The following is a 288,358-nucleotide window of genomic DNA, read 5'->3' as shown; positions in this document are numbered from 1 at the left end:
GACAGATAGGTGCCTGATTATCACGGGGATCAAGAGTTATGGGGATAGAGCAGGAGAATGGGGTTGAGGAACTTATCAGACATGACTAAATGGCAGAACAGACTCAATGGGCCGAATGGCCTAATTTCTGCACCTATGTCTTCCGGTTTTATGGTCTTAAATAATTGCAGCTCCAAAACCTTTGACAGCCCAAACTCTGATAAAGTTGAAGAACCAAGTTCACCAAAAGCGACTGCAGAAATTTCAAATTAAGTTTCATCTTTTTGTCCTTCATTTATAATACATACTGTGAAAAGAAATTGCTGTGAATATAGTAGCTCTTGAATGATTATCTCGCCTTCGAGATGATAAAACTCGCAGTAAAGAAACAGCTTTATTCCCTCTGCGGCCATTGCCAGTAATTAAATCAATGACATTAATCAGCCTTTGATCCATAGAAAACATTCAAAAATGTTCAGTGAAAAATTGGTTGGCCCTCAACATCCAGACCTTGGTGGTCTAACTTGCAACAATGCTAAACTGCGAAACCTCCCACCTCCCCTCAAATGCACCAGCCTCTGTAACTGGAGTGACCTGCATATTTTCTCTGAAAATTTGGAAAACAAACCATGTAGTGTAGTCATTCATCTGGACTTTGACCGAATGAGGACTTGAAATACTGAGCATTTTGGGATTCAAAATTTATTTTCAATGTTTACAAGTCAGTTGTAGATACAAATCCTTCTCTTAATTTATGCTTCATGAGCACTTGCAGCAGCAGATATTTTGGCCGTATAGATTGTCGGGTGGGTGGGAATCAAAGTTTGCCAGGCGCCTCTGTAACCATGAGGAAGCAAGGTTGATCGGAAATAATTTTGATATGTTTTAGTTCTGCAACATTTGGAATCCAGTGGTGTGAAAAAGGAATGATGGCAAATCATTGATTTCAAAACTTTTTGTGCAACGTGATGAGTGCCACTCCAGACTATGGCAGTCACATTAAAGTGTCTGCTGGACTGCCTCCCTGGAAAATTTATAACAGAGACAGTTGCCTTAAATGATAGCATCACCATTGAAGCATCCAAAACACTTAGATGGGAAATTGTTTTCAGATCAATATTGAGGTTATATTTCTGGACAATGTGGCTATGGTAAAAATGCTAAAGAAATGGGTTCATCTCCTCTACCCCACCTTAACACTTCGCTTTGCTTCTCTTTCCTGCTCAGCTGCACCCTCCCTACAAACTTCCTCCAAGTTCATTGAAGTGTCCTCCAAACGTCTGTGACATTTGAAGAAATATGTCTTCAATTAAGAATGTGACCTGCTCCTTGTGTCCGAGCCTTGGTATTTCTCCCACACAATATTGCCATTGAATAATTTGCATTTTGAATTATCTAAGTTGACCATCTGCCATGTGTATCCTTGGAGTCAGGCACTTTCCCAAGTCAGAGACCTGGAATTAGTCCTAGGTTTGTTCTGTCCAGATCTTTCATGAAAATCAGGACTGTTAAAGGAGCAGGAAAGAAAAATGAATAAAATTACTTTTTCAGCAAAACAGCCAATGGTGACTAATCTGACATGAAGCTTCAGTGAATTAGAGCAATGACAAATTCCTACATCAGTGCTCCAAATCAAACTATGAGCTACAAGCTGTACTTGTGAGGGTTGAATTGTGAATAGTGTGTAAAGAGCTTGAGTTTCATTGTCAGAGATGAGGAAGTTAAACTTAAATCCTTTCTTTTGGGATGTTTATTGTCTGTCCCAGTGCAGAGGTTCTTTATTTGCCCTCTTTACTCCTCATCTGCGCACTTGCTCCCCCTCACAGCCAAAAATCCCAATGTTGATAAGAGTGCCAGTAATTAAAAATGTGATCATATGCACAAGTAAAATGATTTATTTGGTGTCTTGTGTCCAGTTGCAGCTGTGAAAATGTTGACATGTCACACTGTGTAGTGGGTGAAAGCCTAAGTTTGTCAGAAACTGAAGGAGTAATTGACAAGTAAATTTGATGTGACATCAGATTAAACCTGTTGTACAGTATTTGGGATCTAATACTGTGAAAGGAAACTGTTGGGATTTGCTGTAAGATTATGTCAGGGTTGCCTCAGGAAGATACCCCAATTGGCAGTGCAGTGAGCACCAATCCAGACAATAGTAATCACGTGAAGCAACTGCTTGACTGCTTCTGCAACGTTTGGCTTATTTTGAGAGGTGAGATAATGTTGAATTAACATAAAGCTTTCAAAGCTTTTCGATGGTAGACTGAATTTTGCTTGTCTTTCAGTATCAAGTTCTTACACAGCGCAGGAACGGCTTTCAACAAGGATGAAATACTGAAGAAATGGCTTTCTTTCTCTCCTTGTTGCCCTGGTCTGTCTCTTCCAACCCCCATCCCAGCACTGCCTCAGTATGAAGACCTGTGGGCATCCTGTGGAAGTCAAACGAATCCCTCTCTCAAGACTGTGATTTTTTTGTAGTTGAATTGGGTTGAATTTAATTCTGGACGGGTTTGCCTGTTCTAAATGACTTAATTTGTCCTCTTTGATCAATTGCAGTTCTGGAAATATTGACAGTGCAAATGGTGAGGAAAATGGAAGTTGTGGTTCTTCAGGATCAAGCAAAATAATTACTAAGTAAGTTTAATTGCATACATGACAAAGTGAATCATTATTCAGATTATGGCAGAGCACTAGGAAATAGTTGGGGAGCTAGGAGTTTGTGCAACGTTATACAGCCATCAAATGGTAAAAGCCCAGAGGCAATGATTTGATAATGTTTGTACCAGCTCTCAAAGAGGGACTTGCCTACGTTCACTCCTAAATCATTTTACTGTGTAATACTGCGAAACCTCTCCTTTCGAAAATTGTAGTTCACGTTTGAAGACCTCATTTGAAGCTGCATCCACCACACTATTAGGCAGAGCATTCCAGTTCCTGCATAGGCTATTTAAAAAAATCCTTATCACCATTGGTTCTTTTTGCTGATCATCTTAATTCAGTGTCCTTTTCTTCTTAAGTCTTCTGTCACAAGGAACCGATTGTTCTTATCCATTCTAACCAAATCCCTCATCATTTTGAACACTTTTAAAATCACTTTTTCGTCTTCCCCAAGAGCAGCCCGAGCTTCTCCAGCCTCTCCACAGGGCTGTCTAGTTTGTCATCTCTTGTAATATTTTTGTGAATGTTTTGTGCACCCTCTCAAATCCCTTCCTGATGTGTGGTTGGTAAATACCAGAGTTGAGGGCAAATCATGAGTATTTTTTTAAAATAAAGATTTGTCAGAACAGATTTGTTTTGCACACAATGCTCCAATTTTTAAAGTTCAGAATCCTGATGATATCTTCAACCTGCACTACCACTTCTATAATTATTGTGCACACACACACACACACACTATCGATCAAATATCAGACATGGATCATTTCAGGAAGCACCATATCATAAGATATTTATTTTGGCTCCAGAAGAGAGGAAGGAACAATCCAGAATGATTTTGATTTGGAGGAGGCCCAACTTCAAAAGGAGCAAGAAGGTGTTTGCAGCAAGTCAGTTTGAACACAAGTTCAGGCAAAACTGCAATGAAACAGCAGTCTGTCTTACAGCAGGAGGTTGTTTAGTCACAGTCTCCGAGTGTTCCCACAAGCAGGAAAGAGTAGCAAATGGTACAAATGATGAGAATTATCGATGACCCCAATATGTACAGAGTTAAATATAGGTACTTCAGAAGGGAAGTGTAGAAGTAAAGGAGACTGGCAAACATTTTCAGGTGCCTTGCAGCATTCAGTAATCTCTTGCTAAATGTGGATTTGCATGCATAAGAGATTTAAAGGACCCACAAAAAATTGTGCCATATTAATGCAGTCAGAATGATTTCACAGGCAATACACAACTGTTCTAATTTTCAAAATGAAAAGAAAGAGATGTGGAAATCCCAGTGTGTGACATTCATTCTGCTTCCCTGACATTTACATGAGATTTTATTTTCTCGAAGATGAACTTGTAACTATTTTGGGCCCTCCCATTTCCTGCAGGAATCCTTGACAACATCCTGTGATGAACTTGTTTGTTTACAACAGGGCAAAGCAGCCCTTCAGTTCTCCTCTTTTGTGCCCCGAACCCCTTCCAATATCCCTGATCCCAAATGGTGGTACAAATCATGTTTAAGCACCCCGCTAGTGGTTTGGGACAGAAGTGAATACAACATTCTCAGAAAACATCATGCAGAAACAGGTGGCCACGTATTTCTCATTAATTTTTCGCAGTAATGAAGTGATTTTGACCCAGGACAACACAATGTTTAATAAGTGCAGTGAATGTGTTAGGACAATGACTAGACCTTGAGATTAAGGATAAAATGTAACGTTGACTTCCTTCAATACTTTTTATGTAGTTTGGAGCTTCCTGAAACAATGTTTGGGATGTCTAAGTTTCTGCATGTAGTGAATGGAAAAATGTTATTGTCATTGAAAAAAGTCTATCAATTTCTGCAGGTCTGTGTTGGGCATAACAATCAAATTTTAGAAGCTGAATGCAGTATGTGGAGCCTTTTTGCAAAACTGAAATGTTAGTCAAATGAATGTCTGTTTACCACTGAAATATGCAGGAGTACTGCAATTCTGTAGTAATGGGTTAAATGTTTTTCAAATGGCATTAGTGATGGTTTCTCTTGTCACCTCAGTTTTTTTTAATACATTATTTTTCTGAATGTTGGTGAGTATTTAACAGTTTATGCAATTCACAAATGGTTTTTTGGGGTAACTGGTCAAAACTCAGTGAGGGGACAAAGCGATTCTCACCACTGCTGACCTTCAATTGATGTGCCTCTGACATTATAGGGACACCAGAGGGATGAAAAGTTTCACAAATGCGCTATGCTTATAAAATTTGAGAAGATCAGCAAATAACCAGAAGTAATTAGATGTTTCTTCAAAGCAGTAAGCTAATGAGCTGGCTTTCATGGACCCAATGGATTGCAGAAATCGATCCAGCTTGACCTTTCAAAAGGGAATTTGGGTTTCTCTTTTTGCCTGTGGCCAAAATATTCTCTTTCTTTACACAAGTAAATAAATGTTCCAGCAGAATAATTCCACCAATAAGCTTTTGAGTTTTAAAGAAAAAGATGACCCATACTTGCCCTAGAATTTTAAACATGACAGCTCACTCATGTGTCTCACATGATCTCTCAGAGGTTCGATAGTGCATAAAGATTCTTCGCAGGTTATTACTTTCTTATTTGCTTTTGTGTTGTGCCTGTAGTCATCTTTGATGATGGTATTCTTTTAAAGGTCAAGTGAAAAATTTATAAAACCAAGGAATCTCAGCAAAATGTGGTTTGTTGAAATTTGAGGAGGTTGGTTCTCATTAAACTCTAAGGTCGCTCTGGTTAAGACAATCATCTGTTATATTTACTATGTGCTCCTTTCACAATGTAGCTGTTTCTTACTTTGGCTGCTTAGATCTCTAACTTGCCTATTGTCTTTTGGTGAAAGTCTCCATCTGCAGGGAGCTTCTTGGAAACTTTGAAAAGTCGACAACAAAATGGCTTCCATGCCATTCAAAAGCTCAAATCCATTTTACCAATTGGACAGATATTGTGTTTAAGATTAGTGTTTGAGTAAACCATTTTAATTCTGCAAAAAGATCATCATAATTCAATGGATATTTATAGTATCCATTCACCTTACACATATCCTACATTTCAAGATTTTCCTATATCCGTAGTGAAACGGAGAAACGGGCTGACTAGATGCTACAGTTATTTTGGTTTTCTGTACTTTTATCCAAGGAATTCATCCCTTTTTGCTTGAGTGTTCTCATTTTCTTACGTGTTTATTTGAGACAGAGAATTAACTGGAGTTCAAAATTGTTAGGATCATATAATTTCAATATAATTTTAATAATCTGTTTCTGCCCAAGTTTTCCAAGTATTGACGAACAGTCGATGACTTATGAAGGAATGAATTTATGACTGACAGATTTGCTGAAGAGACAAAGATGCATTAAAAAAATTAACCTCCGAGGACGTTGGAATACTGCAGAGAAAGAGAGGTTTAGCAAGTAGTCAAAGATCTGACAAATAAAGTTGTATATTGGTAAATTTGAAGTCCATTTTGGCAGGAAGAATAGCAGTTTTTTTTATTGAAGGAGATTGCATAGTTCTGAGATTTAGTGGAGTCTGGGTATCCTCGTGCATGAATCACAAATTTCTTATGTACAGACACATTAAGTAAGTAGGAAGGCAAATAAATGTTTTCATTTTATCATGAAGGAATTGAAACACTAAAGTAGGGATCACTGGTGAGCCCATATCTTGAATGTTTTTCTTTGTATTGGTCAGTCTTTTTTAAGGATGGAAGTAAATATATTAGAGGCAGTTCAGAGCAGGTTTACCAGAATAATACCTAGACTAAGTGACTTGTCTCACAAGGAAAATTTGTATAGACAAGGCTTGCAACAGTCGGTGTTAGGGGGAAGGCGCAATGTGATTGAAACAAAAAAATCTGAGCATTTGTACAGGGTAGATATGGAGACGGTGTTTCCTCTTACAGAAGAGACTAGCATGAAGGGTGAGTGTCTAAAATTCAGTGGTTGTCAATTTAAAACAGTGATTTTTAAAAATATCTCAAAGTGTGGGTATTCTTTTAAGTTTTCTTCCAGAAAAGATGGTAAAAGCAGAGCACTGGAATATTGTAAATGCAAAGATAAATAGATACTTGTTGAGAGAGAAGGGGTGAAAGGTCATTAGGAGAGGCAGGAATGTAGATTTGAAGTTACGATCAAATGAGACAGAATCACATTGAATGCTTTACTCTTCTCTGTTTGTATGGGAAGTGGCAGGCATGCTGTAAAATGTCAAATTGGGGTTTCAGTGCAAAGTATTCACAAACTCGGTAATCAAGGCTTCACATGCCGAAATCCTGAACCTTCAGACGTTTTTCAGCGGCTGAATGTAGCTTTTAGATTCAGACTTGTTTAAGATCACTTAGTTTGTGCTGTATGACCAATTGCAGATATGGAAGCTTTGACACCTCAGAGGCAGAAGAGATTCCAGTAATCGATTCAGTGAGCACAAAGTAAGCTTTAGCCTAATGTGTGACTTAATTAAGTTTCATCCAAAATACAACAATGTTAAAAAACCTGCTGGCACTTCCTGTAAGTTCTGTGGACAGCCTTCCTCCCACAGCAATGCAGCAAACACTAGACAGCAGCAGTCACATTAACAAAGTTGCTTGATTGTATCCAAAATCTGTACAGATCTTGTTTGTTTGAAAAGAAAAGTTGTATCAACAGAAAAGATCCAAAAGTGTTCAGTGAAAAAATACTCATCCCTTCACTATTCAGATCTCCATTTGTCACCAAACATTCAGATAGCTGAACTCTGAATTAAGGATACAACATTTCGGAGAATTGAGGTTCCTACCTCCTCCCCTCCCCTCAGTCTGCCTGTGGTGTCTTTCAAATCTCCTGTGAAGGTTTTGAAGAAAAACCTACTGCTGTCCAATAACACACTATATCTGGAGGGTAATCTTTTTCATAAAAACAGTTGACAAAAGGATGAAATAGAGCCAGAGCTGCAATTTTTTCTTTGCTGTCATTACAGTTGGCATTGCCGAGCTTATGCAAAAGAGATTTGCAGGCCAATGTCCACTGTGGGAGTTGAGGAACTCTAATATTTACCAGACAGACAGACAGACACAAGTGGCTGTCAGCTGGTGACGTGATTCATGCCCATTGAGTCATTAAACCAGCTACTTTGCCCACCGCTGACAATACAGTATCATGGTGCAGAAGAGAGTTCAGCTTTCCTCATGAACTCCCCTCCACTTTGCCAAGAATGTCATGTCTCAGGCCAAGGCCAGTTGACTTGGGACATTCAGCCCTGTATGAAGGGACGCTATCTGAAGTTCTTCACTGGAAAGTCAGTTGCCTTTCTATATTCGGGCCTGAAGCTCTTTGTTTGAGATATTTGTAGACTTTGCAACAAATATAAAATGTTGAAGAAATGGATTTGTTGCATCCTTCTCCCTCTCTCTCTCTCTCTCCTTACTTCCACACTCCAGTCTCACGGTCTTATCCTGCAAACTATCGTTGAGGGTTTTGGAGAGACCAATCACCATATTCTGTAGTTGCGTCTTGACCTGTTGTTACAAAATTAGCTGTCAATGGCACGAAATACCGACTCAATGTCTTTCAGGTGTATGAAGATAATTTTCTTGTGGATGTGGAAGTTTGCTCACATTTACTTGATAACACTTTTCGGACCATTTGCAGATCACCTGACAGTGCAAACGACAAGGTAGATGGGAAACCATGCACTCTAAAATCTGTCATGAAAGAGTAAATTTGAATACAATATGTGGTTAAGGTTTTGCTTTATTCAGAGTACAATGAATACAGAGGAAACTGCCGATGAGCTAAGAATTACTGGGTGCAAGTATTTGTTTAAAATGACATTCTTCACAACTAATTTCAGCAGCGGGAACAATGCTAACATTCCGAGCTGTGAGGAGCTTGAAAATCCAATTCTTCCAGAGACAGTTGCTGAGATCAGAAAGTAAGTATTGATCCAATGTGTGAGGAAATGATGCTTTAATCAGAATACACCAATGTGAAGGGCAACTGCTGGAGGTCTGGCATTTTCAGGAGCATTATGTAGAGGCTATCTCCCGAAACTTAGCAGCATCTGTGGAGAGAAAGCAGAGTGGGCGCTTTGAGTTAAAATTCCCCTGTTCAGAACTTCACACCTCTGAAGAAGTGTCACCTGGCTTCACTTGAAAACTGTTTTCTGTCTGCAGATGCTGCAAAACCTGTAGAGTTTCCCCAGAAACATCTGCCTTTCTTTCAGATTGTCGGTGTGCGTAGTTTGTTCTTTTTACATTAAAGAAACAGTTTGCTGTTGTTCTAATATTTGCTCTGTTCTTAGTGTTGTAAAAAGAAATTTTAGATGGAAGCTTGTAGTTCATGCTGCAGGCCTTCTGCTGGATTTGAAACCTGGAGGCCTTGGCCGATTCCAGCGGTAACCAATGCAGAGATTGCTGCCGGAGTTACTCACCAGTTGACGGTTTGGCTCAGTTTTGACAGCTGCTGGTCCAGTGAAAGGGATGGCAGATCAGCATCTTTCACAGCCCTACTGTTAATGCTGATTCTCTCTGAGGTTGTGTAGGTGGGCGCCATCAGGGAAATGAGGGAGGCAGTTCTTAGATGTCAGGGAGAATCCAGGTGTCAAAGAGAACTGGCCCAAGTCAACATAGGTTAGCAATGCGTTGGTGGCAAACTCCCTCCCTGCCATTATCCTAATCCTCTCACCTCCAATTTAATTGCCAGTGAATAATTGGGCATGCATTACACACAGTCTTTAATGGAATGTTTCTTTTCCAAACAGTGGACTATGCAATGCAGGTAAACATATTGAAAAAGTTGACTCTCTAACTCTGTGCTTCCCAGTGGTTATTACATGCCCCACCTCCCCCTATTGCCCACAAAAAAACAGACCTTGGTGTTCTGAAAACTTGTGTGAAAGGTGAAATTCCTTCTTCCTTGCAGCTCCCTCCCTCACCCCTCTTCCAGACTCAATCACAATCAGTTGTATACCACCAGTTAAAGCTTGGAGGGGGAAAACAAATCACGATCTATTGTAGTTATGTACATCAGAAATGTTGCCTGTTTAACAAACCCAGTTGATAAGGACTTGAAAACTTGGCAGGGCTTGTCATTTGAAGAGTGGTTGAGGGTTTTGGTTCTGTACAGGATGGAGTTTAGAAGGATGGGAGGGCATTTCCTTGAAACTTACAGAATACTGAGAGGCCTGGAAGGATTGCACGTGGAACAGAGAAGATGTTTCCATGAGTAGGAGAGATTAGGACATGCGGGCACCGTCGTGGAGTGATGAGACCAACCATTAGAACTCAGGTCAGAAAGAATTTCTTCTGTCAAGGAGTGGCTAATCTGAGGAAAACATTGCAGAAAGCCATGGAGGCCAAGTCATTAGGTCTATTTAAGATAGAGAGAGAGAAGGATTCTTGATTAATAAGAAGATCAAGGTTTCGAGAAGAAGGCTGGAAATTGGGCTTGAGAAAGATCGCAGCCAGAATCGAATGGCAAAACAGACTCAGTAGGCCGAATGAGCTGTTTCTGCCCCTATATCTTATGGTCTTATGGATTCCACATGAAATTTTTCAATGTTCGTTTTGAAAGGAAGCCATTTCTGGGTGCAAGTGCTTGTTTACAATGTCTTTAATTTTGCCTTATATAGTCAGGAAGGCAAATGCAATGTTGGCATTTATTTTGAAAAGACTTGAAAGTAACAGCAGGGCTGTACCTCTGAGGCTTTATAAGGCTCTGGTCAGGCCGTACTTGGAGTACTGCGTCCAGACATGGCCCCATATCTCAGGAGGTATGCACTGTCCCTGGAACGGGTTCAGAGGATGTTCATAAGAATGGTCCAGGGAATGGAAAGCTTAAAATATGAGGAACGTTTGAGGATTCTGAGACTACGCTCATTGGAGATTAGATGGATGAGGGGATCTAATTGAAACTTTCAGAATACTGAATGGCCTGGACAGAGTGGATGTTGGGAAGATGCTTCCATTGGTAGAAGAGACTAGGACCCAAGGGCTCACATTTAGAATAAAGAGGAGATCTTTTCAGTTGGAGATTTGGAGAAACTTCTTCAGCCAGAGAGTGTTGAATCTGTGAAATTCACTGCCACAGAAGGCTGTGGGGGCCAGGTCATTGAGTACATTTAAAACTGAGCAGATTATCAAGGGGATTAAGGGTTATGGGGAGAAAGCAGGTGAATGGTTTCGAGGAACTTATCACCCATGACTGAATGGCAGAACAGACTCAATGAGCCGACTGACCTAACTTCTGCTCCAATGTCTTATGGTCTTAACTAATTGCAGCTCCAAAACCTTTGACAGCCCAAACTCTGATAAAGTTGAAGAACCAGGTTCACCAAAAGCGACTGCAGATATTTCAAAGTAAGTTTCACCCTTCTGTGCTTCATTCATAACACATAACATGAAAAGAAATTGCTGTGAATATAATGGCTCTTGAAAGATTATGTCGCCATTCGAGATGATAAAAATCACATTAAAGAAACAGCTTTATTCCCTCTGCGGCCATTGACAGTAATTAAGTCAATGACACATTTCAGCATTTGATCCATAGAAAACATTCAAAAATGTTCAGTGAAAATTTGATTGGACCTCAACATCCAGACCTTGTGGTCTAACTTGCAACACTGCTAAACTGCGAAACCTCCCACCTCCCCTCAAATGCACCAGCCTCTGTAACTGGAGTGACCTACATATTTTCTCTGAAAATTTGGAAAGCAAACCATCTAGTGTAGTCATTCGTCTGCACTTTGACCGAATGAGGACTTGAAATACTGAGCATTTTTGGATTCAAAATTTATTTTCAATGTTTATAAGTCAGTTGTAGATGCAGATCCTTTTCTTAATTTGTGCTTCATGAGCACTTGCAGCTGCAGATATTTTGGCCGTATAGATTGTCGGGTGGGTGGGAATCAAAGTTTGCCAGGCATTTGTGTAACCATGAGCAAGCAAGGTTGATCGGAAATAATTTTGATATGTTTCAGTTATGCTGCATTTGGAATGCAGCAGTGTGAAAAGGGAATGATGGAGAATCATTGATTTCTTCAAAATTTTTGGTGCAATGTGATGAGTGCCACTCCAGACTATAGCACTCACATTATAGTGTCTGCTGGGCTGCCTCCCTAGAAAATTTTTAACAGAGACAGTTGCCTTAAATGATAGCATCACCGTTGAAGCATCCAAAACACTTAGATGGGAAATTGTTTTCAGATCAATATTGAGGTTATTTTTCTGAACAATGTGGCTATGGTAAAAATACTAAAGAAATGAGTTAATCTCCTCTACCCCTCCTCAGCACTTCTCTGTTTTCCCCTTTCCTGCTTCAGCTGCACCCTCCCCACAAACTTCCTCCAACTTCATTGAAGTGTCCTTCAAACTTCTGTGACATTTGAAGAAATATGTCTTCAATTAAGAATGTGACCTGCTCCTTGTGTCCGAGCCTTGGTATTTCTCCCACACAATATTGCCATTGAATAATTTGCATTTTGAATTATCTCAGTTGACCATCTGCCATGTGTATCCATGGGGTCAGGCAGAGACCTGGAATTAATCCTGAGTTTATTCTGTCCAGATCTTTAATGAAACTCAGAACTGTTAAAGGAGCAGGAAAGAAAAATGATTTTTTTTAAGCAAAAGAGCCAATGGTGACTAATCTGACCTTCAGCTTTAGTGAATTTGAGCAATGACACGTTCTTACATCAGTGCTCCGAATCAAACTATGAGTTACAAGCTGTACTTGTGAGGGTTGAATTGTGAATAGTGTGTAAAGAGCTTGAGTTTCTTTGTCAGACATGAGGACGTTAAACTTAAATCCTTTCTTTTGGGATGTTTACTGTCTGTCCCAGTGCAGAGGTTCTTTATTTGACATCTTTACTCCTCATCTACCCACTGGATCCCCCTCACAGACAAAATTCCCAATGTTGATAAGAGTGCCAGTAATTAAAAATGTGATCATATGCACAAGTAAAATGATTTATTTGGTGTTTTGTGACCAGTTGCAGCTGTGAAAATGTTGGCATGTCACACTGTGTAGTGGGTGGAAACCTAAGTTTGTCAGAAACTGAAGGAGTAATTGACAAGTAAATTTGATGTGACGTCAGATTAAACCTGCTGTACAGTATTTGGGATCTAATACTGTGAAAGGAAACTGTTGGGATTTGCTTCAAGATTATGTCAGGGTTGCCTCAGGAAGATACCCCAATGGCAGTGCAGTGAGCACCAATCCAGACAATAGCAATCACATGAAGCAACTGCTTGACTGCTTCTGCAATGTTTGGCTTATTTTGAGAGGTGAGATAATGTTGAATTAGCAGAAAGCATTCAAAGCTTTTCGATGGTAGACTGAATTTTGCTTGTCTTTCAGTATCAAGTTACAGCGCAGAAACGGCTTTCAACAAGGGTGAAATACTGAAGAAATGGCTTTCTCTCCTTATTGCCCTACTCTATCTCTTCCACCCCCTACCCCAGCACTGCCTCAGTATGAAAGCCTGTTGGCATCCTGTGGAAGCCAAAAGAACCCCTCTCTCAAGACTGTGATTTTTTTGTTGTTGAATTGGGTCGGATTTAATTCTGGACGAGTTTAATTGTTCTAAATGACTTAATTTGTCCTCTTTGATCAATTGCAGTTCTGGAAATGTTGACAGTGCAAATGGTGAGGAAAATGGAAGTTGTGGTTCTTCAGAATCAAGCGAAATAATTGCTCAGTAAGTTTAATTGCATGCATGACAAAGTGAATCATTATTCAGAATATGACAAAGCCGTAGGAAATAGCTGGGGAGCTAGCAGTTTGTGCAATGTTATACAGCCATCAAATGGTAATAGCCCAGAGACAATGATTTGATGTATGTACCAGCTCTCAAAGAGGTACTTGCCTACGTTCACTCCTAAGTCCTTTTACTGTGTAATACTGCAAAACCTCTCCTTTCGAAAATTCTAGTTCACTTTTGAAGACCTCAATTGAAGCTGCATCCACCACTCTTTTCGGCAGAGCTTTCCAGTTTCTAATGATGCTATTTTAAAAAAAAAATTCCTTGTCACCATTGGTTCTTTTTGCTGATCATCTTAAATCAGTGTCCTTTTCTTCTTAAGCCTTCTGTCACAAGGAACAGATTGTTCTTATCCATTCTAACCAAATCCGTCATGATTTTGAACACTTTTAAAATCACTTCTTAGTCTTCTCCAAGAGCAGCCCGAGCTTCTTCAGTCTCTCCACGGAGTTGTCTAGTTTGTCATCTCTGATGCTATTTTTGTGAATGTTTTATGCACCCTCTCAAATCCCTTCCTGAAGTATGGTTGGTAAATACCAGAATTGAGTGCAAATCAGGAGTTTTTTTTATCATGATTTGTCAGAACATATTTGTTTTTCATACAATGCTCCAATTTTTAAAGTTCAGAATCCTGATGATATCTTCAACCTGCACTACCACTTCCATAATTATTGTGCACACACACACACACACACTATCGATCAAATATCAGACATGGATCATTTCAGGAAGCACCATATCATAAGATATTTATTTTGGCTTCAGAAAAGAGGATGGAACAATCCAGAATAATTTTGATTTGGAGGAGGTCCAACTTCAAAAGGAGCAAGAAGGCGTTTGCAGCAAGTAAGTTTGAACACAAGTTCAGGCAAAACTGCAATGAAACAGCAGTCTGTCTTACAGCAGGAGGCTGTTTAGCGACAGTGTCAGAATGTGTCCACAAGCAGGAAATAGTGGCAAATGATACCAATGATGAGGATTATTGATGACCCCAAGGTGTACCGAGTTAATTATAAGTAGTTCAGAAGGGAAGTGTTGAACTAAATGATACTGGCAGCTAATGTTAAAAGGGAATCCGAATGTCACCCTCCATTGTGAGCAGTGAAAGGGTAGTGAAGGTGGGGCTAATGGTCATATATCCACTGTTTAATCTTCACAGAGGTAAGGGCCTGGCTGAGTAACTATTCAGAAGAAGTTGATGTCCAACTCACGATGAAACGTAAATAGTTGAGACAAGGATGAGCTGAAGCTTGACAGCATTTTAGAAATGTGAAAATAAAACAACTGCAGATGCTGGAAATCTGAAACGAAAATGGAAATTGCTGGAAAAGCTAAGCAGGTCTGGCAGCATCTGTGGCGAGAAAGCAGAGTTAATGTTTTTGAGTAATTTGAACCACTGAGCTTTTACAGCAATTTCTGCTTTGATTAGAATGACTGATTGTCCCTGGTGTTGGTAACTCAGAAGGAAGTGAATTGTCGACAACTGAGGATATTGAGAAAGAAAAAAAAAAAATAGCTTGAGGCTGCAGTGGCACTTTGCACAACACCCTAATGCTGTTTGAATACAGGGGTGGTATCAGAGGACTGGAGGATTACAACATGTACTATGTTTATGTTCAAAAGTGTGTGGATAAATCCAGCAACTAGATTCATCTTATTGGTGGGACAGCATCACAGGAACTGTAATCCCCGTCTCAAGCAAGAATACTTGGGGAGCATGTGGGCTAACATTTTATGCTGACTCAGAAATCTTCACCATCTGGTGTGTAACCTGTTTAATAAAACCATCTGATGAAGGCTTGTAATTCTGAATCTTCAGTTTTCATGGGCATTTTAATGGTTTTAACTGAAGCTGAAAGCGTTTGCTTGAAGTGTTTTAAATTGTTCTTCATGTTCAGTTGCAGCTGTGAAAGCGTTGAGTCCGAACACTGTCCGAATTCTGATGAAATTCAGAATTTAAGTTCACCAGAAAAGTGAGCGACAGTCAAGAAGTGAGTTTGATCCAAAATGTGACTATGTTAAGCTTCATTTACAATACAGTACTGTGTAAAGGGAATGGCTGGAGAGCTGGTGGCCATAGGTTGGATCATCAGAAATCTTTTAATGAAGATGGAGATGTTCCCATGCTGTATGACTGTAAGACATACCACAGAAACAAAAACACGGATATCATTCCAGATCATGGCACATTGACGAAGAAACAGCTTCTGAGTTCTTTGCCTATTCTCTCCCTAATTCTGAGGAACAAGCAATACAAAGCACAAGCAGCAGTTGCGTGTAAAGGTGTTGAGTTTATCTCAGACTGAAATTTCTGGACTAATAGCAAATGTAAGCTATTGAAGAAGTGGCTTCACTCCTTGCACCTGCTCCTTTCCCCTGTTACCACCAGCCGCAACCACTGCTGGCGAGCTGCTTTGGCCCTCAAGGTCACTTCTGGTAAATTTCCTGTGGAAATTTAAAGAACGTATTCACTATTTGATGCAGTTTTACATTTAGAGTGTGAACCTGGGGAATCTGGGGCCCAGTCATTCTGAATAAGATGTTTCAGTCAGCAGTAGGCATCTGAATCTCTCTGTACTGTTTAATGCTATCACTGCTCCACCAGTCGTTATAACTGAATTCCCTTCAAAATGCAGTCTTCCAAGATGTCAAAATGTGTTGTTTGATGTGTAACTTCAGTATCTCGCTTGAAATACCTGCCAATTAAAACTTCAGCACTTGTCATTTGTTTTGAATGAACGTCGTGTGAAATAAGTGACCCGAGAGAGCACTGAAAATCCTTTGTAACTTAGTGTTGAAACTTTACAAAATGAATAGTATTTCAGGGTAAAAGTTTAATTGTTTCACCATAACAGTCACTGTTTCTTCATGAGTCCACTGATTTTGTTTGAAGTATCCAGTATGGCAATTTTGTTGTTTTCCCAGAATCTTCTGGAGTGGAATCAGCCACGGGGTATTCCAGTCTAGTCTCCAAGGTGGCTTGATGTCTACCTCTACAAAACGAGACTCGTAGTTGCTGAACCAAAATTTGAGTTATGTCAAAGTCTGGTCATAGGCTTAGGCTTGAAGTGGAAGTTCAGTGGTCTGTATGACAGCATTGGGTGTGACTCTAGAATGTAAGTGGTCCTCTAGGTCTCAAAAATCCCAAGCATATGTTAGTGTTCAGAACTGAGGTGCAGCGATCTCATCTGGAAGTGACCACTTTGTCAAAAGTAGGTGTTTGGTTATGAGATAAGAGCTAATGCGAACTGCACATGCAGAATAATCTGAGATAACAAAGTGCAGAGCTGGATGAACACAGCGGGCCAAGGAGCACAGTTGCTCCTAAGATGCTGCTTGGCCTGCTGTGTTCATCCAGCTCCACACTTGTTATTTCAGTTTGTTAAAGGATAGCTGCTTTTCTGCACAGAGTTTCAAAGGTAACTGTCTGTTTTCACTGCAGTCTGTGTTGCATATGTGTATGTAGATACCAACTGGCACTTATAGTCTAATCATGTGACATAATGATGACAACAGCCATTTTTGGTGGGAAGTAACCTCGCTGGGTGCCTGTCAAGGAATGTAGCTGCTTTTTTGTTGAATCATAGAGATCTGCAGTGAGGGCTGTGAGTCTTTTCCAAATCAGTGGTTTGACGTGGTGAATTTCAAAGCGGTTTTTTTGATCCTCATTGCCAGTTCTTTTTTTTTCCTTTACCGCGCAGGTCCAGGGGGCTGAAGCGTTACACAACAGGAGTTTTATTATGTAGTTTATTGTCGAGGCAGCAGGGTTAGCCGAAGCTGTTCCTTGCCGGAAATTATCGATGACATCATCGTGACGTGATCAGACTGTTAAAAGTGAGAGCCCACCATGCTTGCATAAACATGCAACAGTTTCCCACTCGATGGTTTCTGAGCACTCCCTTCTACTGCAGCCTGTCACAGCCAATTCTGTCTTTGAAAGTGACGAGACTGACAAATTTCTCCATTCTGAATGAGTTTACGGGGATCTGAAGGAGCTATTTGCCGGTTGTGTTGACTTTCACTGTCAGGGCATAATTGTTGATGGGAGTTGCTCATCTTGAAGAGGGAGACAGAAGGACACAATGCAATCTGAATGGCCAGTTGACAAGCTTGGGTGTTTGGCAATATTTGTGTTCAGCATGAAACCAACAGTGGGGAAGTGTTGACGTTGAGGTCTGTTGAACCAACAGACAGCCAGGCTACCATTGTGTTCTGTCAACCTGCCTTGGTGCGAGAAGTGGACATGGTGCAGGGCCGCTATACTGGTGTCCAGCCTGTCTAGCTTGTGGGCCACCAGGGCTGAGCATCAGTAGCAGTGACTATTGCCAACAGAGCCGTGCATTGATGGTGTGCGTGGAGCCAACAGTCAGAGTTTGGTGGAGATAACCAGTGATTTTAAATCTAACCTACAAATAGGAAGCAGATGTCTGAAAATTCAAGGGTTTTGATCTGTCTGAACAGCCTATGTGCCCTTGTGCGTCAATGTGAGTATTATGTACCCAGTCGTATAGATTCTATACATCTATGTAGGTGTAACTACATACACCTGTAGTTTATGTTCCTGTGCCTCAGACAATTTGATCATTTTTTTTTGTTTGTTTGTTTTTAGGCAGCTTGGGAATGAAATCTCTCTTGCTGCAATGAGATTTACCAAAACTACTGCTCTCAAGAGCTTTTGTGGCACAATGGCAGTATCCCCATCCCTGGGTTTTAGCAATCAGGGTTCAAGTTCTACCTGCCCCAGAGATTGCCAAAACATATGTAAACAATTTGGTTAAAATAACTATACTTATTGTAAAAATGCTTCACTCCCGTTCACGATCTGTATTACTTGCTTATTTGTCAGATTCCGTATCAGCTGTTTGTTATCTTGACTCTATTCTGTCAAGAGTAATGTGCCTCATTCTCTTGACTAGGAGCAGTAAAATAACATTTGAAGACCTTTCAAATAATGAAGAAGAAGGCTTTATGGCAAATAGAGAGCTGCTAATGGAGGTAAGGTGTTGCACTTGGCCCAGTGTGACTCTATTCAGGGCATGATCAATATTTTCAAGTAAAATATCGATAATGAACTAAATTGGTCACTGAATGCGTACAGATTCTGTCAATCAACAACGCAACAGGAGTATATGTGTTGCAGTCCAGGACGTCTAGCTTGGCTCAAATCTTCCAAGATTGTTTTGTCATGATTCTTATATTGTCTTATATTATCTTATATATTAATTGCTGAGGAAATTGCAGTTAAGACTTTAATCAACATCTAATGTTGTTATGCTGCAGTGATGCAGCCTTCGTAGATTATCTTTCTCAGTGTTCATTATCTTGGAAATTTGAACTCAGGCAATGTATATAGTGTGATATGTGCCAATTTATTTTTCTTTTGCTTTGTACGCTTCGAGGTCCTTGTAATAGAAACCGAGGCAAAACATTAAGAGTGTTAACTGGTTCTCAGAAGTGTTTTTGTTCAATTATCATATCTTCCTTTTATTGTTCTCTGTAGTAAGAAATATTTGCTGCATAGGAATGGCAAGATATACATATTGCTTTGTTTGTTGAGTGTTTCAGACATTCAACTAGCTTGGACCAAAGCTGACAAGTTTTAGCCATTCCTCCTCACTCCTTTTATCATGCTCTTTGTCCACTCATTTAGCTCCTAAATTTAACAAAAGAACAAAATAATTGGTTAGATATAAATATTTTGGTGCCACTTTACCAAACTAGTTGTCCAGATCAGAAAATAGTCAAAGTTTTCCGTTTAATCATTCTTAGGTGGAATCAAAACTTTTTTAAGCTGCTATTTGAAGAGGGCAAAATACAATAATCATGTTAGGATGTTGCCAGTTTTGCAGAAACTCCATTTTTCAAACTGCTCAATGTTCTAGTTGCAGTTGACTACCTTTTTACATTGCTCCCCAGATGTTTGCTCCAGAATTTCTACTGTCCTGCTGTCATATTTTGTTTATTGTGTTTTGTGACCAACCCACCATCTGAGGCTATTAAGTTATTTCTTCGTGTAAGATAGGTGTCCAATGAAAAGATATTGAGAAGAATTTTATTCTTGAGTTTAGAAAAATGACATTTAACCTTATTGAGGCAAGGTTTTGGAGACCTGGTGTGGTAAATTGTTTTTATCTTCAAGCGAAATTGCACATTACGTAGAAAATTTCCAATCTCCAAATGATGAGGTTACACAAATATTGAGTTTGGTTTGCAGTTCACAGATCAGGGATCAAACGCTGAACTTGCCTGGCTTTATAGATCTAACTTTGCATTCCACTGTATAACTGTCTAAAATTTTCAGTCCTAAATTTTGATTCTAAATAGATTTAGTCGTATCATCAAGGAAATAAATAAGACATGGACTAGTAATTTTGAGAAATAGGACAATGAGTTCACAATGGACTAAACAAACTCACCTCTCTTTTCCTAGGATATAGTTCAGGGAATTGTGCCGTACCTAGGAACTTTCTTAACAGAATTTTCAGTGCTGGATTCGGCTTTCCCGAATTACCATTCAGTAAGTCTCTTTTACAAGATTTGGATTCCTTATTTGATGATGAGCACTATTATTATGGTTTCATTGCAAGCTGCTTTTAGATGAGAATCAAAGCAATTTTAAAAAATGAGTTTGATTAATAATCCAGATCAGAATAATTTGATGTTTTGTACTGTGAATCAAACAATTTGTAAACAAAGGAACATGCAAATCACTTTGCAGTTAATTGAATATGGGTTTATTTTTTCAAAAGGTTGGATAAATTGCACAACATTTTTATTCCGTACAGGTAAATTGGTTACCTGGTTGTCACTGCCTATTGAGCAGTTGAACAGCTGAGAATGTCTTCAGCTTGGTACTGATCTACTTGACTGGAGCAAAGGGCTCTATGTAGTGTCCAAAATATGACCTAGTGGGATGATAGATCATTTGTGATTGGCCTTTGAGGGTATACTAAAATGGAACCAAGTTTACAGAGCTTGTATTTCACTTTTGATCTTTTAAATTTCATGATCTTGTCGTACTGTTTGACCTTTGTACATTTGAATTAATTTTCTTTGTCCTTGTCTATCTCTTACAGAATGGCTTGATCAACTTTGAAAAGAGAGAAAAAGTTAGTACTGAAAATTGCACTGTGCAAAATGTTTGGAATTGTATGAAAGGGGAAAAGCATGCTTTTCAATCTTGTGCTGCTTTATTTGCTTGATGGGGGTGTAGGGGGAGTCTACAACTGTATCCTAAATGTATATGGTCACGAATGAATCCAATGAAGAATTAAGGAGATGCTTTGTTGCTCAGAGCAGCCAGATTGCAGAAGCTGCTGCTACCAGGACTCGTTGAGAGGATGAGCACAGATGTATTTGAGAGAAAGTTACATGTCAGAAAGGACACAAAGAGGCATATTAGGGTTTGAAGCAAGGTGGGAGATGTGTAAAGATCAGCATGGAGCAGTTCAGCCAAATGGCCTGCTTTTGCGCTGCTAATGTGCTGCAATTTACCTTTGAGCAGTCACAGCCACGTACAGGATATGCCAGGCGTTATGTGAATGAGGATGTTGTTAAGTTAATCTCAGTGTCATGGAATCTATTTCATTATTGAAGACACTGGGTAAACAATCTCTTCATATTAGTATTTTCCTTTATATGAGAGGCATCATTTCGTCATGGGATGTCAGAAATTGAGGGAGTGCAACTGTTTGGGATGTCAGAAATTGAGGGAGTGCAACTGTTTGGGATGTCAGAAATTGAGGGAGTGCAACTGTTTGGGATGTCAGAAATTGAGGGAGTGCAACTGTTTGGATTCTCACTGACTGGGCAGTATTTTTTACTCCATATTTCTGAATTTGGTAATACCAAATTCTCAAACATCCCTGTTGTCATGGCTACTGTTGAGGCTATCATCAAATCTCTATAGTGTGGAAACCAGGCCATGCGGCCCAACAAGTTCATAGGGCCACTCTGAAGAGCGTCCCAACCAGACCCATCCCCCATGTCTAACTCACTGAACCTAAATATCCCTGGGCATCACGGGCAATTTAGCATGGGCAACCCACCTATCTTGCACATCTTTGGACGTTGGGAGGAAACCGGAGCACCCAGAGGAAACCCACTCAGATTGTATTTTCATCTTGTACTGCAACATTCAGCAGGCAACCTGGGAATATTAATTTGAGAGGAATTTTACCTTATGGAAAACAATGAATATTTGCTTACAGAACTGTAACTTGAGGTCCCTATGAATAGAACAGGTTCCGATCAGAAGCAGCTGACGCTGACTTTGCCAAACTGGGCCATGTGATGTAAAATCAGCCGGGTGGCAAAACAGGCATCCAATTCACAGCTCAGAATGTAATCCGTCAAATGGCCCGCCATTTGTAGTGGCTGATATGGATGTAGTGAAGTGTTTCTTTTCACTGACCTGTTTACAACTGGCACACACTTTGCAACTTGGCAGTAACATGTTGTCAGTGTTTGACTTAGAAAGGTCTGCCCCTTTTTACTTGTCAAATTATGACAAGATTCAACCAAGAAGCCACTGTGTTTGAAAGAAAATAGTCCAGTAACTTCGAGCTGCTCCTGGCCCATTCAATTTCATGGTGGTGCAACTCTGAAAAATTAACTCAACATTTTCACCGTCAATCTTGGTATTAGTTACTATAGATCAGCCACTTATTTTGTATTTGGCAGACTTCCTTTTGCTTGGATGAATGATCTTTCATAACATTTCTTGTCTTCGCCCTAAATCAGCTTATGGTTCTTAAGTGAATCATTTTTTAAAAAAATAATCCATCTTTGAAGCACTGTTTTGGGAATTAGTGTCCTGAAACCATCCTGGATAATCTGTACAGAAATTTATCCTTGAAAAGTCACATTTGTGTCATTTATTTCCAAAGCAGAAATATTTTTGTGACATGATGTACTGTGCACTTTGAATAAAGTTATCGATGCTGTTCAAAATACCACGGACTAGGATTTAGCAGGAGCAATTATAGCAGTTTAAACTTGCTTTAACAGCTCATTATTTATTTGTGTTCTTTCAGGAATATGAAATAATTTTGAGTATCAAATCCCTGCAGTTTGCTTGCTCATCTTACACCCTTCATCCAAACGAGAATTTTCTGGACTTGTTCTTTATGCAACAATACTTAAGTGAGGATAGCGAGTACGTAACTGGTATTGTAGGAGTGTGCAGGTAAAACAGTGAAGGGTTGTGTGTGAAATCTTCTCTCGTTATAATTGCTGTTTAATGCTGGTGAGATGCCAGTTTATTTATTGTCTTCGTTTTCCATGGTTTCAAAGTTTTGACAATGAATTCTGACCAATGAGGATGAAGTCAGTTGCTCAATTAATCAATTCTGTTGTAGTGCATCAAAATGCATTTTATTGGTATATAATCGTGCAGAGTATACTACCACTAAGCCAATGATGGCAGGAAAATGCAAAAAACTTGATGAGTGACCAATTTTAGCAACATGTCCAAGAGCTCCTATTATGGGTGTACCTACAAATCCAGACGTATATTGTACCAGTTTTGAGAAATGTTTCTTTTCCTTCCAAATTCTTTTCAAATACATAATCCTATTACTAACATAAAATTAACAATAACCCTACACAATTGGCCAGCATTTTAAAATATCTTTCAATGGTTGCCTAAAAACATCATTCCCGTATCTCAAAATAGCCACTGTATATTTTTAATAATGCAACCAAAAATAATCTCCAACTAAAAAAAAACCACTTTGCCATTGCTGGACCAGAGTTGATGAAGGAACCAGATTATAGATCACTGAAACTGATTTTTGTTTTGACAGAGCAGGTTTTGTAATAATTACATTGTTTGAATGCAGTTTGTTTCTTCATAAATTGGTGGGCAGAAGTTATTATTTAAAATGTACCTGATGTATCAATTTACATTCTTGCTTTGAAAAACAAAGCTCACTATTAAGCCCATCCTCAGGCTATGGATGACAAAGCTGACCTGGTACCAAAAGTAGCAAAAATCGAAAGGCAAAAACAATGTCATTGAGAAATGATACAAGCATCTCCGGTGCGTTCTCTGCTTGTCTAGTGGTTCGGATTGCCATTGAAATGGGGGGAAAACATCAGGGTTCTGTAATCGAGTGTTTAAGTACATGAACATGTGGGTGGTAATAAGGGCTTCCCATCTGGCACTGTGGCTTAGTTGGTTAATGTGCCTGTTTAATAAGTAGAACATTGTGGGTTCAAAGCCCAGTGGTGCGTAGGGCTTAGTTTGAAGGTGTGTTGGCTAAGTTTCTCACAACAAGCTTTAGTTGGTTGATAACTGAAGATACAGCTGGTTTGCTTCCTGTGTTTACCCTTCAACTGTTGCTGTTGTTCCATTGCAGTTGCCTGAGCTTAGACCATTTGGTTTGCAGTTGCTTTTTTGAACTGTGACAATTACCAATTGCAGGCTAATCAGAGGCACAAGCTTTGATAAGTATCCCAATTTGACAGATAAAGCTGGTAATTTCAACCAACATTATATTACAGAACTGCATAAATAACCTAACCCTGACTAATGGTCAGTGGACCTAAAAGATGAACTCTCTTTCTCTCCACAGACGCTGCCAGGCCTGCTGAGTTTCTTGGTCTCTTCCCGTTTTTGTTTCAGATTTCCAGCACCTGCAGTTCTTTGTTTCATGTTAGCTTTAATATCATTTGGGACACAGTTAGTTACCTCACAGCCCCTTTCCTTCTCCTCATAAGGGAGGCGCTGCAATCCATACAATCGATTGTTGGAAGAACCCATCCAGTTCAGTAATGTCCTTTAGGGAAGGAAACTGCCTACCATTGCCTGGTCTGGCCTACATGTGACTCCAGACCCACAACAATGCGTTTGATTGAGTAAATGCTGCCTAACCAGCGACACCAGTTAATGAATAAAAGTACAATGAGTCAGCACAGCTGTTGTCACTAAAAGCTAGGAGAGAAGAACTACCACTGAATAGCTCAGATCAGGGTCATGGTTCCAAAAGTGCCAAATCCGAACCACTAGACAAGCAGAGAACGCACCGGAGATGCTTGTATCATTTCTCAATGACATTGTTTTTGCCTTTCGATTTTTGCTACTTTTGGTACCAGGTCAGTTTTTCCCTGTCGTTGAGTTTTTATAGCGTGGAAAAAGACCATTCGGGCCATTGTGGCCGTGCATGTCATCAGACATTTATCTATTCTACTCTTACTTTCCAGCATTTTGGCCACCGTGTTGAGCATTCTGATATATCAAGGGCAAATATTAATGAGATGAACACTGTAATCTACGATCGGGACTGAGTTTTCATGACAGTGAAACTGTGTTGCAGCCCTCTTATGGAACTTATCCTCATGTTTAGCCACAGAGGGAGACACACAGACACATCCCCGAGGGTGACAGAGGCCTCAGGATGACACTGCTCCAGATGCTTCCCGTTCACTCTCTGTTCCCACATGTTTCACCAACAAAATGCAGCATTACATGCAAGCTCTCCAGGCAATGAGAACTGTTGATGCGAGTTCGGAAATGAAACAGACAGTGAGCTGAAGTGTCCCAAATGCTGCTCATGCGCAACTTTTCATTTCCAATCACATCAGCTCCTGGGAATCTGACAACGAAAACATGCACGATGCATTCCCACTTTAGAAGCATGTGTCAACTTACTACTGAAGAAAAGCTGCAAACTGCACTCAAGCCTGCAGTCTTCCGACCCAAAATCAGACGCGTTATTCAGTATGCCACTGGCCCACAATGCACAAGTTGCGTCTTATCGATTTGTGATGTTAACGGGGCTAAGGTGGAAATGTGATTCACGAGGTGAGCACCAGCAAAGGTAGTCTCTGTCACTGCTACACCTCAATGGACCCCACTTTGGAAAGCCTTAAATTTCACTTGCAACAGAAACAAATTTGACCTCAGATGCCTGTTTCATTGTCACCTCTTTCTCCACTGACACTTGCCACCATTTTATTCAGGTTCTGCGCTAGTTTACGAACCAATCCAATGAAACGTAATTTCATACAATTACTAACCCTAAACCTTCATCAGGTGAAGTGGATTCAAGTATTGGCAGCAAACATCCTTTGCGATCATAGACTGAAATCGATTTCATAAAGACCCATTCCCTTGCTCTCCGGAACATTTAAAATTAAAATCAGAGGCAACAACGGCTAATGGAGGCTTCAAGCCAGCAGCGTCACATATTCCTTACAGCCATCTGATGTGAGAATCAGTCCACAAGACCAATGACGCAGCCTGCTTAATGGCCCACTTAACAATAAGTGAGGTGCTACTCAGTCAGTGACAGTGTCCCTCCCTCGGATGTCAGAGACAGAGTTCAAGTTCTGTCTGCTCCAGAGGTATGCAATAACATATCTGCACATGTTGCTGTAAAAAGTCTATTCCCCATTGTTTCTTGTTCTATCTCCCCTCAGCAGAACAGAGCTCTCTCCATCAGTAGATTCATTAAACCATTTGGCCACAGGCAGGCAGTGCTGGGGCGTGGTATATGCTTTGCCACTGTCTCTCAATCACTGGAAGAAGGAAGGAGCAGAAGGGGTGGAATCTGACTTGTGCAGCAAATTTTAAGGGCGATTTGGAACTTTCATCAAATGACATTTATCAAAGGCAGGCAGAAAGATTGGGAGCTGCTGGGAAAGATGGAAGTCGAAACAAGATATTAGCCTCTTCAGCAACTTAAAATGCCACTTTCTGTGCAGTCTGTTTGATGTTCAGAATTTGTCTCCACACAGGGCGTCCTTTCGTTTGTGACCTCCACAGCAGGAGTTAATGTCTAACACCAACAGTCCAGCGTTGAGTGAATAAGAGTGAAACACTCACTCACTGAGACACATCCCCAACGGCCCTGAGTTGCGGGACAGTGAAAAGTTCAAACGGAAGGGAGGGTTCATAAGGAGTCATTGTTTCTCCACCACCTGCTCCGTCACAGAGACAGGGAGAGTGACGTAATAAACCCATGGCGTCATTCCCATGCAGAAAGAAGCCGTTTAGCCCATCGACTGCACAGCGACTCTCTGCCTCTTGTATCTTTCTGTAGTTATTCACAATCGGTGATATCGGTCCTGAAAATAGTGAAGTATATCTGTGTCATTATGCAGCCTCTGACATCCTGATCCTTTTGCCTTTCACGTCTGAAACTGCGTGGGGAAATACGGCCAGGCATGACAAAAATAGGCTGCAAGTAATGTGTTTCTACTTCACCGGTTTATTCCCATCTCAGAGAGGAAGTTTCACAATTCAGTTCAGCGCAGACCGGCTGAGAACAGGAGACCATTCAGGCCTTCACAAGTGTATCAGCTCACCTGTGTGAATTTGGCCATGACGAACTCTAAACACTTTCATGTTGCATCTTTTTCTGCTTCTGTCCCTGCCTCACCTCCAGCTCCCCCTGACCGTCCAGCTCCAAGGTCAATGAGCTGCTCGATATAAACACAGGCAGATCGTGAAGCCAATCTTTACTTTGACAGTAGTTCAAGGGAAAGTCAGGTTCAAGGAAAGGATTGAGAAGCGATGGGTTGCATCTTCCTGATTCTCCCAGATGCTAATTCTCGGGACATGCACAGTGCCTGTTATCACAGATCCCAATGGATAATGTGACTGATCGCCAGATGAGGGGGCAGTCTGATCGACACCTTCCTGGCTCTGGTGCATTTTGCAAACGTTGTCCTATCACTTCACAAGTGAAGCTGACCACAACTGGCCAGAGAGGGCTCTACCACAGAAAAAGACCCTTCAGCCCATCAGTCTGACCAGTTGAACTCAAGACCTTGACGATTCTCGGAACAGAATCAAAATTGCTGGAAAAGCTCAGCATGTCTGGCAGTATTTGTGAAGTAAAATCAGGGTTAACACTCTGGGTTGGGTTACCCTTTCTCAGAACTGATTGATCTAGTGTTATTTCCCACCAAATGGCTCGCAGCCTCACCACGGTTGGCTCTGCAAGTGAATATCTTAAAGCTCTTTAACTTTTATGAAGGTTTGTGCTTGTGCTGCAATGACAGGCACTGAGTTGCCTTCTCCCACCTTTGGCAGTCTGATTGAAAAGCTTTGTTCCCTGTCTCAATCAAGCTGAAGGGAGTTAACAGCCCTTGCATTCGATCCCAGGCTTCTCCGATAGTCAGCAGGATCTGAAGCAGCACAGGAAAGCCCCACTGGACCTTACGCCCATCGCCTTAACCACTCAGCCATGCCTGCTAGGAGACATAGGACGCCATTTATCTTTTCAGGTCGCTTTCCTTGGCCAGTTGAGATGTGGCAGAATGAATTATTGCTGGGTTTGTTTGAACCCAATCACTTCACGGATTTTTACAGTGTTCAACTTGGTATATGATGATTCTGGTTGTTTCATCACAATAGATAAAATAGACGTTCATTTGCAAGCAAAATATCAATTGCAGGAATACAGCTCAGCAGATCTGGGGGCATCTGTGGTCAGCGAATTTCAGTCAATGTTTCAGAACTTCTTGAGAACTCTGTTTTCTCTTTTCTGTAGTGCCGGTTAGGTATTTGTTTCAGATTCCAAGCATTCCCAGCTCTTTATGGTAGCTGTTAAAGCAACATTGAAATGCATTTGTGGTCACTCACCAGATTAACATTTGGGCAAAATTTTCCTGACTGCATTAATACCCGTAACTGTACAGTCAAAAGGGAACTGGTAGAGTGAGAACAACACTTGGTCCATCCTCAGTGGCCTCAAACCGCCAGGTTCACGTTTCACAGTCGAAAGCGACAGCCAATTGCATCACAGAAAATTGCGAGCTCTTGCAAGAGCCCTCAAAGCAGGCTTGGAGTGAATTCAAACTCCCAAACGCCTCGGTTGGAATGATAATTTTCTGTATCAGCTGCACTTTTCCAAAATTGAAGATATTTCATGAACAAAACGGCAGTTATGCAGAGTAAACAGACAGAACACTGCAGTAACTCAACATGCCCCGCTGTACAGGTGGGAAGAGAAACAGAGCTGAGGCTTTGGGTACCGTGGGATTGTTGTTCAGTAGACGTGTTCCCAGAATGTCAGCACATTGCCACACCTGAGAAAACCTCACCTTGTTTTGACAGAAATGTAGTTGGCAGGATTTGAACTTGGGTGAAGAAACCCAATGGATTTCTAATCTATCGCCTTAACCACTCGGCCACAACTACAGGCCGTTGACTGACTTTTAGTATTTCTTATGAAACGTACCTAACAGTGAGGGCAAGGATTCGATTTGTGATGTCTGCACCATGATGCTAATATTTATTGTCACCCTGTAATTGATCAGAATGGAGTCGCCTGATGTGGGATTGAATTGAACTAAATACATTGACGAATGATACAGTGGATGGAAAGGATCCATTTCCATGAGCGAAGAGATTAATTATCAAGGCAATGGGTCGAGGAATAATTATGTCCTTATATTTTAATCGCGCCTTTCACCACCACCTAAATCACAGCCAATGAAGTACATTTGGAGCAGATTCATTATTGGCAAATCTAGCATGCAAATCAGGGCAGTTGGTTTAATAAGAGGTATAAAAACAAAATGTTTTAAATACTTACAGCTGGCGCTGGAGACGCCGCTGAGATCACACTAAACTTTGGAAGAAGCAAATCTACGGAATTCTGGAAAACAGAGGCTGTCCTGGCTCGATATATTCAAGGTTGAGACAGTCATTTAGTCAATTTGGTTGTCAGGGGCCACGTGGATAAGGCAGAACAGTGGTGTTGAGGATTACCAAATCAGTCATGACCTCATGAAAAGGTACAGCTGACCTGATTGGCCAAATAGCTTCCATCTGCTCCAATTGCTGATCTGTCATTTGAAGAATGCTGGGGATCAACGTAAAGGAAGAAAAAGCAGAACATTCACCAAAGATGATCCTCATCAAACTGAGTCAACATCGTTTGCTGAAAGAAAATCTGCCTTGACAATTTTCCAAGAATTGCTTCTTAATATTACCAGCAGAGTTCATAAAGGAAGCCCGTAGATGAAGAGTATTTGAAATTTCCAGAGTACTCAAAAAGGAGTCATACAAAAGGTCACAGCACAAGGTCAGAGTTCAATGTGTTGGGTAATAAATGAGCATGGACTCCCTATTGTTTAATTAACAAAAAACACTGAATCAGGATGATTTTTTAAAAAAAATTTGAAATAGGCATCCCCGCAACACACCCATCGTACACTTATGTGCACTATTTGATGGGCACTGTTCTCCAGATCTTTTAAGTTGATGTAATTATTTAAACCTGCCACATTGTACATTACCAGAACTAAATTAGCCACACCCCTCATCCTACCCCTAATGAATCTTTTGCCTGTTTGAAAAGATACAGAAACTTTTTTTTCTCTGCAAGTTATCACCTTCATAAGAAAATAGTGAAGGAAAAATTTTAAACAGGTCATTAATTGGCACAGATTTATTTATAGTGTTCAACATTACAGGTGTGCAGTTCCTGACTCTGTTCTGTGTTTGAAAGTGTCTTGTTATCAGTTTTCCAGTCACCAAAGAATATCTACATAATATTTGACAAAAATGAACAACTACAGTCAAGGCCACTAAAACATTTATCATTTGCGGGGCTGCCAAGATGCCTCAGTAAGTAGGATGGCTGATTGAATCCTTTCCCACACTCAGAACAAATGCATGGTTTCTCTCCCGTGTGAATTTGCTGGTGTGAGAGCAGACGGGAAGACTGACTAGATCTCTTCCAACACTTGGAGCATTTGATCGACCTCTCCTTAGTGTGATCTTGCTGGTGTGTAGCAGGTAGAATGTTTGAGTGAACCATTTCTTCACTTAAAGCAACGAGTGTGCCGAGAGATATTCAGCATAGAAACAGAGTCTTTGGTCCTTCTCATCCACGCCAACCAGATATCCAAAATTTATCTCGTCCTGTTTGTCAACATTTGGCCCATATCCCGCAAAACCCTTCCTACACATGTATCCATGCAGATGCTTTTTAAATGTTATGTTTATATGAGCCTCCACCATTTCGTGTGTCAGTTCATTTCATTCACAGACCATCCTGCGCGCCAAAATATTACACACTATGTCCCTTTAAAATCTTTACCCTCAAACTTTAAACCTATCACCTCAAGTTCGGACTGCCCTGCCCTAGGAAAACGATCCGATCACTACCCCTCATGATTTTATTAACTTCGATAAGGCCATTCCAAAACCTCCAACACTCCAGTGTAAAGATCCCTATTTTATTCAGCATCTCCCTCCAGCTCAACTGCTCCAACACCGGTAGCGTCTTTGTAAACGTTTTCTAAATCTTTTCATCTTTCCTTGAGTAGTCAGAATAGAATTGAAAGCAATTTGCGAGGTTTCGTCTGTGTGTATTAACGTGGTTAATGGCTATAGAGAGGATGAATACATCCCCTTTATCTCGCCAGTTTAAATTGTGAAAATATCGGTATTAAAGCAGTGTAAGAGGAGATTGTATCTTTCTGTGCATTTTCACTGGAAATGTTCAGCTGTGAACTGTCTGTCTTTTAAAAAAGCGGTGTTTGACTTAAATTCTCATTGATTAGCAATGAGATTGAAAAAAAGTGCAAAATTTCAGTGTTCGGGTGTTTAAGTTCATGAATATATGGATTGGAGCTGAATCAGGTTGTGTGGTGCTGTAGCAGCTTGTGTGGTGCTGTGGCTTAGTTGTCTCATGCGCTTTTCTAATAATCGGCATATCTGTGTTTTCAGAGGTAATGGGAACTGCAGATGCTGGAGAATTCAAGATCACAAAGTCTGTTGATCCAGCCTCACACTTTGTTATCTTAGCTGCGGTTTGAATCCTACAGGTGCCTATTGCTTAGATTGACAGTATCTTGCCCAAACCTCTTGTAAATAGTGCCAGTTGCTTGGTTCTTGAATGCTGAAGTGGCATGCTTCTTATATTTAAACTCAATGCATTATTATTCCGCTGCTCCCACTCCAGTTACCTGAGCTTAACCCAACTGGCAGTTTTGTTTGATGCTGCTTTGTGAACTGTAACAAGAAACAATTGTCAGCTACTCAGAGAGATAAATTTTGATAAATATCCCAATTTGATAGATAAACCTGATAACTTTGCCTAAGATGATATGATTGAAATGCATAACGAATCCAGTTCTAATTAACGATCTGTGGACCTGAAAGGTTACCTCTCTTCTGCTCCACAGATGCTGCCAGGCCTGCTGAGGTTCTTGGTCAATTCCTGTTTCTCTTTCAGACTTTCAGCATCTGCAGTTCTTTGACTTCTGTTAACTTGAATAATTTCTAGGACAAAACAGTCCACCTATCAGCTCCAGAGTAACTTTCCTGCTCCTGAAAATCAGTCATCACAATAAACAAGCAGAATAGAACTCCCATTCCCTGACCAAAAACGGAACTCAGCCTGTGGCAGTGAAAGCACCAAATCCTAACCACTGCACCACCAGGAAGGGTACTTCAGGCTCTTGTGTCTTTACTCACCGACACTGCTTCTGACTTTTGATTTTGGACCATTTTGGCTAGAGATCAGTTTCTCCCTTTCACCTAAATTCCATTTGCCTTTTTAATTACCTGCTGCACCTGCAATCCTACTTTTAGTGATTCATGCACAAGGGCACCAAAGTCTCTCTGCACAGCAGCGTGCTGCAAATTTTTACCATTTAAAACACGGCCAATTTTGCGTTATTCCTACCAAAATGGATGACCTCACACTTATCAACATTGTACTCCATCTGCCAGGCTTTTGCTCACTCACTTGGACTATCAATATCCCTCTGCAGACTTTCAGTGTCTTCTGCACACTTTACTCTATACTCGTCTTAGTGTCATCTGCAAATTTTGACACACCACACTTGGTCCCCAATTCCAAATCGTCTGCGTAAATTGTAAACAATTGTCGTCCCATCATTGATCCCTGAAGCACACCATTAGCTACTGAAGGCCAATGAGAAAAACACTCATTTACCCCTACTCTTTGTTTTCTACTGGTCAACCACCTCTCTGTCCAATCCAATACATTAGCTGTAATACGGTGCAACTTTATCTTCTGTCGCTGCCTTTGGTCTGGCACCTTGTCACTTGCTTTCTGGAAATCCAGATACACCATATCCAGAGGTACCCCATTGTCCACATTGCAAGTAATGTCCTCAAAGAATTTCACCAAATTAGTTAAACAAGACCTACCCTTCATGAAATCATGTATTCCAGTGGGACAATTTAGATCCAGATGTCGTGCTATTTCTTCCTTGAATATAGGTTCAAGCATTTTGCCCACTGCTGAAGTTAAAATAACTGGCCTCAAGTTACCAACTTTTTGTCTACTTCCTTTTTTACAATGTGACGTCACATTGGCTGTTTTTCAATCTGCAGGATCCACCCCAGAGTCCAGTAAATTTTGGTAAATAATTACTAGTGCATTTGCGATGTCCCCCATCACCGCTTTTACTATCCTCGGATGCAGTTCATCAGTGCCAAGAGATCCCCATGTCTACAGTTAGCCCCATTACCTTGCCCAGCACAGCCTCCTTTGTGATAATGACAATTTCTAACACAATCCGTGAAAGATTCGCATCAGAGTTGAATTAAATGGGAAGACGCACTGAAATACATTGCTTTCATTAACTCAGAAACAGTACTACAAAAATGCTCTTTATTGAAACATACAGTTGTTATTGGCGATGTAACGGATTAGATGCAGAAAGTTTCGTTCCCTTCTGGGACCACCTGGGAACAGAGTGTCCAATATCAGAACGGAGGTCGCACATTTAAGGCAGAGTCGAGGTAAAATGTATTCTCTCACATGGTTGTGAATCGGTGGATTCCTTTCCAGAAGAGGTTTGTCGAAACTGGGCCATAAAGTAGATTTAAGGCTGAGATTGAAAGATTTTTAGCAGCAAGAGTTTCAGGGGATATAGAGAAATCCAAGAAAGTGGAGTTCAGGATTATCAGATCAGGATTATCCGCTCATTTAATCGTGAAGCAGACTTGTCTCTTTCTCCTCCGAAACTGCATGATGTTAACCTAAGACTTCAAAACTGACCGGAGTAAAATTTGCTTAAAAACAGGTGGATCTCATCGGGACACTGAACCTCAGTAGTATTTGCAAAGGACAACAAGCAAAGGGGCAGTCATTGTCAGAAGTGGGATTCAAACGCACACCTCCAGTCAGGGAGCAGAACATCCAGCTTTACAGTGAAAGGCGTTTATTCCTTGAGTCTGGCTCCTGAGACCACTCGGTCATCCTGACATACTTTGGCTGCACCAGAGTGATCTATATACCGGGATACAGGATGAAGAGGCAAAAGCAGTCTTCAGCACCCACACTGAGCCTGGTTCCATGAGGCCAACAATCACCTCTCACAAACCACCATTACCCTTCACTTTTCCTGACCTCCCCCCAGTTTTCATCTTAAGCAAATTGCACGTCAGGCAATTGTAGCTGACATTGCTGATGTAGAACTGTAATATAGATTGAACCAATATCGCCTGGTCTATGACATAATTCTGCTTCTAAAGATCAGTCAATATTTCATAGTTACTATTGCAAATTTTAACCATGAACACACAATGGCAGTGAAGACACTGAATCCTAATCAGTAGACTATGAGTGAAGACGTATATCTCTATCACCCTCGTCACTGCCTGATTCAGCATTGCTTCTCTCATCCTTCTGCACATTACCCCTTCAGCTCCATCACGGAGTTGTCGTATTGTCTTAGTTAATACTGCACAGACTATCCTGTCATCTATTACATTGCAGTTTCTAATGCATGAAATCGTACCTTACAGGGCACAGCCTTCGCTCTGTAGCACAGTACTGAAAACAATGGTCTTATAAAGCACTGGTCAGGAGTTTACTTCTAACTGAAGGATATGAGAATGTTTGTACAACTGCTGCATCCAACATCTCAAAAAAGGACTTTCAATATTGTCTGTAATTATGACAGTGTCTTGTCCTCCACAGGCCAGCAGTGAGGTGAGGTGAGGTGTTATAAACTGCAGATTGACAATGAAACAATGGAGGGGACCAACACACAGAGGGGAGTGGCCAATTTTTTTTTGTTGTTATAATCAGATTCTGGTTTTAAAGTGTGAAATGAGACAATATAACCAAAATGGGTGAAATCCTAATTTCAGGGGGTTGGTCTCTGCTGAGGCCTTTGTCACCTTATGGGAAGTATGTCAGTGTGTTACTTTCTGAGGGTGAACATGTGGCCCAGTTCCCCGAGGGAACGTGAACGTCTCAAACGGCCAGTCCATCACCTCGTAGCACACAAGGCTGTGAGCCAAGGCTGGAAACTGGGATGTTGAACCTCCTTCTGTGCTGTAAAAATACGATGATTCAATCATTTTGGAGGAGAAACACCTTTCGCAGAAAGAAAAAAAAGCCAGAAGTTGTGTCATTAGGAAACGATGCACACATTCCCACCACTATCCCTGGTGGTCTAGTGGTTAGGATTTGGTGTTTTCATTGCCTTGGCCTCGGTTCGCTTCCCAGTCAGGGAACCGAGTTTTATTTTTCCTAATGGTGACAACAACAAAGGGAGTGCAGCTCTGTCCGCAACCCTGTTCCTGTCAGCCACTGTCCCCGACAACATTGGGGTCCATATTCCAGCTGCTTAAAGAGGGGAAAGGTGCCTTAGCTGTCACAGGTCAGTCAGGCTATTCACCTTTGCGTTGCGTTGTTAGCAGGGACATCAGCAGTAAGGGTAACATTCACAAGGTAAACAACCAGCAAAGATAATCATGGTCGCTACTTCAATTCAATTGTCTCCCCTTTGTGACGCCATGAGTTTCAGTGCCATTTGTCATCAGGAAGCTACAATTCACCGGATCGACTCTGCTCAGCCATTCAATGTGATCACTGCTAAGCTGATAAAAGTCAACTCCGCTTTTCTGCTTTCTCTCTGAAACCTGAGGTAAACCCGCGCCTAATCACAACATCATATATTATCGATATTTTACGGAAGTTTAGGTTACTTCAGTGACTTGTGCATGTTTGCATGAAATTGAATGATGTGAAATGAGCAAATGAAAAAGCTCCTCCTGCAATTTAACCCAGTGCAGGATCAGCCATATGACAAAAGTAAGAGAGCAAAAAAGTTACCCCTATTTCTCCCAGCACAGATTTCGCTCTTGATGGGTTGAACATTTGTAGCATTTTTCATTATAATTGTGACATATTCATGGACAGATCCTCCCTCAATCCACAAATAACTGCGCTGCTAAAAAACTATTTTGCCTCAAATTAAAATTGCTGCATATTCTTTCATACAGCCTGATGTACCAATATTCCCTGCTCCATGTCAATCCAAGCTGCTCCAGGTGAGTTTGGAGCTCACAGACTCGGCATTTCACTTGCCTCTACACCGTCACAGAAGAACCGCGCGCTCACCGATTGTGTCACTTCTATCTGTATCACCCTGGTCACTGCCTCATTCACCATTGCATCTCTCATCCTTCCGCACATCATCCCCGTGACTCTATGTCGATTTTGTCACATTGTCGTGGCTCATAATGCACAGACTATCCCATCATCTATTATCACAGCGTATGTCAGCACGCTCATTGCTATCCGTTTTTCTGGTCGTATCTTCACAGATGGATCACTGAGTTTCTCTGGTCCTGGCCCCGGGAACTTGGATTATATAGTCATATGCACTGCCATGTGTGAAGTAGCTGGTGAAGTATCCAACGTTAAATTAGATTACTATTGAAAGGTACATTTCAAAAAGAGCCTTCACTATTCCCCGAGCCTTTGATATTTTGTAGAAATCTATCAATCCCAGTCTTCAATATACTCATTGACGGAATCTCCACAGTCTCTGGCATCATCATAATTACAGATCCAGCCCTGCGTGAATTGCGACATTACAGTGCACTGCTTGAAAAGAATTCCTGCTGTGGATCTGGTGTTGTTCCTGACATATCCCCTGCCACTGTCGTTATTGCTCTTTGCATGCAAGCTTATTAATGTGGTGCTGTGTTCGTATAGTGGTCAGTACTCTGCGTTGTGGCCGCAGCAACCTCAGTTCGAATTTGAGTCACGGCACTGGGTGCTTGCTGTATTTTTTTTATTCCTTGTGACACAGGCTATGGAAATGCAACAAGTATCAAACATTTTTACGTGAAAATATTCTTTGAGGCGGTGATAATCAGCTCTCAACTCCCTCTCTCTCACATATCTGCATTTGATGTATCAGAATTCAATGCCACCACTTGGAGATTTCTCTCCTTCGCACAATTATGAACTCTCCTTTACGTCTCTCCTTTCACTTCAATGAGGCACTGCACAATCTAATATCCATTTTCATATTGACATCCTTCATTCTGTCTTGTCGCAGTCAGTGTTGCTGTGTGAACGTGGCCTGTCTCATCACCGGGATTTTTAACCAGACAAAATATTTAGATACCAAGACTGTGAGATCAAAGCTCATCTAGCAGCTTTTACTGACATGGACCAATGATTATTGGAGCACCAGACTTCGGAAAATGACACATGGCAACAATGAGCAAAATTGACGTCATAGGAAAAGACCAGTTTCTGTGAGTGTCTGCATCATTTATTGTATTTGTTCATTTGGTTATTGCTAGAGTTTTGTGTGCAGTTCTCTCATCCACATTGTTGTGGGATGTGATAGCACCAGAAACAGTGCAGAAGAGATTAACCAGGATATTGTCAAGCCTGAAGAGTTTCCATTATAAAGAGAGATTGAACATACTGAGGTCATCTTCCGTAGAGCAGAGGAGATGGAGGCCCATCCTGCCGTTCACTGAGATCATGAATGAACATTTGCTTCAACATCATGTTTCTGCAGTATCCCCTGAGCTCTTGATGATTTTAATCTGTAGCAATCTGTCAATCTTGGTCTTTTGTAGACTCAATACAGACATCCATAACCTCTGGAGCCATGATTTGCAAAGATGCTTCCCGTTATGACTTCTCCAATATCAGCCTACTCTTTATTAAATATGCCTCGTGCATGCCTGGAGCTCTTTACTGTTACTTATTTTCTGTTTTTCAAATAGTCTATTGTATGGCGTTGCGATTATATAGTTGTTGGATATTGCATTATGATCGCAAAACCTTTGGAATCACTGTTGTCCCATTTTCCCCCCTTAGCTTTTAAGGGATCAATTAATATTGCTAGAAGACAGACAGAAAGAGGCGTGTGAAATGCGAGATTGTGAAACCAAAACTCATCCTGAGCGGCTTTTATTAAAATGGACCTTTATTTCTTGGAGTATCAGGCTCAGGAAAATGCACAGAGCGATGTTAAAAGAAACGGACTTCGTTCAGAAAGGCCAGTTTTATGGCGTTCTGCATTGATCATCTTATTTGTGAGTTTTGCCTCATTTTAGGATTTTGGAGTCATCTGCTCCGTTCAAAATTTGGTTTCATTAACAGATGTCCAGGAAAGTGGTGGTCCCGGCACTGCCTCCTGATTTCTTGTTTTCAGTTTTGCCAAATCTCCGTGCAGCTTTCTGAAAATGCAGCTGACACTAAATGAGGTCGGACTATGTGAAGTAGGGATGGGGCAGAGCTACCGGTGCAGGGAACACAGGAAGGAATCACTCAAAGGGAAAACAAATGTCTCAGAATGCACGCAATCCAATTATGATGTTCCATGAATGTTGTGATTCTGCATGAAAGCCGAGTTTGAACAGAATGTGAGAAGTTACACAAAGGTTACGTTTACACAGCCGTGTATATGTTACAGAACATTAGTGATGGCCTTTTGGCTTCATCCTCGAATGCACGTCACACACCAGATGTAAAGCCCAATACCTATCTGAAAGCCCAGTACTCTGTGCGAGCAGAATGCTGCAGTGTGAGCATGTTGCGCCCATTAAGTTAAAAATCACTGGATCAGAACCACTCTGTGAATTTTAGGAGCTCAACATTGCAGTGTGCATGTATTGTTCGCTGCCAATGTCCTTCCGGCACAGAGCTGCGGCATGTGGCATTTTGATCAACTTCCGTGACTCCATGTGTCAGAAACAATCATCACATATTGATATACATCAACCGCAGTGTGCTCCATGCACAGAACACCCTGTAGGAATTGCCCACGCTGTTCTGGACAGCAGCATTCTTCCGGTGAAATGAAAAGTCATGAACAAGAGGGTCAGGATGTTGGAGACAGCATCATGGTGCACGCGCAGTTCAGCATTATTCGGACAGATGTCAATGATTGTAAATATCTGAGAGAGATACAAGCGACAGACAGTCCCCGTGGACTCGATGGGCTGAACGGTTTCGTCCTGCACGGGAATGACACCATGGGTTTATGACATCACTCTCCCTGTCTCTGTGATGTGGAGATGCCGATGAAAAGTGTCACTTCATCTGATGGAGGAGCAGCGCTTAGAAAGCGTGTGATTTCACATAAACCTGTTGGACTATAACCTAGTGACGTGTGACTTCTGACTGTCTCTGTAACAGAGCAGGCAAGTGAGAAACAATGGCTCATTTTTAACTCTCCTTCCGCGTTGAACTGTCTGCAGCTCCACAGCTCAGGGTCATTGGGGATGACGTTCAGTGAGTGAGTGTTTCACGTGGATTCTCTTAATCAGGAACTGTCGGTATCAGATATTAACCCCTGCCCGGTCGTAACAAAGAAACCTACGTCTGCATTGCAAAAGACTTTCTGCAAGATTGCTGTGTGAAGTCAAATCCTGTTCATTTGATGAAAGGTCCCAAATATCGTTTATAATTTCCTGACGTCTGATTCTGCCTCTTCTGCTTCTTCACTCTTCCAGTGTTCAAGAAGGAGCTGCAAAACCTATACCACTCCCAAGCACTGCCTACCCGTGGAGGGAAATGGTTTGATCCGTCTGCCATTGAGTACAGAGATAATGGGAACTGCAGATGCTGGAGATTCCAAGATAATAAAATGTGAGGCTGGACGAACACAGCAGGCCAAGCAGCATCTCAGGAGCACAAAAGCTGACGTTTCGGGCCTAGACCCTTCATCAGAGAGGGGGATGGGGGGAGGGAACTGGAATAAATAGGGAGAGAGGGGGAGGCGGACCGAAGATGGAGAGTAAAGAAGATAGGTTAGTACCTCATCCCACCTCCTTGACCTGTCCGTCTTCCCTGGACTGACCTATCCCCTCCCTACCTCCCCACCTACACTCTCTCCACCTATCTTCTTTACTCTCCATCTTCGGTCCGCCTCCCCCTCTCTCCCTATTTATTCCAGTTCCCTCCCCCCATCCTCCTCTCTGATGAAGGGTCTAGGCCCGAAACGTCAGCTTTTGTGCTCCTGAGATGCTGCTTGGCCTGCTGTGTTCGTCCAGCCTCACATTTTATTGCCATTGAGTACAGCCCGGTTTTCGGGGAAAGGAGCAAACAGCAGCAGCCCAGGAGCAGGGGCAGAATGGGAAAAAAGCTGTTCATTGTTGTTTTCACTGCCCGAACTGAGATTTTGTAAATGTAAGCAGCCTGTCCAAAGGTATTACTACACACTTCTGGTGCAGATAGAACTTGAAATCGGTTTCCAACATTTTAACATTACTGTATGAGGGTCAAGTAGATTAAAACAGAAAATTGATGGCCAAAGAAACTGTTCGTTGGTGTAGAGGTGAAAGGGTCGTTGATGAGGCTCTGAGAGGCCCTGCTTTTAAATTCTGCTTGAGCCCCTGTTACCTGTAGCTGTGTCCTCCCTTCGCTGTTTGACATCTTTTCACGAACATCTTTGGGAGTGCGTGAATGTAGATCATTATGAAATCTAAGACCGTCTGAGATCCTAAAGGGCCTTTGCAGTGATAATCTCATATTCAGAGAAGACGGAATCAAATTGTTACTCACCCTGGTCAGTGGAAGGTATTTCTCACGATCAGCTCAATCAATCTTCCCAACTCCACCCCTAACATGAAAAACAACGCGAAATTTGTTAGTTGTGAAGTGTAACATGGGAGCCAAACACGCACCACGGCGGTGAGAGTGTCAAACCCTAACCACAGTACAACCAGGGAAAGCATTGTGGTCCATGACAGATTTTCTCAATAACGTTGATTTAGCCTTTTCATTCCATTGTTTATTTTGGCAGCAGATCCTTTTGTCCCCATCTTGGAGGTTTTAATCGTGTGGAAAACGACCATTCGGCCATCTTGTCAGTGCGTGTCATCAGAACTATACTAGTCCCAGTTTCCCCAGCGTTTCTTCCACTGCTTTTGGTTTTCTTAAAATGAGAGTGCAAATTCAATGAGATTATCCCTGGAATCAACAAATGGAACTGAAGTTTGAGATAATAAAAATATGTTAAAGCCCCTTCAAGTAATCATCCTCATGTTGAGCCACAGAGGGAGATACACAGATATATCCCCTGAGAGTGACAGAGGCCTCAGAATTATTGTGCTCAGTCTCCATCATGTCCACGCTCTGTCGCCGTGCACATGGTTCCCTGGCAAAAAGCAGCTTTATGTGGAACACAAGCAGTTTCTCTGACGATGGGAGCCATTGCCATGCGCTGGGGTATGAAACGGACAGTGAGTTGAAATAAAACCACACTGAAGTTGCTCATGGGCAGCTTTCAATTTCCAAAACCCAGCGATCCAATCACTTCTGCTGCTCGGAATCCGATACAAAAACAGCAATAGGCACACATTCCTCTTCGGAAACAACTGTCAATTTGCAAATGTGGGAAAGTTGTTAAGTTCATTCCAAAGAGGGAAGATGCACCATTTCCATCTCCCAATCCAAAGTCAGATGCAGTATCAATTACACCCACTGCTCCACACGCATTGCTGCATCTTTAATCCTGTCCACTTGTGATGTTAGCAGGGATATGAATGGAAAGAGCATTCGTAAGGTGAGTAACCAGCGAAGATAACGCCATCACTGCTGCACTTCAATGTTCCCCACTTTGCGAGGCAAACGAAACATATTAGCCCTCACATGCCTGCTTCACTGTCACCCGTTTCTCTGCCACCTGTTTCTCTGTTGGAACTTGCCATTGTTTTATTCACAGTCATTGCAAAGTTCTGCCTCTCATTTTTTTGAAAATTATCTCCTCACAACTCCTCCCTGGTCTTCACATCACCCATACCAGGGAAAAGAAAACTTCCATTATTACTGTCTACACGTCTTGTTATTTTTTAAAACTTCTGTCAGGTCACTTCTCAACCTCCAAAGGACCAGAGAAAAATGTCCAAGTCTATCCAACCTTTACTTATAACCTTTAACACCAAGTAACATCTTGGTAAACTTCTTTTTAATACTCACCAGCAAAAGAATATGCCTCTGACAACTGTATGATCGAAACTGCACACTGTATTCCAGAAGAGGCCTTGCTAATGTCCTGCACAGTTTGAACATGACTTCCCAACTCCTTAATTCACATGGCAAAGCAATGAATGTCAGCGTGTGAAATGCCTGTTTAACCACCCTGTCTACATGTGCCGTAAACTTCAAAGACTTATGCACCTGCACTGCTAGTTCCCGATGCCGCACCTTAACAGTGAGATAAAGTCGGTGGGTGGGTGGGGAACAGTTTCGAATTTCTTTGACCTCACGTGCAATGAAATTTGTTGTACATGTGCAGCTGAACAAAATTGGCAGTTCATTTTCCGTGAAGCATTGTAAATGGAACTGAGCATGTTTTCAATTAAAAAGTAAAGCTAAACCCTCTCGAGTCGCAAAGGAACCATCCCTGAGAGATGTAATTCCCGTTTTAAATTGGTGCCTTAAACACTTGGCCACATTCCGATGATTGTTCATTTCATACTTCCTGAACTCCATCCAGCAAATCCACAAACAAGACTCTGTCTTCCTTTGCATTTTGAACCATCCCTTCTTCTCAGCAGTTCTGTATTTAGAGCTGACAAAATTTCCAACTAAAGTAGAATGTAACATTCAATGGGCTGAATGAGATAAATCTGATTCCTTTGTAATTATTTCAATGACCTGTGCGAGTTTGTAGCAAAGTGAATAAATTGAAATGAGTTTAACAGCTTTTTCCAATAATTTAAATGCGTACAGTCAGCCACATGAGGAATTCCTTTGAGCTGAAAAAGACCTTCTCTTCTGTTTCTGCAGATATTTCTTCACATTGAGAATACTTGTAGAATGTTTGTCAATCATTGAGTCATTTCCCAATTAACAGAAACTGCTGTTTTCGCACAAACTTTGCTCAGAGTTGAATTTCTTCATTAACCTCTTGTTCCGCAACAAACTAAAACTGCTCCAGGTGAGGCTTGAACTCACAAACTTGGCATTGCACACACCTCTATACTGTCTTATAAGTTCCAGGCGCTGGCCAACTGCGCCACTGGAGCAGGATGTTTCCGTGCAGCTCCGTATTTCGAATTATACCTCAATGTTTGGAAAATTGCCTGCAAACTGGGATATGATTGTCTTCATTTGTGGTTCCTAAGTTGTTCGTTGAACTTGCTTAATTTCACAGAGCTAAACTGCAATGAAATGTACATTTTCAACATTTTCAACCAATGTCCCCTGAGCCCTTGATGTTTTCACTCTACAGAAATCTGTCAGTTGCGGTCTTGAACACACTCAGTAACTGACTTCCATAGTCTCTGGGGCACCAACATTCAAAACCTCACTTCATTCAGAGTTATCTCCCCGCAGCCTGCTGTGTGGAGTGTGTTCCAGTTGTGGGAAATTAACTTCACCGTGTCCCTAGTGCTGCTCCTGGCATGCCCTCGGGCACTGCCCTTTTTTTACACTTGTTCAAGTGTTGCCCTGATCGGGTCATGGCTCCGTGTCACAAGGCTCAGGAAAAGAACACAGAACAATGCCCAGTCAGATACATTTTTTTGGTAAGAAAAAGTTCATGTGGCTTTCTGCGTTGCTTAGTTTATTCATGAGTTTTACATCATTTAGAGTTTTGAAACTGTGCACCTTCAACAAAGGTGCGGTTCAGTAATATCTATCCTGAGGAGAGATTGGTGTCAATACTGACTCTGTGTACTCTCCTCGAGAGAGGAAAGCAATTCCTCACAGATAATGTTACATCCACAAAATTCTTCACAGAATTCGATTCAGCAACAATTCATTAACTTGGTTTGCAAAATTCACACAACTGACAGGACAGACCCACCGTCATCAACCTTCACCATTACTTCATTCAAGGACACTTTCTAAGACTTTCATGAAGAGTGAACACATAAGAATGGAACACAAAGGCAAATTAAATTTCACATTTAAAACTGTAAAGTTAGAAGAGGCCAGAACTGGATTTAGAATATCAGAATTTCGTTGTTTAGCACCAGATTCAGAACTCCTTCCCGACAATTGGTAATTTCCCCCTGAAGCCCCAACATCTCCAATGGCAACTTGTTACATGTGGCCATTTGGAAACCCATAGCAAAGTGATCATCAGCATGCTCTCTGATATAATGTCTGTGAGCATCCTCAATTGCCTGACCTAATGCTACAACAGGAGCTGTCCATCCCAGTTGTGAGAGCAGTGGGGTAAATGTGAAGGACTGGATATTCAGTGTTGTTGATTCACAATTCTCAACAACATGAGGATGTGAACAGGAAGGTAATAGAGAAATACACACCCATTGGCAGGCAAATGGGATCAGTTCAGTTCAGAATGGTGGTTGGTACAGACCTACGTTACATTGTTTTGAGTTCCACGTTACTGCTGGCAATTCTCTGTCTGAAACAAAACTGAAAGATGGGAACATGGAAACAGTAAGAGGACATTCAACCCGACTCCACTGACTCACCGTTTCTTAACATCTTGGTTGATCGAAAACTTCAATGGCTTTTCCTATCCCATCCTCCCAACTTACTTTGAGAATCTGGATTTATAGATCTCTACACATATTCAAGGTGACAATCATACGTATAACGGGAATGTTGTGTTGCATTTCCCTGTCAACTAGGCAGGTTTGTGGAAAAGACGTTGTCTAAGGTCGAACTATTCTCTAAAAACTTGTGTGAGATGGTGACAAACAACCGCTGGTCAGCAGCACGGACTGGAATTCTGGGTGACAGGAAGTGCTGATGAAGCAGTTTCCACAGAACACCATTGATTCGTTTGGAACCTGAAATGAAAATCGACTCTGGGAGGCTTTTGAACCCTCACAACCTTCAAATCGCAAATGTTTAGAAATCGACTGCCCTACCCATTGCGACAAGAGACATCCTCAAGCTGCCCTTGGCTTGTTGTGTTGGCGCCTTTCATCAAGCATCTGTCTCACCGTCGATTTAGGAAGGACTGTTTGAAGTATTAGTTAGAACTTTGTGTTAGTTTGAAATACTCATCAACAATCCCACTGTGCAAACCTGTGCTTCTGGTATTTTGTCTCTTTTTTTACCCGTATCTTTTGTCATTCCGTGTATGTTTATCGACGCACAATTTGGGAGGATTATTGGGAGGAAAAGTCATGTTCCTTCTGATCGTCCGAATTCAACCTTCATTTTAATAGATGTCAGACAATAAGTTCCAATTTTTGATTTTGACTTTACCATAAAATCAACTGATCAAGTATCTCCAGGGAGATAAACTGACGAGAATTGGATTCCAGATTCACATAAAATAAAACTTGTCAGACATAGATGTTAAGCTTCAGGAATGTTTTTGGAGCTGCAAACATCCAGGCAAGTGGGGAGGATTCCAAAACACTCCTGCCATGTGCCTTGTGGTGGATAGTCTCTGGGAGTTAAGAGCTGCTCACTATAGAATTCACAGCTTAGTTGCGATCTTGTCACCATAGCATTTACACAGCTGGGTCAGTTCGGTTTCTGGTCAATGGTTATCCCCAGAATGTTCATAGTAGGGTTTTTAGTGATTGTAATGTCACTTAATGTCAAACAGTGCGGCAGAGGTTGGTTTGGTTAGGCTCGCTTGTTAAGATGGTCAATTGTGGGTGGTTGGGGTGGATTGCTACCATCAAACCTTCTGAATATTGTGTGCAACATGTTTTTAAAAATTCTTTGATGAATGCATCTCTGACAAACCAGTTATTGTTGTTCATCCCTGATGGCCCTTGAATGGAATAGCTAGCTTGAGAATTTCAGGGGGCAGTAGGAAGTCAAGCACGTTGCTGTAGGTCTGGAGTCAAATATAGGCCAGGTCAGGGACAAATGGCAGATTTCCTCCTGTGAAGGACATTTGCACACCAAATAGGTTTGCACGGCAATTGATGATAGTTTCACAGTCGCTGTTTCTGAGACCAGCTTTCATTTTCAGATATCTTTCATTAAATTTAAATTTCACCAGTTGCCATACTTTAATTTTAATCCATATCCCCAGAGCACTGGGCTGAATTTCTTGAATGAAAATACTTCTTTGATCAAAATGAATAGCAATACGTGCAGAAAACAGGGGATTAAGACCGCTTTGTATGCAACACATGTATAAATTGCCGTAATCCCATAGGACTATTAGAGAGAGAGTGGTGATGAGAGTTTAACCTGAGGCTCATCATTCTCCAGGCCAGGGGCAAGGTTGAGAAGACAGGAACTCAGCTGGTGAGTCCACATGGTTGGCATCGTTCTGTATCTGCTCAGGTTATATGATATTTAAAGGCTTGCTCACCAACCTGTTTCTTTTCTCGGATTCTTTTTTGGCATCTGTTGCTTCACAGGATTTCCCAGAGCCTTATTTTAATCATGGAATACAAAAACAAGAGCATATGCAATTTAAAACAAATCTCATTTCTATTGGCATCAATTGATTAAAATTACAATTTCTTCACAACTTTGAACCCTTACTAAAATGCAGTTATGGGAGTGCAGTCTGCACAAGTATGAGGAAACAAAGTACATCTCAAACCTCCCATTATAAGTAATGCTGATATTAACAAACGAGAAAATGTAATTATCAGCAAGTTATTTGACTGATTGCAAGGTGATTGTTGAATTGCAAGTATTAAATCTTAACCCATGATCTTCTCCCAAAAACAAATGAAATGAACATTTCGGAAACTGAACTAGTATGAACTTCTAATTCTGTGTAGGAATACTAAATAAGAATTCTCATGGGGGTGAATGTTAACAAAATTTACTATAAATGATGTTCTCTGTAACAGAATCTATTCAAATCCGGGTAATCATACAGTTACTCAAATGAGTTAATCTGACACAAAATCACCTCCAAAGGACAGGATAACTTAATAAGCCTGCAATACTTTAACATAATCTTTAAAGCAAATTTGCATGATTTGGTGGTAAACTGTTGTTTATTTTGGAAAATATTCTGATGGAACTATGTTGAATTCAAAGCTTTTGGGTGCACATGTTTGCTATGGCTGTCAGTTCTCACCAGGCAAAGCATTCTCCTAGAGTCTTGATAACATTCCTGCATAATAAATAACAGTTAACTCAACAGCGATTGTGGAAATCCCTCTGGTTAATACTATTAAATGATATGGTTTCAGGTAGGAGAACTACTGCATTTGAAGGCATTGGCCAATAGTAGGAATTGAGTATAACAATACTCACCCCTACTGCGATTTAAATTAAACAGCAAGTTTTAGAGTGAGTTTAAACAGGAAAGTCTGGAAGTTTGCTATATTCATACATACAAACACATGAATTAAGAACAGGAGCAAGCTACTCAGCTGCTTGAACCTACTTTGCCATTCAATTCATTAGATTGTGGCTAATCTGATTACTCCACATTATCATTTATCCCTGAATACATTTCACCTTCTTGTTTATCAAAAAATAAAGCTGCCTCTGCCTTAGAAATATTCAAAGCTTCCACTGTCTTTGAGAAAGAATTTTGCAAAACCCTGCATGAGACAAAAAAAATCTGCTTAAAATGCGTGAACCCTTACTTATAAACAGTGATCCTCTTGATTCTCCCACAGAAAGGAATATCCTCTGCAGATCTACCTGGTTAAAACCTTCAGGGTTTTCTATTTTGCAATCAAGTAACGTTTCATTGTTCTAAACTCCAGCAGATGCAAACCTAGCCTGTATAAATTTTCTATATAAGACACCAAGCCCATTCCAGGTAGTACCTATTGAACTGTTTCCAATGCATTTATATTTTCACTTAAATAAATATCAAATACTGTAATGCAGTACTCCATATGTGCCCTCACCAATGCCATGTACAACTGAAGCATTGTACTCAAATTTCCTTCACATATGAGAACACTTTATTTATTTTCCTAGTTATGCTTTACCTGCATACTAGCCCTTTATGACTTATGCACGAGGACATCCATATCCTCTGCATCTCAGAGTTTTGCAATCTCTCTCCATATAGATAATATGCATTTTTAAATATTCTTCCTGTCATAATGGACAATTTCACATTTTCCCATATTATACTTCATCTTCCAGATTTGTGCTATCCTCACTCATTTACCAAATTTTCCTTTGGGGCTTCCACATGGTCTTTACACGTTTGCCTTTGAATCATCAGCAAATTTAGAAACCATTTCTTCTGTTCCTTCAGCCAAGTTATTTTTATAAATTGTAAAATGTTGAGCCTCCGCACTGCTCCCCTGTGGTATACTGCTCATTCATCTTGCCAAACAAAACCCACTTATGCCAACACAGTTTCCTGACAGCTAGCCAGGTACTCACTCCCCTACATGATGAGCTTTTACTTTCTACAATAATTGTTGATCTGGCACCTTATCAAATGCTTTTTGGAAATTTAAGTACAGAACATTCACCAGTTCCCCATTATCCATAACACTGCCTTTACTTTTTCAAAAGAACTCCAATACATTGCTTAAACCAGATCCCTTTCAGAAATCCATTGTGACTCTGTCCAATTACCTTAACTTCTCTAAGAGCCCTGCTTTAATTTCATTGGGTCAGACATTATGAAAGACTTACCACAGATCCTGACAGTGCTCAGCAATTCAGATTCCCTAAATGCAGATGGGATCTGAGCCATTGACTCATACAAATATTTATTTGCATATTTGAGTCTGATAATAAGTCCGAATGAGAAATCGCTCCCAGGGTGAGTGATAGCTATAAAAGGGTGCCATAGGAATTGTGGGGGTCTTCTTGATAGACCTTCAAAATAAAAACATTGGAAAATCTTTGGAGTGACTGGCCTACAGCACATGCGCGTGGATGTCACAGCTAGGTGTACGCCGTTGGCAGTTTGGGCATTATGGGGGAAGAGAGTCTGGACTTTGAAACAATGCAAAAAGTTCCAGAAACTCAAAGAAGGTAGAAAAACAACAATCATACAGTGGTAGATGCAGTTGCTGTTTCCAACGATAAAGTAAATGAGAATTCAGAGCATCAAACTCTTCTGATGTTTCACTAAACTGGCGTAGTGTTAGGCCGTGAAACACAGGCAGTTGTAGTTGCTGAGATAGTGGGAACTCCAAATGCTGGAGGGTCTGGGATGGCGGGGTGTGGAGCTGGGTGGGCACGGCGGGCCGGGCGGCGTTAGAGGACCAGGAAGGCTGACGTTTCGGGCTGAAACCCTTCTTCGGGGATGGGGGTCGGAGGGGGATTCTGAAATGGATGGGGAGACGGGGGAGGCGGACGGGGGATGGATGGGGAGGGTGGGTGGAGGGGGGGCAGACGGGTTGGAGGGGCGGGGATGGAGCCGGTGGGGGTGGGTGTGGGTGGGGGGTTGGGGAGGGGATAGATCAGTCCAAGGAGGATGGACAGGTCAAGGGGGTGGGGTGGGGCTGGTGGGTGGGAGATGGGGGTGGGGCTTGAAGTCGGAGGAGGGGAGAGGTGGGAGGGGGGACGGGTTGGGGAGGCGGGGACAAGCTGGCCTGGTTTTGGGACGCGGTGGGGGAGGGAAGGTTTTGTGGCTTGTGAGGTCCACATTGGTGCGGTTGGGCTGCAGTGTTCCCAAGCGGAGTGTGGGTTGCTGTTCCTGCAGCCTTCGGGTGGTGACGTTGTGGCGCTGCGGGGGGCCCGGGATGGGCACGTCATCTAGGGAGTGGGAGCGTAAGTTGGGGTGGTTCGCGACTTGGAGGTGCAGTTGTTTGTTGCGAACCGAGCGTGGGTGTTCCGCAAAGCGGTCCCCAAGCCCCCTTGCGCTCGGTTCGCAACAAACGGCTGCGCCTCCCGGTTGTGAACCATTTCAACACCCCCTCATGGTCCCCTGAGAAGCTTGAACATTTCATCCACTTCACCAACACCTTCCACCCCAACCCACACGGACGATCTCTGATACCTCTCTTTCCTTCCTGGACCTCGCTATTTCCATCTCTGGCAACCACCTGGAAACCGACATCCATTTCAAACCCTACCTTCCTGTGAAAATGCCATCCCCTATTCCTAATTCCTTCGTTTCTGCTGCATCTGCTCCCAGGATGAGGCATTTCACTCCTGTATATCTCAGATGTCCTTATTTTGAGGACCGCAACTTCATCCCCTCAGTGGTCGAGAACGCCCTCGACCGTGTCTCCTGCAATTCCCGCAACTCATCCCCGACACCCCCTCCCCACAATAACAACCAAAACAGAATTCCCCTCGTCATCACGTACCACCCCCACCAACGTACAGATCCAATGCATCATCCTCCGACACTTCCACCATCTGCAATCCAACCCCACCACTAGACATTTTTCCCTCCCCACCCTTGTCTGCTTTCCAGAGGGACCACTCTCTCTGTGACTCCCTTGTCTGCTTCACACTTTCGTCCAGCCCCACCACACCCGACACTTTTCCCTGCAACCGCAGGAAGTGCTACAACTGTCCCTACACACACCCCTCACCCTCATCCCAGGCCCCAAGAGGACTTTCTCATCAAGCAGATGTTCACCTGCACATCTGCTGTGGTATACTGTATCTGCTGTTCCCACTGTGGCCTCCCCTACATTGGGGAAACCAAGCGGAGGTTTGGGGACTGCTTTGCGGAACGCCTACGCTCGGTTCGCACTAAACGGCTGCACCTCTCAGTCGCGAACCATTTCGGCTCCCCCTTCCATTCCTTCGATGGCGTGTCCGTCGTGGGCCTCCTGCGGTGCCGCGGTGGTGCTGCCCGAGAGTTGCAGGGGCAGCGACTCGTGTTCTGCTTGGGAGCCCTGTACCCCGGTGGTTTCAGTGTGGACTTCACGGGCTTCGGGATCTCCCTTCCCCCTACCGCGCCCCAGGACCAGCCCCCGGCTTGTCCCCGCCTCCCTGGCCTGTCGTTCCTCCCACCTCGGGCCACACTCCCGTCTCCTGCCTACTAGCCTCATCCAAACCCCTGGACTGACCTGTCTCCTCCCTGGCTCCCCACCTGCACTCACGTTTGCTGGCTGCACCCCCGCCTCTTTGGCCTGTTTGTCTCCTCTCCACTTGTCTTCTCCCGTGTCTATCTTCCGTCTGCCTCCCCCTCTCTCCCTGTTTGTTTCGGGCCCCCCTTCCCCTCCCCCATTTCTGAAGGTGGTTCTAGGCCCGGGGAGTCGGCCTTCCTGCTCCTCTGATGCTGCTTGGCCTGCTGTGTTCATCCAGCTCTGCACCTTGTTGTCTCAGATTCTCCGGCATCGGCAGTTCCTACTGTCACTGGGAAAGTTCTTCCTTTCAAAAAAAGTGTTAGTAAAATTAATGCAATGGCATAAAGCAATGACTAGTTTCTCCCCAAGATGGAGCAAATCATAGAGAAATTAAGGAGATTAATATTTCATGCTGCATGCTAACCTTTCCACAATGAGCAGAATTCTGGGTGTTCTGTTCACATGGGGGGTAACTGCAAGTTTAATAAGATTTAACAGAACTTCAAAAATTTGAATACATTTAGGAATAAGGTAATAACTGCAGTATTTTTTTTAATTTACCCAAACTTCTGTATTGCAAAATGTAAATTTTAAATCTTGCTAAATTTTAGGATTCTAAATTTACAGATCAGTTGGACATTATTAGCCAGGGAGCTACTAACCAGTGTTACAGTAGATTTTGTTTGTGTACATTTAAACGGGTTTCAACAGCCATCTAGCACAACAAGGGACACAGCAGTTTTGCAAATTCAAGACTTTACCTACAAGCATCGCATTGCATTTGGACTGCAGACTTCGCCTTTCAGAAACTTGATCTTGATAAATTAGGCCACTGGTTATCTTCTGAGATTAGAAGTGTTTTACAATAGGAGTTGTGAAAGTAACTTTTAAACTGAATGCCAATCACTCGCATTTCAGAAATAAAAGCACCATTTAAAACTGTAAAGTCTGCATATAATCATTTCTGATATTGAGATTGATAAAGTTACTTGATACAGGCTTCAATTTCAAGTACCTCAAAGGAAAATTTACATTAAGTTTAAAGGGAACAAACAAACTTAAAATAAGTCAATGAAACCACCTATGTACTTTTAATTTGTTTTTCAATAAAGTGGCAAAGATCATTTGGAAGGAAATAAACTGACCATCAACAAAACCTGCCAATTCAACAACATCTTCTAGGCTGTATATTTAAAAAAAACCTCAGGAGTGTTGTTCCTGTATTTGAATTTGCGATAATTTTAAAGGAAAAGTTGAGCATAACCTAGAAAGATGCTTTATAGAAAATTACTTCTTTTAAACAGAAAGACAGACCAAATAAACAAAATTTAATAATGTTTGAAAGCACAGGGTAATGTTTGATTTCTATTTTAAAGGTATTGAAAACATTTTTTTATTGGAAAGTTTCTGAATGAGATAGAATGATAATTAGTGGAATGTCCCAATTAGAACAGTAGATAGTAACAAAAAAAAGCACAACACCAAATAGGAATAATTCACCTTAGGTGCTGTTAAATGCAATGTTCAAAGTGAAAGGAAGGTATAGATAAAACTAATAGGTTGACAACTTTCTCTCAGAAATATGTGAATCCGTGCCTCTGATGATGTTAAGACAGTTCAGTTCTTCAGCCACCACCCAAAACACTGTGGCCAAGCTGGGATGTTATGTATGTCCTCCTTCTCAAACCCACTTTTGATCTTTCTATGAGATTACTTTAAAGTCAAGAATGTGCAGCATGACCTTAGGATGTTGGTCTAAGTACGCAGAGATGATATGTTACATCCAAAATAACTGACAGGAGGAATACATGGTAAAAATGGTGAAAGAAGAACATAGCCATTGATATAGCTACTTGACAAAATGTAGATTGTAACCTCAAGAGCAAGAGAGGTGGCAGATGGAGTTCAACCTGGATAAATGCGAGGTGATGCATTTTGGAAGGTCGAATTTGAAAGCTGAGTACAGGATTAAGGATAGGATTCTTGGCAGTGTGGAGGAACAGAGGGATCTTGGTGTGCAGATACATAGATCCCTTAAAATGGCCACCCAAGTGGATAGGGTTGTTAAGAAAGCATATGGTGTTTTGGCTTTCATTAACAGGGGGATTGAGTTTAAGAGTCGTGAGATCTTGTTGCAGCTCTATAAAACTTTGGTTAGACCGCACTTGGAATACTGCGTCCAGTTCTGGTCGCCCTATTATAGGAAAGATGTGGATGCTCTGGAGACGGTTCAGAGGAGGTTTACCAGGATGCTGCCTGGACTGGAGGGCTTATCTTATGAAGAGAGGTTGACTGAGCTCGGTCTCTTTTCATTGGAGAAGAGGAGGAGGAGAGGGGACCTAATTGAGGTATACAAGATAATGAGAGGCATAGATAGAGTTGATGGCCAGAGACTATTTCCCATGGCAGAAATGGCTAGCACGAGGGGTCATAGTTTTAAGCTGGTTGGAGGAAAGTATAGAGGGGATGTCAGAGGCGGGTTCTTTACACAGAGAGTTGTGAGAGCATGGAATGCGTTGCCAGCAGCAGTTGTGGAAGCAAGTCATTGGGGTCATTTAAGAGACTGCTGGACATGCATATGGTCACAGAAATTTGAGCGTGCATACATGAGGATCAATGGTCGGCACAACATTGTGGGCTGAAGGGCCTGTTCTGTGCTGTACTGTTCTATGTTCAATGTTCTATGTTCTAATGAAGATTGGCAGCAGCAAACTAGCTGAGAATAGCGACGAGAGTGGGACTCAAACCCACGCATGCAGACCATAATGGATTAGCAGTCCATCGCCTTAACTTCTCGGCCATCTCGTCACGTGAGTTAAGTAGATGGCATGTGATCTTATTAAGACCTCATGTTTCTCTCATTGGAGTAAATTATGTTGAGCAGCTGGTATTTCTCCCTCATGTTTGTGAAATGATATTTAGTGGGGTATGATTTCCAGAGTATGGTACGAATTCTGGGTCACACACATTGCGACACACTGCTCTCATGAGTTGAACACAAATGAAGAGATTTCTCGATGACATGATTAAGTGGTTTCTGGGGAATGTGTATGGACGATATACTCTGAGGCCGGTGTGGACCTGCTGGGCCAAAGGACCTGTTTCCACACTGTTGGGTTCTATGATTCTGTGATCTATTGAATCGAATTTGACAAAGAATTGTAGCCGATTGAACGGAAAGCCTAGTGACAGCGGGAATGTGACATTGTCTGTGAGGAATTGTCTTTCAGATTCAGGACAAGTACACTCTGCTACTCCCAGAAGTGAGTACTGCGACCAGCTCTCTCCTCAACAGCTATTAATGGCTTGTAGCTATTTAAAGAGTGAACAATTTCAAAATGCAAATTGAGGCAAATCTGACAAATAAACTGCACAATGCAGAAACTGGTCTTTTGCCAAGACGTGCGCTGCGTGGAACATTGCTCTCTTGTAATTTTCCTGAGCCTGACGCTTCATGAATTACTGGCCTGTGCTAATGGGAGCTGCCCTGGGTGATTCTTGTTGTCACAACATCGGCATTGAACACACCTCTGTGAGCATGCTTTTTGGAATTTAATTTGATCCCTCATTGTCTTCCTTTCGCACATGTTATGGAGAAATAGAGCACCACAGTTAATGCCGTGACTCGGATTCGATCAAGAGCTGTTGCAGCTATATCATACAATAAGGACCATTATATGGTCACAACACCTCACAACGAATCCTCAGGGAACAGGAAATAAGTGCAGTTCCATAGAGTGTCACAGGAACAGCACCAGGCACACGACAGGAATACTTGCCAAACAGTGGACTGAGATGAAGGAACACACAGAGGGGAGAATCTTTGGAATTCTGATCCTCAGAAGTCGTAAGTGCTAAGTGTTAAATTTGTAAAAGGCTGTCATTGGTAGATTCTAACATTTTTTTTAAAAAGAATCAAAATCTCAGCAGATAGTGTAGAAAAGTATGGTTTTGAAGTCGGAGGCCATCCAAGATCACATTGAACTGTGAGGTGGGCTAGAAATACTGAGTGGCCGCATCATACTCCTACTTCTTACAGTTTAAAATGAAGACTTTCTGCATTATATTCACTTGGTGAATGTAGTTCATTGAAATGAGGAATTTTTTTTGCCGGAGTACTTTTTTGGGTACATTTTTCAATGAGCATTTGAGTTTTACAACAGTTATACCGGCAGTTTCCTCAGACAAGGAAGTGACTAAAGCTGCAGACGACCATGTAAACCCAATTCCCAGGCCTGGAATCAGAGAAACTCAATGCCACACTGTTCCATATGTTTGAATAAATCTGATTCTAACCCTTAATCCCGACCCCTGCATTTGCCTGATAAACGCTAAGCCACGTTTTTATTTCACAGAATCGTTGTCAATCTCCCTTAAAAATATTCACGAAAATCACAGGAGATATTGTGGCAATTTCCCAAGACTGGATAAAATGGAATGGAATGCTTGGTTAGGCTGGGATTGTTCTATTGGGCGAAGGAGGCTGGAGTTGGGGAGATTGAGAACCACACAATAATATTTATAAACATTCAATATTCCTAGGGACGCTGAAAGAGTAGAAATGGACAGGTGGTTTGCCTCAGTGTGAGATTCGTGGGTCAAAGGACTCAATCTCAGAACAAGGTGTTGCCCATTTAATTCCGAAACGAGGAGGAATCGTGTTAATCAGGACACAGTAATTGTCTGGAATTCTCTCTCTGAATTGTTGAGTATTTTCAAGTTGAGCTAGACAGATGTTTAATCAGGAAGGAGATCGGGGTCATTCACGTGGGGTAGGAGAATGGAGTTGAAGATTATCAGAGCAACCATGACAACATTGAATAGCGGAGCAGACTTGATGAGCCGACTGGCTTACTTCTGTTTCTGCATCGTTTGGCCTATGGTCCCATTGATCGAAAAACTTAAAATTATGAGGGAGTAGGATAAAGTAGCAGAAAAGGTCTATTTATTTGATCAGACAGATCAGTAACAAGCTTCATTTGCTGATGAAATACAAATGTACCGTGTCCTGGAGGCAACAAATGGCACTCTACACACCACAGATTTAAAAAATAACAGGAGGGAAAATTGTGTTCCTTTTTGCTTTTCCAGTTTAATCTGCAATTTGAACAAATCAAAGTGACAGATTGTAGTTCTTGATTTAGACTTTACAATCCAAGAATCTCTACTGACATAAACAGATGAGAATTGGGCGTCAAGTCCAATTTGTGCAAATGTGTGAGATACGAAGACGAATGACAACTGCAAGAATAACCTGAAACACAAATGACAGTGAGATTCAAACTCATGTGGGCAGTGCACAATGGATTAGCAACCCATTGCTTTAAACGCTTGGTCACGTCCTCACACGTGGAAAACAGTTGATATGTGATATCAACAAGATCTCATGGGAGGAAGATGGAGGATGAGAAATTTCCTCATCGGAATTGAATCCATTCCATTATGTTTCTGATTTTAGGGGAAGGATAAAATCAGTAAAATCTGAGAAAATACCACGCTTTTTTGAAACAGCAGTTGTGATTGCGTCATTCTGACTGAGAATTGTGTTATAACAAACCAAACAAGTAATTTTGTAGCATTCCCACCCACATTTAGCCTTGACTCATCATTTTTTCAATCGGTTTCTCCCTCAAGACTTGCATCCAATCCCAGCCCTTTCACTCCCCTCCCTCTGCATTTGTTTCCCACCTGAGAAATTCTGGACTATTCCAATTGGATGGAGAGGTCATCAGCTGGAAGATTAACTGTCAAGCTTATCCCACAAACACTGGTCGAATTGTTTTATTTTTCCTTAGAAGCCCTGCCCACTGTGACCATTCTCACAGCAGTAACACGGAGTCATTCCCCATCCGGAACATAAGCCCAGGGCACATTGAAGAAAGCACCTTACCCTTCCCACGTGACCCACCGGAAATGGAGATGGTAATGTGTGTACGGAGCTCCTCTCTGTCTCCAGTGACACAATCGGTGAGTGTGCATCCCTTCTCTGACGGTACAGAGGCGCGTGAAATGCTGAGGCTCTGATATCCAACCTAACCTAGCGCAGCTTTTATTGACAGTAAGTGGGGATTATTGGGTCATCAGGCTCTGGGAAATATCACACACACTGTAAATGTCGCAAACACACAGCTATCCAAACTTTTCCCTTTCACTCAATCCCTTTCTCACCAGGGCTGACACTGGTGTGATGGTCAGAATGGCCTTCTCCTTTTCTCTGTCACCATGGTTTGATCTGAATAGTGAAAATTATTCTGTACAATGAAGCAATGCAGCAGGGAGACAGCAGTGTATTGGTGATATATCTCGTAGTTATCACTGGGAACTGAGACAGGGCAGCTGCTGCAGTTTAAATTTAATGAATAAAGTCTGGAATGTTAACCGAATTTCAGGAACAAAGTCAGAGATAATGGGAACTGCTGATGCTGGAGAATTCCAAGATAACAAAATGTGAGGCTGGATGAACACAGCAGGCCAAGCAGCATCTCAGGAGCACAAAAGCTGTTGTGCTCCTGAGATGCTGCTTGGCCTGCTGTGTTCATCCAGCCTCACATTTTGTTATCTTATTCAGGAACAAAGTCCATGACTTTAATTTTCTAAAATCGCATTCATTCATGTCCCTTCAGGAGTGAAGTCGTTTCTAGTCTGGAGCACAAGTGACCCCCAGACCCACAACAATGTGACTTTTCCATAACTGCCCTCTGACATCAGGTCAATGTGAATTAAGGGATGAACAACAAATGATGCCCTGAGTAGCGATACCCACAACCCATGGGAGAATAAGGAAGAATAAAAACGCATTCACAATAGGGAAAATTGGGCCTTCTGTCAACATTGACTCAAATTCACCACATCGTCCAATCTAGATATAGACAAGGACACCCGCACCACAGAGAAACCAGGGAAACGTGCGGACCAAAGGATGGATTCAATTACCGACTGATGTGGAAACTCATTTACTCAGTCACATTGGGAGAGTTTGTTCACCAGTCCCATATGTGGGAAAGGATCAATCAGAAAGAAACAAACTCCGGAGACACTCAGAAGTTCATATTTGGTTATATTCTGTTGTTATTGCTGCTGCAAATCCCCAACTCAGGATGAACTATATCTGGATGCTTGTTTCTAGTGAAATTCTGAGGGTTACTCATGCTGAAATGTTATCTGTGATTTCTCTCCGTAGATGCTACCAGTTCTGCTGAGCCTTTTCCAGCAATTTCTGCTTTTTTGTTTGTTTCTGATTGACATCAACTAGAGTCCTTTAAGTTTTTTCTCCAATGGACTTGCACTTTTTTTTTATCCTTAATCATCATTAAAACCCATTTGTACGAACCATAATTTAGAAATTTGTAGATAACATGCTATAAACGATCATGTCTTTGGCCATGAGGAAGAAAACCATGGATTGCAGGGAGACATCAATCAGGTGGAAATAATAAAAAAGTGATGAATAGAATTCAACCAGAAAAGAGAATGATAATGAATTCAAGCAGCGTGAACAATGAAAAATGAGTATACTGAGTAGTGTAGAGGATCAAAGACACCTTACAGTGGGCTTTTACATGTTCCTGAAGGTGGTTGGACAAGGACATTGGATGATCGGGAGGGTTTTGGGAGACATTCTGTTCTTAATCACAGGGTGGAATATAAGACCAGGAGATGATGCTGGAGCTTCAACAACAACAATTTAGAGGACAGCTAGAGGACTCAGCACATGTCAGGTCACTGTATTAAACAACATTTTTTTAAAAAATGACAAAAGATATACAGCAAACAAGTGCTTTTTGGCCAATCAATTTCACTGCACCAGTCAATGAGGTCATTGCTGATACAGATCCAAATTTGGTGGGTATGCATCTTAGAAGGGAACTAACAGATGCTGACATTTCAAAGCATCTTCTACTGTTGTCCGCCCAGGTGGTACAGTTACAAGCCTTGGAAAGGTGCTCTCACTGGGGAGGGGTTTTGTAACTGCCGTGCATCTTTGTAGATGGTGCACTCTGCTGCCATTGTAATTCAGTGGTAAAGGGAGTAAATGCTGAAGGTACCGAATTGGGGCACCAGGACTGCATTGTGCTGGACGGTTTCGGCTTTCTTGAGTTTTAGAACAAAGAACAAAGAAAATTACAGCACAGGAACAGGCACCTCGGCCCTCCAAGAGCATGCCGATCCAGACCCTATATCTAAACCTGTTGCCTATTTTCCAATGATATGTATCCCTCTGCTCCCTGCCCATTCATGTATCTGTCTAGATCACCCTTAAATGATGGTATCGTGCCCACCTCTACCACCTCCGCTGGCAAAAATTTTGCAGATGACACTAAGATTGGTTGAGTAGCAGATAGTGAAGGGGACTGCTGGAGAATGCAGCAGAATGCATTCCAGGCACACACCACCCTCTGTGAAAAGAACTTTCCATGCATATCTCCCTTAAACTTTCCTCCTCTCACTTTGAACCCATGACCCCTAGTAATTGAGTCCCCCACTCTGGGGAGAAAGCTTCTTGCTATCCATCCTGTCGATACCTCTCATGATTTTGTAGACCTCACTCAGGTCCCCCTCAACCTCTGTCTTTCTCATGTAAATAATCCTAATCTACTCAAACTCTCTTCATAACTAGTGCCCTCCATGCCAGGCAACATCCTGGTGAACCTCCTCTGCACCCTCCCCAAAGCATCCACATCCTTTTGGTAATGTGGCGACCAGAAATGTACACAGTATTCCAATTGTGGTCGAACAAAAGTCCAACGCAACTGTAACATCACCTGCCAGCTCTTGTGCTCAGTACCACACCCGATTAAGGAAAGCATGCTGTCTGCCTTCTTAACCACTCTATCAGCCTGTGTTGTCATCTTCAGAGTACAATGGAAGTGACACCCAGATCTCTCTGTGCATCAAATTTCCCCAGGGCTCATCCATTTACCGTATAGTTCGTTCTTGAATTGGATCGTCCAATACACATCACCTCACATTTGCCTGGATTGATCTCCATCTGCCATTTCTCCGCCCAATTCTCCAATCTATCTATATTCTACTGCATTCTCCAGCAGTCCCCTTCACTATCTGCTACTCAACCAATCTTTGTGTCATCTGCAAACTTTTTAGCCAGACCATCTAGACCTTCCTCTAGATCATTTATTTTTGTTACAAACAACAGTGGTCCCAACACGGGTCCCTGTGGAACACCACTGGTCACAGTTCTCTATTTTGACCAACTCCCTTCCACTACAACTCTCGGTCTCCCTTTGCCCGGCCAATTCTCTATCCATCTAGCTACTACATTCTGGACCCCATGCAACTTCACTCTCTCCACCAGCCTATAATGCAGAACCTAATCAAACGCCTTTCCAAAGTCCATGTATATGACATCTACAGCCCTTCACTCACCTTTCAACTTTGTCACTTCCTCAAAGAATTCTATCAAGTTGGTAAGACATGACCTTCCTTGCAGAAAACCATGCCTCCTATCACTAACAAGCTCATTTTCTTCCAAATGTAAATAGATCCAATCTCTCAGTATCTTCTCCAGCAGCTTCGCCACCACTGACGTCAGGCTCACCGGCCTATAATTACCTGAATTATCCTTGCTACCCTTCTGAAACAACGGGACAGCATTAGCAATTCTCCAGTACTCTGGGACCTCACACGTTATCAACAATGCTGCAAAGATATCTGTTCAGGCCCCACCTATTTCACCTCTTGCTTCCCTGAGTAAACTGGGACACATCCTATCTGAACGTTTGTACTTGTCAACCCTAATGTCATTTAGAATACCCAACACTTCCCCCCTTGTTATACTGATTTGACCTAGAGCCATCAAACATCTATCCCTATCCTCAACATCTGTCATGTCCCTCTCCTCACTGAATACAGACGCAAAGTACTCATTAAGAATTTCACTCATTTTTTCTGACTCCTCTTTCACTTCTCTCCTTTGTCCTTGAGTGAGCCAATCCTTTCTCTAGTTACCCTCTTGCTCCTTAAGTATGAGTAAAAGTCTTGGGGATTTTCCTTAACACTGTTTGCCAAAGATATTTTATGACCCCTTTTAGCCCTCTTAATTCCTCGTTTCAGATTGGTCCTACCTTCCCGATATTCGTCCAAAGATTCATCTGTTTTCAGTTGCCTAAACCTTATGTATTCTTCCTTTTACCTCTTTGCAAGTCTCGCAAATTCACCTGTCATCCATGGTTCCCTAATCTTGCCCTCTCTATCCCTCATTTGCACCGGGATATATCTGTTCTGCACTCAACTCAACCTCTCTTAAAAAGTCTCCCACATATCAAATGTGGATTTAACCGTCAAACACCTGCTCCCAATCCACTTTCCCCAGCTGCTGATGAATTTCGTTATAGTTGGCATTCCCCTAATTCAAGACTCTTTCTTTAGGACCACTCTTGTCTTTGTCTATCAGCGTTCTAAAACTTGCAGAATTGTGAACACTATTCCCAAATTAAACCCAGACTGAAACGTACTCCACCTGGCCGGGCTCAGTCCCCAACATCGGGTCCAGTATGGCCCCTTGCCAAATTGGACTATTTTCGTGCTGCTCTAGAAAACCCTTCTGGATGCTCCTTACAAATTCTGCTCCATCTCAACCCCTAACACTAAGTTAATCCCAGTCAATGTTAGGAAGATTAAAATCTCCCACAACCACCTCCCAGTTGTTCCTCCATCTTTCCAGAATCTGTCCACATATTTGCGCCTCTATCTCACACTTGCAGTTGTGAGACCTGTAGTACAGCCTCAACATTGTTACTGCAACCTTCACCTTTCTGAGCTCTGCCCATATTGCCTCACTGCTTGAGTACTCCATGGTGCCCTCCTTCAGCACAGCTGTGACATCCTCTTTGACCAGTAATGCAACTCCTCCATTCCTTTTACCTCCCTCTCTATCCTGCCTGAAGTATCGATATTCTGGCATATTGAGTTATCAATCTTGCCTTTTCCTCAACCAAGGCTCAGTAATAGCAATAACATTGTATTCCCAGGTACTAATCCAAGCCCTAAATTCATGTGCCTTACTACTACACTTCTCACATTAAAACAAATGCACCTCAGGTCACCTGTCGCTTTGTGATCATCGTCGGTTCTCTGCCTGCTTTTCCAATTTGTTATAGTCCCATCACCCCCAGAAATTGTCCAAATGTCCCACAAATAAACGTCTCTCTCCGGAAACATGTCAAGCCATTCATTTATCCTGTCTATGCTTTCGTTTCTACTGATTAGCACATGGCTCTGGTAGCAATCCTGAGATTACTATCTCTGGGGTCCTACTTTTTAACTTGGCTTCTAACTCCCTAAATTTTTGTTGTAGGACCTCATCCCGTTTATTTTAACTTATATCATTGGTGCCTCTATTCACCACGACAGCTGCTGTTCATCCTTCCCCTTCAGAATGTCCTGCAGATGATCTGAGACATCCCTGCCCGTGCACCCAGGAGGCAACATACCATTCAGGAATTTTTTTTTCGACCACAGAACCGCCTATCTACTCCCCTTACAATCGAATCCCGTATGACTATAGCCCTTCCTTTTTCCCGTCCTGCTGTACAACAGAGCCAGCCACGGTGCCATGAACCTGGTTACTGCTCCCTTCCCCTGGTGAGCAACCTCCCCCAACAGTATCCAAAACAATATACCAGTTTTGGAGGGAGATGACCATAGGGGACACCCACTCTGCCTTCCTGCTATTTTTCTGCTTTTTGGTCACCCATTCCCTTTCTCCCTCAGCAATCCTAATCTGTGACGTGACCAGTTTGCTGAACATGCAATCCACGACATCCTCAGCATTGCGGATGCTCCAAAGTGAGCCCATTCACCGCTCCAGAGCTGTCATTCAATCTAAAATGGGCTCAAGCTGGACGCACGTCTTGCACGTGTAGGAGTCAGGGACCTCAGCCACGTCCCTGACCTCCCACATTGAGCAAGAGGCGTATAGCTTGGGTCTGTGATCTCCTGCCGTCTTTACTCTTAAACTTAACCTAGCCCTACTATAGTATCAAATACTAGATAAGCAAAATCAAAAAAGTACCAAATCACTTGACTTACCAGCACACGATAAATAAAAGAAACACAAAATCACTTACCTTATCAACATACCAGTCTTTTTCTTTTCATCATCAGAGGAAGGCTGGTGGTAGACACTAGCCACTGCCCAAATACAGCAGTTCACTCATGTTCCAAGACTGCAATTTGACCGCTTCTGCTCAGCTCCACTGCCGAAATGAAGAACTAACCTCCCGTCAGGTGAGGCGCCTGGTCCTCGATCTCACCACCCCTGCTTCAACTCCCGCGGCAGCTGCTGCTGAAATAAATGGATCTGGAGTTGAGGGTTGAGTTCAAAGACCGTTGCTTGGGAAATCAGTGGAGATGCGTTCACAGGTCGTTGCTAGGGAAACAGAGGGAGGATAAGTTCACGGGCCGTGGCTGTGAAAACAGTTTTGGAATGATTCATTCGATCTTGCTACGGACACAGCGTAGGTGAGATAATAGGCTGTTACTTGGAGTACATTTCGGGAATGGGTAAGAAGCTATTGCAAGGGGAACAGAGTAGAGATGTGTTCACAAGCCTTTGCTAGGGCCACAGAGTGGTGATGGGTTCACACATTGTTGCCGGGGAACAGAGTTGAGACGTGTTCACAGACCGTTGCCAGGAGAATAATCTAAGTAAGTGTTCACAGGACTTTGCTATAGGAACTGAGTTGGAAAGGGTTCACAGGTCATTTCTAGTCGAATGTGTGGAAATTGGTTAACATGCTTTTGCTGTGAGGGCATCATGTGGACAGGTTCATGGGACACTGCCAGTAGAAAAATGTGAGGATGTACTCACAGGCCAATGCTAGAAGTGGAGATGAGTTTCACAGGCCTTTGCTATTGGACTAGAGCAGGGATGGGTTCACAGGCCATCGTTAGTTTAAGAGAGTAAGACTGATTAATCGGCCATTACTAAGAGAAAAGAGGAAGGATCGATTCACAAGCTGTTGCTGTGAGAACAATATAGTGATGTTTCACTTGGGGCACCATGGGGATGTGTTCACTGCGATTGCTATGAGAAAAAAAATGGAGATGGGTAAGAGCCTGTTGCTAAGTGGACAGAGAGAGGATGGGTTCACAGGCCTTTGCTCGAGTAACAGAGTGGGGATGGGTTCACAGGCCTTTGCTAGGGTAACAAAGTGGGGATGGGTTCACAGGCCTTTGCTAGGGTAACAAAGTGGGGATGGGTTCACGGGTCAATGCTCAGGTAACAGTGTGAGTATTGGTTCACAGGCCAAGGTAAGGAGAAAAATGTGGGAATGGTTTGATAAGTCATTCCTCGGGCTATAACATAAGGATGGGTTCAAAGGCCATTGCTAGGAGAACAGATCAGGAACAGATTCACAGGGAGTTGCTTGGAGATCAGAGCGGGATGAGTTCACACACAGTTGTTTTGTTACAGAGTGGTAATGGGTTTACATTTCATTGCTATGGCAACAGAGTGAGGATGGTTTCACATGCTGGTGCTCGGCTGACAGAGGATTGGTTCACAGGCCACTGCAAGGGCTACAGTGCCAATGGTTTCACAGACCATTACAAACGGGACAGACTGGGATGGAATCGGAGTCAGTTGTCAGGACAACAGAGTGGGGATGGATTCCCAGGCGGTTGCTAGGAGATCAGAGTGGAGGTGAGTTCATAGGCTGTTTCTACGGAAATATAGTGAAGAAGCTTTTACAATTCATTTCTATGGCAACAGAGTGAGGACTGCTTTACAGGTCTTTGCGAGGGGAATAGAAAGACAATGGATTTACAGTTGTCTCATGCGGAACGTGCCAAGGAAGCGCTCTCTGGCTGTGCTAGGGCAACAAATTGATAATGGCTTCATAGGCTGTTGAAAGGAAATCAGAGTGAGGGTGGGCTCACAAGGTGCAGCAAGGTATCACACTGAGGAAGAGTTCTCTGGGCTGTGCTAGCACAACAGAGTGGACATGAGTTCACAGGCCGTTAATAGGTAGGATAGCCTGGGAATGGTTTAACACAGTGGATCAGAGGTTAGCACGGTTGCATCACAGCGTCAGGAACCCGTGTTCAATTAGACCGTCAGGCAACTGTCTATGTGGAGTTTGCACATTCTGCCTGTGTCTGCATGGGTTTACTCCGGGTGCTCCAGTTTTCTCCTATAGTCCAAAGATGTGCATTCCAGGTAGACTGGCCATGCAAAATTGCTCCGCCTTATTCAGTAATTACTTGTAGATGAGTACTGATTAGTTTTGTAGATTATTTGGGTTACAGGGAGATGTGTCTGTGTTGTCTGCGCTGAGGGTCAGTGTGGACTTGTTGGGCCAAAAGGCCTGTTTCCAAACTGTAGGGGTTCTATGAACGAAAATACTTGACTCTCCATGCAATTCATGCCTCACACAAATTTTTTAACTTTTGTAAAGTTGGTAGGGTGTGCAGATTGGAGGTGGATGAAGTCCAATGTGAAGAAATATAATGTCATATATTTTAATGGGATGAATGTACATTAACAATATAAAATAAATGATACAACTCTAAAGGGGTTGCAGGGACAGAATGACCTGAGTATAGAAATATGTGTGCGTAAGTCTTTGAATGTAGAAGGAGAGATTGAGACAGTACTAAATAGAGCCTGCAATGTTATGTGCTTTATTATTAGTGCCATTGAGTACAAGAGCAAGGATGTTCTTTTGAATTTCTCAATGTAATGGACAGAGTTTTGTTTCTCGGTTCCATTCAGAAACTTTAGGACTGCAGCAAAAGCAAACATCCAATTATCTAATTTGGTGGAAGCAGAGTCCCGGTTCAGTTACATGAAGATCCAGGACAGAAACTCACAGCCCTTAGCAGAGACCATCCACAAATTGAGTGACTGCCAGCCACGCTGCGGGACAATGTGCAATGGAGAGGATAGTCCGTCGTCCTGAGTCATGAGGAGAGAATGTTATGAACATCTACCCTGGACTAATGGTTGGATTTTCGAAGCTCCTCTTATCAGGTTTCAGAATGGGTGGAGGTGCACACAGCAAAACTCAAACCAAGTGAAATGGTTTTCGCAATGTATTGCTCCAAGGTGGAGATTAATTTTACAAAATATTTCACACTCCATAGAATAACCTCAGTTACATCACCTAATCCCCGAGGACTTCCTCAATTTTAAAGATTTTCGCTGACTCAGAATTTTTGATATCTTTCCAGCTGCAGGTGCCAGCAGATTGTAGCATTGAAAACAATAAGACTGTTTGAGAGCTAAGTATTTTTATTGATTCATTGATAAATTAGATATTTTATTGTTGTGCTCTGTTATCTTACAGATGTTCCATGTCTGAACATTCGGTGTGACATCTTTGCTATGGATTTGAATCCATGTTCATCTATTGCTCGTTTTCACTAATGTTTGATGACTAGCATGGGAATGATAGGCTGAGGGCACTCTTTCTGTGCTGTAAATCTATGTAACTCTCTATGTCTCTGTGGCATTATAATCTTCCCTTTTCTTGATCGCCGCTCTGTCTTTGTCTAATTTCCTCTTTCATTAACCATGTGTGTATTTTCGCTCTGCAGGCCAAGCACCGTCAGAGGAGCAGGAAAGCTGATGTTTCGGGCCTAGATCCTTCTTCAGAAATGGGGGAGTGGAAGGGGGATCTGAAATATATAGGGAGACCGGGGGAGGCAGATGGAAGATGAATAGCGCAGAAGATAGCTGGAGAGGAGACAGGGCGGTCAAAAAGGCGGTGTTGAAGCCTGTAAAGGTGAGTGTAGGTGGGGAGGTAGGGAGGAGATAGGTCAGCCAAGGGAGAAAAGATAGGTCATGGGGGCAGGATGAGGTTAGTATGTAGGAAATGAGGGTGGGGCTTGAGGTGAGAGGCGGGTAAGGATGAAAGGAGAGGTTAGTGAGGCTGGGACGAGCTGGGCTGGTTTTGGGATGCAGTCGGGGGTGGGGAGATTTTGAAGATTGTGAGACCCACATTGATACTATTAGGCTGCAGGATTCCCAAGTGGAATATGAGTTGCTGTTCCTGTAACCTTTGGGTAGCATTATTGTGGCACTGCAGGACGCCCAGGATGGACATGTCGTCTGCGGAATGGGAGGGGGAGTTGAAATGGTTCGCAATTGGGACGTACAGTTGTCTTGTGTTAACCGAGTGTAGGTGTTCTGCAAAGCGGTCCCCAATCCTCCGCCTGGTTTCCCCGATGTAGAGGAGGCCACAACGGGAGAAGCGGATGCAGTATACCACATTAGCAGATGTGCAGGTGAACATCTATTGAAGTGGAAACTCTTATTTGGGCCTGGAATGGGAGTGAGTGGGGAGGTGTAGGGGCAGGTATAGCACTTCCTGTGCTTACAGGGAAAAGTACTGGAGGGGATTGTGGAGCAGACAAGGGAGTCACGGGGAGACTGCTCCCTCTTGAAGGCAGATAAGGGTGAGGAGGGAAAAATGTCTTTGGTGGAGGGATTGGAATACAGATGGCAGAGGTGTCAGAGGATGATGCGTTGGATCCGGATGTTGGTGGGGTGGTATGTGAGGACAAGGGGGATTCTGTTTGGTTTTGTTTTATTACAAGGAGGGGGTGTGAGGGATGAGTTCCAGGAATTACGGGAGACACAGCCTAGGGTGTTCTCAACTACTGAATGGGGGAATTTGCGGTCCTTGAAAAACCAGGACATCTGAGATGTAAGGGAGTGGAATGACTCATTGGGAAGAGGGGATGACATTTTTGCAGGAAGGTGGGTGGGAGGAGATGTATTTTTGGTCGCTTTTTGGAGCCGGTGGTCTTGAAATGGATATCGGTTTCTAGGTGGTTTCCTGAGATGGAAACAGAGAGGTCCAGGATGGAGAGAAAGGTACGAGAGATGGTGCAGGTGAACTTAAGGTTGGGGTGGAATGTGTTGGTGAAGTGGATTAACTGTTCGGGCTCCTCATGGGAGCACGAGGCGGCGCTGATATAGTCATCAATGTAATGGAGGAAGAGGTGGGGTTTAGGGCCTTGAAGGTATGAAAGAGGGATTGTTCCACATAACCTACCGAGGCGGGCACAGCTTGGGCCCATGCAGGTACCCATGGCCACCCCCTTTGTCTGTAGAAGTGGGAGGAATTGAAAGAGAAGTTTTTGAGGGTGAGGACGAGTTCAGCTGTTCGGAAGTGGGTGTCGGTGGAGGGGCATTGGTTGAGCCTGCGGTACAGGAAGAAGCGGAGGGCCTTTAGGCCATTTGTATGTGGAATGCAGGTGTATAGGGACTGGACATCCAAGGTAAAGATGAGGTGTTGGGGATCGGGGAAGTGGAAGTTCTGGAGGAGTTGGAGGTCGTGGGTGGTGTCACGGGTGTAGGTAGGGAGTTCGTACTTTGACAAAACAGTCAATCTGTCTGCATGAAATTTAAACAGGGTTTGGTCGCTTATTGTTTGTTATCATCTAACTGGTGTGCTTTCTGTTTACTTTTTAATGCCTTGGTCAAGCATCTATTATCCACCCAGTTGGCAGTCATGTCATGCAGTATAAAATGTTTGTTCCTTTTTATTGTGAATGAATCAAAGATTGCAAGATAAAAAAAAGAAGCTATGATAAGATGTGACTTTTTTCACAATGTTGGACATTATTAAACTGCTGTACATTGCTGTAGTGAGGATCTCTCATAAAGCTACCGTACAAAGCCTTATAGATTATTATTGACGAACAATGTGTATTGTGATTAGTTAAGCCTTTCAATAAATACAAAGAGGAGGCCACTATGAACATCAGCCTCTCAGAGAAAACAAAGTATAGATCTGGATGAACACAACAGGCCAAGCAAAATCTTAGGAGCACAAATGCTGACGTGTCGGGCCTGGACCCCTTTCTGATGAAGGTTCGAGGCCCGAAATGTCAGCTTTTGTGCTCCTCCTTGGCCTGTTTTGTTCATCCAACTCCACACTTTGTTATCTCGGGTTCTCAGCAGTTTCCATTACCTCTGATAACTTTAACCTCTCAGAGAATGAGTTTTGTAATTGATAATCATTTACAAAGGAAAGGGTAGGAAAGTTAAACAAATACTTTTTCATCAGTCTTCACAGTTGTGCATATTTACAACATTTAAAAATACTAAATCGTCAAGTAGCAAAAAGGGGAGGGAATAACCAGAATAATGATCATGAGGAAAGAAAAAGTATTAGGGAAACTAGTAACCATTAACAAGGAAAATAGAAGCCCACCATTTGTTCATTCAAGCCTGCTCCATCATTTAACACGATCACAGCTGATAATCCGAATGTTTCTGCCTTCTCTCTATACTCTTTGATCCATTTCAGCCCAAGAATTATATCTAAATCCGTCTTAAAACATTCAAAGTTTTACCGTGCGCACTTTTTTTGTGGCAGAAAATTCAAGAGGTTCACTGGTGAAGATTTTTTTTCCTTATCTCAGTCCGAAATGGCTTAGCAAATATCCTTAAAGTCTGGCCCGTAGTTCGGGACTTCCCGTTTATTGAGAACAGCCTTCCTGTGTTTATCCTGTATAATCCTATCAGAATCTTTTGGTTTCTATGAGATTCCCCTCTTCTGAACTCGATTCAGTACAGTCCGAACTGATCCAGCCCATCTTCATATGTCGGTCCTGCCATCCTAGGAATCGTTCTGGTCAATCTGACGATGGCAATGGCACAAAATATACTCCGGGTTGACGATTTCAATGTCCACCACCAAGAGTGGCTCAGCAACAGTACTACTGATCAACCTGGTCAGGCACTACAGGACACAGCTGCTAGACTGGGTCTACGGCAGGTGGTGAGGGAACCTACAAGAGGTAAAAGGATACTTGACCTTAACGTTACTCATCTGGCGGCTGCAGTTACATCAGTCCATGACAGCATCAGTAAGAGTTACCATCGCGCAGTCATTGTGGAGATGAAGCCCGTCCTTCACATTGAGAACAAATTCCATCATATTGAGAGGCACTGTCACTGAGCTAAATTGGACAGACTTCGCACAGATCTAGCAAAGCAAAAGTGGGGATCCACGAGGTGCTGTGGGCCAAAACCAGCTGCTGAATTTTACTCCAGCATAATCTGTAACATCATGGTTCAGCATATTCCCCACTCAAGCATAACCACCAAACCAGGGAGACTGCAGCAGGGCATGCCAGGTGCAGCACCAGTCATGCCTGAAGATGAGGTATCAACCTGGTGAAGCCACCAAATAGGCCTACATGCACACCAAACAGCAAAGCAGCAAATGATGGAGCTAAGCAATCCCAGAACCAACAGATCTTCAGTGATACGACATCCAGTCATGAATTGTGGTCGACAATTAAACAACTCACTGGAGGAGGAATCTCCAAAAATATCCAAATCCTCAATGATGGAAGGACCCAACACATCAGTGAAAAAGATAAGGCTGAAACATTAGTAGCAATCTTCAGCCAGAAATACCAAGTGGATGATCCATCACAGCCTCCTTCAATGGCCCCAGCATTACAGAAACCAGCCTTCAGCCAAATTGATTCATTCCATGTGATGCCAAGAAATGGTTGGAAACAATGGTTGGAGGCAAATGCTACGGGACCTGACAACATGACAGCAGTAGGACAGAAGATCTGTGCTCCAGAACTTGACCCCGTCTAGCCAAGCTGTTCCAGCACAGTTACAACATTGCTATCCTCCTGCAATGTGGAAATTCAGTCACGCATGTCCTGTACACAAAAAGCAGGACATATCCAACCTGGCCAATTGCCACCCTATCAGTATACTCTCAGTCATCAGTAAAATGATAGAAGGTGCCATCAACAGTGCTATCAAGCAGCACCTGCTCAGTGAAGTCCAGTTTGTGTTCTATCAGGGCCATTAAGCTCCTGGCCTTATTGCAGCCTTGGTTCAAACCTGAGCAAAAGAACTGAATTCCAGAGGTGAGGTGTAAGACTTGAAATCAAGTTTGCATGCGATTGAGTATGGCATCAAGGAGCCCCAAGCAAAACTGGAATCAATGGGAACTGGGGGGATACTGTCCAGTGGTTAGAGCCGTACCTGACACAGAAGAAGGTGGTCATTGGTTTCGGAGGTCATCATCTCATTTCCATGGCATTTGTGCAGGAATTCCTTAGGGTAGTGTCCTCAGCCCAAACATCTTCAACTGCTTCATCAATGACCTTCCCTCCTTCTTAAGGCATCATACATGGCCTCTGAGATGCTAAAGTAGTCTGTATTCAAATATAACAAATGTGGACAATATCTCTGCTTGGCCTGACAAGTGGCAAGTGACATTTGTACCACACAGATGCCAGGCTATGACCATCACCAGTAAGACATAATCTAACCACCATCCCTTGACATTCAATTGTGTCGCTGTCACTGAATTCCCCACTATCAACATCCTGTGAGTTATCGTTCATCAGAAATTCAACTGGACTTCACCAAAAAGGCACAATGGCTATAGAGCAGGCTAGAAGCTAGGAATACTGTGATGAGTGACTCACCTCCTGAGCCCTCAAAGCCTGTCCCCTGTCCACTATTCACAAGGCAGAAGTCAGGAGTGAAATGGAACACTGACTGGATGAGAGTAGCCCAACAACACTCACGACGTTTGACACCATCAAGGATAAAGCAGTCACCGTTTAATTGGCAACACATCCACACTCTCCACCACCAATACTCAGTAGCAGCAGTGTGAGGTATCCTCAAGGTGCACTGCAAAAAAAATATCAAAAATCCTCAGACAGCACATTCCAAACCCATGACCACTTCCAACTAGAAGGACAATGGCAACAGACATATGGGAACAACACCACTTTAAAGTTCCCTTCCAAATCACTCACCATCATGACTTTAAAAAATATTGCTGTTCATCCACTATCGATGGGTCTAAAATCCTGGAATTCCCTCCTCATCACATTGTGGGTCAACCCACAGCAAGTAGACTGCATGGGTAAAAGAATGCAACTCAGCACCACCTTCTCAAGGGCAAACAGGAATGGGGAAGAAATGCTAACCAGCCAGTGATTCTCATATCCCACAAATGAATAGAAAAACAAGTACAAAGACTAAACTGAATTCTTGACTGTGACGCTCAGAGTCCATAGATCACTGGCTCAACATTTTTAACAAGTACTAAACTCTTCCACAAATTCAAGAGCACGTTCTGCATTTTGATTCTCTCTGTTGTGTTCAGATCACTGATTGGATTCCTGCTTGTTAATATACACATGAACAATCATCCCAATCCCATGGACCAAGTCCTGCTCCTAAGCACACCATCTGATTCCAAACGAGCGTGAGATACAACAACCTCTCAGTGTTGGGTGGAGGTGAGCTTTGAGTATGACCAAGGTGGTGTGAATGTTCTGTGTTAATCTGACATCCAGGGATTGTGTTATGGAGTCTTAATGTTTGAAAATCCAATTTATTTAATGTTCTGCTGTGACCATTCTTGCACAAAAAAACACAGAGAGCTAATGTGGTAGTATCATAAAAAACCAGGAGAACAACTGATGGGTTTGCCACTTATCATAATGAGATGGGACGAGGGGAGTGAAGAAGTCTTGGTCAACAAATTGGACTGATGACTGATGAAGGGTCCCGACCCGAACCATCGACTTTCCTGTACCCGCAATGCTGTCTGACCTGCTGTGCTTCTCCAGCTCCACATCTTGTCGATTCTGGCATCCAGCATCTGCAGTCCTCACCATCTCTAAATGAGGAAGTCTTGCTGTGATTATGCAGGGGGCATGGGCAACATGCACCAAATCTAAAAGGTTAATGTTTGAAAGTGTCAATTTGCAGAGGAGAGAGAAACTTGCAGATATGCACTTACCGAGGGCCAGAGAGCAACAGGGGGATATTTAGATTTCCAACAGCATCAACTCATGTCAGTCTTTGAGTTGAAAATGGAAGCTTTCTTGGTGACAATAGTTTGGGAGGTAAATTGTGCAGAGGATGTAAGGGATACCTAAAAGGAGTGATGTAGAGTTACAAGTGAATGGGTATATCAATGTCTGCTGCTGTATACAGCAAACAGTGTGATGTTTGACAGGAAGAATGATAAAGCGACTTTGATTTCACAGGACACCCAGGTTCCTTTGCACCTCACGTTAATTAAACACGTTGAGTCAGTCTGCAGGGGCAGCAAGTGATGAGGAATGGATAGAGATTTCTTTTTTCAGTCATTCACAGTAAGTGAGCATCACTGACTGGCCCAGCATTTATCCCCCATTCCCATCAGTCCTTGAGAAGGTGACAGTTTGAGGCTTTATTGAATGCTGCACTGGATAAAATTCATATTTTTTGCAGAAACAGAATGTAGCTGAAATTAAGCTACATCTTTCTCTACTCCTGCTCCCAGTTAAACAGGCAATCGTTGAGTTTGGACTGAATTTGTGACTGGAATTTCATCGATTGTTTCAGCGAGTTTATTCAGAGCTTACCACAGCAGGGAGTGAGTTACAGTGTGAAACCTAATCAAGGGGTTTGGGGTAGTAAATATATTGGGGAGAAGCTTGCAGTGAATGAGTGACAGATAGGAATATAGTCAAGGGGTACGGTGTGGTTCACATATGAAATAGCCGATACATGGTAGGGACGGGTTGCTCCTGAAACGGCGGGGCACAAACATCCTGGGAAGGACTGTTCCTCGAGATGTACGGGATGGTTTAAACTAGATTGGCAGGGGGTGGGGAACAAGATTTATAATTCAGAGCATGAGGTATTCAGCCATCTAAGAGATACAACAGGGAGTGAAGTTGTTTACAAAGAAGTGTTGTCGATGGGGTGTAATTGTGGACACAGAGAGTTTGAGGTGTGTATACTTCAATGCCAGAAGTATCAGCAATAAGGCGGATGAACTTAGAGCATAGGTCAGCACTTGGAACTACAATGTCGTGGCCATTACAGAAACTTGGGTAACTCATAGAGACGAAAGGTAATTGGAAGCTGTGGGATTTAGATGTTTTGAAAGAAATAAGGAGGTTAGAAACAGAGGCAGGGGAGTGGCATTGTTAGCCAGGGCTAGTATAGCAGCTACTGGAAGGCAGTTCGTAAATGATGTGTCTACAGAATCAGTTTGGGTTGATGTCCGGAACAAGAAAGGAGCAGTCACTTTGTTGGAGCTTTTTTTTAAACAGACCTCTCAATAGTTGTGGAGTAGAGGAGCATATACTGGTGCAGAAGTCACAGGGTAGTGGTCATGGGTGACTTCAACTTTCCAAATATTGCTTGGATACATTTTAGTTGTAATAATTTAGGTGGAGCTGTTTTTGCCCAGCGCATTCAGGAAGGATTCCTAACACAGTATGTAGCTAGACCTACTCGAGAAGAGGCCACTTTGATGCTTGGCAATGACCGGGCCAAGTGTTAGACCTATTGGTAGGAGAGCATTTTGGCGGTAGCGATCATAACTCTGTTACTTTTATAATAGTCATGAAAAGGGATAGACACATGCAGCAGGGTAAGGTTTTTAATTGGGGAAGGGTAATTACAATTCTGTTAGACAAGAACTGGGTAACATCAATTGGGAACAGAAACTGTCTGGGAAGAGCACGATAGAAATGTGCAGATTGTTTAAAGAAAGCATATTGCATGTGCTTGATATGTTGTTTCCCATCAGTCAGCGAAAATGCGGTTGAGTGAGGCAGCCTTGATATTCAAGAGAATTCGAATGACTGGTGAAGAGGAAGAGGATGCTTTTGTAAGGTTTACGAAAATAGAAACGGGAAAGGGTCGAGAGGGATACAAGTTAGCCAGGTATTAGATGAAGAAAGGGCTTAGGAGAGCTATAAGGGGGCTTGAGGAAACCTTGGCAGATAGGATCAAGGACAATGCCAAGGCTTTTTACAAGAACATGAGGAATAAGAGAATGACCAGGGAAACGGAAGGGCTGACCAAGGGTTGTAAAGGGAATTTGTGCAGAGAGCCTAAAGAGATAGGAGGGGCCCTTAATGAATACTTTTCTTCAGTATTCACAACTGAGAGAGATCTCATTGCAGAGAAGGACAGTATGAAGCAGGCTGGTAGGCGAGGGGAGGTTTGATGTTGGTAAAACAAAGATGTGCGAGGAATTTTAAGGAAGTTGAAGATAGAGAAGTCCTCCAGGCCTGATGGGATTTATCCAAAGATTCTATGTTAAGTGAGGGAAGAGATCGCAGGGCCTTTGACAATGATATTTTCATCCTCACTGTCCACAGGTATAGTGCCAGAAGATTTTAAAGAGGTAAATGTCATTGTTCAAACAAGGGAAGAGGGATAACACCGGAAATTACAGGCTGGTTAGTCTTACGTCAGTGGTGGGGTAATTATTGGAAAGGACTCTGACAAATAGGATTTATGATCACTTGGAAAGGCACAGTTTGATTCATGATAGTCGACATGGATTTGTGAGGGGTACAGCATGCCTCACAAATCTTATTGAATTATTTGAAGAGGTGGCCAAGCACTTGGATGAAGGTAGAGCAGTAGATGTAGCACACATGGATTTAAGTAAGGCTTTGATAAGCTTCCCCATAGTAGGCTCATGTAGAAAGTAAGGAGGCATGGGATGGGGGAAATGTGGCAGATTGGATTTAGAATTGGCTGACCCTTAGAAGACTAAGGGTGGTAGTGGACAGGAAATATTCAGCATGGTGCTCAGTTACGAGTGGTGTACCACAAGGATCTGTTCTGGGTCTTCTTCTTTTTCTGGTTTTTGTAAATGATTTGTCTGAAGGAGTGGAAGGGTGGACTAGCAAGTTTGTGGATGGTACAAAGGTGGGTCGTGTTGTGGACATTGTAAAAGGCTAAAAATTATTGGCAGTATGGAGGAGCAGAGGGATCTTGGGATTCAATTTCACAGTCCCCTCAAAGCCACCACACAGGTGAATAGAGTTGTTAAGAAGGCATATGGTGTGTTAGCTTTCATTAATAGAGGGATTGAGTTCATGAACTATGAAGTTATCCTCCAGCTATACAAAAGCCTGGTTCAGCCACATCTGGAGTATTGTGTCCAGTTCTGGTCGCCTTATTACAGGAAAAATGTGGAAGCGTTAGAAAAGGTGCAGTAGAGATTTAGCAGGATGTTGCATGGAATGGCGGGGACATCTTCCGAAGAATGTTTGAGAGAGCTACGGCTTTTCTCTTTCAAAAGAAAAAGGATGAGTGATGATTTGATAGATGTGTATTAAATGATTAGAGGTACAGATAAAGTAGACTGCCAGAGAGTTTTTTTTTCTCCGAGGGTGGAGGTAACTATTGCAGGGGGGCACAGCTTTAAAGTGAATGGAGGTCAATATAAAATAGACGTCAGAAGTTGGTTCTTTACTCAGAGAGTGGTCAGGCCATTGAATGCTTTGCCGAAAGGGTGGTGGAGTCGACCTCATTAGGGGCATTTAAGCTGCTATTAGATGGGCATATGGATGATCGTATAATGTTGGAGTGGAGATTAGATATACATTCAGATGAGGTTAAAAGTTTATTATAAAATTGTGGGCCGAACGGCCTGCACTGTGCCGTACTGTTCTATGTACTATGTTCTATGGTAGTGAGTTACAGACTGGAATCTAAGTGAGATGTTTTGGCTGATTTATATTTTGAACAACAGATACATGGGATCAGGTTACAGACGAGAATCTAATTGAGGAATTTGGATTTATTTGGATATAGAATAACAGATACCTGGGTGTGACTTTTAAATTGAATCTAATCCTGGTGTTCAAGCTGGTTTATACATAGAATAATAGATGACCAGGAGTGAGTCAAATCAAGGGGTTCAATGTAATTTAAATACAAAGTAACAGGTACCATGGAATGAGTTGGAATTAAGACTGTAGTTGAGGGATTCAGTGCTTGTAGAAATAACTGTGCCTGGAGATTGCATTCTATATCGGAGCGCGGTCGAAGAGTTTGGGCTCATTATTTGCAGAATAACAGATACACGGGAGTGAGTTACAGACTGGAAGCTTGTTCAGGGCGGTTTATACACAGAGTCACAGATACCTGGCGGTGATGTTGTAGTTGGTCGGCTCACCGAGCTGGTTTGTTGTTCTGCAGACCTTTGAATACCCTGCTGGATAACATCATCAATGCAGACTCCAATGAAGCACCGTCGTGTTTTCCTGTCCCCACTCTGTTCTCCTCACAATGGCCTGTGAACTCATCCTCACTGTAAACCTATCAACAAACTGTGAAACATCACCAAACTGTTCTGCCAACAATGACCTGAGAACACATGTTCACTCTGTACTCATAGCAATGGAGTGTGCACCTGTCCCAGCTGTGGAGAGCGTGAAGGAAGTGAGCAAGAGTGATATTGGGAGGTGGAGTCATTTTAATAGGGAGATAGAAATAGAGAGAGGCAGAGAGAGAAAGAGAGCAACAGAGAGAGACAGTGACAGGGGGGCGGTTGGGAAAGCGTGAATTAGAGTGCGAGAGAGGGAGGGAGGGGGAGTGAGTGAGGGAGCGAGGAGGAGAGAGGGAGTGTGGGGAGGACAATGGAGCGAGGGAGGGAGGGGAGGGCAGGGGTGCGAGGGAGGGAGGGCGAGGGTGGGGTTATGGCAGGGGAGGTGGGGCGGGAGGGAGAGTGCAGGGAAGTGAGGGAGGGAGGATGAGGACAGGTGAGTGAGGGTCGGTGTGTCGGGGGAGGGTGAAAGGGAGGAAGGGGAGGGAGTGTGGGGGAAGTAATGAAGGAGGGGATGGGCAGGGGAGGGAGGGAGAGGGAGATGGAGAGAGCAGGGGAGTGAGGGAGGGAGACTAGGGTGGGAATGTGCGGGAGGATGAGTGTACAAAGGAGGGAGCATGGGGGAAGTAATGAAGGAAGGGGAAGGCAGGTGAGGGAGGGAGAGGGATGCAGGGGGAGGGTAAAGGTGGAAGGAAGAGGAGGGCAGCTGAGGGAGAGAGAGGGAGGGGTAGGGTGGGCATGTGCGGGAGGGTGCGCATACAAGGGATGGCTGGGGATGGAGGGGGAGTGAGGGGGAGAGGGATAGGGATTGGGATGGGGCTGGTAGCGGGTGACGGGGAGGGAAGATTAGGGAAGAAGACGGAGGGGGCGAAGGTAGTTGGGGAAGGGAGGGGAAGGGCGGGGGAGAGAGGTGGAGCGGGGAGGTAAAGTGAGCGAGGGAGGGGGAGGTAGGGGTAGTGAGGGAGGGAGGGGAATCGGGGACGTAGGGGGAGGGGCAGGTGGGGTGGGGTGGGGATGGAGCGGGAGGGGAAGAGTGGGGAGGGAGATGGAGATGGAGGGAGGGAGGGGGAGAGGCGAGGGAAGAGGGAGTGGGAAGGAATGAGGGAGTGGGATGGGAGGGGGAAGGGAGGGGGTGGAGCTGGGAGGGAGCGAGGTTACTGAGAGCGAAGAAGGGAGTTAGGGCGGGAGGGAGGGAGCAAGGGACAGGGAGGGAGGGAGTGAGCGACCGCGGGATGGGTTGGATGGAGAGAAGGATGGAGGGGGCAACAGATGGGGTGAGAGCGAGACACCAAGTGAGTCATAGGGAGCAAAGAACCAGGAGGGAGCGAGGAACAGGGCGGGAGTGAGGGACAGGGAGGGAGGGAGAGAGAGAGAGATCGACATGGAGGGAGGGAGACAGAGAGAGCAACAGGGGCAGGTACTGGAGGAGAGGGGAAAGGGGGCCAGGGGTGAGGGAGCCAGGGAGTTACAGAAATAATGAGCGACTCGAAGGGACAGAGGAGGACAAGGAAGAGGGGGCGGAGAGAGAGAGAGAGAGAGGAAGTGGGTCAGAAATAGAGAGGTAAAGACAAGGAAACAGGGGCAGAGTGAGAGGTGAGAGCCGGCGGGAGGACAGAGACAAAGGGTGGAGAGAGGAATGGGGAAAGAGATAGAGAGGGGGAAGGGATGGAGAGAGGGAAAGAGTGTGGTTGGGGATTAGGGAGAGGTGAGGTCAGAAGGACAATACGGAGTGGGAGATGGGGTTCACAGAGGCAGACGGTGAGAGAAGACGGTGCGGACATTTGAGGAGGAGGGAGAGAGAGAGACAGGCCACAGGGCGAGATGGAGGGAGTGGTTTGGAGAGGATGGGTAGAGAGAGAGAGAAGGGAATGGAGAGAGAGAGAGATGGGGAGCAAATGATATGGAGAAATGTGGGTCAGAGAGGGAGAGAGTGAGCGAGGAGGATAGCAGAAAGGGGCGGCACAGTGGCACAGTGGCTAGCACTGCTGCCACACTGTACCATGGACACACCTTCAATTCCAACCTCAGGTCTGTGAGGAGTTTAGACATTTTCCTCGTGTCTGCATGGGTTTCGTCTGGGTGCTCCGGTTTCCTCCCACAGTCCAATGATGTGCAGGTCCGGTGAAATGGCCATGCTAAATTGCCTGTAGTTTTCAGGGAGGTGCAGCCTAGGTTGGTTATAAGGGAACAGTTCTGGGTCGGACACTCTGAGTTCAGCATAGACTTGCTGGGACAAACAGCCTGTGTCCAAAATTTAGGGATTCTATTCCATGACAGAGATATGCCAGAGGTGAACACAAGGACAGAGTGACTTCAGCCCAAATCCAGAGTTCAGTCCCGAAATCCTCCCATTCCCTTGGGGCCGAGTCTGTCTCTCTCCAGCTGAGCATCTTCAACACAAAGACAAACAACAATGTAGTTTGCTGTGCTGCTTGGCACTTTTTAATGAACGTTAATTACATATTGAAGTCATGGATGCAGTCTGTGGAATAGTGCCTTTTCTCTTTGGCTTGGAATTTGAGAGAAACATTGACATGCTCCCCTGTAACCCCCAGTGGGACAAGGTTGGAAAAAACAGTGCTACCCTCAGTCTGTTACCGCAGCGACAGGCTGCTTCATTGCCTAAACATTGAACTGAAATGAGAAAATGCTGGATGGATTGATTAATGAGTGAATTTGATTGATTGATGAATTCGGGTAAAGGGATATTTCAGCACATTCTTCAGCTGCTGCCTGAACTTAGCCTGGGTCACGGCATAAATCGCGGTGTTTGTGCAGCAACTGAGGAGCTGCAGCATGAAGCCCATTTCCTGCACAAAGCGATGTAGATACATAGAGTCATACACAAACCAATACATTCGGCCCCATATAGAATACAGCATGAAGATTGACCATAACAGGATGAAACTGGCCGAGATCAAAAACAGCAGATTGATGGATTTTTTTCAATTTCTCATTTCTGTGTCACACTGACCGTCCCCGGTGGTGTGAGCCCGGAGTCTCCTGCGGGCTCTGCTGGTCTCTAAAATGTGTCTGGCGGTGAAAACATTGAGCAGCAGAATCAGGAGAAATGGGAGAGTAGGGGTTGGAACGTTGTGGAGGAACTCGATTGTGACCCAGACACGAGAGTCATAAACATCGTCTGTTGCATCACAAAATCAGGGGGCGTTCTGCAGCCAATAGCGAGCTGTGAGCATAAAATACCAGAAAATGTTCTTTCAACAGCTCAGCACAGTCACTGCTCCCAGAACCACAGCTGCCGTTTTCTCACTGCAATATTCACTTTTCAGCTTCTGGCAACAAATGGCCACAAATCGATCAAAGGTGAAAGTGACAGTGAACCAGACAGAACAGTCACTGGCTGCATAAAGAAGGACGGCGTGGATATTACACACCGGGATGGACCACAGGAAATAAAACTGTTCCCGATAAACAGTGGGAATGTATCTCAATATCAGGTCGAGGATAATGACCAGTAGATCCTCCACTGCCATGGCCCCGAGGTAACGTCTGACACATGGAGACAATCCACAATCTTTATAAAGCAGCACGTAGATCGTCACGACATTAACTGTGACGAAGGAAAACAAATAAATTATACATCAGCCTGGAGGCAAGGTTACCAGTTTGACTGAGGACCCAGTGACACTTTCAAATGTCTCACTGATTTATTAAAAAAATGAAATAACAAACAGTAATGTCTCAATTATTTTTACAAGAAATTTAACATAAAACACAAGAAGCACTCCGAATCCTAACACACTAACACACATCCATAAGAACAGATGATTTCTAGAACATTCCCACAGAGTCTATCCCTCAAGAGCAGACAAGGGTCACTTCTTTCCAGTTCCTAAAACAGAGAATGAAGATGTTGCTGTCCTGAAGGATTCCGTCCCATTTCATGAAGACAAAGGGAGGTTGGAAATTTCAGTCTTTTCGACTAAATTGCGGTCAATTTTCGTTTGTGAAGAAACATGAACACAGGGAAAATGTATTCACCCCTTTAACTTCCTGAGGGGATTTTGAAACAGTGTCTCCTTCTCACTGGAATGGGATCATTTCCCTAAGGATCTTATCTTTTGTTCATTTAACTGACATCCAAATGTTCGTAAATAATTCTGGTTGCAGAATGTTCCGGGGAATGACATTTCCAGAATATGATGGAGTCATAAAGATCCACATCACAAAGGCCCTTCTGTCCGTCAGTTTTGGTGAGACCCACTCAGCCTCGCAGGGGAAATCTCTCCCCAAACTCAACACAACTGGGAAACACAAATTAAAGGCTTTGCCAGATCAGCAGAAGTGGTCAGCTATCTAACATTCTCAATCTCCCTCACAGGACCAGCCCAGACAAAACAAACCCAGATGAAATATCTGTTCAGCATGGAGCACTGTGCAGACCAGGCTACTGCCCTGCTCAATACAACCCGGCAATCTGTCCAGCGTGAGGCACTGTGCAGGCCTCACCAGTCAATGAGATCTCAGTCGAAGACTGGGAACTGTGCAGACCACAGGTGTGCATTGATCGATAAACTCGGACCAGGTATCTCTCCAGCACGGGGGGCTGTGAAGTGAGCACCACTGAACTGATCTGTAAACTCGGAGCAGTTACCCTCCCAGCGTGTAGATCTGTACAGACCACCGCGGTGCAGTGCTCGGTAACACTGTGTTAAATCGCTGCCCAGCCTGGGGAAACTTGCAGCCCATGCTGGAAGTGACAGGATGTGCGGCACCCATCCATTTACAGTTCCATATCTCCAATGTGACATGACAAGTGCCATGGGTGTGACAATCACTGCCAGAGAGAGATGGTGGGGAATCAGTTTAAATACGACCAAATCGGGTGGATTGAATATTTAGACAGAGAGGGAGGGTTTGAGAGACAGTGTCATGGAAGGATGTGTTCACAAGGTTTAGAATGCTAACATGTCGACATTTTGATAGCAACTTGCAACATGGATCAGTTTTTCAGTAATGGTGCATATTATTGGTGTGAGTTCAGATGATAGAGAGTTTGGAATGAGCATTTGTTCTGCATTTGTGACTGAGAGTGTGGTGAGCAAAATCTTTTGCTCATTGGGCTGAATCTCACAATAATTTGTCTCTGTGACATTTTAATTGAGTGTGACAGAAGGATAGTCTGCCAGAGGCCGAGCTAGATTTCTGACGTTATCTTATCAAACTCCCCTCATTATCTACCTACCCCAGCACATGCCATTCCTTTCATTCAATGCCAGCCTGATTCTCCCACCCATCATGGCTGGTAATAGTTCCCATCGCCTGGATGGTCTGGGTATTCCATGATCCCTGGAGCAGGTGCCATCTTTAAAAGGCCAATGGACACACAGTTGAACTTTCTCAGTTCGGAGCCAGCCTGCACGGCTTCTCCCGAGACTTGCAGATAAAGGGCAATTGCGTCAAGATTTGTTGAAAGGCACACGGACGTGCTTGTGGATCGTTAGTACAGAGAAGGACCATTCTGTTTCCAGACGAGACCACGCCACCATCATACGTGATCTGAGCTCACCACTCAGCTCCGTGCAGTATCTGTAGCCTGAAGAAATGTCCAGCAAGACAGGACAAGCATCAGTGACCTTCCCCGCTCGGTCAGGGTAAGTGTCACCGTATTATGCCTGCTCCATCACACTTTGTCTGACTCTCTCTCTCTCTCTCTCTCTCTCTCTCTCTCTCTCTCTCTCTCTCTCTCTCTCTCTCTCTCTCTCTCTCTCTCTCTCTCTCTCTCTCTCTCTCTCTCTCTCTCTCCACCTATGTCTCTCTCACCTCCACTGTACCCCTGCAATGAAAACACTGCACGGATTCAACATTGATAATTGGAACTGCAGATGCTGGAGAATCCAAGATAATAAAGTATGAAGCTGGATGAATACAGCAGGCCAAGCAGCATATCAGGAGCACAAAAGCTGACGTTTGGGGCCTAGACCCTTCATCAGAGATGCGGATGGGGTGAGGGTTCTGGAATAAATAGGGAGAGAGGGGGAGGCGGACCGAAGATGGAGAGAAAAGAAGATAGGTGGAGAGGAGAGTATAGGTGGGGAGTTAGGGAGGTGATAGGTCAATCCAGGGAAGACGGACAGGTCAAGGAGGTGGGATGAGGTTAGTGGGTAGGAAATGGAGGTGCGGCTTGGGGTGGGAGGAAGGGATGGGTGAGAGGAAGAACAGGTTACGGAGGCAGAGACAGGCTGGGCTGGTTTTGGGATGCAGTGGGGGGAGGGGACGAACTGGGCTGGCTTTGGGATGCGGGGGGGGGGGGTGGCGGGGGAAGAGGAGATTTTGAAGCTTTTGAAGTCCACATTGATACCATTGTGCTGCAGGTTTCCCAAGTGGAATATGAGTTGCTGTTCCTGCAACTTTCGGGTGGCATCATTGTGGTACTGCAAGAAGCCTCCCCCCTCTCCCTATTTATTCCACAACCCTCACCCCATCCCCCTCTCTGACGAAGGGTCTAGGCCCGAAACGTCAGCTTTTGTGCTCCTGAGATGCTGCTTGACCTGCTGTGTTCATTCAGCTCCACACTTTATTATCACGGATTCAACACTGTTGAGTGCCTCTCTCCGCACACCTCATTATTCACACAGCCACCACACACACCCCCAAACCTACATCAGCACTAAAAGCGGGACTAACTACTTACACCTTCATTCCCTCCCTCGCTTTCCCTCAGTCCAGCACAAAGAGCCTGGAATAGGACAGAAAGGGACAAGCCAGGTGATGGAGTGCCTGACATCAGTTCCCTCAACAACCTTTCCCTGTCATGCAGAGAGGAATAAGGTACGAGCCGGAGACACCAGGACCCACCCGTGTGGAGATTCCAAAATATACACGTCCCAACGACCGAGTAAGGACCAATATTCAGTGAAGGGGAATTCTCACTTTAAACTCACTGCCAGTTCCATTTCCACCTAGCAGATCTTAGAAACCGTGCCCCTGATGCCATATCCCTTTTATATCGAGCCGGTACAAATGGAATCCGCACGGTCTCGGTGGGCAGGAGGGTGGGCTCACAACACACCGTCTCCACCAGCTCTCAGGAAGGGAGCACTGAGTCTCCCTCCTACACCTCCTCCTTCAGACAGCTCAGTTACTGAAACTAACCTGTAATATTTTCTAGTGTCCTAACTTGTCCTTACATCTTCAATAATCAAGCATTGAAATTCCCATAGAGTCACAGTCCCCATGGAACAACGAAATACTGTCACACTCACTGGAGTGATCAAATGTTGATGCACTCCCATGGAGTGATTCAAATAATGAAATACTATCCACGGTATAACAGAAATCCTGACACACACCAGATGGAATGAATGAAATGTTGACAAACCACAGAGCAGGAGAACTTCTGATAGACTCCCTTCATTTGTGTCAGTATCGGTGTATTTGTGTGTGTATCTGTGTGTCTCTGTGTTGGGCAAGTCTGACAGTCTCTGTGCTGTTTGATGTGATGCAATGCCAACCCCTGCTGGTGTCCACGCGCCACTGCAAGGCAGTGGCCGCACATGAGAACTGTCAGTGACTGATTCAGAGAGGGATGGGGAGAGTCGGAGAACACAACTCCATCCAAACTGATTTCTTATTTATGTACTTGCCGAAATGTCGTTCAATAGTTGCAACTTCATCCACTCCCACCATTTCCTCTGGAAGTTCTTTCCACACATGAAGCATGCTGTGTGTAAAATAATTACCCTTCATGTTTTCTTAAAATCTTTGCTCCTCTCATCTTAAAATATCCCCATTGTCTTCGAATCCTTATTCCTAGGGAAAGACATCTGTCATTCAAGTTACCTGAACCTGTCATGAATCTATAAAACTCTGTAAAGTCACCTCTCAACCTCCTAGGCTCCAGCAAAATAAAACCTCCCAGTCTATCCAACCTCTCCTCATAACTCACACTATTCATTCCCAGCAACATCTTGGTAAGTTTCTTCTGAAGCATCTCCTGTTTAATGCTATCCTTCCTATATAAACGCGACCAGAACTGGTTACAGTACTCCAGAAGAGGCTTCACTAATATCCTATGCAATCTCAACAAGATGTCCCTCCTCTGCCACTCAAAGCTCTGAGCAACGAAGGCAGTGTACTAAATGTCTTCTCAACCACACTGTCTATTTGTGTCTTTGCTCTGTAACACTACCAAAAAAACAATTTTAATTGTATAAGTCCTGCTCCTGTTTGTTTTACAAAAATGCAACACCTCGGCTTTATCCAAATTAAACACCATCTGAGAGACCAAAGCCCAGTGAATGATATTCCCACCCACTACACTATCCCTTCAAGTTTCGAAAACCCTCGTCTCTCCAGAAGATCTGAAAACCTTGGCCTTGATTTTCCCAAAGACCCTGAGCTTGGTGTCCCTTGTGCAGGCAGGAGGGTGATGGGGGAGGATTGCAGACCAGCCAGCGTTGAGGAGACGCTGGAATGTAATTTGTTGTCTTACACTATTTAACCATTTTAAGAAAAGGGCTTTCACGCATTTGAGGCAGGAAATAGTGATTTACAATACAGTCTTTTGGGGTGGAGATTATGCTCTTTCATTGTCTCCGGTGTTCAGTTATAATTTCAATTCAAGATCCTTGACAGCGCACAGTGTGCCTGCAGGATTTCCTTCCCTAACATTGCAGTCTACAGATAACAGCCGTTTAAGCGAGAGCTCATAGCCAAGCAATTAAAGATGTGCATAAATTATCGCAATGGCAAAGTATATGCATTCAACGTCCTATAGTTGAGCCAAATGCCTTGTGTTTGTTCAATAATAAAAAAAAAATTCCCAGTGCAATTCAGTAAAATTGACTAGAATTTCAGAAATCGAGCCTTAGCTGAAAGCTGGCTTATGAAATATGACCCAAAATCTGGGCATGTTTTAGGTCTTGTGTAGTGGCAGAGCTCTGGATTTGATTCCAATCACTGAACCTGGGGTAATGCCCCCATCTCTGGAACAGAAGTTCTGGATTCAAGTCCTGCCTGTTTCAGAGGTGTGTCAGAACAGGTTGATGATAAAACGTACAGGAGAATAATGTTGCAGATTCAGGGGCTATTGCAGTATGGTGGTAGTGTCCCTACTTCACGGCCCAAAGGTCTAGATTCAAATCCCACACATAATATGTTTCATAATATATTGAAACAAGTTGATCGAAATTATTTTAGAATTGTGACTTGATCGAGAAGGGAGAGGTTTCAGTTTTGAATTTCAGGATTGAGTCCCGGGATGACATAAAAGTATCGTCATTCATGCTGATTGGAGTAAAATTTGCACTTTATAGATGTTTGTAAAACCATGAAGGGCATGGATTGGGTGAATTGTCAAGGTCTTTTTCCCTGAGTAAGTGAGTCCAAAATGAGAAGGCATGGGTTTAAGGTAAGAGGGGAAAAATTAAAAAGGACCGAAGAGGCAACCTTTTCATATGGAGGATGATGCGTGTATGGAACGAAGTGTCAGAGGAAGTTGTGCAGGCGAATAAAAAACAACATTTAAATGGCATCTGGATGGCTATCTGATCAGGAGGGATTGTGAGGACATGTGCCAAATGCTGGAAAATCAGATGAGATTAACTTAGGGACACCCCTTTAGGAGATCCTCAGAGTAGCTTCCTTAGCACAGACATCTTCAGCTGCTTCATCAACGTATTTCCCCAAAATAAGATCAGAAGTGGGAACGGTCACTGAAAATTACACAATGTGCAGAACAATTTGTCGCCCCTCAGGTACTGAAGCAGTCTGCGTCCATGTGCAGCAAGGCCTGGGCAACATCCAAGCTTGTGTTGTTAATGTGTATGTAACATTCAGGTAACAGTACTGCTCGGTACTGCACTTTTCCACAGAGCAAAGAGGAGCTTATTCAACAACTCATGCTTGCTTCACAGGAATATGAGGAATCCATCCAGCCCATCAAAACTCTTGGGCAAGAAGATGGGTAACCCATTCAGCCCCTCCAGCCTTTTACACACAAAGAAGAAGAATCTAGTTTTATGGACCAGACCAGACCCATCAAAATATTTTTGGGCAGGTAGCCTAGACTCCGACAATTTCTTACTTTAAAGGCAAATGTGAAGTGTTATGTGCCAGATGCATTGTGACTATTTAAACTGCATGATGTTAAGCAAAACACAACTTATTCATCTCTGTTGTTAAAATCCAAACAAAGAAAGAGGAATTTAGAATAACCTAACTCTAATGGAAAATGTAACAGAAAAAGAGTTAGTTACTATTACAAATGACCTTTTCCAGTATAGTAACAGCCCATAAACACACGCATTGTCAAAAAAGAAATGGTCTTTATTTAGAGCAGGAAGACTGTGCCATTTCCTTGGTCTGTGGATTGTTAAGGAGCAGTGATGGCCTTTAGTAGGGGGATGTGGTCTTCCTGCCAGATGAGGGAGATTAGGGAGAATTTCAACGTTATTGAAGAATATGTCTGCAGGAAGACTGTTTGATTATAAATACTCAGATCACATGGATTGCTAAGAGCAGAAGGTGGAGGCAAAGAGGATTTAATAGGAGATAAGGGTTGTGATGGATGTCTGTTTCAGGAGGTAGAAAAACTGCAGGTACAGTCAGGTTGATGGGTAACCTCTCGGAAATATAAGAAGGGAAGGCAGGGAGTGAAGCAGTCTCCTGTGGGCATTCCCAACTCAAACAAGCATGTTATTTTGGACAATGTAGCGCGAGAATGAATCGCGGGGGAACGTAGCATTCATAGGCAAGTTTCTGATAGCAAAGCTGTCTCTGCTGTAATTATGGCTACGTTAGTTTCCAACTAATCAGTATTGATGGGGAGCTCTCAAGTCAGAGATGCAGACAGATGTTTCTGCAGCTGGCTGCAAGATAACAAGATGGTGTGTGCCTACAGGATGCTAGGTGTCATGGATGTCTTGGACAGGGCACACTATATTCTCAACGGTTAGACAGACAAGAAGAAGGTTGTGTACACATTGGAACTAACAATACAGATTGAGAAAATGGATGAGATTTTGAGAGGAGAACATGGGAATTTAGGTGAGAACATATGAAAGTAAGTCAGTGATTACAGCAATATCTGGATTACTCCTGGTGCCACAAGCTAATGAGGTTAGGAATAAGAGGGTAGAGCAGACGGACATGAGGCTGATGAGCTGGTTCAAGATACAATTTCTCGATATTTGGAATCTCTTCTGGGGTAGACGTGACCATTACAGGGAGGACGGATTTCAGTTGAATAGCAGGATGCCTAATATTCAAGTGGTGAGAATTGGTATATCCGAGAGGATTTAACTGGTAAGGTGGTGAGGGTCAGGGTGGTGGTGGTGTGGGTGGATACACTTGAGGGACCTAGAGCCATTGTGAGAAAAAGGGAGCAGTCTGAGGATGGTGCAATGGTTAAAAAAAAACAGCAAGTCAAATCAGCCAGGCAGGCCAGAGCAAATCAGTGAAGGAGGACGGACTGATAAGAGAAACTGCATTTACTTCAATGCACGAGGACTGACAGTATCGCAGATTAACTCGGGTCATGATTGGTGACATGGGAGTGGAATATCATAACTATCAGAAATGTGGTTCTTGGATCGACAGGACTGGCAAGTTAACATTCGAACAAACAGATGCTATCAGACAGGTAGAAAAGTTTTGAAGGGAGGAGGCAATGGCATTATTGATTTGGGATTACGTTCTGGCTGTACTTAGAGAGGATATTCCTAGGAACACGACCAATGGAGTTATTTGTGTGCAACTGAGAAATAAGAAAGGGATGATCATCTTATTTGGATTCTACTACAAACCCCCAATAGCCAGTGGGAAATTGAGAAGCAAATTTGTAAGGATATATCAGTTATCTTTAAGAATAATAAGGTGGTCATGGAAGGAGATTTTAACTTTCTAAACATTAACTGACACTGCCATAGTGTTAAGGGATCTGATAGAGAGGATTGTTTTTGTGTATTCACAAGAAAAGTTTGTTGATCAGTAAATGGATTTATCTCCAAGAGAAGGTACAAAAGTAAACGTATGCTTGGGAAATAAGGCAGGGAAAATGACTGATTGTCAGTGGGGATGGAGGGGCACTCTGAGGCCAAAAATCATAATTCTATTAATTTTAAAATAAGTAAGAAACAAAATTGACAATTCTAAAAGCTAAAGATCGAAATGTCAGCAAGGTCAATTTGAATGATATGAGCCATGAACGTTCAAAAGTTGATTGGGGTGGATATTCGCAGGTTAAGGGATGGCTTGCAATTGAAAGTCTTCAAGAATTATATAACGAGAGTTCAGCGACATACATTTTATTAGGATGAAAGGAAAGGCTGATAGGTGTAGGGAATTCTGGATGAATAAAGAAATTGAGGCTCTGATCAGGAAAAAGAAGGAAGCATATGTCAGGTACAGACAGCAAAGGTTGCATGAATCCTTAGAGAAGAATGAAGGTAATTGGAGAAGACATAAGAAGGGGATCAGGAGGGCAATAAGGGATCATGATAAAGCTTCAGTAAATATGGTTAAAGAGGAGCCAAAGGATTTCTGAAAATACATTAAGGAGGAAAGAGTAAATAAGGAGAGGATAGGCCCCCTTAAAGAGGAGCAAGGTCGCCTTTGTCTGGAACGGCAGCAGATGATTAAGTTACTCAATGAAGATTTTGCATTAGTGTGTTCTGTTGAAAAGCGTGTGGACACGAGGAATCTTGGGGAAATAAGTAGTGAGAAGTGGAGAGATAATGGGAACTGCAGATGCTGGAGAATTCCAAGATAATAAAATGTGAGGCTGGATGAACACAGCAGGCCAAGCAGCATCTCAGGAGCACAAAAGCTGACGTTTCGGGCCTAGACCCTTCATCAGAGAGGGGGATGGGGAGAGGGAACTGGAATAAATAGGGAGAGAGGGGGAGGCGGACCGAAGATGGAGAGTAAAGAAGATAGGTGGAGAGAGTATAGGTGGGGAGGTAGGGAGGGGATAGGTCAGCCCAGGGAAGACGGACAGGTCAAGGAGGTGGGATGAGGTTAGTAGGTAGATGGGGGTGCGGCTTGGGGTGGGAGGAAGGGATGGGTGAGAGGAAGAACCGATTAGGGAAGCAGAGACAGGTTGGACTGGTTTTGGGATGCAGTGGGTCGGGGGGAAGAGCTGCGCTGGTTGTGTGGTGCAGTGGGGGGAGGGGACGAACTGGGCTGGTTTAGGGATGCAGTGGGGGAAGGGTGAGATTTTGAAACTGGTGAAGTCCACATTGATACCATATGGCTGCAGGGTTCCCAGGCGGAATATGAGTTGCTGTTCCTGCAACCTTCGGGTGGCATCATTGTGGCAGTGCAGGAGGCCCATGATGGACATGTCATCAAGAGATTGGGAGGGGGAGTGGAAATGGTTTGCGACTGGGAGGTGCAGTTGTTTGTTGCGAACTGAGTGGATGTGTTCTGCAAAGCGGTCCCCAAGCCTCCGCTTGGTTTCCCCAATGTAGAGGAAGCCGCACCGGATACAGTGGATGCAGTATACCACATTGGCAGATGTGCAGGTGAACCTCTGCTTAATGTGGAATGTCATCTTGGGGCCTGGGATAGGGTTCCATTTTACAGAGAAGGAGATGCTGGCCCCTTTAAATGCATAAAGATGGAGAAATATTCGGGATCTGACCAGGTATATCATAAGCATTTGTGGGAAGCTCGGAATGTGACTTATGGGACCCTTGCTGAGATATTTGTATCAGCGATATTCACGGATGAGGTGTTGGAAGACTGTAAGTCAGCTAACGTGGTGCCACGATTTAAGAAAGGTGGTAAGGGAAACCTAGGGAACGAGAGACTGGTGAGCATGAAATCATTGATGGGCACATTGTTGCGGGGGGTGGATTTTCAGGACAGGATTTACAAGTATTGAGAAAGGGAAGTCAACATAGCTTTGTGCGTGGGAAATCATACTTCAATAACTTAATTGAGTGTTTTTGAATAAGTGACAAAAAGGATTGATGGAGGCAGCGTGGTAGACGTTGTCTATATAGGCTTCAGTAAGGTGTTCAACAAGGTTCTGCATGGTAGGCTGGTTAGCAATGTCGGATCACATGGGACACAGGGGGAACTAACAATTTGAATTTAAAGAAAAATTGGCTCAAAGGTAGAAGACAAAGCACGGCGATGGAGGATTGCTTTTTGAAATGCACAACAGTGACCAATGCTGTGTGACAAGGATCAGTACTGGATCCATTGGTTTTTGTTATTCTGCAATGATTTCAATCTTAATACGCGAGGCATGGTTGGTAAGTTTGCAGATGGCACCGTAATTAGTGAATTAACGAACAGTGAAGAAAGTTATCTCAGAGTAGGATGGGACCTCAATGAGATGAGCTGTGGGCCGAGGAATGGCAGTTTAATTTAATTAATTGTGAGATGCTACAAGTTGATAAGGCACATCAGGGCAGCACTTGGTAAGGTCCTGGGTAGTGTTGCTAAACAAATAGGCCTTAGAGTGCAGGTTCATAGTTCTCTGAAAGTGGAGTCGCAGATCGACAGGATAATGAAGGAGAAGGCTGCTATCCTTTCCTTTCCTGGTCAGTGCATTGAGTACAGGAGTTGGGAGGTATCACAGTCATATTACGTCTGCACAGGACATTGGTTCGGCCACTTTTGGAACATTGTATTGAGTTCTGGTCTACCTGCTACAGGATGGATGTTGTTAAACTTGGAATGGTTCAGGAACGATTTACAAGGAGAATGCCAGGGCTGGAGGGCTTGAGCTATAGAGGGAGGCTGAATAGGCTGGGGCTATTTCCCCTGGAGATTTTAAGGCTAAGACTTGACCTTACAAAAGTTTATAAAATCATGAGGTGCGTAGATAGCGTGAACAGCCAATGTCTTTTTTTCCCCAGGGTAGGAGAGTCTGAAACTACAGAGCATAGGTTAAGGCAAGAGGGAAAATATTTTTAAAAAATCTAAGGAACATTTTTGTAAGGCAGAGGATGGTGCATGTATGGAATAAGATGCCAGAGGAGGTGGTGCCATATCAACATTTAAAAATGCACTTGGATGGGTAGATGAATAGGAAGGATTTTTTGGTATATGGGCCAAATGCTGGCGAATGCGGCAACATTAACTTAGAACATCTGAACATCATAGATGAGTTGTACAGAACAATTTCTTTCCGTGTGGTACGTTTCTATTCCTCTGTGATTCCACTCCATCTTGTTTTCCATGGTTTTGTTCGCAATAGCTACTTTCCTCTCTGCAAAATACTTCCTAGGGTCGAAGGAGTTCTGAAGAACAAAGATCTTCCTCAATATCCAGGGGCATGGGTCATCGAATCATGAAATTTACAGTGTAGAGGGATACCATTGACCCATTGTGTATGAGCCAACATCTGAAAGAGCTATCCAGCAAGCTCAATTCTCCAGGCTTATTTCCATCTCTCCATAAATTCATCACACATCTGGAGCAACAACTTAACAACATTCAACAGAATGAGTGTTTTGTGTAGTTCCTTTCTAAGCTAATTTCGCACAGTTCCTCATTTTCACCCGTCACCTTGCTCCCTGCTATTTCTGGAAGAGTTTCTGATCCTCCCTTCACGGAGACAGAACATCACATTCACCAGGCCAAGCAGAGCTGGCCTGTGTCACGTCACGAATATATTGGAGATCGGCACTCTGACACATGACAGATAAGTCACCTACCTTTGCACTGAAACATCTACAATGAGATAACACGGTGTAGAGTTGGATGAGCACAGCAGGCCAGGCAGCATCAGAGGCACAGAAATGCTGATGTTTTGAAGGGTGCAGACTAGAAATATCAGCTTTCCTGCTCCTGTGATGCTACTTGGCCTGCTGTACTCATCTAGTTCAGGAAGTAAGGGAAATAAATGTTGGCCCAGCCAGTTACACTCACAACCCGTTCATGCATAAAACAAGCTGGACACACTCAGGGAAGACAGACTGAGGGAACATAACTTACTTTAAACAGAGACTTCGATCAATATCTACACGGGCATGATATTCAAGAATATGGGAAAAGACATAAATAAAACTAATTAATTCCACATTTATTTCCATTGCACCTGATCATCAACAATCCCTTTCTTTGCTTATTTTTCTCCAGCTCTCTCTTTTTCCATTGATTCAACTCATTCCTTCTCCCTTTCAAAAAAATCCCTGTCACCAGCATAAATCACAATAGTTGCAGTTGATTTCAGTTCTGATGTCTGTTCAGTGGACTTGAAACGCAAACTGCTTTTATTTCATTAGAGCCTGCCAAACTTGTTCAGTTTGCTCATCACTTTGTTTCTTTTTGTTTCAGATCTCTGACACCTTTCTTTGTTTGGTGTAAACTTTTTTTAAATTTCATGGGATGTTAAAATCACTGGCAAGAGCAGCATTTGTTAACCATCGTTAATTACCTTTAACTGTGACCATTCCACAGGGCAGTTTGGAGCCAAACACATTGTTGTGGCTCTGAGTTCACATTTAATCCAGACCAGGTAAGAACGTTATATTTCTTTTTTAGAGGACATCAGTAAAATGAGATAGGTTTTTAGACAAAATGCTGCTGGTTTTACGGTTGCTGTTCGTGAAATTCGCTTTGGTTACAATTCTTATCATTAGAATTTAAGTTCTTCACCAACTGCTGTAGGATCTGAAACAGTATCCTTCGTGTAATAACCTGTGTCTCTGAATTACCTGCTGAGTGACCTTACTACTCTAATATTGTGTCCTCATTGTTAGTTACTTTAGAAACAGGAACCAACGTGTTATCAAATTATTTATAACTTGGAAGACTTGTCAGAAGACGGCTGGAACCATAAAATCTGAATATTACCAAGGCATAGATAATGGATTATTCAGCAACAACACGCAGGCAGAGCAGGAGAGTGGCGAAATTACGGAGCTGGTGTTGGACAGGTTTGGTGATGGAGACAATAACGAAGCATAAATCAAAAAAGGCCGTCAATGTTCTGAGCAAGTATTGTCCTCAGATGCTTGTGAAGGATGAGTCTGAAATTCATGGACAATGAAGTGAGGTTTTAATTGAAACTGAAGATAATTGTTACTGCCTTTTCCAAATACAGGTAACAGAAATAGCAACAAAGTTGTGTACGCCATATGGAAGTAATGACTGGACAGAGATAGAGAGACTTACCAGGAACACCAACAATAGCGAGAATGGTATAGTAACCAGCCTGAATAACCAATAGTACACCTATTATCCGATTTAGTAATATCAGCCAAGCCACACTAAGATAGTAAAGACCATCAGATAAACTCCTGTCCATTGTTGTGACATTCCAGTCTATTGTTCCCAGATTCTGATCCATAGCTGCAATATTCCAGGCTGTTGTTCTCAGATTCTGATCTCTCCTCCCCCTCTCTCTCTGCACCTGCCGATCCCAGTTAGTGCTGTCGCTGACGCTCCTGCTCATACTATGGAATAAAACATTGAATGGAGACCCTTAGTTATTGGAGAGGAAATGCTTCCTGTGACATAGTTAGAATCCATAGAGACTGACATCAATCACAGTCACAGAACAAACAGTTCCAGTTAACCCCTTTCAATACACCTTCCGTGAACCATCAGTTCACAATTAAAACTGGACTGGATTGGATGCTAACATCATTGGCTATAGGTCTTATATCTCATCACCAATTGCTCTAACGATGTCTGCGGTGAGAGAGAATGATGGATGTTTTCATTTTACAGGCTAAATGGCTCTTCCCTGCTGTCCATGTGCAATATTGTAACCACCTCCATCAACACTGTCCCAGCGAAAAACGATCAAAATATAATTACTGATAATAAAATGTGAGGCTGGATGAACACAGCAGGCCCAGCAGCAACTCAGGAGCACAAAAGCTGACGTTTCGGGACTAGTCCTTTCATCAGAGAGCTCCTGTTTGTGCTCCTGAAGTGCTGCTGGGCCTGCTGTGTTCATCCATCCTCACATTTTATTATCTTGGATTCTTCAGCATCTGCAGTTCCCATTATCACAAAATATAATTACTGTGCTGATTACTCCTGCACAACCGACATAAAAAGAAACAATGCTGCGTATAGTTGGACTGACATTGCAGAGAAAGTGTGGATTTCTCACTGTTGTAATAAAACAACATTGTATCTTGAACATACGAAGTTCGACATTGCAGTTTATGCACTTTAAAGCAGTAACATTTACATATTTTTATTCAGTTTACCAAAATTAAAATCAAATGTGACGTGTACAATGATGTTATTCTTTAAAGCCCATGGACTAAAGAGTCAAGGACAGAATGAATGTGACATTCGTTTGGAAATAGAGAGGAAAAAGGGCCAGTGGCTGTGGAGACCGGAAAGGAGGACAGTGATATCCCAATGTCACCAGGATTTAGCTAGCGCTTATTCTGACAGACAGAATGAAATGTAATGCAGAGCAAGGAAACAGGTTATATTTGGGAGATGGAATGCAAAACTACAATGTGAACGCACCATGATAATTTTAAATCATTTGCAGGAAATTATATATTATGTATACACTGCTTAATCATGGGGTAGGTATGATTATTCATATATGCAGATGATATTCAGAATTAAAAGCAAAGTTTTCAAAACGTTAAGTGTATATGGAGATTACAGGATAATAATAGTTGGGACATCGTTCACTCCCAGCTGGTGCGGACATGATGGGCTGAGTGGCAACCATCTTTGCTGTAATTATTCTGAGATATGTATGAAAAGTTTTCAGAGCCTGGGGGGAGATGTTTTCAGTAAAGGACAGAAGCTGTGCCACCATGAGTAATCTATTCCTGTTGTATCATGAAGTGCAGCAGCATGTAAAATTTATTTTCAATCAAAATCGATTTCGTGAAATTCATGCATTTAAGAGGATATTCATTTTTTTGGACCTTCAAGAAGAAGCAGACTCTGGTGTAATACAAGTGTAATTAGCACAATAACTCTAATGGAAACAGGAATGGACATGATTGTCTAAATAAAGCCAAGCTCAGCATCTGGGCCCATCAAGAAAAGCAAAATGCTGGAGATTATGGAAATCTGAAACAAAAACAGAAATAGTTGGAGAAATGCAATAGATGAGGTAACATCTGGAGACAGATTTTGAGTTATCACATCTAATCTGTTATGAACCTGTTCTGAAAAAGCCATATTGCAGATGTTGCGAGGCCTGATTTTTTTTCCCAGCATTTCGTTTTACCTTTTTGACTGCTGAAATTGGACTGTCTGATTTGAACCAGTGCAGTAAAGCTGCCATTTGAGATGACCCCCCCGTATTTGCGAATGGTCATTAAATGAGGCATTGCAAAGTTTCTTTAATAAAGATCCCTAATATCTATGGCATGTTACATTGAGAGAAGTGGCCCTGAAAACTTCGAACTCAGTGACATTGATATCGCACAATTAATCTCCTCATTGAAAACCATGGGGATCCTTACCACAACGTCATGCCGTGCTTTTGATTTCGCTGGGGTTACACTCATCTAGCAAGGTCTAACCTTCCTGAGACTATCGACTAAACTGTGAAAGCAAAGTATTTTGATATTTCTAATAGGAAGGACTCATCCATGGGTTTTAGCAGGCATTAGCAAAGGCTGAGTTTATTTGTCATCACCGATAGCTCTGGAGAATGTAACATAAAGCTGCCTTCCCAAAACACTTCCAATCCAAGTGGTGCAGAAGTGCACACAGAGCTGTTTGTTCGGGGTTCCAAGATTTTTTTTCAATACCTCATCGTCAAGGAACAGCAATTTAATGCCTATCCAGGATGACAAGGGACTTGAATGACAACTTTCTGAGATTGATTTTCTCATTGTCCAGTCGAGGACGTTACTCATGCAGGATTCTCCCCAATTTGCATTGATCTCATTTTTGTTCGTGGTCCTTGATGCCACAATGAGTGAAGTAAAACGGGTGGCATGGGAGGTTACTCTGATCTCACTTCAAATGATGTTGGAAAATCAGCTGAAAAAATAAAGAGCGAAAGTACAGAACACTGTGCTCACTGTCCTCACAATATTCCAAAGAAATTTTCGGTATGGACTTCCGATTCTGTCAGGAGACGTTTGTCCTCTTCGTGATGAGGCTATTTGGTCTCTGGAATGCACTGCTTTGAAGAAAGGTTGAGGCAGGTAACATTGCACACTTTTAAAAAACACTTGGACCAGCACCTGGTGGTGCAGTCTCAATGGGCCTTTTCTCAATTGTATGATTCCATGTGGTAGCAGCCATGAAAGGTCTGATATATTCCGAGGTACTGGCCAATGGCGCTTGTTTTCTTTTCCATCAACTGTGCTCAGAAAATGCTTCTTCTTCAGAACAGCATCAGTCAGCAGTATCAGCACTTACTCAGCCTAGGACAGTCCAGCTATCCTTGAAAACATCCAGGATTTTTCTAATGGCCAGTGCAAGATTATTTCAGCTGTTAATCACCATTGTTTTAGCGAAACCAATAACAAGAATACAGTTTCCCCTTGTTAGAATAAAGTATTTGAGTTGTTATGGTGTCATTCCTCAAATGAAGAATGAACTCCTTCTTTCCATGTACACACTTTGAAATTGTATTTGTTTTCCTGCCAGTTCATAACCCCCACTCCCCTCCAGTGCTGTTTCCACGATCCGGTTCTATGTTCATATCTTTCGAAAGTGCCTTTCCAAACAGAATGTTTCCGTTTGAGCCAGGATTGTGAATGCTTACAACTAACAGACCATATTGACAGGGGGTGAAAATATCAGCAACCCAACTGTACTGAAACTGATTCATCAGCACAGTTTCACAGTCCTCAGAGTTACTGCAGTAGTCTATGTCGTTATTCCAAAAAATGTGGGCACCATTCAGGTTTAGCTGATGAATGGCTAACAAGAATAGATCTTCAATGTTGCCGGGCAGGAATTATCTCCAACAGGAGGCAATGCCTTATACATTGCAAGCACTGTGGGGTGGGCCTGAAAATTAGTCCTACTGAGTGGATTCTTCCCTCGTTTTCTGCCAAGCCAGCACATCCGTCCTTAGATATAGGGTCCAAAACTGCTCATAATATCCCAACTGCAGTCTGAACAGAGCGGCTCCAGCGTCAGGAATAGTTCTCTTCTCTTGTACTCTAGGCCCCTTGAAATAACTGTTAAAATGGCATTTGTCTTCCTCACTGCCAACTGAGCCTTCATGTTAACCTTCAGAGAATTCCTGAACTCGGACTCACATCTCCCTTCACACATCTGATTTCTCAAGGATTTCCCCATTGAGAAAATGGTCTACGCCTTTATTGTTTCTACCAAATTGCATAACCCCACACTTTCCCACATTTTTTTCCATTTGCCATTTCTTTGTCCACGCTCCAAGTCAGTCCAAATCCCTTTGTAGACTCCGCGCTTCCTCAACATTTTCTCTCTGTCCTTTGTGTCAACTGCAAAAATGACAACAGTGCCCTCCAACACAGTCACACTCTCGACTTGCCTGTCCACAAAAGAGTGGGTCTTCATTTTGTTCCAGATGTAAGCTGGTTCACTGAGCTGGAAGGTTTGCTCCCAGATGTTTAATTACCATTCTAGGTAACATCAACAGTGAGCCTCCGGTGAAGCGCTGGTGTTATGTCCCGCATTCTATTTATCTGTTTAGGTTTCCTTGGGTTGGTGATGTCATTTCCTGCGTTGATGATGTCATTTCCTGTTCTTTTTCTCGGAGGATGGTAGATTGGCTCCAAATCAATGTGTTTGTTGATGGAGTTCCGGTTGGAATTCCCATCTCACCGTAAATATATGCCCTCTCGTTTTGCACTCGGACCCACTCTTGGAAATGATATTGACTGTTACCCCATCCAGATCCCTCATGATTTTGCAGATGTCTTTCAGGTCGTCCCTCAACTTCTGATGTTCCAGAAAAAAATGTCCCAGTCAGTTCAGCCTCACCCAACAGTCAAAACACTGCACCTCTGGTAACATTTTCGTGAACATTTTCTGGGCAATTGTACGTGGTATCTTTTACTTTTAACAATATCACTAATGCTGGAAAGTATTGATCTGTTTGAAACAGAAAGGTAACGCGGCAAGAATTTCAGGAAAGTGGTTCATCACCTGCACCTATGGAGCCATTTGAGAAGGACAATGATATTTAAGACTGAAATTGTGATTTGACAAAGATGATCAATTGTCCTTTGCTACTTTTATTTCTCCAAAAATAAAGCCTGGGACATTCATTGTGAAGACACAGAAACAGCGTGATCCCATCCACTGCAGAGACATCTGTGTCACCAGGAACAGGCTCCCCTGCACACGGGGTCACCTCCCTTCGAGCCTTTCTGCGTTTTGTCTGTTCCCAAATGTCTGACGGTGTTAATCCCCAGATTTCTGCATTGAATTCTTGTTATTTCAGTATTTCAGCTCAACACCGAGAGCATAAATTTCAATGTCCCAGCATCGAAAGGAGGGGAAAGGTGCTCTCACTGACTCTGCTCAATCAGGAACTTTACCCTTGTCTTTCACGTGAGTCTGGTTCACAAAGCATTTTGAAAGATTGACGAAGCTGCAAACTGGGTTATCTGCTTTATTTCCTTTCCATGTTGCAACTAACAACTGACAATGTTGGTGCTGTTTCTCGTGTTGGATGTGGGTAGCAGTGGATTTGGGCAGTTTGATTAAGCTGATAGTGAGAAATTCTATTCACTGACCAGAGACAGTACACAGATTAGATGGATTTAAAGGCACTTAGAGGAGACGTACTTGCATTTATATAGCGCTTATCGACACCAGTGATGAAGCCAGATTACCAATGGCAGACATTATTTAAAACTGGATTCCTTTCCCTCCGAATGTAATTTAAAACTGGAAGTCACGTGATATCAGGTTCCAGTCCAACAGGTTCATCTGCAATCGCAAACATTAAGAGCACGGCTCCTTCATCAGGAGAAATGGATGCGTGCAATATAGTCACAGCAAAGGTCCTTTGGGATCACACACCAAAACTGATTTCATTAAGAAGCACCTCCATGCTGTCTCGAAGAATAAAAATAAACACATAAAAGGTAACAAGGGCTCACGCAGTATTCAAACTTTTAGCTTCTCACACGACTGACATCCCCCTGAATGTAAACTCAGACCATGAGATCAGCAATCTAGCCTGGTGATGTCCTACTTAACAATAAATCAGGTACCACTCAGGCAGTGACAGTATCCATGACTCTGCTGTAGGAGACCAGAGCTCACATTCTTTCTGCTCCAGAGATGTGCAATAATATATCTGAACATGTTGATTAGACAGCAATACGATTCTCTGCTGCTTCAGGCAGGAAAAGAGTAATAAACAATTACTTCTCGTTCTGTTTCACTGTTCCCAGGGCGGTGCGATTTGTCCCTTCCGCTGGGACGGGGCTATCTCGATTGGCAGATGCATGAAATCATTTCCCTCCATGGACAGGCATTGCCAGGAGATGGCGTGCGCTCTGCAGCTCCTCCTGAATCGCTGGAAGAGGGAAGGAGCAGAAGGGATGGAATCAAGTTGGTTCAGCAAATCACAAACCGCGATTTGGAACTTACATCAAAAGACATTTTTTCAGAGACAGACAGAAGGATGGGCAGCTGTTGGGAGAGGGGAAGATGAAACTGAAGATTATTCCCTTCTTCAACATATAATGGAATCTTTCTGTGCTACCTCTTTGGTGTTCAGGATTCATCTGCACGCAGCATCCTGCAGAAACACCGGAGCAATGCGGGTTTACGTCCATTTGCTGCCGCCAGAACAGGAATTATTATGTGACACTAACAGTTTCAGATTAAGAGAATCCACCAATGGCCCTGAGTTTCGTGGCGACGGACATTACAATGCAGAAGGGAGGGTTTAAAATGAGCCATTGTTTCTCCCTCACCTGCTCCGTCACAGAGACTGGGAAATGACGTCATCAACCTACGACAGCATTCCCGTTCAGAAAGAAGCCATTCAGTCCACCGAGCCCCTGGCGACTCTCTGTCACTTGTGTTTCTCTGCTGTTTTTCACATTCATTGATATCTGTCCTCATTATGGTGAACTGTGTATGTGCTGTGATGCTGTCTCTGACATGATGGTCCTCTTATTATTCATGTTTGTAACAACGTGGGCAATTACTGAATGGCATGGAAAAAAAAAACCTGCAAGAAATGTCATTCTACTTCACCAGTTTAGTCCCAACTCAGGCAAGAACGACAGGAAACAGGAGAGGGCGATTGAGAACTTGACAAGTGGGTCACCTCAGCTGTGTCTCAGCATGAAGGATTTATTACAGATATATGAGCAAAAAGCAGAACAAAATGTGAGGCAAGCAAAAAATCGCCATCTGCCTGAAGAAAATACCAAAGAATGGCTTTGATCCCTTGATCTCTGCATTATCGGCTCAGCACACTCCCACTGCACCATTCTGCTTGATGGCAAAATGTGCTGTTTAGGCAACCATTCAGCTTTCCATTTAGGCGTGTGGCATGTACTTTCAAGGGTGAATTCAAAAGATTTCATTGCTGTTGTGTGATTCTGTGTTGCGTAGATGTGTCTCACTTGTGTAACCATAACTTTTGTCTAATTTCCCACATTCTGTTGGCTGAACTCTGATTTCAGTCAGAATCACAAGATTTGTCACAACACAGGCAGAGGCCATGCAGCCAATCACAGCTGTGCGGCTCTTCACAAGGAGTAAATGAGTGTCTCTTTTAATGTTATCTCTTACCTTCTCCGTGTAACTGTGCATATTACCAATTTTAACAGAGCCATCGAATTCCCCTTCATATCAACAGAATCTGTTTGGGTTCTGACAGGCAGTGATTTACAGACCTGAACCTTCTCTATTCAAAGCTTCAAACAGATCAGTTTTCAGCTTTCTACTATACAAGGTGAGCTTTCCCAACTTTCCAATCTAACTTTATTGCTGACATTCCACACACTCGGCACCATTCACATGAATATGTTCAGTGCTGTCTCTCATCAGTTCAAATCCCGGCTTCCAGAAGTTTCATGCCCAGGACTGAACAATAATGCAGCTGGAGAACTCATTCAGAGCGGATTGCATGGGGGAACAACCTGAAACACTTGCTCTCGCTTTGAACAGGTGATTCATTTTGCTGTGTTCACTGTATTGGTCCTTCTGGCCCATCTACACTGCAGGCAATCCGAAATCTTTCAATGAAGCTGCTTTGAAGAAAACCTGCTCGAGCAATGTGGCAAAAGGGAAAGGAGAAACCCGGTCTTGTCACAGAGTTGAATCACAGACCTCTCTCATGTCATAAACATAATTGCAACCTCAGTGAGAATCATACCCCAAGACAAGCAAACCAGCCGCATGCTTGCTTACTCAGTGACAAACCAGCTGGGACTTTCTCAAAGCAAAATAGACCCTATGTTCCAGTATTTCAAAGCTGCAAATAGTTTCAAGAACATAGATAACAAGGTGTAGAGCTGGATGAACACAGCAGGCCAAGCAGCATCCTGCTCCTTAGATGCTGCTTGGCCTATTGTGTTCATACGGCTCTACACCCTGTTATCTTGGGTTCTCTACCATTTGCAGCTCCTACTCTACCTGTTTCAAGAGGATGCTCCTCTCATTCTGTCACCCTGCTCCCAGACCAATGCTGTTTGACCCTTCCACAGAACTGGGTCTCTCAGACGGTGGATTGAATCAATTTCTTCCACTTGGATAACAAAAGTATTGAAAGATTCAATGAGCCGGATACTGGATACTTTTTTTTCCCCCTACCTTTCCAAGTTTCCAACAACCAACAGATTTTTACCCTCTAAATCATGTCGCAACCCTCTGGCTTCCTCATGTCCCGCGATGATGGAATTCAATTTTGTGGAGAGATTCCAGAGGCCGCGATTGTTCTGTTTAAAGCAAAGAGGATTAAATGGAGATGGCATGAGAGTTTGGATGAAGCAGACAGCATTAAACACCGTATAGGGAACTAGAATTTTAGAACATGGAAGATAAAGAGAGAGAGAGATAGTAGGAACTGCCGATTCTGGAGAATCTGAGATAACAAGGTATAGGGCTGGATGAACACAACAGGCCAAGCAGCATCAGAGGAGCAGGAAAGCCTACTTTTGTATCCGGACCCTTCTTCAGAAATGATAAAGAGATTTTTGTTTATATTGGACTCTTCACCACCCGTGATGAGGTCCATGAAACAATGGGCAGGCCTTCTTTAAAACTTGTTTCCTGCCTCTCCACACACAATTTCTTCACCGTAAAGAGACTAAGGGATCTCAATCTCAAATTCATCGAAACCTGGCCTCATAGGTGAAAAATGGAGCGTGATACTGAACGCCCAGAATTGATGGCAATTCCAACTCGAGAGTTGCCCCTATTTACACTATCCTCGCGAAACAGGAATCATACCCCTTCAGCAATGAACCAGCAACAGTGCAGAGCCATTAACACTAAATCAGGTGAATTTTCTTGTAAACTAAGGACATTACCATCGCTTTGGACAGTGAAAACCGCATTGAGTGTTGATAACAGTTTCTTCCCATTCTAACCCGCTTCACCCAAGGGACCCTGTTAACTCCCTTCCCCCGGACCGACCTCTCTCCATTAGTGGCAGGGGTAAATCATCTTCCACTGGCATGTGCTCTTCAGCTTCCTGTCAAACATGGTCTTGCGGGACAGGGGAGGGGGTGGTGGGAGTGGGAGGTGTGGAAAACCTGGGACGATGTGCAAAAGGGAAATTGCACATGCACAGGAACTAACATGCTGTAAGGAACCTTTTCCAAATTATTGCATCTAAGAGCGTCAGGAAATGCAGAGCTGCTTGAAGAATGAGAATTCCTCTCAATTTAGCAGAAAAGTGCTTGTGACCTTTTCAATGTCATAGGGACGTCACTGCTGCCCAACTAAGTGTGGAGTATTACTACAGCGAGCTCTGTCCCCTAGGCACAATGCACCTGATATGTGTAAACTTCACCATCTTTTTCCCAGCTCAGAGAATAGAGTTTACCCTGCAAACCATCCCAGAGTGACTGGGAACAGGAGTAGGCACTTCAGGCCATCACCCTGACAGCTCCTGGAGAGAAAAGAGACGTGTGAGAGCGCATTGTCTTTACTGTTGTATTTTTCATCATTTACAGCCTTGGCCCATGTGACAATAAAATCAATTTGAGTGATTCAAATTAACGTGTCTCTGAAAACGGTTGAGTAAGTTGTGCATAGTAGCAGCTACTTCTCCCTGGTGTTTGTGAAATGATAAACAGCAGATGACTGTTTCCAGAACATGACAGGAGCTTTGTGTCATGGGCCCATCGCACTCCCACTGTGACACTCTGCTTGCATGAGCTGAACACACATAAAGAAATTACTCAGTGACACGATCTGTTGAATCAACTTCTGTGAGGATTTGCAGCCGATGAAGTGAAAAGCCCCAGGAGAGCGGGGATGTAACATTGCCTGTGTGGAATTGTTTCCCAGATTCCAGAATAGTGCAGAGCGCTGTTCTCAGGTGTCAGTCTTGGGACCACTTCTCTTCTGGACAGACATTAATGATCCGCACTTTTGCACAGAGTGGGCAATTCCAAAATCCCAAATTGCACAATCCTCACTAATTTATTCATCAGATGAACTAACAGAAACTTTTTTTTTTAAAAAATAAATCTTCCACAGCCTGATATGATGCTGGAACATTCCAGCTATGAGAGGGGCGCCGTGAAGTTGATGAGTTGATATTCAGTGCTGTTGATACACATTGTCCTTACTGTGTTATTATCTAATACTCTTTGCTACTGAAAATGTGAACACGCCTCACCATTGGATACAGGCTTGGCTGATAGAACATTTCAATGATTTCTCCCCAACCGTCCACATAACCCTGTATACCATTGGGAATCAGAAATTTATTCATTTCAAACCTCAAAAAAAAAATCGAAAATAACTTGCCAACTGTGGAAGGGAACATTGGTATTGCTAACCAGATGACCTTCACCACAAACTTGCAATCTTGTCAAGTGACCAACAGATTCTGGTCCGTTTGTCTTTCAAGTGATATTATTCCCAGCAAGCTTGCCCTGAAAATCTGAATAATTTCCTGTCGTCAGCAACAGGGCCTGGGCAACCTAGAGTGACAATGAGTCGGCTTCTGAAAACCATCATTGACTCATCTCAAATTGGATAATATGAAACAGGCTAAAAAGAAAAAAAAGACCCTTTTCTTTACCCGGGGGTAACGCTATGCAGGTTAGGCCACGTGAGAAAGGTGATCGAGCTGAAACATCAAATGCAGTTCTGTCTCTGCAGATGTTGCGACACGTGCTTAATATGTGCTCGATATTTGTTGATAACTGAGATGTTTCCCACCAATAAATTTGTTTCCCAATCCAGCGAAATTGACATTTTCTAATAAATTGGAATTTGCTCAACATGAGCCTTATTCTTCGCACACTGTCCCGCTGACATTAAGAGCTAACTCACGTGAAACTCAAACTCATAACGGGTATTTCACAGGCCTCTACACTGTCATCTCACGATCACACGCTGACCGTTTCCTCCACCGGACCCACGTTTTCCACATTATGTTCATATTTTAGAATGTAGATCACGAATTTTCCACAACGGAAATACTTGCTAAATGAGGGGTGGAGATGCGAGAAGCTCAGCATGGAGCGAAACTTTGCAATTCGGCGTCCCAGAGTCTGCGGGAGAGTCAGTAAGTGAGTCTGTTCAAGCCTGAGATTTCAAAATATCACACCGCCAGGAGACAGTGCAGGAAAATATTGAAAATGACTATTTCAAAAAGCAATGTAGATTAACATCGGTTTGATCACCAGTTTGTTCAAACAAGAAAGTAACCAATGCTGCAGAAGACCATATAATTCCAGTTCCCAGGCCTGGTACGAGAGAGCATCAGTGGCGCAGCTGTGAATATACAACCAGAGATGGAGGTGGCAATGAGTGCGCGGAGCTACTCTGTGGCTCCAGTGACACAATTGGTGAGCACACGATCCTTCTATGACAGTATAGAGGCGCGTGAAATGCTGAGGCTGTGAGCTCCAACCTCACCCAGAGCAGTTTTTTTTTATTGACATGGAGCAGGGTTTATTGGGGAATCAGGCTGTCTAAAAAGGTACACAGCAATTTTAATTCGAAGCAACATAGTTTTCGGCAGCACATACGTTTGAGAACGGGGTCGGGGGGGGGGAGGTTCTGTCCGTGAAAATGTCTCAATTATAAAGAAAAATGCGACAAACATTCAACTTATAAAGAGAGATACCTGTGCAGGGAGAAATGCAGGGAGAAACGAGGTTAAATTGCAGGAAGGGCATTATTGCTCTTTTCATGTGGTTCAATTTCCTGCAAACTTACACAGACATTTAAAGTAATCTATACAAAACGTAATGGGAATATACAATGTTGTGATAGGCTCGAGTTTTCCTCATGTTATGGAGGAAAAGCAGGAAAGTGGATTTGAGATTTGTTTGAACAGTTATAATCTTAGTGATTAGCTGAACGGACACTCCCTGAGAACAAATGTGTTTTCTTTGTCAGTGAAACTTGCTGCATCACAAAGTCAGTGCTGTTAATCTGAAGTAGTGATGTTGATTATCTTTATTGACTGTCCACATTATGATTGTTAGATTAGATTCCCGACAATGTGGAAACAGACCTTTGGCCCAACAAGTCCACACTGCCCCTTGGAACATCTCACCCAAACCTATCACCCTATAACCCACACACCCGCGAACACTACAGGCAATTTAGCATGGCCAATCCACCTAGCCTGCTCATCTTTGGACTGTGGAAGGAAACCCACGCAGACACGGGGACAATGTGCAAACTTCACACAGACAGTTACCCAAGGCTGGAATCAAACCCGGGTCCGTGGCACTGTGAGGCTGAAGTGCTAACCATTGCGACCCTGTTGCTCCTTGTGTCCGTGTTAAAACTATAACTGTAGTGTGTCAGGGTAGTGTGCGCCGAGTGCCAGTGGTGCAGGGGATAACGTGCCTGATTACTACTCAGGAGATTGTAGGTTTGACTCCGACCTTGCTTGACCCCAGTGGTTGCAATTTATTTCACCTCCTGATTACTCTTTCTCAATGCTCTGGAGATCAGGTGATGTTTGAATTTCTGCAATAATCAGAACACTTTCTGTCTCTGATCGGTGAATGTTACCCATGCCCCAGCCTCATCAGAGAAAGGGAGGTTGAAATTGTCCCACAAGCTTATCAGGAGTAGCTTTTAGTTTCCCAAACACACCGACACAGCCATTGCAGCCATTGGGAATTGTAAATTGAAATGGACATTTGCAAACTGTGCAAAATCCCCGAATGTGGAAGTGCCGGTTGGACTGGTGCAGACAAAGTCATAAATCACACTACACCAGGTTATAGACCAACAGGTTTAATTGAAAACGCAAGCTTTCTGAACACTGCACCTGATTTTATCACTTTCTTACGATGTGTAATAAAGTAGCGCTTAACATAAAGAAGGAAGAACACCCCAAAAGCTCATGATTTCAAATAAACCTGTTGGACTTTAACCTGGTGTTGTGTGACTTCTGACTTTGACCTGGGAATATATATGTTCCTTCTCTGTCGCTTGGTCAAATTCGTGGAAGTCTCCCTGAATGGCACTGTGCATCTAGCGACAGTACATGAACTATAACTGGCCCCATCCTCTCCGGGGTGGTTAGTGATGGACAATAAATCTGGCCCTACCCAGCGATGCCAATGACTCATTAGCAACTAAAATAGTTTTCATATTTAAATTAACAGATGCTAATTAGCAAGAAAACCACAACATGATACTTACAGACCATATATTGAAGGGGTGTGGTTCTCTTTTTCACCCCTCTGTCATCTGCACTTTGTTATTTTCCAGTTCTGTTCTGGCCCCTTTTGGGATCACATCGATTTGATCTGTTCTTCTTCTGAGGAGTGCTATGAGCATACACATTACTCGGACGCAGATTCATGTGCTTCAAGCAACAGATCAACTATGGGTGTAAAGATTCTCTGAACTTTTTATTTAACCTGCGTCCGAAATGTGGACTGTTCTTCATGATCCCAATCTAACTGCATAACCCCTTCCTAATGAACCTCACTGATGTCCTGACCATTCCCTGTGTGTTGAATTCTCTGCGGATTGTTTCAGGTCAGTTTCTCTCGGGAGAACGTCTCACTGTCTTGATGATGTCACAATGCTGTCTCATTGCCCCCGGCCACAATAACCATTTCATGTCCGGCTGTTTCTCAAGGAGCTGCATGTGCTTGGGACCCTCTCTGCAGTGCAGGTTCACTGCGAATTTACATGCGATGTCATTCATGTATAACATATTATATCTCTACATCCACTGATAGCCCAACATCATAGTACATATTAGCATTCAGGTGCATTTAGCAAAATGGATGTCTGTCTCAAGATTTTCCCTTATGGTGCTGATCTGTTGGGTAGTGACCAGATTATCAAATGTGGTTTTCAAAATCAAAATTAAAACAAAAAAAGTAAGACTTGCCAAGGAAAGATATCATCTTATTCATATCATCTCAACATCCCAAGTTTTAACTGCAACATCGGAGGATACTAGATTGCAAGGTTCTCCTGAACTACATATGAAATCAAATATTCCAGATCATTTATCATCCTGAATGATATATTTATTACTTTCTTTTTAAAATTGGAGATTCCTTGATGCATGTAAACTTGCAGGGTTTTTTTGGGATAGGACAATGACTGACATTTGTTCTAAATAGAGCCGCATGGCCTCAGAGGGATGAATTGTCTCTGTCTCTCTCTTTGTTCTACCGCAGTGACTCTGGCATGCAAACAGAACAGGATCAGCTGTTCCAGTCTCTCCTACCAAGTGAAGTCCTTAAACCCTGATTACATTCCTGTAATTCCAGTCTCAAACTTCTCTGGGAACTTAACATCTTTCTGCAAAGGCACCACCCATATTCGGGCTCCTTTCTGCAGAGAGAGAGTTGAAAATGAGGAAAATAACGTTTCACTTATTTGAAGCCAAAGTTTGACTACATCGGGAGACTGTCAACATTTGTCATTGCTATTTGTACAAAGGAAGTAGAGGCACTGGAAATGTGCCACATAGATTCAAAAAGGCATTATCAGAACTAAAAACATGTAACCCTCGGGCAAGTCGGGCGAACTTTTCTCGAGGTAAAAAAGACTAAAGGATGATCTGATTGGAGCCTTTGAAATGATGGAGGGCTTTAAAAATCCAACTGTGATTTCATGAGAAACCTTTTTACCCTGCGAGAGGTCAGAATGTGCAATCCACTTCAAGAGTGTGAGACGAAGGTGAACAGAGGAATATATTTAAGAATTTGGATGCACACGTGAGGGACAAAGGAATAGAAGAATCTGCTTGGAGGGCCAAAGGGCTTGTTCTTGTTCTGTAATTTTCTTTGTCATTTTAGATGACAGGTCAGACAGAGGATCTCGATCGGCACAGGCTTGGAGGGCCGAAGGGCCTGTTCCTGTGATGTAATTTTTGTGTTCCTCTCTTCTCTTTGCTGATTGTGTGATGAAAGGGGAGGATGTGGAGGATAAATACTGACAGAGACTAATTGAGTTGATTGGACGGGAAACTCAGTGGAACAAAGACAAACATATTTAATTCTGATCTAATTGGATTGGTGAGGAAAACAGTATTTCCTATCCAGGACAAAATAAATTTACTCCATCAGCTTTTGGGGATCATTTCCTTGGGAATGAGCAGTCCCAGGCTCAAAGAGCGTCAGCCTCACTGGAAGAAAAATGTGAGAGTGGCCATTCAAGCAGAAAGAAACACTCTGGCTCTCCCATTTTATTCACTGTCGGAATGAGCATGGCTCAATCGCGGACGTGATTTTACCTCATTTTCAAATCAATTCATGGGATACAGTATCAATGCACAGGTCAGCATTTTTTGCCCATCCAAGTTGTCCTCCTTGAGAAGATGGTGGTTTCTGGGACTGCAGCCTTTGAGGCGTAGTGTCACACACAATGTTGTTTGGGAGAAGTTACAGGATTTTGAATCATTGAGAGTAAAGGAACAGCCTAGGTTGAAGATAATGATATTCAAGTCCCAGATATTACAGTGACTCCATTAGTCTTCATGTGATGGTCATTTTGAGATTTTTGTCTGCAAATCTTCCCTTTCTAACTTCCAGTTAATGAGAATGGTGCGCAGTATGGGGAAGAGCACACAGATGCTAACTGTGCCATGTAACTGCTTCACCTGTTTTTTTTTGAGACAGTAGATGCTGTCTGTTTGAAATGTGCTGTCCAGCAGCATATATAATGCGGATTTACAGCAGATCCAAATCTTATGACCATTTGTGAACTTTCCTATACTTCGGCAGACTGAATGTCTGAATGAATCCTCTCCCTCACTCAGAACATATGATTGGCTTCTCCCCAGTATGGCCTCGCTGGTGCATCTGTAGGCCAGATGAATCTCTGAACCACTTCCAACACTTGGAGCATTTGAAAGGCCTCTCCCCCGCGTGGATGTGCTGGTGTCTTACCCGGGCAAATGACTGAGTGAATTATTTTCCACAACCAAAACATGTAAGTTTCTCCCCAGTGTGAACTCATTGATGCATGCACAGGCTGGATAACTGCGTGAATACTTTACTCTACTCCGAACATGCCTCTTCCCTGTGGGAATTCACTGGTGTTTGATCATGGTGAAATATTCGTGGAATGTATTGCCATTGGGGGAGGTGATGGTCTCTGGTATTAGACTGTTAATCCAGAGACCCAGATATACACTTTGGGGACCCAGGTTCAAATCCCACCACAGCAGATGGGGGAATTTGAATTCAATAAATATCTGGAATTAAAAATCTCATCATAACCGTGAATCCATTGTTGATTGTTGGAAAAACCCACCTCATTCACTAATGTCTCTTCGGGAAGGAAACTGCCATCCTTACCTGGTTTGAAACACATGTGGCTCCAGACCTGCAGCAATATTGTTAACTTGGAAGAGCCCTCTGGTTAGTGAGAGATGGGCAATAAATGCTGCCTAACCAGCAACGCCCTCATCCTATGAATGAATGAAAACAAAACATCAGAGCAGGTGAGTGGCCTCTCTCTAGTGGCAGCACATCGGTGTTTCCACAGAGCAGATGAGTCAGGAATCCCTTCCCACATTCAGAGCAGGTGGATGGTCTCTGCGTCAGGTGACTGCATTGATGAAGCTCCAGCGCTGACAAGGAATGGAATCCTTTCTCACAGCCCTCACATTTACATGGTTTCTCCATATTATAGGAGGTCTTGTGTCTCTGTAACTTCCTACTGTGAATGGTGTATGTTTCTTTCAGCTGTGAGGCTCGGTGAAGGCACATCAGTTCACGAGAAAGCTCTCATTTGGGTTTATATGTCTCAGCAGTCTTCTGGACAAACTGTTGTCTCAAGTATTTTGAAACTGATAAACATTTCTTGATCTATATTTTCAAGCCAATGATATTCAAGTGTGGCTTATTTCAGTGACTCCATTGGATCTTTACATGACGGTTGTTTTGAGATTTCTGTCTGAAAGTCTTCCCCTTCTCAAATTCTGAAAAAAAAAGATTATTATCTTTATTATTATCAGATTAAAAATTAGGTTAAAAGTTCAAAAGAATCAAATCCAATTGACAATCACTTCTTGTCTGGATAGATTCTGCTCCCTTCCTGGGTTCACTTCGTTTCCTTTCTGCTGCTGGAAGTAAATAGTTTCACACCAGAATTTAAAAATAAAAACTGGATAAACTGATTTCTCAAAGATATCGGAGAGAGGAAGATGTTTCAGTCTGGGTGAAACTCAATCTTCATTCAGAGAGAGAGGAGCAACAGCTTTGATTGGCATCTCTGAGCAGCTTCAGAAGTTGGTTGTCTCACATTTTCGTTGAGACAACACGGAGGGCTGTGATTGGCTGGAGGGCCAGAGTGCTTCCAGTGCTCCAGGTCTTCCCATTGGTGACATTACTGAATTATGACGGATCTCCCCAGAATGGGTTTGCTGGTGTTTCATCCAATCATTGCTGCTTCTAAAGATTTTCTCCCAGTTAGAGCATTTAAATGGACTCTCAGTAATGTAAATAAGCCTGTGTCTGCTGTAATTGCAGGGTCGAGTGAAACCATTCCCAAATATGGAGCATGTGAAATGTTTCTCCCCAGTCTGAATGGCTGGTGTTCAGTGAGTATCAGATGTCCTAGTGAGTCTCTTCCCACACTCAGTGCGGATGTACGGCCTCTCTCTGATGTGGCCATGCTGGTGTATCAGAAGCTGTGCTGATTTACTAAATCCCGTCTCACACGCTGAGCAGATGAATGGTCTCTCTCCAGTGCGACAGGCCTGTCATAAGTTAAGTGGGAAGAACAGGTGAATCCCTTCCCACACATGGAGCAGTTGAATGGCTTCTCCCCACCGTGAATACGTCGATGTTTAGTGAGGCTGTGTAACTGACTGAAGCTCTTCCCACGCTGAGAGCAGATGAACGGTCTCTCTCCAGTGTGAGACGGTTAATGTGACTTTAGGCTGGATGATGATGTGAATGCCCTCCCACACACAGGGCAGATAAAAGATCTCTCTCCAGTGTGACCTGACTGTGTGACATTAGAATGGATGAAGACATGAATCCCCTCCTACACACACAGCAGGTATCAGTCTCTCTCCAGTGTGAACTCGATTGTGTGACATTGGGCTGGAACATGAATTCTGTCACTTCCCAGACACAGAGCAGATGAAGCTTCCTTCCCCGGGAAGACTTCTGTGTGACATTAGGCTGGATCTCCAAGTGAATTCCTTCCCACATGTGGAACAGCTGAACTAATTTTTCCCCGTGTGAACAGGTCGGTATTGAATTAGACCTTTCTGGCTCCTAAAGCTTTCCCCAAAGTCAGATCATTTAAAAGATCTCTTGTCAGTGTGAACCCACTGGTGTGACACGAGTCTGGGTGACTGAGCAAATCCCTTCCAACACATTTAGCAGGTGAATGGTCTCTCCCTGGAGTGACTATGACATTGAGCTTCCAGCTGGCCTGGGTATTTGTATGCCTTTGCACATCCCAACCGTTTCCACGGTTATTCCATGATGCTAATGTCCTGGCATCTCTCCAGACTGGATGATCTGTTGCTTCCTTATCCATAAACACAATGTGTGTACGGTTTCTCTGCTCTGTGGTTTTTTTTTCAGAATGTTAACTGGTTGAATAATTTCTGCAGTTAACTTACTGGAACATTCAGAATCAGGTGCGTCAGTGAGCAGTGCTGGTGCTTTCCCACTCACACTGATGTTTGAAATCTTTTCCCACAGACATACCAAATAAACATATTCCCTTCTGGTCCTGATGAATTCAATAACTCTGTTGGATCATGACACAGTGTTTGATTTGACTCTCCCATCTTCAATGTCTTTCTTTCTATTGCTCTGTAAAATATTTACAAACATCATCACTGCCTGTACAAGGTAAAATCTCAGAACAAACAAATTCAATTTCTGAGGGAATTTTTTCCTTTATTGCACCCTCCTCAAAACGTATGACCCACACTAAAAGATGTGAAAATCAGGACAAAAAGCAAGACCAACATTCCTGAATAAATCAGGTTGTTGTTCCCAGTGTCTATGAGGCATTGTATACCCTGAGGTACCAACTTGTGATGGGAAGTACCCAGCCCAGTGGTGGAAGCTACAAGCTCCCTGCCCGGAGAGAGGTCACAAAAGACAGATGATACCCTTTGGGGTTAATAGAAACTGCCGATGCAGGAGTCTGAGATAACAAGGTGTGGAGTAACATGATGTGGGATCACAAGGTGCGGGATAACAAGGTGTGGAGTTGGATGAACACAGCAGGCTGGGCAGCTTCAGAGGAGCAGGAAAGCTGCCATTTCGGTTCTGGACCCTTCTTTCAGAAATGAGGAAGGAGAAGGGCGCTCTAAAATAACTAGAGAGACGGGGAGGTGGTGATAGAAGATGGATAGTGGAGCAGATAGGTGGAGGGACAATGGACAGGTCATGGAGGTGGTGATGGAGCCAGGAAGGGTAAATGTAGCTAGGAAGTGGGGGTGGGGGCTTGGTCAGTGAGGAGGGAAGGGCGGGTAGGTGGGAGTGAAGGCGGATAGATCAAGGATGTGGGGATGAAGCTAGTACAGGTGGGACAGGGACAGACAGGAGGAGAGAGAGTGGGACAGTGACAGGGAGCAAGGGACAGGGACAGAGGGAGACAGAAGGAATCAGGGATAGGGAAAGGGACAGGGAGGGTCAGGGAGGGAGCAAGGGACAGGGACAGGGAGGGAGGGGCAGAGAGGGTGCCAGTGACAGGGAGAATGGCGGACAGGGAGGGGGATGGCCAGGGAGGGAGGGACAGGTAAGGTGTGAGGGACAGGGATCGAGGGACTGGCAGGGAGCGATGGACTGGGACAAAGACAGGGAGCAAGGGACAGGAACAGGGAGGGGGACAGGGAGGGAGTGAGGGATGGGGAGGGAGCGAGTCAGCGAGGGACCGAGTGAGAAAGGGAGGGATGGAGCAAGGGAGCGAGAGATGGGGCGGGAGGGAGTGAGGGACAGGGAGGGAAGGAAGGATGAAGAGAGAGCGAGGAACCCGGAGGGCGAGGCGCCAAGCGAAGGAGTGAGGGATGGGAACAGGGCCAGGGAGGGAGCGATGGACTGGCACGGAGCGAGGGACAGGGACAAGGACAGGGACCAAGGGACAGGTACAGGGATGGGGACAGGGATGGTGTGAGGGACAGGGAGCAAGGGGCAGGGACGGAACGCGGGATGGTGAGGGAAGCAGCAAGAGATGGGGAGGGAGTGAGTGAAGGAGTATGGGACAGGGAGGGAACAAGGTGCATCGATGGAGCGAAAGGGAGGGAGCAATGGAGAGGTAGCGAAGGAGCGAAAGAGGGAGCAAGGGTCGGGTAGGGAGAGAGGGATGGACAGGATGGTGGCGGGGAGGGATGGGAAGTTAGCGAGGGAAGCCACAAGGTATGGGGAGGGAGGGTTGGGGAGCGAGGTAGTGAGGCACAGGAGCGAGGGACAGGGAGGGATCAAGGGATGGGAACAAGTGATGGGGAGGGAGTGAGGGATGGTGAGGGAGCAACAGGGATGGAACAAGGAAGAGCAGGACAGCGAGGGAGCGAGGAACAGGGAAGGAGTGAGTCCGAGACAGGGAGGGAGTGAGGAATGAAGTGTCGGGCGTAGGAGGAGTGAGGGAGGGAGTAAGGGATGTGGAGGGAGCGAGGCAGGGAGGGACGGAAACAAGAGATAGGGAGGGAGTGAGTGAAGGAGCTTGGGATGGGGAGGGATCAAGGGACAGGGAGGGAGCGACGGGGAGGGAGCAAGGGAGAGGGAGCAAGGAAGCAAGGGGAGGGGAGGGTGAGATTGGGAGTGAGGGAGGGTAGCCATGAGGGATATGGGAAGGAGGGACGGGGATTGGGGGAGTGAGGGACGGGGAGCAAGGGACGTGAGTGATGGATGGGGCAGGCACGAGGGATTTGAGCAAAGGATGGGGAGGGATTGAGGGAGTGAGGGATGGGGCAGGCACAAGGGATGCAAGCAAAGGATAGGGAGGGAGCGAGGCAGGGAGTGACAGGGACAGAGTAATGGAAAGGGAGAGAGAGAGTGAGGGATGGGCAGGGAGAAAGGGACAACAAGGGACTGGGAGGGAGTGAGATACAGGGAGGAAGTGAGGGACAAGGAGGGACTGAGGGAGGACTGGGAGGGAACGAGGGAGGGACCATGAGGGAGGGAGGGACAGACAGGGAGCGAGAGAGGCACCGAGGGAAGGGGAGGGAAGATGCAATGCGAGGGAGTGTGAGAGGCGGAGGGAGTGAGTGGCGGTGAGAGAGTGAGGGAGGGACCAAGGGGCACGGATTGAGAAATGCGAAGTGAAGGATGGGGAGCCAGAGCCATACACGAGGGAGCAAGGGATGGGAGCGAGGTAATGAGGGGCAGGGAGGGAGGGAGGTTTGGAGTGGGCACGAAGAATGGGGAGGGATGAAGGGACCGGAAGAGAGTGAGAGTGTGAGAGGTGGAGCAAGGGATGGGGACAGAACAAGGAGCAAAGAACTGGGGAGAGGGAGAAACAGGGAGGGAGAGAGCAAGAGGCAGAGAGGGAGAGAGGAAGGGAGCGAGGGATGCAGATGGTGCAAGAGAGGGAGTGAGGGATGGGGAGAGAGTGAGTGAAGGAGGGACGGAAACAAGGCATGAGGAGGGAGTGCGCGAAGGAGCGTGGGACAGGCAGTGTTTGAGGGACGGGGAGGGAGCGACGGGGAGGGAGCAAGAGAGAGGGAGCAAGGGGTGGGTAGGGAGAGATGGGGAGGGAGGGTGGGCATGAGGGATGGGGTGGGAAGGACATGGAGTGGGGCAGTGAAGGACGGGGAGGGAGGGATGGGAGCAATGAATGGGGCAGGCATGGGGATGGGAGCAAGTGATGGGGAGGGAGCGAGGGACGGGGAGACATCGAGGGAGGGGGCAATACGGAGGGAGTGAGCGACAGGGACAGAGCGAGAGAGAGAGTGAGAGATCGAGGGGTGGGGAGGGAGCGAGGGACAGGGAGGGAGTGAGGAATGTGGAGGTTGGGAGCAAGGGACAGGGAGGGAGTGAGGTGTGGAGATGGAGCGAGGGAGGGAGGAAGGGACAAGGAGGGAGTGAGGGATGGGGATTAAGAAAGAGACTATGAGGGAGTGAAGTTCAGCGAGGGAGTGCAGGATTGGGAGGGAGCAAGCGAGGTAATAAGGGATGGAGATGGAACGAGAGACAGAGTGAGGGATGGAGTGACTGAGCGAGGGACACGGCGGGAGGGAGGAAATGAGGAATGGAAAAGGATGGAGAAAGGGACGGGATGGCATGGAGCAATGGACGGGGAGGGAACAGCAGACGTAAGGGAGTGAGGGACATGGAGGGAATGAGGGATGGGGAGGGTGTGAGTGAGCGAGGGACGGAGTGAAGGAGCAAAGGATGGGGAGGGAGGGATGGAGGGACAGAGACAGAGCGATGGATGGAGTGAGGGACGGGGAGGGAGAAAGGAAGGGAGCGATGGAATGAGTGGGAGCGAGTGAGGGAGGCAGCAGGATGGGAGCAAGGGTGAGGGAGTGAGGGAAGGGAGCAAGAGAGGGACTGGAAGCGACCAAGCATTGGGGATGCAGCAACGGAGCAAGGGACTTGGAGGGAACAAGGAAGGGAGCAAGGGATGGAGCGAGTGATCGAGGGACATGGATGGAGTGAGGGAGCAAGGGACGGGGAGGAACGGAGTGAGGGATGGAAAGGGGGAGAGAAAGGAATTGGGAGGATGGGAGAGAGGGACAGGGAGGGGTTGAGCGAAGGACGGAGAGGGAGCGAGGGAGAGACCGAGGGACGGGGAGGCACATGGCGAGGCATGAGGAGGGAGTGAGGGAGGGAGTGAAGAGCTGAGTGGGACAGAGGGAGGGACGCAGCAGGAAGGGAGTGAGGGGAAGGAAGCGAGGGTGAGGGAGTGGGGCAAGGGAGCGAACAAGAGACTGGAAGAGAGCAAGTGACGGGCAGGGGGAGGGTGGGAGCAAGGATGGAGAAGCAGCGAGGGCCAACGAGGGAGAGAGGGATGGGCAGCTAAGGATTTGGAGGGAGCGGAGCGACAGGGAGTGAGCGAGTGAGAGGGAACAATGGAGGAGGCGAGGCAGAGGGTGCAAGGCATGGGAAGGGGCAGAGGGACAGGGAGGGAGTGAGGGATGGAGCGAGAGACATGGACTGGAAGGGACAGGGTGCAAGGGATTTGGTGGGTGTGAGGGACGAGGAGGGGGCAAGGGATGGTGAACGAGCGAGGGATGTGGAGAGAGTGAGGGATAGGGAGAGAGGGATGGGGAGTGAGCGATGGTTTGGAGCAAGGGAGGGAGGGACAGGGAGGGAGCGAGGGGTGGTGAGGCAGCGAGGGATGGCAAGAGAGTGAGGGAGGTCGAGGTTGTGATGGACAACAAGGGACGGGGAGGGACGGGGTGGGAGCGACTGAGTGAGCGACGGGGTGGAGAGCACGAGTGTCAGGGAGGGAGGGAGCAACAGGGAGGAAGGGAGGGAGAGAATGACAGGGAGGGATGCAAAGAGAGAGAGCAACAGGGGCTGGGGCTGTGGTACTGGGGGACGGGGTCCAAGGAGCCAGATACAGGGCAGGGAGCCAGGGGGATGGGGGACAGGGAACCAGGGGGTGACAGAGATAAGTGCAGGACTTGAAGAGAGACAGGAGGACAAGGAGGCGGGGGCAGAGAGAGATAGAGAGAGGGGGAGAGAGAAAGTTGGTCAGAGATACAGAGGTAGAGACAAGGAAACAGAGGTAGAGTGAGAGGTAAGAATGAAGGGGGGAGGAGAGAGACAAAAGGTACAGAGGAGGATGGGGAGAGAGATAGACAAGGGGAGGGGACGGAGAGAGGGAAAGACCTTGACAGGGGGTGAGGGACAGGTGGGGTCAGAAGGGAAAATACACAGTTGGGGATGACGTTCACACAGGGAATGTGTGAGAGATTGAGGTGTGAATATTCGAGGAGGAGGGAGAGAGAGAGAGAAAGGATGCAAGGAGAGAGGGAGGGAGTGGCTTGGAGAGGGTGGATGGAAAGAGAGAAGGAAGGGAATGGAGAGAGGGATGGGGAGCATGGTGGTAAGAAGAAATGCAGGTCAGAGAGGGAGACAGCGAGCAATGGAGGACAGGAGAGAGAGAAAGAGACAGAGATATCCCAGAGGTGAGCGCAAGGCCTGAGTGACTTAAACCCAACTCCTGCGCTCAGTCCCAAAATCCTCCCATTCCCTTGGGGCTGGGTCTGTCTCTCTCAAACTGAGCATCTTCAACACAAAGACAAACAACAATATAGTTTGCTGTGCTGCTTGGCACTTTTCAATGAACGTTAATTACATATTGATGTTATGGATGCAACAGTGGAATGGTGCCTTTTCTCTCTGGCTTGTGAGTTGAGAGAATCATTGACATGTTTCCGTTTAGCCCCCTGTGGGATAAGGTTGGATAAACCAGCACTACCCTCAGTCTGTCACCGTAGCGACAGGCTGCTTCATTGCTGAAACATTGAACTGAAATGAAAAAATCCTGGATGGATTGATTAATGAGTGAATTTGATTGATGGATGAATTTAGGTAAAGGGATATTTCAGCACATTCTTCAGCTGCTGCCTGAACTTCGTCTGGGTCACGGCATAAATCGTGGTGTTTGTGCAGCAACTGAGGAGCTGCAGCATGAAGGCCAATTCCCGCACAAAGCGATGTGGATACACAGAGTAATACCCCAAATATGACATCCGGTACCATATGGAATACACCATTAACACTGACCATAACAGGATGAATTTGGCCGAGATCACAAACAGCAAAATGATGGATTTTTTTCAATTTCTCATTTCTGTGTCACACTGACCGTCCCTATTGGTGTCAGCCCGGAGTCTCCTGCGGGCTCTGCTCGTCACTAAAATGTGTCTGACGGTGAAAACATTGAGCAGCAGAATCAGGAGAAATGGGAGAGTCGAGGTTAGAATGTGTTGGAGGAACTCGATGTGGGCCAGACATGAGAGCCATAAACATAGTCTATTACATGGCAAAACCAGGGGCTGTTCATCAGCCAATAGCGAGCTGTGAGCATGAAATACCAGAAAGTATTCTTAAAGCAGCTCAGCACAGACACTGTTCCCAGAACCACAGCCGCCGCTTTCTCAATGCAATATTTACTTTTCAGCTTCTGGCAACAAATGGCCACAAATCAATCAAAGGTGAAAGTGACGGTGAACCAGACAGAACAGTCAGTGGCTGCATAAAGCAGGACAGCGTGGATATTACATACAGGGCTGAACCGCAGGAAATAAAACTGTTCCGGATAAACAATGGGAACATGTCTCAATATCAGGTCGAGGATAATGACCAGTAGATCCGCCACTGCCACGGCCCCCAGGTAACGTCTGACACATGGAGACAGTCCACAATCTTTATAAAGCAGGACGTAGATTGTCACTACGTTAACTGTGAGGAAGGAAAACAAATAAATTATACGTCAGCCTGGAGGCAAAGTTACCAGTTTAACTGAAGACCCAGTGACATTTTCAAATGTATCACTGATTTATTGAAAAACAAAATGAAGCTGAAATAAAAAAACTAATATTTTTTTTAAATGCAACATAAAATACAAGAAACTCTCCCTCCTGAAAGGCACAAATGCACATCCATAAGAACAGATCGTTTCTAGAACATTCTCACACACTCAATCACTCGAGAGCAGGCACAGGTCACTTTTTCACAATTCCTGATAGAGAGGGTGAAGATGTTGTCTTCCTGAAGGATTCTCTCCCAGTTTCTTGGAGACAAACAGAGGTTGGAAATTTCTGTCTTTTCGTCTAAATTGTGGTCAATTTTCAGTTGTGAAGAAACATGAACACAGGGAAAATGTATTCACCCCTTTAGCTGCCCGAGGGGATTTTAAAACTCTGTCTTCCTCTCCCTGGAACGGGATCTTTTGCGTCCAGGCCTTATCTTTTGTTCAATTCACTGACATCCAACTATCCACAAATATTGTCAGTTACAGAATGTTCTGGGGAATGTTGGTTACATAATGTGATGGAGTCAACACTAAGGTCCTTCAGTCAATCAATTTTGGTGAGACCCACTCAGCCTCGCGGTGGAAATCTCCCCAATCTCAACACAACTGGCAAACACAAATTAAAGGCAGTGCCAGATCGGCTGAAGTGGTCAGTTATCTCACATTGTCAATCCACCTCACAGAACCAGCCCAGACACCACAAACCCAGATGAAATATCTCTTCAGCATGGAGCACTGTGCAGACCAGGCTAGTGTCCTGCTCAATACAACCCGGCAATCTGTCCAGAGTGGGACACTGTGCAGGCCTCACCAGTCAAATAGATATCAGTCCAGCACGGGGAACTGTGCAGACCCCACCAGTGCATTGATCTATAAGTCCGGATCAGGTATCTCTCCAGCACGGGGGGCTGTGAAGTGACCACCACTGAACTGATCTGTAAACCCGGAGCAGTTACCCTCCCAGCATGTAGATCTGTACAGACAACCCCAGAGCAGTGCTCAGTAACGCTGTGTTAAATCGCTGCCAAGCCTGGGGAAACTTGCAGCCCATGCTGGAAGTGACAGGATGTGGGGATCCCATCCATTGACAGCTCCATATCTCCAATGTGCATTGACAAGGGGTGCTATGAGTGTGAAAATCACTGCCAGAGATAAATGGTGGGGCATCTGTTTAAATACGAACAAATGGAATGGGTTGTGAATATAGACATAAAGGGGGAGATTGAGAGACTGTGTCATGGAAGGATGTGTTCACAATTTTAGAATGCTGACTTGTGGACATACGCCCCTACACTGAAAACACTGCATTGATCCAACATTGTCGACTGATTCAATCCGGAGACCTCACCACTTCCCCCTCACCTACACCATCACGAACAGCAGGGCCACGCACATTCACCTTCATTCCGTGCCGCCCTTTCCGTCATTCCAGGAGGAACAGCCTGGAAGAGGACAGAAAAGGCCAAGCACCACGGTGGTGTTCCCCACATCAGTTCCCTTACCCACCTTACCCCGCCGCATGGGGAGGTCCCTGGATTGAGCCGGAGAGAACCAGGACGACCTGTGTGGAGACTTCAAAATATACACGTCCCACAGACCAAGTAAGGAGCAATGTTCAGTGAAGGGTAATTCTCACTTTAAACCCACTGTCAGTTGCATTTCCACCTGGCACAGCTCAGAAACCGTGACCCCGATGCCATCTCCCTTTTATAATGAGCCGGTACAAATGGAATCCCCATGGTCTCGGTCGGCAGGAGGGTGGGCTCACAACACATCGTCTCCACCAGCTCCCAGGAAGGGAGCACCGAGTATCCCTCCGAAACCTACTCCTTCAGATAGCTCAGATACTGAAACTAACTAAAATATTTACTAGTCTCCCAACTTGTCCTCACATCTTCAATGATACAGCATTGAAAACCTCAAAGAGTCACCGTCCCCATGGAACAACTGAAATACTGTCACACTCACTGGAGTGAGCAAATACTGATGTATTCTCATGGAGTGACTCAAATAATGAAATGCTGTCCATGGAATAACAGAAATCCTGACACAGACCAGATGGAATGAATGAAATATTGACAAACCACAGAGCCAGAGAAATTCTGATAGGCTCCCCTTATTTGTGTAAGTGTTGGTGTATTTGTGTGTGTTTCTGTGTGTCTCTGTGTGGGGCAGGTCTGGCAGTCTCTGAAATAATGGGAACTGCAGATGCTGGAGAATCCAAGATAATAAAGTGCGATGCTGGATTAACACAGCAGGCCAAGCAGCATCTCAGGAGCACAAAAGCTGACGTTCCGGGCCTCGATACTTCAGCACAGAGCGGGATGGGGTGAGGGTTCTGGAATAAATAGGGAGTGGGGGGCGGACAAAGATGGGGAGAAAAGAAGATACGTGGAGAGGAGAGTATAGGTGGGGAGGTAGGGAGGGACTAGGTCAGTACAGGGAAGACGGACAGGTCAAGGAGATGGGATGAGGCTCGTAGTTGGGAAATGGAGGTGCGGCTAGGGGTGGGAGGAAGAGATGGGTGAGAGGAAGAACAGGTTACGGAGGCAGAGACAGACTGGGCTGGTTTTAGGACGCAGTGGCGGGAGGGGAAGAGCTGGGCTGGTTGTGGGATGCAGTGGCTGGGGGGACAAACTGGGCTGGTTTTGGGATGCGGTGGGGGAAGGGAAGATTTTGAAGCTGGTGAAGTCCACATTGATACCATTAGGCTGCAGGTTTCCCAAATGGTTAGTCAGTTGCTGTTCCTGCAACCTTCGGGTGGCATCATTGTGGCACTGCAGGAGGCCCATGATGGACATGTCGCCTGAGGAATGGGAGGGGGAGTTGAAAAGGTTCCCAACTGGAACGTGCAGTTGTTTATTGCGAACAGAGCAGAGGTGTTCTGCAAAGCGGTCCCGAAGCCTCCACTTGGTTACCTCAATGTAGAAGAAGCCACACCGGGTACAATGGATACAGTCGACCAAAATGGCAGATGTGCAGGTGAGCCTCTGCTTAACATGGAAAGTCATCCTGGGGCCTGGGATAGGGATGAGGGAGGAGATGTGGGGACAAGTGTAGCATTTCCTGCGGTTGCAGGGAAGGTGCCGGCTGTGTTGGGGGTAGAGGGGAGTGTGGAGTGAACAAGGGAGTCAGGGAGAGAGTGGTCTCTCCGGAAAGCAGACAAGGGTGGGGATGTAAAAACGTCTTGGGTGGTGGTGTCGGATTGTAGATGGCGGAAGTGTCGGAGGATGATGCGTTGCATCCAGAGGTTGGTGGGGTGGTGTTGTAGAACGAGGGGGATCCTCTTTGGGCGGTTATGGCGGGGGCGGGGTGTGTGGGATGTCTTGCGGGAAATGCGGGAGTTGTGGTCAAGGGCGTTCTCGACCACTGTGGAGGGAAAATTGCGGTCCTTGTAGAACTTGGACATCTTGGATGTGCGGGAGTGGAATGCCTCATCGTGGGAGCAGATGAGGCAGGGGAATTGAGAATGCGGTTGGAAATTTTGCAGGAGGGTGGGTGGGAGTAGGTGTATTCTAGGTAGCTGTGGGAGTCGGTGGGCTTGAAATGGACAAGAGTTACAAACTGGTTGCTTGAGATGGACATTGAGAGGTCCAGGAAGGTGAGGGATGTGCTGGAGATGGCCCAGGTGAACTGAAGGTTGGGGTGGAAGGTAATGGTGAAGTGGATGAACTGTTCGAGATCCTCTGGGGAGCAAGAGGCGGCGTCGATACAGTCATCAATGTAACAGAGGAAGAGGCGGGGTTTGGGGCCTGTGTAAGGTGCGGAAAAGGGACTGTTCCACGTAAACTACAAAGAGGCAGGCATAGCTGGGGCCCATGCGGGTGCCCATGGCCACCCGCTTTGTCTGTAGGAAGTGGGAGGAATCGAAAGAGAAGTTGTTGAGGGCGAGTACGAGATCAGCTAGTCGGATGAGGGTGTCGGTGGAGGGGGACTATTCGGGCCTGCGGGACAGGAAGAAGCGGAGGGCCTTGAGGCCATCTGCATGCGGAATACAGATGTATGGGGACTGGACATCCATGGTGAAAATGAGGTTTTGGGGGCCAAGGAATTGGAAGTTCTGGAGGAGGTGGAGGGTATGGGTGGTGTCACGGGCCTAGGCAAGGAGTTCCTGGGCCAAAGGGGAGAAAATGGAATCCAGATAAGTGGAGATCAGTTTGGTGGGGCAGGAACAGGCTGAGACAACGGGTCGACCAGGGCAGGCAGGTTTGTGGATTTTCGGGAGGAGATAGAAATGGGACGTGCGGGGTTGGGGAATAATAAGGCTAGAGGCAGTGGGTGGGAGTTCCCCTGAGTGATGAGGTCATGAATGGTGTTGGAAATGATGGTTTGGTGCTCGGGGGTGGGGTCATGATCAAGGGGACGGTAGGAAGAGGTGTTGGAGATTTGGCGTTTGACCTCGGTGATGTAGAGACCAGTGCCCCATATTACCACTGTGCTACCCTTTTCTGCGGGTTTGATGGTGAGGTTGGGGTTGATATGGAGGGAGCGGAGGGCTGCCCATTCTGCAGGAGAGAGGTTGGAGTGGGTGAGACGGGTGGAGAGGTTGAGGCGATCAATGTCACGACGGCAGTTGGAGATGAAGAGTTCAAGGGAGGGTAGGAGGCCTGGGATTGTTGTCCAGGAGGAGGATTTGTGTTGGAAGCTGGTGAAGGTGTCACTGGAGGGAGGGACAGGTTCCCAGTTGAAGAATTAAGGGTGGAGGTGAAGGCAGCAGAAAAACTGCTATATGTCCAAACGATCCACAATCCTGCTTGTCCTGGTTGACCCATTGTCTCAGCCTGTTCCTGCCACACCAAACTCATCTCCATCTATCCGGACTCCATTTTCTCCCCTTTGGACCAGGAACGCCCTACCTACGTCCTGACACCACCCATGCCCCCGACCTCCTCCAGAACGTCCATTTCCCTGGCCCCCAACACCTCATTTTCACCATGGACGTCCAGTCCCTATACACCTGTATTCTGCATGCAGATAGCCTCGAGGCCCTCTGCTTCTTCCTGTCCCGCAGGCCCGACCAGTCCCCCTCCACCGACACCCTCATACGCCTAGCCGAACTCGTCCTCACCCTCAACAACTTCTCTTTCGATTCCTTCCACTTCCTGCAGACAAAGGGTGTGGCCATGGACACCCCCATGGGACCCAGCTATATCTGTCTCTTTGTAGGTTACGTGGAACAGTCCCTCTTCCGCAACTACACAGGCCCCAAAGCCCTCCTCTTCCTCCATTACTTTGATGACTGTATCGGCGCTGCCTCTTGCTCCCCAGAGGAGCTCGAACAGTTCATCCACTTCACCAAAACCTTCCACCGCAACCTTCAGTTCATCTGGGCCATCTCCAGCAAATCCCTCACCTGCCTGGACCTCTCAGTGTCCATCTCAGGCAGCCAGCTTGTAACTCTTGTCCATTTCAAGCCCACCGACTCCCATAGTTACGTAGAATACACTTCCTCACACCCACCCTCTGCAAAAATTCCACCCCCTATTCCCAATTCCTCCGCCTCCGCTGCATCTGCTCTCATGATGAGGCATTCCACTCCCGCACATCCCAGATGTCCAAGTTCCACAATGACCGCAAATTCAGCCCCCACAGTGGTCGAGAACGCCCTTGAACGCGTCTCCAGCATTTTCCACAACACATCACTCACATCCCGCCCCCGCCTCAGCCGCCCATAGAGGATCCCCCTCCTTCTCACACACCACCCCACTAACATCCGGATGCAATGCATCAACCTCCGACACTTCCGCCATCTACAATCCGACCCCACCACCCAAGACTTTTTTCCATCCCCACCCCTGTTTGCTTTCCGGAGAGAACACTCTCTTCATGACTCCCTTGTTCGCTCCACACTCCCCTCCAACCCCACCATACCCGGCACCTACCCCTGCAACTGCGGGAAGTGCTACACTTGCCCCCACACCTCCTCCCTCACCCCTATCCGAGGCCCCAAGATGACTTTCCATATTAAGCAGAGGTTCACCTGCTCATCTGCCAATGTGTTCTACTGTATCCATTGTACCCGGTGTGGCTACCTCTACATTGGGGAAACCAAGCGGAGGCTTGGAGAGCACTTTGCAGAATACCTCCGCTCGGTTCGCAATAAACAACTGCACGTCATGTTCGCGAACCATTTCAACTCCCTCTCCCATTCCTCAGGCGACATGTCCATCTTGGGCCTCCTGCAGTGCCACAATGTTGCCACCCGAAGGTTGCAGGAACAGCAACTCATATTCCGCTTGGGAGCCCTGCAGCTCAATGTGGACGTCACCAGCATCAAAATCTCCCCTTCCCCCACCACATCCCAAAACCAGCCCAGTTCGTCCCCTCCCCCAACTGCATCACACAACCAGCCCAGCCTGTCTCTGCCTCCCTAACCTGTTCTTCCTCTCACCCATCCCTTCCTCCCACCTCAATCCGCACCTCCATTTCCTACCTACTAACCTCATCCCACCTCCTTGACCTCTCCGTCTTCCCTGGACTGACCTGTCCCCTCCCTACCTCCTCACCTATACTCTTCTCTCCACCTATCTTCTTTTCTCTCCATCTTCGGTCTGCCTCCCCATCTCTCCTTATTTATTCCAGAACCTTCACTCCATCCCCCTCCCTAATGAAGGGTCCAGGCGGGAAACGTCAGCTTTTGTGCTCCTGAGATGCTGCTTTGCCTGCTGTGTTCATCCAGCTTCACACTTTATTATCTCTGACAGTCTCTGTGCTGTTTGATGTGATGCAATGCCACCCTCTGCTGGTCTCCACACGCCACTGCACAGTCAGCAGCAGAGGATGAGGGCCATCAGGGATTTATTCCGAGAGGGCCTGGGAGGGCAGCAGCTCACAACACCATCCAAACTGATTTCATCTTCATGTACTTATCTAAATGTCTTTTAAATGTTGTAACTGCACTCACTTCCACCATTTCGTCTGGAATTTTGTTCCATACTCTCTGTAAATTAATTGCCCCTCATGTCTCTTTTAAAATATTTGATCCTCAAAATTTGAAACTTCCACACAGCCTTGAAATCCTCCATCCCCAAGAAAATATAACCGACATTCAAATTATTTGTGCACCTCATCATTTATAAGCCTCACTCTGGTCACCTATCAACCTCCTGTGCAGAAGTCAGTAAAGTCCCAGCCGATCCAGCCTCTGAAAACACTCTGAAGGGATGATGTATCCGGATTGAATCAGTCGACAGTGTTGGACCCATGCAGTGTTTTCGGTGTAAGTGAGTATGTCTACATGTCAGCGTTCTGAAACTTGCGAACACACCCTTCCATGACCCTGTCTCTCTATCTTCGCCTCTCTGTCTATATATCCAACCCATCCTATTTGTTCACATTTAAACCGATTCCAGACCATCTCTCTCTGGCAGTGACACTCATGGCACCCCTTGTTCTGGCACACGCAGCACAGTGGCTCAGTGGTTAGTACTGCAGCCTCACAGCACCAGTGACCTAGGTTCAATTCCAGCTTCGGGCAACTGTCTGTGCGGGGTTTGTACGTTCTGCCCGTGTTTGCGTGGATTTCCTCCGGGTGCTTCGACTTCCTCCCACAGTCCAAAGACGTGTAGGCTCGGTGGATTGGCCATGCTAAATTACCCGTAGTGTTCAGGACTGTGTGGGTTACAGGGGGATGGGTCTGGGTGGGATGCTTCAAGGGGTGGTGTGGACTTGTGCCAAAGGACCTGTTTCCACACCGTAGGGAATCTAATCTAATCCTCATATCTCAAACCATCCATTTCCACCGAAATCCTGGTAAATCTCTGCTGATCCCTCTCCAGATTAATATTATCCTTCCTATAACAGCACGACCAGAACTGGACACAGTACTTCAGAAGCTGCCACACCTACATCCTGCACATCATGAAAATGACATCCCAACTCCCAAACCCAAAGGTCTGAGCAAAATGGTAGCGAACTAAATGCCTTCTTAACCAGCTGTTCGTATGTGACACAGACTTCGAAGAATTATACCTGAAGACCTCGTCTCTGTTCTGCAAAACTACCAAAGGTCTTAATTTAAATTGTATAAGTCCTGCCCTTGTTTGTTTTGCCAACAGCAATGTCTTGCATTTATGCAAATTAAACACAATCTGCCACACCACAGCCCAGTGATTGATATTCCCACCTCCTACACAACCCTGACATGTTTTGAAAGACCCTCCCAGCTCCAGAAGGCCTACAAACTCCAGTCTTTATTTTCGCAAAGACCCTGAGCTTGGTTTGCCTTGTGCGGGCATCAGAAGGCGTGGGGTGGTGGTGGTGGTAGTGTGGATTGCAGACCAGACTGTGATGGGAAGATTCATTTTCTTCAGGGTAGACAGTTTGCCAATGGGGACCCAGATGGGCCGTAGTTATGCCTGTCTCTTCATTGGGTACGTGGAACATTCCTTTTCCCAGTCCTATTCTGTGACCCTCCCCCACCCACAGCTCTTTATCCACTGGAGCAATGATATCATCGGAGATAGTAGGAACTGCAGATACTGGAGAATCTGAGATATCATCAGTACTGCTTCTCTCCCTCGTCTGGAATTGGAAAGCTTCACATATTTTGCTTCCAACTTCCACCCTGCCCTCACTTTCACCTAGTCTATCTCTGACCCCTCCCTTCCCTTCTTCAACATTTCTGTTTCCATTTCTGGGATAGACTGGCCACTAATATTCAATACAAATCCACTGTCTCCCACAGCTACCTGGGCTATATGTCCTCACCCTCCTTTCTGTATAATCCTGCAAATGTCTTGCATTTATGCAAATTAACCACAATCTGCCACACCACAGCCCAGTGAGTGATATTCCCACCGCACCCCTACACAATCCTGACATGTTTTGAAAGATCCTCCCAGCTCCAGAAGGTCTACAAACTCCGGTCTTTATTTTCACAAAGACTCCCTCCATCCCATTCTCTCAGTTCCTCCGTTTCCAGCACATATATTCAGATGAGGTTAACTTCAAAAAGAGAGCCTCCAATATGTCCAGCTTCATCCTCAACCAAGGATTCCCCAGCTCCTTTGTTGACAGGGCCCTAAACGAGGTCCGATCCATCTCGCACACTACTGCCCTCAGTCCTTCTCCTTCCTCCCGCAACAGCGATAGGGTTCCCCTTAGCCTCACCGACCATCCCATCAGCATCCACGTCCAGAAGATCATCAGACGCCATGTCTGATACTTTCAGTGAGATGCCACCACCAGACCACCTCTCCTTGATCACAAAGTGTGAAGCTGGATGAACACAAGCAGCATCACAGGCCTGCCTTCTGCAGGGACCGGTGTCTCCAGGACACGCTGGTACACACTTCCTTCAACCCCAACAATTCCCCACAGCCCTACGGCCCTTCCCCTGTAACCGGCGAAGGCGCAACACCTGCCCATTTACCTCCTCCCTCCCCAGTATCCAAGGGCCCAAACATACCTTCCAGGTGAAGCAACACGTCACTTGCACTTCGCAGAATCAACTCTACTGCATTCACTGTGCACAACGTGGTTTCCTCTACATTGGGAAATGAAGTGTAGGCTTGGTGAACACGAGGTACAACATTTATGCTCGGCTTGAAAAAAAAGTCTCTGAATTGCCTGTTGCCTGCCACTTTAATGCACCACCCTGCTCCCTGGCCAACATCTCTTGTCTCTGGCTTGCTGTAGTGTTACAGTGAAGCCCAAAGCAAGCTCGAGGAACAACACCTTATTTTCCATCTGGGGACACTACAGCCCTCTGAACTCAATACTGAGTTTAATAATTTTTGGGCCTAAACTCTCCCATGTCCCGCACCCCACTGCGCACACCAGGCCTTGTTACCACATACCCTGCCATTACACACCCGCTGTTGTTCATCACTAACAGTCCCTATTAACAACCACTCACCCTCCCAGCCTGATCGTTATTAACTCCTTTGTCTGTCCAAATTCTTTCTCTCTCTTTGGGCCCTAACATCTCGTTTACTCTCTACCCCACCCACCTCCCTATTTTCAGCATATAAACTGACATTTTCCCAGCCACCATCAATTCTGAGGAAGGGTCACTGAACCCCAAACATTAACTCTGTTTTTTTTTTGCCTTCAAAGATGCTGCCGATCTGCTGAGCTTTTCCAGCAACTTTGTTTTTGATCCTAGAATATAATTTGTTGTTGTGTAACTTTTAATGCTTTTAGGATGAGTGTAGTCACACCTTAGAGGTGGGTCTGCAGTATGATCTTTTGGGGTTGGAAATTATGCTCTTTTGTCGTGTCTGGTGTTCAGTAATGTCTAATCGAGATTCTTCATAGGTCAGAACATGACTACAGAATTTCTTTCCCTTACATTACAGCCTCCAGATATAGTAGGAACTGCTGCTGCTGCAGAATCTGAGATAACAAAATATCGAGCTGGATGAACACAGCAGGCCAAGCAGCATCAGAGGAGCAGGAAAGCTGACATTTCGGGTCTGGAGCCTTCTTCAGAAATGGGGGAGGGAAAGAGGATTCTGGAATAAATAGAGAGAGAGATGGGGAGGCAGATGGAAGATGGATAAATGAACAGATAGGTGGAGAGGAGACAGACAGGTCAAGGAGGCTAGGATGGATCCAGTAAAGGTGAGTGCAGGTGGAGAGTTAAGGTGGAGGTTGGTCAGACATTGGAAGACGGACAGGCCAAGGAGACAGAGATGAGACTGGTTGGTAGGAGGTAGGGGCTGGGGTTGAGGTGGGAGGAGTGGATCAGTGGGAGAAAGGATGGACAGGTCAGGGAGGCAGGGACGAGCTGGGCTGGTTTTGGGATGCAGTTGGGGGTCGGGAGATTTTGAAGCTTGTGAAGTCCACATTGATATTATTAGGCTGCAGCGTTTCCAAGCAAAATATGAGGTCCTGTTCCTGCAGACTTCGGGTGGTATCGTTTTGGCATTGGATGAGGCCCGGGATGGACATGTCATCCAGGGTGTGGAGCGGAGATGTTCCACAAAGCGGTCTCAAAGTGTCCACTTGTTTTCCCCAATTAAGGGGAGGCCACATCAGGAACAGGGTGATACAATATACATCAGCAGATGCGCAGGTGAACATCTGTTTGATGTGGAAGGTTTTCCTGCGGCCTGGGATGGAGGGTACAGGGTGGTGGGGTAGGGGCAGGTTCCTCACTTCTTGCAGTTGCAGGGAAAAGAGCCGGGTGACGTGCAGCTGGAGGGAATAGCGGAGCGGACAAGAGATTCATGGAGAAAGTTTTCCCTCCGGAAAGCAGGGAAGAGTGCTGAGGGAAAAATGTCTTTTTTGGTGGGATCAGATTGCAGATGGTGCAATCTGGAGGATGATTTTGTGGATCCGGAGGTTGGTAGGGGCGGTCGGGGCGGGTGGGGTACCTAAGGGCGAGAAAATTCTGTTTTGGTTTTATTGACAGGAGAGTGTGTGAGGGATGAGTTGCGGGAAACATGAGAGATGCGTTCGAGGGTATTTTCAACCACTGTGGAGGGGGAGTTGCAAACCTTGAAAAACGAAGACATCTGGATGTCTGCGAGTGGAATGCTTCATCTCAGGAACAGATGCAGAGGAGGCGAAGGAATTGGGAATAAAGGATGACATTTTTGCAGGAGGGTGGGTGGGAAGAAGTGTATTCTAGGTAGCTGTAGGAGTTGGTAGGCTTGAAATGGATATTGGTATCCAGGTGGTTTCCAGAGATGGAAACACAGAGGCCCAGGAAGGACAGAGATGTATCACAAATGGTCCAGGAAAATTCACGGTTGGGGAGGAAGGTGTTGGTGACGTGGATGAACTGATTGAGCTCCTTGTGGGAGTACGAGGCGGCACCCATGCAGTTATCAATATAACGGAAGAAGAGGTGAGGTTTAGGGCCAGCGTAGCTTCGGAAAAGGGATTGTTCTATGTAACCTACAATGAGGCAGGCATAGCTTTGGCCCATGCAGGTACCTACGGCCAACCCCTTTGTCTGTAGGAAGTGAAATGATTTGAAGGCGAAGTTATTAATGGTGAGGACGAGTTCAGCTAAGCGGACAAGGCTGTGAGTGAAGGGGGACTGGTCGGGCCTGGGGGACAGGAAGAAGCAGAGGTCATTTAGGTCATCTGTATGGGGATTACAAGTATACAGGGATTGGAGGTCCATGGTGAAAATGAGGTGTTGGGGACCAGGGAATTGGAAGTTCTGGAGGAAGTGGAGGGCGTTGGTGGTATCATGGACATTGGTGGGGAGTTGATGGACCAAGCGGGGGAAATGGAGTCCTGATAGGTGAAGATAATTTCGGTGGGGCAGAAGCAGGTAGACACAATGCGTTGACCAGGGCAGGCAGGTTTGTGGATTTTGGGAAGGAGATAGAAGTGGGCGGTGCAGGATTAGGGAACGATGAGGTTGGACGCTGTGAGTGGGAGGTCACCTGAGGTGATGAGGTTGACGATGGTCTGGGAGATGATGCATTGGTGATCAGGGGTGGGGTCATGATCAAGGAGGCAGTGGAGGGAGGTGTCAGAGAGCTGGCATCTGGTCTCAGCAATGTAAAGGTCAGTGTGCTATTCTACAACTGTGCTTACCTTGTCCACAGGTTTTATAGTGAGGTTAGGGTTGGAGACAAGGGAGCGGAGGACTGTATGTTCTGCGGGGCGAGGTTAGAATGGGTGAGAGGGGTGGAGAGGTTGTGGCAATTGATGTCCCAATGGCAGCTGGAGATGATGAAGTCGAGGGAGGGTAGGAGGCCTGGGGATGGTGTCCAGGAGGAGGGGGTGTGTTGGCGGTGGGAGAAGGGGACAGTAGAGGGAGGAGTTCAGATAATAACCATTTAAGCTGGAAATCATAGCCAAGCAAAGATGTGAATAGTTTATCTCAATAACACAGCACATTGCCTCACCATCCTGTAGTTGAGGCAAGTACCTTGCATTTGTTCAACACTGAAAAATCTTCCCTGTGTAATTCACTAAATTTAACCAGAATTTGATAAATTCAAATTCAGCTGAAAGTTGGCATGTAAAATGTGACTCAACATCTAGGCATGACTTTGGTCTTGTGTAATGGGCAGCATCAATGCCTCTGTGCCTGTGCTCTGATTCGAATTCCAATCTCTGAATCTATGATAATGTCACTAGCTCTGGACCAGAAGTCCTGGATACAACTCCTGCCAGTCGCAGAGGTGTGTCACAGCCTGTCAGAACAGATTGATCAGCAAATATACGGTACAGTCATATTGTAGATTCAGGGGCCATCGCAGTCAGGTGGCCTTCACCTTTGGACCAGCAGCATCGATTCAAATCCCACAGCAGTGTTTCATAAAATGTCTAAACAAGTTGGATAATTTTTTTTCCAGAATTGTGACTTGATCGAGAAGGAAGCGGTATCAGTGTTGAATTTCAGAATTCCAGCCCGGGATAACAGAAAGCGCAGCCATTCGTGTTGATTGGAGTAAAGTATGCACCTCATATATGTTTAAAAAATCATGAAGGGCATGGATAGGGTGAATGGTCAGGGTCTTTTTCCCAAAGTGTGGGGAGTCAAACATTAGAAGGCACAGGTTTATGGAACAATGGGAAAGATTTAAAAACCATACGAGTGAACTTCCAGATAAAGTGCTGGAGGCTTGTGAAAACACCATTTCAAAGGATGGGTATATGTATTGGAAGGATCCAGGGGAATGTAGGCCAAATGCTGGTAAATGGGAGGAGATTAATTTCGGATACCTGGTCAGCACGGACATGTGGACCAAAGGATTTGTTCCCATACTGTACATCTTTATGATTCATTCATTTGCTCAGGATCTCTTTGTAATCTTGGATAACCTTGTCTGTCCATGGTTCAAATAATCTGTGTCATCCGGAAACTTGCTAACCGTGCCTTCTATAATTTGCATCTAAATTATTCATTTAATGACAACCAAAAGTAAATCTAGCAACGATCCCTGTGGATCACCGCTAACCACAGGCTTCCAGTCTGAAGGACAATCCTCTATGACCACCCTGTCTCCTGCCATAAAACAGAAACACACACATACACACACACACACACACTCACGCACACACTTGCATACACGCACACAGCCGTGGAGATAGATACATTTTGATGAATAAGCAGTTCAAGGGTTATGGTGAGAAGGCAAGAGAATTGTTTTAAGAAATATGTCAAGCATAATCGAACAGCAGAGCGGACTCGATGGGCCAGATGGCAAATTCCGCTCCAATTTCTTGTACTGTCTGGTCTGACGGTATCGGGAACACTTAACGGAGGTAATTTGTTGTGAGGCTAACACACTTTAAGGAGTCTCCCAATTAAGACTGATACGAATATATCTCTTTAACATTGTGCTGTCTGTGGTGTTGTCATCCCCAGGGAATAGTGAACACTGGGTTAGTGAAGATATTCAAGGCGGATTTCAACTGACCTTTAATAGACAAGAGAGTCCATTATTGGGAATAAACAGGAAAAGTTTGTTCATCCACAAACAGATCAGCCATGATCTTTCTAAATTAAACAGCAGTCTCGAGGGTCCAATTGGCCAACTGCAGCTCGTATCCTGTTTGTTGTTGTCTCACTCCACCCTTCAAAGCTGTCACAGAGGAAAAGAATGTCCCCAATCAAACAGTCATGGTTGTTATCATAGAGACACAGAGATATACAGCATGAAAACAGTCCCTTCGGTCCAACTCATCCACGCTATCCAGATATCCTAAATAAATCTGGGCTCATTTGCCAGCATTTGGTCCATTCCTCTCTAAACCATTCCGAAACATATCCCTGTCCTGATGCCATTTAAATGCTGTAATTGTACCAGCCTCCACCACTTCCTCTGGCAGCGCATTCCAACAACACACCACCCTCTGCATGAAAATGGTGCCCCTTAAGTCCCTTTTAAACTTTTCCCCTCCCTCCTTAAAGCTGTGCCCTCTCGTTTTGGACTCCCCCACACCGGGCCGAAGACGTTGGCTGTTTACACTTCTGCGTCTCTTGTGACTTTGCAAACGTCTGTAAGGTCACTCGTCAAAGACTTTTTATTTTATTGTGTACCAATTGTGGCAATTTTTCCACACAGCACCCACAGCCAAAAATGAAATTAACCAGAAGCTTATCTATATTTGTGATGTTCTTAAACGGACAGATGTTAACCAGACTGATAGGAAATCTCCCCTGCTCCTCGATACATTTCTGGGGAAATTTGAGCGCCTGTTTGAGAGGGCAGACTAGATTTATTGCCTCATCTAAAAGACAGCATTTTAAACCTTACAGCATTCTGCTCAAATGTCAGTCTATATTCTGTGCTTGTTTTTTAAACACTGAAGGATCAGAATCATTGACAGTACAACCTCTACCTGAAGATCTAAAAACAAATGGCCCTAATGGTGTAATGCTGAGCTCAGATACTTCTCGACAACCAGCTGCACACTGCAGTCGATGCCCTGCAACCGTTCTGGGCTGCAACACAACGATTCCTGGTTCACTGACAAGAAATGCAGATAATTATTTAGTTTCAGGTTGGAAAGTTGTGACTAATGGAATTCCTCAAGGAATGTTGTGAGTTCATCAACAGTTTACAATCCAGATTAACAATGTCGATGAAGGGCTGATAGGATTGGAGCTCAATGTGCTAGTACTGCATTATAGTCACCCAGTAAGATGACAAGTGGAGGGAGGCGATCTACACTGGTGTGCAGACAGGGGGTGATTGGGAGCAAACTTCCGGCAATGCATATAAAACAGCACAGTGTGGGTTATGGGACATTTGTGTTTTGGGAAAAGGATAAAACAGCAGTAAATTATATGACTGGAGAAGTAACGCAGAGATCGGTGCTACTGAGTGATTTATGTGTCCTAGTACAGAAATCATATAAAGTTAGTCTGAAGATGTCGCAAGTGATTTGGAAAGTAAATGGAATAGTGCTGTTTCTTCAAAAGGGTGCTGGGTATGATGTTAGGCATGTTTCCCTGCTTCTGTACAGGCCATTGCTGAGAATCCATCTCATGCTCTGTCTGTAGGTATGATGCCCGATACTAAAAAAAAATCACAATGGCCTTTGAAACTTTTCAAAGATGGTTCTCTATACACTGTCCTGTGATAAAGGCATTATGTTATGGAGGATTAACAGTGTTGTTTTGAGAACCAGAAATGTTCTTGATGAGATAAGAACTTGAGGAGAGTGTAAATGGTGAATAACTGACGGATAACTTGTCTTGATTGGGGGAATACAACTGGGGAAATAATTTTAAAAATAAAACAGATTCTGAGGAAGGTTCACTTGACTTGAAACATTAATTCTAATTTCTCTTCATAGAATCTCCCAAGCTGCTGACCTTTTCCAATAATTTCTGTACTTCTTTAGGTGTAAGACACATTCATTTTAATATAGATGTTGTGAAGACATCAAGACTTGTTATTTTTAAATTATGCAGGCACATATAAACATGTCTTTAAATCAAGTAGGCCCTTTTTTTGCTCAGGAAATGACTCTGTGTATGACAGCAGCAATGATCCGTCAACATGGAACAGGGAATGTGATGGAAACAAATAGCTCGGACAATGTTCAAAAGAACCTCACATGTTCATGTTTCGGGACTGGATAGCATTATTACGTGATTCAACTCAGAGAGGGGAAAAGAAACGCAACCTACCTGAAAGACAACAGCCTATCGCTCCCTCTCTATTTCATTGTTCCTCATCGCATCAATGTATGAGAGCTGAAAACGCACCAAACAGCTTTACCACTCATTGAGGATTTATGATGAGGATAAAGTGGAATCTCCCACTGCCTGTAGCAAAGGGAATTCAGCCAAATCTAACAGTTCCAGGAAATAATCCCATTGCCAACAACTTGTGCGAGCAGAATAAATTTGGAAGCAAAATAACATTTGGGACAATCTCTCACATTTTTCCTTTTATCACGAGTTCAACTGTCACGTGGACAAAGTTCTTTCAAATTAATATTTCAGCTTGTCATCGAATATACGTGTGTGTGTGTGTGTGTGTGTGTGTATGTCTTTCTTCTTTGCATCATAGTTTGAGTAAAATTGGTTTGGTCACAAATGTGTCATTTTAGCAGATTAAAGAAAACTGTCTGACTCTTTCTTTACACTGATCCTGACCCAGTCTGAGACCGAGATTATCAGCCACATCACCAACCTGGTTACATTTAAAATTTGTAGTGATCAGGGGAGAGGTGGGGCTAGAAAAGGAAACAGTGAACCGGCAAGCTGGTTCGGCAGAGATCACTGAGCCTGACATGAGAGCTGCATAAGTTGTCGGTGGGGATTCTAAGGGATAGGATTTGCATGCATTGAAAAGGCAAGAAGTGAATAGGGATAGTAAACATTGCTTTGTGCAGTGTAAATGACGTCTCACTAACTTGATTATTTTGAAGAGGTGCTAAAGAAGGTTGATGAAGGCAGTGTGGCAGACATTTTCCAAATCGGCTTTACGAAGGTGTTCCATAACGTTCCGAATGGTAGACAGATTAGTAATGGGTAATCACTTGGGATCCAGGGGGAACTAGTCAATTGAATTCAAAATTGTCTTGAAGGCAGGGGATTGTTTTACAGACTGGAGACCAGTGACCAGTGGTGTGCCACAAGTACCAGTGCTGAGTTTACTGCTTTTCATCATTAATATAAAGGATTTGGATGTGAATATCAGAGGCATGGTTAGTCAGTTTACAGATGATATCAAAAAGTGGTACCGTGGACAGTGGTGAAGATTATCTCAGAGTGCAATGGGACAATGATCAGATGGGCCAATGGGCCAAGGTGTGGCTGATGGAGTTTATTTTAGATAAATGAGAGGTTTTGCGTTTGGTAGAGTAAAGCAGGGCAGGACTTTGGGCCACACACCTCAGCAAGTACATACTAGCCCTAGAGCGTGCCCAGCGGAGATTCACACGGATGATCCCTGGAATGGTAGATTTAACGTATGATGAACGGTTAAGGATCCTGGGATTGTACTCATTAGAGTTGAGAAGGTTGAGGAGAGACCCAATAGAAACTTACAAAATAATGGATGGCTTAGAAGGGGTGGATGCTAGGAAGTTGTTTCCGTTAGGTGGGAGACTAGGGGAGACTAAAGTGTTTCTCTGAGGCGGGAGGAGAGCGAGAGCCAGACAGAGAGAGCGCCAGGAGGCTGCCGGGAAGATAACGTTTTTTGTTCCCACTTTAAAAAGCTTACCTCGAGCCGGGGCCGTCTTAATTTATTTGGGCAGGAAAAAGAGTGGAAAGGCAATAGCCACTGGGGATTCAATTGTAAGGGGAATAGATAGGCGGTTCTGCGCTCGAAAACGGGACTCCCGAATGGTATGTTGCCTCCCAGGTGCACGGGTCAGGGATGCCTCCGATTGACTGCAGAACATTCTGAAGAGGGAGGGCGAACAGTCAGTTGTCGTGGTGCATATAGGCACCAACGATATAGGCAGAAAACGGGATGAGGTTCTATAAGCAGAATTTCGGGAGGTCGGAGCCACCTTAAAAAGTAGGACCTCAAAGGTAGTAACCTCATGATTGGAACCAGTGCCACGTGCTAGTCAGTGCAGAAATGAAAGGATAGCTAGGATGGATATGTGGCTTGAGAGATGGTGTCGGAGGGAGGGGTTCAGATTTTTGGGACATTGGAATCAGTTCTGGGGAACGTGGGACTATTACAAATTGGATGGTCTGCACCTGAGGCGGACTGCAGCCAATGTCTTTGGGGGTGCTTTTGCTAATGCTGTGGGGGAGGGTTTAAACTAATGTGGCAGGGGAATGGGAACCAAATATTGGACAAAAAAGTGGTAGAAACGAAAGCCTGTAGGGAACTAGTTAATTGAGCCAGTGTGCCTAAAGGGAATAGTAATCGGGGAGCAGATGATGAACACAAAGGGACAGGTGGTCTGAGGTGCATTTGTTTTAATGTGAGAAGTGCAGTTGATAAGGCAGATGAGCTTAGGGCATGGATCAGTACCTGGAAGTATGACGTCATTGCTATTACTGAGGCTTGGTTGAGGGAAGAGGATGCTTGGCAACTAGTTGTCCCAGGATATCGATGCTTCAGTGGGGTTAGAGAGGGAGGTAAAAGGGATGGAGGAGTTGCAGTTCTTGTCAAAGACGATAACACAGCCGTACTGAAGGAGGGCCCCATAGAGGACTCAAGCAATGAGGCAAGATGGTAGAAATCAGAAATAGGAAGGATGCAATAACAATGTTGGGGCTGTACAACAGGCCTCCCAACAGCGAGCGTGAGATAGACGTACAATTATGTAAACAGATAATGGAAAGTTGGAGGAGAAACAGGCTGGTTGTGATGGGAGGGTTAATTTTCCCAACATTGACTGGGATTCGCCCAGTGTTAATGGTCAAGACGGAGCAGAATTTGTAAGGTGTGTCCAGGAGGGTTTTCGAGAGCAGTACATATGTAGTCCAACTCGGGAAGGGGCCATACTGGACCTGGTGTTGGGGAATGAACCCGGCCATGTGGTTGATATCACAGCAGGGGACTACTTTGGAAATATCGACTACAATTTCGACTTACAATAGGGTAAGTTTTACAATACTCATGGACAAGGATGGGAGTGGTCCTGAAGGAAGAGTACTAAACTGGGGGAAGGCTGACTATACCAAGATTCAGCAGGATCTGAGGAATGTAGATTGGGAGAAACTGTTTGAAGGTAAATCCACATTTGATATGTGGAAGGCTTTTAAGGAGATGCTGATTAGCGTGCAGGAGAGACACGTTGCTGTGAAAATGAGGAATAGAAATGGCAAGATGAAGGAACCATGGATGACAGTTGAAATTGTGAGACTAGCCAAGAGGAAAAAGGAAGCATACATGAGGTCTAGGCGACTGAAGACAGATGAAGCTTTGCAAGAATATCGGGAATGTAGACCGAATCTGTAAAATAAGGATTAAGAGGGCGAAGAGAGGACATGAGATATTGCTGGCAAACATGGTTAAGGAAAATCCCAAAGCCTTTTATTCATATATAAAGAGCAAGAGTGGAACTAGAGAAAGGATTGGCCCACTTCATGGGAAAGAAGGCAAGTTATGTGCTGATTAAGAGAAAATGGGTGACATTCTTAACAAGTATTTTGCATTGATATTCACCAAGGAGAGGGACATGACAGATGTTGATGTTCGGGATAGATGTTTGCTTACTCTAGGTCAAGTTGACATAAGGAAGGAGGAAGTGTTGGGCATCCTAAAAGTCATTAAGGTGGACAGGTCCCCTGGTCTGGAAGGTATTTATCCCAGGTTACTGAGGGAAGCGAGAGAGGAAATAGCCGGAGACTTTACAGATATCTTTGCAGCATACTTCGACACGGGTAAGGTCCCGGAGGACTGGAGACTTGCTAATGTTGTTCCCTTGTTTAAGAAGGGCAGCAAGGATAGTCCAGGTAATTATCGACCGGTGAGCCCGACATCAGTGGTAGGGAAGCTACTGGAGAAGATACTGAGGGATAGGATCTATTCTCATTTGGAAGAAAATGGGCATATCAGAGATGGGCAACATGGTTTTGTGCAGGGGAGGCTATGTCTTACCAACTTAATAGTATTCTTTGAGGACGTGACAAAGTTGATTGATGAGGGAAAGGCTGTAGATGTCGTATACATGGACTTCGGTCAGGGGTTTGATAAGGTTCCCCATGGCAGGCTGTGGAGAACGTGAAGTCACATGGGGTCCAGGGTGTGCTAGCTAGATGGATAAAAAAAACTGGCTGGGCAACAGGAGACAGAGAGTAGTAGCGGAAGGAGTTTCTCAAATTGGAGACCAGTGACCAGTGGAGTTCCACAGGGATCTGTGTTGGGACCACTGTTTTTTGATACATATGTATATGATTTGGAGGAAGGTGTAGGTGGTCTGATCAGCAAGTTTGCTGATGACACTAAGATTGGTGGAGTAGCAGATGGAGAAGGGAACTGTCAAAGATTATAGCAGAAAATGGATAGACTGGAGAGTTGGGCAGATAATTGGCAGATGGAGTTCCATGCGGGCAAATGCAAGGGGGTGCATTTTGGAAGAACAAATTCAGGGGCGAATTATACAGTAAATGGAAAAGTCCGAGGGAAAATTGAAGAATAGAGAGATCTGGGTGTTTATGTCCATTGTTCCCTGAAGGTGACAACGCAGGTCAATAGGGTGATCAAGAAGGCATATGACATGCTTTCCTTCATTGAACGGGGTATTGAGCACAAGAGTTGGCAGGTCATGTTGCAGTCGTATAGGACTTTGGTTCGGCCACATTTGGAGTACTGTGTACAGCTCTGTTTACCATATTACCAAAAGGATGTGAACAATTTGGCGAGGGTGTAGAGGAGGTTCACCAGGATGTTGCCTGTTCTGGAGGGTGCTAGCTATGATGAGTGGTTGAGTAGATTAGGATTATTTTCATTAGAAAGACAGAGATTGAGGGGGGACCTGATTGAGGTCTTCAAAATCATGAGGGATATGGACAGGGTGGATGGCAAAAAGCTTTTTCCAAGAGTGGGGGATTCAATTACTAGGGGTCATGAGTTCAAAGTGAGAGGAGGAAAGTTTAAGGGAGATATGCATGGAGTGTTCTTTACACAGAGGGTGGTGGGGGCTTGGAACGTGTTGCCAGTGGAGGTGGTAGACGCAGAGACGTCAGCGTCTTTTAAGATATATTTGGACAGGTATATGGATGGGCAGGGAGAAAATGGACCCAGACAGTTAGAAAATAGATGACAGGTTAGACAGAGGATCTTGTGTTTGTTGATGGATGTGTTGTCCCAATCAAAGTGGTGTCCTTCCTCATCTGTATGTAAGGATACTAGTGATAGTGGGTCATGTCGTTTTGTGGCTGGTTGATGTTCATGTATCTTGGTGGCTAGCTTTCTGCCCGTTTGTCCATTTGATTGTGCATTTGTTCTGTTTGATTGGGACAACAGACCCATCCTAGGACAAACCAAACAAGAACACGCTTGATAATTCCTAGAAGAAATGACATCACCAACCCAAGGAAATCTAAACAGATAAATAGAAAGCGGGACATAACACCAGCGCATCATCGGAGGCTCACTGATGATGTTACCTAGAATCGTGACGAAACGTCTGAAAACTAACGTTCCAGCTCAGTGAGCAAACTCACATCCAGAAACTCAACTTGAGCTACAAATCTTTTCAAAACTTGCTAACAGAGGATCTTGTTTGGCGTAGGCTTGGAGGGCTTTGTTCTTTGTTCTTTGACCCGTGGGCACTTAGAGGCGATAAATTTACAACTGAAATGAGACGATATTTCTTCAGCCAGAAAGTGGTGGGCTTGTGAAATTCATTGCCACGGATTGCAGTGGAGGCCAGGACGTTGGATGCCTTCAAGGCAGAGATCAACAGATTCTTGATCTCACAAGGAATCAAGGGCTACAGGGAGAGTGCAGGAAAGTGGAGTTGAAATGCCCATCAGCCATGATTTAAAAGGCAAAGTGGACTTGATGGGCCGAATGGCCTTACTTCCACTCCTATGTGTTATCATATGGTCTTATACAGTTCATGCTGGGGCCCTGGGGACTGTTGCTGAATAAAGAGAACTTTAGTGAACACACAAAGTTCCTTGAAAGTGGAGTAGCATGTGAGAAAGGGTAGGCAAGGACACATTTGTCATTTTTGCCCTAATCTTTCAGAACATTGGGTATAGGGGTGGGATGGCATGTTGCTCCTGGACAGGACATTGATGAGGCCACTTTAAGAATACTGCGGTTGCTCTGCGAAAGGAAGGATGTTGTTATTTTTGAGATTGTGCAGAAAAAAAGATTTACAAGGATGTTCTTCGACTGGAGGGTTTGAACTGTAGGCAGAGGCCGAACAGTTTGAAAGGTTTTCCCCTGGAGTGTCAAAGGCTGAGGGAAGACATGGCAGAGGTTTATAAAATTTCAATGCCATGAATATTCTGAATAACCAAGGTCCATTTCTCAGGGGAAGGGGAGGCCAAAAGTCAAGTGCTAAGTTCAAAGCTGAGAGGGGAACAACTTGGAAGGGAACTTACAAAGATAAACGAACAAAGAAAATTCGACCCTCCAAGCCTGGTCAAGCCCAGGCAGGTGGGCCTAGGATAGTTTGGGATTATGTTTGACATGGACTGGTTGGACTGAAGAGCTGTCTGACACTGTAACTCTTTCACAAGCTATATTCCCACCTCCATGTATTCCCTGGGACATACCAGAGCAAAGCACCAAACTTCAGTTCAATTAGTTTTGAGCAATTCCTCTTTATTAATTCTAATCTCCCACAGTTTCTCATTTTCACAGTCACTGTCCTGTAGAATCTCTGGAAGATTTTCTGTATCATCTTCTGTGGAGACAGAATTAATGTATTTCACTCAGTGGGGCTGGAGTGAAGAGAGACAGCCTCTGTCACCAAGTGAATACATCGGAGCACTGCACTTAGGAGATGATGGACATGGCATCCACTCCTGCTCGGAGAGTTCTAGAATCTAAACAGCTCAACGAAACAGTCATTTGACGACCATTGACAGGTTATGGTGAAACCACTAACACAAAGCCGTGACCACCTCATTTTAGAATCAAACTGTCTTCACACTTTGCAAATGGCATAGGTCCAGGTAGGAACAAGAACCAGTCTCCAGTCAAAATTTTAGTCACTGCAAGTGCGGCCAGAAGACAACTGCAACTGGAAAGGAGCAGATTATGATTTATTCATAAACAGCACTGAGGCAGAATTGAAGACTGGGGATATTATTGGTGATAAAGTGAATATTATGATACAGATCAGCTCTGGGAAAAATGGGCCAATGGTGGTTATGAATACTTTTCTTCATCCTCAGAAGTTTGTTCGAGAAGCCATGGCATAAGAATTGAGTTTGTTACTGAACGTGAATACAATAGTTTCCATCTTTGCCAAATACAGAAAATAGAAATCGAAATGCTGTTGACAAAGACTTACAGAATTAATAAATGGAAAGACACAGAGAAACTTACCAGGAACAACAACAAAAGCGAGAATGGGATAGTAACCTGCTTGAATAATTATCAGGACAGCTTCTATTCGCAATGTTAATGGTATCTAACTGAAAGTAAGCCAGTCAAGGCCATCGGATAAACTCCTGTCCATTTTTGGAATATTCCAATCTATTCCTCTCAGTTTGGGTACATTGTTCTCACATTCCACTCCATTGTTCTCACATTCTGATCCATTGTTGGAACATCCCAATCTGCTGATTACAGATTCTGATCTCCCCCCTCTCTGGAGCTGCTGATCCCAATCGTATTGAGGATGTCACAACTACTGATTCTATGGGATAACACATTGGAAGAAACCCCTTAATAATAGAAGTAGGAAACCCTCCAGTGACACAGTCAGTATCCATGGGAACAGACATTAATTTGATTCACTGAACAAACAGCTCCAGTTAACGCCTTTCACTCTGACACTTTAAATGTAACATCCATACCTGTTCTGGGTGGGAAGCTGACATTGCCTGCTCTTGGTCTTTGTGCTCATCTCCAATTACTCTCACACTGTTCGACATAATGGAGAAAGGTGAAGATTTCTTTTCATAGGGTCGATGACTCGATTGTGTTCTCTACATGGGGCGTTCGGTGTAACTACATTCCTCAGAGCCATTCAAGAGGTTGTCACTGCGCTGAAGCCTCGTCCACTATAACTGCTAATGTAAGCCCTGTCTCTGGACACAACTGCCCTGAAGAAAGACAGGAAATGCTGAACATTCCTCTCATTGCCCTGATATGGCAACATTTTATCTTTAACACAATACATTCAATAATTTGCCTCTATAGTTGCAATCATTTTTTTCACAGTTTATACACATTTTCTTTCCCATTTCCTTTGGCCTTAGCTTAAAAGCAAGCATTACATTTCCAATTGCCGTGTTTACTAGGATTAAAGAGTCAGAGACAACATATACGTGATTGGTTAGCAAACAGAAAGGAATAGGAGAATAGGAAATGCAGACTGGGCAGGAGTAAAGCGACATCCCCCAGACACCAATATCTTCTTATAGTCAGAATAAAACAAAATGCAGAGAAGGAAAAAGAATATCCTTGGCCGAAGGAATGGCGAGTGACAATGTGAACAAAATACAATAGTTTGGAATAGAGGAGAAATGATTTGATATGTACTCTGTCTGTGTGTGCAAATAGAAAACACTGTTCATGTCTGCACGAGACATTCAGAGTTAACAACTGAGACATAGTTCACAAAATATGATGCAGACGATGTACAAAATTTATAAAACATTTAAACATTGTTTGATTCAGAGCTGATGTGTTCTGTTCCCAATCTGTCAAGATTTTCCCCTCTCTGGGTTTCCATGCTCTCCTCTCTCATTCTCATCAGTTTGTGTGTTATAAACTCCTGCTTCGTGTGTCCACCCTTATTTGAATTAATTAACACACGGCAAGGAAATAAATATACTGACCTGCTGGGTACTGTCACGGCTGACGACTGTCATATTAGTGTAGATAAAAGTTCTGGCATCAGACAGAGAATGCGAACATGTTACTCTGTTGTACATTCATTACACTGAGGAACACAGCAAACAGAAATTGCCAAAGTAGAGAAGTGCATTTACTTCTGTCAATAATCTATTTTTCTCTATTTTTTCACCTCTTAATCCATATTCCCTCTCTGTTTCAGTCTCCCTCTCTGTTTATATCTTGTTAATAAACCCTCCAATAGTGCCTGGTATCACATCTCTCAAACCTCCCTCTTTCAGTTAGATCTATTGCTCATTAGTGGATTTGATGTGATTATCATTGAGGAACATCACTACAAAGGAGGAAGGATGTTGCCAGAGTTGATGGGAAGGGAAGCCGAGCAGGGAGAACAGTGGACCAGCAATGGCAGAAGTTTCTTGGGATAATTCGGAGGCACATTTTAAATTCCTCCCAAGGGAGAAGAAGCATACTTAGGGAGGGCAAGGCAGCTGTCGGTAATACAGGAAGTCGGGGACAGCATAAAAGCAAAAGAGAAAGCGTTCAAAGTGGTGAAGACTATTGGAAATCCAAAGGATTAGTAAGACCTGAAACTCCGTCTTAGGGTAAATGATAAAAACAATAGGAAGGAGAAGATGAACTATGATGGCAAGATTGTTAATAATATCAAGGAAGATTGCAAGAGATCGTTAGACATATAACAAGGAAGAGAGGGAAGCATGACCAAATACGGGACTGCTGGAAATGAGGCTGGAGTACTTATGGGAAACATAGAAATTGTAGAGTATCTGAATGGGGACTTTGCATCAGTCTTCACGGTGGAAGACACCAGCAGCCTGCCAGAACATAAAGCGAATCAGAGGCAGAGGGAAGTGAGGTGACCATCAGTAAGGAGAAGGTGCTGGGGAAGCTGAAAGATCTGAAGATAGATAAATTAACTAGATCAGATGGACAGCACTCCAAAGTTCTAAGAAGATAGCAGACGAGTTTGTTTGGCTTTGCTGGTGATCTTTCAGGAATCGCTGGAGTCAGAGAGGGTCCCAGAAGACTGGCAAATATCACCCCGCTGTTTCAGGAGAGAGTGACACAGAAATCAGGAAATTATACGTGAAGGGGCAATGAAAAATATTCTGAACAAGGCTCAGTGGATCCTTCGTTTTCTGAGTAGAGGTCCAGAGTATAAAAGCAGGGAAGTGGGAAGAGTATATTGAAAAAATATTTGATTAAGCTACAGCATAACAAGGGTTAAATTTACAAATTATATTACAAACAGAAGACTTGCAAGTGTGGTTGAAATGAAGGAAATCGGTTTAAAGCATACAGAAGCGTTACATGACAAACAAATTGTTGCCTCAACTCTGTAGTTAAGGAAGTCGGGAACAGCGTGTGAGTAAATTGAGTTTTTAAAAGTCTGAAAAGCACAATGAAAGCTGTTGCTGCAGAGGTCCAAATGTACAACAATGTCGTCCATTTTGAAGTTGAAATAAAGCCAGATAGTTGAATAGATCGCAGACTCATTCCTGAGTATTTGCACAGTTTTGCCATCTTAAAATTCAGTTCAAATCATTATGTCATTTGAGACTACAGGGACAAGCTGATTGACATTTGCTCTTGAAACATCAGAGCACACAAAGCTATGGGCCAACTGCCGGAAACTGGGACGAGAATGGATGGACGTTTGAAGAGCTGCACTGAAACGATGTGCCAAATAGTCTTCTTCCACGTTGTAAAAGCTCAGCGGTGGGGAAACTGATCTGCAGCGAGTATGATCAGAAATAAAAACGCAAAAGCAGTGTCATTAAGAAAAGACAGGAACCAATCTGGTGTATTTCTTGGTGGTCTAGTAGTTAGGATTTAGAGCTTTCACTGCCACTGCCCGGTTTAGTTCCCAGTCAGAGAATAGAAGTTCTGTTGTGCTAATTTATCGTGGTGACAGCACTCCTGACTGATCAGGAGCGAGCAGCAAATCTAATTCGTCCCAAACGTTCTGCAGGTAAACATTAAACAAAGAACTGAGGCAATCTGACACAAAACCCAAATTGTTAGAGAAACTCAGCAGGCCTGGCAGCATCTGTAGAGAGAAACAGAGCTGTCGATTCAGACCCACTGACTGTTCACCCCTACTAGGTTAATATTGCATTTTGTGCATTATATTGTTGGGAAAATTTTTTCACTTTATCTGTTGAATCAACGTATTTATCAAAATCGCTCTCTCATTTGCTTACTCATGCTAACTTTACAACTTTAAAGGGACTTTATCAGCTGTAATGCTACTTCAGTTACCATGAGGTGCTGAAAGGATCTGCTTAAATGGTTACCTTTTCCTTACCCTTTTCTCAGTTAGCAGCCATGTTGAATGGAGAATTGTTCCTTTCTGTGTCTACCACAATATGTGTCTCTATCTGTGGCATTCTGACTCTGCATCCACCTCACCCTCTTTTCACATTCTCTGACAATCCATTGTCCACATTCCCCATTTCCCATTTCTGATCTTTGAAGCAGGAACCTTGGATGACGAGACACGTGGAACATCTAGTCAAGAGGAAGAAGAAAGCTTACTTAAGGTTGAGGAACCAAGGGTCAGACAGAGCTCGAGAAGTCGACAAGATAGCCAGGAAGGAACTGAAGAATAGATTTAGAAGAGCAAGAAGTGGGGCATGGCAGGTAAGAGTTAGGAAAATCCCAAGGCATTCGATGTTTACGTGAGGGACAAGAGGATGGTCAGAGTAATGGCAGTACATATCAGGGATAGTGGAAGCAACTTGTGTGCAGAGTCAGATAAGGTAGGGGAGGCCTTAATGAATAATTTGCTTCAGTATTCACCAGTGAGTGGGACCTTAACGATTGTGAGGATAGCATGAAAAAGGCAGATATGCTCGAACAGGTTGATGTTAGGGAGGTGGATGTGCTACAAATTTTGAAAGACATGAGGATGGATAAGCCCCCGGGCCAGATGGGATATGCACAAGGTTGCTCCTTGGAATTGCAGAAAAGTCAGTCATTCTGTGGTGGGCCATTATTGGAGGGGATTCTGAGAGACAGTATTTATGATTATTTGGACAAACCCAATTTGATTAGAAATAGTCAGTGTAGCTTTGTGAGGGGCAGGGCATACCTCACAAGCCTTATTGCATTCTCTGAGGATGTGGCAACTGACATTGGTGAAAATCGAGAAATGGATGTGGTGCATATCGATTTTAGATAAGCATTTGTTTCGGTTTGCCAAGGTGGGCTCATTTAGAAAGTTAGGATACATGGGATTCATGGAAATTTGGCTGTCTGGATACAGAATGTGCCGTAAAATAGAAGCCAGAGATTTGCATATATTGGTCCATGTCAGCTCAAGATGCTAACATGAGTCTTGATATCACTGTCCCAGTTTCTAAAGATTTCATCTGGTTTAAAAATCCCGCTGGTGAGCCAGGCCATGTTCACGCAGCAACACTGACTGCAACAAGACAGAACGAACAATGTCAATGTAAAAACGGATGTTCGATTGTGCAGTGCCTCAGTGTAGTGGAAGGGGGGACGTAAAGGAGAGTTAGTGATTGTGAGTGTGAGAGAAATCGCCAAGTGGTGGGTTTGAATTCTGATACATCAAATGCAGCTTTGTTAGAGAGCAGGGGCTGAGAGATGATTGTCACCACCTTGAAGAATTTTCTCACGTAAAAATGTTTGATACTTGCTGCATTTCTATACCCCTTGGCACAAGGCAAAAAAATACAGCAAGTTCCCACTGCCGTGACTCGGATACAAACCAAGGTTGCTGTGGCCACAACGCAGAGTACGAACCACCATACGATCATGGCACCACATGAATCAGCTTGCTCACAAACAGCAATAACTACAGTGGCAGAGAATATGTTAGGACCAGCACCAGATCCACAAAAGGAATACTTTCCAAGCAGTGCACTGTAATGTAGAGATTCACAGATGCCTGAAATCTGTAATCAAGATGCTACCGGAGACTGTGGAGATTCCATCAATGAGTATATTGAAGACTGAGATTGATAGATTTCTACAAAATATCAAAGACTCTGGGAATAGCGCAGAGTCTTGTTGAAATGTACCTTTCAAATAGTAATCTACTTTAAGATCGGATACTCCATCAGTTCCTTCACACAAGGAAGTAACCAGTGCTGCAGATGACCAAATAATCCCAGTTCCTGGACCCAGAACCAGAGAAACTCAGTGACCCAGCCGCGATGATACGACCAAAAATGGTGATAGCAATGAGCATGCTGACATACACTGTGATAATAGGTGACGGGATAGTCTTCGCAATATGAACCAAGACAATGTGACAAAATCGAGATCGAGCTGCGGGGATGATGTGCAGAAAGATGAGAGATGCAATGTTGAATCAGACAGTGACCGGGCTGATACAGAAAAAAGTGACACAATCGGTGAGCTCGCAGTGCTTCTATGATGGAGTAGATGTGCGCGAAATGCTGAGTCTGTGAGCTCCAACCTCACCCGGAGCAGCTTCTATTGACATGGAACAGGGATTACTGGGGCATCAGGTTGAATGAAAGAATACGCAGCAATTTTAATTTGAGTCAAAATCCTGTTTGGAAGTGCAGTTATTTGTGGATTAAGGGAGGATCTGTCCATGAAAATATTATAATTGTAATGAAAATGCTGCAATTATTCATTTCATCAAGAGAGAAATCTGTGCTGGGAGAAACAGAAGTAACATTTTTGCTCCCTTACTTTTGACATATCGCTGACCATGCACTGGGTTGAATTGCGGAAAGGGCTTTTTTTATTTGTTTGTTTCATATTATTCAACTTCAAGCAAACATGCACAGGTCACTGAAGTAATCTAAGCTTCCGAAAAATATCGGTAATATGTGATATTGTGTTGAGGCTCTAGGTTACCTCAGGTTACGGAGGGAAGGCAGGAAAGCAGAGTTGGCATTTATCAGATCAGTAGCAATCTCATTGAACGGCTGAGCTGACTCAAGCGGGTGAATTGTAGCTTCTTGATGACAAATGGCAGTGAAACTCACTGTGCTACAAAGAGGAGACAATTGAATTGAAGTAGCGACTTGGATTATCTTTGTTGGTTGTTTATCTTGTGAATGTTACCCTTACTGCTGATGTCCCTGCTAACAACACAACACAAAGGTGAGTAGCCTGACTGAGCAGTGACGGCTAAGGCATCTTTCCCCTCTTTCAGCGGCTGGAATATGGACCCTGGTGTTCACGGGGACAGTAACTGACATTGAAAGGATTGCGGACAGGTCTGAACTGCCTTTGCTGTTGTCACCATCAGGAACAATAAAGCTTGATGCCATGACCGGGAATCGAACCCGGGCCGCGGCACTGACAGTGCCAAATCCTAAGCACTAGACCACCAGGGATAGTCGTACGATGTTTGCATTGTTTCTTAATGGCACAACTTCTGGAATTATTTTTTTCCTTTCTGTGACAGTTGTTTCTCCTCCAAACTGATTGAATCATCGTGTTTTTACAGGTCAGAAAGAGGCTCAACATCCCACTTTCAAGCCTTGGCCCATAGCCTTGTGTGCTATGAGGTGATGGACAGAAGGTAACGCACAGACACATTTCCCAGGTGACAAAGGCCTCAGCAGAGACCAACCCCAAGGAAGCAGGATTTCACCCATTCGCGTTATATTGTCCCGTTTCACACTTCAAAACCAGAATCTGATTACAGCCAAGAAAAAAAACACATTCGGCTGCTCTCTTCTCCGTATTTGTCCCCCATTGTTTCCTTGTCAATCTGCAGTTTATAATACCTCACCTCACCTCACTGCTGGGCTGCGGAGGAAATGGCATGAGCATAATTTCAGACAATGCGAAAGTGCTCCTTTGGATGTTGGATGCGGCAGTTGTATAAACATTTTCATATCTTCCAGTTCGATGTAAACTCATGACCAGTGCTTTACAAGACCAGTGCTTTCAATACTGCGCTACAGAGCAAAGACTGTGGTAGGGTTTCATGCATTAAAAACTGCAATGTAATAGATGACGAGGGTAGTCCGTGCTTTATAAACCAAGGCAATGTGACAACACCGTGATGGAGCTGAAGAGATCATGCGTAGAAGGATGAGAGATGCAATGCTGAACCAGGCAGTGACCAGGGTGATAGAGATATAAGTCTTCGCTCGTAGTCTACTGATTAGGCTTCAGTGCCTTCACTGCCATGGTGTGTTCGTGGTTAACACTTGCAATAATAACTATGACATATTGATGGATCTTTCAAAGTAGAGTTATATTGTACACCAGGCGGTATCGGTTCAATCTACATTGCAGTTCTACATCAGCAATGTCAGCTGCAATTGCCTGATGTGTAATTTGTTTAAGACAAGAACAGGGGAGGTCTGGGAAAGTGAAGGACAATGCTGGCTTGTGAGAATTGACTGTGGGCCTCATGGAGCCAGGCACAGTGTGGGTGCTGAAGTCTGGCTTTTCCTATTTATTTTGGTATACAGATCACTCTGGAACAACCCAAGTGTGTCAGAATGGCTGAGTGGCCTAAGGCACGAGGCTCAAGGAATAAATTCCTTCCACGATAACGCTGGGTGTTCTAGTCTCTGAGTTGAGGTGTGGGTTTGAGTCTCCCTTCTGACAATGACGGCCTCTTTGCACATCTTTCAGTGTCCTGATGGGGTCCATCTCTTTTTAAGCAAATTTTACTCTGGTCAGTTTAGAAAGAGACATCTCAGCCCATCAGGTCTGCTCTGCTCTGAAATGAGCGGACAATCCTGATCTAATAATCCTGAACTGCACTTTCTTGTGTTTCGCCATACCGTCTGATACCCTTGCTGCTAAAAATCTTTTATGTTCAGCCTTAAATATGCTCAGTGGTTGAGCTTTGACAACCTTCTTCTGTAAAGGAATCCAGCGATTCACAACCATCTGAGAGAATAAAATTTACCTCGACTCTGACTAAAATGTCCGAACTCCATTCTGATATTAGACATGCCATTCCCAGACAGCCCCAGAAGGGAATGAACCTTTCTGCATTCAATCTGTTATATGGCCAAAAGCACCTGTAAGTTTCAATGAAGAACATTTATGTCAGACTGTTTCTGAGCTGATGAAAGCAATGCATTTCAATATTTCCTCCCATTTAAACCACCTCTGATGTGAAACTCTCACTGATTGTGATAGAGATTATCATTATCAATAAGGAGGAAGTGCTGGGCAAGATAATGGGGCTAACGGTGACACGTCTCTTGGCCCTGATTAAATGCATCCCAGGATATGAAAAGAGGTGATGGGGGACATAGCAAATGCAGCGGTAATTATTAAACAAAATTCATTGGGCTCTGGGGTGGTTCCCGCAGATTGACTATCAGCCAATGTGACGTCACTGTTTAAAAAAGGAAGTAGACAAAAAGCTGGTAACTGTAGGTTAGTTAGTTTAACTTCAGCAGTGAGGAAATTGTGTGAATCTATAAGTAAGGAAGAAACAAGGCATCTGGATATAAATTGTCCCATTGGGAACACCAAGGATGGGTTCATGAGGAATAGGTAATGCTTAACTAATTTTGTGGAATTCTTTGAGGACATTATTTGCAATGTGGACAATGGGGAACCTGTGGATGTGGTGATTCTGGATTTCCAGAAAGCATTTGACAAGGTGCCACATCAAAGTCTGCTACATTTGATAAAGTTGCACAGTATTACAAGTAATGTAGTGGCATGGATAGAGGATTGGTTTACCAGTAGAAAACAAAGAGTAGGGGTAAATGGGTGTTTTTCTGGTTGGCAGTCAGTGGCTAGTGGTGTGCCTCAGGGATCAGTGCTGGGGCCACAATTGTTTACAATTTACACAGATGATTTGAAACTGGGGACTAAGCGTGGTCTGTCAAAATTCGCAGATGACATTAAGACGAGTAGAGAGCAAAGTGTGCAGAAGATACCAAACATCTGCAAAGGGATATAAATAGTCTAAGTGAGTGAGCAAAGGCCTGGCAGATAGAGTAAAATGTTGATAAGTGTGAGGTCATTTATTTTGGAAGGAATAAAGCAAAATGGACTATGTTTTAGATGGTAAAAAATTGCAGCACGCTGCTGTGCAGAGGGACTTGAGTGCCCTTGTGCATGAATAGCTAACAGTAGGATTGCAGGTGCAGCAGGTAATTAAAAAGGCAATTGGAATTTTGGTGAAAGGCAGAAACTGATCTGCAGCCAAAATGGTACAAAATTAAAAGTCAGAAGCAGTGTCGGTGAGATAAGACACAAGAGCCTGAAGTACCCTTCCTGGTGGTGCAGTGGTCAGGATTTGGTGCTTTCAATGCCGCAGGCTGAGTTCTGTTTTCGGTCAGGGAATGGGAGCTTTATTCTGCTCGTTTATTGTGATTTTCAGCAGCAGGAAAGAAGCTCTGGAGCTGCTAGGTGGACTGTTTGGTCCCAGAAATTATTAAAGTTCACAGAAGTCAAAGAACGGCGGTTGCTGAAAGTCTGAAAGAGAAATAGGAATTGACGGAGAAGCTCAGCAGGCCTGGCAGCATCTGTGGAGAGAAAGACAGGTCACCTTTCAGGTCCACAGATCGTTAATTGGAATGAGGCTAGTTATGCATTTCAATAATATATTATCAGGAGAAGTTATCAGCTTTACGTGTCAAATTGGCATATTTATCAAAATTTCTCTCTCTGAGTAACTGACAATTGTTAACTGTAACCGATCACAAAACAGCAACAAACGAAACTGGGGAATGGGTTCAGCTCAGGTAACTGGAGTGGGAGCAGAGGAAAAATAAGGCATTGAGTCGAACAACAAGAAGCAAGCCACTTCGGGCTTCGGGAATCAAGCAACTGGCACTATTTGCAAGAAGTTTTCACAAGATAGCCTCAATCTAATCCATAGGCACCAGTGGGACTCAAAACACAGATATCCTGATTAATAGAAAGGCACATTAACCAACGCAGCCACAGTGCCACACAAACTGATTCAGCTCCCATCCATATATTCGTGTACTTGTAAACTCCCGAACACAGAAACTTTGCGGTTTTTTTCTATCTCAATGTTACTCAGTGAGAATTTAAGTCACGCGCCACTTTTGTAAAGGTGGTCCGATCACAGCTGAACATTTCCAGTGAAAATGCACAGAAAGAGACAATCTCCTCTCACACTGCTTTAAAACTGATATTTTCACAATTTAAACTGGCGAGGTAAAGAGAATCCTCTCTGTACCCAACAACCACGTTAATACACACAGAGAAAACCTTGCAAACTGCTGTCAATTCTCTTCTCCCTGCTCGAGGAAAGATGAAAAGTTTTAGAAAATGTTTACAAAGACGCTGCCAGGGTTGGAGCGGTTGAGTAGGAGGGAGAGGTTGAATAAACTCGGGCTATTTATACTGGAGTGTTGGATGCTGAGGGGTGACCTGATAGAATTTAATAAAATCTTGAGGGGTAGTGATAGGGTCTTTTTCCCAGGGTAGGGGAGTCCATACTTGAGGCTAGAGGTTTCAGGTTGAGGGTGAAGACTTTAAAGGGACGTAGGTGCAATGTTTTGTTACGCAGAATGGTGTGTGTATGAAATGAACTGACACAGTAAATGGTGGAGGCTGGTATAAATACAACATGTATACATGTATCGGAAGGGTTTAGAAGGATATGGGCCAAATGTTGGCAAACAGGATGAGATTAATTTTGGAAATCTGGTCGGCATGGGTGTGTTGACTCTGTTTCTGTGCTGAATATCTCTCGTACTCTATAGTTTCTTTCAGTGTGGAAAGGGTTCAAAACATCCTACCTGCTACACACCAGCAAGATAGCACTTAGGAGAGGTCAATCAAATGCTCCAAGCGTTGGAAGAGATCTAGTCAGTCTTTCTGTCTGCTCTCACACCAGCGAATTCACCCGGGAGAGAAACCATGCATTTGTTCTGAAAGATTAGATTCCCTACCATGTGGAAATAGGCCCTTTGGCCCAACAAGTCCACACTGCCCCTTGGAGCATCCCAACCAGACCCATCCCCCATAAACCACACACCCCTGCACACAATGGGAAATTTGACATGGCCAATCCAACGAGCCTGCACATCTTTAGACTGTGGGAGGAAACCGGAGCACTGTGACAAAACCCACGCAGGCAGGGGGCGAATGTACAAACGCCATGCAGACAGTTGCCCGAGGTTTGAATCGAACCCAGGTCCCTGGCGCTGTGAGACTGCAATGCTAAACACTGAATCACCGTGCTGCTGACTGTGGGAAAAGATTCAATCAATCATCCCATTTGTTGAGACATCTTGGCAGAAACACAGATGATAAATGTTTTAGTGGCCTTGACTGTAGTTGTTCATTTTTGTCAAATATTTTGCACACATTCTTTGGTGACTGGAGAACTGGTAACAAGACACTTCCAGTCACAGGTTGGAGTCAGTAACTAAACACCTGTAATGTTGATCTCTGTAAATAAATCTGTGACAAGTAAAGAATTGCTTACGATTTTTCCTTCACTACAAAGCCTTTTTTCTTATGAAGGTGATAACTTTCAGAGAAAAAAGAAGTGTTTCCGTAACTTTTCAAACAGGCAAAATATACATGAGGGGTAGGATGTGGGATGTGGCTAATTTAGTTCTGGTAATGTACAAGGTGGCAGGTTTAATGAATTAGATCAAGTTAAAAGATGTCCTACAGTACAGTGCCCATCAAATAGTGCACTTAAGAGCACGGTGAATACGTGTTTCAAATACAAAAATAAACCCATTCATTCTGATTCTGCATCTTCTATTAATTAAACAATAGGAAGTCCATGCTCATTTATTACGCAACACACTTGTGCTATGAAATTTTATATGACCCATTTCTGAGTGGTATGGAAAATTCAAATACGCTTCATCTATAGGCTTCCTACATGAACTCTGCTTTTAATATTAACAAGCAACTCTTGGAAAATTGTCAAGGTAGATTTCCTTTCACCAAACGATGTTGACTCAGTTTGACAGCGGCCATCTTTGGTGAATGTTCTGCTATATCTTCCTTTACATTGTTCCCCAGCATTTTCCAAATGACAGGTAAGCAATTGGAGCAAATGGGAGCTACTTGGCCAATCAGGTCACCTATACCTTTTAATGACGTCATGGCTGATTTGGTAATCCTCAACACCACTGTTCTGCCTGGTCCATGTGGCCCTTGACAGCCAAAATGACTAAATGTCTTCTCGGCCTTGAATATATCAAGCCAGGGCAGCCACTGTTCTCAAGAATTCCATTGATTTGCTTCTCCCTGAATGTGAGAACTCCCACCTTATCTCTTATTTAAATGGGCAACTCGTTTCCCTGAGGTAACACACCTGGGTATAAATCAGAGCACGACCAGCCTACAAAGTTCGGTGTGAACTCATCGGTGTCTCCAGTGCCAGCATTTTGTTTTTAGACTTCTCAATAAACCAACTGCTCTGATTTGCACGTTAGATTTGCCAAAGATGATTCTGTTCCAAATGTACTTCATTGGCTGTGATTTGGATGGTGGTGAAAGGCACGATTAAAATGCAATGTCATAGTTCTTCCTCGATCCATTGCCCTGATAATTAATCTCTCCGCTCATGGAAATTGATCATTTCAATCCACTCTATCGTTCATCAACGTGTTTTGTTCAATTCAATCCCACAACAGCCGACTCCGTTCTGATCAAGTACAGGGTGACAGTAAATATTAGGGTCGTGGCGCAGGCATCACAAATCGAATCCTCACCTTTCCTGTTGGACACATTTCAAAAGAAATACTAAAAGTCAATCAGTGGGCTGTAGATGTGGCCGAGTGGCTAAGGCGATGGATTAAAAATCTATTGGGGTATCCCCGCGCAGGTCAAATCCTGCCAACTACGTTCCTCTCAAAACAAGCTCACAATTTCTCAGAGATAATGGGAACTGCAGATGCTGGAGAATGCCAAGATAACAAAATGTGAGGCTGGATGAACACAGCAGGCCAAGCAGCATCTCAGGAGCACAAAAGCTGACGTTTCGGGCCTAGACCCTTCATCAGAGAGGGGGATGGGGAGAGGGAACTGGAATAAATAGGGAGAGAGGGGGAGGCGAACCGAAGATGGAGAGTAAAGAAGATAGGTGGAGAGAGTATAGGTGGGGAGGTAGGGAGGGGATAGGTCAGTCCAGGGAAGGCGGACAGGTCAAGGAGGTGGGATGAGGTTAGTAGGTAGCTGGGGGTGCGGCTTGGGGTGGGAGTAAGGGATGGGTGAGAGGAAGAACCGGTTAGGGAGGCAGAGACAGGTTGGACTGGTTTTGGGATGCAGTGGGTGGGGGGGAAGAGCTGGGCTGGTTGTGTGGTGCAATGGGGGGAGGGGACGAACTGGACTGGTTTAGGGATGCAGTAGGGGAAGGGGAGATTTTGAAACTGGTGAAGTCCACATTGATACCATATGGCTGCAGGGTTCCCAGGCGGAATATGATTTGCTGTTCCTGCAACCTTCGGGTGGCATCATTGTGGCAGTGCAGGAGGCCCATGATGTACATGTCATCTAGAGAATGGGAGGGGGAGTGGAAATGGTTTGCGACTGGGAGGTGCAGTTGTTTGTTGCGAACTGAGCGGAGGTGTTCTGCAAAGCGGTCCCCAAGCCTCCGCTTGGTTTCCCCAATGTAGAGGGAGCCGCACCGGGTACAGTGGATGCAGTATACTACATTGGCAGATGTGCAGGTGAACCTCTGCTTAATGTGGAATGTCATCTTGGGGCCTGGGATAGGGGTGAGGGAGGAGGTTTGGGGACAAGTGTAGCATTTCCTGCGGTTGCAGGGGAAGGTGCCGGGTGTGGTGGGGTTGGAGGGGAGTGTGGAGCGAACAAGGGAGTCACGGAGAGAGTGGTCTCTCCGGAAAGCAGACAGGGGAGGGGATGGAAAAATGTCTTGGGTGGTTCTTTCGTTCTGTAATCCTAACACATGGATTATACATTAGCAATAATTCAATTTATTATTCCATATGTGTTTTGTAGTTTGTTTGAAACTGTGATAAATATTTGAGGCTTTTCTCAGTTGGGAGAGAGTTTAAAAGTAGTTTCAATGTAACCAGCTTCCCCCGATTCGATCTGTTGCCGGGTCTGCAGGCCTCCGATGCACTGGCTCATGTAAGCAGTAAAATTGGCGACAGTTTCTTAAAACAGTGAAACGTCTAGTAGTGCAAAGTCTCTTCAGATCTTCGCTGAGACCCTGCACGCAGAACAAACAAAGTGTTGATTGCGTCTCATCAGCCAAATGAGAATTCCTTCTGATCTGTAACAGAAATGATTGGGTTTATTGAAGCAATTTCCCAGATTTATTCAGCGTCTGTCAGTGTAATTTGCAGTCATGTAGGCTGCTCAAAGATGAGGGCAATAGCTTTAAAATATTCATTTAAAATCGTGGAATAAGTGCTCAAAATTGGTTTTTATATTCTGCAGGGAAAACAAAGTCATTTTGTTTCTCTCTAGCACCGTCTTTTTTTATTATCTTGTAATTATCTCTCTTCCTCCTCTCCTTGGATTTTAGGTCATCACTTCCCTTGTTATTCAGCTGTTAACATTTTACTCACACCCACTAACACTTTTTGCTCACCGCCAGAGACTTATTTTGGACAGAGGTTGGCCAGTTCCGACGTGCCACAGGGAAAACCCCTAATGGCCTCCTCAGAAGACAGACACAGGATGCAACCGATAGAGTACCCTTCATCAAGAAGCACTTTCCCAGACCGGAGAGACTGCACCATGTTCTCCACAGCCTTCAACATGTCATTGATGATGACAAGCATCTCACCAAGATCATCCATACACCTCCACTTCACACCTTCAAACAACCATCAAACCTTAATTTGACTGTTGTTCACAGCGAGCTACCCAACCTGCAGGATAACATCGACCACAACACCGCACAACCCTGCCACTGGCACCTTTGAAAGGTCATTGACAAGGATACTGCCATCGCATCTGGGGCCACCACCCACCACATAAAGGAACATACTTATGTGGCTCGGCCAACATTATCAATCTCACACAGTGCAGGCAAGAATGCCCCAGGCATGGTATTTTAGTGAGACCGTGCCGGCGCTATGAAAATGGATGAATGGATTCTGTGAAACAATTGCCAGACAAGAATGTTCCCTCCCAGTTGGGGAACACTTCAGCAGTCAAGTAAAGTAAGCTTCTGGTCTGCGGGTTAGCATGCAAGGCGATCTTTAAGGTACACGACAAAGCAGAATCACTGAGCGGAAACTGATAGCTAATTTTCATGCCCATGAAGACGGCCTCAACCGTGATCTTAAGTTCATGTTGAACTACATGTGATCCCACTCTCCTGGTCTGTATCTGTAACATCTTCCTTATTGTCCAATTTCAACACCGTCACCTTGATAAATTGTTATGGCCTCTCTACCTTAATTAGTTTGTACAGCTTTGGATTATTTATGAACGTGGTTAGATTATCATCATGCAGTTCTTATACCTGTTACATTATCACAGCCATTTGGTTTGTGCCAAGCACCACGTTATTTTCAGAGATAATGGGAACTGCAGATGCTGGAGAATTCCAAGATAATAAAATGTGAGGCTGTATGAACACAGCAGGCCAAGCAGCATCTCAGGAGCACAAAAGCTGACATTTCGGGCCTAGACCCTTCATCAGAGAGGGGGATGGGGAGAGGGAACTGGAATAAATAGGGAGAGAGGGGGAGGCGGACCGAAGATGGAGCGTAAAGAAGATAGGTGGAGAGAGTATAGGTGGGGAGGTAGGGAGGGGATAGGTCAGTCCAGGGAAGACGGACAGGTCACGGAGGTGGGATGAGGTTAGTAGGTAGATGGGGGTGCGGCTTGGGGTGGGAGGAAGGGATGGGTGAGAGGAAGAACCGGTTAGGGAGGCAGAGACAGGTTGGACTGGTTTTGGGATGCAGTGGGTTGGGGGGGGGGAAGAGCTGGGCTGGTTGTGTGGTGCGTTGTGGGGAGGGGACGACCTGGCTGGTTTAGGGATGCAGTAGGGGAAGGGGAGATATTGAAACTGGTGAAGTCCACATTGAAACCATTAGGCTGCAGGGTTCCCAGGCGGAACATGAGTTCCTGTTCCTGCAACCTTCGGGTGGCATCATTGTGGCAGTGCAGGAGGCCCGTGAAGGACATGGCATCTAGAGCATTGGAGGGGGAGTGGAAATGGTTTGCGACTGGGAGGTGCAGTTGTTTGTTGCGAACTGAGCGGAGGTGTGCTGCAAAGCGGTCTCCAAGCCTCCGCTTGGTTTCCCCAATGTAGAGGAAGCCGCACCGGGTACAATGGATGCAGTATACCACATTGGCAGATGTGCAGGTGAACCTCTGCTTAATGTGGAATGTCATCTTGGGGCCTGGGATAGGGGTGAGGGAGGAGGTGTGGGGGCACGTGTAGAATTTCCTGCGGTTGCAGGGGAAGGTGCCGGGTGTGGTGGGGTTGGAGGGGAGTGTGGAGCGAACAAAGGAGTCACGGAGAGAGTGGTCTCTCCGGAAAGCAGACAGGGGTGGGGATGGAAAAATGTCTTGGGTGGTGGGGTCGGATTGTAAATGGCGAAAGCGTCGGAGGATGATGCGTTGTATCCGGAGGTTGGTAGGGTGGACATCAGTGACAAACCCCACCTCTTTCTCCGGTACATTGATGACTGTATCGGCGCCGCCTCTTGCTCCCCAGAGGAGCTCGAACAGTTCATCCACTTCACCAACACCTTCCACCCCAACCTTCAATTCACCTGGGCCATCTCCAGCACATCCCCCACCTTAGTGGACGTCTCAGTCTCCATCTCAGGCAACCAGCTTGTAACTGATGTCCATTTCAAGCCCACTGACTCCCACCGCTACCTAGAATACACCTCCTCCCACCCACCATCCTGCAAAAATTCCATCCCCTATTCCCAATTCCTCCGCCTCCGCCGCATCTGCTCCAACGATAAGACATTCCACTCCCGCACATCCCAGATGTCCAAGTTCTTTAAGGACCGCAACTTTCCCCCCACAGTGATCGAGAACGCCCTTGACCGCGTCTCCTGTATTTCCCGCAACACATCCCTCACACCCCGCCCGCGCCACAACCACCCTAAGAGAATCCCCCTCGTTCTCACACACCACCCTACCAACCTCCGGATACAACGCATCATCCTCCGACACTTTCGCCATTTACAATCCGACCGCACCACCGAAGACATTTTTCCATCCCCACCCCTGTCTGCTTTCCGGAGAGACCACTCTCTCCATGACTCCCTTGTTCGCTCCACACTCCCCTCCAACCCCACCACACCTGGCACCTTTCCCTGCAACCGCAGGAAATGCTACACTTGCCCCCACACCTCCTCCCTCACCCCTATCCCAGGCCCCAAGATGACATTCCACGTTAAGCAGAGGTTCACCTGCACATCTGCCAATGTGGTATACTGCATCCACTGTACCCGGTGCGGCTTCCTCTACATTGGGGAAACCAAGCGGAGGCTTGGAGACCACTTTGTAGAACACCTCCGCTCAGTTCGCAACAAACAACTGCATCTCCCAGTCGCAAACCATTTCCACTCCCCCTCCCATTCTCTAGATGACATGTCCATCATGGGCCTCCTGCAGTGCCACAATGATGCCACCAGAAGGTTGCAGGAACACGAACTCATCTTCCGCCTGGGAACCCTGCAGCCATATGGTATCAATGTGGACTTCACCTGTTTCAAAATCTCCCCTTCCCCTTCTCAATCGCTAAACCAGCCCAGTTCGTCCCCTCCCCCCAACGCACCACACAACCAGCCCAGCTCTTCCCCCCCACACCCACTGCATCCCAAAACCAGTCCAACCTGTCTCTGCCTCCCTAACCGGTTCTTCCTCTCACCCATCCAGTCCTCTCACCCCAAGCCGCACCCCCATCTACCTACTAACCTCATCCCACATCCGTGACCTGTCCGTCTTCCCTGGACTGACCTATCCCCTCCCTACCTCCCCACCTACACTCTCTCCACCTATCTTCTTTACTCTCCATCTTCGGTCCGCCTCCCCCTCTCTCCCTATTTATTCCAGTTCCCTCTCCCCATCCCCCTCTCTGATGAAGGGTCTAGGCCCGAAATGTCAGCTTTTGTGCTCCTGAGATGCTGCTTGGCCTGCTGTGTTCATCCAGCCTCACATTTTATCACAACGTTATTTTCAGTTTGTTTTTGTAATTATCTCTCTGCCTCATTTAATCGGATTAAATGTCATCCCTTCGTCTGTTATTCAGCTGTTGACACTTTACTCACACCGTTTAACACTTTAGGTCACCTGCAGAGACTTATTTTTGGACACTGCACTCAAACCACTTATACGTTTTTTTAATCTCCCTGTCCTTGATCTCTGTGCCCATAAAATCTGGCAATGGGTTTTAGAGAGAGTGAGGTCAAACCCTGCTGCTTGTCCCTGTCTCACTCCGTGAGGAGCTGGGGAAGAGAGAGTCATTGAAGGATGGGTCTTGAATCCAAACTTGTTATAGCTTTTACATGGGTTAAATGCATGTAAGTGGTCAGTCAAATTGCTTGATCCAAAATAACTAAAGTTGTGAGCCTGGAAGTTCTCAAACAACCATCTTTTCAGTTTACCATCTAATACCGACCAGTTTGATCATAAAAGCTGGCACCAACAAGCCATGCAAAATCCCCTGAAGCAGCGTGTTAGTGGAGATCTGAAGGGTCATGGTGAAGCGAGTTTTGAGAAGATTTGAGTTCAGGTTGAGGTTCTGGATGTAAGTTTGCTCGATGAGCTGGAAGGTTGATTTTCCGACGTTTCTTCGCCATTCGAGGTAACTTCCAGGCTTCACCGGAGGCTCACTGAAACTGTTAGCTACAAAGGTGACAAAACGTCTGAAAACGAACCTTCCAAATCAGTGAGCAAACTTCTATCCAGGGCCGTTGTGAAGCTAGAGCTCTTGTTGTTTTTGGAGTCTGTTGCCAATTTTCCCACTTTCATCACCGAGAGTATCAGAGGCACAAGGAGCCACAGTTACCCAGAAGAAATGTAAACATTGCAAACTTGAAGTTGCCTAGCTCCTTCGATGTGACTGCCTGAGGTAGATCACTCATGATTTTGGTTACCGGTAGGATTCAAACCCACGACTGGATAGAGACTAGAGCTTAAATGCGATGATTTTGACCATTCAGTAAAACTAACTGCAAACAATTACTGCAGCCTGGCTATAGAATCCCTTTCACATAGCTTCTTCATCAGATTCTCCTTGTCAATCTTGTCCAAAATCTTAAAGTTGTATTTCATGGGACATTTTCTCTTCACTACTGTGAAGTTACTGCTTTTATTTGCTTTATCTAAACCAATTATGAGCAATTATGGTCCTGTCGAATCTCCCTTCAACTCCACCTGGCCCATCGCATCACAATTCTCTCAGTCCTGAAACTTTCTGGTTTATGAATGAATCTATCTCTTCTGGGGATCCTCTACTTCCTCATGATGTATGATAATCTCTGTTCTGATTATACCTGGTCATCTTCGGCCAGGAGGAGGGGTGTTGTGAATTCCTGAAATAAAAGAGAGGTGAGGGAGCACCCAGTACGACTGGCAACCTCTAGGGAGTGAGAAATAGTGTTCATGTTTAGAACCAGTTATTTAATCTCTGCACTGATAGTAATTGAATTTTGAATCTTCTTACACTGAGGCTTGTCAGGATGGATATACATATAAAATATTAAATCGAGCAAGGGTAATAATTTGGATCTGCAGATGCCAGAGAATCCGAGACAACAAAGCATGGAGCTGGATGAACACAGCAGGCCAAGCAGCATCTTGGGAACACAAAAGCTGATATTTCGGGCCTAGACCCTTCATGAGAAAAGGGGGATGGGGAGAGGGTTCTGAAATAAACAGGGAGAGAGGGGGAGGCAGACCGAAGATGGATAGAGGAGAAGAGAGGTGGAGAGGAGAGTATAGGTGGGGAGGTAGGGAGGGGATAGGTCAGTCCAGGGAGGACGGACAGGTCAAGGGTATGGGATGAGGTTAGTAGGTAGGAAATGGAGGTGGGATCAAGGGTTAGGTGGGATCAGTTTGAGGTGAGATCAAGGGTTAGGTGAGAGAAAGAACAGGTGAGGGAGGCGGGCACAAGCTGGGCTTGTTTTGGGATGCAGCAGGGGGAGGGGCGATTGTGAAGTTGGTGAAATCCGCATTGATACCTTGGGGCTGCAGGTTTCCCAAGCGGAATACGAATTGCTGCTCCTGCAACCTATGGGAGGCATGATTATGGCACTGCAGGAGGCCCAGGATGGACATGTTGTCTCAGGAATGGGAGGGGGAGTTGAAATGGTTCGCGACTGGGAGGTGCAGTTATTTATTGCGAACTGAGTGTAGATGTTCTGCAAAGCAGTCCCAAAGCCTCCGCTTGATTTCCCCAATGTAGCGGAGGCCACAACGGGTACAGCTGATGCAGTGTACCACATTGACAGATGTTGGAAAACATCTGCTTGATGTGGAAAGTCATCTTGGAGCCTGGGGTGGGGGTGAGGGAAAAGGTGTGGAGGTAAGTGTAGCACTTCCTGCCGTTGCAGGGGAAGGTGTGGGGTGTGGTGGGGTTACAGGGGAGTGTGGAGTGGAAAAGGGAGTCACGGAGTGAGTGGTCTCTCCGGAAGGCAGACAAGGATGGGAGTGGGAAAATGTCTTTAGTGGTTGGTTCTGATTGTAGATGGCAGAAGTGTTGGAGGATGATATATTGTATCCGGATGTTGATGGGGTGGTATGTGAGGACGAGGGGAATTCTCTTTTGGTCGTTATTGCGGGGGCGGGGTGTGAGGGATGAGTTGCGGGAAATGCGGGAGACTTGGCCGAGGGCGTTCTCGTTCACTGCAGAGGGGCGAAGTTGCGGTACTTGAAAAACAAGGCCATCTGGGATGTACTGCAGTGGAATGCCTCATCCTGGGAGCAGATGCAATGGAGGCGAAGGAATTGGGAATAAAAGATGGCATTTTTGCAGGAAGGTGGGTGGGAGGAGGTGTGTTCTCGGCAGCTATGGGAGTCAGTGGGCTTGAAATGGACATCGGTTTCTGTGTGGTTGCCTGAGATGGAGACAGACAGGTCCAGGAAGGTGAAGGATGTGTTGGAGATGGTCCAGGTAAACTTAAGGTTGGGGTGGAAGGTGTTCGTGAAGTGGATTAACTGCTCGAGCTCCTCTTGGGAACATTAGGCGGCACTGATACCGTCATCAATGTAACGGAGGAAGAGGTGGGGTTTGGGGCCAGTGTAGGTGCGGAAGAGTGATAGTTCCACATAACCTACAAAGAGGCAGGCATAGCTTGGGCCCATGCGGGTACCTATGGCCACCTGCTTTGTCTGTAGGAAATGGGCGGAATCAAAAGAGAAGTTGTTGAGTGAGGACGAGTTCGGCTAGGCAGATGAGGGTGTCGCTGGAGGGGGAATGGTCCTGTCTGCAGGACAGGAAGAAGCGGAGAGTCTTTAGGCCATCTGCATGAGGAAATCATGTGTATAGAGGCTGGACGTCCATGGTGACAATGAGGTGTTTTGGACCGGGGAATTGAATGTTCTGGAGGAGGTGGAGGGCATGGGTGGTGCCACGGACGTAGGGAGGGGGTTCCTGGACCAAGTGGGAGAAAATGTAGTCCAGATAGGTGGAGATATGCTCAATGGGGCAGGAGCAGGGGGAGACAATGGGTCGACCAGGGCAGTCAGGTTTGTGGATTTTGGCAAGGAGATAGAACGGGTGGTGTGGGGTTGAGGAACAATGAGGTTGGAGGCTGTGGATGGGAGGTCACCTGATGTGACGAGATTGTGGATGGTTCGGGAGATGATGGTTTGGTGCTCGGGGGTGGTGTCATGATCCGGTGGACTGTAGGAGGAGTTGTCGGAGAGTTGGCGTTTCGGCTCAACGATGTAGAGGTCAGTGCGCCATACCACCACTGCACCACCCTTGTCTGCGGGTTTGATGGTGAGGTTGGGGTTGGAGCAGAGGGAGCGGGGGGCTGCCTGTTCTGCAGGGGAGAGGTTGGAGTGGGTGAGAGGAGTGGAGAGGTTGAAGTTGTTAATGTCTCAATGGCAGTTGGAGATGAAGAGATCAAGCGAGGATAAGAGGCCTGGAAGTGGTGTCCAGGAGAAGGACTTGTGTTGGAGGCGCGTGAAGGGGTCAGTCGAGGGAGGGTTAGGCTCCAGGTTAAAGAAATAAGCGTGGAGGCGAAGGCGTCGGAAAAACTGATCGATGTCCAAACGTGACTGGTATTTATTGATATGTGGGTGGAGGGGACAAAGGTGAGACCCTTGCTTCGGACTGACCATTCATCCTCAGTCAGTGGGAGGTCTGTGGGGGGGGGAATGGTGGAGCTTCGGCAGGGCTCAGTGTAGCTCTCTTCTCTGGGGTTGCCGGCTGTGGAGGTTGTGCGCGGAGCGATGTAGGTGTCGGCGGTGGGCGGAGTGCCGCTGTCTTCGGTGGTGGGCGGTGCGGCGTCCGCGGTGGGTGGAGCGGGGTGGGAGGCAGCAGCGACGTTGAGAGTAATTTGTGAGGTGTTGCTTCTGGAATTGGAGGCAGAGACTGCAGCAGCGGTCGCGTTTGCGGTCCCAGAAGTAATGTTCCCAGTGGTGGCGGATGTGACGTCATCGGTGGGGTCACCGGCCGTGTCTTCATGGTCAATGGCACTGGGTACGGGGTGGGGCAGGTGCTGGGACAGGCTGGGGATGTGGGAGGTGAAGGAATCATTTTTAATGTGGCAGGAGCCGGTGAGTTTGTTGTACTTACGATTTTTGGCATCCAATAAAGCTGACTAGAACTGGGTGTTCAGTCTCTGGACACTGCGGAGGATAAAAAACAGCAGAGGTCCTCTGCAGGCCTGGGACAGGGAGGGTCTGAGCTGGGGCAGGCTGGATTGCAGTGCCTGGAGATCCCGGCGCATTGCTGCGAGAGTGTGTTTCAGGACTTGCAGGGAGAAACATTGCTGAAAGAGCTCAATGTTCAGGATATAGAGGTGGTCACGGTTGGAGCCAAATTGGGAAGGCTTGAATGTAGACTCTAGTCCATTGGGGATGATCCGGTTCCGTATGCAGGTACTGAGGAAGGTGAAGTGACTGTGGTACCTGGTTTGTTTCAGGACATGGTTGAGCAGTTTCAAGGCTGAAGAGATTACAAGAGAGTTGTAGTGGGAGAGAGATTCCCTGAGGTTGGCCTGGAGAGAGGAGGGTAACTTCTTCAGGATAGGTATCCCTGGAAGAGGCTTCACAGTGAAGTTAAAATTGCGATCAGAGAAACACTGCAGCCCAATGGGATCAATGTGGATTTCACTAGCTTCAAAATCTCCCCTCCCCCAACTGCATCCCAAAACCAGCCCAGCTCGTCCCCACCTCCCTAACCTGTTCTTCCTCTCACCTATCCCCTCTTCCCACCTCAAGCCGCACCTCCATTTCCCACCTACTAACCTCATCCCACCCCCTTGACCTGTCCATCCTTCCCGGACTGACCTATCCCCTCCCCACCTTTACTCTCCTCTTCACCTATCTTCTGCTCTATCCATCTTCCGTCCGCCCTCCCCACTCTCGCTATTTATTTCAGAACCTTCTCCCCATCCCCCCTTTTCTGATGAAGGGCCGAGGCCCAAAACGTCAGTTTTTGTGCTCCTGAGATGCTACTTGGCCTGCTGTGTTCATCCAGCCCCACACTTTGTTATTTCAGATTCTCCAGCATCGGCAGTTCCCATTATCTCTGAATGTTTTTTTTTGTTGCGGATTTGAAAGAGTAGGTTACAAAACACGACAAATTGCAGAAAGTGCAATAATATTCACCATGGCGCCTCACAAAACGGTTCACTCGGAGCTACCTGAAGACAGTTGCAACGGGAATTTTCTATTAAGTAAACGTCAAGAAAAATTACCCTCGGGCAAATAATTTCCACATTTGCAGAGGGAACACAAACATTTCTGAACATGAGCATATTTATTCTGACTAGCCTCAGTCCATTTGCAATCCTCTCTACACCAGTGCACCCTGTATGCGTGTTGCTGTTGCTGTGAGCTAGCCTCTCGCTCTCCCTCTCACTGAACCCCTGATGCCTCTCACTCTTCACCATCCCCTGTGCAGTGGCGTGGGGATGCCAGAAGATGTTGGTATCGTATCACATTAAACACAAGGGAGCAGTCAGTTGTGAGACAGGGGGCCTTTCTCTTTCCCTCTCTCTGTTCCTGCATTCGCACATTCTCTATCCTCTCTCTCACACTCCTTCTCTATGTCCCTTTCTGTCTTTCTTTCACACCCTCTCTATTTCTCTCCAACCATCTCAACACCCCGCCAGCACCACTCTCTCACCATCTCTCCCCTTTCTTCATCACCCCTCTCCCTCCACACTTTTTTTTATCTCTGTCTCCCTTTCTCTCACGTCCCTCGACGCTGGCCCACCATTCGGAAAGCTCATGTTTGATGTGATTGTGTTTTAACGCCACCTCCCTGCCAGAAGGAAGGTGATAAATCTAAAACGAGAAGCAAATTGAGATGATGAACCAAGACAGCGAACATTAGTAGATATAGAGTGTCAGTCAACAGCTAATTGTGGAGAATGTGATGCTTGACAGCACTGCACACTTCCCTTCCATCACTTCACTGAGCATTGGGAGATAACTGATTGGATGCAAATTAACTCAACTGGGTTTTTTTCAGCCTTTTGCGCTCAGGACATTGCTGGTCAATTGCCCACATTTCTGGGTAGATGCCAGTGCTGTGGATATACTGGCACAGATTAGCTCGTGCCCAGACCAGTTCTGGAACATGTTCCTTCAGTGTTATTGCTGGAAGGTTGTCGGCACCTACAGCTTTTGAAATATCCAGTTCTTTCAGACGTTTCATGATATTACATGGAGTGAGTCAAATTAGTTCAAGATTGACAGCAGTGACATTGCGGTTCTCAGGAAGAGGCGACGACAAGAAGATACAAACTGTATGCCTGTGTGGTTTTCCTGTATTGCACACAAAACAAAACTTTTTTTTTTCACTGTATCTTGGTACACTTGACAGGAAGAAAGCAACCCACATCAAAGGGATGTGCCATTAACTCAACACTTCTTGTTGAGGATGGAAACAAACAGTACTGCCTTGACAGTGGAATGATGTCCTGTGCTCCCTCAGCATTAAGTCTCGGAATATTTATGGAGCTGCTTCATCTTGTTATGGCTCAAATTGCCCACCTCAATTCACAGCCCGCCTCGGCAGGACTGCACAGCTCAGACGTGATCTGCTGTTTGGGTGGTCCCTTAGCTCTGTCAATCACAAGCTGTTTTCACTGTTTGTCCTTCAGTTACTCTTATGTTTACTTCAACCAGATTGACACACTCAGTGCTTGCCCATGGCAATGGCCTGTGGACCCACATCGAGATGTTTACTGCAGCAGTGTCCATTGTTCGCAAACCACATAGGGATGGCCTTCAGCCACACCACAACACTGTTCCCCTGAAAAATGCCAGAGATCCTACATCCACTTTGTTCCCCTCCCACTGACCAGGTGCACCACCACGACACTAATCCTTGAACAACAGGCGTGACCCTCACACATACGTTGGTCCCCAGCACCACCCTATTCCCCAATCCACACTGGTCCCCCAGCAATGGGAGGTGAGAGAGGATTAAATGAAGTGAGCCATGGAGGCTGTCAAAAACCTGAAAGAGAGGGAGATTGGGAAGGAGAGAGTGTGAAGGAGAATGATGGAGAGAGGGTCCATGAAGAAAGAGGGGAGTAAAAAACAATGAAGAGAGAGAGGGACATGATGAAATTCGGAGGGAGATATGGAGGGAGATGTAACAAAGGAGAGGGATGAATTCTGTCGAGGTCGGGTCAGAATGGGTGACCCACAGGAAAAAGCAAGAACAGAGTGACTTAAACCCAAATCCTGAGCTTGTCCCCAGTCCCCTCTCCTTCCTTGCGGACAGGACCTGGGGCCGGGTCTGTCTCTCTCCAGCTCAGCATCATCAACCCAAAGACAAACAACAATATAGTTTGCTGTGCTGCTTGGAACATTTAAATGAACATTAATTACATATTGAAGTTATGGATGCAGTCAGTGGAATGGTGCCTTTACACTTTGGCCTGTGAGTTGGGAGAAACATTGACATAGAACAGAGAACAGTAGAGCACAGAACAGGCCCTTCAGCCCACGATGCCTTGCCGACCATTGATCCTCATGTATGCACCCTCAAATTTCTGTGACCATATGCATGTCCAGCAGTCTCTTAAATGTCCCCAATGACCTTGCTTCCACAACTGCTGCTGGCAACGCGTTCCATGGTCTCACAACTCTCTGTGTAAAGAACCCGCCTCTGACATCCCCTCTATACTTTCCTCCAACCAGCTTAAAACTATGACCCCTCGTGTTAGCCATTTCTGCCCTGGGAAATAGTCTCTGGCTATCAACTCTGTCAATGCCTCTCATTATCTTGTGTTCCTCAATTAGGTCCCCTCTCCTCCTCCTTTTCTCCAATGAAAAAAACTCCGAGCTTAGTCAACCTCTCTTCAGAAGATAAGCCCTCCAGTCCAGGCAGCATCCTGGTAAACTTCATCTGAACCCTCTCCAAAGCATCCACATCTTTCCTATAATAGGGCGACTAGAACTGGACACAGTATTCCAAGTGCGGTCTAACCAAAGATTTATAGAGCTGCAACAAGATCTCACGACTCTTAAACTCAATTCCCCTGCTAATGAAAGCCAAACACCATATGCTTTCTTAACAACCCTGTCCACTTGGGTGGCCATTTTAAGGGATCTATGTATCTGCACACCAAGATCCCTCTGTTCCTCCACACTGCCAAGAATCCTATCCTTAATCCTGTACTCAGCTTCCAAATTCAACCTTCCAAAATGCATCACCTCGCATTTATCCAGGTTAACTCCATCTGCCACCTCTCAGCCCATCTCTGCATCCTGTCAATGTCCCGCTGCAGCCTGCAACAGCCCTCTATACTGTCAACGACACCTCCAACCTTCGTGTCGTCTGCAAACTTGCTGACCCATCCTTCAATCCCCTCATCCAAGTCATTAATAAAAATTACAAACAGTAGAGGCCCAAGGACAGAGCCCTGTGGAACACCCCTCACGACTGACTTCCAGGCAGAATATTTCCCTTCTACTACAATTCGCTGCCTTCTGTTGGCCAGTCAATTCTGTATCCAGACAGCTACGTTCCCCTGTATCCCATTCGTCCTGACGTTCTGAATGAGCCGACCTGGGGAACCTTATCAAATGCCTTGCTGAAGTCCATATACACCACATCCACAGCTCGACCCTCATCAACTTTTCTAGTCACATCCTCAAAGAACTTGATAAGGTTTGTGAGGCATGACCTGTCCCTCACAAAGCCGTGTTGACTGCATTTAATCAAGCCATGCTCTTCCAGATGGTCGTAAATCCTATCCCTCAGAAGCCTTTTTAACAGCTTGCAGACGACAGACGTGAGACTTACTGTCTGTAATTGCCAGGGATTTCCCTATTTCCTTTCTTGAAGAGAGGAATTACATTTGCCTCTCTCCAGTCCTCAGGTATGACTACAGTGGAGAGCGACGATGCAAAAATCTTCACAAGTGATGAAGCAATTGCATTTCTCGTCTCCCAAAGCAGCCGAGGATAAATCTGGTCCGGGCCTGGCGATTTGTAATCTTAATGTTTGACAAAATTTTCAGCACATCAGCTTCCTCTATCTCTGTCTATTTCAGCATGCACACCTGCTCTTCAAAAGTTTCATTCACTACAAAGTTCGTTTCTTTCATATAGACAGAACCAAAAAACTCATTTAGGGCTTCCCCTACCTCCTCAGACTCTACAGACAAGTTCCCTATGATATCCCTGATTGGCCCTACTCTTTCTTTGACCATTCTCTTATTCCTCACACAAGTGTAAAATGCCTTTGTGTTCTCCCTAATCCGTTCTGCCAAGCCTTTCTCGTGCCCCCTCCTGGCTCTTCTCAGACCATTTTTGAGCTCCTTCCTCGCCTGCCTGTAATCCTCTAGAGCTGAGCTTGACCCTAGCTTCCTCCACCTTACGTAAGCTACCTTCTTCCTTTTGACAAGAAGCTCCACCGCTCTCGTCACCCAAGGTTCCTTTACCTTACCCCTTCTTGCCTGTCTCAGAGGGACATATTTATTCATCACTCGCAACAACTGTTCCTTAAACAGTCTCCACATGTCTATAGTGCCTTTACCATGGAAGAATTGCTCCCAGTCCATGCTTCGAAACTCATTTCTAATTGCATCACAGTTTCCTCTTCCCCAATTAAATATCCTCCGATTTTGCCTAATCCTCTCCTTCTCCATAGCAATGTAGAATGTGAGGCAGTTATGGTCACTATCACCAAAATGCTCTCCCACCATAAGATCTGATACCTGCCCCGGCTCGTTTTCGAGCACCAAGTCTAGAATGGCCTCTCCCCTCGTCGGCCTGTCAACGTATTGAGTTAGGAAACCCTCCTGAACACACCTTACAAAAACAGCTCCATTCAAATCTTCTGCTCGAAGGAGGTTCCAATCAATTTTGGGAAAGTTAAAGTCACCCATTACAACAATCCTACTACATCCACACTTTTCCAAAATTTCCCGACCTATGCTTTCTTCAATCTCCCTGCTGCTATTGGGGGGCTGTAGTAAACCCCTAACGATGTGACTACTCCCTTGCTGTTCCTAATTTCCACCCACACTGACTTGGTAGGCAGATCTTCCTCGACAATGGAAGCTTCTGTCGCTGTGATACCCTCTCTGATTAGTAGTGGTACACCCCCTCCTCTTTTTGCCCCCTCCCTATTCTTTTTAAATGCTCTAAACCCTGGAACATCCAGCAACCACTCCTGCCCCTGAGAAACCCATGTCTCTGCTATGGCCACAACATCATAGCACCAGGTAGTGATCGATGCTCTAATTTCATCACTTTTATTCCTGGTACTCCTTGCGTTAAAGCAAACTCACTTTAACTGATCCCTTGGTTCCTTCCCAGGAAAATCCTTCCCACCAGCTGGTCTACCTCTTTCTGTTGCCTCACCTGCATCAACTCTCACCTCCGGTATGCAGCTCAGGTTCCCACCCCTCTGCCATTCCAGTTTAAACCCTCTCGAACTACTCGAGCAAACCTTCCACCCAGGATATTGTTCCCCTTCCAGTTCAGATGCAACCCGTCCTTCTTGTACAGGTCCCACATTCCCCAGAAGGCATCCCAATTATCTACATATCTGCAGCCCTCCCTCCTACACCAGCTGCGCAGCCACGCGTTGAGCTGTGCCCGCTCCCTGTTCCTCGCCTCGCTATCTCGTGGCACCGGTAGTAAACCAGAGAACACTTCTCTATTTGTCCTGCTTTGCAGCTTCCATCCTAACTACCTGAAATCAGTTTTTATATCCTCAATCCTTTTTCTGGCTATATCATTCGTGCCAATATGTAACACGATTTCTGGCTGTTCGCCCTCCCCTTTTAGAACCTTACATACCCGATCGGAGATGTCCCGGAGCCTGGAACCAGGGAGGCAACATACCTTCCGGGAATCCCGATCCTGACCACAAAATCTCCTGTCGATTCCCCTAACTATCGAGTCCCCTACCACTGTAAGGTTTCCCTGTAGCCTCCTGTGGGAAAAGGATGGATAAACCAGCACTACCCTCAGTCTGTTACCATAGCAACAGGCTGCTTCATTGCTGAAACATTGAACTGAAATGAGAAAATCCCGGATGGATTGATTAATGAGTGAATTTGATTGATTGAAGAATTCGGGTAAAGGGATATTTGAGCACATTCTTCAGCTGCTGCCTGAACTTAGTCTGGGTCACGGCATAAATCGTGGTGTTTGTGCAGCAACTGAGGAGCTGCAGCATGAAGCCCAATTCCCGCTCAAAGGGATGTAAAAACATCGAGTCTTACCCAAAATTATGCATTTGGCTCCATATATATTACACTATTAACGTTGACCATAACAGGATGAAATTCGCCGAGGTCACAAACAGTAAAATGATGGATTTTATTCAATTTTTCATTTCTGTGTCAGCCTGATAGTCCCCACTGGTGGGAGCCAGGAGTCTCCTGCGGGATGTGCTGGTCACTAAAATGTGTCTGACGGTGAAAACATTGAGCAGCAGGATCAGGAGAAATGGGAGAGCCAGGTTTAAAATGTGGTGGAGGAACTCGATTGTGGTCCACACGCGAGAAAAATAAGCGTCAACTGTTCCCTCACAAAACCAGGGCCCATTCCCCAGCCGATAGCGAGGTTTGAGCATAAAATACCAGAAAATGTTCTTTAAACAGCTCAGCACAGTCGCTGTTCCCAGAACTAAAGCCGCCGTTTTCTCACTGCAATATTTACTTTTCAGTTTCTGGCAACAAATGGCCACAAATCGATCAAACGTGAAGGTGACAGTGAACCAGACAGAACAGTCAGTGGCTGCATAGAGCAGGACGGCGTGGATATTACACACTGCGATGGACTCAAGAAAATAAAACTCTTTGTTATGAACAATGGGAATGTGTCTCAATATCAGGTCAAGGATAATGACCAGTAGATCCGCCACTGCCATGGCCCCCTGGTAACGTCTGACACATGCAGACAATCCACAATCTTTATAAAGCAGGACGTAGATCGTCACTACGTTAACTGTGAGGAAGGAAAACAAATAAAATAGAGATCAGCCTGGAAGCAAAGTTACCAGTTTGATTGAGGACCCAGTGACATTTTCAATTGTATCACTGATTTATTGAAAAAAAATGAAGCTGAAATAACAAATAGTAATGTCTCAATTTCTTTTACAAGAAATGTAACGTAAAAGACAAGAAACACTCCTATCCCAAACACACAGATTAGCATCCACAAGAACAGATGGTTTCCAGAATATTCCCACACACTCAATCACTTGAGAGCAGGCACAGATCACTTCTTTGCAGTTCCCGATACAGAGGGTGAAGATGGTGCCTTCTGGAAGGATTCTCTCCAAGTTCCTTGAAGACAAACAGAGGCTGGAATTTTATGTCTTTTTGTCTAAATTATGGTCAATTTTCGGTTGTGAAGAAACATGAACACAGGGAAAATGTATTCACCACTTTAACTGCCTGAGGGGATTTTGAAACAGTGTCTCCATTTCCCTGGAACAGGACCTTTTCCCTCGGGATCTAATCTTTTGTTCAATTCACTGACATCCAACTGTTCCCAAATAATGTCAGTTAGAGCATATTCTGGGGAATGTCCGTTACAGAATGTGATGGTGTCACAAGGATCCACAATCCAAAGGCCCTTCTGTCCATCAGTTTTGGTGAGACCCACTCAGACTCGCAGTAGAAATCTCTCCCCAAACTCAGCACAACTGGCAAATACAAATTAAAGGCATTGCCTGATCAGCTGAAGTGGTCAGTTATCTCACATCCTCAAACCACCTCACAGAACCAGCCCAGACACCACAAACCCAGATGAAATATCTGTTCAGCGTGGAGCACTGTGCAGACCAGGCTGGTGTCCTGCTCAATACAACCCGGCAATCTGTCCAGAGTGGGGCACTGTGCAGGCCTCACCAGTCAAATAGATATCAGTCCAGCACGGGGAGCTGTGCAAACCACACCAGTGCATTGATCTATAAAGCCGGACCAGGTTTCTATCCAGCACGGGGGGCTGTGAAGTGAGCGCCACTCTCCTGATCTGTAAACCCGGTGTAGTTACCCTGCCAGCGTGCAGATCTGTACAGACCACCCCAGTGCAGTGTTTGGTAACGCTGTGTTAAATCGCTGCCAAGCCTGCGGAAACTTGCAAGTGAGCATGGTCTGAGCTCAACACCGAGCTCAGTGCAATTCCTGCAGTCTGAAGAAATGTCCAGCAACACAGGACAAGCAACAATAACCTTCCCCACTCTGTCAAGAGAAGTATCACTGTCTTCTCTCTCCTTCATCTCTCACTCTCCCTCCCTCCCTCTCTTTCCCTTTCTCTTTCTCTCATTCACTCACTCTCACTGACTGACTCTCTCTCTCTCTCTCTCACACACACACACACACACACACACACACACACACACACACACACACACACACACACACACACACACACACACACACACACACACACACACAGACACACACACACTCAAACACACCTCCGCTACTCCCCGACACTGAAAACACTGTTGAATGGCTCCTTCCAGCTACCTCACCATTTCTCCCTCAGGAACACCAGCACTAACAGCAGGATCAACCTCTTTCACCTTCCCTCTCTCCCTCTCATTCTGGGAGAAACAGCCTGGAATAGGACAGAAAGGGACAAGCTGGGGGGTGGTGTGCCCGACGTCAGTTCCCTCACCCATCTTCCTCCTGCCATGTGGAGCAAATCCTGGAATGAGACAGTTAGAACAAGGACGACCCGTGTGGAAATTCTGAAACCTCCACTGCCACCGACCGACTAAGGAGCAATGTTCAGTGAAGGGTAATTCTGACTTTAAACCTACTGTCAATTCCATTTCCACCTGGCCCAGGTTAGAATCCATGTCCCTGATGCCATCTCCCTTTTATATCGAGCTGGTACAAATGGAATCCCCACGGTGTCTGTGAGCAGGAGAGTGGGCTCACAACACATCGTCTCCACCAGCTCCCAGGAAGGGAGCACGGAGTCTCCCTCCGACACCGTCTCCTTCAGACAGCTCACATACAGAAACTAAACTGTAATATTTCCTACTCTCCCAACTTGTCCTTACATCTTCAATAATCAAGGATTGAAAATCTCATCGAGTCACAGTCCCCATAGAACAACTGAAATACTGTCAATTCTGAGGAATGGTCACCAGACCCAAAACGTTAACTCTGTTTTCTCCTCAACAGATGCTGCCAGTCCTGCTGAGCTTTACCAGCAACTCTGTTTTTATTGCTGTCACACTCACTGGAGTGAGCAAATACTGATATACCCACATGAAGTGACACAAATCATGAAACGCTGTCCACAGAATAAAAGAAACCCTGACAAACACCAGATGGAATGAATGAAATATTGACTAAACACAGAGTCGGGTAAATTCTGATAGGCTCCCCTTCTTTGGACCACAAGACACAGGATTGAAAGTAAGGCCATTTGCCCATCAAGTTCACTCCGCCATTCAAATCATGGCTGATGGGCATTTCAACACGACTTCCCTGCATTACCCCCGTAGCCCTTGATTCGTTTTGAGATCAAGAATTTGTCGATCTCTGCCTGGAAGGCATCCAACGTCCTGGCCTCCACTGCACTCTGTGGCAATGAATTCCATAAGGCCACCACTCTCCGGCTGAAGAAATGTTGTCTCATTTCAGGTTTAAATTTACCCCCTCTAATTTTGAGGCTATGCCCACGGGTCCTAGTCTCCCCGCCTAACGGAAACAACTTCCCAGTGTCCACCACTTCTAACCCATACATTATCTTGTAAGTTTCTATTAGATATCCCCTGAACCTTCTCAACTCTGCAGAGTACAATCCCAGGATCCTTAGCCGCTCATCAAACGTTAAACCTACTATTTCAGGGATTAGTGATAATGGGAAATGCAGATGCTGGAGAATCCAAAATAATAAAATGTGAGGCTGGATGAACACAGCAGGCCCAGCAGCATCTCGGGAGCACAAAAGCTGACGTTTCGAGCCTAGACCCTTAATCAGAGAGGGGGATGGGGTGAGGTTTCTGAATAAATAGGGAGAGAGGGGGAGGCGGACCTAAAATGGAGAGTAAAGAAGATAGCTGGAGACGAGAGTATAGGTGGGGAGGTAGGGAGGGGATAGGTCAGTCCAGGGAAGATGGGCAGGTCAAGGAGGTGGGATGAGGTTAGTAGGTAGGAGATGGAGGTGAGGCCTGGGGTGGGAGGAAGGGATGGGTGAGAGGAAGAACAGGTTAGGGAAGCAGAAACAGGTTGGACTGGTTTTGGGATGCAGTGGGTGAAGGGGAAGAGCTGGGTTGCTTGTGTGGTGCAGTTGGGGGAGGGGAGATTTTGAAGCTGGTGAAGTCCACATTGATACCATTGGGCTGCAGGGTTCTGAAGTGGAATATGAGTCGCTGTTCCTGCAACCTTCAGGTGGCATCATTGTGGCACTGCAGGAGGCCCATGATGGACATGTCATCTAAAAAATGGGAGGGGGAGTGGAAATGGTTTGCAACTGGGAGGTGCAGATGTTTATTGCAAACCGAGCGGAGGTGTTCTGCAAAGTGGTCCCCAAGCCTCTGCTTGGTTTCCCCAATGTAGAAGAAGCCACACCGGGTACAATGGATGCAGTATACCTCATTGGCAGACGTGCAGGTGACCCTCTGCTTAATATGAAAAGTCATCGTAGGGCCTGGGATAGGGGTGAGCGAGGAGTACCCGGTGTGGCTTCCACTTCATTGGCGAAACCATTGGCCATGGGGACCGCTATGCAGATTACCTCCGCTCGGTTTGCAATAAACAACTGCACCTCCCAGTCGCAAACCATTTCCACTCCCCCTCCCATTCTTTAGATGACATGTCCATCATAGGCCTCCTGCAGTGCCACAATGATGCCACCCGAAGGTTGCAGGAACAGCAACTTATATTCTGCTTCAGAACACTGCAGCCCAATGGTATCAATGTGGACTTCACCAGTTTCAAAATCTCCCCTTCCCCCACCGCATCCCAAAATCAGCCCAGTTCGTCCCCTCCCCCCACTGCACCACACAACCAGCCCAGCTCTTCCCCTCCCCCCACTGCATACCAAAACCAGTCCAACCTGTCTCTGCTTCCCTAACCTGTTCTTCCTCTCACCCATCCCTTCCTCCCACCCCAAGCCGCACCTCCATCTCCTAGCTACCAACATTATCCCACCTCCTTGACCTGTCCGTCTTCCCTGGGCTGACCTATCCCCTCCCTACCTCCCCACCTATACTCTCCTCTCCACCTATCTTCTTTTCTCTCCAATTTCGGTTCACCTCCCCCTCTCTCCCTATTTATTCCAGAACCCTCACCCCATCCCCCTCTCTGATGAAGGGTCTAGGCCAAAAACGTCAGCTTTTGTGCTCCTGAGATGCTGCTGAGCCTGCTGTGTTCATCCAGCCTCATATTTTATTATCTTATATTCCAGGGATCATCCGTGTGAATCTCCGCTGGACACGCTCCAGGGCTAGTATGTCCTTCCTGAGGTGTGAGGCCCAAAATTGGACACAGTATTCTAAATGGGACCTAACTAGAGCCTTATAAAACCTCAGAAGCACATTGCTGCTTTTATATTCCAACCCTCTTGAGATAAACGACAACATTACATTCACTTTCTTAATCGCGGACTCTACCTGCAAGTTCAACTTTAGTGAATCCTGGCCCAACAGTCGCAGAACCCTTTGCACTTCTGATTTGCAAATTTTCTCACCGTTTAAGAAATATTCCATGCCTGTACTCTTTTTTTGCAAAGTACAAAACCTCACATTTACTCACATTGAATTTAATCAGCCACTTCCTGGACCACTCTTCTCTACTGTCTAAATCTTCCTGCAGCTTCCCCACCTCCTCAGTACTACCTGCCTGTCCACCTATCTTCGTATCATCAGCAAACTTCGCCAGAATGCCCCCAGTCCCTTCATCCAGGTCATTAATATACACTGTGAACAGCTGTGGCCCCAACACTGAACCCTGCAGGACACCACTCGTCAGTAGTTGCCATTCCAAAAAATAACCTTTTATCCCAACTCTCTGCCTTCTGTCCGACAGCCAATCCTCAATCCAAGCCAGTAGCTCACCTCGATCACCATGGGCCCTCACCTTGCTCAGCAGCCTCCCCTGAGGCACTGTATTTGTGTGACTATCGGTGTATTTGTGTGTGTATCTGTGTGTCTCTGTGTGGGTCAGGTCTGGCAGACTCTGTGCCGTTTGATGTGATGCAAGACCACCTTCTGCTGGTCAGCACACGCCACTGCACAGGCAGGAGAAGAGGATGGGGACCATCAGGGATATATTCAGAGAGGGATTGAGAGGGCAGCAGCTCACAACACCATCCAAACTGATTTTGTATTCTTCATGTACTTATCTAAATGTCTTTTAAACGTTGTAACTGTACCCACTTCCACCATTTTGTCTGGAAGTTCATTCCATTCACGAACACCTCTCTGTAAAATAATTGCCCCCATGTCTTTTTTTAAAACAGTGGTTGCTCCTCAAAATTTGAACTATCCACAGTCTTGAAATCCTCCACCCTCGTAAAAAGGCAACAACATTCAACTTATTTCTATCTCTTATGATTTACAAACATCAATCAGGTCACTCCTCAACATCCTACACACAAGTGAGAAAAGTCCCAGCCTATCCAGCCTCTCCTTATAACTCAAACCATCCATTCCCAGCGTCATCCCGGCAAATCTCTGCTAAACCCTCTCCAGATTAATGTTATCCTTCCTATAACAGTGCAGTCAGAACTGGACACGCTGCTCCAGAAGGTGACTCACCAACGTCCTGCACAATCTGAAAATGACATCGCAACTCTTAGCCTCAAAGGTCTGAGTGATGAAGGCAATGAACTAAACACTTTCTTAACCAACCTGTCCATATGTGACACAGACTTCACAGAACTGTACCTGTCAGTCCAGTCTCTGCTCTGCAACACTACCATAGGTCCTAATTTAAATTGCGTAAGTCCCGAGATAACAAAGTGTGGAGCTGGATGAACACAGCAGGCAGAGCAGCATCTTAGAGCACAAAAGCTGACGTTTAGGGCGTGGACCTTCCATCAGAGAGCCAAACGTCAGCTTTTGTGCTCCTGTCATGCTGCTCGGACAGCTGTGTTCATCCAGCTCCGCATTTTGTCATCTCAGATTCTCCAGCATCTGCAGTTCCTTTTATCTCTGTAGAAGTCACTCTCTTGTTTGTTTTTCCAAAAAACAATGTCTCGCATTTATGCAAATTAAACACTACCTGCCACACCACAGCCCATGAGTGATATTCCCATCCCCCACACAAAGCTGACATGTTTTGAAAGACCCTCCAATCTCCAGAAGGCAGACAAACCCCGGCCTTTATTTTCCCAAAGACCCTGAGCTTGGTTTGCCTTGTGTGGGCAGGAGGAGGGGTGGGGAATAGATTGAAGACGAGCCAGTGGTGAGGAGACGCTGAAATATAATTTGTATCAGTGATAATGGGAACTGCAGATGCTGGAGAATCCAAGATAATAAAATGTGAAGCTGGATGAACACAGTAGGCCCAGCAGCATGTCAGGAGCACAAAAGCTGACGTTTCGGGCAGAGACCCTTCAGATGAAGGGTCGAGGCCCGAAACGTCAGCTTTTGTGCTCTTGATATGCTGCTGGGCCTGCTGTGTTCATCCAGCCTCACATTTTATTAGCTGAAATATAATTTGTTGCTTTGTAACATTTAACGATTTTAGGAGGCGGGCAGTCACACATTAGAGGTGGGAAATAGTGATCTGCGATATGGTCTTTTGGGGCTGGAACTTATGCTCTGTTGTCATCTCTGGTGTTCAGTAATAATATCTGTTTGACAATGTTCATCGGGCAGAGGACGTCTGCAGGATTTATTTTCTCTAACGTTGCAGTTTGCAGATATTAGGCATTTAAGCTGGAAATCTTGGCCAAGCAATTAAAGATGTTAATAGTTTATCTCAATGTCAGTGTGCATGCACCCAACATCCTATAGTTGAAGCAAGTGCCTTGCATTTGTTCAACACTCAAAAAATTTCCCTGTGTAATTTAGAAAATTTAATCAGAATTTGATAAATCTGAATTCAGTTCATGGCTGGCGCGCAAAATGTGACTCAAAATCAGGACATGACTTTGGCCTTGTTTAATGGGTCGCGCCAATCCCTCTGTGCCAGAGCCCTGGATTCAATTCCCATCCCCAAACCTGTGGTAATCTCACTAGCTCTGGACCAGAAGTTCTGAATTCAAGCCCTGCCAGTCGCAGAGGTGGATCACAACCTGTCAGAACAGGTTGATGAGCAATTTTACAGAAGAATAATGTTGCAGAGTCAGGGACTATTGCAGTGTAGTGGTAATGTCCCTACTTCTGGGCCTTAAGGTCTACATTCAAATCCCTTAGAGCTGATTCATTATCTGTTTGAACAAGTTGGCTGAATTTCTGTTTTTAGAATTGTGATTTGATTGAGAAGGAAGCGGTATCCACGTTGAATTTCAGAATTCAGGCCCGGGATAACAGACAGCACAGCCATTCATGTTGATTGGAGTAAAACGTGCACTTGTCTATGTTTAAAAAATCATGAAGGGCATGGGCAGGGTGAATCGCCAGGGTCTTTTTCCCACAGTATGGGGGGTCAAAAGTTAGAAGGCATAGACTTAAGGTACGAGGGGAAAGATTTTAAAAACATACGAATGAACTGCCAGATGAAATGCTGGAGGCTTGTGTAAACAACATTTTAAAAGTATCTGGATGGGTATGTAAATTGGAAGGGTCCAGAGAAATATAGGCAAATGCTGGCAAATATGAAGACATTAATTTTGGATACCTGATCAGCATGGATATGTTGGACAAAGGATTTGTTACATTTTTATGATTCATTCATTCATCCATTTGTTCAAGATCTCTGTGAAATCTAAGACACCCTTCCCTGTCTATGTTCAAATAATCTCAATGCCTGCACGTTGGCTCAGTGGTTAGCACTGCAGCCTCACAGCACCAGGGACCCAGGTTTGATTCCAGCCTCGGGCGACTGTCTGTGCGGAGTTTGCACGTTCTCCCTGTGTCTGCGTGGGTTTCCTCCAGGTGTTTCCTCCCACAGCTGCCTAGAATACACCTCCTCCCACCCACCCTCCTGCAAAAATTCCATCCCCTATTCCCAGTTAAAGCCCAAGACACACCTCCATCTCCTACCTACTAACCTCATCCCACCTCCTTGACCTGTCCATCTTCCCTGGACTGACCTATCCCCTCACTATCTCCGCACCTATACTCTAACCCTCCACCTAGCTTCTTTTCTCTCCATCTTCGGTCCGCCTCCCCCTCTCTCCCTATTTATTCAGAAACCTCACCCCATCCCCCTCTCTGATTAAGGGTCTAGGCCCGAAACGTCAGTTTTTGTGCTCCCGAGATGCTGCTGGGCCTGCTGTGTTCATCCAGCCTTACATTTCATTATCTTGGATTGTCCAGCGTCTGCAGTTCCAATTATCACTGATCCCTGGAATAGTAGGTTTAATGTATGATGAACGGCTAAGGATCCTGGGATTGTACTCTGCAGAGTTGAGAAGGTTGAGGGGACATCTAATAGAAACTTACAAGATAATGTATGGTTCAGAAGGGGTGGACGCTGGGAAGTTGTTTCCGTTAGGCGGGGAGACTAGGACCCGTGGGCATAGCCTCAAAATTAGAGGGGGTAAATTTAAACCTGAAATGAGACAACATTTCTTCAGCCAGAGAGTGGTGGGCTTATAGAATTCATTGCCACAGAGTGCAGTGGAGGCCAGGACGTTGGATGCCTTCAAGGCAGAGATCGACAAATTCTTGATCTCAAAACGAATCAAGGGCTACGGGGGTAGTGCAGGGAAGTGGTGTTGAAATGCCCAACAACCATGATTTAAATGTCGGAGTGAACTTGATGGGCAAATGGCCTTACTTCCAATCCTATGTCATGTGGTCCAAAGAAAGGGAGCCTATCAGAATTTCTCTGACTCTTTGTTTAGTCAATATTTCATTCATTCCATCTGCTGTTTGTCAGGGTTTCTTTTATTCTGTGGACAGCATTTCATTGTTTGAGTCACTTCATGTGGGTATATCAGTATTTGCTCACTCCAGTGAGTGTGACAGTAATAAAAACAGAGTTGCTGGTAAAGCTCAGCAGGACTGGCAGCATCTGTTGAGGAGAAAACAGAGTTAACTTTTTGGGTCCGGTGACCATTCCTCAGAATTGACAGTATTTCAGTTCTTCTATGGGGATTGTGACTCGGTCCGCCTCCCCCTCTCTCCCTATTTATTCATAAACCTCACCCCATCCCCCTCTCTGATTAAGGGTCTAGGCCCGAAACGTCAGCTTTTGTGCTCCTGAGATGCTGCTGGGCCTGCTGTGTTCATGCAGCTTCACATTTTATTATCTTTCCTCCAGGTGTTCCGGTTTCCTCCCACAGTCCAAAGATGTGCAGGCTAGGTGAATCGACCATGTTAAATTGTCCATTGTATTCAGGGGTGTGTGGGTTATAGGGGGATGGGTCTGTTTGGGATGCTCTAAGGGGTCGTTGTGGACTGAACAGCCTGTTTCCACACTGGAGGGAATCTAACCTAAACTTGCTAATCATGCCTTCTATAATTTGCCTGTAAATTATTTATTTAAATGACAAACAAAAGTAAATCCAGCGCAGATGCATGTGGATTGCCTCTGGTCACAGGCTTCCAGTCTGATGGACAATCCTCTGTGACCACCCTGTCTCCTGAGTCCTGAGTAGAAATACATCCGCACACACACACACGCGCACACACACACACACACACGCGCACACACACACACACACACACACACACACACACACACACACACACACACACACACACACACACACACACACACACACACACACAAAGATAGAGACACAGGCACAGTCTTATATTTAAGACAGAGATAGATACATTTTGATTTATAAGCAGATCGAGGGTTACGGTCAGTAGACAAGAGAATTGCTTTGTGAAACATGTCAAGCATCATTGAACAGCAGACCAGACTTGATGGGTCAAATGCCTAATACTGCTCCAACTTCTCATGCTGTCTGCTGTGAAGGTATCGGGGATATTTTCCCAGAAGAGTAGTGATGACTGAGATTGATCGGTATTTTACTGAACAGAGTAAATCGGAGTATGGAAGAAGAAGATATAGGAGATCATTCTTCCCCTCTCAGTAGCTACACCCGGTGAGAGTAAAGTCATTGAGTCATCGAGATATAGAGCATGCAAACAGACCCTTTGGTCCAACTCATCTGCGATGCCCAGGCAACCTAAATAAATCTAGGCCCATTTGCCAGCATTAGGTCCAGGCCTGTCTGTACCCTTCCCAAACATTTACTCACCCTGATGCTATTTAAATTTTGTAACTGTGCCTGCCTCCACCACTTCCTCTGGCAGCTCATTCCATAAACACACTACCCTCTGTATGAAGATGATGCCCCTTAAGCCCCTGTTAAACCTTTCCCCTCTCCCGTTAAAGCCGTGCCCTCTCGTTTTAGTCTCCCCCACCCCGGCGAAAAGGCCTTAGTTGTTTACACATCTGTGCCCGTTATGGCTTTGCAAACGTCTGCAAGATCACTCGTCAAAGACATTTTATTTTATTTTATTGTGTATCAATTGTGGAAAATTTTCCACACAGCACCCACAGCCAACAATGAAATTAATCATTAAGATTATCTGCATTCGTGGTGTTGTTAACGGGACAAATGTTAACCAGACTGATAGGACATCTTCTCTCCTCCTCCATACATTTCCGTGGAAAATTGAGCACCTGATTGAGAGGTCAGACTAGATTTATTGCTGCATCTGAAAGACAGCAATTTTGACCGTGCAACATTCTACTGAAATGTCTGTCTACATTCTGTGCTTCTTTTTTAAAGGCTCAAGGATCAGAATCATTGATAGCACAACATCGACCTGATGATCTGACAACAAATAGCCCTAATGGTGTATTGCTGAGCACAGAAACACCGCGACAGCCAGCTACACACCACAGGAGAGGCCCTGCAACCTTTCTAGGCTGCTGCACAGCGAGCTCTGGTTAGCTAGCTAACAGGAAAAACAGAGCAGAGATAATTATTATTTTTATTTTGGATAGTTGCAACTATTGGAATTCCTCAGGGATCAGTGTGAGGTCATCAACAGTTTACAAACTAGATTACCGGTTTGGATCAAACGCTGATTGGATTGGAGCTCAATTTGCTGGTCCAAAAAGATGTCAAATGGAGGCAGAGCATCTACAACAGGCTGTAGACAGCGGATGGTAATGAGCAAACTTTCGACATTGCAAATAAAACAGTACAGTGTGTGTTATTGGAAGGTTGTGTTTTGGGGAAAGGATAGAACAGCAGTAAATTATTTGACTGAAGAAGGAACGCAGAGGTCAGCGCTACAGAGGGATTGGTGTGTCCTGGTACATAAATCATATAATATTGTTCTGAAGATGCTGCAAGTGATTTGGAAAGTGAATTGAATGATGTTGTTTTTTTGCAAAGGGTGCTGGGTATGATCTTAGGCATCTTTACCTGCTTCTGTACAGGGCATTACAGAGACCACATTTGATGTTCTGTGTGTAGTTATGATGCCCTGAGATGAAAAAAAAACACAACTGTATGTGAAAATTTTCAAGGATGGTTGCCTATACACTGTCCTGGGATGAAGGCATTATGTTATGGAGAATCAACTGCTCAGACCTGAGAAGGAGAAATGTTCTTATTGACTAGGTAAGATTTTGAAGAGAATGTAGCTGGTGAATATCTGATGGATATTTTCTTGTGGATGGGAGAATAAAACTGAGGAAATAATTTCAAATAAAAAACAAATTCTAAGGAAGGTTCACTGGGCCTGAAACATTAACTCTGATTCCTCTTCATAGATGCTCCCAGCCTGCTGAGATTTTCTAGTAATTTCTGTGTCTATTTAGAAATAAGACACATTCATTTTAACACAGATATTCTGGAGACATTAAACATTTTATTTTTAAATTACGCAGACAGATATAAAAATATATTTAAATCAAGTAGACCCATTTGTTGCCAAGAAAATGACTTTGTGTATGACAGCAGCAATCGTGCACCAACCTGGAGCAGGAAATGTGGTGGAAACATAAAGTTCAGACAAAGTTCAAGGAGACATCACATGTTCCAGTTTGGGGGTCGAATAACATTATTATGTGATTCAACTCAGAGAAGGAAAAATAATGTTACCTCCCTGTTTAGCCTATTGTTCCCTCTCTCTCTCCTTCTTCCTCATCTCAGCAATGTATGAGAGACAAATACCAGTCAGTCATCTTTATCACTCATGGAGGATTCATGACTAGGATTCACTGGAATCTCCCACTGCCTGAAGTAAAGGGAATTCAGCCAAATCTAACTGTTCCAGGAAGTAATCCCATTGCCAACAACTTGTGCGAACAGAACACATTTGGAAGCAGAATAACATTTGGGGCAATCTCACATTCTTCCTTTTCTCATGAGTTCAACTATCATTTAGACAAAGTTATTTCAAATTAACATTTAAGTTTGTCATCAAACGTACGAATGAGTGTGTGTGTGAATTTGTGTGTGCGTGTCTCTGTGACTGTGAGTTTGAGTGTGTGTGTGAGCGAGAGTGAGAGTGAGAGCAAGAGAGTGAGAGTGAGTGTGAGAGTATGTGTGTGAGAGTGAGTGTGAGACTGAGAGTGAGAGAGTGAGAGTGAGAGTGAGAGAGTGAGAACCATTATTTTTAGAAAGGGAAAATATCAATGTACATATTTGCAGATCCAGACTGTTTTACATTCTTCTTTCTATCATAGCTTGCGTAACCTTATTTTGGTCATAAACGTGCTTTTTAGCAGATTAAAGAAAACTTCCTGGCTTGTTCCTATTACCGACCCTGATCCAGTCTGAGACCTATATCATCGACCACATCACCAAACTGGTTACAATTAAAATTTGCTGTGACCAGTGGAGCAGTGGGGCTGGAAAAGGAAACAGTGACCAGCCAAGCCAGGGAACCACAGACCAGTGAGGCTGACATGAGTGCTGGGTAAGTTGTTGGAGGGGATTCTGAGGGATAGGATTTACATGCATTTGGAAAGGCAAGCATTGATTAGAGATAGACAACATGGTTTTGTGCAGTGTAAATCATGTCTCACTAACTTGGTTATTTTGAAGAGCTGATGGAGAAGGTTGATGAAGGCAGTGTGGCAGACGTTTTCTATATGGACTTTATGAAAGTATTTGATAAGGCTCTGAATGGTAGACAGATTATTAATGGTAGGGCACATGGGATCCAGGAGAGATAGCCAATTGAATTTAAAGTTTACTTGAAGGCAGCAGATTGTTTTACAGACTGGAGACCAGTGACCAGCTGTGTGCCACAAGCATCAGTGATGAGTTCACTGCTTTCTATCATTAATATAAAGGATTTGGATGTGAATAACAGAGTCGTGGTTAGTAAGTTTACAGATGACATCAAAAAGTGTTGCTGTGGAGAGTGGTGAAGATTACCTTAGAGTGCAATGGGACATTGATCTGATGGGCCAATGGGCGGCTGATGGAGTTCAATTTCGATAAAGAAGAGGTTTTGCATTTGGTAAGGTGAAGCAGGGCAGGACTTATACAGTTAGTACTCGGGCCCTGGGGAGTGTTGGCGAAGAAAGAACCTTTGGGTGCAGGCACTTAGTTCCTTGACACTGGAGTAGCAGGTAGACAGGATGCCGAAAAACACGTTTGTCACACTTACCCTAATCAGCCAGAGCATTGGGTGTAGGAGAGATAATGGGAACTGCAGATGCTGGAGATTCCAAGATAATAAAATATGAGGCTGGATGAACACAGCAGGCCAAGCAGCATCTCAGGAGCACAAAAACTGACGTTTCGGGCCTAGACCCTTCATCAGAGAGGGGGATGGGGGGAGGGAACTGGAATAAATAGGGAGAGGGGGAGGCGGACCGAAGATGGAGAGTAAAGAAGATAGGTGGAGAGAGTTGCAATGGGAGAGAGATTCCCTGATGTTGGTCCGGAGGGAGGAGGGTAACTTCTTCAGGTTAGGCATCCCTGGAAGAGGCTTCGCAGTGAGGTTAAAATAGTATCAGAGATAATGGGAACTGCAGATGCTGAAGATTCCAAGATAATAAAATGTGAGGCTGGATGAACACAGCAGGCCAAGCAGCATCACAGGAGCACAAAAGCTGACGTTTCGGGCCTAGACCCTTCATCAGAGAGGGAGAGAGGGGGAGGCGGACCGAAGATGGAGAGTAAAGAAGATAGGTGGAGAGAGTTGCAATGGGAGAGAGATTCCCTGAGGTTAGTCCGGAGGGAGGAGGGTAACTTCTTCAGGTTAGGCATCCCTGGAAGAGGCTTCGCAGTGAGGTTAAAATAGTATCAGAGATAATGGGAAGTGCAGATGCTGGAGATTATCTCTGATACTATTTTAACCTCACTGTGAAGCCTCTTCCAGGGATGCCTAACCTGAAGAAGTTACCCTCCTCCCTCCGGACCAACCTCAGGGAATCTCTCTCCCATTGCAACTCTCTCCACCTATCTTCTTTACTCTCCATCTTCGGTCCGCCTCCCCCTCTCTCCCTATTTATTCCAGTTCCCTCCCCCCATCCCCCTCTCTGATGAAGGGTCTAGGCCCGAAACGTCAGCTTTTGTGCTCCTGAGATGCTGCTTGGCCTGCTGTATTCATCCAGCCTCACATTTTATTATCTTGGAATCTCCAGCATCTGCAGTTCCCATTATCTCTGATACTATTTTATCCTCACTGCGAAGTCTCTTCCAGGGATGCCTAACCTGAAGAAGTTACCCTCCTCCCTCCGGACCAACCTCAGGGAATCTCTCTCCCATTGCAACTCTCTCCACCTATCTTCTTTACTCTCCATCTTCGGTCCGCCTCCCCCTCTCTCCCTATTTATTCCAGTTCCCTCCCCCCATCCCCCTCTCTGATGAAGGGTCTAGGCCCGAAACGTCAGCTTTTGTGCTCCTGAGATGTTGCTTGGCCTGCTGTATTCATCCAGCCTCACATTTTATTACATTGGGTGTAGGAGTTGGAATGGCATGTTACTCCTGTACAGGACGTTGATGAGGCCACGTTAAGGATATTGCGCACATTTAGGTTGGCTCAGTTAAAGGAATGATGTTGTTAACCTTGAGAGGAGCAGAAAAGATTGACAACCATGCTCCTGGGTTGGAGGGTTTGAGCAATGGGGAGACGTTGAATAGTTTCAAGCTTTTTCCCCTGGAGTGTTGGAGGCTGAGGGGTGACATTAGAGAGGTTTACAATATCACGAGGAGCATGAATAATCTGAATAACCTAAGATATGTTTTCTAGGAGTCAAGAACTAAAGTGCATATGTTGAAGGTGAGAAGGGAAAGATACAGAAGGGAACTTGGGGCAACATTTTCATGCAGTGAGTGGTGTGTGTACAAAAATTGCAGCCAGAAGTGCTGGAGACGGGCGCATTTAGACAGTTAAAGGGAGCCTGGATTGGTAAATGAATAGGAGAGGTCCACTTGGATATTGGCCAAATGTTGGAAAATGGGAATAGATCGGATTACAAATCTGGTCAGCGTGGACAAGTTGGGCTAAAGGGTCTGTTTCTGTGCTGTGTGAGTTTTTGATTCTATAAGATGGATGAGAAGAAATTCTAAAAGGGCATTTCGAATGGGAAATCTCTTACCCAGGAGTCTGTGGTGCCTTTCTGTTTACATTTATTCAGAGTTAAATAAGTGAAATACTTGACAGATGTTGTGAGGAAACCAAAGCCTCTCAAGCTGTTTAAACTGGTTTTATTAATTGGACAGTTTTGTCCCTCTTGTTCAAATTCTTCCTTAAAAGAATCCAGAGCAAAATAAACTCATACAGTTACAGCATTGTCACACTGGTTCGCACATCGAGCTGTTACACAGGAACCCAGGGAAGAACAATTAGGCACTTGGCCCTGCTGTACAGCCCCTGGAGTCACTGACATATGAACAGGAGGAGGTCATTCAGCCCCTACAGTCACTTACATGGGAACAGAGTGAGGTAACTGATGCTCCAATATGACAAGCAAATGGAGCAAAGGCTGCTCAGATAGTCTACTTCATGCTGTTCCTCGTGCATCCATTGCTCATGGCACACATGTGGTACTTTAAAGCGATTTTCTATCAGTGAGGTGGGAAGCCTAATGTTCTGTGCAAAATCTCAAGGTTGCATCCTGCAAGAAGACAGACTTGTGTTCTCTATGGAGATCAGAATGTGGTTGGAATGGCTTTCTGTTTCAGAAGTAAGGTATTATGGCGAATGTCGGGATTGTGAATGAAATGATATTCAGTGTAGGGTCACAGATTAATGTGGGGAGAGTTCATTCAGAGCCAGCACTTCTTTCTCAATCGACCCGAGGCTTTATGTCATTTTACATGTAAAATCCATATGTACTTACACGGATAACGTATGGAATTGCTCACTCTATCAATCTCGTTCTTGGACATAAGTGTTCACAGCCAAATTTCTAACTTTAAAGCAATTATCTCTTATTCTTTCACGGCGTGACAGATTAAACACTCAGCTTCTTGACTCTCTCCTCATCCCCAGGGATTAGACTAGTGATACCTATTTGTACCATGCCTGTGGCAAGGCGATCTTTCCTTAAAAAAGAGATAGAATCTGCACACAATTCCCCTAAATACTCCCTCATCTAGGCTTTACAAGTGCAGAAAGATAGTCTTATTTATGTACTTGAATCATCTTACAATGAAGGACAACACTCCTTTTACTTCCCTCATTACTGATACCTCTATATGTACACAATTCCCCTAAATACTCCCTCATCAAGGCTTTACAAGTGCAGAAAGATAGTTTTATTTATGTACTTGAATGATCTTACAATGAAGGACAACACTCTTTTTACTTCCCTCATTACTGATACCTCTATATGTACTATTTTTGGTGCCCTATTATCAACGACATGCAGACCTTTTTGGGCAACGCTTCCCAACCTCACACCGTTTCATCATTACAAAACGGGATGTATGCTATTGCTGGCCACATACAAATTGTTGTATGCCTTTCAAGTTACCAAATAGTGGTAGATGTGATACCCCATAAGAGACAGCCAAACCCTTTCCCAGTCTGGATGCTTACAGTGTTGTCTCAACTAAACAATTCTCAATCCATGTAGTATATTTCCGCTCACCCATGGACACCAGCTTTACTCACTCACCTGTGTGCAACTGTATCAAAAGTATTCTGTCAATTCATATACACCACTCTCTCTGGTTCTCGGGTGTGGATGCTTCAAATACATATGCATATTACTCAGTTGTACATGCACTGGATAAGGGACCACAGCACACGGGAATTGTCTAAACAAACTGCAAAGTACATCTTCTTCTGTCAATAATCTACTTTTATCTATTTTTAAATCTCATCATCCATATTCTCTCTCTCTTTCCCTCTCCCTCTCTCATACATACATTACATATATTGGGTCAATAAATACTCCAATCTTTCTCCATCTATTATCTCTCAAACATCCCTCTTTCATTTGAAATATATTGCTCTCATTTAGTTGTGACACAATTATAATTGAGTAATCAAGTTACAAAGACATGAGGGAGGAACTGGCTAGAGTTAATAGCAATAGAATCTTAGTTGGGAAGGCGGTGAAGCAGCGATGGAAGACATTTCTGGGGATACGTTGGACACACACCTGAAATTTGTGGACTGACATTTAATTAACACAAACTCCACAGGTTTATCAAACATGACTTTCCTTTCCTGAATCTAAGTTGATTCTGCCAAGTCATATCATGATTCCCCAAGTGTCTAGTTTTCACAGTCCTCAGAAAACATTCCAATATTTTCCTCATAACAGATATCAAGTTGCCCAAAATTTAGTTTTAAATTGTTTTCCCTCCCGCTCCAGTTTTTATGTGGGTGACAACAGCTACTTCCCATTGTGTCGGAACAAGAAATTCCAGAATCTAATAAACTTTGAATGGTCATTAATAATTCTTCCAGCAGTTACAAGTTTAAATGACATTTGGATAAGTACATGAACAGGAAACAGTTGGGGAGATTTGGGCCAAGCCCAGGCAGGTGGGACTGGGATAGTTTCGGATTATGTTTGACATGGACTGGTCAGACTGAAGTGCTCTATGACGCTATAACTTTTTGACTAGCTCTATTGCCACCTCCATGTCTACTCTGGGATGTACCAGAGCAACGTACCAAACTTCAGTTCAATTAGTTTTGAGTAATTCGACTTTATTAATTCTACTCTCCCACAGTTTCTCATTTTCACAGTCACTGTCTTGTAGAATTTCTGGAAGATTTCCTGCATTCTCTTCCGTGAATACAGAGTAATGTACTGCTGAGTGGGATACATCAGTGGGGGTTAGGTGTAGAGAGATGTCGTCTGTGACCAAGTGAATACAGCAGAGAACTGCGCTTTGGAGATGATGGACATGGCACCCACTCCTGCTCGGAGTGTTCGAGAATTTACACCATTCAATGTAACTGTCATTTGATGGCCATCGACGGGTTATCCTGAAACCATTGACACACAGCTGTAACCACCTCATTTTTGAATCAAACTGGCTTCACACTTTGCAATGGGCATTGGACCAGGCAGAGATAAAAATAAGTATACAATCAAAATTTCCATAACTGCAAGTGTGGCCAGAAGAGAACTGCAACGGGAAAGATGTAGATGATGGTTTATTCAGAAACAGCACTGAGGCGGAAGAGAAAACTGGGGATATTATTGGTGATAAAGGGAATATTGTGATATAAATCAGCTCAGGACAAAATGGGCCAATGGTGGTTATGAACACTTTTGTTCCTCTTCAGGTGTTTGTAAGTGAAGGTGAAAAAAAGCCTCTAAATAAAAATTGAGTTTGTAATTGATTGCGAATGCAATCGTTTCCATCATTACCAAAGACAGAACTTCGAAATTGAGATGCTGTTCACAAAGGCTGACAGAATTAATAAAGGGACAGTGATAGAGACACTTACTGGGAACACCAACAATAGCGAGGATGGGATAGTAACCCGCTTGAATAATCATCAGTACACATTCTATCCACCATGTTAATGGTAACCAATTGAAAGAAATAAAGTAAAGGCCAACAGATAAACTCGTGTTCATTGTTGCAATATTCCAATCTTTTCCTCTCACATTCTGGTACTTTGTTGTAAAATTCCCCTCTGTGGGTCTGAGATTCTGATCCGTTGTTGGAGCATTCCAGTTCGTTGTTCTCACATTCTAATCCATAACAGGAACACCGCTATCTGCTGTTCACAGATTCTGATCTCTCCCTGTCTCTGGAGCTGTTAAACCCAGTTGTGTTGAGGATGACACAACCACTGATACTATGGGCTAACGCGTTGAAAGAAACCCCTTATTAATAGGAGAGGGAAGCCTTCCTCTGACACAGTTGGTATCCATGGAGACTGACATTAATTTGAGTCACAGAACAAACAGCTTCATTTAACCCCTTTCACTCTGACCCTTTTAATGTAACCACAATAACTGGTCTGGGTGTGCTGCTGACATCGCCTGCTATTGGTCTTAGTGCCTATCTCCAATTACTCTCACGATGATAGAGATAATGAAGAAAGGTGATACTTTCTCTCCAAAGGCTCAAAGATTCTGTTGCGTTATCCACATGTGATGCCATATGTAAAGATTTTCCTAACAGCCAATCAAGAGGTTGTTACTGCACTGGGGACTCCTCCACCATTACAAATGCCAATCTAAACACTGTCTCTGGTCACAACTGCCCGGAGAAAGACAGGAAATGTGGATTTCGCTGAACTTTCCTCTCACTGTCCAAATAAGGGAACATTTTATCTTTAACACAATACTTTCAATAATTTGCTCCGAAGGTTGCAAACATCTCTTTTGCATTTCATACAGCTTTTCTTTACCGATTTTTTTGGCCTTAGCCCAAAAGTAAACATTCCCTTTCCAATCGCTTTGCCTATTGGGAGTAAAGGGTCAGAGACAATATCTATGTGATTGATTAAGAAACAGTAAGGGAGAGGAGACAATGACTGTGGAGACTGGACAGGACGAACGTGATATCAACCAGTAGGAATTTTCTTTTTCATAGATGGAATAAAATAAAATGCAGAGAAAGAAACCGAATACATTTGACTGAAGGAATGGTGAGTGACAATGTAAACAAAATATGGTAATTTGAAATGGAATGGAAGAGAAATGATCTTACATAGACTGTTTAATCAGTGTATGTGTGCACAGAGATAAGATTGTTCAGAAATGCTCAACACATTCAGAGTTATTAAGCGAGACATTACGACACAATATGACGCAGACGATGTGGCCTTCTCTTGTTTGTGTCTTGTTAACATTGCACTCAGTAGAAAGAGCCCATCTCCCCATTCACATCTTTATTTACTCCCATTGTACATCTGCTTCTCTTTCACCACAATTAAAAGCCCATTTGTATTTTGCACTGCCACCCCACACCCTCTGTTTTCTGTCATCTCCACCTCTGCGAATGTATTAAAAAGATCTTTTTTTCCAACACTTTCCAGTTCTGAAGAAGGGTCTCGCTGGACTTGAAACATTAACTCTGTTTCTCTGTCTCCAAAGATGCTCTAGTCCTGCTGAGTTTCTCCAGAAATGAATCAGCATAAACTGAATTTTCAACAAAACAATGAACCGTACATGCTGAAAATCTGAAAAATGAAAAATTGCTGCAGAAACTGGGAGCTTTGAAAAGGTGTCACTAGATCCAACAGCTTATCTTTGCTTTCACTCGACAGATGCTGCCAGAACTGGTTAGTTTCTTCAGCAATTTGTGTTTTTTAATAAATTCCAAAAATGTGTGTCAAACCTGCTCAAACACCCTGTCCAATATGTATCACCATTCACTGAGAAGTGAGTGACAGCGCAAGGTTCACAAATGCATTGGTTCCACACGACGGAATGCTGGCATCACTGACACTACAGAGCTCTTATTCATGGTCAGGGAGAGAAATATTCGCTTTAAAAACCTTCCTGCAATGCGGCAACAAGTCCTCCAGTCGGACAAGTCCACACCGATCCTCAGAGCATCTCCTAAAGACACACCCTCCTGTTACCCACCTAACCTAAGCATCCTTCAACACGATGGGCCATTCAGCATGGTCAATTCACCTTGCCCACATATCTTTGGTCTGTGGAAGGAAACCAGACAGACATGGGAGAATATGCAAACTCCACACAGACAGACAGTCACCTGAGGGTGGAATTGAACATGCATGCTGGGCGCTGTGACGCAGCAGTGCTAACTGCTGAGCCACTGCACTGCCTAAAGATGTCCCTACTGGAAGTGAAAAGGTTCAGATGAATATGTTAAAGAGTTTTGAGGAATGTGACAAATTGGAGGCACGACACCATGGAAAGACTCTCAGAAGAATGAGAATATTAAAATGGAAGTATGACCACATCAGAAAACAGAGTAGGTCACTGCGTATAAGTTTGATGGGGACTCAGACTGAATTGGGGCTCATTACGTTGTACTAATTGCAGCTCAAAACTGGGCATTCATGTGGTGATGTAAACCACAGCAGCACCTGCACAACCAGAACCGTATTTCATCAGAATCTGTATCTTTTTGTCCTGGATAATCGCTCAGTCTATGATTACCATAAAGTTGATCAATGGTTCAGTGACGAGTGCAGGCAAACATGCCGGGGTTAGAACCATGTGTACCTGAAACTGATGGCAACCCGTTACAGCTACCGCATTCAACTGCTTGAATTACAAATAGCAGAACTGACACGTTACAGACTGGGCGAAATTATTGCAAGGTCAACAGACCAACGATCATGCTACAACCAGTCATGAATAGTGATGAGGGTAGCAGGGACTGCCAATGCTGGAGTCTGAGTTAACAAGGTGTGGAGGTGGATGAATAAAGCAAGGCCAGGCAGCATTAGAGGAGCAGGAAAGCTGACGTTTCAGGTCTGGACCCTTCTTCAGAAAAAGGGGAGTGGAGGTGAACTCTGAAATAAATAGACAGCGGGGGAGCCAGGGATAGAAGGTAGGTAGTGGAGCAGATCGGTAGAGAGAGGACAGTCAGGTCAAGGAAGCGACATTGAAGCCAGTAAAGGTGAGTGTAGGTCGTGAGATGTGACGAGTGTTGATCAGCGAGGAGAGAGACGTGGGTAGGTGGGAAGGAAAGGACAGGTCGAGGAAACGGGGATGAAGCTAGTAGAGGTGAGGTGAGATTCAGTAGAAGTTGGGGGTGCAGTTGGTCAGTGAGGTGGAAGTGTAGGTGACACACGAAGCAGTCTCCAAGCATTCTTTTGGTTTTCCTGATGTAGAGGTGGCCACATCGGGAACAGCAGATACAATAGACCACATTAGCGGATGTACAGGTGAATATCTGTTTAATTCGGAAGATTTTCTTGGAGCCTGTGGTGGAGGTGATGGGGGATGCGCAAGGGCAGGTGTGGCACTTCCTGAGGTTGCAGGGAAAGGTGCCAGGGCGATGGGGTTAGTCGGGAGTGTGGAGCAGACGAGGGAATCATGGAGAACGTGGTCCTTCCGGAAGGCAGATCAGGATGGGGAGGGAAAGAGATCCTTGTGGCAATTGTTGTATGGTATTTTGTGAAGACGTTCGTTCTGCATGTTGTGGGAATGGGGACTTTAATCCTTGTTTGCGTTTGTCGCCATGTGGCTGTGGGCTTGTCAGCCACCATGATTCCCTAATGGCTTTGGGTGGCTTGTTGTCACTTCCCGTATGTAATATCACGCAACAACTGCCACAAAATGTTACATAAGCCAGACAGCAAGGAAACTTGCCATCAGAACACATGACCACCAGCTAGCAGCAAAATAGCACGACAAAATCTTTTTAATACCTGCACATTCAGACAATGAAGGTCATCAAGGGAACTGGGACAAAATAACCATAGTAGCCCAAGCCAAGCATAGACACGCACAGGAATTCCTAGAGTCATGGTTGACCACCCAGACGTCAATCAACAAAAATATTGAAACAAACATTTACAAACCAATACAGATCAAAGCCACAAATGATATTACTCACCAAAACGGACCGGAGAGTGAAAATTCCAAGCTGAGTAGAAGAACATTGCTACATCGCAGGCTCTACTGATGATGTCACCGAGCATGGTCACGAAACATCAGAACAAAAGCAAGCTTGCAAGCAAGCTCAGCAAACAAGTCAACAATCTTATCCACAACCCGAGCTACAGATTTTTTCCAAAACGTTAAACTGAAGTTTTCATTCTCTCCCATTGGAAACCAAATCATGTGGATCATAAAACTGCTACTTCAAAGTAACCTCAAAAAATATAAGTAAAAATTAGTGCTTTGATGAGGGGAGTTCTGGCCAGTCACGTACATGTGCGTGTCACCAGTTGCGTGGAGAGTGCTTTCTACCACAGCAGTACCAGACAAGTGTCAGATACACACACAGAACGGGCAAATAGATTCACATCTGAGCTCATCTCCCAGCCTGGCAATCTGAGGCTGTGCTTAGCCATTCTAGTAATGAACTTCCATACCAGCTCAGCAAGATCATACAATTGTGCATTTGAAGATATAATCCATTTTGCATTATAATTTCATGATACGATCAGCGCAGCCTATTATACAAATAGTAACTTCCTTTTAGTTCCACAAGCCCTTTCTACCTCCGAACCAACCTACAGCTTCTGTGCTTCCCCCAATCTCAAACATATTGAATCTGTATCCTTTCCTACATTTTCACCATTCTCCTGTGTCTGCAATCCTTCCTCCGTCTGTAACATGTCCAGTTTCTTCAATTTTTCATCTCTCTGAAACATCCCCAGAACGGCACTGGAGGCAAGTGGAGGTTACTGAGATAGGGAGGGTTTTCAGCACAGGAGAACTTTACATAAATATGGAGGGTTGCAATCACAGGAAAGGGTTTCCGGGAGTTGGAAAGCATGAGATCTGAAGGAGGTAACACAAATAGAAAGTGTCATCGGGAGTGGACGAGGTTATGCAGACAGCAATAGATGATGGATTTGGATTGGATTGCCCAGATTGGGAGGGTTGCGGATGGAGGGGGACTGGAGGAGGTTTCACAGGTATACAGGACCTTAGAACTAGGAGGAGGTTACATGGAGATGAGGAGATCTAGAGGCTGCAGGAGTTCACGAACATAGGGAGGCTGGGAGGGCTTGAGTAGTTTCATTGAATAAGAATGTTTGTAAGATGGGAGTGGTTGACACAAAAAGGGAATGTCTTATGGAATGGTGCATTATACACAGATAAAAAAGAATTGCATAGAATTGAGGATCTAACACAGGAATGGATGGTTGTAGTTTCTGAAGAAATGTACAGATGAAGTAAGGCTTAGCTTCTAGAAGTTAGAAAGATGAAAGGCTGTAATCCAAAATAGATCACTGAGCGAGGAACAGCAAAAGGGGATGGAGACAGTTGTACAGATAAGGAGCATTTTTCAAACTGGATGAGTTCCTGAGGCAGGAAGGGTAATAGGCGTAGGTCAAAATTTACATAGAATGCGGTGGAAGTATTGTTGACAGAGAAGCGGAAAGTTTAAGGGATAGTAATAGGGAACACAGAGGGAGAGTTGCAGAGTTACGCCACGTGACAGTGTTTGAGATGCTGGTTTACAAAGAGTGGGAGGGCTGAAGGCCGGCGAGGAGCGAACAGAGAAATGAAGTGTTGTAAAGGCTGGTAAAGTGTACAGATTGTAGGGAGACATGTTGGGCCTGGGGGAGGTTAGAAAGGCTGCAGATTCTGTTGGGACTAGAACAGACCTGACAGACGGCAAGTGAGATAGTGGTTGGAGAACTTTATGGTGACCGAAGTTTGTTGTGATTGTAGGAGTTTACAGGTATAAGGATGGCAACAGAGGCTGGTGTAGATTGCAGAGACAGGATATGATGATAAATTACAGAACATCATACAGACAGGGAGGTGTGTCAGAGCAGAAAAACGGTAACAGAGAAAGGGAAGGTTTCAATGTTTGAAGAGGTTTAAGTGCTTGGGATGATGTTACAGAGACAGCGGTGGCTGTAAGGATTGGAGGAGCACACGAAGGTGGGGACACTAGAAGATATGATGTTACAGAAATAAGGAAGATTCCAGCAGCTGACGGAAGCTACAAAGATCGGAAAGGTTATCAGGTTGCAGGAGGAAGCAGATTGGGAGGACTGCAGGTACTGGAGGAGGTTTGAGCGATTGGGAGGATACTGCAGTCTGAGAAAGTTCCAGTGATTGGATGCTTTGTAAGTTACACAGGTAGAAGGACAGGAGGGGCCAGAGTTGGTTATGGACACTGGTAGTGTTACATCGAACCCTAGGAAAGAGGTGCAGGTGTGGGCTACTCGGCCCCATGGGCCTGTTCCACTATTCGATAAGATCACGACTGATCATTTCGGTGTTTCCTGTTGCCACTTTCTCCCCACACGGAGACTGCCATGACTGGAGCAATTTACAATGATATTGAGCTTTGCAGCGACTGGGAGAAGTTAGGGATAAGGAGAGCTGTGGAGTCCTGTCGAGGCTAAAGAGACAGGGAGAGTCATTCAGCCTGGAGAAAGTTACAAGGATATACATTGCTAGTGAGGGGTTCAGGGCATGAAATAAGTTACCAAGGTAGGGAGGCTTCTCGTGAATGGAAGAGATTACATAGATGGTGATGGTTCAAGGGACTGGATTTTTTTCACAGATAGGCAGAGTCGATTGAGCTGGTGAAGGTTACAAGGATCGGGAGGGTTTTAAGGAATGAAAGCGAATACAGGCATGTAGGCTTGTGTTGATAGGGGAAGCTACAGGGATCTGAACTGTTGTCAGGCCATTTCTTAGTTTTCTGGCTTGGTTAACTGCATTGCATTCATTAGTCACTGCAGTATGTGGGTGATCTATAAGGGTTTACGTAGACTGGGTAAGTTCTATCTCCTTGAGAAGGTTACACTGATACTGATGATGTTCAGGATTAAAGAAACTCACTGACCCAGGAAGATTTCTACGGGCTAGAGATGGTTATGAGCAGAGGATGGATTCTCGAGTCTAGAGAGGATGACAGACAAAAGGAGGGCTACAGGATGGGGAAGAGGTTACAAAGATGGTCGGTGTTGTAGGGGTGTGGGGCATCGATGGGAACCAATTGACATTATTGACATACACAGGATCTGTGGAGGTTACAGTCCAAGAGAGGTTTGCACAGGCAATATGAGTTTACAGAGACAGGAATGTTTCTCAGTGTTGGAGGAGAATTTCAGTGGCAAGAAGAGGTGAAAGCCATGTGGCCAGATGTTTGGACAGGAGATGGATATATTGGCAAGTAGCATTTTGGAGCCCCACGGGATTGAAAGAGACAGCGGGACGAGCAGGGTTAAAAGAGAAAGACATTTGACAGGTTTGGAAAAATATGCAATCGTACAGAGCATTACAGAGTTTGGACGAGGTCAAGAAGTTCACAAAGGTCATAGGAACAGGAGGAGGAGGATACAGATAAGTTGTGGTTTGGAATGGGATACGGTTACAAAACAAAAGAAGGATTCAGGAATATGAAGGGCGACGGGGGCTGCAGCCAATTCCAGACAATGGGAAGGATTCACGTGCTTCAGGCTACAGAGATCAGGATGGCTTTTGCAATTGGATGAAGTTAGCAATCCAAAGGATTGTAGTCACTGGATGAGGTGACAGATTTCACATGGTTCTTTGGACTGAAGGACGTTTGAGGTCCAGAGAGCTACAGGGACTGAAGTTGGATACAGCAATCACGAGGATTTTAGAGGTACATAGATGGTTTTAGTGGCTTCAAGAGGTTAAAGAGTTAGGAAGGCTAATAATGACTGAAGAAGGGAAAATAAGGGAGCATTGTAGCGACAGGGAGATTGCAGAGACTGAATGAGGTGGCAGACATGAGGATGATTAAAGTGGCTTCAGAACGCAATACAAAAGAGGTTGCAGGGATTGGAGCAGTTTACACAGCCAGGAAGATATATCGGACTGGAGAAGTTGATAAAGATAGGGAGGTCTGTAGAAGTGGTCGATTGTCACAGAGGTCATTTGGAGCTGTGTTACGGGAGGCGGGAGTGTTCTCAGAACTGGAGATGGTGGCAGTGATATCATGTGTTGCAAGGGCATGAGGATGATGTATAGATGGGGAGGTGAGTCAGGGCTGGAGGATATTACAGAGACATAGTGGACTGTAAGTAGTGGACAAGATGACAAGTGTCAACATTATTGTTATGATTTGAGGAGGAGCAGGACAATACCAAGATTGGACATGCTATCAAGACCGGAGCAATTTGCAAAGATGAGAAGGGTAGTCAGAATTGGCACAGGTTTTAAATATAGAGCGGGATTTTAGGGAGGACTGGAGGTGACAGAGATACCAAATGATCGAGGAGTTAGAAGAATTCAATACGCTGATGCAGGTGAGTTGGAACAGAGGATCTGTAAACTTTATGTATGACTGACTGTTGGAGAGGGAACACGCAAGAGAAACATCCCAGGCTTCAATACCACAGTCTTGAGAGAGGCCCGCTTTTAACTCTGCTGCATGTATCCTCACTCAGACAGCATAGGCCTGGATTGAGAATTATGAAATTCCTGTGCTGTCCTCAGAAGGTTCAGTACAACAGAGCTGAAAGTAGGTGGTGAAGTTCTTGAGAAGGTTTCCAGCTCAGGTTGTGGATGAAGTTTTAGACTTGCTCACCGAGACAGTGTGTTTGATTGCAGACGTTTCATCACCCTGCTCGGTAACATTGTCATTGTGCCTCCAGTGAAGTGTTGGTGTTCTGTCCCACTTGTTATTTATGTGCCTCGGATGTTGGGATGTGTGGTGTCACTTCCAGTTTTGTTTTTCAGAGGTTTTTATATCGGGTCCAGATCAATGTATTTGTTGATGGAGTTCCGGTTGGAATACCAGGCCTCCAGGAATTCCCTAGCATGCCTCTGTTTGTTTTGTACTGTTATGGATGTGTTGTCCCAGTCAAGTTTGTGTCTTTCTTTGTCAGTGTGTCCTTAAATCAGTGAGAACTGGTCGTGCATCCTTGTTATCAGTTTTCTTCCAGTTTGATCTGCGTAATGTTTCTCACTGTCCTTGCATGGTATTTTGTATTGGTTTTGGTTATGCGATCCCAAACATTCAGCAAGAGCAGTCGTAGATTTTTGTTGCTTTGTGGACTAGCCTGATACCTCGGGGTCTGAATCGTCTTCTGGTCAACCTCTGATAGATTTCTGATTTGCCGTAGGGTGACTGGTGTGTCGGGCTGTATTGTGCCTGATTGCTGTGGTGTGTCGTGTGGAAAACAGCATATTGTGCTTTTTGGGTATCCTTTCCTTTTAAAAACTCTGTACAAGTGCTGTGCGCCTGCTCTGAGCAGTTCCAGGTTGCAGCAGTGTGTTGTGGCTCGCTTGAATTATGTCCTGATGCACTTACGGTTACAGGTGTTGGTGGATAGTTGTTGGTGTGATAAAGCATCTGGTCCGTACGTATGGTACACATTCTGTATACAATGGCCTGGAGCTCCCTGTGCTCTTATGTTCCACCACAGCTAAGGAAGGGCGATTGTCCTCCTCTTCTTGTATGAATTTTATTCTGGTGAGGATGTTTATCTGTCAGTGGGTTTCTTCTAGTCTTGTGCATGTGATAATCATGAAGGTGTCATCTACCACAGGGGACCCAGAGTTTGGGTTGGATAGTAGGGAGCGTTTTCCATTCTAAACTTTGCATTACCACTTCTGCTATCAGCCCTGATATGGGGGATCCCATTGGTGTTCCATTGATTTGTTTGAATATATGGATTGTGAGGCACATATCCAGCATTTTCAGGGTGCTGTCCTTGTTTATTCTGCTAATGTGGAACGTCTGCCATCCTGGTTCATCCAGTAGTGTGGCCGTTGTCTCTTGGGCTCGGTCAGTGTTTATGGATGTAAATAGTGCTGTTATGTCAAAGGATATCATCATCTCCTCCTCTTCTATTCTGGAGTCCTTGACGCCGTTGAAGAATTCTTGGGAAGAGTGGATTGACTGGGTAGTTTTGGCCATGAAGTATTTCAGTTTCAGTTATCATTCTTTGGCTAGCCTGTATGTTGGTCTACCTGGCACTGGCACAGTGAGCAAGTCTACAACATCAGCAGGGTGGTGACTGAGTCTCGGGTCTTTCTGTACCGAGCGCCCCCTTCAGCACTGTAGCTACATCATATCTCATGGGTCGATGTTTTAAGCCTTCTGCTCTGTTCACTGAGTATCTTAACTGACTGCAGGACCTAACAAACGCTCCAGATCTCCCTGACCATTGTCTCTCAAGTTGATCAGTTGACTTCAATATGGTGATGGACGAGACCGGAGTCGGGAATTCTGCTGAGCCAGCAACTTTGAGTAGCTGCCAAAGACAGAAACATAAACAGACTGAGAAATTCGACTGATGTAGTGAGGATTACAGATGTGGAATCGGACTGAGGACCTCAGAGATATGGACAATCGCAGTCTCCATCCTTGTCACAATGGGTAGGGCAGTCGATTGCTAAACATTTGTGATTTGAAGGTCGTCAGGGTTCAAAAGCCTCCCGGAGTCGACTTTCATTTCAGGTTCCAAACGAATCAATGGTGTTCTGTGGAAACTGCTTCATCAGCACTTCCTCTCATCCAGAATTCCACTCCCTGCTGCTGACCAGCGGGCGTTTGTCACCACCCCACACAAGTTTTCAGAGAATAGTTCGACCTTAGACAACTTCTCGTCCACAAACCTGCATAGTTGACAGGGAACTGCACATAACATTCCCGTTATACGTATGATTTGCCACATTGAATATATTTAGAGATCTATAAATCCAGATACTCAAAGTAAGTTGGGAGAAAGGGAGAGGAAAAACCATTGAAGTTTGCGATCAACCAAGATGTTACGAAACGGTGAGGCAGTGGAGTCGGGTTGAATGGCCTCTTACTGTTCCGTGTTCCCATCTTTCAGTTTTGTTTCAGGCAGAGAATTGTCAACAGTAACGTGGAACACAAAACAATGTAACGTAGCTCTGTGCCAACCACCATTATGAACTGAACTGATCCCATTTGCCTGCCAATCGTTGCGTATTTCTCTATTACCTTCCTGTTCATATCCTCATGTTGTTGAGAATGGTGAATCAACAACACTGAATATCAAGTCTTTCACATTTACCCCACTGCTTTCACAACTTGGATAGACTGCTCCTGTTGTAGCAGTAGGCCAGACAACTGAGGATGCTCACAGGCATTCTATCAGAGAGCATGCTCCTCCACATAGGTTTCCAACTGGTCACATGGAAAAAGTTGCCATAGTAGATGTTGGGGCTTCAGGGGGAGATTACTCAATTGTCGGGAAGGAGTTCTGAATGTGGTGCTAAACATGATGTTCTGATATTCTAAATCCAGTTCTGGCCTCTTCTAACATTACAGCTTTAAATGTGAAATTTAATTTACCTTTGTGTTCCATTCTTATGCGTTCACTCTTCATGAAAGTCTTGGAAAGTGACCTTGAATGAAGTAATGGTGAAGGTTGATGACGGTGGGTTTGTCCTGTCAGTTGTATGAATTTTGTAAACGTGGTTAATGAATTGTTGCTGAATCGAATTCTGTGAAGAATTTTGTGGATGTAACATTATCTGTGAAAAATTGTTTTCCTGACTCGAGGAGAGTGCAGAGTCAGTATTGACACCAATATCTCCTCAGGATCGATATTAATGAACTGCACCTTTGTTGATGGTGCACAATTTCAAAACTCTAATGATGTAAAACTCACGAATAAACTAAGCAACGCAGAAAGCCACAAGAACTGCTTTTTACCAGCAAAACGTATCTTACTGGGCATTGTTCTGTGTTCTTTTCATGAGCCTTGTGACACGGAGCCATGACACGATCAGGACAACACTTGAGCAAGTGTAAACTGAGTGCAGTGCCAGAGGGCATGCAAGGAGCAGCACTAGGGAAACGGCGAAGTTAATTTCCCACAACAGGAACACACCCCAAACAGCAGACTGCGGGGAGAGAACTCTGAGTGAAGTGAAGTTTTGAAAGTTGGTGCCCCAGTGACTGTGGAAGTCAGTTATTGAGTGTGTTCAAGTCTGCATTTCTCAGATTTCTATGGAGTGACAACATCAAGGGCTCAGGGGACAGTCGTTGAAAATGTTGAAAATGTACATTTCATTGCAGTTTAGCTCTGTGTAATTAAGCAATTAAACTGTGTAATTAAGTCCATTGAACAAATTGGGAACCACGAATGAAGACAATCATATCTCAGTTTGCAGGCAATTTTCCAAACATTGAGGTATAATTCGAAATACGGAGCTGTGCAGATACGTCCTGCTCCAGTGGCGCAATTGGCCAGCACATGTTACTTATAAGATATTAAAGAAGTGTGTGCAATGCCAAGGTTGTGAGTTCAAGCCTCACCTCGAGCAGGTTTAGTTTGTTGTGGCACGAGAGGGTAAGGAGGAAATTCAACTCTGAGCAAAGTTTGTGGGAAAACAGCAGTTCCTGTTAATTGGGAAATGACTCAATGATTGACAAACATCCTACAAATATTCTCAATGTGAGGAAATATCTGCGGAAAGAGAAGAGAAGGTCTTTTTTCGGGTCAAAGGCATTCCTCACGTGGCTGACTGCACGCAGTTAAATTATGGGGAAAATCTGTTCAACTCATTTCAATTTATTCACTTTGCTGCAAACTCGCACAGGTCATTGAAATAATTACAAAGGAATCAGATTTATCTCATTCAGCCCATTGAATGTTACATTCTACTTTAGTTGGAAATTTTATCAGCTTTAAATACAAAACTGCTGAGAAGAAGGGATGGTTCAAAATGCAAAGGAAGACAGAGTCTTGTTGGTGGATTTCTTAGATGGAGTGCAGGAAGTATGAAATGTACTTAAATTCATCAGAATGTGGCCAAATGTTTAAGGCACCAGTTTAAAACGGGAATTACATCTCTCAGGGACAGTTCCCTTCCTTCCCTTCGAGACGGTTTAACTTTACTTTTTCATTGAAAACATGTTCAGTACCATTTATAATGCTTCAAGGAGAATGAATGGCCAATCTTACTCAGCTGCAGGTGTACAATAAATTTCATGGCACGTGAAGTCAAAGAAATTCGAAACAATTCCCCACCCGCCCACAGACTTTCTCTCACTGATAAGTTGCCTGCGCCGGGAACTAGCGGTGCCGGTAACTAAGTCTTTGAAGTTTACGGCACATATAGACAGGGTGGTTAAAGAGACATTTGGCACTCTGACATTCATTGCTTATCCATTTGAATTTAGGATTTGGGAAGTCATGTTCAAGCTGCGCAGGACATTAGCAAGGCTGCTTCTGGAATACAGTGGGCAGTTTCAATCGTACAGTGGTAGGAGGCATATTCTTCACCTGGCGAGTATTAAAGAGAAGTTTACCAAGATATTACCTGGTGTTGAAGGTTATAAATAAAGGTTGGATAGACTTGGACTTTTTCTCTGGTCCTTTGGAGGTTGACACGTGACCTGACAGAAGTTTAAAAAATAACGAGACATGTAGACAGTAATATGGTAGTTTTATTTTCCCTGGTATGGGGGATATGAAGACCAGGGAGGAGTTGCGAGGAGATAATTAAAAACAAAAAAAAAGAGAGGCAGAACTTTGCAATGACTGTGAATAAAACGATGGCATGTTCCAGCAGAGAAACAGGTGGCAGAAAAACGGGTTACAGTGAAGCAGGCCTGTGAGGATTCATGTGTTTCGTTTGCCAATGACATTCACCGCCTCACAAAGTGGAGAACATTGAAGTGTAGCAGTGATGGCGTTATCTTTGCTGGTTACTCACCTTGCGAATGTTCTTTCCATTCATATCCCTGTTAACATCACAAGTGGACAGGATGAAAGATGCAGCAAGACGTGTGGAGCAGTGCTGTAATTGATACTGCATCTGACTTTGGATTGGAAGATTGACATGTTGCATCTTCCCTCTCTGGAATGAAGTTTACAACTTTCCCACAGTTGCAAATTGACAGTTGCTTCCGAAGAGGAATGTGTACCCAGTGCTGTTTTTTTGTGTCAGATTCTGAGCAGCTGAAGTGATTGGATCGCTAGGTTTCGGAAATTGAAAGCTTACCATGAGCAACTTCAGTGTGGGACTATTTCAACTCACTGTCGATTTCATACCCCAGCGCATGGCAATGTCTCCCATTGTCAGAGAAACTGCTTGTGTTCCACATAAAGGTGCCTTTTGCCGACGAACCGTGTGTCCAGCAACAGAGCGTGGACATGATGGAGACTGAGCACATATCATCCTGAGGCCTCTGTCACTCTCCGGTGATTTATTGCTGTATCTCCCTCTGTGGCTTGACATGAGGTTGATTACTTCTAGGGGTTTTAACATATTTTTATCATCTCAAACTTCAGCCCCATTCATTGATTCCAGGGATAATCTCATTGAAATTTGAACTCTCAAATTAAGAAAACCAAAAGCAGTGGAAGAAACCCTGCAAACTGGGACTAGAATAGATCTTAAGACACGCACTGTCAAGATGGCTAAATGGTCTTTTTACACACGATTAAAACCTCCAAGATGGTGACAACCTGATTCGCTGCCAAAATAAACAATAGAATGAAAAGGCTAAAGCAACGTCATTGAGAAAAGAATGCAAAGACCGCAGCGCTTTCCCTGGTGGGCCACTAGTTAGGGTTTGAGACTCTCACCGTCCTAGCACGGGTTTGGTTACCATGTTACACTTCCCAACTAACAAATTTCACATTGTTTTTTCTTTCATGTTAGGGGTGGGGTTGGGCAGTTTGATTGAGCGGATCATGAGAATTACCTTCCACTGACCATGGTGAGTAACAGTTTGATTCCGTCTTCTCCGAATGTGAGATTAGCACTGCAAAGACCCTTTGGGATCTCAGACAGTCTTAGATTTCATAATGAGTCACATTCACACACTCCCAAAGATTTTCGCAAAAAGATGTCAAACATCGAAGAGAGGACAGGGCGACAGATAAGAATGGCTCAAACGGGATTTAAACGTGTGGCCTCTGAAAGCCTCATAGACGACCCTCACACCTCTACACCAATGAGCAGTTTCATCGAGCATCAGCTTGCTGTTGTAATCTAGTTGACCCTCATACAGTGATGTTTGGATGTTGGAGACCGGTTTCAAGTTCTATCTGCTCCAGAGGTGTGCAATAACACCTTTGAACAGGCTACTAACTTTAAAAAGAAATCTCAGTTTGGGCAGTGAAAGCATCAATGAACAGCCTTGTTTTTCCCCATTCTGCCCCTGCTCCCGGGCTGCTGCTGTTTGCTCCCTTCCGGGAGCACTGGGCTGTCTTCAATGGCAGATGGATCAAACCATTTCCCTCCACAGCCAGGCAGTGCTTGGGGATGGTATACACTTTGCTTCTCCTCTTGGACACTGGAAGGGTGAAGAAGCAGAAGAGGCAGAATCAGACGTCAGGAAATTATAAAACACGATTGGAAACTTCCATCAAATGGCATTAGTCAGAGACAGAGAGAAGGATGCAGAGCTGCTAGAAAAGAGAGATGTCAAAACTGGAGAGTATTCCTTTTAGAAACTGTATATGGGATCTTTCTGTGCAGCCTGTTTGGTTTTCGGGATTCGACTTCAGACAACAATTTTTCAGAAAGTATTTTGCAATGCGGACGCCGGTTTCTTTGTTACGACTGGGCAGGGGTTAATACCTGGCACCAACAGTCCCCGATTAAGGGAATCCCAGTGAAACACTCATTAACTGAGGGTCATCCCCAACTTCCCTGAGCTGCGGAGCTGCGAACAGTTCAAAGCAGAAGGGAGGGTTAATAATGAGCCATTGTTTCAGTTTTTCCAAGTCTCCAGCAGCTTTCAGGTTTTAGTAACCAGGTTTATGTGAAATCACACACTTTCTTAGCGCTGCTCCTCCATCAGGTGAAGTGACACTTTTCACCTAACATCTCCACATCACAGAGACAGGGAAAGTGACGTCATAAAGCCACGGCGTCATTCCCGTGCAGGAAGACGCTGTTCAGCCCATCCAGTCCACGGACACTGTCTGTCGCTTGTATTTGTCTGAGATATTTACAGTCGTTGACATTTGTCCGAATAACGCTGAACTGCACCTGAGCTGTGATGTTGTCTCCGATGTACTGACCCTCTCGTCGTTCATTTCACCAGGAGTACACTGCTGTCTAAAACAGCATGGGCAATTCCTACAGGGCGTCCTGCACATGTAACACGCAGCAGTTGATTTGTATCAATATGAGACAATTATTTCTGACACATGGAGTTACGGGAAGTCGATACAAATGCAGCATACTGCAGCACTGTGCCGGAAGGAGACTGGCAGTGATCAATACATGCACATCGCAACATGGAGCTTACAAAATTCACAGAGTGGTTCCAACATAGTGATTGTTAACCTACAGGCGCAGCATGCTCGCACTGCACCATTCTCCTTGGATAGAGTACTGGGCTTTCAGATAGGTATTGGTCTTTTCATCTGGTGTGTGACACGTGCATTCGAAGATGATTCCAAAAGATCATCACTGATGTTCTGTAACATTTACCCGGCTGTGTAAACATAACCTTTGCGTAACTTCCACATTCTGTTCACTCGCAGATTACACACAGAATCACAACATTCCCGAAACATCAGGGTCGGATTGCTTGCATTCTGAAACATTCATTTTCCCTTCAAGTGATTCCCTTGCTGTGTTCCCTGCACCGGTAGCTCTGCCCCATCCCTTCTTCACATAGCCCGTCTACATTAGCGGAGCTGCTTTTTCGGAAAGCTGCTCGGAGATTTGGCAAAACTGAAAACAAGAAATCAGGGGTCAGTACTGGGACCACGCCTTTCCTGGACATTTGTTTGTGACACAGAATTGTGGACGGGGCAGATGACTCCAAAATCCTAAAGTGAGGCAAAACTCACAAATGAGCTGATCAATGCAGAACACATAAAACTGGCCTTTCTGAACAAAGTCTGTTTCGTTTAACATGACTCTGCGCATTTTCCTGAGACTGATGCTCCAAGAAGTAATTTTCCATTTTATTAAAAGCCACTCAGGATGAGTTTTGATTTCACAATCTCACATTTCACACGCCTCTTTCTGAGTGTCTACTTGCAATATTATTTGATCGCTTACTGTGTTCCTTTAAAATACGCTGAGGGAAAAAATTGGAACAACAGTAATTACAAAGGTTACTGTGATCATACCGCAAAATCCAACAACTATATGATCGCAATGCCATGCAACAGACTACTTGAAAAGCCGAAAGCAAGTAGCGTTAGACACCTCCAGACTCACAATAGACATACTTTCTAAAAAGTGGACTGATGCTCGGGAAATCAGAATGGAGAGAATCTTTGCAATTCGTGTCTCCAGAGGTTATGGATGTCTGTACTGAGTCTGTAAAAGACTGATATTGATGAATTGCTCCAGATTAAAATCATAAAGAGCTCAGGGCGTAGTGCCCAAACATGATTTCAAAGCAAATGGAAACTCATGATCTCAGTGAACGGTGAGGCGGGCTTGATGTTTGCAACTTGTGCCTGCATGGAATGAAAATACATCGACATGTTTGTTCTGAATTGAAATGTTCGCAGGAGGCAGGAAGCTGAGGGAGATGCAAACCAAACCGATGCAGATGGGACTGCTAGAGCTACAAAGGCCCTCCCTGCGGCACTAATGAGATTGCACAGCACCAGGGAGAGAATTGATGCATTGAATTTGTGTTGAGGGGCCCAGCATCCATTCACAAATCAGGGTTTACTGGGATATAAAGTATTAGAACAAACATGGAGAGCATTTACTAGGATTCAAAAACATTATAAAAGACATGGGGTGGATTGGGTTTACTGGGATATGAAGACAAGAGGAAGGAACCGATAGGATTTACTGGCTTTCAGGCACAAGATAAACTGCCTCACCTGTTTCCTGCTATCTGTATTTGAATCAATCTCTCAAACTGATTATATTGCCACACGGGCCAAGGTTGTAAATGCTGAAACTATGCACTAATCAAGACTGTCCGCTGTCAGACAATAAAGTGTGAAGCTGGATGAACACAGCAGGTCAAGCAGCATCTCAGGAGCACAAAAGCTGTCGTTTCGGGCCTAGACCCTTCATCAGAGAGGGCGATGGGGTGAGGGTTCTGGAATAAACAGGGAGAGAGGGGGAGGCGGACCGAAGTTGGAGGGAAAAGAAGATAGGTGGAGAGGAGAGTATAGGTGGGGAGTTAGGGAGGGGATAGGTCAGTCCGGGGAGACAGACAGGTCAAGGAGGTCGGATGAGGTTAGTAGGTAGGAAATGGAGGTGCGGCTTGGGCTGGGAGGAAGGGATGGGTGAGAGGAAGAACAGGTTAGGGAGGCAGAGACAAGCTGGGCTGGTTTTGGGATGCAGTGGGTGGATGGGGAAGAGCTGGGCTGGTTGTGTGGTGCAGTGGGGGGAGGGGACGAACCGGGCTGTTTTTGGGATGCGGTGGGGGAAGGGGAGATTTTGAAGCTGGTGAAGTCCACATTGATTCCATTGGGCTGCAGGGTTCCCAAGTGGAATATGAGTTGCTGTTCCTGCAACCTTCGGGTGGTATCATTGTGGCACTGCAGGAGGCCCATGATGGACATGTCATCTAAAGAATGGGAGGGGGATTGGAAATGGTTTGCGACTGGGAGGTGCAGTTGTTTATTGTGAACCGAGCGGAGGTGTTCTGCAAAGAGGTCCCCAAGCATCCACTTGGTTTCCCCAATGGAGAGGAAGCCACACCGGGTACAATGGATACAGTATACCACACATTCTTCCCGCAATACATCCCTTACTTCCTGCCCGTGCCACAACCGTCCCAAGAGAATCGTCCTTGTTCTCTCACACCACCCCACCAACTTCCAGATCCAACGCATCACCCTCTGCCATCTTCTGCCATCTACAATCCGACCGCAACACCCAAGACATTTTTCCATCCCCACCCTTGTCTGCCATCCTGAGAAACCACTCTCTCCATGAATCCATTGTACACTCCACACTGCCCTCCAACCCCACCACACCCGGCATGTTTCCCTGCAACCAGAGGAAATGCTACACTTCCCCCCACACATCCTCCCTCACCCCCATCCCAGGCCCCAAGATGACTTTCCATATTAAGCAGATGTTCATCTGCACATCTAACAATGTGGTATACAGAGTTCAAGTTTCAGGTCTGATGTGACTCTCCTTCAGAACAAACAATTTTGTTAAACTGCAAGTCAGGTTCCAGGTGCTAAATGATGTAAACCTGACCCAGTCGCTGAAGAAGAATCTCGGCCTAAAACGTCAGCTTTCCTGCTCGTCTGATGCTGCTTGGCCTGCTGTGTTCATCCAGCTCTAAACCCTGTTATGTCTATCTCTGAAATTCTTCTTCAGAGAAGCAATTACCCCATTTGTTTGATTGTGGCACGGAGATTGAACTATTGAAACAGGAAAGACTCTTTGCGTCTCGTTGATGCCAGTGTATAAATTAGTGCCTAATGTTCGTCACTGAGACTGGAGGGGAGTTCTGATGCACTAGAATATTCAACTTAAAACGCGGTTTTATTTTGAAGATCAGGCAGACTTTCTCCTATGCAGGGAATCAGGTTGCGATTACTGGAGGTAATTTTTTTTTGAATGACACAGCCAGATGTGCTATACTGTACTCACAGTCCTGTCTTTCCCCACACCACAGCTTCGTGATTCTGAGTGAGAGGATCTCGATGTAGGAACATTTGCACTGTCTGCCTGAATTCCTCCCAATCGGGTCCCAATGCATTGCCACCGATGTTGGAATTTGGGATCTCGAGTCTTTATGCTCCCATCCCAGAATGTGGTTTTGAAGTCCCAGTGGTCATTCTGGATCACCACACCTGGAGCCTGGATAAAGATTTTGGACTGTGTGGGTTTTTAAGTTTGGTTTGACTCAGCTGATGCACTAAGGCATGTTTTGATGAGTTGCCGTTTCTCCTCTCACCTTTCGGTTTATGAGCGAGTTTTCAACTCAGGTTGTGACTGAGGACTCGTGGCTTCAATGAAGTCAATGATTGATCGTGTTTGTTGGTGTCTGGTTGGGACGGTCTGGGCCAGGTTCTTGCTGTTGGTGTTCTCGGTTCAGAAAGCCTCGTGTTTGGAAGCTCTTTGTTCAGATTCTTCCTCCCATGACACCGGGGCTGGCAGTTATACTGACTGTGAGTCCCTTTAACTTCACAGCAGATCTGTAGTTTTCATTCTGCTTTTCATGTTCTCTTCTGAGGTTAATTAGCTTTCCAATGGGTAGAGCGTGTGTGAATGGATTTGAATGTCAAGTATCTTTGCAGACTCCATACTGTCTGTTCTGCACAGCCCGAGATGAAAAAGCTGTCTTCAATCAGTTCCTGCTATCTCATGGATCAGGGTCTGTTGGTTTCAGTCGATCCTCCTTTCAGAGAGGAGGCGCAAAATGGGATTCCAGGCCGAACAATAATTTTCTGAAGAAGGGTCTCTGCCTGAAACATCAGTTTTCCTGCTCCTCTGATGCTGCTTGGCCTGCTGTGTTCACCCAGCTCTACACCTTGTTATCTCAATAATCCCATACAGCAATCTCCGTTCCCAGGCATGATGATTGTGCTGTGTATTTCTCGCAGACTCAATCCAACTGTCTCTTTGAAAAGTTTAGAAGTCCAGGATTCTGCCCAAAAACGCAGGGTTCGTCGAAATGTTTTACTATTGGTGATTGTTGCTGGGTCCTGCATGAATCAGTACTTGTGCAGGTTTCCCAGTGAGTGTGTTAGTATTCGCAGTGAGCCTGTGGTTAATGAATCAGGATCTATAGAATTATTCCAGTGATTGTGTGGAGTGCTATTTGCAGAATGATCACGTGGAACTAACTCAGTACCCCAGGGATTTGCTGGGGAGTTTGTCCTCACTGCAGTGAGTGAACAGTATTTAAGGTGTCCTTGTGGGGTGTGACAGTATCGGCAGTCTGTCTGGGATATTCATTCAATATTTACAATGGGTCTGGGGGACTTTGTCATTATTTACTTGGAGGTTCCTGGTAGTCTATCGCTATTTACAGGGGGTGTTCAGGGAGATTCCGATGTTAATACGGTATCCCTGGGGAGTGTGTTAGTATTTACAAGGAATCGTTACATCATTTTGATGGATCCCATGCAGAGAAGATTGAGGGGTAACCTTTTCGATGTTTAAAAATCATCAGTGGTATCGATAAGTTGGATGGCAGATTTCAATTCAAGAGTGTGGGGATTTCAAAGCTGGGTCATACTTATCAGGTGAGAGGAGAAAGATTTTAATAAAAATTCATGGAATTTTATTTTTGTTACAACAGGATTCATGTCCGGGATGCACTTCCGGAGGAAGTAGTGGGTGTGGGTGCAATTACAGCAATTAAAAGGCAGTTGGGTAAGTACATGAATAAGAAATATTTGGAGGGACATGTCCCATCCTCCTGTGCTTGGCCCCAGTTCAGTTTGGGTTTATGGTCGGCACGGACTGGTTGGACTGAATGATCAGATTCTGAGCTATGTGGCTCTGTATCTCCTAACAAAACAGTATCCACAGGGAATCCAAGACGAGTGTGTTAAAATTTACAGGAGTTCCAGATTTACTGCATGTCCCAGGGAGAATGTTCAGCATTTACTGGGTGTTTTTGGGGAGAGCATCAATATTTAAAAGACATTCCTGAGAAGTGTGACAGACTTTTACAGGAAATCCCAAGAGAGTCAATAAATCCATCGTGAGTGTGTTAACAATTTCTGGGAACCTGACTGGGAGTGTTTTGCCATTTACGGCAGAGTCTATGGATTGAGTAATGTTGACAGGGAATTCATGCACGATGTCTTAGAATTTTCAGGGGTCTCTGGGCAGTATATCAGTATCTGCCGAGAATCCAAGGGGAATGTGTCAATAATTACTGGGTGTTCCAGAGGGAATACAACAGTCTCTACAGTGGGACTCCGGGGAAGTCTATCACCATTTACAGCCAGTCCAGGGTGACTCTGATGTTTACTTGAGTTCAGTGGGACTGTCAGTATCTACAGGGGATCTTTGTGTGCATGTCAGTTTTTTTTTTAAAAGTGTTCCAATGTAATGTGGTAGCGTTTACAAGGAATCACCAAGAAGTGTGCAGTTTTTAAAGGCTCCTCCCAATGAAATTGTTAGTATTTGTCAAGATGTATTTAACATAATGCTGCTGACAGTGTGCCATCATTTACGTAAGGTGGCGTCCACGTTTACATGGGCATGGGGGTAGTGTGTCCATGTAACGGACTTCCACAGAGAGACCACGGTGAGCCTCCAGTGGCTGACTATAATTTTCAGGTATGCCCATGACAATGTCAGGATTTTGTGCCTTTTGGGAGTGTGTTCATAATTATGAGGAATTTGTGGGGTAATGAGTCAGTATTTATAGAAATTCCCCAGTGAGTGTGTTAGTGTTTACACAGTGGGTGAAGTTGCAGCAGGAGTTGAAGAAGGCAAATGGTATGTTGGCATTCTCAGGGAGTGGATGCAGGGAGGTCTTGCTGTATTTGTACATGGCCATTGTGAGATTGTATCTGGAGTACTATGCGCAGTTTTGGTTTCCTTTGTCTGAAGAAGAATGTTCAATCCCTAGAGGCAATGCTTACCAGACTAATACCAGGTTGGACTGACATATGAAGAGATGTTGGATTGATTAGGAGAGTATTCACTGTCGTTTAAGAAAGTTCGGGTGGATCTCATGGAAAAGTATAAAATTCTGACAGGTCTTGACATAGTAACAGTAAGAACACTATTCCTGATGACTAAAGAATCTGGAAGCAGGGCTTACAGTCTAAGGATACCGGATAGGCCATTTAGGACTGAGATGACGAAAAATGTCTTTGCCACAGATTTTTTTTTCATTCATTCATTCTTGGGATGAGGACCTCATTGGCTGGGCAGCATTTATGCTCATCCCTAATTGCCCAGAGGGCAGTTAAGAATCACCCACATTGTTGTGGCTGTGGAATCACATGTAGGCCAGAACAAGTAAGAATGGCAGTTTCCGTCCCGAAAGGACATTAGTGAACATAATGGGTATTTTTTCTTTTCCAATAATCAACACTGGATTCATGGTCATCATTAAACTCCTAATTCCAGGTATTTATTGAATTCAAATTCCACCCTGTGCCATGGTGGGATTTGAATCCAGGTCCCCAGAACCGGTATTCCCCAGAATATTATCTGGGTCTGTGTATTAATAGTCCAGTGATATTGCCACGAAGCCATCGCCTCTGAGTCTGTGGGATTCACTGCCACAGAAAGTGGTTGAGGCCAAACCATCCAATGTTTCCAAGAAAAAGTTTAATCTTCGGATTAAAGAGAACACATGATATTGGGAGTCAGCGAGATCAGAGGACTGAGTTCGATAACCAGCCATGGTCATAGTTATTGGTAGCACAAGCTTGAGTGGGCAGACATCTTCTACTTTTGCTTCTCATTCATGGGGCCTTTTCTGATGAACGGTCTAGGCCTGAAATGTCAGCTTTTGTGCTCCTCAGATGTTGCTTGGCCTGCCGTGTTCATCCAGCCCCACACTTTGTTATCTTATTTCAGGTTGTGACCCTTCTGACTATCTCAAATTTAGGGTCTAGGCTATTTTCATAAAATCTTGAGGAAATTCTCGCCTGGCCCATTACAGTTTGGGCGCTCTTGCTGCAATAATTCTTCAATTCCACTTTGGGTTTAGGGTTAATTGACATCAAATGTGGTGAATGGTAGTTGTTAGTGTGTTTTGTTTCGGGTGTTGCATTCCCTTGGTTTAAACAGGGAGTGCCTTGTGTAGGAATGGCTCTTTCAGTAATCATTCGGAGTTTTCTGGGGGTGGAAGCAGTGGCTTCAGGGTGTTTGCAAAAAGCAACCAAGGCAAAGCTGTTGGAATGGGCAGACAGGCTGGAGTTGGGGTTACCCTTGTCTGTGAGGAAAGCAGAGAGACTGACAACACTCTTTGGAAATGTCTAGGATTCAGTTGCAGATGAATCAGCTTGGACAGGAAAAGGAACTCAAAAAGGGTTCTGGTTAAAAGCAGAGGAAAGAGGAAATAAAAGAATTGCCAGAGCAGATAATGTGGATAATCAGAGTCTCTTTGTCCAGTGTAAAAATTCCAAATACTTGGATGCCCAGGATGGACGAAATTTTAAATGCGATGTGTGAGGCACATGGGTGAAGTTTTATTTTGTGTAGGATTGAGACAAATGCAATGAACAGGCAGAGGATCGAAGGATACCAACTATGTGCAGGCAGATGGTATTTGTTTAGAATAACATTTTGGTAGGCACAGCATGGTAAGCCGAAGGGCCTGGTGCTGAGCTGTACTGTTTTATTTTTTTAACCCTGTTGATAAAAGCACTAAGAATCTTAGATATTTCATTATATTTCTCCCTCATTCTTCCAAAGGGCAATGAGACAGGCTCAGACTACTTACCCTCTCCTCATGAGAAAACCCCTCCATTCCCAAGATCAGCCCAGTGAAGCTTCTCTGGCCTGTGGCTAATTCAAGAATATCTTTCCAAAGGGAAGTCATACTCTTCATAATATTCTTGGTGTAGTTTGACTTAACTTGTTAATTTTAGCAAGGACTCCCTATTTTTAAACATTATTCCCTTTTTAATAATTTGTCAGAATTTGATTTACCTTCTCTATTACCTGCTGAACCTATAAGCTTCCTTTTTCAGATTGATACTCAAGGATTTCCGAAACCCTTTGTGCAGTCAGTCTGAAACCAAACGGTGTGAGCCTGACAGTAAGATAGAAATGTGCTGGGCTGTACTATAAAGGATATGACAATAAACAATAATTGCACACTTCGAAACAACAGAAGATGCATGAGTTTAATTGCGAGGTGCTTTAGCAGAGATATTTGTACCATCAACAGCCACGGTGATATGTCAGAAGCCTGGAGGGTGGATAATGTTGTTGCATCATTTAAGGGCTGCAAGGCAAAGCCTGAAACTACAACCCAGTGATACTGACATCTGTGGTGGGTACGTTGTTGGAGGAGAACCTGAGAGACTGGATCTTCATGCATTTGGAAAGGCAAGGATTGATTAGGGCTAGTCAGCACGTTTTTGTGTGTGGAAAATCGTGGCTCAGAAAGTTGATTGATTTTGTTTTGAGGAGGTAACCAGGAGATAGATGAAGGCAGAGTGGCACATGGCTCTCAGTAAGGTTAGATCACATGGGGTCCTACGAAAGTTTGCCAGTTGTGCACAAGATTGGCTTGACAGTGGGTGCTGGCAGAGGCTTGTTTTTGTTACTGGAGGCCTATGTGCTGCCAGGTTCGGTTATGTTATGTGTCATTTACATTGATAATTTGATTCAGAATATAGGAGTCATGGTTAGTAAGTTTGTGGGTGACAGTAAAATTGGTGGTATAGTGGACAGTGAAGAAGTTTATCGAAGAATTCAGTGAGATCTTCATCTATCAGGTTGATGGAATGAGGTATAGCAGATGGAGGTTAAGGTGCATAAATGTGAAGTGTTAAATCTTGGAAAGACAAACCAGGGCAGAACACAAACAGCTAATATTTTGGCACAAGATGGTGTTGTCAAACAGAGAGACCTAGGGGAGCAGATAGATAGTTCCCTGAAAGTGGCGTCACAGCTAGACGGGGTGATGAAGGTGACATTTGGAATGGCTTGCCTTCATTGGTTAGAGCATTGGGAATGACAGATTGGGATCTCATGCTGTGACTGCACAGAAAATTGATGAGGCCACCAAAAAAGCATTCTTAATTATCAGGAAAAACTTAGCTGGTTTACACTTGCCCTTTAGGGAAGCACATCGACCTTCTTAGTTGCTCTAGGCAACATGTGATTTCAGACCCACAGCAATATGGCTGACTCTGAGCTGTGTTCTGGCAGTTAGTGATGGACAGCAATTGCTGGACCAGCTGGTGACATCCTTATGCCATGAATGATTAAATAAATGTATATATTTCCCTCCCTACCTCTACAGACACTTCCAGCTCAGCAATTCCTCCTGGATCTGTAGCATCGTTCAGGCCCTTGCCACTTTCCGTAACACTCTCATCACCTCCAGCACCTTCAACTTCCCCTGTACCTATCATCTCAACAAATCCTGACAGTGTTTCCTGTTCCAACTCACTTCTCTACTCGGAAATCCCTTGCAATCCCTTTAATGTCTCCGTCCACACTTTGGTAACAGTCTTTTGCGAAACAGTCTCTTTGTTCTGATTTGTTCTGGTTTTTGTGTGTGTGTGTGTGTGTGTGTGTGTGTGTGTGTGTGTGTGTGTGTGTGTGTGTGTGTGTGTGTGTGTGTGTGTGTGTGTGTGTGTGTGTGTGTGTGTGTGTGTGTGTGTGTGTGTGTGTGTGTGTGTGTGTGTGTGTGTGTGGTCGTCTAAGGCTCTTTCAATTGAATATGTTCCTCTACAACCTGAGTGAGACACCGGTAGGAATTTCTTGCCGAGCTTTTGTCAATGGAATGCCCTTTTTGTTGGATATTTTACAGTGTTCCTTCAAATGATTTCCATTGTTCATTTACAACCATTCATTTCAGTCTGTATACTCTGTTTACATTGGTCAGTCCTCCTCTCAATGTTAGACAGTTGGCTTTGATTCTGTTTCTAATTGTTGCTTGTTCTTTGTATGGTCACATTAAAACATCATTATCCCTTTGAATTCAACTTTTTCATAATTTTCCTTCAGATCTCTCAGTGTGACATGACTCATTCACTCAACTTCATCACACAACAGTCGATCTGGGATAGTTACATCCCTGGCCAGTTGCACAACATGTTATTCAAAGAAATACTGACAAAAATATTCTTCGAGCTCCTCTTTGAATGCCACGATTTTATTGCACATACTTTTTGGAATCGACAAAGTCACATTATCATGTACTTTATACCACAACTTCCTGTCGCAGACTGATTTGTAGCTTCCGTGTAACTCTGTGCTTCCTGCCCCTTTCTGCCTGTCTTCGCCCACATCATCATGCTGTTCTGATCACGTCTTTTGTTTGCATTTGGAAATCTAATTTCCCCTGAACTCTGCCCCTACATCCTCTCTGTCAGTTTAAAGCCCTGTCCATAAACCTACTGCATTGATTGGCCAGGACACTGGTCCCAACACGGTTCCAGTTATTATTTATTCCCTCATGAAATGTGGGTGTCTCTGGCTGGCCAGCATTTATTGCCCACCCTGACTACCCTTGAACTGAATGGCTTGCTGTGCCATTTCAGAGGGTAGTTGTGAGTCAACCATGTTCCTGTGGGTCTGAAGTCATGTGTCGGTCTGACCAAGTGAGGATGGCAGATTTTTCTCCCCTAATTACTGAGTCAGACTCAATCACGAGTCGTCATGGGAGGCCTACTTTAAGCTTTGTGATACTGTACCTTCTGAAGACAGCAGAGGAAGTTCATATTATCAGTCCAGACCTGTGCTGTCTCTGTGAGGATCAGCACAACAGAAATGAAAGCATGTCTCCCACGGCAGGGTGGTAATGCTGTCTCTGATCTTCGTGTTCTGTGTTTCCCCTCCAGGACTGTGTCTGTGTCATGTCTTGTGGACCAGTGTCTTCAATCATTCTAACTCCTATTTCTGCCACCACTTCTCCTCTCTACAATCCCTCCATAAATTTGAAACTTACTCCAATCCTGACCACCATCCGTATCTCTGTAACTTGCTTCAGTCTCTGCAATATGCCTTGCCTCGGTAGTGTCTTCCTCCAGTAACTGGAGTCATAGAATTGTGAAGCACGGAAACAGACCCGTTGGCCCAACTTGTTCATGTTGATCGGGTTTCCCGAACTGAACAAGTCACATTTCCCTGCATTTGGCCTGTATCCTTTGAAACCTTCCCTGTCTGTGTACCTGCCCCAATGTCTTTTCACTGTTGTAGTTGTACTTCCATCCTCCACTTCCTCTGGTACCTCGTTCCATATTTGCACCATTCTCTGTGTGGAAAACGTTACCCCTCAGGACTGTTTTAAAACTTTCCACTCTCACCTCAAGCCTATGCTCTGTACTTTTGGACTCCCCTACCCCGGGAGCAAAGACCTTGTCTATTCACCTTTTATATGCTGCTCAGGCATTCATAAGCCTCTAAAATGTCACTCCACAGCCTCTTATGACTGAGGGAAATATCTCTGCTCGGGGTCCCACAATTTCTGCCCTCGTTTCCCAAACGTACTCGGCAACACTTCATCAAGCTTTTCATGACATCCAACAGCACTCTTCTGTAGTGTGGACTCTTTTCAAAACATCACTCTTTATTTCCCTGGATTTACCAGTCCTTCTCCACAGTAAGTACTGTTGGGAAATATGGTTTAGGATCTCACTACCTTGCTTCTCCACATCTTCTGGGACTTGTGCTCATTATGATCTTTATGAATGACTTGGATGAGGAAGTGGAAGGGTGCGTTAGTAAGTTTGTCCATGCTACGCAGGTTGGTGGAGTTGTGGACAGCGTGGAGAGCTGTTGTAGGTTGCAATGGGACATTGACAGGATGCAGAGCTGGACAAAGAAGTAGCAGATGGAATTCAACGCAGGAAAGTACGAAGTGATTCATTTTATAAGGTCGAATATGAATGCAGGCGTAATAACTGGATTCTCGGCAGTGTGGAGGAAGAGAGGGATCTTGGGGTCCACGTCCATAGATCGCTCAAAGTGGCTACCCAAGTTGGTAAGTTTGTAAACGTGACGGCTTTCATTGGCAGGGAAATTGAGTTTAAGAGCCGTGACATTATGCTGCAAGTCTATACAACTCTGGTTGGACCGCACTTGGAATATGGTCTTCAGTTCTGGTCACCGCATCAAAGGAAAGGTGTGGAAGCTTAGAGAGGGTGCAGAGGAGATTTACCAGGATTCTGCCTGGACTGGAGGGCAGGCCTCATGAGGAATGGTTGATACAGCTCTCGCTTTTTTCATTGGAGCGAGAAGGATGAGAGGCGACTTGATATAAGTGTGCAAGATGATGGGAGGCAAAAGATAGAGTCGATAGTCAGAGACTTTCTCTCAAGGCAGAAATGACTATTATGAGGGGGCATAATTGCAAGGTGATTGGAGGAAGGTATAGGGGAGATGTCAGAGGTAGATTCTTCACACAGAGTGCTGGGTGTGTACAATGTGCTGCCGGCAATGGCCGTAGAGTCAGGTATAGAGACTTTTTAAGCGACTCTTGGATAGGTACATGGAGGATTGTAAAATGTAGGGTGTGCAGGGTAGATTGTTCTTAGTAGGATAACAGGTCGGTAAACCATTGTTCTCTCATGTCCCATTTTTGCCCTCCAGATTTCCTTCATAAAGTGCATTTCTACAGTCCCAAACTCCTCAAGGGATGCACTGATCCAGCAGTGTCCTCTCTTTCTTGACCAGTGCCCCTGTATTGGCAGACATCCAGTATTCCCTATTTCTCTCAGCATTGTCCATCACACTAACAAGAACATCCTTGACCTCTCGTTTTATCTCACTTGCAAAAGCTTCCAATTTGCCAGATGTCCCTTTACCTGCAAATAGCCTCCCCAATCATCTTTTGAAAATTCCTGTCAAATACCATCAAAATTGGTCTAACCCCAGGATATAATTTCAGCTTGTGGACCACGCCAATCATTTCCATAGCTATTTTCAAACTGATAAAATTGTGGTCAGTTGCCAAAGTATTACCCTAATAACATCTCGTTCCTTGCCCGACATTGTTTCACACATGGAGGTCAGGTTTAGTCCCTTCTACAATCGGGCCATCTATGTATTGTTTGAGAGAGTTTTCTTACACGCACTTAACAAATCCCTCCCATCAAAGCGCTTCACACAATGACAGTGCCAGTCTCGGTTTGGAAAAATGTAATCCCATACCTTTGCACCCTTATTATTCTCACAGTTATCTAAGATCTCTCAACATATTTGCTCATCAATTTCTCACCGACGGTTGGGGGCCCTCAGGACAATTGCATCAAACCGATCATCCATTATAATATTTCCGTTCCGCTAATATCGCTTCACTGGGCAAACCTCAGGAGTATTCTCTGTAAACACAGTTGTCATGTTTTCCTGATTCAAAAATACCTCTCCCCTCCTATCTTGCCTCCACTTCTATCCTTCCTGTAGTGTCTGTCCCCTGCAGCATTGAGCTGCTTGTCCTTTCCTTCCCTCACCTGTGTGTCTGTAATATGTTTGATATCCCAGTCCCATGTCCCCATCCATGCCCTGAGTTGATCTGCCTTACCTGTCAGGTCCATTGTGTTTATATAAATGCAGTTTAATTCATCAATTTTCCCTCATGTCCTGCCCTGCTCTTACCTACCTTGTCTATTTAAATTGTTGTGTTGAACTTCTGTGCCAGCCTCTATTTTGCCTCACTGCTGTTTAGGGTCCCACAGCCCTGCGAGACTGGTTTAAATCCTTTCAATGCCTCAAACTATTCACCTTGCCTGGACATGTCATCCCCGCCCCCAGTTCAGGTGGCCCCCCTGTCGATCTGTGCTGACACCTTCAATGATCTATGGATTTCTGTACCAAGGTCCCAAAGTTTATCAGTACTCTGCCTGTACTTGCTGCTCATTAGGTATGTCCTTCACTTAGTATACCTCCCACAGTGTATTACCTCACGCTCGTTAGAAGTAAAGTCCATCTGCCATGACTGTGCTCAGTTTATCAGTTGATCAATATCAGACTGTAGTCAGAGACCATTCACCCCACTGTGGACAACACCCCCAACTTTCGTCTGAACATGTTCTAGATGCTCAGCGTCCTAACTGAAATCCACGGCCTCAATATGTTTCTCCTTTGTGAGCAGAGAGGAGAAGTGTTCATTTAAGACCTCACCTACTTCCTTTGGCTCTGTGACAATTTGCCCCTTTGCTTTCTAACAGGCTCCACTCTCCTTGGTAATTCTCTTACTCTATCTATAAGTATAAAATACCTTGTGGCTTTTTTCCTTAACAGTATCTGCCAAAGATATTTTATGGCCATTGTTTGCTCTTCAATTTTAAGGACCTCCTTTTGCAAACTCTATAATTTTGGAGGGCTTTACCCTTTTTTGTTGTGCTTTTTTTAATCAAACTCGTGATATCGCTGCCTTTGTCATTCACTCTCCATGGAACACGTAACCCTGTATTTTCATTGTATCTAGAACATAGAACGTTACAGCACAGCACAGGCCCTTCGGCCGTCGATGTTGTGCTGGCCTGTCATACCGACCTGAAGCCCATCTAACCTACACTATTCCATGTACGTCCATATGCTTGTCCAATGACGACTTAAATGTACCTAAAATTGGCAAATCTACTACAGTTGCAGGCAAAATTGTTTGTAATAGTCTCACTTTCCAAAATAGAATCAACTGCAAGCGGGTCCTCCCCCAGTCTAGATGTGCCAGCCCCTGGCTAATGAGAGTGACAGTGCTGAGTGATGGAAGGTACGTAATGATCGGTGGCTTTCCTCAAATTTAGATGCTTAACTTGCACACTAGCCTTGTCACTTTCCATAATGACATTCAAACTTCATTTTTTTGTGGGTGGAGATAATAAATCTGAGGTAGGAGGATTTTTTTTGACTTTTCAGAAACATTTTACAGGGTACCACTGAAGAAGCTAATGAACAAATTTGGACCACATGGGCTTGGAGGTGATGTGCTGGCATGTGTTGAGAATTGTTTAACAGACAGAGAAGGAAGGGCTAATAAATTGTTGATTTTGAGTTTGCAGGCTGCACCTTGTGAATTTGAAGAAGGATTCATGTTTGGGCTCCAGCTATTCACAATCTCTCTTGATGAATGAGATGTACAGATCAAAACTAATGTTTCCGTGTTTGTTGATGGTATAATCATGGGAGGAGTAGTGAGCTGCGCAAACAGTACAAAGAGGATGAAGGGGAACATGAATTGTCCCTGAGTTTCATTGCATGTTCATGCATGTGATGTGACCATAATTTTCTTCCCATCTCTATTTGCCTGGAGAAGGTAGTGGTAGTTCTGAGCAATATTGACTTTGGGTTCTCTTCACACATGTTGAGCTTTTCCAGCAACTTCTGTTTTTATTTGTGAGCTGCCTTGATTGACCCACAGCAATCCTTCGGGAGCGTGGACAGCCGCAGCGCTGGTAGAAATGAGTGTGGCTTGGAGGAGCTCTTGGAAATGTTGCTCGTCTCATACACATGTTGTTGTTTTCCTTTCAGGTTGCCTTTGGGGTTGTGAAATGCCGCTGTTGGTGATCCTTGTAGATTGTTGACACTGCTGTCACGGTGTGTTGCGAGTGAAGTGAGTAAATATCATTCCAAACATGAGGTTGTGTTGCGCTGGATGATGCCAAGCTTATTGAGTATTGCTGGTGCGACATTCATCCAGGCAAGGGGAGACTATTCCTTGACATTGCCGACCTATGCACTGCAGATGGACAGCATACATTTTGTGATATGTTGTTTTTAAAATTCCTTTTCATTGCAAAATATCAGTTCAGTGTTTGGGAAAATTTATCCTGTGAATGATGAATGGCCAGTTCTGTACATGGAACTGTGTTTTATTTTCTTGTGGATTGTGAGTCTCTGCATGTTCCAATGTGATTGTTTTCATTCTGTGGACTGCCAGCAGTTGTTCAAGTGTGGAGTGATTTTTTTTTAAATAAAAATATTTGGAGAGCGAAGAGTTAGTTTCCTGAGCGGGACAAGTCTTTTTCCTTCAAGCCCTGTAGACTGTGATTGTTCACTGTTGTGTGTCTGCAGACCACATATGGTCAGTCCTGTGTGGGGAGTTTTTTTTCCAACCTGTGGGCTGCCGTTGGTCAGTCCTGTGTTGTAAACTGCTTTTGTGTGTATTCATGTGAAATAACTGCAACGAGGCCGGTATGCCATCACCAAGTCACCCCTTATTTACTCCTGCCCAGTACATTGCCTATGGCCAGCCAGCTCTCAGTCATTTCCCAGATTGTAGGAGATTATGAAAACACTGTTTTCTTTTTGCTCTCTCCTTTTCCTCTTCTTCTTTTTTCTTCTTTGTTTTCCCCAACACTGCCACAGTGGGGAGTGGGTTTACACCTTCAAATTGCGTTTGACAAACTGTGTGTAGGATTTGGATTTAAGCCCTGGATTTTCAATGGTTAGCTGGATCAATTGAGCTGGTTCTCAATCGGTGGCCTGAGAATGGTCAATACTGTCCGGGGAGCAGTTATTTATCTGGCAGAATGTGAGCAGTTAGTTTTTAGTATGGTGATGGTTAATCCTGCAGATTGTAAATGGTCAGTTCTGTGTGTAAGTAAAGTGAATAATCGGAGTTTCTTCCCTCAGGTGAAAATGTTAAATACAACGGTTCATAAGTTTAGCCTGAGAGGGGAAATGTTTAATGCAGACGTGAGAGTTTTTACACAGAGGTGAGTGAGTGCCTGGAACAGACTGCCAGGGTATTTGATCAAAGCAGAGACCAGAGCAATGTTTCAGAGGCATTTGGGCAGATACATCAATGGGCAGGGAAGAGTGTGATTTGGACCACATGCAGTCAGATAGCATTAGTTTTTATTCTGTGGACTCTGGTCATTTCTGCCTGATAGCTGCAATTGACCTTGTGGACAATGGTCAGTTGTGTGTGTTGAGCTGCTTTTAATCACTCTCTGGGGAACTGAGTTTATCCTTTTCTTTTAAATGGTGAGACATGTCTGCAAGTGTATCTCTTTCATTTCGAAGGAACTCAATTCTCTACACAGACGCTGCCAACCTATGCACTTTCTCCACCAATGTCTGTTCTGTTTCAGATCTTCAGATTGTGCAGTTCTTTATTTAATTTTGGAGATTTAATTTCGCCTGTTAGGGCATAGGGCATCAAACAGCATTGAACTAGAATAGGTCCTTCAGCCCACCATGCCTGCGATGACCATGATGCTATTCGAAACTAATGCTATCTGAGTTTACTGGTCTTTCCCCACAGTGAGTATTGATATGAAATACTGTTCGATGTCTCACCCATCTCCTGCCATTGCCCATTTTGTTGGCCTCTTTGATCTGTATGAATCCCTATTTTCTTCCCAGTTGCTCTTTTGCCCTTAATATCCTTATTGAATCTCTTTTGGATTCTCCTTAACCTTATCGGCCAAAGTTATCTCATGCTCCATTTTTGCTCTCCAGATTTTCTTCATAAAGTTGATTCCTGCACTCACATACTCCTCAAGGGATTCATTTGATGGAGCAGTGTCCCATTTTTCTTGACCAGAGACTCTATATCACGAGTCATTCAGAGTTTCCTCCTTCTGTCAGCATCGTCCATCACACTGACAGGAATATGTAGGCTCTGACATCTCGCTTTGGAAAGCTTCCAACTTGCCAGATGCCCATTTATCTGCAAATAGCCTCCCCAATCATCTTTTGAAAATTCCCATCAAATACCATCACAATTGCTCTTGACCCACTTTATAAGTTTATTTTGTGGATCAGGCCAATCTTTTCCATAGCTATTTTCAAACTAATAAAATTGTGGTCACTTTGCCAAAGTGCTGCCCCAATACCATATCATTCCCTTGCCCAACCTTGTTTCGCACATTGAGGTCAAGTTTTGCCCCTTCTTCAGTTGGGCTATCTACGTATTGTTTGAGGGAGGATTTTTTTTGAACACACTTAACAAATTCCCATGGAAGCGCTTAACACTTTGCAGGATCAGTCTCGGTTCAGAAAATCATAAATCTCGACAATCACACCCCTATTATTCTGATAGATATCGAAGATCTCTCAAAATATTTGCACCTCAATTTCTCACCGACTGTTGGGGGCCTGTAGTCCAATTATATCAAAGCGATCACCTATTCTTATTTCTCAGTTCCACAAAATAGTTTTGCTGGGCAAACCCCAGGAATATTCTCCCTAAACACTTCTGCCATGTTTCTCCGATTCAAAAATACCTCTTCTCCTCCTCCCTTGCCTCCCCTTCTAACTTTCGTGTAGTGCCTGTACCCTGGTACATTGAGCTGCTTGTCCTTTCTTTCCCTCAGTGTTTTTTTTGTAATACGTTTGCTGTCCCAATTACAAGTCCCCATCTATGCCCCGAGTTTATTTGCCTTTCCTGTCAAGTCCAATGGATGGAAATAAATACAGTTTAATTCATCAGTTTTACCTCATTTCCTTCCATGCTGTTGCCTGCCTTGTCTATTTAAATTGCTGTCTTGAACTTCTTTGCCAGTCTCTGCTATTTCGGGTCCAACACCCCTGCTAGGCTGGATAAATCCTTTCGGGTACCTCTAACAATTCATCTTGCGAGGACGTGGCCCCAGTTCATGTGTCTTCACCACCCTGTCTCTCTGTGCTGACACCTTCAGGGATCTATGGACTTGTGAACCAAGGTCCTTTTGTTTCTCAATACTCTGCCTGTACCTACTGCTCATTATGTATGTCCTTCGCTTAGCATAACTCCCACAATGTATTACTTCAAACTTATTAGAACTAAGTTCCATCTGCCATTGTGCTGCTCAGTTTATCAGCTGATCAATATCAGACTGCCGTCTGAGACCATCCACTTGACTATGGACAGCGCGTCCAACTTTTGTCATCTACAGACCTACTGATGATACCATCTACTTTCACAACCAAGTCATTAATGTACAGTATAAACAGTAATGGACCTTGCACCAATCCCTGTGGTCTGCTGATGGTCAAAGGCTGTCAGTCACAAAAAAAAAACTCTCCACCAGTTTCGGATCTATTTTTGCCGACTTGTCCCAATCTCATGGGTTCTTACCTTTTGAACCAGCCTTCCATGTGCAACATTGTCAAAGGCTTCACTAATTTTCATGCAAACCATTACATTTGCACTGACCTCATCAATATTTTGCGACACAATTTGAAAGAACTCAACTGAATTCATCTGACAAGATCTTTCTTGACCAAACCTCTGCTGATTAACCTGGTGATTCCTTCCTTTGCAAGTGTTGATTTGCCCTTTCCCTCAGAATTTCTTCCATTAATTTCACTCGGACTGATATCAGGCTATCTCTTCTGCAGTTACCTGGCCAAGCTTTGCTCCCCGTCTTGAACAAAGGAAACACGTTAACTATCCTCCAGTCATTCAGCACTACACCTGTGGCCACTAAGCCATTAAATATATCTGCCAGGCCTCCGCAATCTCCTTCCTTGCCTCTTCTAGCAGGCTGGGATAAATTTCATTGGGCGCTGGTAATTTATCCACCAGTTTGCCAGAAAAGCATTTAATTCTTGCTCCTTATTAATCTTAACACGTTGGAGATCCTCATCATCCTGAGCCACAACAATGCCACCTGAAGGCGGCAGGAACAGCACCTCATATTTTGCTTGGGAACCCCGCAGCCCAATCGTCTCAGTGTTGACTTTGCAAGCTTCAAAATCTCCCCACCCCTGACCTCATCCCAAAACCAGCGAGGCTCGTCCCCTCTTCCTTGACCTCTCTGCCCTTTCTCCCAACTTTCTGCTCCTCCAATCTCACTAACCACTCACCACTCCCACCTCCTATCTACCAGCCTCATCCACGCATCTGTGAGGTGTCCACCTTCTCTCAACTGACCGACACCATCCGAACTCCTTGCCGACATTCACCTTGTCTGGTTCCAGATCTGCCTCCTTCGCCTGTCCATCTTCTCTCCACTAATCTGCTCTTTTAGCCACCTTCCACCACCACCTCTCCCCAATTTATTTCAGAATCCCCTTCCGCTCCCCCTTTTCTAAAGAATGTTCCAGACCCGAAACGTCAGCTTTCCTGCTCCTGTGATGCTGCCTGGCCTGCTGTGTTCTTTCTGCTCTACACCTTGTTATTTTATCATGCATTCTCATTGTATCACTTTATAACAGTCCCACTTTCCGAATATAGACTCAACGGCAAGTCGTTCCTCCCCCTGTTTATATGTGCCAGGTCCTGTCTAATGAAAGTGAAAATGCCTAGTGGTAGAGTTAATCTCATTTAACTTCCGTACTAAATTGTCATTTTCCATAATGACATCCAAACGTTAAATTATTGTATCCATCCCAAAAATTGATGTTAGGAGGAAACTTTATTTGCCTTTTCAGATGCATATTAAAAGGTTCCGACTGATACAGCTAATTAACAAATCTGGACCACATGGACTTGGAGGTGATGTGCTGGCATGTGTTGAAAATTGTTCAATAGATGGTAAAACACGTGCGTATAAATTGTTGATATGTGAGATTGCAGGCTGTACCTTGTGAGTTAGAGGAAGGATTTATGTTTGGGCTCCAGCTATTCACAATATCTATCAATCAGTTAGATGAACAGATCAAATATTTTTTTCCATGTTTGTTGATGGCATAAACATAGATAAGATTGTGAGTTGTATAGAGAATGCAAAGATGATGAAGGGACATGAATTGTCTCTGCGTTTCATCGCATGTTCATGCATGTGATGTGGCCATCATGTACTTCCCATCTCTTATAGCTGGAGAAGGTGGTGGTAGTTTAGAACAATGTAAACTTTGGTTTCTCTTCACAGATGTTGACCTTTTCCAGTAACTGCTGTTTTTTTTAATATTTGTGAGCTTTCTTGCTTGATCCACTGTAATCCTTTGGGTGCAAGAGAGTCACAGGGCTGTTAGGAAGGAGCGTCGCTTAGAGTGGATCTTGGTAATGCTGCTGTCATGGACCTGCTGCTGTTTTCCTTCCAGGTTGCTTATGATCTTGTGAAATGCTGATGATGATGATCCTTGTAGATTGTGGACACTGCTTTCACGGTGTGTTACATGTGAAGTGAGTAAATATCATTCCAAACATGAGGCTGTTTTGTGCTGGATGGTGTCAAGCTTATTGAATATTGTTGCAGCTGCATTCACTCAGACAAGTGAAGAGTATTCCAAGACAATGCTGACCTGTGCCTGCAGATGGACAGCATGTATTCTGTGGGATGCTGTTGTTTTTTTAAAAAAACTCCTTTTCATTGGAAAATATCAGTTCTGTGTTTGGGAACATTTATTTTGTCCTGTCAATGATGAATGGCCAGTTATGTACATAGAACTGTGCTTTATTTTCATTGTGATTGGCCAGGCCTCTGCATGTTCAGTTGTGATTGTTTTCAAATCTGTGTTCTCCCAGCAATTGTTAACGTGTGCAACGATTTTAAAACATGAGTGGAACGTGTCTTTTTTAAAACATTTTGTGGACTGAGACTGTTCACTATTGTGTGTGTGCAAACCGCATATGCTCACTCCTGTGTGAGGCGTTTTTGCCAACCTGTGACCTGCAGTTGGTCAATCCTGTTTTGAACACTGCTTTAGTCTGTGTAATTGTGAGATAACTGCACAGAGGCCGATATCCCATCACCAAGCCATTCTTTATTTACCCCTGCTCAGTACACTTCCTGTGGTCAGCCAGCTCCAAGTCATTCCCCTGAACTGAGGAGATTGTCAATCCACTTTTCTTTTTCCTTTTGAATCCCACTGTGGCAGATAGTGGAATGGAATTCAATAAAAATAACCTGTAATGATGTGTCTATTGTTGATCATCAGTTTAAAAACAAAATCCCAACTCCTTTGCGAATGTCCCAAAGGGAAGGAAATCTGACCACACCTGACCGACATGTGACTCCAGACACACAACAAAATGGCTGACTCTTAACTGTCCCTTAGCAATTACCCAATGCTATTGCCAATAGGCACTGAATGCTGGTCCTTCCAGTGACACCCTCATTCCACGAATGAAAAAAATAAAAGAGTATATTTCCCTTCCCATCCCCTGCAAGCATTGCTGCAATTCATACTGGCTTTGTAACATCATTGAAGCCCTTTCCACTCTCTGTAACACTCTCACCACCTCCAGAACCTTCAACTCTCCCTGTTCCTGTCATCTCATCGAGCCCCAACAATGTTTCCTCTTGCAAGGAGACCTTCTGCAGTCCATTTAACACCTATTTCCATATATTGATAGCCCGTTGTCGTTTTCTGAAACACATTGCTTCACTTCAGAATTTTTTTTTTCTTTTTTGTTGTCTTTGAATCTGATACTTGGTTCCCAGAGTGACATAGAATGGGAATTTCTTGCTGAGGTTTTGTCTGTTCCAATGGAATGGCCTTGTGAATGTTTTCCACTATTCACTCACAGCCATACATTTAAATTTGTTTACCTTGGTCAGTTCCCCTCTCAAATTCCTGTAATTGGCCTTGTTTCTGTTTCTGATTGTCTTTTGTATTTTCTCTGGTCACATTAAAAACTCATAATTCCGCTGAATTATTTTATCACAATATCCAGCTGATCTCTTCATGTGACAATTCTCATTCATTTTTCAGCTTCATTACACAACGGTCGATCTGGGATAGTTATGTCCCTAGCCAGTTGCACAATGTTTTATTCAAGGAAACACTGAAAATAAATGAGTCCAGATTCCTCTTTGAATGTCACTGTCGCCAGTGTGATGGTCCCAGATTATATGAAGATTAATGTCTCCCAAAATTATCACAGTGCCTTTTGTTCCAAATTCCAATGAATTTATATTTCATGCAGTGATGCGCAATGAAATGCGGATTCTACTCCATAATTTGAGGCCAAACGCTTTCTCTGTACTGCTTTTGTTATCCATTTCTGTCAGAGTTACGCATCCTGCTTTGCCATTCTGCCTGAATTTCTACAAGTTTGTATATTGTTGAATATTTAAATTCCACCTTGTGTTCCCCCTGCAACTTTCAAAACAAATGGCTGTAATTTACTTACTACAACTGTTTCTTGTCACATACCTATGTGCAGATTTACGTTTTTCGTGAAACTCTATCCCTTCCTGCTCCTTCCTGCTTGTCATCAGCCACATGGCCATGCTGTTCCAATGCTTCACCTTTTCAGTTTGGATATGGAAAGCTTATTTTATCTGAACCATTTCACTGCACCCTGTCTGACAGTTTAAAGCCCTGTCCATAAACTTACTGACACTGGTCCCAGCACGGTTCCCGTGATTATTTATTCGCTCGTGGGATGTGGGTGTTTCAAGCTGGCCAGCATTTATTTACCACCCAAGCTGCCTTTGAGCTGAGTGCCTTGCAGGGACATTTCAGAGGGAGTTGGGAGTCAGGCATATTGCTCTGGGTTTGAAGTCCCATGTCGGCCATACCAGTTGAGCATAGCACATGTCCTTCCCTAAAGGATAGTAGACAGTCAGATGGGTATTTCAGACATTGTCATTAATTTATGGATTTATAGTCTAATGAGAGTAACACACGGCCATTGCCTGTCCCACTCGTAGCTCGTATATCCCTGAGTACTGATACCAGTGCACCATAAATCGAAACTCCTCCTTCCTGGCCATTGTGTGATCCTGACACCTTCCTGGTGATATCAGCCAGTATCTCTTCATGCAGTAACTGTCAGTGTGGAGATCTAATTGTTTACTTTGAGTGCAGCTTTTGCACCTACTGTGAGGCCCTGAACCAACAGAATTCTCCAATCAGAGATGTGGCAGCAGAGGCCAAGCATGGAGACTGGAATTGTCCAGATCTCTGCAGTATTCAGTCCCATTCCACGTCTGTAATGCTCACTGTGTCGGTCTACTTCCTCAGCCTGTTTATGTTTCTGTCTTTGGCAGGTCCTCAAAGTTGCGAACTGAGCAGAATTCCCAACTCCAGTCTCATCCATGACCACATTGAAGTCAATCGGTCATCTTGAGAGACAACGGACAGGGAGGTCTGGAGCGTTCGTTAGGTCCTGCAGTCAGGTAAGGTACTCACAGTGAACAGAGCAGAAGGCTTAAAATATCGACCCATGAGATATGACATAGCTATAGTGCTGAAGGGGGAGCACAGTACAGAAAGACCCCAGACTCAATCCCCACCCTGCTGATGTTGCAGACTTTCTCACCGAGCCAGTATCAGGTAGACCAACATATAGGCTAGGCAAAGAATGATAACTGAAACTGAAATACTTCATGGACAAGACTAACCACTCAATCCACTCTTCCCAAGAATTCCTCAACATTACCAAGGACTCCATAATGGAAGAGGACGAGATGATGATATCCTTTGACATAACAGCATTATTTACATCCATAAACACTGACCGAGCCCAAGAGACAATGGCCCCACTCCTGGATGAACCAGGATGGCAGACGCTCCACACTAACAGAATGAACAAGGACAGCAACCTGAAAGTGCTGGATATGTGCCTCACAATCCATATATTCAAACAAATCAACAGAATACCAATGGGATCCCCGATATCAGGACTGATAGCAGAAGTGGTAAGGCAAAGATTAGAATGGAAAACGCTCCCTATTATCCAACCCAAACTCTGGATCCCCTATGGTAGATGGCACATTCATGATTATCACATGCACAAGACTAGAAGAAACCCACTGAAAGATAAACATTCTCACCAGAATAAAATTCATAGAAGAAGAAGAGGATCGTAACCCTTCTTGAGCTATGGCGGAATGTATGGGCAACAGAGGACTCCAGCCCATTGTATGCAGAATGTGTACCACACGTACGGACTAGATACTTTATCACACCAGCAACTATCCCCCAACATCCGTAAATGGAGGTGCATCAGGATATTATTCAAACAAGTCACAACACACTGCAGCAACCTGGAACTGCTCATAGCAGACACGGAGCACTTGTACAGAGTTTTTAAAGGGAATGGACACCCAAACAGCACAATCCGCTATTACCCACAGGACAGACCACCACAATAAGGCACAATACGGCCAAACACACCAGTCACCATCGGAAACCCATCAGAGGTGACCACAAGACTGTTCAGACCCCAAGGTATCAGGCTAGTCCACAAACCAACAACAATCTACGACTGCTTTTGACGAATACATGGGATCCCAGACCCAAAACCAATACAAACTATCATGCAAGGACAGTGAGAAACATTACGCTGGCCAACCTGGAAGAAAACTGACAACGAGGATGTCCAATTACCAACTCGCCACCAAGAGACATGAATAGTTTTCACTGATTTCACTGCACACGGAAAAAGAAGGACACAAATCTGACTGGGGCAACGCATCCATGACAATAACAGTACAAAGCAAACAAAGACCAGTTAGGGAATTCCTGGAGGCCTGGTATTTCAACTGGACCTCCATCAACAAATACATTGATCTGGAGCCAATACACAAATCACAGAAAAACTAAACCGGAAATGATGCCAACCACCCCAGCAAACCGAGGCATAGAAATAACAAGTGGGACAGAACACCAACACTTCACTGGAGGCACAATGACGATGTTACCTAGCAGGGTGACGAAACATCTGCAATCAAACACTGTCTCGGCGAGCAAGTCTAAAACTTCATCCACAACCTGAGCTGCAAATGTTCTCAAAAAATCACCACCCTCCTTTCAGCTCTGTTGTACTGAACCTTCTGAGGACAGCACAGGAAGTCCATGGTTAGCAATCCAGGCCCGTGCTGTCTTAATGAGGATACGTGCAGCTGAGTTAAAAGTGGGCCTGTCTCAAGAGGGTGGTATTGAAGCCTGGGATGTTTCCATTCCACGTTCCCTCTCCAACTGTCAGTCATACAGCAAGTTTACAGATCCTTTGTTCCAACTCATCTTCATCAGTGCGTTGAATCCTGCTAACTCCTCGAACATTTGGTATCTCTGTCACCTCCAGTCCTCTCTAAAATCCCTCTGTATACTCAAAATCGATGCCACTTCTGACAACCCTTCCCATCTTTACAAATTGCTCCAGTCTTGATAACATGTCCTCCTCTTCGAGTCACAGCAGTAATGTTGACATTTGTCATCTTTTCCACTACTTACAGCCCACCATGTCTCTTTAATATCCTCCAGCCCCAACTCACACCCCATCTGTATATCATCCGCATGCCCTTGCAGAACATGATATCACTGTCACCTTCTCCAGTTCCGAGAGCACTCCTGCCTCCCATAACACAGCAGCATGTGACATCTGTGACAATCAACCATTCCTACAGAGCTCCCTATTTCTATAAACTTCTCCAGTCCGATAGCTCTTCCTGCCTGAGTAAACTGCTCCAGTCTCTCCTTTTGTATTGTGTTCTGAAGCCACTTCATTTTTCCTCATGTCTGCAACCTTATTCACCCGCTGCAATGTTCCTTCATTCTCCCTCGTCCATTCATTATTAGCCTTCCTAACTCTAAACTCTTGAAGCCACTAAAACCATCCATGTACCTATGAAATTCTCTTGATTGCTGTATCCAACTCCAGTCCCGACAGCGCTCTGTATCGCTAACGTCCTTCAGTCCGAAGAACCGTGCAAACTCTGTTACCTCATCCAGTGTCTACAATCCTTTTTATTACTAACTTCATCCAATTGCAAAAACCATCCGAATCTCTGTAAACTGCAGCATGTGAATCCCTCCCTATCTCTGGAATTGGCTGCAGCTCCCGGAGCTCTTCTATTCCTGGAACCTTCTTTTGTTCTGGTAATGCATTCTATGTATGTAACTTTATCTCATTCCAAACCACACCTTATCTGTATCCTCCTCCTCCTGTTCCTATAACCTTTGTGAACTCTTGACCTCATCCAAACTCTGTAATGCTCTGTATGATTGCATCTTCTTCCAAACCTGTCAACTGTCTTTCTCTCTTAACCCTTAGCTCGCCCCTGCTCATCTCCCTCTCTCTGTAAAGCCCCTTGGTGTCCAAAGTGCTACTTGCCAATGTAACCTTCTCCTGTCCAAACAAAGGGCCATATGACTCACCTCTTCTTGCCACTGAAATTCTCCCAGTGAGTGTCACCTTCTCTATTGATTATCGCACTCTTACCTCCTCCAGCCCTGAGAAACATTCGTGTCTCTGTAAACTCATACTGCCTGTACAAACCTCTCTTGGACTGTAACCTCCACAGATCCTCTCTATGTCAACAATGTCAATTGGTCACAATTCAATGCCCCCCAACCTTACAAGGTGACCATCTCTTTAACCTCTTGCCAACTCTATAACCTTCCCTTTGTCTGTAATCCCCTCCAGACTCTATAATCCTTTGTTTGTAACCATCTTTAGTCCGTTGAACACTTACTGCCTCTGTCAGTTTCTTCAATCCCCAACATTGTCTGTATCAGTGTAACCTTCTCCAGGGCATAGAACCTTCGCTATGTACGTAAACTCCTACAGATCACCCAGATACTGAAGTGACTAATAAATGCAGGGAAGATAACCAAGACAGAAAACTAGGAAATTGCCATATCCTTGTAGTTCCTCCTATCAGCACAATCCTCCATGTCTGTGTATTTGCTTTCACTCCTTAAACCCTCCCGATCCTCGTAATGTTCACCAGTTCCATTGACTCTCCTTATCTGTGAAAAAAATCCAGTCCCTTTGGTCATTACCATCAATGCAATCTCTTCCATTCACGAAAAGCCTCCCAACGTTGTTAACTTTCCTCATGCCCTGAACCCCTCACTATCAATATGTATCCTCGTAATCTTCTCCACGCTGCATGACTCTCCCTGTCTCTCTGACCTCGACAGGGCTCCACAGCTCTCCTTATCTCTAACTTCTCCCAGCCACTGCAACGCTCCCTATCATTGGAAATTGCTCCAGTCATGGCAGTCTCCGTATGGGGAGAAAGTGAGAACAGGGAACAGCGAAATGATCGCTCATGATCATATTGAATAGCAGAACAGGCCCATGGAGCTGAATAGCCTACACCTGCCCCTCTTCGCTATGATTTGATGTAACACTGCCTGTCTCCATAACGAACTCTGGTCCCTCCTATCCTCCCTGTGTATGTAACTTACAAAGCATCCTTTCACTGGAACTTTCTCCGACTGCTGTATCTTCCCTATCTCTCAAACCTCCTCCAGTACTACAGTCCCCATAATCTGCATCCTCCTGCAGCCCGATATCCTTCCGGATCTTTGCAACTTCCGTTAGCTGCTGGAATCCTCCCTATTTCTGTAACATCATATTTTCTACTGTCCTCACCTTCGTGTGCTCCTCCAATCCCTACAGCCACCCCCCTCTCTGTGAACTAATCCTACACGGTCATACCTCTTAAAACATTGAAACCTTCCCTATTTGTGTTACCTTTTTCTGCTCTTACAAACCTCACTGTCTGTATGATGCGATGTAGTTCATCATCCTACCCTGTCTCTGCAATTTACACCAGCCTCTGTTGCCGTCCTTACACCTGTAAACTCCTCCAGTCCCGACAAACCTCAATTGCTGTAAAGTCCTCCAACAGCCCACTGTCTTTCTAATCTCACCAGGCCCAACAAATCTTCCTACAATCTGTACACTTTTCCAGCCATTACAACACTTCATTTCTCTGTTCGCTCTTCCTCTGCCTTCAGCCCTCCCATTCTTTGTAAACCAGCATCTCAAACACTGTTTGTGTAACTGTGCAACTCTCCCTCTGTGTTCCCTCTTGTTGTACCTTAAAATACCCCCTCCCCCCGTAAAGAGTACTTCACCTCTGTCAAAGTAAACTTTCACCTACAGCTATTACCCTCCCTGCCTCAGGAACTCGTCCAGTTTGAAAAATGTTCCTTGTCTGTACAACTCGCTCCAGCCCATTTTGCTGTTGCTCCCTCTGAGGTCTTTTGGATTACAGCCTTTCATCTTTCTAACTTGTAGAAGCTAAGTCTTACTTCATCTGTACATTCCTTCAGTCGCTACAACCATCCATTTCTGTGTTAGATCCTCTATTGTATGCAACTCTCTTTATCTGTGTCTGATGCATCTTTCCGTAAAACATTCCCTTTTTATGTCAACCACCCCTATCCTACAAACATCCTTATTCCTATAAACTACTCCAGCCCTGCCAACCTCCTTACCTACATGAACTCCTGCAGCCTCTATATCTTTTCATCTCTATGTAAACTCCTCGTAGTTCTAAGGTCCTGTCTACCTGTGAAAACTCCTCCAGTTACCCTCTTTCTACAACCCTCCCAATCTAGGCAGTCCGATCCAAATCAGACATCTATTGCTGTCTGCGTAATCTCCTCCACTCCTGACAATCCCTCCCATTTGTGTTACCTCCTTTTGATCACATGTTTTCCAACTCCCTGAAACCCCTTCCTGAGATTGCAACCGTCCATATTTATGTAAAATTCTCCTGTGCTTTAAAACCCTTCCTATCTCAGTAGCCTCCACTTGCCTCCAGTACCATTCTGGGGACAATTCAGAGAGATGCAGGTTTTTAGAACCTGGACATATTACAGACAGAGGAAGGCTTACAGACCTGGGAGAATGGTGAAAATTTAGGAGAAGATGCGGATCCTGCAGGATGTTAGAGATCGGGGGAAGTACAGAACCTGTAGTATGGTACAGAGGTAGAAAGGGTTGTGGAACGAGAAGGAAGTTTGTATAATGGGCTTTCCTGATTGTATCATGAAATTCTAATGCAAAATGGTTTGTATCTGCAAATGCACAATTGAGGGATCTTGCTGACCTGGTATTGAAACTCATTACCAGAATGGCTGAGCATAGCTTCAGATTGCGAGGCTGGATGATGTGAACTCAGATGTGAATCCATTTTCCCATTCTGTCTGTGCGTCTGACCCTCGCCTGGTACTGCTCTGGTAGAAAGCACTATCCCTGCATCTGGTGCCACCCACATCTACAAGACTGGCCAGACCTCTCCTCATCAAAACATTCATTTGGAGTTTTTTTTTCTATGTTAATTTGGTGTCGAGTTTTGTGAGTTACAAGATTTAGTTTCTAATGGGAGAGAGTGAAAACATGAGTTTAAAGCTTCGGCAAAGATCTGTAGCTTGGGTTGTGAACAAGGTTATTGACTTGCTTGCTGACCGAGCTTGCTTTTTTTTTCAGATGTTTCACGACCATGCTATTTGATATTATCAGTGGAGCCTCCGATGAAATGATGTTCTTCAACTCCACTTGGAATTTACACTGCCCCGTCCGTTATGGTGAGTAGTATCATTTCTGGTTTTGATCTGTATGCGTTTGTAAATGTTTGTTTTGATATGTTTATTGGTTGAGGTATGGGTGGAGAACCATGCCTCTAGGAATTTACGTGTGTCTCGTTTTGGCTTGGGCTGCTAAATTTACATTGTCCCAGTTACCTTGATGGCCATCATTGTCCGAACGTACAGATGTTAAGAAGAGTCGGTCATGCTGTTTTGCTGCTCATTGATGTTCATGTATTCTGATGGCTAGTTTCCTTCCTGTCCGGCTTATGTAATGTTTTATGGCAGTGGTTGCATGGTATTACATATCAGAACTGACAGAAAGCCTCCGAAGACCACTAGGAATCACGGTGGCTGACAAGCCCACAGCCAAACGACAACAAACACTTACAAGGATGAAAGACCCCATTTCCACAACATGCAGAACAAAGGTGGTTTACAAAATACCATACAATTGCCACAAACATTACATCGGACACTCAGGAACATAAACAAGCCAGCTCGGCGAGCAAGTCAGCAACCTCAAAAACATTAGTGTTGAGCATGACCCATGCAGTACAGTTTCGTGGATCCTGTTGTTTTCTCCAAACCGTCATTAATGGCATTGTGTAACCTGGGTGTCTGGGTGCTGAGTTGCTTTGCTTGGTAAAGTTAGCCACCATGTGAGTTTTAATAGTGTATACATTAAGACCAATGCTAGGTGACAGTATTCCTGAACAGCCTGTAACTGTGCAAATACATCCAATGGTATCTCACCGACTGACTCACAGGTTAGTGCACTGGGCCCTGAGATGATTCCATTCAGTGAGCCTGCTCTGTTCACCAGTCCCCGCAGTCCACCCACCCTGTGAAGCCCTCCAACTGCCAAACGTCTCCCTTCACTCTCACCTCCTCCAGTACATGCAATCTGGCCTCCATATGTTACATTCTGCAGTCCTTAAAGACTTCATTCCTTGTTATCTCTGCAAATTGCTGTGTAATCACCTCAAGTGCTACAACTTAGTATCTTTGTAACATCTTCTAGCATCTGCAGCCCTCTCAATTTCCATAACCACCTCCGAAACATCAGTCCACATCTCTGGGTAACTGATGGGAATGCTGCAAACCTGCCTGCACAGCCCTCACTTACACTTCCAGCCCTACAACCCTGAGTGTCTCTGGCTCCTCCAGTCCTTACCATTCTCCCTGAGTCTGTGAACTGATCCAGCCTCATCAAACCTCCCTACCTCAGTCAAGGCCAGCAGCTTCAACTACCACCCCATCTGTGTATTTTCCAGTGCCAACAATCCTACCTATCTCATTAAACTCTTTCACTACCGATGACCCTCAACATCTACATCACATATTTCGTACCTCTGACCCACCTGAACTCTAACCACCTTCAGTATCTCAGATCTCCCCAACTCTGTAAAGTCCTCCAGTCTCCACAACCTACCCCCTCTATGTAAGCTTCTCTTATTCCTACATTCCTCCCTATATATGTAAACAAAACTTCCTTGAATATTCTTCCTAACTCTTGTCCCTGCATCCTTCCCTTTCTGTGTTCCCTCCAGGCCCTGGAGCCATCTCTGTACGTGATACTTCCTGCAGGCCTCTGTAATTTATTTTCATGTCTCTCCTGTGTTGTCCATCTCATACTGCCCACTCCTATGCCTTTAATATCATCCAAGTGCCACAACTCCCCTTCAATGTGCTGCATTGTCGATTTTTCTCGAGTGCTTGTCTGCGCACCGCTCACCATCACTGAATACCTTTTCCGTCAATAACATTCTCCACCAAAAGTACAACAGTCCTTAATACTGTAAGATTCTGCAGTCCATGAAAATCTGCCTATCTCTGCAGCCTCCTCTGAAGGCCTCTCCACATTGGCAAAAAGGCAGATGGAATGATAGCACAAAGTGAAGTGAACAGATAACGTTGAGTTTCACTCTGATATAATTACGAGATGAGAGGTTGCGGGGAAGAAAACCATTTTTGCCGCTGTGCCTGCTCCACTATTGAATATGATCGTTGCTGCTCTGATAATCTTCAACTCTACTTTCATGCCTTTTCAACATAACACTGATTCCCTCACTGAATAAAAACTTGATTACCTCGGCAGTTAGCCCAGCTTCAACAGCCCTCTCCAGTGAGGAAATAACAGCTTCCCTACCCTCCAATTGGAGAAATTCCTCCTGATCCCCTTGAATGACTGAGCCCTTTACTGTGGTGTTTATGCTCTCCATTTCTAGATTCTCACACAAGGGGAGCAAACTTCTTTGCACTGACCCTGTAAAAACCCTAAAGAGTCTTCAATGTATTAATAGATTTACCTTTTATTCTGAATTCTAATGAGTTCAAATTCAATCTTTTCTATGTCTTCTCCTGAAAATATCTCCATAAATAGGATAAACCTTCTGATTCTTATCTGGACTGCCTCCAGGGCAATAATATTTGTTCCCTCTCGATAGGTTCCCCACCCGTTCACAGTATTCTCGGTGTGGGCCAAGTACTGCATTCTAGAGTTTTTGCAAGATTCCCTTATTTTTATTCTCTATTCCATTTGAAATGTCAGCATTCCATTTACCTTCTCTATAACCTGCTGGACATGGATATAACCATTTGAGTTTTATGCACAAGAATCCCAAGTTGCAAACAATCTGAAACCAAGAGGTAACAGGAGTAATCAGGAAAGGGCTGGGATGTGTGATAAATGAAAAGCTAGGAATGATAACTGCGCACTTGGACATCAATGGGTGAAGCATAGACCAAAGAATTATAAATTTTCAGTTTGAAGTAAGGCCATTCAGGCTATTCAGTGTTCTCTGCCATTTGAATGTGGCTAACATCTATCTCAACCCCGTTCCCTTGCACTGATCCACTTATTCTTCAAGAAGCTACCTATCTCTGTCTTCAATTCATTCAACGATTTCTCTTCCACAGCCCTCTGTAGCAATGCTCAGAATCACCACCATCTGGCTGAAGAAATTCCTCCACCTCTCCGTTCTAAGGGGTTGTGCCTTCATGCGGAGGCTATGCTCCAGTCTCTCCAACAAATGGAAACATCTTCTCCACTTCTACTCTCTCCATACCCCTCTGTATTCTGTCCGTTTGAATGAAGTTCTGCCCCCTCCATTGAAACTTCATCAAATACAGACCCAGAGCCCTTAACTGTTCCTCATTTGACAACCATCTCATCCACAGCACCTTTCTTGTAAACCGTTTCTGTACTCGCTCCAAGACAAGCACAACTTTCCTTGGGTCTGGGTCCCAAAGCTGGTCAGTGTTCTGTGTTCAGTGTTTAGTGACTGTCTGTCTTTTCAGAGCCTCAGCTGTACATTTCAGCTCTTGTATATTCACCCACTTGAAATAAATGCTAACATTTCCTGTGCCTTTTTGACTTAAACTGAACCTCCACGTGAACATGTAGAGTATAGTGAACAAGGATTCCAAGACCCCTGTTCTTTAGATCTTTCGCCATTTAGAAAATAGGCTGCATCTCTATTCTTCCTACCAGTGTTCATGACCTCATAACTTTCCACGTTGTATTCCATCTGTCACTTTGTTTCTCATTCTCATAGCCTGTCCGTCTACAAATATCCCTTTTCAACAGCACTGTCTCTCTCTCCATCTCTTCTCGCAGATGATACACAATTAACAATAATGCCATCACTTTCATCGGTCAGACTGTTAATATGTAACGTGTACACTTGTGGTCCCAACATTGACTGCTGCAGAACTCCACTCATCACTGGCTGCCATCCTTGAAAAAGCCCCTTTAAGCCACTCTCTCTTTCAGCCAATCCACTATCCGTGCCAAGCTTGTTGTTGTGAAAGGCAAATATTGATGGATGAACCATGTTCGATTTTTGATGTGTCTGACTATAAGCAGAATAAATAGAAGAAGATGAAATGTCCCTTTGAATTTTCAGAAATCTTTGAATTACTTGCCACTGAAGAGGTGGATGAGCAAAATTGACATATGTGGGATCGAAGAGAATGTACTGGCATGGATTGTGAAGTCTTTATCAGACAGAAAACTGGTAATAGATGGATTTGTGCTTGACCCTCAACAACTCACGAATTGAATCAATGAATTTGGTGAATGAACAACATTTGATGTTTCTGTGGATTAAGAGACAGCAAGAACAGCATATGCTGGAAATCAGAGTCAATACAGTGTGGAGCTGGAGGAACACAGCAGGTCAGGCAGCGTCAGTGGATAATGAAGGGTCTCAACCCGAAACATCAACCTTCCTGCTCCGCTGATACTGCCTGACCTGCTGCGTTCCTTCAGCTCTACATTGTATCGGCTGTAATGCCTCCATTCACGTGATGACAAAACGAGATGGCACGGTGATTTGTATGAGGAAGCAATAGCGACATGAACAATCTGTGAGTTTCTCTATTTTTAAAATGATTTGACAAATTATTTATGGGATGAGGACATCATTGGCTAGGCCATCATTTACTTCCCATCGCACAGGCGCCTTTCTGATCTACCGCAATCCTTTCTGTGTAGGGACAGGCACGGGAATGGTAAGGTGGAGTGTGGCTTGGAGGGGTCCTTGGGAATACTGGTGACCCCGTACACCTGTAGCTCCTGTTCTTCCTGGTGATAGTTTTTCCTGGTTTGTGAAGTACTCTGGAAAGAGACTTGCTGAGTGACCTCAGTGCTGCTTGTAGATTTTTTTTTGATACGTTCATTCAGGGGATGTGGACATTGCTGTTTGAGCCAGCATTTATTGTCAATTTTGATTTGCCTTGAACCACGCACCAGCCGTTGGAAATGTTGTTACCTGTGTGGCCTCCACCAGTTGCTACAACACTTCTCATGTCGTTGACTGTATCCAAAGGCATCTTCATGGCTAATAGCCTTCAAGCCAAGCAGTTGTCTGGGAACCCATTTGGATACCCTGTCCAACACATGTACATCCTACTGCTGGCAAATGTGTCTGAGTTAAATTTGTATACATCTGCAAAGTGACTCTTTTCTTTATACTTGGTGCTGTGATTGATGTACTCAAGCATGTAATATGCATTTTTGACCGCAATATCCAGTTGTGTTGTCACTTTGGGGAACAATGAACCTATACACTTGGATCACTTTGCTTATTGACGTTATGAAGATTTCTTCCATTTCCTGCATCGTTCTCTTCTGCATTCAATCTTTCAAAATCCATTATCTTGCACTTGTCCAGATGAAATCACATCTGCATTTTCACCATCTAAGTTTCCAGCCTATTTCTGTCCTCCTTTATCCTTTGGTAATTGTCCCCATGATCTATCAACCACAATCATTGAGCCATCCAGAAACTTACTGATCAGGCTACCTACAATCGCCTCCAAATCATTTATATATTTTACAAAGAATATCTGTCCCAGCACCAATCTCTACAACACATAAAACTCCAGTCACAAAACCACTGTTCCCGCGTACTGTGACAAAGTCAGTTCTGTGTCCATCCTAACAGCTCATCGCAGATCCACTTGACTTCACATTCTGTGTTAGCCTGCGATGAGGAACCTTATCAAACGTCTTGTGAGCATCCATATGGACACTACACAGCCCCATGGCCTCAAGCCATCTTCGTCCCTTACTTAAAATGTTCAAAATAACCTGTGAGACATGACTTACCCCTCACACAGCCACATTGCCTATCATTAATAAGTCCACATCATTTTATTTTTCCAAAAAATGAATAAATTCTATCGCAAAGAACCTTCTCCTATAATTTCCCAACTCCTGACCTAAATTTCACAGGTCAGTAATTTCCTGGATTATCTTCATTGCCCTTCAAGGAACAACATTGAATTTTCTCCAATATTCCAGTACCTATCCTGTTACTGAAGAGGAAACAAAGATTTTGTATAAGGCCCCAGCAACTTATTCCTTCAGATTCTGGGATTAATCCCATCGGGTACTGAGTCTTTTCTACTGTAATGCTTTTTAGAACATTCAGCACCACCATTTTTGTTAAATATTGAAATGCTCTTGAATATCAAGATACCCCATTTCTGGACTGACTATCCACCTTACCCTTCTCCTTTGTCAATATCATTGCAAGCATTCGTCAAGGATTGCACCCACTTCACGTACCTCCAAGCATAAATTCCTTTCTTTGTCCTTGAGTGGAAGTAACCTTTCCCTCGTTCCTCTCTATTCCTTTATATTCTGCAAAATGAGTTGGGATTTTCCTTAATCCGGGCCTGGCAAAGATATTTCATGGACCCTTTGGCACTCCCAAGATCCCCTCCTGTTTTCTTGAGGACTCTGTCTGACTTCAGTTTCTGAAATCTTATGCATGCCTCATTTTCCTTTCTAACAAAGCTTATGATTTATCTTGTGGCCCAAAGTTCCCAAATCTTGCCATTCTTACCACCGTGTGTCAATGACCAGGTTTCATGTTCCTAAATCCTTATATCTGCCCTGCAACATTGAAAAGAGTCTGATAGATTTCTCAGATGATTCTCTCAGGTTGGTCATTATATCTCATGTTGTTGCGGCCTCTTCAGATTTCAATCTATACATGGTTCACATTGCGTGCCTTTCTTTTTTATCTTTACTTTCATTTTCACTCTCTATATTGAAAAAAAAATACATCAATCATCACCTTGATGTTTCTTGCCAGTATGATTTCACACACGCTGTTTGCTTTCTAATTTCTTTTTGGATTGTACCATTCATTATTCCACATTCCTCTCAGCTTTTTGTAGGTTTTAGTTACGACACTCTGACATAATGTTTCTTTTTCTGTCTGAAAGTCTCCTGGACTTTGAGGGAGCTCTGGATTTCGGAGCTTTCCCCTTTTTACTTTGTGAGAATTGTATTTTCTTGGAGTTGCGTTAATCTCCTCTCTGAACACCTGCCACTAAGCGTTTCTGATTGATCTGCTCGTTGCTGCTTCCATTTCATATTTACTAAATCTCTCGTCTGCTCAGCAAAATTGGACTTACTCAAGTTGAAAATCGAGCTCTTCGTCCATCTTTGTTCTTTTTTAATAAATTATATTGCACTGCACTGAATTATGATCACTGTTAACAAAATGCCTCCCTTTTCTGTCCAGATATCAGTGGTAATGTGTGTGGAAAGTGCTGTCTAAGGAGGGTAATGGTACTCACCCCTGCTGGTGGATTTTGGAGACGGAGGGACTGAATGACTGCTGATCGCGATGAATCAAGTGGGCTGCTTGGTAGTTGATTCTGTCAAACTTGGCAGAGTAAAGTTGGAGCTGCACTCCTTCAGATAAGTGGGATGAATTCCATTACGTGCCTGACTTGAGTCTTGTGGATTGTGGATAGGCATTGGGATGTATATTTATTTATTTTTTTTGTGTTGTGAGCTGTGCTGGCTGGCTACTATTTGTTGTCCTTCCCGAGCTGCCTTTGAGGAGGTGGTGGTGAGCTGACTTCTCGAACTGCTGTAGTCCACCTGATGGTTGTTGAAACACAACGCCATTAAGGAGTGAAACCCAGGTTTGTGACCCAGTGGCACTGAAGCAACGGTGATATATTACCAAGTCAGCATAATAAGTGGCGTGGAGGGCAATGTGAAGGTGATGGTTCATCCTGTAAATATTACACACACTGCTGCTATTGAGCGTCAGTTATGGAGGGAATGGATCCTTGGAGATGTTGTGACTGTACAACTGGCTGCTTTTTCCTGCGTGGTGTCAAACCTGAGTATTGATGTGCTCTTCTAGAAAAGTGTGGAATATTCCAACACACTCCTGACTTGTGCCTTGTAGATGTCGAATAAGATTATGGGATTGAGAAGGTGAGTTACTTGTTGCAGTATTCCTAGCCTCATCTTGCTTTTGGAGCCATTGTGTTTACCTGCTGAGTCCAGTTGAGTTTCTTATCAATAGGAATTCCTGGAATGATGATAGTGGGGCATTTAGTCATGGTGACAACATTGAATTCATGGAGCCTTGGTTAGATTGGCTCTTATTGGTGAAGGTCACGGCCTGGATTTCATGTGGCACAAATGTTACTTGTCACTTCTCAACCCAAGCCTGAATATCGTCTGCATCTTGTCGCATTTGGGCACAGACAGCTTCAGTGTCTCAGGAGTCGTGAATGGTGCTGAACATTGCGTAAGTCTTGGTGAATATGGCTACCTCTGACTTTAAGGTGGAGGCAAGCTCGTTGATGAAGCAGCTGAAGATGGTTGCGCTGAGGACACTACCCTGAGGAACTCCTGCAGAGATGTCTGGGAGTGGAGATGATTCATCTCCAACAATCAATATTATCTTCTAATGTGTCATATATTACTCCAACTACCAAAGATTTTGCACACAGTACTCATTGATTCCAGTTTTGTTGGGCTCCTTGATGCTACACACAGTCGAATGCAGATTTGATGCATTAGACTGCCACTGTCACCTCACCTCTGGAATTCGGCTCTTCTGCCCATGTTGAACCAAGTCTGCCATGAGGTCAGGAGCTCAGTGACCCCAGTGGGACCAAAAATGTGTGTCACTGAGCACACTACTGGTGAGAGAGGAGAAAATTTATAAGCAGCAGGGTTCCTAGATTCTGATCTGCTGTTGTAATCAGTGCAGCAAAACCTGCAAGAAGCTGCCAAGGGAATTGGGGCCCTCCTACATGAAGCACAAAGCTAGCACATAGGTGCAGCAAATAATCTGGAATAGAAATGGAATACTGGCCCTTATTTCAATGAACAGAGAAACAGCAAAGTAGTCAGGGAGGGTAATGAGAAATGTTGATGATGAGATTCCCCATGTTAATGATGGTCATTGTCTGATATTTGTGTAGTCCAAATGTTGTATGCAACATATAGTCCAGATCTTATTGTTTTGGGACATGGACTGCTTCAGTGCTGAGTTGAAAATGCTGCTGAACATTGTGCTGTCATCAGCAAACTTTCGCACTCCTGATCTCACGATGGAGGGAAGCTCATTGAAGCAGGTGAACAAGTTTTGCCATAGGAAGCTCCCCGATGAACTCCTGCAGCGAAGTCCTGAAGCTGAAATAAACCTGACTTCCAAAAACTATAATCATCTTGCTGAAGGCCAGCTAAGTCTTAGCTCAATGGAGAGTTGCCACCGATTCCCATAGGAGCAAACAAACTAGACACTCTGGTAGGATTTTCTGCTTCTCAAAACTGCTCTGCCATTCAAATACAAAAGGAGCTGCACAATAGCCAAGCTGAAGCTGTCAAATGGCAAGGAGTATTCACACCACACAAATGTCAGGCATTGACCATCACCAATAAGAGTCAATCTCACCACTGCCCCTTGATATTCCATGGTGTTAACATCATTGAATGCCCCACTATCAACATCGTTTTGGGTAACCATTGATCAGAAATTCAGCTGGACTCGCCACATACACACAGTGGCCACAGGAGCAGGTTAGAAGCTGGGAATACTACAAATAATAACTCACCGTTGACTCCTCAAATCCTGCTGATTACCAACAAAGCACAAGTGAGGAGTGTGAAGGAATACATCCCACTGACCTGGGCAGGTGCAACTCCAACAACACTCAAGACTCTCAACATCATCCAGGACAAAGCACCTTCTTGATCTGGCACCACATTCACAAGCATCCATTCCATCCGTCACTGATGCTCAGTAGAAGCAGTACGTATCATCTGCAAGAAAGGCTGCAAAAATTCACCAAAGGTACTCCGCATTCCAAACTATGACCACTTCCATCTAGGACAAGTTCACCAGATACATGCTAACATCTCGGCCTGCAAGATTTTCTCAAAGCCACTTGCCATCCTGATTAGGGAATATATCACCGTTCCCTCATGGTCACTAGGTCAAAATTCTGAAATTTGTTCCCTGAGTACATTATGGGTCAGTTCGTTGCTGGTGGATTGCAGTGGTTCAAGAAGGCAGTTCACCGTGACTTTCTCAAGGGCAATTAGTGTCAGGCATTAAATGCTAGCCAGCCAATAGCTCCCAAATCATATGAATGAAAAAAAAGTATCAGTAGGGTAATTGCTGATCCAATTATTCCTCCCATCCCCTTTCCTCTTCTGTCTCTGTAGCCCTTGATACCCCTAGTGCTCAAGAGCCTATGTCATCTTTAATATGTTCAAAGACTCTCTGTCAAGGTGATCCATAGGTTCTCAGTTCTCTGAGAAAAAGAATTCCTCCTCATTTCACTCCCTTTGTGTTGCAGTTTTTTTTTACATTTGTCCCCGTTTAAGTACTGCCGTTTTGTTGCATAAAAAATGAACAACTGCACATTTTCCCACATTATGACTCCAGTTTTGCTGGGGATCCTTGATCCCACATTTGGTCGGATGTGGCCACTAAATGAAGAGCAGTTATTTTCACTTTGTTTCCGATATTCAACTTTGTTTTCATGCTTGCACCAAGGCTGGAAAGACATCAGGAACTGTGACAGCCGACAGAAACCAAACTGAGTGCTGTCTGATATCCCTATTGATGCCCCCTTCAATCATTTTATTCCTTACACATTTCTATTTGGACAATTTTCCACCATGCCAAATAGATGACAACACTGTCACTATGCTGGAATAGATTGACTGGGGCTGCAGAATATTTTGGAGGACATGAATTCAATTGTATTGCCAGGCTCTCGTCAGCATTCTTCGCATTTTTCAGTGCCGCAACCCATTTCTCAAAATCAATATCAAAAATTGAGTAGTAAGGGAATGGAACGCTTTGCCTGCAACAGTTGTAGATTCGCCAACTTTAGGTACATTTCAGTCGTCATTGGATAAGCATATGGACGTTCATGGAATAGTGTAGGTTAGATGGGCTTGAGATCGGTATGACAGGTCGAAGCAACATCGAGGGCCAAAGGGCCTGTACTGTGCAGTAATGTTCTATGTTCTATTAAATAAATTTGCTGAATGATCCCTGAAGGAGCCTGAGATGAACCATCCCATCAGAAATTCTGGCTGAAGATTGTTGTAAATGCTGCAATCTAATTGTTTTCATTAATGGGTTGTTTTTTTCATCAATGAGAATGGATATATTTGTGGGGCCTCTGCCTTCAATGAGTTGTGGTTAGTTGTCCTTTGTCATTCATAACTGGATGTTGAAAGCTGCTTGGCTTGTCTGGCCCAGTCTATCTGCTGCTGTTTAGATTTGATCCTGATTCAAGTTCATAATGTTCCCATGCAAGAACTGCACTTGTCCTTCTGTGGGACGTGCATTACATCTTGTGGATGGTCCATGCTGCAGTTTCTGTGCACCAATGGTGGAGGGAATCTACAAGAGGCAATGCATGCATTTATCAAGGCTCTTCGTTTACAAAAAGTACATTCCAGTCACAAGATAACTAACAGCAAGAAGGGCAAGTGCAATTAATGCATGGAAACATTAAGAACTTGAATCGGGTATCAGACCGAAGTCAGAACAGATTCCGGAGCTAAGGAAACCAAGCAATGGATGTAATACCACTAAGTGGCCTGCTTTTTAGTGGATGGTGTGAATCTTCTTGATTATTGTTGGGGATGCACCCATCCAGGCCAGTGGAGAGTGTTCCATCACACTCTTGACTTGTAGATATTGGACAGGATTGAAGGAATCAGAAGTTAATCTATTTACTGCACCATCCTTGTCCGTCAAGATGTTGGTAGTGGGTGCTTTAGTGGTGGAAATGCTGTTGAATATCAAGGGTCCACAGTCTCTCTTGTTGGAAATGGATATTGCTGGCACTTTTGTGATGCCAATGTTATTTGTCAGTTGTCACTTATCAGCCCAAACATGGCTGTTGTTCAAGTCTTGCTGCATTTGAATCTGGACTGATCAGAGATCTGAGGAGATTGAGAATTGCAGTTGACTCATAATTGCATATCACATCTGTCCGTATGAAGGAGAGAGCTCACAGATTATCCTTTTTGCATGTACCTGCTGCCTTTGTCCATCGAGGTGGGTTTGGAAGGTGTTCTCTCATAAGCCTTGGTCAATTTCTGCACTGTACTTTGTAGATGCTATATGTTGCTACCCTGAATCATAACTGTTGGAGGGGATGAATGTTTGTGAAAGTAATAGTCATCAAATGGGCTGGTTTTTTTTTCAGGTTATCTGGAGAATATTCCAACACACATTTGGCTTCCAAAAGCCTGTCCACTATCTGTAAAACTGGAATCAGCAGGTGAATTACGGTGTGTTGGACTCCTAGCCTCTGAGGTGCTGTTGAAGGCATTTTTTATTTATACTACTCATCCAATGCAGTTGCTGGCCAATGGTGATTCCAGCAGGATGATGAAAAATGTCCTGTTGGGGATGTAGTGATGGTAATTCATTTGAATATTAAAAGAGTGGTTTCGTTATTAAATATTATATTTGTTTGGCATTTGTATAGCCCCACTGTTATTTCTCACTTGTCATAACAAACCTGGATATTTTCCAGGTTTTGTTGTATTTGAACCTGGACTTTTTCAGTATCTGTGGAGCAATATAATCAGTGAACATTCCCATATCTGACCTTTATGAGGGAAGGAAGGTCATTGAAGCAGCTGAAGATGTTTGAGTCTTGGACACTACCTCTCCTGAGGAAAAACTGCAGTGATGTTTTGGATTTTAAGTAACTGATACGACCAACAACAACCATTTTTTGCTGGCGATTTACTCCAAGCAGCAAGAAATTTCCGCCCAGATTCTGATTAACATTAATTTTAATTGGGCTTCTATTGTTACAGTCTGTCAAATTGTGCCTTGATATTAAGAACAATTACTGTCACTTCCCCTCTGGAGTTAATCTATTTTGAACCAAGCTTGGAATGAGATCAGGAGCTGAGTGACCCTGATGGAACACTGACTTAACGTCACTGAGGAGGCTTTTGCTAATAGAGCACATTATTGCTGACGCTCCCCCTCCCACGCACACACACCCCCACCCCCCAGATTTACATGATAAACTGTCCACTGGTATGTCAGTGATTGGCTGCAATGAAATTGCCCTGACTATGTTTCCAGGACATTTTTAACCATTTAACCACATTGTTTGTAGATGTCAGTGTTCTTGCTGGACTGGAACAGCTTAGCAAAGGATCGAGTAAATTCTAGATTCAGATATTAACAGGGCCCACAGCCATCGCAGTTTTCAGTGTCTCCAACCATTTCTTGATATAGCATGGAGTGAATCAATTCGTCTGAAAATTGTCATCTGTGATGCTGGGAACCACTGCAGGAATTTGAAATGTTATATCTGCTTGGTATTTCTGGCTTAAGATTGTTACAGATGATTCAGCTTTAATTTTTGCCCAGAAGTGCTGGTCTCCCCGAGAACTGAGGATTCAATTGTAGGAGATCAGCGGCCTCCTTCAATGGTTTCTTTCATTGTCTACTACCTTTTACAACTAAATGTGCGGGTCTACAGAGTTTAGATCTGATCCGTTGGTTGTGAGATCACTCAGCACTGTCCATCACTTGCTGCTTATGCTGTTTGGCATTGCGCATTATTCTGCTTGGTAGCTGAAGAGGGTAAGAGCTTCTTCAAGGTTGTCACCGCATGTCTAGGTCTGGCTGTTGCTGCCCCTGGCATGTCCTTCTGCAAGCTTCATTGACCAGGGTGGGTTCCTGGCTTGTTGGTAACTATAGAGTGGGAAATGTGGCGGGTCGTCAGGTTGCAGACTGTGAGTCGTGCAGAGCTTGATTCTGTTACTGCTGATGGTTCACTGCTCCCCATAGATGCCTTGTCATTAGTTGCTAGATCTGTTTGAATTCTCTCCCGTTCAGCACATAGGTTGCTACATAACATGGCGGAGGGGTAGAAAATGTCACTTCCTCCCACAAGGAGACTATGCAGTTGCCACTCTTAATGATATGTGAAATGGGGAGGTGCAAGTGCTGCAGCCAGATTGGTGACAATGCATTTAGGTATATGTTTCCCATTTATTAATTTTTCTCGTAAGCTACTGCAGAACAGTCAAGCAGCTGCAATAGCCAGCATCAATGCTGAGCACTAAAGCGATGCGATACCAAGAAGCTGCCCCCTTTTTCCGGCTCAATTGGGCAGGAATTAGCAGAGAGAGTGGTGATTTTTGCCTAAGACATAATCCTGCTTTACTGTGTTAATATCACTTGACGTCTTACAAGTTTCTAAAATAAACCAAATGCATTGTTTTTCAGTTGAAAACAACTGAAGTGAGAATAATTAAATTATCAGAGTACACACTTAATTATTGCAGAATTTTTCGACTCGTAAACAGCTGGATCATGTTCATATCAATGAACACACCATCTTGCAGTCAGCAAATCTGTTAAAAATAAACTGAGAACAAAACCCAGAATTCAGCTGCAGTGCTGCCAGGGCTCACCACTACCTCCAAAACACTGGTCATCTCCCAAATTTGTCCAGAGTGTATTGAAACTGGACTTGGACTGATATTCACACAATCCCTCTTAACAAGGAAGTGCATGCAGCAGAGTAGCCAATGAACTAGCACCGGGCTCATTGCTGGTCCAAATGCAGCTCAACAATTGTAAAAAATGACCTCCCAACAATCATGTCTCATAAGTTTGTCTCTGTTGATGACCTCTGGTTTGCCACCTAACCTCTGCAATTGTGCACCTTGGACCAATCGTGAATGAAGGTGTTATAAACGGTGAAGCACTCCTGCAGCACGTGTTTCCTGATATTGAATCCTTTATTAACAATATCCAGCGCTCGTTTCTCCACATATCACTGTCCACACAGAATTGTCCAGTGACAATGATGGTCAACATATTCCCAACCCAACATTCTTGTGTGTGACTGGAGATAGAAATTTCTCTGGAAATGTTCTCAGCACATCAAACTGTTAACAGCCAAATCACATCACTGAAGACCGACATCCTTCGATCGTACCCACTCCCCAATTGTCCAAAAAGCACACACCTACCCATGTATTCAGTTCAATTTTATGATTACAATATAAATATGATGTGAACTGAGCACAAATCACAGTAAATGACTTTGAAATTATAACGCTTGCTGCCATACCCAAGATCAAATGATTATTAAGTGCAAGGACATTGAAAATATACTATTATTTTTCCCATGTTCTAATATATGCGCTAATGTTTGCGCACAATTATTTTTATGGCAACAGTGTCATGGTGTCAGATCAAACTTTGACGAGGAAACCTCCTGCTGAATCCCCTCTCTTAGCTGGTGGGTCAGACTTTGTATTATTCAGTCCCTCCAGCTGTTTGTTTGTATCACAGAAAATGAATGGATTAAGGTGAATACCTGGTGTAATGTTAGAAATCGGTGGAGGAGTCTGAAAGAGACCATCGCATCGACACTTCTGTCTGAACATTGTTGTGAGTATTTCAGGCTCATGTTTTCGACTGTTCTGAGGAAGGGTCACTGGACCCTAAACGTTCACGCTGTTTTTTTTTTGTTCTTCACAGGTGCTGCCAGACCTGCTGAGCTTTTCCAGCAACTTCTGTTTTTAATATATTTTCTGCTGTTGTGTTGGGCTCTGCCATCATTGAAGAAGGTGATATTTGTGGAGCGTCCTCCTCCAGTGAGATCTTTGATTTCCAATACCATTCAGGACTGGATGTCGCAGCATTAGAGAGCTTATGTGTGATTTGTTGTCTCTGGGTTCACTAATATCTGTCCATCATTTGCTGCTTGTTCTGTTTGCTGAGGAAGTGGTCTTCACCTCATTTATAGTTGGGTTTGCTGCTGCTATTGACAGGATCTCCTGTGTTGTTTGCTGAACAAGAGTTTATCCCTGGCTTGACAATCATAATAAAGTGTGGGATATGCTGGGCAATGGTCTTCCAAATCGTGCTGGAGTAAAATTATGCTGTTGTTGGTGACCCATATCACCTCTCGCAGCCCAGCGTTGAGTTGCCAAATTTACTTGAAATCTCACCAATTTAGTACAGTATTAGTATCAAACACGTGACGAACGGTATTCCCAATGTAAAAGTGGGACTTCATCTTTTGAAATAGTGTGTGCAATAGCCACTGTTACTGATACAGTCATGCATCCTTGTAGCTGCATCTGGCAGATTGGTGAAGATGGCGTCCAGTACATTTCTCCCTCTTAGTCGGTCTTTTCCCACCAGCTGCTGCCCCGGCCAAGCAGCTATGTCCTTTCAAACCCAACCATTTCCATGAGCATTGCTGCTGCCGATTCTCTCTTGTTGGTGATTTTGGAATGAACCACCCTGTATACATACTTCATCTTTCCCAATCTCTCATTGTTTCCTCCAAGTGCTGCTCATTGTGGAGGAACACTGATCCATCAGTTCAGGAAGACGATTAACCCAGAAATTTCTGTGTCAAAGTCTGATCTGACACCATGAGGCTTTGTTATGTCACATTGTTGCTTGAAAGGCCTGTAGGATGGCTCTCCCAATTTTGTCACTAGTTCCCAGATACTAGCAAGGACAACTTTGCACCGTCTACAAGGCTTCTTATTTTTGCGTCAGTCAACTGAAGGGGCTGCAGCGCCTCTGCTGCCCTGTATGACACTGACTCCATGGCTTTTGGGATTAAACCTTCCAAGGTCTCACTCCTTCAGTTACTCCCAGTTCCTTGTCAGTGGCACAGATTTCTACAATTTGTTCTCCTTGAATGTGTAATACTGTGTTTTTGAACTGTCCAGCTGTGCCTCTAACTTTCCTTGCCAACACCGCTAACTACGGCAGCCATCTCCTTCTACATTCCTCCCTATCTCTCTAGCCTTCTCCTGTCCCACTTGCACCACCTATCTCTATGCCCTTTTCCAGCTCCTTCGCCCTCTCCATCTCTCTAACGCCCTCAGCCCCATTCACCTTTCCTATCTCTTTGGCCTTCTCCAGCTCCACTCATTCTCCCAAACTCTCTAACCTCCCAACACCATTCAGTTTACTAATCTATTTAATCTCTGCCAGCCCCATTCACTGTCCTCATTTCTGTAAGCTCCCAGCCCCATTCACCCTTCCTATCTCTTCCACCCTCATCTGTTCCACTTGTTCTCCTATCTCTATAACCCAACCAGCCCTATTCACAGTCTCCATCTCTTTAACCTCACAGCCCCATTCACCCTTCCCATCTCTCTAATCTCCTCCAGCCCCATTCGCCCTCCCTGTCTCTCCAAACACCTCCAGTCCATTTTACTCTCCCTAGCTCTCTAACCTCCCAGCCCCATTCAGCCTCCTAATTTCTTGAAGCTCTGCCTTCTCCATTCACACTCTTTATCTCTTTCGCCTCCTCCAGCCCTCCCTATCTCTCTAACTTAAAGCTGCTGCACCTCTCCTGTTATACTGTGTATGAATGAAGAAAACAATCTCTGTAACCTGTTCCAGCATGCACAGACCTCGTTATCTCTGTACTGTTTCTCGCTCCACATTCTCATTACTGTAACTTCGGCTAGCCCATTAAAAACTTGACCTTCCTCCAGATTTCATTCCTTCTTTTCTCTGTAACATCATCCATCAGCTATACTACTCCCAAATTTGCCATCACCTCCTTCCCCATCCCATTCCGTCTCTCAGTAAACTCCTTCAGCATCTACTCCATATCTCCTCCAGAAACTTCAGCTCTCCCTATTTCTATGATTTTCTCCAGCACCTATGCTGCTCTCCATCCCTGTAGCCTCCCACAGCTCTGATAACCTCTCTATCTCTGTCACCTTCTCCAGCACCTACACCATTCCATATATTTGCAATTTGCTCATGCATGTACATGCATCTCTTATCCTTGCAACCTCCTCTGACCCCCTAAAACTTCCTCATGCTGAGTGGCATGGTAGATCATTGGTTAGCACTACTGCCTCACAGTGCCCAGGACCTAGGCTCAATTCTAGCCGCAGGAGATTGTGTTGAATTTGCACATTCTCCCTGTGTTTATGTGGATTTCTGCTGGGTGGTCTGGTTTTCTCCCACAGTCCAAAGATTTGCATGTTAGGTGGACTGGCTACGGGAATTGCAGGGATGGGGTAGGGGAGGTGTGCCACTGTAGGGATACTGTACTGTTACCTGTTGTATGTGAACAGCAGAAGACCGAAAACTCACTCAGCCCCATTTCAGAGACAAAGTAGGAAACAGTTCAGTACCTCGAGCCTGATTTGGTGGAACAGGAGAGACCCTTCTGCCCATTGAACTTTTACACAGGAGCAGTTAGATCCCTTTAGACCTCAAATGTCTTCCACAGCAACAGGAGGAGGATATTCAGATTTTGAGCGTCTGACTTAGTTTCCGATGTTAGAGTCTGTGACGCTGGGAACATGAAGAGGACATTCAATCCATCAAGTTTGTAAAACAGGAAAAGAGTGAGGCCGTTTGACCAGACAAGCCTCTTACACAGCAATCAGAGCAGAACTTTTAACCTTTCTTGTCTGTTATGCAGGATTGGAAATTAATCCAGAGGCTACATAAAGGGAGGAAGTAAGATTATGCATCTTCATTAGGGTATAAAATTCAATAAGAAACGACTGAGATTGAAGACAAATTGTTAGAATCTATTTGTAAGCAGTTTAAAATAAGGACATTTGAAATTGAAACTACAATCCATCAGTGTCAGCAAGGGTTTTTGTTTTGAAATATAAATCATCTTTGAGTAATTTTCTTGGGCTCTTTCAACATGTGACCAGCAAGCTGGATCGCAGGAACTCTGTGTGTGTGTGTGTGTGTGTGTGTGTGTGTGTGTGTGTGTGTGTGTGTATGTGTGTGTGTGTGTGTGTGTGTGTGTGTGTGTGTGTGTGTGTGTGTGTGTGTGTGTGTGTGTGTGTGATTCATCAGCCCGGATAAAGGATCGGCTAATCAGCAAAATGCAGAGACATGGGATACATGGGTCTTCTGAATGGCAATTTGGAACAGATGGGGTGCCAGAGGGATTGGTCCTCAGGCCCCAACTATTTTTAGCCTACTTTCATGAATTGGATGAGGGTCAAAAAAATTGTATATCCATTTATTTTGCAAAAGTCTTTTTCATTTCATTTCAGAAAGTTGCTAAAGACATGGAAAAGCCAGTGACCGTGTGGGTATTGTTGATCAAAACAAAGTTGACAGGTAGAACTGGTGAGGTATTTGCATCATTATGGGTCTGAGGGGGGGCTCCTGGTTTGTGAATTTTGGTAGCCCGTAGAAGCGTAGTGTGTTGGATCCATCTGGTTTCTTTTTTTGGAAGTCTCTCTTGTTTAATTCTCCAGATTTTTGAAGTTTTTTGAGTAAGGCTGTGATTCGGTTTTCTAGTTGTGCGGTCGGGTCTATCGCCACCTGTTGGTATGTGTCGGTATCTGCAAGCAGGGCATTCGCATTCTCAACCCCCTCAGACCCACAGTGCAGCTACTTGGAACACCAACCTACAGATTAGCCAAAAGAACTGCACCAAAGACTAAAACACCTAGTAGAAGACTCCCGCCGCTCCATTCGCTCCACCCAAGAATTCGTGAACACCGTCAATGACACCAAGATAGAAGAGGATGAAATAATGGTCTCCTTTGATGTACCAGCCCTGTTCACATCCATCAACATCAACCTGGCCAAAGAAACACTGACTACACTATTAGAAGAACCAAAGACACATACACCGGACACCACCAACCTCATCAGCAAGGACAACATCATGAAGCTAGTGGACTATGCCTTACCACCTACTTCACATTCAATAAGAAAACCGACAGACAAACCAACGGTACACCCATGGGATCTCCAATGTCAGGGTTCTTAGCAGAGGCAGTAATGCAGAGACTCGAACAAACAACTCTGCCAATCATCCATCCCAAACTTGGGGTCCGCTACATGGATGACACCTTTGTCATCACTAAACAAATCAAATTAGAGGAAACCTTCAAGACCATCAATAATACCCTTACTGGCATAACATTCACAAAAGAGGAGGAAAACAACAACAAACTGCCATTCCTAGATGTCACAGCAGTATGAACAGTCAATGGGGAAATTCAAACCAGAGTCTACAGGAAAACAACACATACGGACCAAATACTGAACTACAGGAGCAACCATCCCAACACCCACAAACGAAGCTGCATTAGAACATTATTCCAACAAGCCACCGCACACTGCAGCACAGAGGAACTACGAAGAGCAGCAAAAAATCACCTGTACAGTGTATTCAAAAAGAAAGGGTACCCTATGAACACAGTCCACCGATTTCTCAGCAACAAACCCAAACAAACAGGCAAAACGGGCCCAGAAACCGGAATCACTCTCCCCTACGTCAAAGGCATTTCGGAAATGACTGCCAGACTACTCGGACCTCTTGGCATCAGGGTAGCCAACAAACCCACCAACACACTAAAACAGCAGCTCATGAACTTAAAAGACCCTATAATACAACAGGCAAAACGAACGTCATCTACAAAATACCTTGCATGAACTGTGACAAACACTACATTGGACAAACAGGCAGAAAGATAGCCACCAGGATACATGAACATCAACTAGCCACAAAACGACATGACCCACTATCACTCATATCCATACATAGAGATGAAGAAGGACACCACTTTGATTGGGACAACACATCCATCCTAGGACAAGCCAAACAGAGACACGCACGAGAATTCCTAGAAGCATGGCCATTCCAACCGGAACTCAATCAACAAACACATGGATTTGGAGCCAATGTCCCATCCTCTGAGAAAAAAGAACAGGAAATGACATCACCAACGCAGGAACTGACATCAGCAACCCAAGAAAACCTAAACAGATAAATCGAAAGCGGGACATAACACCAGTACTTCGTCGGAGGCTCACTGTTGATGTTACCTAGAATGGTGACGAAACATTTGGGAACAAATCTTCAAGCTCAGTGAACCAGCTTACATCTGGAACAAAATTATGACCCACTGTCTTGTGGACCGAGAGGAGGAGAGTGCTGTGTTGGAGGTGAAAGGAGGACTTCGGTTTGTCTGTGCACCCTTGCAACCAGTGGATCTTAATGCTGGCTTCTGCCTAACGCTGATTCAGGGGAGCAGCCAACCTGCAACGATCGCTGTGGCAAGTGCTCGTGCCCCAGGTCAGGGGGTCCGGAACACCATCCATGTTTCCGTAAAGAAGGTGGATGAAGGTGTACCTGTGGACTGCACCTCCTTCGTGAAGAGGGTCTTGTTGGACTGTTGTGGGTTCGCTGCTGTGGACATTTACTGCCTGCAGGATTTCCCCGGAGGAGGTTTTTACGATGTGACCTTTCAGGAGTGTCAAGCTTTGCGAGCGCTTCCTGGAGGTTTAAAAGGAGAAAGGAGGTGAGGGCCCCCTCTCTGTATTGACCGCTGTCCCGCTGTTTGTGATGCCAGTGCAGAGGAGCCGTATGGTGACTGTACACATGTACAACCAGCATGTACCAGCAGTTGATGTCCTGACCTTCCTTGGAAGGTATGTGAAGGTGGAAGGGGACATAACTGACATCATGGACCCCTTTGTCATCTGGACCAGTAAGAGGCAGGTCAAAGTGACGCTGAGGATGGGCGCAGACGAAAACGTCGTACACCCACCATCCAGCTTTGCGATCGGCGGGAGCAAGGGCTACCTGACCTATGCAGGGCAACCTAAAGTCTGCCATGCCTGTGGTAGGTCAGGTCATGTTTCGGCCTACTGCAAAGCCACCATCTGCAAGAACTGCAGGAAGGAGGGACACCTTGCAAAGGATTGCCCACAAGAGAAAAGCTGCAACCTTTCCGGAGAAGTGGGCCACTTCTATCGAGCATGCCCACAGCGGGGGACCACCTACGACCAGGTCACTGGCGGGGGCAATGCGGGGCCAGCCCCCCCCCGCAGAGGAGAGGAAGGCACCAGGGCCCAGCAAGGACCCCTCTAATGTGCAGGAGGGCCCAGCGCCGCAGGATGGGCCCGAGGCCAGCAAAGCACCCCTGCGGGTTCTGCTCCCCCCCCCGACAATCCAAAGTCGATGGAGGCGGCGACAGGCGACCCAGGGTAGTGGATGACGGTCCTGAAAGTGAGGAGGAAGGTGCTTCCGCGGGCCCAGGAACCGCGACCATCAGGCGGGAAGAGGCAGCTACAGGGGGGCTATAAGGGCTCCTCTGACGAGGGGGATTCGGACAGGGCCTGCCCAAAGCAGAAGTAAAACATCTCAAGGGAGAACGAAAGCAGCACCACGCTTCCAGGTGATGGGAGACGTCCTGAGGCTCCCTCTGACACCCAGTCACGTGCCGCTGGGGCACTGGAGGGCCCCCCAGAACTTCCAGGCGGGAAGGAGGAAACAACGCGTCCCCAGCCTGACCCAGAGCCGGACCCTCCTTCCTCCGTACCCCCAACAGGGGAATGCCACCCGGAGGGCAGCACGGACGGTTTCCTCAGCCCAGAGAGCACCCAACAGATAGCCCGGGCAATGGGCATGAAGGGACAGATGGAGGGGCTGGACCTTGGACTTGGGGAGGGTACTGCGGTCACTGGCCACAATGGGGGTACGAGCTGCGAGCATTAACGTGCGCAGTGTCAAGTCCACCGCAAGATGTGTGTCCACGTTGGCCTACCTGACCACCATCAAAGTGGACCTCCTGTTTCTGCAGGAGTGCGGGATACCGCACCTCGGCAGGTACGGGAAATGGTCCGGCACCTGGACCTGTGGGCCTTCGATCTGGTCGGGGGTTAACGACTGTCTCTCCTCGTGCCTGGCTATTCTGCTGCGGGGGCGCAATTTCACCATCTCTCAAGTTCAGGAGGTGGTGGTGGGGCGCCTCCTAGTGGCTGACGTCATCTACAGGAACGCTCCCCTGAGGCTGATCAACGTGTACGCCCCAGCGGTACGGAGTGAGCATTTGGCCGTCCTGCAGCGGCTTCCACCTCTGCTGGCTACGTCCAGGCCGGTCATCCTGGGCGGAGACTTCAACTGCATCATCGATGCAGATGGAAGATCCCGCGTGGTGACAGCGGGTTTGGGGAGTCAACTGGCCGTCACGTTCAGATTCCTGATGGGCACCGTGAAGGACGCCAAGCTGCTCAACATCTTCAGCACCCCTGCAGACGGAGCGCAGCAGAGGTACACCTGGTCGCGGCCAGACGCGTCTATTCGCTCAAGGATAGACTTCTTGTTTGTGTCACGGGCATTCTCGGTCAGGTCTACCGGCGTCGAGCCGGTGTTCGTCTCTGATCACTGCCTCCTGTTGGCCGACTGTCACTTACAGGGCGACCAGCCGGCCAGCAAGGGGACGTGGAAGCTCAACACGACACTGTTGACCCCAGAGAACGTCGAGGAGCTTAAGAGGGAGTACGCTGGTTGGAGAACCGTGAAACCCCTCTTTGAGTCTCCAGGCGACAGGTGGGAGACGGTGAAGGAGAACATCAAGAGGGTCTTTGTCCTCAAGGGTGTTTGGAAGGCGAGAGAGAGGCGGGGAAAGCTGTCACGACTCCAGAAAAGGGTGCAGAACCTGCTCTTTCTGCGGTTGATGAGGGTCAATGTCACGGAGGACCTCCGCAAGGTGAGGGGCCAGCAAGCCTCGCTCTTCACCGCGGAGGCCTCCAGGATAATCTTCCGGTCCAGGGTCCGCTCCGTGGAGCAGGACGAGACGTGCTTGCGTTTCTTCTTTCAGAAGGTGCACAAAGAGAGCTCTGTGCTTAGCCGGCTGAAGGAAGATGATGGCTCCGTGACATCATCTTGGCCCGACATTTTGAGGATCAGCAGATCCTTCTATGCCGGACTGAACGACATGAAGCCCACAGACAGCACGGCCTCCGAGTCGTTCCTCTCATCTATCATGGAGGTCTTAGACGACGGCACGAGGGAGTGGCTGGACCGGCCGATATCCCTGGATGAGCTGACCAGAGCCATCAAGTCCTTGGAGAGGAATAGGACTCCCGGGGGTGACGGCTTACCGGTCGAGCTGTATCCCGCTCCATGGGACCTGTTCGGCCAAGGCCTGCTGGACGTGTACGATAGTGCACTTTGGGCAGGGGAAATGTGCAAGTCCATGAGGAAGGGCATGATCACCCTCATTTACAAGAGGAAGAGGGAGAGGGAAGAAATTAAGAATTGGCGTCCCATTTCACAATTGAACGTGGACTACAAAATCCTGGCCAAGGTCATAGCCAACCGGGTCAGGTCTGTCCTGGAGTCGGTGATTCACCCTGACCAAACCTGTGCTGTGCTGGGCAGGAAGATCACTGACAGCCTCGCGCTCATCAGGGATACGATCGCCTACGTACAGGACAGGCGGTTGGAGACCTGCCTCGTCAGCCTGGACCAGGAGAAGGCCTTCGACAGGGTCTCTCATGCTTACATGAGGGGCGTCCTCTCCAACTTGGTGTTCGGGGAGGGCATCCGCAATTGGATCCGGCTGCTGTAAACCAACATCATTAGAGCAGTCTCAATCAACGGGTGGGAATCGGACAGTTTTCCCGTCAGATCTGGAGTCAGGCAGGGCTGCCCCCTCTCTCCTGCCTTGTTCTTGTGCTGTGTGGAGCCCTTTGCCACATCCATCAGGAAGGACGTGAGCCTGAAGGGCGTGACTATCCCAGGCAGTGGAGGCCTTCAGGTCAAGACCTCCCTGTACATGGACGATGTCGCCGTCTTCTGCACCGATCGTCGGTCAGTGATTAGACTATTGGACATCTGCGGCCAGTCTGAACTGGCCTCAGGTGCCAAACTCAATAGGGGTAGGAGTGAGGTCATGTTCTTCGGGAACTGGGACGACCACTTCTTCATCCCCTTCACCGTCAGGACAGACTACCTGAAGGTGCTGGGTGTTTGGTTTGGTGGAGCTGGGTCGTGCACTAAGACTAGGGAGGAGCGTATCACCAATTTGAAGCAGACGCTGGGCAGGTGGACGCTCTGGTCCCTTTCCATCGCGGGTAAGAAACTGGTTGTCAGGTGCGAGGGGCTTTCAGTACTGTTGTTTGTGGCGCAGGCCTGGCCTATTCCATGGACCTGCGCCGCTGCGGTCACCCGGGCCATCTTCCACTTCATTTGGGGTTCGAGGATGGACCGGGTCCGCAGGGGCACCATTTACAAAGACCTGGAAAATGGGGGAATGGGCATACCAACCTCCACCCTCGCCCTGACGGCTATCTTTGCGTGTGGCTGCATCAAGCTGTGCGTAGATCCTCATTACACAAACACCAAATGTCACTCCTTACTGACGTTCTACCTGTCCCCGGTGTTGCGAAGGATGGGCCTGGTCTCGTTCCCACTGAACGCTCCGAGTAGTTGGACCATTCCGTTCCAACTTTGCTTCGTGGAGAAATTTTTGAAAGGAAACACCTTTGACCACAAGGCCGTCAGGCAGTGGTCAGCACGTAGTATCCTCGGGACCCTTCGGGAAAAGTAGAGGGTGGATCCCGTCCTGTGGTTCCCCACGCAGACTGCCAAAGTCGTTTGACAGAATGCCTCATCACCAGAACTTTCAAACAAGCACAAGGATATTGCTTGGCTGGCGGTGAGTGGGGCTCTGCCAATGAGATCCTTTATGCATGCTCAGAATCTCTGCACCACTGCACGCTGCCCTCGAAGTGGCTGTGGGGGGTGAATGAGAATGTTGATCACCTCCTTTTGGAGTGTGCCTATGCGCAGGAGGTCTGGAGGGGGATGCAGTGGTATTTGTCGAGGTTTTCTCGAGCACCTCCGTGACACGAGACTCCATGTTCTCCGGGCTGTTTCCCTGAGCGCACACTGAGACCAACATCAACAGCACATGGAGGACCGTCAATGCGGTGAAAGATTCTCTTTGGTCTGCCCGCAACGTGCTGGTCTGCCAGCTGAAAGAACTGACCCCGACCGAGTGTTGCAGACTGGCGCACTCCAAGGTCCAGGACTACGTGCTGAGGGACGCGCTAAAGCTTGGGGCAGCCGCCGCCAAGGCGCGGTGGGGAAAGGCCACCGTATGAAACCCATCGTCCAGAATAGTAAAAAGAACCCTATCTGGTAACTGGGCCCAGCTGGCGCCTTCCCCAACTGGTCAGGGGGCCAACGGGGACTGTGCAGGTTGACGACTGCCGGGGTATTTTCTTTGCTTTGTTTTTTTTTCCCTCCTTTGTTTTTTTTTCCTTTAGTTGGTCTATGTACCCCCTGGGTAACCCGGAGCGACTTGCATGACTGAGCAGGTGTGTAAATATATTTTATTTTTTGTGCATCTTACGAATAAAGTATATTTTTTCAAATAAAAAACGGTGACGAAATGTCTGAAAACTAACCTTCCAGCACAGCGAGCAAACTCACATCCAGAACCTCAACCTGAGCTACAAATCTTCTCAAAACTCGCTAGAGACTATTACGTTGGAGGAGTTCAAGAGTTCACTTCCTGATTTAGTGAGAACTCATGTAGAGAAGCAAGGATTTAAAACTGCAAGATTAGCAGCTGAAATGGCTGATGGTTATTAGTTGTGTAAAAAGAAAAGGAGTCAGATGGTTGGAGGTTTGGAAAAGCTCTGGGAAAATGGATTTGGGAAAACAGGAAGAGTCAGTGATTTTTGAAGTGGTAATGAAAAGCGCAGTGAAAGCTGACAAGCTGCGCCAGAATGCGTAAGGTGGTCAGGGGATGGCTGAGAAGAAAGTACCAGAACTCTTTAAAAAATTTACTCAGTGTGAGATTTCCTCATTCTGAGGAAGGGCCACTAGACCCGAAAAGTTAACTATGACTTTTTTCTTCTGCTGCCAGACCTGCTGAGATTTACTTGCAAATTCTGTTCCTAATTTACAGCACCCACAGTCCTTTTTGTTTTTAACAGGGTTACTCACGTATGCCAGGAAGAGCTACATTAAAGAATTACAATTTTAAGATATACAGGAGTATGTCGATCTTCGATGGTGACAGATGAGGAGATATGTCATTCAGAAGGAATATTGCCGAAAAAAAAGGTAATATGTGAAACTTACGGTGAGGAGAACAGAGTTTCATTATATAAAATGAGATTGGACTTTCCAGTCAAATGCGTACAAGTGGTGGTAGGAGTTCTCAAGGAAGTTTGAGCTTCAGGAACAGAATTTGTCATTGGTAACGATATAGCTGGATCACATGTGGGAGTGTTCCTTCTGTAGTTGAAAAGCCAGTGGAATATCAGGCAACTGAGTTATTACAGGAAGTGTATGCTGGGATTTTTACTTACTGTGTGCTAACAAGGCCACAAAATCACAAGGTGAAGCAGTAGGATAAATCAAAGAACAACGATGAGGAAGTTGAAGTAGAACCATTAGTGACTGTGTTTGATCAAATATTTAAGAGAAAACAAGAATAGGTGTAGGAAAAACTGGATATTTTTAGTGAGAGAAATTATTGATTTAAAACAGGAAGATGAAAAATAAAGCAGTTGCCTAAAAAAGTATACACAGAAGAGGAATGAGTGTATCCCAGAATGTCACTATCTTAGAAATGACATCTTGATGAGGAAATGGAGATGATCGCATGTTCAGGCAAATTTGAAGTGACCTGTGTGAAATCGTTCATCAAATTGCACTATTAGTGTGTTACAGAAAACAAGTGTTGGTGGCACATGAATTACTAATCGGAGGTCATAGAGTAAGCCAAAGTGCAAAATTCACTTCGATTGGTCTGAGTGCTGTCTTTCATTCTTGCATGTCGTTGTATGTGAACAAAAGATATCTTTAGGCTCGGATTACTGTTCTGAGGACGGGTCACCGGACCCGAAATGTTAACTCTATTTTCTCCTTCACAGATGATGCTAGACCTGCTGAGCTTATCCAGCAACTTTGTTTTTGCTACTCATTTTCAACTATCTCACCTACGTTCCCAGACCCACCCCTGCTCTCTCCATTTATTTCGTAGCTCCCTTTCTCCTCCCCATTTCTGAAAAAGGTTGCAGACCCGAAGCGTCAGCTTTCCTGCTCCTCTGATGCTGCCTGGGATCTGTAACATTGCTGTGTTTCTCCAGCTTCACACTGCCTGGCCTATCATTTATCTCCTGGGATTTTTCTTTGAAGAGAGGTTGCAAATACAGAAGTGCTGAAGAGTCTGTGGAGTAACAGTTTAACAATGGAAGGAGAGTGGCCAGTTCACCCAGTTCAGGTTTTTTTTTAGCAGCAGCAGTCATAAGATGTGTGAATCCAGAAGAGTTGCAAGCTTCAGTAAAGGATTCCTCTGACTTTCACTGAAATCTCTCTCTTGGATGTTGTTCCCACCTGCCTGTTAGGAACTCTGCTCAAGTTTACGTTTTGCTGAGGGATGTGTTTAAAGGATATTATTTCATTGGAACAGATAATTAGTAATAGCTTCTGTGTTAGGTCAACTAAGTTTTCCAACAGTTAAATTATTCTGAATTCTGCTTTCCTTTGTTCATGTTTCAACTGTAGTGTTTATATAAATTCTGCTTTGCTCTAAACTGAATGGTTTGAACAGTTATATCATATCTGGGGCACCCATTTTACATCTGCCCTTAAAATAAGAAATAAGGGTCAAACTAACCTTCTTGAAATGTTTTGAGTGTGTCTGACCTGGTACATAACAGTAACCACCCGAATCAATGAGTCAATAGTCAAATTGTGTCAGTTACTCGCTATCACCGCCTCAGGGATGTTAAGGGATGCTGAAGAAATTTCCCTGTCTCAAAACTTTCCCTCTGTTTCTTTCGCCACAGGTGCTGCCAGACCCGCTGAGTTTCTCCAGCAACTTCTGTTTTTGTAAGATGTCAGGATTACTGGGATCTGGAAATTGGCACTGGTACGCTTACCTTCTGAATGTAATTTTTTTTTGCTTTGATGTAATTCAGTGTCAATTCCAGACAAAGCAGTGGGTAAAGTAAAGTGGCTTGGCTGAGTGGTCTGAGGTGAGCCATTGGTGTTTGCAATCTCAATTAAGGTGTGGATTGAAATCTCACTGCTGGCAACATTTCAGCTGTGTTACTGACCAGGCCCCTGCAGCGCCCTCTGTAGGATTCTCAAGCAGCAGCTGCTGTGTGCCCCAGGGCATGACGGATACATTGACAGATTACTCGAAAAACCTGGGAGAAAGGCAGGACAGGGTTGGACAATCGCCCTTTATCTCTCTTGGGACCATTCCCTGAATGAACTACGTCCCAGAAATAAGGATGTTAAACACACGCCAAGCTTCTTACCGAGGGATAAAGTGATCCATTGGAGATCTCCTGTGATTTCTCAGCAGACGTTTCAGAACCATAGAATTCATATGGTGCAAATGGAAACCATTCAGCTCAAAATGATTGGACAGGCTTTCTAAAAGTACAGTGCATAACTTTGCAGCTATTCAGTCTTTAAACTTTACTTTAATTCAATGGATGGATGTGGGCCATGATAATTGGGGGATGTGAATATCCATCAGATGAAACAAAAACTAATTGACTGCCTGGTTAAGGGAAACCTGCAGATTGGCTGTAGGTCACTTATGTGCTGCAATTGGTCAGAACATTGGGCTGTTATTCGGAAGGCTGTGTGTTTCAGGCACAGCCAAGGTGAAGCCAGGCATTGTTAGTGCCCAGCAGGCATTCTCTGTCACTTGCTCAGCAGATTTTGGATGTGTGTAGTATTTCTTCCAAATCTCCCCAGCTTCCAAGATTTGCCATCAGTCCACATACTGACACATTTCAGTGCATAGTGTTTCCAGTATAATGACCAAACAGCTCGCGAGCCATCGCCAGAGGTAGGATCATAAGTTGTGGGCGTTGTGTTTTTATGGTTTGAGCACAATCTCTTTGGTGAAGATCAGACTATTCGAGCAGTTGTTTTTCACCAAATGAGCCCTTAACACCAGCTGTATGATGTGGGAGCTGGCTGTTCCCGTTGAGAACGGCAGCGACCACATCTGCAGCAAGTGTTGGTTGCTGGAAGAACTCTGGATCAGAATTAATGATCTGGAATCTAAGCATCAAATTCTGCGGCACATCCAGGAGGGGGAGAGTAACCTCGTCCTGCCACCTTGACCTGTCTATCTCTCCCAGACTGAACTATATACTCCCTACATCCCCACCCATACTCTCCGCTCCACCAATCTTCTCTATCCATCTTCGGTCCGTCTCCCCGTCTCTCCTTATTTATTTCAGAACCCTCTTCCATCCCCCTCTCTGATGAGGGGTCTCTGCCCGAAACTTCAGCTTTTGTGCTCCTCAGATGGTGCTGGGCCTGCTGTGTTCATCCAGCTCTACACTTTGTTATTTTGGATTCTCCAGCATCTGCAGCTCCCATTATCTTGGAAACCTGAATTCAGTGGCTTAGACCTCTCGGCCACACTATCATGGACAGGTACCTATCAAATATGATTCTTTTGGATGTTGCTACTGCAGAACAACAAAAGCGGAGGCTCAGGGAAAGGCCTCAAGGATCCCTGTCTTGTTCGTCCATTTTCGTAGCTGCTCAGCAGTGCCCACCTAAAACATTATTTTCCCAGCACGTGTTGATAGCTGTTTGATCAAATCAAAAATCAACGGAAAGATGAGCATATCCTGTGAGACTTGGTTAGGCAACAAATGTAATGTGCCTGGGAGAAAGCATCTTCAGTTATGCTTGGATAAAGAAAACATGAACTGCACAGCACTTCTGGAATTTAGATTTTCACTATGGTAAATGATTTCGCCCTTTGCTCGAAACAGAACAACTTTCGTGCTAATACATAGCGTGAAAAACACCAGACGACCAGGAAAACGCACCATGCTGAGCAGGTTGTGCACCAGATCATACCGCGCAGCACACTTAGACTCACCACGCTGGTTTTGCAGTGTAAGTGGCTCAAAGATAATGCTCTGTTTGAAAAACTGAGCTCACGTCAGAATTCGAGAATGACGAATCACACTGGGAAGCTGTTCGAACATTGGTGCAGGTATGATTGCCATCTTCCTTGACTTTTTCCTTAACCCGACGTTTTCCTGCGCAGCTTTCCAATCCTGGACATGAACAAATGTCAGTTGGCAGCCTGCTGGTTTGGAAACCGGCGTGGGAGACGAGGAAGAGCAACTCTGTAAAATTCACAAACTTCCACGGTGCTTTTGTAGATATGCACAAAAGGCAGTTTCTAACATTTTGACAGAACATAAAAGGCGATCAGAGATGTTAAAGTGATGCTAACAGCATGCTTTTGTTCAAGAAGTGAGAAGCTCTCGTGCCTGAGTCACCACCACTTCACATCCTGCTGACTTAAGATACAAGTTTCTTCACTTGAGCTGCATGTGGCTCGCTTTCCTATATCTCCTTGTTTAAATTTTCTCGCTCCTCTTTGATACAAAAAAAGAATGGATACAATATCAATTGATATCCTGTCTTGTCATTTCCTCCGTTTCAATGCCAGCGTGTCTTTGACTTGAAAGCACACGTTAATCAGATCGAGGAACAACGCAGAAGAGAGGCGTTGGAGTGAACGAGGAGGAAAAGCAAGGATCGTGAAATCTTGGAAAACAGCACATAGGATCTGTCTCAAGAGTTGGAGCTCAAAGGCTCATTGTGAGTGATAACTCGTCAGAATCTGCCGCCTACCTTTTGAATAGACTGGCACAGCAGTCCTGTTTTATCAATTACAACTCACTTCAATTCAACACTTTCATGAATGTTATTGTCCCAGAATGGTTCAATCATTCGCTAAGTGAGAGATACTCTTGGTTTGCGGGATATTTTCACTCTTCAGACCTTTGTCACTCTCAGTGGTATACCTCGGTGCCTCTCTGTTGGTATCAAGTGGAGGGTGATTGAAATGTTGACTGAACAGATCCTTCAATCAGTATCGGGCGAGTTGGTCAGATTAGTCCAATTGACACAAACCACTCCCCACCATCTTCTCAGGGGCAACTGGAAAGTTGTATTATATGCTGAAGTACTCACATTCAAAGGAAGATTTTTTTTAAAAAAGAGGCTCTTAAGTTTCTTCATATTAATATTTTAATTCATTGCAAACACTAGTTATGACGATTTTTGCACGCTGGCTTCATGCAGCTGAGCAGCCTCAGGCGTGGGACTAAAGCTCCCAGTTCTGTTGAGTCGTGAATATGAATCTGACAAATCCTAGTTTCATTTGTGATGTATCCTCGCTGGAAGCTGGGCAACATCAAAAATGTGATGTCTTCTCTTCTCGGTGTTTTCAGTTCCTCAGGCCCTGATAGTTTCAGTGATGGAAACAGTAAAATGGGCAAGAGGTCCTGAGAATAGTGTACAGCTCCAACGTAGAGTACCTCCTCAGATCTTTGCTTGGGGACTTTGCACATCACGTTGGTGTCAGTTTCTGCTTCTCAACTGGTCAGTCACTGAAAGGGCTGGAGCTCAAGATCACCCACGTACACTGTACCTGCAGGTTCAGCTCAAACAATTATAGCAACGACGTATCTACATCTCACCCACCAGACCTCTATTATGAGATTGCACTTGCACAGCACCATCAATGCTTCACCTCGGCTCCAAACGGCTGTGATACCGTACTGTCCAATCAGAGTGGCGTGTCCCTTTTGATCTTTTCATTTTAAATTATGTATCTGACACCTATCTCACTACCCCAGATGAAGGAGCGAGGCTTTGAAATCTTGTGTTTTCAAATAAACCTGTTGGGCTATAACCTGGTGTCACGTAATTTCTGACTTTGCCTGCACCACTCCAACACCATCACCTCCACAGCAGGGGAGTTTGCACAGTTTGTTGACGTCTGTTTCCGTGAATCAACCGATCAACATCAGAATGTACATTGAAAAGATACTAGCTCAGGGCCATGCAGATACAGTGCTTTGGTTGCTTTGGGTCAAGTTCTCCAATTTAACCCAGGCAAAACCCATGACCTCTTTGAATTCAAAGTAGACCCATTAGGGCTCTCTCTTCCCCTGCTCCACACAAAGTGAGGCAGAGACCAGCAGCGGGATTTGACCCCTCTTTGTAATTCCCCGCTGCCTGCAGAAAGTGGCCACTGCAGCTTCAATCAGCGGCTTCCTGCTCGTCCTGGGACACAATTTACAGAAACTCATTTCTCGTGAACGGTTTTTCTCATGTGAAAGAGGTGAAAAAGCTTTTGTTAAATTTAAGGATGGCTGCAGCAGATTTTCCCTGTCTTTGGGACCATTCTGCCCAAACACCTATCTCCAAATTAGAAGCAACAAGATTTTATGACGAGAGCAGCAACATAAAAACAACCTCTGCTCATATTTAATGAAAAGTGGAGGAAAACACAACTTGTTCAGATAATGAGGGAGCAGCACCGTGAGGCGAATGTAATAACTGTCACACTGCAGAAAAACAGTCTGACTCTACTTTTTTACATTGGATAGGCTGTGCATAATAGACCAAGGCATTCATCTATTACATTGCAATACCTCATGCATGAGAACCTCTCTGAGAGGACAACTGTGCCTGCAGTGTTGGGTCTGTATTTTGTTGATTCACCGAGAGCCTGTAAGTTCATTTCTTTCTGGGACCTGTGAGAATTTTCACCATCTGCTGCATCCAACATCCAAAGGAGCACTTTAAACTTTGTTCAAAATTATTTCTAATGAAACAGTATTAACTCCACTATGTCAATTCATCGACCAGCCAGAACTGTGTTTGAAATACTGTATTCCTGTTTGTCCTGCCAGGTGTTTGAGAAAAGTATTTCTGAAGCAGTGGGTGTGAGGAATGTTCCAGTTTAGCAGGAAGAATGAGGTGGAGCTGTATAAACTGCAGCGTGACGGGGAAACAATGGGGCAGTAATATGGACAGGGAGGCGAACGAATGATTTTCTTCTTTGGTGTAATCAGAGTCTGATTTTAAATCTGAATTTGAACAATATAAGTCAGATGAGTGAAATCCTTGCTTTCTGGACGTTGGTCTCTCCTGAGGCATCCATCACTTTCAGGGGAATGTATCTGATTGCTCCCGTTTGTGGGTGAAAATGAGGTTCAGTTCCCCGAGGGGGACATGAAAACAGTTTTACCATCTCAAACTTCAGTCCCATTCATTGAGATTGAAATGTCACAGGGAAAATATTATTGAGATGAACACTTGAAACGTCATAGCATACAAGGCTACAGGCCAAGTGCTGGAAACTGGGATTGATGGGCTTTTAAAAACTCAATGATTCAAACATTTTGAAAGAGCAAAGAAGTAAAAACTGCATCATTAAGAAACAATGCACATACTTCTGCCGTCATTCCTGTGGCCTAGTGGTTTGGATTTGACACTTTCACCACCACGGCCCGGATGTGATTCCCGGTTAGGGAATCGGGATAGTTTGTTCCTGACATGGACAATAGCAGAAGTAACACAGCGCTGACGTGAATCCTGCCAATAGTGTGAATCATTTATCGTCCCTGAGAACATGAAAATCAATGTCGCAGCCTCTTAAGGATGGGAACGGTGCCTGACCCCTTTCTGTCCCTTCATTCTCCTCTGATTCCAAATCCCAAAGAGAGTCTCAAAGATTCTTGAAGCTGAGACGAGGCAAGTTATTTTGTTTCCTTGTCATTCCCAAGAGCTGCAATGATTGGATCGGTGGATTTGGGAAACTAAAAGTTATTCATGAGCAGCTTGTGGGACAATTTCAGCTGCCCTTTCCTCCCACGAGGCTGGGACATTGATGACAATCACTGAATGGAGTCAGAAAGGATTCTCATTTGTGCAGAAATTCAAAAGTCAAATGCCCAAAACAGCGGTCAGGAGGTGTAATGAGTTTTTACATTGTGACCGATCTCGGTAGGAGTCAAACCTACAATCTCCTGGTCCGTAATCAGGTGCATTATCCATTGTGCCACTGACCAACTGCATGCATGCCACTTACACACTGCTGTTATGGTGTTAACATGGTTACGAGTAGCAGCAGTAACATTCATCACGCGAACAACCAGTAAAGATAATCACCGTCACATCTTCAGTTCCACGGCCCCGTCTTTGTGATGTGACGAATTTCACGGGCAAAGAAAACACCTTTGCCCTCGGGGAGTTGCTCTTCACCCTATCCAGTCCGCTTGGCCATTCAATGAAATCAGTATTGTTCTAATAAATCTCAACTCCACTTTCCTGCTTTTCCTCCACAACATGAGGAAAACTCAAGCTTAATTGCAACATCCTATATACCCGTTATCTTTTGGAAGGTTGCTTTACTTAAATGACCTGTGTGTGTTTACAAGAAATTGAATAATATGAAACGAGTGAAAAAGCCCTTCCTGCAATTTAACCCAGTGCAGAGTCAACCATATGAGAAAGTTCAGAGCGAGAACATTACCCCCATTTCTTCGTGTGCAGATATTTCTCTTTGCGAGTCGAATATTTACAGTATTTTTCTTCAGAATTGAGATATTTTCATGGGCAGATACTCCCTGAGTTCATAAATATCTGCACTGTCGAAAAGAATTTTGCATCAGATTAAAATTGCTTTCCCAAATCCTGACATCTCAATAATCCTTGTTCCATGGCTCAAAACGTTGCACCGGATGAGGTTAGAGCTCAGGCTCAGCAATTCACGCACCTCTATACCAACACAGAGTGACCATGCGCTCAACAATTGTGTTTTTCATTCCTTGTGACACGTGCTACAGAAATGCGGCAAAATATAAAACATTTTTACGTGAAAATATTCTACAAGGTGACACTTTTCTTTCTTCTAATCCCCGCTATTTCATGTATCTGTGCTTGGTGTATCAGAATTCAAACTCAGCTCTTGGAGATTTCTCTCCTTTGCAAAAAAACCAACCCTCCTTTACTTTGTTTATTTCACTTCGATGAGGCGCTGTGCAATCTAAAACTCATTTTTTACATTGATACTGTTCAGGCAGTCCTGCTACGGTTACTGTCGCTTAGTGAACATGCTCCAGATTTATCAATGAAACCTAGAAACCAGTCGATCCACTTAGATGTGATAATGGGAACTGCAGATGCTGGACAATCCAGGATAAAAAAATGTGATAATAAACAGCAGGCCCAGCAGCATCTCAGGAGCAAAAATGCTGACGTTTCGGGCCTAGACCCTTCATCATAGAGGGGGATGGGGTGAGGGTTCTGGAATAAATAGGGAGAGAGGGGGAGGCGGACCGAAGATGGAGAGAAAAGAAGGTAGGTGGAGAGGAGAGTATAGGTGGGGAGGTATGGATAGGAGAGGTCAGTCCAGGGAAGACGGACATGTCAAGGAGGTGGGATGAGGTTAGTAGGTAGGAGATGGAGGTGTGGCTTGGGGTGGGAGGATGGGATGGGTGAGAGGAAGAACAGATTAGGGAGGCAGAGACAGGTTGGACTGGTTTTGGGATGCAGTGGGTGGAGGGGAAGTGCTGGGCTGGTTGTGTGGTGCAGTGGGGGGAGAGGACGAACTGGGCTGGTTTAGGGATTCGGTGGGGGAAGGAGATATTTCGAAGCTGGTGAAGTCCACATTGATACCATTAGGCTGCAGGGTTACCAAGCGGAATATGAGTTGCTGTTCCTGCAAACTTCTGGTGGCATCATTGTGACACTGCAGGAGGCCCATGATGGACATGTCATCTAAAGAATGGGAGGGGGAATGGGAATGGTTTGCGACTGGGAGGTGCAGTTGTTTATTGCGAACTGAGTGGAGGTGTTCTGCAAAGCGGTCCCCAAGCCTCTGCTTGGTTTGCCCAATGTAGAGGAAGCCACACCGGGTACAGTGGATGCAGTGTACCACATTGGCAGATGTGCAGGTGAACCTCTGCTTAATGTGGAATGTCATCTTGGGGCCTGGGATAGGGGTGAGGGAGGAGGTGTGGGGGCAAGTGTAGCATTTCCTGCGGTTGCAGGGGAAGGTGCCGGGTGTGGTGGGGTGGGAGGGCAGTGTGGAGCGAACAAGGGAGTCACGGAGAGAGTGGTCTCTCCGGAAAGCAGACAGAGGTGGGGATGGAAAAATGTCTTGGGTGGTGGGGTCGGATTGTAGATGGCAGAAGTTTCAGAGGATGACGCATTGTATCCGGACGTTGGTGGGGTGGTGTGTGAGAACGAGGGGGATCCTCTTTGGGCGGTAGTGGCGGGGGCGGGGGGTGAGGGATGTGTTGCGGGAAATGCGGGAGACACAGTCATGTGCATTCGCGATCACTGTGGGGGGAAAGTAGCGGTCCTTGAAGAACTTGGACATCTGGGATGTGCGGGAGTGGAATGCCTTATCGTGAAAGCAGATGCGGTGGAGGCGGAGGAATTGGGAATAGGGGATGGAATTTTTGCAGGAGGGTGGGTGGGAGGAGGTGTATTCTAGGTAGCTGTGGGAGTCGGTTGGCTTGAAATGGACATCAGTTACAAGCTGGTTGCCTGAGATGGAGACCGAGAGATCCAGTAAGGTGATGGATGTGCTGGAGATGGCCCAGGTGAACTGAAGGTTGGGGTGGCAGGTTTTGGTGAAGTGGATGAACTGCTCGAGCTCCTGTGGGGAGCAAGAGGCGGCGCCAATACAGTCATCAATGTAACGGAGGAAGAGGTGGGGTTTGTGGTTGTGAGACCAAACATCATGTAGAAGCTTCTTCCTGACATGTACCAGTGATTATTACAACATCAGACTCATGAAAAGGACACAGTATAGCATTGATCAAACGAAACTTCAAGGTAAAGACAATTTTCTGTGGTTTTGTCTTTTATGTGGAAGAATAATGAAAGTGTCAAGAGCAATTAGATGTAGAAAGTATCTAAAGCTCAGATTGGAATGATGGCAAAATAGGTCACGTAAGAGATATGCGACAAGTTGTTGCGTATCTGTAGAAAACTTAGAATTGCAGATTCAATGTTGACCTAAAACCTAAAACACATTCTGCTTAAATATAAAGTATCATCATTAAAAAACGAATGGAATTTTGTCTGCCATTGCTCCAGGGATGGAGTTTTAAATAAGTGAGTCTATGCTGCATCTGTGTAGGGTCCTGGTGAGGCCACACCTGGAGTACTGTTTGCAGTTTTGGTCTCCTTACCTGAGAAGAGATATAGTGGCGCTGGAAGGGGAGTAGAGGAGCTTCATGCGGTTGATTGCAGATTTGAGAGGCTTGGATTATGAGGAGAGACTGGGTAGACTGAGATTATATTCATTGGAATTCAGAAGATTGAGGGGAGATCTTATAGAACATATTAGATTATGAAGGGAACAGATAAGGTGGAGTTAGGGGAGATGTTTCCACAAACAGGGGAAACTACGACTAGGGGGCATAGCCTCAAAAGAAAGGGAAGTAGGTATAGGTCAGGAGGAACTTCTTCACTCAGATGGTTGTGAATCTGTGGAATTTCCTGTCCAGTGAAGTGGTTGAAGCTACCTCACTGAATGTTTTTAAGGCAAGGCTAGATAAATTTTTGAACAGTAAAGGAATTAAGGGTTATGGTGAGTGGGCGGGTCAGTGGAAATGAGTCTGAAAAAGATCAGCCATGATTTTATTGAATGGCGGGGCTGGCTCGAGGGGCCGGATGGCCTACTCCTGCTCCTATTCTTATGTTCTTAGATTATCAACCATGAGTTGTGGAACCATGACGTATGACATTTCATATGGCCTGCATTAAGGGGATGTGATAAACTATCCGGGCTTATCCGCTGCTAACAACTGTGTCAATCTATAATGGTGTTTATAAGTATTACCCTGTTTTTGTATTTATTAGAGACAACGGACCCGACCTTTTGTCAGCGTTGGCTCCCTGTGATATCATGAATAAAGCCTCTTTTCCTTGAAGTCTAACGCTATGGTGTGTGAGTAAATTAATATCTTCAACGCAAAAACAAAGTTGCTGGAAAAGCACAGCAGTTCTGGCAGAATCGCTGGAGGAGAAAACAGAGTTAACATCTGGGGTCCGGTGACCCTTCCAGTTCTGAGGAAGGGTCAGTGGACCCGAAACATTAACTCTGTTTTCTCCTTCACAGATGCTGCCAGACCTGCTGAGCTTTACCAGCAACTTTGTTTTTGTTCCTGATTTACAGCATCAGCCGTTCTTTTGGTTTTCAATATCTCTGACAAGCTAGAGCAGTTGGCAGTATCCCTAACTTTGCAGGATCCGAACAAATTGATAGGAAAAGATAAACAAGTTTATGAGGATTTGGAGTTTCTCCAGGCCAGTAACCCACATTGAGCCGCCCCAATCTGTTCGCAAGGAGATTGGAAAGATGAGTGAGGCAAGATCGCGTGAGGTAGAATGATACTTGTTGAGAATTAAACAAGCAATAAGGACAATTGGAGAGGAGGAACAAAACAGCTTGGGAGTCTTCGAGGATTGAGGTATGAACCAGGGTCTGGGGAAGGTTGAATTAGAGTTAAAATACTTAATTATAAATTGTTAACACTCATTTAAATTCGGAATCTGATAACTTCGTAAGTGGGACTTGTTAAAATAATCAGTAGCAAAACAAGCAAGGAAGCCAAGAGACCAGATGTAAAAGAGTTTCCTGTGAAACTGAAAAAGGCAACTTCAAGGAGGATTCAGGAAATTGATAAACAGCAAGCTGCTTGGGAACCCACTGGTTCCTCCCAAATCGACGGCCGACAATGTTTGGCTGGACACGGGAGACAGCAGATACTCTGTTCCGTACTCTAACAATTTGTACGGGTGCTTGATTTGAAAAAAAAGATACAATTTTGGAAAAGTGAGCCAGAGACGGGGAATGGAGACCTAAACTGCGATTATACAGAGATGATGACTTATTCTGACAATTGGTGGAAGTGGCCAGGGGTCACCAATCCCCGAAACCTAAATAAAAAGTCTACTGGTGAGGGAAAGAAGATGAAGCCGAGCGGTCCTGCCCCGGGAATGTATGTTAAAATTAAGACAAGTCTGACAAATCAAGGATCAGGCTATGGATGAGTATTCTCTTGGCAGCTGCTTTTAGGGATCTTCCTGCTCCTCCTCCTCCCTGAAACTCTGACCCGCTGCCTCAGACCATCCTTTTGGACACAATCGGCTTAGAGGCTAGAAGGCAACAGACAGCCAAAAGGGAGGGAGACATCAACAGTGCTCCTAAGGAAACCACTAGCAGCACGGTTGAGGAATATCTTCGCATAATGATTGGGGAAGTTGCTGTATTATGCCCCGGACCCCCTCAGAAAGCCGAAGTATGTAAAATGAAGCCCCAAACCCCTGAAAACCTGTACCATTTCATAATTAAGTACAGACGTGTCAAATTTATAAGCTCTTGCCCAGTGATGTGCTGTTGCTGTTGAAGGTTGCACACGGTACTTCCTGGCCACTTGTTAAAGATTCCTTTGCCGTCCCACCGGGGCTTGAGGGTTTTGACTGGACCCCTGATGATGAGCTTCAGAATCAGGGAAATGAGAATAGAGATACTGAGCTCCAGACAAATGCTAAAGATGCCATCACTAATGGAGATTGGCCACAAAGTCAAAATAGTGACTTTGGGGAAGTGACCCGTTGACAGAAATGGCAAGTAGCTGATAGACTTCATTGCTAAGTTTAAGGGTACATGGGAATCCTCAGCAAGGGTGGTACTAGAGCAATGTGGACCCCTTGGCATCCAAACCCTCCTGAATCGCCTTGACCCTAACACAGCCCATGCTTACAAATTGTCTAACCTGATATGGCAGCAGGTGGGACAGAATTAAATCCTCGAATCCCTAACTAATATGGACAGGCAGGCTTCATTCAAAAAGCGATCTGGTGAGCCTAAAGGCCAATTCGCCTATAGGTCCACTCCAGGGGTTACACGGAAAGCCACTGTAAACACAAAATGAGAATCGTGGTCCGTGGTGCCAGGGTAGGATAAAGAACAGGATGTCTGCCAGCGATGCGGCCAGAACGGCCGCTGGGCTCGGGATTGTCATAATGGGAGAGATGGGGCATGAATTGTCAATCAGATACCCAATACACCTTTTTATTAATAACACTTTCCCGCAAGGACAATAGGGTTGCCATGGAAGGGCGACCTTACATGCTGCAATGATCAGATTGCCCTCCTCTCCCCGTGAGGACCCCGTGACTGAAATTAAGATTGAAGGGAGATGAGTAAACATTCTGATTGATTCCGGTTCAACCATCTCATCTGTGTCCCCCTCTGTGGACCTGCTATGTAGTTCTAAAGAGATTTCCGCGATAGGAGTAACCAGAATTCGTATGTTTCACCCATTATCCCATCCTGTTCCTAACCAAATCGGAAACCATAGTGTGAATAAGACTTTGTATTTGTCAAACATCCCCCTGTTAGCCTATTAGGTCGCCAAGCGCTCTGCAAGCTTGGAGTTACTATATATTGCACCCAGCAAGGGCTATTCCTCAAACTTTCCAAACATTCTGTCTCTCTGGCCAACAGTATGTTCTTCAAAGAATCTGATGACCCAAACTTTGCACCTGCCCTATAATGTTGGCAGCTACAAAATAACCCCCTTGAGAAGAGGTGTTGTGCGCCAGGGAATGGAAAGTGTTTGAGGAGGTGGAGGGCGTGGGTGTTGTCCGGGATGTGGGTGTGGAGTTTCCGGAACCGGGGGAGATACAGAGTCAAGTTAAGTGGAGATAAGCTAGGTGGGGCACGAGCAGGCAAAGACTGTGGATCGGCTGAGACAGTCAGGTTTATGGATTTTGGGAAGGAGATAGAAACGGGTGGTGCGGGGTTGATGGGTTGATGAGGTAAGAGGCTGTGGGCAGGATGAATCTTGTCACGTCACCCTTCCTGCTTACTGATGGTAGGTCAGTAAATGTCAGTTTATTAGCAGAATATAGGGCGATGGAAGTGGTAAAGGATAGATGAAAGTTGAGATTAGAGTCCAAAAGGGAATAGAGCAGCTGGACAGACAAAGGAGGGGAAGATGATCTGGATAGGTGGGCAAATGTCTATTCATGTGGATTGTTTTTGGCTAATATTCGATAAAGTCCCTACAATGTGGAAACAGGCCAAAGAGCCCATTAACTATTGATGCTCCAAAGACCATCCTACCAGGATCCAACACCCTACCCTATCTCTGTAACCCTGCATTTTCCATGGCTAACCCACCAGCCTACTCATCAGTAGAGACTGTGGGCATTTACCCATTATCCACCTAACCAGCATGTCTTTGGACTGTTTGGGGAAACTGGAACGCCCGGAGTAAACACACGCAGACATGGGGAGAATGCACAGACTCTACACAGACTGTGGAATGGAACCCAGGTCCCTTGCACTGTGGTGCAGCAGTGATAACCTCTGTGCCACCCTGCAGCCATATGGGTCATATGTAATAGCAGAATGTTGGATAACAAAACATGGAATGGGCGATCACGGTAAAGACTTGGAAGAGCTCAAGGCTTAAAGTTTTTTATCTTGTTATTGTGTCTAGAAGGCTGAAAGGACCCCAAGCAGAAAAAGTGGTGCTGTTCTTCCAACTTATGCCGAACTTCAGTGGAGAGCTGCAGCAAGTTTGAGACAGAGAAGTTGACCAGGAAACTTGGTGGTGTGTTGAACCCGCAAGCAACTGGAAGCTCAGTGTCTTATTTGTGGACAGAATGTAAATGTTTTGTGAAGCAGATACCCAGTCTACACTTTGTTTCACCAGTGTAGCTGAAACTAAATTGTGAGCAGTGAATGCAGCAGACTAGATTGTGAGAAATGCAGGTAAATTGTTGCTTCACCTGGAAGCTATGATTGAGCCCTTGGGTGATGGGGAGAGAGGAGGTAAATGGGCAGATTTTACACCTTCAACAGTTGTAGCGGAATGTACCATGAGGCTGTGGAAGGATTTTGGGACTGAAGGAAGTGTGGACCAGAGGGAAATGATCCTGCAGAGGAAGGAGGGGAACAAGGGAGGGGAGGGGAATATGTGTCTCATTCCCTCAGTGTCAGGTTTGTCCTTTGTTAATGGGGTGCAGCAGAGGGTGACCAGACTGATCTCTGAGTTGACAGGCCTGTTTTCTGAGCTGAGTTTGGGTTGACTGGGCCGTCAATTCCATCAGGTTAAGGAAAAAAGGAGGCGAGATCTCTGAGATTATAAAACTCGGACACAGCGAGACAGATTGCAAACAGGGATAGCAGGATATCAAAAATAATGGATCACAGTTGTAGGTACAAGCAGGCTACACTGAATTAATGAGAATGAACATCTTTGCTCAGAGACTGGTGAACCTTTGGAATTCTCTCCTTCATAAGGCAATGGATGCAAAGGCACTGTACAGAAAAGGTGAGCAAACTCTAAAGAGCGAAGACATTACTGCAGTTCCAACATTATATTTTTCGAAATTCTCTTCATTTTGAGGGATATGTATATAAAGCGGTAAACGTGAATTCAGGAGATAACTAGCCTTGTACAAGAATGGGAAGCATCGATGGCTTATTCTTTTTCCCAATGCATGTTGTGGGAAAGCTCTAAGTGTTGTCACTATCTCCCAGGCATTGGAAAAGGGGCCTCTGCAGGTCAACATGCCTGCGTGTTTCGCTCCCTCTGCTGTTACCTCAGCAGATGCTAGGCATTCTGTCTGGTGTAAACCTTTAAGATCTCAGAGCAGTTTGATCATAATTGAATGTCTTGCTTGAACGTTTCAGATAAGAGTTAATCACTTTCACTGTGTGCCTGGTGTCACTTGTAAATGAGACCAAGAAAGCACGATAGATTTGCTTTCTGAAAGGGCTTTGGTGAACCAAATGGTGTTCATAGTCGACATTGGCTTCGAAATCACCAATACTGATATCAGCTTTTAGATTTCGATATTTTGTTAATTGTTTTCAACTTCCTCCAGCGCCAAAACAATGGCCTGGTCTGATTAGTAATCCAGTGACATTTCCACAACAACACCATCTCTACATGGAGGCATAATAGAAAACACACTGAGAAGGTCCTTTCTGTGCTGCTCGACTGCTTAGTCAAAAAGAACTTCCACCAATATCATGATGTGAGTATTGTGTTGAGAGTAAAGGGTTGGTAATTGGTCAGATTGTTATTATTCTCCTCTTAGGGGACTGGATGTAGTTCAGTAATTTTCCGCATTGCCAGGTACATGTCAGAGTTGGAGCTGGAATGACACTGATTCGCTAGGGGCACGGCTTGTTGTGCAGCACAAGTTGTCAGGCCTATTGCAGGAATATGGTGGGTCCCATCGCTTTTGTTGTGTATATTGTGTTCAGTTGTTTCCTGATGTCCCATGCAATGATTCAAATTGCTTGAAGCTAGCATCTGTGATTCTTTGAACAGCATGGTGAGAGTGAGATGGATCATACTCTCGTCATTTCTGGATGAGGATGGTCCAGATTCTTCATAGATGTTATTCGCACTGATGTGCTGGGCTTGTCCGTCATTAGGATATATTTGTGTAGCCTCCTCCGCCAGTGAGTTGTTTCAGATTACATCAACATTTATGACAGGAATGTATTGCTTCTGGACTCTTGTAATCTCATTTTTGAAGGCAACCGACTCTCCAGCTATCCCTTTAACTGTGAGTCACTTCTCGCAATTAGGTTTTCAAAGTGCTGGCCGAATACATTCAAAATTCGCCTTACTCCAATTTAGGGCATTAATATTAACATCAGGACTATCCTTTCCCATAACAATTTCAAAATGAATAATTAATATGCAAGTTGCTTAGAAGCAGAAAGTCTTCCTCCTGTTCCCTGCAACAGCTTTGAGGGGGTAAATGGTCTCATCCTGCTCCTGTGTAACAGACTCGAGTGGCTGAATTGCCATTTTCTGTCCCACTGTAACAGGCTTGAGGCAGTAAATAAGGCAGCAACCCATGGATGATGAACTGATGTTAAACTGTATGTGATGGAGACATCTCCCTTCTCAGGGTTACAGAAACACAAACAATACAATGTGCTACACGTGTCCTCTCAGGAAAGCTTTGTACAGCAGCAGAAACACTTCGCTCTGTTTTGAATTAGTGTTTTTGCAAAATGTGCAAACGTTCCCACATTTCACATTTTCAAGTGGTAATAGGTCAGGGTGGGCTGAATGGCCTCCTCCCAACGCTCTGTCACAGGCACATGGGTAAAAAAATGATTCCCCTGTTCCTGAGGAGCAGTGTCAATGCTCTGATTGACATCTCAAGTTAATGAAAGTATTTGATAAGAAGGCAATTAAAACGAGGCATAATTACACAAAATCAATGGGCAATAGTTATTGTCACCCTGGGTTATGGTCTGTAAAAGTTTTTTTTTCTGCCAGTCGTTTTATGCAGCTGGTCTGTTATTTTATCCCTGTATCCTTTTATAAACTGTGTGGGACATATACACTCCTGCAGTGTTCTAGCATTACTCCCACATGCAATGAAGGAAGATTAAAAAGATTGAAAAATGTATGGACCAACTCAGCAACCCTCATAAATTCCATCCAGACCTAGAAAATGTTCCCTTTTATTCTGATATGAATAAATGATGTTAGGAAGAGGCTAATTGCACCTGTTTGTTCAGTGACTGTAATTAATGTCAGTCTCCACGGATTCTAATTATCCCTCTGGAAGGTTTCGACTTTTTTAATGGTAAATGGGCTGCTTTCAATGGGTTATCCCAAAGTATGAGCAGGAGCATTACCGTCATCACGAACAGGGATCAGCAGCTCCAGAAAGAGGAGGAAGAGAGATCAGAATCTGAAAACATTACACTGGATTGTGGCAACAATGGACAGGAGTTTATCCAATTATGTTTGGTATATTTCTGTGTATTACAATCGATGGTCACTATCACAGAAGATCTTTTATGTACTTTTTATTATCCAGTATTTTTATTATCCTATCCTGGCTATTGCTGGTGTCCCTGGTAAGTCTTACAGACCAGTCATTATTGCTGTAAGCCATGTTTAACGGTATTGTTGTTCTTTCCATTTATTCTACAATCCTTGCTACTGAGACTCTGAATCAAGATATTCACTCTACAAAGTATTAAGAACAGCATCAGTGAATTTGTTCATTCAGTCTCTCCATCTTTGCTTCTGGCAGTGTCCCAAAGTCTCTTTGTTGACCGACTCAGTTCCAGTTGTGAACCAGATTCGTTGTATACCTGTCCCTAATACTTAAATATTGGAAGCATGAAGACCACTGTCTTCTCCTCCAGTTGCTAACTCCATTTCATTCCTCTGACTTTCTCCCATCTCTAACCAATATCTGAGGTTGAAACGGACACTCCACAACTGCAGTGATCCCTTTGGCTATGAACTGATTCCTGACACCATGCCATGCCAATTCCTAATTTTAACTACCGATACCTCAAAAATATTGACTCATGCTGTCTGCTTTTTGAAGCTTCAGCTATGAAAATACAGGCTTAATGATGCCAATAGTCTGCTGCTAACATTCCCAGCTTCAAACCTGCAGAAGCAAATCTGAGTCGATGCTCCACGGCTTGTGTCCATACTCACACAAAAACCTCATCCACCCATTATTCCTTCACTCTCTCATCTATACTGTCAACGGGTCTAGCAATGCCTTTATTCTAATATTCTCAAGCGCATCATCACATCTGTCCATGAAACGTCCCTCAGTCTCTCTCTCTGTTGATTATTCAGACTCCAGCTAGTTGTTCATATTTAAACAAATTTCCTCCATGTGTGTTCTCTCTCAATAATGGTTTTCACATGCACCACTGCCACACCCCCACCACACTCAACAAAAGCCCTCACCATGTATTAGTGCAATGGAGATTTAGAGACCTATATTTGCGGGAGCTCCGTTTACTGTCACTCACAGTAGTGGCTGCAAATTCCCTCACTAGGTAGTTAGCTAGTGCAAATATTTTATGAATATTTGATTTGATTTATTATTATTTCATTACCTCGGTATAGTGAAAATGTTATCTTGTTTTGTGTGCCATACAGGCAGCATAGACCATACAAAGTTCATAAAGTGATAAAACAGGGCAAGGAATTAAATGCACCAGCTGCGGAGAAGTTGTGCAAAAAAACAAGATCAGCATTAGATTCAAAATTTGAGATGTCCATTCAGAATTCTAATAACAGTGAGGATAAAGCTGTTCTTGAAACTGTTGGCACTTGAGTTTAAGCTTTTCTCTTCTGCCTGATGGAATATGTTGAAAGAGATGGCAAAAGGGTTAGGATGGGCCTTTGGTGATATTGGATGCCTTTCTGAGGCAGTGGAATGTGTTGATGGAGCCAATGGTTGGAATGTTGGCTTGTGGGGTGGGCTGGGCTGTGTTTACAACATTCTGCAGTTTCTTTCTGGCCTGGGAGATTCGTTGCCCTACCAAGCCGTAATGCATCCAAATAGAATACTTTTGTGGAGCTTCTTTCAAAGTTAGTAGGAGTCGTTAAGGACATGCTGAATTTCCTTAGCCTTCTGAGAAGTGTTTTATGCTTTCTTCACCACTGAATCAATGAGTGTTTCCAAGGACAGAACTTTGGTGATCGTCACTCCTAAGAAATTGAGACTCTCCACCATCTCCATCTCAGCTCCTTCGATGTCTACAGGTGTGTGTCCTCCACATTGCTTCCTGACATCAATTATCAGATCTTTCACTTTGCTCTCGTTGAAGGAGTGGTAGTCTATATTACACCACACCACCACACACTCAATCTCTTTCCTGTATTCTACCTTGTCATTGTTTGATTTCTGGCCAACAGCGGTGGTGTTGTCACAGAACTTGTAGATGGAGTCAGGACGAAATTTGACCACACAGTCATGAGCTTACAGGGAGTACAGTAAAGGGCTTGGTGCATGGTGCTGTGGGGTGCTGGTGTAAACATTGTTGTGGTGAGGTGCTGTTGCCTATCCTCAACTATTACAGTCTGTGTGTCAGAAAGTTGAGGAGCTAGTTGCAGAGAATGGAACAAAGATCCAAATCTCGGAATTTGGAGCTTAATATAATGGAGGTTATAGTGTTGGATGCAGAGCTATAGACAATAAGTAGAAGTCAGACGGAGGTTTTCTTTATTATCCAAATGTTCCGGGGATGAGTGTAGAGCTAGGATGGTAGTGTGTGCTGTAGACCTATTGCAATGGTAGGCGAATTGCAAGGAATCAAGGGAGGCTGCGAGGGTAGAGTTGATAGAAGCTATAATTAACTTCTCGAAGTGCTGCATAATAATGAAGAACAAAAAGCACTGGGCAGTAGTCATTGAGGCACGTTGCATGAGTTTTCTTTGGTTCCAGGATGATGGTGATCTTATAGCAAGTGGCGACTTCAGATTGTGGTAAGGAGACGTTAAAGGTGTCAGTGACTACTCCCAACAGCTGGTCTGCATTGGATCTCATTGCACAGTCGGGGACTCCATCTGGGCCAATTGGTTTCCTTGGGTTCACTTTGAAAATGGCCACTGTGACGTCTGCAGAGTCAGTGCAGGGTCAGGTGGATCTGAGGCTATTGGGGAAGATGACACGGAGTTCGTATCTGGATTTCCTGGAAAGTTCAGTGTCATCTTACTTCAACACCACAACACTTGGTCTTCAGTTGGCAATGGATTTCCCAGTTCTTCCATGGTTTCCAGTTGGAATACGTACGCATTGACTTCTTTGGGGTGTAGTCCTCTGCACACTTGCTAATGAAGCCCATGATGGTGGTGGCATATTCAGCTAGGATGGCCGCTGAATACTAGAACACAGACCATTACTGTGACTATTACTCATTCCAAGCAGTGCCACAGAAGCTATTCTGCTGCCTCCAACCAGCCCTGTACTATTATCTACGCTGTGTCCTCAAGTTTTAATTTTTGCTTTAAGCGGGGGGGAGGAACATAGTTCTATGATCT

The 288,358-nt window shown here is 44.7% G+C and overlaps 1 non-coding gene across 1 annotated transcript; it reads right to left on the bottom strand.

The window, feature by feature from the left end:
• Positions 1–53,167: 53,167 nt before the first annotated feature.
• On the bottom strand, positions 53,168–53,249 carry trnas-gcu (transfer RNA serine (anticodon GCU)). The gene has a single exon. It is a non-coding gene; the product is annotated as a tRNA-Ser (tRNA).
• Positions 53,250–288,358: the final 235,109 nt, after the last annotated feature.

This window comes from Stegostoma tigrinum, chromosome 39, assembly GCF_030684315.1.
Source record: "Stegostoma tigrinum isolate sSteTig4 chromosome 39, sSteTig4.hap1, whole genome shotgun sequence".
In the NCBI taxonomy this organism is placed as follows: domain Eukaryota; kingdom Metazoa; phylum Chordata; class Chondrichthyes; order Orectolobiformes; family Stegostomatidae; genus Stegostoma; species Stegostoma tigrinum.
The sequence above is the reverse complement of the archived record's forward strand: the minus strand, read 5'-3'. Positions and strand labels throughout refer to the sequence as shown.